This window comes from Chroicocephalus ridibundus, chromosome Z (assembly GCF_963924245.1).
Source record: "Chroicocephalus ridibundus chromosome Z, bChrRid1.1, whole genome shotgun sequence".
Classification (NCBI taxonomy): Eukaryota; Metazoa; Chordata; class Aves; order Charadriiformes; family Laridae; genus Chroicocephalus; species Chroicocephalus ridibundus.
Window position 1 is genome coordinate 71,801,085 of NC_086316.1, and position 215,936 is coordinate 72,017,020.

At 38.5% G+C, this 215,936-nt stretch overlaps 3 protein-coding genes across 16 annotated transcripts; 2 read left to right on the forward strand and 1 right to left on the reverse strand.

Moving 5' to 3' along the window:
* The first annotated feature begins 1,105 nt into the window (after positions 1–1,105).
* Positions 1,106–68,714, forward strand: FYB1 (FYN binding protein 1). 8 transcript variants are annotated; one of them, XM_063320951.1, is made up of 19 exons: positions 1,106–1,206; positions 25,401–26,547; positions 42,559–42,739; positions 44,512–44,561; positions 45,692–45,711; positions 46,513–46,559; positions 48,013–48,130; positions 49,758–49,914; positions 51,406–51,553; positions 54,424–54,452; positions 55,625–55,694; positions 56,250–56,390; positions 57,072–57,103; positions 58,163–58,271; positions 59,657–59,762; positions 60,073–60,235; positions 64,765–64,798; positions 65,918–65,949; positions 66,067–68,714. In XM_063320951.1, the coding sequence occupies exons 1-19, from the start codon at positions 1,204–1,206 to the stop codon at positions 66,087–66,089; spliced, it is 2,610 nt and encodes an 869-aa protein (XP_063177021.1). In that variant the 5' UTR covers positions 1,106–1,203; the 3' UTR covers positions 66,090–68,714. The 8 variants fall into 8 exon arrangements, with proteins under 8 accessions (XP_063177021.1, XP_063177024.1, XP_063177020.1 ...); XM_063320954.1 differs by having other exon boundaries at positions 58,163–58,232; XM_063320950.1 differs by lacking the exon at positions 64,765–64,798.
* Positions 68,715–78,118: 9,404 nt separating this feature from the next.
* Positions 78,119–167,155, forward strand: RICTOR (RPTOR independent companion of MTOR complex 2). 2 transcript variants are annotated; one of them, XM_063321398.1, is made up of 38 exons: positions 78,119–78,319; positions 78,484–78,531; positions 96,319–96,416; positions 105,109–105,173; positions 111,656–111,787; positions 112,798–112,861; positions 117,238–117,364; positions 118,331–118,500; positions 118,750–118,817; positions 119,796–119,863; positions 122,325–122,407; positions 122,905–122,992; positions 123,975–124,065; positions 124,196–124,262; positions 124,371–124,451; positions 126,317–126,417; positions 128,826–128,988; positions 129,392–129,493; positions 132,222–132,268; positions 134,478–134,613; positions 135,196–135,395; positions 136,498–136,624; positions 143,250–143,414; positions 143,868–143,944; positions 144,062–144,140; positions 145,015–145,124; positions 147,755–147,842; positions 148,588–148,680; positions 149,556–149,662; positions 150,340–150,569; positions 151,357–152,386; positions 155,810–155,987; positions 157,242–157,326; positions 158,609–158,842; positions 160,093–160,245; positions 161,073–161,196; positions 162,020–162,158; positions 162,324–167,155. In XM_063321398.1, the coding sequence occupies exons 1-38, from the start codon at positions 78,271–78,273 to the stop codon at positions 162,396–162,398; spliced, it is 5,142 nt and encodes a 1,713-aa protein (XP_063177468.1). In that variant the 5' UTR covers positions 78,119–78,270; the 3' UTR covers positions 162,399–167,155. The 2 variants fall into 2 exon arrangements, with proteins under 2 accessions (XP_063177468.1, XP_063177469.1); XM_063321399.1 differs by lacking the exons at positions 78,119–78,319; positions 78,484–78,531; positions 105,109–105,173.
* A 99-nt stretch (positions 167,156–167,254) lies between these two features.
* On the reverse strand, positions 167,255–200,600 carry OSMR (oncostatin M receptor). Of its 6 annotated transcripts, none has more exons than XM_063321402.1 (19): positions 200,463–200,600; positions 198,721–198,829; positions 194,317–194,413; positions 189,784–189,947; positions 186,991–187,150; positions 185,146–185,427; positions 184,402–184,528; positions 182,985–183,142; positions 180,731–180,867; positions 179,315–179,474; positions 178,777–178,853; positions 178,159–178,375; positions 177,410–177,592; positions 176,187–176,288; positions 175,578–175,751; positions 173,692–173,856; positions 172,079–172,157; positions 171,726–171,798; positions 167,255–170,706 (listed from the first exon to the last, which is right to left on the reverse strand). In XM_063321402.1, the coding sequence occupies exons 3-19, from the start codon at positions 194,387–194,389 to the stop codon at positions 170,257–170,259; spliced, it is 2,781 nt and encodes a 926-aa protein (XP_063177472.1). In that variant the 5' UTR covers positions 194,390–194,413; positions 198,721–198,829; positions 200,463–200,600; the 3' UTR covers positions 167,255–170,256. The 6 variants fall into 6 exon arrangements, with proteins under 6 accessions (XP_063177472.1, XP_063177474.1, XP_063177471.1 ...); XM_063321404.1 differs by having other exon boundaries at positions 198,721–198,851; XM_063321401.1 differs by having other exon boundaries at positions 198,721–198,894.
* Between the last annotated feature and the right edge of the window lie 15,336 nt (positions 200,601–215,936).

A 215,936-nucleotide genomic window follows, 5' to 3' on the forward strand; every position in this document is an offset into this window, starting at 1 on the left:
TTTCAAATCTGTTCTTTGAGTTGCATAACGTTGTCCTCAAGCAAATAAGCCTGTAGCTGCCCTAGTAAATTTCTGGTTTATAGAAAACAGATAATAAGTTTGCTAACTGCTACTAGAGGTTATCTGTAGCAGTACTTGCTATTATCTATATAATAGATAATATAGATATATTGCATTGGAAGTTTAACTGAACACCAGTTTTGGATTTACAGCAATGCAGCAATCCTTTCAGTGCTCTAGTACTGAGGTTATGGAGAAATCCTGATTTCATCACAGAATGCAGTTTAAATCTTGCTTGTGACATAGATACTGTATTTTCTGTTACATTACTATCTCCTTTTTTTTTGTCCCCCACTACTTCATACGGAGAAGCTTACTTATTGAAAACTCAAGCAATTTTTTTTGTTTAGTCGTTGGACGTCACCCAATATATACCAGTGCCCCTCTCCCCTGCATGTAGTATGTACTTCACTCCTCTTCTTCCTTCCTTCATCTCCTTTCATTAAGCCTTTTGTTTTATCTTTTTTTGCTAGATCCAGTTCAGTGAGGCTTATAGCCATATGCCCTTTCTTCCTTCATTTTTTGTGCATAGGAAGTCTGCAGCAGTGCAGAACTTTAATATCTGGTTGGACCAGGACAACCTTATTTTTCTGATAATATCAGCTCTGAAGAGCTGAATAGTCAAAGGTTAATTGACAGAAGTATAGTTCAGCTTATTGGAGTAAGAAAATTTTAAACATCCATGAGAAACCGAACCAGAAGGAGACATGCATGAAGCTAGTAGTGAAGCCTGAATATACAAAAATTGAGGAACCCCAAGTATGAAAGACAAAAAAATATATATATTTGCCTCTTTAATTCAGGCAAAGGTTACTGAAAACATAACTATATAATTTTCTCAGCAGCATAGACTTGTTTTTCATTATAATCTTGGAGGTCATAAAATAAATGAATGCTCATTCACCGTCATTCGTCCTTCACAGTGGTGCAGTGTATCCCAAACAAATGCTGTTAAAAATTCTGTTAGGTCCCTGATAATATGCAAAACAAGGATTTTGCTGATATCTGTTCCTGTGAAGGCTGGACAGACCACATACACTTTCAAAAAAGGAAGTGCACAGTGAAGGACAAAGAACATTTTTGACTCTCTCTGGTACAGTTCATAATCTTTAGCAGACTTGTGGAGACAGAGAGCCTGAAACTATGGTAAGTACAGAGCTCTATTCATTTACTTTTTATTACATGGACACATAAGATTTAGTACTAAAACTGCTGTGGTTGTGACTGTAAAACTTTACATGTATTTCTAATAGTTTCAATTCAGTTCCTTGTAGCTGACTTCCTGCTTTTGAGGGCATGAAGAAACTTTTTAGGTTTTTTAGCTCCTTCATCATGTGAACTGGTTCGTATGTGCCTTACTGATTCGGGCGTTCAAAATTAAGGAAGAGAAAACAGCTTCTTTCAAGGCTAAGACGACAAATTAATTTGTGTATCTAGAGGAATTCCACAGTCAAGTGTCAATGTGACACCAAACAAGAAATGGAAATGGGTCAAGACTTTTAATTAGATTTCCATAATGCAATTGCACGATCTTATTTTGATTCAGAAGTACTTTGTAACTGAAAAAAAAAGGGAAAAAACTCCACTGAAGATTTATGCCTTTATGTGTAAATCTTCAGCGTAGTTGGGTTTTTTTCACTAATCTGTAGAATTTGTTTCCTTAAAAAGACAGTTTCCTTAAAATACCATACTCCATATAGGTGTCTGGTTTTTATAAGTATTTAATTAATAATTCAAATCAATAATTTCAAGAGAAGTGATTTTACAAATAAATGTTGAAAAGTGTGAAATCTGAATAGCTTTTCAGGCCATATGTGTTCTGGGAAGTAATTTTGAACTCCTGGAGTAGCTTGTATACTTTTATCATGGCACATATGCCCATACTACCCTGACAGTAGTATTACTAAAGAGGTATTCTTCATTTGAAGCTGTCAATACTGTTTCAAGGGAAAAAAAGGTATCTCATGAAACTTAGAGAGGAACCAAACTACAGAATTCAATATCTTCATGGGGGAAAAGGTCTAACTTTGCCCATTGCAAGAAGCACTTGGAAAATGGTAACGTGAAATAGGATTGAATGCAGAACACCGTTCACATTTAACGATGCTTCACAAAGTTTGGAGGGTTTTAGTTGAGTTTGCTTCTGTTTTACGCAACAATCAAATTCTTCCTGAATCTGAAGCAATGGCCTCAAAGTGTTTACATAAGTAATATTTTTTATATTTAAAATATAAAACAAATATTTCTTATTCTATTTATTTCTGTTGTAATCCCACTGTGTAGAATAAAGTACTAAAGAGCGAAATACTACTTTTGTTTACACAAATAATTTAATTCAAGTCACTCGACTTACTCTGGATTCACATATGGATGAACGGGATCTGAATAGGGCCAAAGGTTCTACCAAACTAGCATCTCGTTGAGCCCTTGCCTGCTGATTTCTCGTTGCCACAGAGATTCTTTTACTTGAGTTAGTCATTCAGGGGCCCAAATATACATGGAGCCTTTGTATTTGCAAAAATCTACATTAAAACTTACAAGATAAACACACAAATACTCTTCTAGAATGATTCTGCTTTCACGAAAGGGTTTATTTAGAAACTATGTAAATATGCAAATACATTGAACATGAACTTCTGCTGAACACAGAACTTCTGCTGTTGCCCAAAGCAGTTTGAAAATAAACAACAATTATCAGTTTCACTTTTTTGTTTAAGTCTTTCCAAAGCTCCAGGTTGTTTTCTCTGAATCCAAATATGAGTGACAATTCAAAGTAATGCAAACCATGAATTCATACGCTTACTGTATTTCCTTGACAATGTTATATATCACTATGGGGAAAGGAGTGCTTTCATCTTCACATCACAGGCAACCCAGAACCCTCACCAAGGAAGCAAATCACAATCTTTGGTCTTTGCTTTGATGTTGTACAGGTGGAAATTAATATCATAGCAATATGAGAAGAGGGGAAAAAATTTTAGAAGGAGAGAAAAACAAGTAACTGAAGAAGGTGGAGTGACAACTAATATAGGGAAGTTTGTTTTCTGGTATTTTTACAGCAGATAGAGGTTGGAATGGTTGGGAAGACAAACTTAATTGTACCAAAAAAGCCAATGAATGTTTTGAACATGAGATTGGGTATAATCTATACGAGACTGGCTCTGGTTTTAGTGCATACAGGAAGAGATGGAAGGAACAGAGCTAGATCTGCGGAATCCCAAAATCCAAATGAGGACCAAAACATAGAATTCAGTATTTCATTTACGACCATCATAACAGAGCCAAGTTTAAACCAAAACACCTAGATACAATATCAGATGAAAAAATACCAGAACTACAATTATAGCTGCTAGGCATGTGTAGCTTCATGTGAGATTGAAGCTGATGAACACAAAGGAAAAAGGCTGCATTTTGCTTTGGCTTCAAGCCAAGACAAGCTGTGTTGATTTCTGACCTAGAGAAATAGCTCTTAGTATGCCTGTCTTCTTGCAGTGATACTGGTAATTCTCAGATATACTATAACAAGCAAAAGAACTTTTGAGACATGACAATTCAGATAAATCTTCTGATGCAGATACGGCCAACCAAGGAACTTGGTTCATCTATTTGGATCTACCATTTGGTGTTTGTTTTGGTTTGGTTTGTTTGGTTTTTGTTTTGGTTTTTTTTTTTTTAATAAAGGAAAAGAAAAGAACTTAAAGAACTTAAAGAACACCCAGAAAAACAAGGAGAACTGCTGGGATCCATTTAGTCGTAACATCCAGATAGAGCTAGAACAGCAGTTAAAAAGTGAGGTGCAGCATATTTTCCCAGTGTCTCAGTTTGGAAGGCATGCACGTTGCCTCATCAGTGTTACTAACTTCACATTTAAATTGTGTCAGACTCTGTCATTCACCTTATTTGACTAAAGACAAAAAGTCTCCATGCAGGCAATTCCCGGGGAACAGCTACATTACCGTAACTTGCCCTGAAATAACTCAGTCAGGACTCAGTGTTTTTTTCTGTAGCATTCGTCTTGGAAAGGGTTTTTTCTTCTTCCAGGATAGTCAAAATACATTAATCCTTTGGGATCAAATTTTTGTCACACAAAAAACATGGACATTTAGTGACATGATCTCCTTTAATGGATGTTCAGAAAAAGCTTCTTCCTATTCACAACTTTTTACATTGTACATTATATGGCAATTCTGGGAGCTGACACTGAAACCCATACTCCTAACTGCCAGGAAGGTACTCACAACCCTCTCCATCTGTTCTTTAATGAAGGAAGTGCCTCCTTGGCTTATTCTTTTGAAAGAGAGGGCCTAAGTATGCACAGCCAAAAGTGGAATAAGGCACTTATCCTTACACAGGATTATGGTGTACAAAGTGACAGAGAGGAGTGAGAAATATATTAAAGGTTATCTCAGAGCTACGGGTATTTGTTTCTTGATATGCTTGCTAAGATTAGTTACTGCAATGTTTTTGGGTAAAATTTATCTAATAGCATTTTAAATGTTGCCCTTGTCAACTAAGTCTGTTAGTCTAGTCCTGAAATGTGCCTCCTTCAGCACCTATGCCGATCATTTAGACACCTAGATCACAGAATCATAGAATCACAGAATGGTTTGGGTTGGAAGGGACCATAAAGATCATCTAGTTCTAACCCCCCTGCCCTGGGCAGGGACACCTCCCACTAGACCAGGCTGCTCAAAGCGCCATCCAGCCTGGTCTTGAACACCTCCAGGGATGGGGCATCCACAGCTTCTCTGGGCAACCTGTTCCGGTGCCTCACCACCCTCACAGTAAAGAATTTCTTACTGATAGCCAATCTAAATCTACCCTCTTTCAGTTTGAAGCCATTACCCTGTGTCCTATCATTACACTCCCTCCACATAAAGAGTCCCTCCACATCCTTCCTGTAGGCCCCCTTCAGGCACTGGAAGGCTGGTATAAGGTCTTCCCGGAGCCTTCTCTTCTCCAGGCTGAACAACCCCAACTCTCTCAGCCTGTCCTCGCAGCATAGGTGCTCCAGCCCTCTGATCATCTTCGTGGCCCTCCACTGGACCTGTTCCAACAGGTCCATGTCCTTCTTGTGCTGAGGACCCCAGTGCTGGATGCAGTCCTGCAGGTGGGGTCTCACCAGAGCAGAGTAGAGGGGCAGAATCACCTCGCTCGACCTGCTGGCCATAGATCCACCATTTAGGAAGAATTTTCAAAGATGATATTCATCTGCCACTTAACTCTGCATGCCTTAAGGGAATGTCCACACTGCAGAATGCAAACCTATTTAGAGATACACAAGGAGTTATACCAGATCATAATCTCCATTAACTGGAGATGTAACATTGACTAGGACTTGGGACAACATTTTCGTGAAACACAAGGAATGGAGAAATTCTTCTAAAGAGGAGAGGTTTCTACATCTACATCCAGCACAGCATGGAAGAGCATATCAGCCTTCAGTCAGTTGAACTTGCCTTTTCTTACATACTTTTCCAGGGCTAACTCACTTGCCCAAGTTAAGTGGCCCAGCTGAGATGCTGGTTTCTAAGAATCTCTGTCTTTCCCCTTATATTGCAGGAAAGGCCTAGACTGAAAAAAAAATCCATTATAAGATAGACAGCCAAGGATTTGAACACCTCCATAAGGAGCAGCGTAAAATTTTGTGTGTTTAAGAATGCCGTTCTAATGCAGCCTCTGCTCTACATTAGATTTTAAAATTGTAGCATACCATCAGTACGTCATTCCCCATTTAAAAGGGCTTCTGCCTCATTCCATCAGGTTCACAAATGAGGTAATCTTTTCCATCTCATCAGATTTTGCAGGCCCATTTAGAAAGGACTGCTGCATCACCTTCATGTCAATGGTTCAATTGTTCAGTGACCAAAGCAGACATGTTGGAAAGAGGTATCTCTGGTCATGTCATAAAAAAACCTAAGCAGCGTTTGGAGCAGTGCATTGAAATTGGTTCTACCCACTTCTAAGTGAGTGCTGTAATTACTAGGCTAGAGAGATGCTTTACCCTTTTCTGAACTGAAGAATCCTCACAACTTTCACCCAAAGCAAATAACCATCAAAACAGAGATGGAAAATTCTACCATCACCCATTAATCACCTTTGGTTTGGTGTTTGGGGAACTCTCACAAGAGCTGTGGGTTTCACAAACTTTGGGCTGTGTTTTCTGTAAACTATGTACAAGTAAATGAAAGTAAAGAGTGCCTGACCATTTTTAAAACGAAAGGACTCCATTTCTCCAAGCACAGGGATGCCTCTATTTCTCCTCTGGCATGGGCAGAAACAGGGATATGAAGGATATAAGGTCATCACAACACATTTTAAGACCATTAGTTTCACCAGACAAAAAAAAATAAAAGAAAGCCCTTGTCTTTCAGTGTAGTATTTTACAGCCAACTTTTGTGTATCAATGGAGTCCTACTGATTCTGCACAGGAACACATGACAGTTGATTATATGTCAGGCTGAAGGTCTAACCACACTCAGAAGGGTCATTCTCACAAGCAACCCTGTGTGAAGGGACCTCTTCCTTCCTGCAAAGATCACTGAGCTCACTGGGCTTCAGATAGGCACAGAAGACCAGCAGATCCAACTGTGTTGTATAACTAGGAACACAGCAGATTTTGAAATTGATTTGTGCAGGGCTAAAATAATACAATGTTCAGGATACTATTGTCTTTGTGAGTCAGGCACAATTTTCCGTCTGTCAAGCTGAAGTGGAGCATAAGAAGTAGAGAAACACCAAGAGAGAATTTTTCTCCCTGATCTTTAGGCTACTTTCAAAAACCATTATAAATGAACATCTGTCCCAATGAAATCCAAAAATGCTTTTCTGCTCACTGTATAAGACAGCAGGGAAAATATTGTGACGGTAAGGATAAGCAAGCAATGGACCACAGTGCTCAATGACAGTTATGCTCTGTGCATACATAATGCCCAGTGATGCTTCTAGATTGGCACTGCACCCAGAATGCCCCAAACTCTGGCATCTTAGTTATTCTACAGTGTCTTACTGCCAATTGAGAGGCCCATGATATTACTGCAATGTGTGAATGAGAGCCCCATGGTGTCATTAATGAAAACTGACTGGCAAGCCAGGACTTGCTACATGCAGCCGTGTCTGTGCTCAGCCCACTCAGACGGGAATCAGGCAACATCTTGGCCTATTTAAGAGTTATTTAAGAGTGGAATGAACTCCAACATTCTCCACCCCTGTACTTTGCAACCTGGGTAAAACACAGACTTGCACAGACTCCTAAAATACAGAACTATACCTTTGCTGAACCTTCATATGACTTTCATCCCTTAGTGTTTTTCCTGTTCCTGGGCCAGGGGGAAGCTAAGATAGGAAAATGTGTTAAGTATGTAAATTAGACAAAGATAAATAACATTCATAAACAAATGTAAATCTGAAGCTCAAACAGAACATACTATGTTTATTTATTTCACTCTAAGACACAAAATTACCCCAATCTTTCTCTGTGCCACCTGAACTATAACATGAAAAATGTTGGATTTTATGTGTCAGCTTCTCCTACTTTAACAAAGAATAGGTTACACAAGTTATTGCAGGGCTCACAGCAATCTTACTCCAGTGCTGCTAAGATATCTGCTTTTTTAAAAGCACGAAAGTTGTTTGAAGGAATTGGAAAAAAAAACACTGGAACACTTTGCTTTCAAGAGGAAGCTTCCACAACTTGGTTCCTTTTCTTAAAAATATGTTTGGTCACCATTTCTTAAAGCTATTGCCTTTCTCCACAGTCACAGTCAAAGGTGGGAATTAGCAACATTTGCCCTAATATCCTTTTTCTTTTCATAACAGATTCCCATTTGAATATTTTTATTGATATTATTTAGTCATTTATTCCAGACCTGCCTCATGTAAGCATATTGTGAATGTCTCCTGATTAAGACAAATAACACAAGGATATCTAAAGATGCATTTTTTTGTTGTTATTGTAAGTTGTAAGTACAAAGTTTTAATATTTATCAGTAAGTCATCTCTACTTGAATCAACAGTCTGGGATTAAGAACCTGACGGGATTCATGGGTCCATTTCAGTAAAAAGTCATGTTTTTTAGCTATTTTTTCTTACGAAGAGAACATTCATACTGTTTTGTATTCTAATTAAGAGAACCCAACAAACTAAAAAGGAATAAAAGCAATTCTCCATCAGAGTTCAGGACTCTTAACAGGAAAAATCTGAAATGAACCAAAATAGCAGCTGCCTTCAGCAGTATCACTCAATGCAAAAGTTGGGAGTACACAGAAAATTAAGAACAGAAAAATTACACAGGAATGTACAAAAAGAAAGCCTCTCCCATGTTCTTGCACTGAAGTTGTGAACAATGGCCCCCAACTTGTCATGTCATCACTGAAAGGTGTGGAAAATTCATGAGAACAATTTATCACACATCCTTAAAAATTGGATACATAAGAAATTTGCCAAATTCAATCCATAAATATTGGCAAAATACTTTTTTTAACCATTGGGGGGTGCTTACATTTTCACAGAAAAAGTGGGGATCAGAGGATCTTGTTCAACTTGGATTTGCAACTATAACTGGGTGCTCCTTTCACTTCTGCTGTCGCATCTCTAACAGCTTTTCTTCCCATTAGTCACTTGTGTAACAAAGTTTTGGAGAAGTGTCACAACCTCTACAATACCATGACCCTTCCCTAAACCTCTGAGGGCATCTCCATTTTGATTCTAAAGATGAATCATAGGGAGATTGGTTTTCTTATTCTCCTCAGAGAAGAAAAATATTTGGAAATCATGTCCCCAGGCTCTCACTTACTTCTCCTGTATAAAGCCTCTCAAAACAACAATTTAGCCAAAACCATTGACCTGCTCCATCCCTTAGTAATTTTTTTAACTATTTTCCAAATCCTTTTGACAATCCCTTTTTATGTCGTAAAGTGTTTACAGGTCCTGCAGTTTATCCCCCAGTGGTCCTGTCTCTACGACTGGTCCCACTTGATCCTTTTTGGGCCTCAGTCTCTAATTCATTCATTATTCCACCACTAAGTTTCCATTGATCGGAATGTTTGCTTACATGACATGAGTTTTCAATCAAATCTCTTTTCTTCAGCCTCTAAGAGCAGTTGCTAGGACTCAAATTTATGCACTAGCCCATAAGAACAAACAGTCAATACATGGACCTCCCTTAGCCAACTACTGCTGCCCTTCTTCTTCCTGCTACTCTTCTACCCACCACAGTCAGTAGCTGTCCTGTTCCCCACAATAAAAGTATCCTGTGCAATTGATGATCTACTCAATGGCCCATTCTTTAATGGATGCCGACCCAGCAGACTGGCCTTACCTTTCAATTTAGCAACAAATATGGCAGTATGACCCTGCACAACAACAAAATGGAAAATTTTATTTTCCCCATACACTTTAGCCCTTGGAGCAGAAAGGCTGGTATATGATGCCTCCATAATCTGTCATGGCCTGAAGCCTCTGTGAGGAGACAGCAAAATTGAGAGACCCTGTTAAATCTCCCCTTCTCATTCGTACATACCCTATAAACAGCAGATGCAAGTGCCTGCAAATAATAGGCTGGGTAAGTAACTGAATTTGCATTAATAAAGTTAAGAAACCAGCTTTAACTTCTCTGCCTTTTAGGTAAGGCAGCAGGCAGGCACTGAGCACACATAACAGCAACAACCACAATCCAAATAGTCAAAACCCAACTGAAGAATGCTCTGAGCAATCTAGGGATGTTGGCCCTGCTCTGAGCAGACAGTTGGACAAGATGACTTCCAGAGGTCCCTCCCTATCTAAATTATGCTCCAAGGCTATGATTTGTAATGGGAGTGGCTCCTCCATTAGAGGTCACTGTTGTGCAAGCACCCGGGAATGACACCATGGAAAACATACGCACACGGTAGTTGTATAGAGAAAGTGCTGCATGAATTAGGGTTCCCTTCTGCGCAGTAGCTGAAGTGTGAGATCCATCTGGCAGTAGGGCAGGTGTATGATGGCAAAGGGGATGCATGGCCCACTTACCTCTCAGGTTTCCCAGGCGTCTTATTCCAAGTATGGGATAAAAGGAGGAAAAGTGAAGTTAGAGAAAAATGAGCCTTGGCAAAAGACAGGAGAGTAGGGCAGGAAGGAAGAAGTATTCTTCTCTGCGTGTACCAGCAAGGTACAGAACCAGAAACTCTGCGTGTACCAGCAAGGCTTCAGAATACGGGGCTTGTGTACATCTCTGCCTAAGCTGACTTTACAAAAGGACTCTCAGCAGTTGGGAAACTGATCCTGGTTTTCTGCTGTGATTGTCAGAGACACAGATGAATGCATTCTTATTTAACCTAACTTTAATTTCTTTTGTTTATGGGTTTATATCACAGTTTAACCAGTTACTTTAAAGCCAACAGGCTTTGTGACCAACCTGATATCACCTGGTACGGGATCAGGGACCAAAATTTGTTGATAAGTCAAAATAAACTTTTTTAAAAGTCCTAAAGGATCAGGCCATAGAAAGGATGTTAGGCATTATGCAAATCCTAGACAGAAGAGCTTAGGAAAATTTTTGTTGAAACATTCTTTTTAAAGATGTTTGGATTAAACTGGATTTTCATTTTTAAACGTCATTGTCTTTGATTAAGACTCCCATGGGAACATTTCTGAAGTTATTTTGTGTTTTGAAATGTTTATGCTGTGGGAGCATGCTCTTTGTTTTTATTGAGGCCACATCATTGTCTTTGTTACTGATGTCAGGAATTGTACTAAACTAAGAAATCATATAAAGGGCTGCGTTTATTTTTAATTAAACTTTAATATTCTGGATTGAACATTTTTCCAGATGTCTGATTTCATGTCTGACAATCCTTGCAAATGTGTTGCTCACACAAGAAAATTCACACTAAAGAATGTGAGATTGCTTACATGAAAGCGATTTTGATGTTTGACCAGTTCTGCGACTGGTCAGATTGTCCAGGAAGAAAAGTATAAAAAAAGAACAAAAGGTTCATATGGGAGACCTTGCAGTGTGGCAGTGGTTAGAAGGTGGGAACAAGAAAGATTCTGCCCATGTGTAGCACAGAAATTACTCTACGTTTCTATGTTGCCTGTTCCACTCTAACCAGCCAAGCTGTCCCAAAGATATGTTCAAAGGGTGTGTTCCTACCTTCCTTTTCCTCCACTGCAACAGCAGTTTAGGGACTCCTCACCCAACCACTCCTCTAACACAGTTACTCTAATCCTGTGTTTCTTTGTATTGATGGTACAAATGCTGTGCCCTGTAACCTCAACCAGTGAAATAATCTGGATGACCTCTCCCATGCCCCAGTCCCTTTTCTTTTCTCTCATTTTCTTTCCTTCCCTTGAGTATTGTTAATCTGTATTTTTTCAATGGCACATGATAGAGAACAGACTTCAAGTTCCATAGAAGCAAACCTGAGGGGAGGTGGGTGAGGCACCTTTATATACTGCAGCGAAAAATAGTACAGGTCGTTACGCATGCTTCTAGCCTTTTAGGGAAATATTTTTAAATTGTAATTTTTAGGTGTCCCATGCTCCATATCAACACTGAGAATGTATTACTTTCTCAGAATGTACAACCAGTTGGGGTGCCTGAACACCATGACAGCATAGGCTCATTTTTTCTATTGTGAATTTTCCACTGATGTGGTTAAACTGTTGACTTACAGGAGGAGTTGCAGAAACGGTGCATAGGATGTGTGGCAAATGGGTGAACGATGATTTATAAATAAGTAGAATGGGTCTGCAGCAAGAAAGAATGCATGTCAGGCCTACATGGGGGATTCCTAAACTGTTTGCACAGTGGCAGCAGCTGGACGTGAAATGTGCCCTTGCCTTCCTTCCCCCACTCTTCTATCACAGATTTTCTCTTCCACAATCCAGACCCTTATTTTACATCCTCATCCTCCCACCTGACACCACACACAAACTGGGATCCCAATCTGTTCCCTACCTCGTTAAAACACAGCTTTATGTCTACCAAAAAAAACTTTACTGCATCCTGTCACAGACTCCTGTTTCACTGCTTTGACCTCAATCCTGCACTCTCAGCCAGCTCTCAGAATCTCTGCACTGACTGAACTCATGGAGCAGACCAAGAAACAGGGAGCTGGTGGTCCATCCACAGAGTCCAGCAAATAATGGCTGATCAGCTGGTGGGCAGTAACTGCCTGTGTGAAGGTTCTCTTCAGCCAAGTGATAAGCACGCTAATTACGTGCATGGAGGCACTTTATCCTGCAGTTCAGGTGTGGAGGAGGAAGCATTCCAACAGAACCAACTGCAAACAAAACCGAGAGTCACTGCTATCACAGAATCATAGAACAGGCCAGGTTGGAAGGGACCTCAGAAGATCATCTGGTCCAACCCTCAGTGATGGATCTCATTTTGAAGTAGTTCACAAACTGCTAATAGCACACATCACTTTTCATCACCTGCTCTGTGTGTGTTTGCACTGCTTATGAACTGTGAGAGCAGAGAATCTACAGAGAGGTCATCAAATGCTTTTGAAGGACAAAATGCATGAAAATGCTTAGCATCTTTCCCTTTCTGGCCTTTGCAAATTAGCTGGATCTACTAGAATCAGCAGTATTTTTCAATTTCTGAATGCAAAGAGCAAGAAACTGAAAAAACTTTGTAGGAGATAGACACAAATATCTGAATCTGTATTAATTGTACTTGAAATTGTGAAGCCTTGCTAAAATTAGTTCATGTTGTATACATTTCTCATCTGTTGAGAAGTTTGCCATTAAAAGGTTAAGGACATAGTAGAGATTTTTGTAAACACCCCCCAGTGCAAAGCAGTATATTAGTTAAAAAAAGAGACATTACAAAATGATATCAGAGATCTCAGTGTTACATGGTGCCTCACCCAGGTGAATATGGTATTTGGTGCACTTGTATTATTCCTAGCACAAGAGCAAAAGCAAAGGAGCTCCAGCCTGGAAAGAAGAGAGTTTTCCTTCCTTATCCAGCTCTTCCGAGAGTCAACAAGACTTGCATGAGAAAGTAATTATCTATTTTCTGAAACCTGCTAATGATATACAGACAAAAATACATACTCCTTAGCTGTGTGACTGCCTGGGAAAACTGACTTGGAAAAATAAGCCAAGAAGGTGGTATTACAACATAGATAAAATTTCTACTCTATAAATCAGGTTAAACTGTAAAGCACTGATTTTTTTTTTTTTTAATTTGGCCTTTCCCCCTTCGTGTTTTAGAATATAAAAATAATTGTAATACAGCATATATTTTAACTAAAAAGTTAAAATTCAAGACCATGAGAAGAGACTCTAAAATTATTAGCTGCAATTATACTAAATAATACTATTTATCACACACACACTGCGAAAGGATGCAGGGTCAGAATGGTGAAAGATTCATGGCAACTGAGAATTTACCTTGAGCCTTCATTTTCTCTGTTTCAGATGTTTTCAAATTTAGCCCTACCCATGACAGATATTTTCTTGAGAGCATATAAAGTACAGAAAGATGACAATTGCATTTCATTAAAATTCATTTTTGTCTTAACTTCATCAGGGATTGCTTGACTTAGCAAAATGGACCATGAAAATCTGGTTTTGAATTGATTATTTCTTCTAAGCAAACATCTTTTTAAAGCAAAAGCAGCCTGATCACCTCTGGTATGATTCAGGCAGTAGCTACCAAATGTAGGTCTGATCTTCAACTTATTAAAAGGAAAAGACTGAAGAGCTGTTGGAAAGAAATCATAGGACATTAACAGAGCCTAAATGGCTCTCACCTGAAACCTTTTCTTCAGAGGTTTAAGGAGGAGATTTTGAAAGGTAAAGGCCCTTTGCTACCCACTTCCCAGAGAAAGCTCATGATAACAGAGCTATATGATACCTGAAGAGGCACAAACATCAGCTGCCAGAGCTCTGTGCCCCCATAAGCTTGTGCAGAAGGGCAAAGAGTGAGAGCAGGACCTTGCCTGGAGCTGGGACACTTTTTAGGAAATATCGGTTTATTTTTTGCTTCTCTGAACTAAAAACAGATGAGAACCGAAGAGCTGCTGGGGGTTTAACATACGAGAGGGCAGGAAAGGAGGTTGTTAAGTTTGAGTGTGAAAGCATGGGGTGTCCAGAGAGATCCCTCTCTCCCTGCCACAGGGTTTGCACAATTCCTGTCAAGGTATTTGCATGTTCTTGCACAATTTTTTGCCTCCCAGGCAGAGAAGAATGTGTTGTGGAGAAAGGGAAGTCAGGGGTGTTTTGCTAAAGCTGTCTGTTCCTCTTGCTTTTCCACTTCCTCCTAGTATCCGCAGCTGGGGGGATGCCGAGGGGGAAGCCCAGCCAGTGGATAATCCCCTGCCCAACTATTTACACGAGGGTATAAGGAGAGGTAACTGAAGTGACTTCTTCCTTGAGAAAGCTGTTTCCTCACTCTCTTCCCACCCAGTCTCCCCTTCCCCCAGTGCAGGCTCCCTCTCTTCTCCCCTGCTCTCCCTGGTGACAGCAGCTGCTAAGATGGCTGCCCCCTTGCTCTCAGGCTTGCACCGGCTCCAGCCAGCCCTGGGTCCCTCCATGACAGGCTGAGCCCCAGCAGGGAAGCACAGAGTGAGTCAGGGCCCCATGGGCTGATGGTGAGGAAGGCAGGACACAGACACGGCCACTGCCGAGGGACACGGGGGAGCAGGGCTGAGGGAGAACAACATCATGAGGACAGGCAAAAGGCTACCCACACTCCCCCGCTGCCAGAGCTCCTTTCTCCACACAATTGCTTGTGCCCAGCTCCCATTCACCCTCCCATGCTCCTCCATCCTCCCTCTCACCCCAGTCTCTACTGATTTTCACCCATGCACAGCTTCTAGAAACTTCCCAGACAGACAGACTGACAGACTGCCTGCCTTACCAAGATGCCCACCAGGTCCTCTACACAACGCCGTTACCTCAGGCCAGGACACTCCTGCAAACTCAGCTGTGATAGCTACATGCACATCACCTGTGATTTAGCTCATCAAATCATCTCATCAAGCTACCACTGGTGATCGGCTGTGGCCCTTAATGAGGTACAAGCTGTGGGATGTGAGGGGTGATGGTGCTCCGTGAGTCCTCTCAGCCTATGCTTCACAGGGCTCTGTCTGTGTGCATCAGGGCTCTTGACCACCATGGTGAGATCTGAACTTTCAGAAGGGTTTTCTGGTGCCTGTGGAGGGTTTAGTGAAGGCCTGGCGTTCACATTTGGTCCATCTGGAGCATTTTCTGCCACTACACTGCTTTCAATTCCCCATCAGCTCCTGCTGCTGAACCCAGGAGCACCGACATCAGCAAAACCCACACCGTTTGCTGGGCAAAAAAAAAGCCTAATTCAAAAGCCACTTAATCTGAGCCCCCTGCATGAGTGAGCTTTGCAGCAAAATGGGAAGGGCAGAGCCGGTGACACAGCGGGGGCACTGAGGGACACCCCGGGGACAGAGCATGGGGCAGGGAGTGCAGGGCGGTGGAGGTGAGTAATTTGTGGGAATATGACAGTTAATACCTGAACACAAGCTTTGTATTCAAAGAAGAATTGCTTAAGATTTGAGCCAACACAGTGCTTCTAAGGTCAAGTCACAAAAAAGAAAGTCTTTTCGCTTTTTGCATGTAAGATTGTTTTGTATGGCCTTTGCCTCAGCTTTAGATGTACACAGGAAGGACCATGCTCTGGAAGGAGTGATTTATTACAGTCCATACACACAAGCAGAAAACCAGGAGCTTAACATACACCTGACTGTGATGCTCTGGATTATGCTGAGCTTTCCTCCATGACAGAAAAATGTCCTTCACAAAGCACAGTCAGGGTAGGAAGACTCTGCCAGCCTCATTTGACTTCTTTCTTGAATTTGTCATTTTAACTTTTCTCTAATATAGAAAAATATAAATAGTGGAAACAGATTTCTGTACTCCTTATTCAGACAAATATAAATACAGTAATAATAGTTAACGGGTATAAGATTATAGGGATTGAATTATGACAATTTAAAAGAGCCACAGTATGGACTGAGGAGCTTTCAAGGAATCCTGTGTAGTATGTGTCCACAAAGAGTATCCGTAAAGCCCAGTTGCTCCTGTAAGCATGACCGTGCACATAAACACAAGAGAATCCTGCTAATTCGCTCATGACCACATCAAATTCTGTCAGAAATACTAAAACCACCTTCAAATGGCAACCCAATGGAAATGCAACAGCACATTTTTCAGGAAGTCTAGCCCTGTCTGCAGACACTAAGATAACATAGGCTGACACTACAAGAAACGTGCATTCTCATAGCATAGAATCATAGAAGTGCCTAGGTTGGAAGGGACCTTTCAGATCATCTAGTTCAACCATCAACCTAACTCTGACAAAAACTAGATGTCTAAGCACTGTGTCTACCCATCTTTTAAATAACTCCAGGGATGGTGCCTCAACCAACTTCCCTGGGCAGCCTGTTCCAATGCTTGATAACCCTTTCAGTGTAAAAATTTTTCCTAATATCCAGTCTAAACCTCCCCTTGTGCAACTTCAGGCCATTTCCTCTTGTCCTATTGCTTGTTTCAGAAGAAACTGACCCCCACCTCTCTACACCCTCCTTTCAGGTAGTTGTAGACAGCACTGGCAGAAGCTCCTGCCAGTGTTCAGGAATATCAAGTTTCTACTGAAAACCAGATATTTTCCAAAATTATGCTGTAACACGATCGCTGTGGTGGTGGGGTGGCACTTTTCCCCAGAGCTCCTGACTCTGCAGAATTGCTAAGCAGAACTGCTAAGTCTTTTCCTTGCCCTCTGACGGGGTTCACGTACTTGAAATGTTATCCCCCAGGAGCAGCACGAGATCAGATTGCGTAAATACATACAAAGAGATTATCAACGGCAAAATACATCATTTCTGCTGCTGCTCCTAGTCTGCCACTAGGAGGCAAACGTCCTATGAGAGTGAGGAAGAGGCAGGAAGTCTCAGTGAAAAACCGGTCTAACGTTGACTTTCTGTTGCTGAGCACTCCATACATGGAACACAACTCCATGTGTGGTATGTTACACATAAACAGAGCAACACTATTCTGACTTAGGAAGGAGATTGTCAAACTTGCTTTAAAGATATTAATGCACCTGTCTGAAGATGCTCTCCTGTGCACTATTTTTTTCCCCCTACATATACATGGTTTAAGGATTACCTGCCCGAGCCATTCTGTCATGCTGTCTCGCCTGTTTTGGGATCCTGTAATAGACTAAGATCAGTGAAACGAAGTAGGTTAAAAACAACATGGAAAGAAAAAAAGACATTTTTATTTTGTATCATGTCACTTCAACAATAGTAGTGACATAGCAGCGGAGGTATCAAGATCCTGACTATGATATTCTTTGTGACCATTGAATTGGAAAGCCAGAGGTGTTCAGATGGGAGTGCCTGACCTTTCAAACCATTTCAGAGCACAGGACAACATCAGTAGATGAAAGATACCTTAAAAAGATGGACTAGCACCTATAGCAGAGAAACTCAGGGAGGGTCGTTTTCTCCCCTTTTTTCTTTCCTCTATTTTTGACAAATTTAATTCCTAAGCAGACACTTTTCCCAAAGGTTCATGGAAACAGAAAGTTGAATAAAGGCTCTGATTCTGATAAAAAAAAATACCTAAAGGCTGCAGTCATAAAAGTTACACATGGGAACAGTATCACACCTTTGCTATGGTGGGATTTAGATGCTGGTTTTGGCCTATACAGAGTCTGGAATGGCATGCTTTTGTGTAAGAAGTCATTATCATTACTGATGTTCTTGTCTTGTTTGAATATAATCTTGTGATTTTGTTGCTGCTGCTGTTGTTTTTCTGAAAAATAAAAAAGGCAAAATATCTATAAGCTGCTTTCAGGCTTGCGGGCCCTGTTCCTCAAAATATTAATTCCTTCAGATTCTTTATTCACCTAAAAATAGCTAATTCCCCCAATCACTCACAAACACCCTTCTCAGAAATAAGTGGAGAAGCAAAGATGACCCAGGAAGCTGTTGCACCTGCACGTGTAAAATGAAGCATATGATAGGCATTGCAGATGGGCAACTTTCACAGCAATTTCACAGCATAAATGGTTATTTTCATTGTGTTTGTTGCAATTTATATTCTCAGCAGCATTCTATCAGTTAGGGATATATTTATTTCTGTGTATTGGATGAAAGAGAAGATGACAGGAACTGTCTAGCATTCCGAGTTGCAAAGATGAGGTTGTTCTTTGATCATTGCATGATTTGTTAGCTCTGATACTGTGCACAAACACTTGCAGTGTTGTTTTCCCCTGCAAAATGACTATATTGCTACAGTTAGCACCTCAAAACAGTCATAGAGACTGCCAGATAAAATAGCAACAGTCATAAAGTCTAATCTGCCTTAATATTAATAATAAATGCTTCACCATCAGTGATGATTGCTTATTTTCACAAATAAACATGATTTTATAAATAAAACAGTGTTTAGCAGAATAGCATAAAAAAACTGCATTTCTTCCACTAAAAAAAAAAGCAGTGTTATGTAAAACAAAAAAAAAAAGTTACCATTGGTACCATTGGCAAGTGGCAAATATAAAGCATGTGGCAGTGTTTTTAACTCAAAAAAGATCCATCCAGCACTCTACTAAGCTTCTGAACTAGCTAAGATACAAGCTTTTGTAAAATTCAGCTGGAAGTATCACGCACCTCCAATGCTTTATTTTGACACCCAAAAATGTTTCGAAAAATATGAAGAAAGTTGTGCAGAAGGAGAAGTGATAGACAATGAGGAAGAGTCAAACAACCTTGCATGAAGCTCAAAGACACACAATTTTTATTCTGGAATCTCGTCCCCATCCAGAGCTCCAGCAACTTCACTGAGCTGTGTTTAGTAGACGGTTCCGCCTTCATGGTTTACCTTCAGCACAAATACAGGTTTAGAATTTCTTGTGAAGCTTGTTTTCTCAATATCGGTTTTCCTACCCTGTACCATCTTTCAAAGTCTTTGATTTCTGTAATGAACTCACAGGCAGAAGGGCAAAAGAAATGTATGATTATAGTTATTTTAAAAAAATATTTCCACATAGCAAAAGCTTTAAACAACTGACCAGCAAATCTCTTGAGATCCTGCTGGTAAAGGTGGGAGCAAGCCAAGATGTTAGCTGACAGCTGATGAGTGGGAATGTATGCAGTGGTTCTTGATGGTAGCAGGGGACTAGACTTGATGGCGCAAAAGGTTGGTCCACTCTTGTCTACACTTGTAATTACCACACACGTTTGATTAGCTATTATTCTGTAAAGACTCAAGCTTTTATGCACCAATATAGCTTCACAGGACTCCACAATATAGGGTAAAAGCAATACTTTTAGATATCACATGGTAAATACTGCGCATGACAGCAGCCAAACAGTCGGAACGCATTTAGTTCCCTTTTCCCCCACCACTTCTTGCCTAATATCCTGAGGAGAGCCTGATCATGATAATGAAACCCACAAGCAGCATTCTTATGCAAACCCTTGCTGAGAAGCAGAACTCCTCTTAGCAAATAGACCAGGCTGTTAAGGTGATACACCCGTGGATTGTCTCATTGAGGGAGACAGTTTTTCTGCCTGTATCAAAATATTGGAGAGCTTTGGGGAGTCCAGGTAAATTTTTGTATGTGTTTGTCTTAGAAATAAACATGCAAAGTTCCAGCAGAAATAGAATCAGCACAAGGTATTACATATAACTTCATATAACTGGAAATTTTAATTGTATATTTTACTTAAGTTATGGAGCTGAAAAGACACCAACGTGATGAAATGGACTTTTCTCTCTCAGTGTTTTGTGTTTGGTTCCGTGGAATTTTACTAAAAGCAGTCCTAATTTAAGTTAGTCTTGCATTTTAAATCTTAAAAACTTAAAGGCAATTATTTTCTAGTATTATTTTCTAGCATTATTTTGGGGTGGTTGATTTGTGGGTGGGGTATTTTTTAATATATAACAATCTGGATTGAGATGTCAGTGTATGTACTTTGCATGGCCATGGAAAATATTTTTCTTCGCAGCGGGGAGTCAGAATGGTACTGCACAAAATTTCCTTTAAAATCATATGGGGTCTTGAAATTCTAGAAATAAGGGTAGGAACTTTTCAGTGGCAGGAACTCAAGTTTTTCTTCTTTGAGAGTCAGAGATGTTACATTAGCTTTAGTGGCATCACCAGAGTAAAATCAAAGACGTTCATAAGACAGTCCCTGTATACACTATATATAAATAGGGTTCTGAGTGAAGAGGGATCTGTCTGTTTCATTTCTGGGCAAACTCAAAAGAAAATTTACATTATTCTGAAAACTGTTGATTAGCATATGAGAAAAATAATTTTAAAATCCCAAATTATTAAGTATCATGAAACTGTGCTTATATAAAGCCATGTTAAAAAAAAAAAACAAACAAACAATTCTTTTTCAGAAAGGGATATTAGTTAGTCTGTTTTTTATTGGATGGAAGTTCTTGGTGGAAAATTAAAGCTGCCAGGCTTCTGTTGTTGAAGACTGAGTTGCCAATGGTTGATAGTTTTTCTGATTTTTGACATAGACATGTAACAAAGAGAAGCAAGAAAATAAAAGTGAAACTTTGTGTTGAACTTATCAGGACATAGGATGAAGAGAGGACCATACATGGTTAGACACCTTGGCCTCATGCATAGGCTCTGACAGGAATAGTTTGGGACCACGCTGGGATGTCATCTGGCTGTTCTGGTCAAGCCCTGTGCCTTCACTAGTCCTGGTCTCAAACTGACCTGAAGTGGATGAACCATATTGTCCTCTTATGTTCCTGCAATATGAAATAGTCGGTCTTATTATTAGGTAAAAGATGAGAAAAAGCGATAAGAGAGGGACGAAAAAGGTGTAGAGGAATGTGCAACAAAAAAGACACAATACAGTGCGATCAGGCTGAAGCAGTGTCATGTCTAATTTTGACAACTGCACGTCCTCATGAGTATGCTCGTTTTGTCATATTGGTGTTAAAGAGATGCTTGAAAAGATGTTCTGGGATAACACAGAGGTTGTCAGCCTTTCACCGGGGAATTCCTTAGGTTTCTGTCTATCCTCTCCATCCTAGAGATCTGCCTTTCAAAAAAAAAAAAAAAACAAAAAACAAAAAACAAAAACCAGGCAGCAGGATAGCCTGCCTCTTTATTTTTCAGTATCTGATGAGGTCTCATTTCTCTTGTATGCCAACCATTGTATTAGCAAGTCTTTTTCTTTGGGCGGACACTGTCCTTCTGCCTTCTTTTCATACTTCCACTACCTACATTCACAGGTATTGCAACATCTTAACTCCACTTTCAAAATGCTGCACTCACTATTAAAGGGAGTCTTCTTTAACTCGTAATAATAACTAGACTCAAGGGGAAGAAAAGCAACCAGAAACAACAAAGTTGCATAATGATAATTCTGAAGTCTCTCTGTCTGGAAAAGGAAATAGCCAAGCAATAACTTACCATGAATTCAGAATGGCACTAGCATCTTGTGCAAGCAGCTAAACTCTCTCAAATACATTAACTTCAGTAGAAGTTAAATCAGGCCATTATAAAGTTGCCAAAAAAATTTCAGATCTGTATTTTTCTACAACTTTCATATGTCATTTTCCTTGCATTTTCTGTCCAGTTCCCTATTCCTTATATCCTGTCCATAGGTTAGTGCTCAATTCCCGTAGTGGTTACCTGCTTCTTTGGTTATTTCACTGTCACAGAAGTCATGAGTATACACACTTTTCTTCTCAAAGGGAGAGCTTTACAATCTTTATTTCATTACTTTCTAGCAAACTCATCAAGATCTGATTCTGCTAAAAGATAATGAGTTTTTAAAAGGATTGTTTAGACTCTGTCACTTGGGAATAAAAAAGAAAAAGTTACAGGTGAGAAGTGAAAAGATGGGGTTTTTTCCTTTATAAATCAGATCTGCATGTATTTTGAAGAATTGCACAATTCCTTGTACAGTCAACAGTTATATATTTTCTTATCTAAGGATCGTATGCACACATATCTGCTCTTCCTTTCATTGATACAGTGCTGCCATTTGAAGAAAGAGTAACCACAAGGGGAAGCTGAAATGAAATGATCTTTTGGCTTCACCAAGACTGAAAAGTAATTAATAAGAGCATACTTATGCTAAAAAAAAAAAAATTTTTTTATCAGTCTGCTAGTTGAGACTGAAATATTCACAGTACGTTCAGGAAGAATACAGTTAGAACCTTTATATTTCTTCCATTCTCATTACGTTGTACTTCTGTACAGAAATGTGCAGTTATATTGTAAATAACGGAGAATTGCAACACTGAGATATAATTAAGATCTAGTTGTGGAAGAATTCTGTACAAGTGTATCTTGGTATCTGTGTAAGCCTCTGTTGAAGGCAGTGGGAGGGTGGGAAAGTACTGCATCTACCAATGTTGATGAATCTGTGGCATAGGAACTAAAACCTAGGTATTGTTCTAGATTTGAGCAAACATATTTGAATAATGCAACCATGTCATATCAAAGCAAATGTTACTGTGCACCTTATGTGCTGCTTCCAGTTCAAATCAGAAGCTGAAAAGACAAAATATTTTGCCTTGAGTTTCCCAATAGAGCAGAAAGGAAAAGTTCAGAAAATAACCCAAGTACTTCTTGAATGAGACTCCTCTGTCCCACGGCCACTTTGCCCTTTAGAGAGGAAGGGTAGGGTGAACTTAATCTCACTTCAGAATCTTTTCAAGTTCCCATTTCATAATTTACAACCTATTGTATGTGCTAATGGAATAGGTAACTGCTGTCGCTTCTGTGAAGAGAAAAACAGAAACTGTGAGGATTACTCTATGAGCAGGGCCACAAATAAAAGATTCTTTTCCCCAGTTCCCCATCTGTCCACCTGGCCAGACAGGTTGTGCATTAGAATCCACAATATGGCTTCTAGAATAACATAGTTTATGAAAGCAGGAACTGGTGACGTACATTAAAGAGAAGAAGAAAGATTTCTTACTGTCTTCTGATTCTTAGTATTACCTTTACCACTTACAACTCACTGTAAGTAAATGAGAGCAGCTACATTGCTGATTGTAAACCCTTCCACAAGCTCTCTTGAAGAGCTTGTAAATCTAGATGACTAAGGCAAGGTTTGTTCACAGTACTGGGAAGAAATTTATTAAAAGAAATCCATTGGCAGTCCTAACGTGGCAGTGGTGAATGGTTTAGTGCATTTCAAACCATGTGTGAATGTCATTGATCTTGCTATTGCAAAGATGTAGAAAACTTCTCAGAAATGATACATCATAATAAGAAAATTTTATTTCCAGTTTACAAGAGGTCTATATGCTGGATGTCTCTTGTCCAGAACATTCACATTATTGTAGTTTGACAGAGTATGTTTTCTTAAATTTCAAATCGAAAAGTTAGCAGAAGAATCAATTTATTCATAGAATCATAGTAGTGTCTAAATTCGAAGGGACCTTTCAGATTATAACTTTCAAAAGAAATGAGCCACTGAGTTGGCCAAGCAGCTCATCAGATTGTAAATTATACGTTCTGAAGACTTGAGGCACTGAGGTAAAGTTATAGTATCTCTGATGGTTTAGATTTTGTTACAGAAGGTTAAAAAAAACCATGCATTAGTACAAAGTCAAAAGAGATCAGAAACAAAAGGCTTTGTTATTCTGTCTGGCATGGCAATTAGTTAAACTTTCTGTTCAAGTGGGTAAAATCAGTGCTTTGTGAGGTATTGTGGGAGAAATCTTGAATGATTAGTGATACATAATACGTATCTCTGCAGTGTAATTGCGTGTGTGTGTGAGTGCGTATGCATCAACCAGCAGTAGATGGCTTAAACCTGATAATCTCCATAGTAAATGTCTACTTCCTCCCTTCCCTACATGTGCAAAAGAGATAACAATATGGTGCTTTGGGGATAAGCTTCATGTATGTCTATCTTGTTTTGGCTGCATTTATTGTAAGTAACTTTGCAGTATAATACAAACAGTTTTGAAAGACTGAATTTCTTGGTGACACGGAAAGACGAGGGAAGTTAACTTTAAGTTGCAGAAGTCACAGGTAAAACTATTCCAACATAACAGGCATGTAATGTGATATACAATCAAACGGAAGGCAAAAGGAGCAAAACCTCAATTTAGAAGCTCTTGTTAATGAAGTAAAAAAATTTACTGAACACCCACTGAACTGTACTGACTGAAGACACAGTTCATTCTTCAAACTCTTTCTAAATTTTTTTTCCAGACCCCTATTTAATGTGCTTTGTAGTGATACTCCTTTGTTTCCAAACAAATGATTCAGAGCCCTTCTTAGTTATAACACCCCTGCTTTATACCATTAGTCTTACATTTTAACTTCCTCACGTAAATCAGATCCCACTTAAACAAGTTGTGATTCAGATACACAAGTGTATCAGCTGTAGCTGCACCCCTGCTGTCGCTGTTGGCTGGGAAAGGACTCCCTGCTGCAGAGGGCTCTTGGAACTCAAAGGTGACCCCAGCCCAGTGCAGCAGGACAAGCTCACTCTCCTTTGCCCCCAGCCTTCACTGTGCTGTGTTCTAATGATATTGAATTAAATGTATTGAGCTTTGCTCTCAGTTCATATTCAAGGCTGGTCCTGAAAGGTATTGAACAGGGCCGAGGAATTAGAACATTTGCAAATGAAGCTGGGTTTTATCCACTCGGAATTGTTCAACTTTACACCCTTCACCCACCCCAAGAAGTTAAGTGTCTTGGACAGTATCTGCGTATATTAGTTGTCATTTCTTCCTATTTTACTCCACATATTTTAATTTTCCAACCACACATTTCAGATACAAAATGGAGAAGAGAAACAAGGACAAAGCGAGGGCGGGGGAGCAGCAGGGAAGAAAACTGCTGAGAAGGGAAAGAAAAACTGACACACACACCCCAAACCAGAAGAATTTCTGTTTTCACAAAGGAACTTGCAGTTGTCCAAAGAGTTGGCAGGAATATGTTAGTCTGGTACATAATCCAGGTTCTAGTACAGTCTACGCTTCTCACCACAGGACAATTCATATTTTTAAGGATACATTAATTTTAAAGTATTATGTATTTTCCTATATTTAGTAGGTGTTCAGTTCCTAATTCCAGAAATAAACAGAAATTGTAGTGTGTCCAAAAGGGGCTGCATGACCACTCTCTAAAGGCAGCACCTGCACTGAAAATTTTAAGAGATTGTATAACCACTGCAAGGCTATAACAAAACGCTCAGCTTCTCTAACCCTACAGGAAGATGTGCTACAATATCTCCACAGCCAATCAGCAGCACTACAAGCCTCAGACCAGGAAACCCTTTAAAGTACAGTATGTGTGAACATTGCAACAGGGACTTTCTCATTGCTGCTCTTTTTTTTTCTCTTCTTCATGCTTATAGGATGACAAGACAGATGTGAAGTCACTCATGGCGAAGTTTAACACGGGTATCAGCCCCACAGAGGATGTTTCTGGTATCAGTCGACCCTTCAAAGTCCCAGGACAGCGTATCCATACAGGATTACAGACGAGGAAAGCGGCACTTGAGAAATTTGCAAGTCAAGGAGATCTAACTTCTTCAGGACCCAGTACCTTTCACAAACCTGTTCATCCTAAACCTCCTGTGGCAGGCAAGCCTTCAGTTGATGATAAAACAGAGAAGGATCCAAAGCCCCCATATTTGAAACCAGTGGCACAAAGGTTTGGGGTTCATCTTCAGGCAACTAACAGAGAAAATGATGGAAAAGCTGGAGGCACTAAACCTCCCACCAAAACCAGTGACTTGGCAACAGAAGAGCCAAAGCCTCTGTATCCAAAACCTGCAGGGAACAAGTTCCTTAACTCTGCTTCTCATGAGAAAGAAAAAAATCCTCTGGAAACAAAACCAAATTCAAATTTTGCGCCACAGGAGAATGAGACAAAACCAGCATTTTCAAAAGTAACTGGAGCTAAGGAAAAGTTCATGTCTGCAACACAAGAAAACAAGCCCAAGGCTCCTGTCTCTAAACCACCTCTTGCACAGAAACCTTCTCTAAACCATGAGGCCTCCCACAATGAAGACACTTCTAATAAAAATGTTTTTCTGCAAAAAGGACTGTCAGGCCCTAGACCAAATATACGCTCATTTAAAGCAGCAAAGGAAATGGATGAAAATAGTAACTGTGCTGCAGAAGCTGCAAGCAGTCATTGTTCCAACATGGCTCTGAAGCCTACTGGCCACTGGTCCGGCTCACTTCAAAGCACCTCCAAAACTATGGATGAAAAGGCTGAAGAAAAGGGAATAAGTGCTGCCAAGAACATATTTCTCAACAAAATCATCCAGGAAGAATCAGGTTCATCTTCTCCTAAATTCCATAAGACGAACACAGCACTTGCTGCAGGAAGGCCATCAGGTGGATCGCAAGAGAAAGAGGATGGGGACAGGAGCTCAGGAACCCCCAAGCGAAAAGCCTTGCCCCCACTGTTCAAACTGGGACAGCCCCCGCAGAAGCCCAGCAGACCCCCCAGTGTGGACCTGGAAAGGTTCCAGAAGAGCAACCCAAAAGACAGTGAGTCCTCTCTGTTTTTACTTTCTTAGGTACTGGCTTTTTTATGCATTAAGCAGCCAATTCATTTCAGGTGGAATCCCCTCTTCTGTTCAGAAATAACAAGAAACTTGTGCGTCAGACAACCCCTTAAAGCTTTAACCTATGCGTGTGTCTCCTCTGTACAGGACAGAAATTAAAATTATATTCTCCCTTCCTCAGCGATGACGTGTAGGATGAATACTTTCTGTATTGCGTTTATTTGTTTTTCAAAACTACTTAGATGTAGCTATAACTTGTGTCAGGGAGTTTAAGTATTTTTCTCAACAGACGTTTAAGTCCTGACTTCCTATAAATGAGAGGTTGATGTTGTGCGTCCTGTTCTCAACAGTAACTTCCTGGGCACAGCTTGAGGTCCAGCAAAATGATATACCACAACCTGTAGTAAAGACACTTTTTTTTTTTCTTTTTTTCCTTTTTGCCTTTCATAATGACAGCGTGACCATATAAGCTGCTGTATTTTAAATTTTGTTTAGAAAGTTGAATGCTGTCCAAAATGACAGAATAGATTGTTCCCACATGGAGCTGCGTTGATTTTACACCCAGATCTGAATCCAGACTCCAAAAGTATCTCCTGGACTCAGTGTTTTCTGTTAGGTTTGCATGATTTCAGCAGTGTGGCAGTTAGTAGCACCTGAGGCTCTACCTCATTATTTTTGTGAAGAACGAAGCCTCTGAACGTTCTGATTGTTGTAATCCAGACATGAATATTAAGGCTTGTCACTAGGTTTCCGTAAAATTTGAGATGGTCTTGTGTGTGATGAGAGCTTCTGTAAAAACATTTTAAATATCTGGGAGGAGAAAAATCCCTGTGAAAAAAAAGAAATTGCTGTGACTCCACTCCCGCAGAGTTCTGCTTCAACAGATTCCTTTAACTGCGTAAGACAAGTTGCAACAATGATAAAAGCTGTTTCCGAGGCACTCAAAATAATGCCCCTGTAAATCTCATGTAAAAATGTAGTTTCCTAAAGTTAGACCCACATATCCACTGTCACTTCTTTGAAGGAGACATCGGTTTTGTGGAGGCTGTGAATTTCCTTAATTCTCCCTTAAATCACCTGTATTTCAAACTTCTGGGTTAAGGTATTCCTCCAAAGCTTTTCGGCACTCTTTAACAATTCTAAAAAGTTAAAATCAGCCACTCTAGTTGGAATGGGTGATACCAATTGACGTATTTCTATTACAAGTTTTATAGTACCTGAAGGAAGCCTTTTCTGTTTTCTTAGGGCACCAGAAACTAGGAACTGTGATTGCGTAAGAAATCATGATCACATTTTAAAATCAAAGTTTTAGGTCGTATGGGCCCAGAGGAAAGCTGGTCTTTGTCTTGGTGCATAACAGAAACAAGGACAGAAATAAAAATGTATTATTGTGTTAAATTTTTATGTTTGGGTTTTTTTTGTTTGTTTGTTTGTTTTCTTAATGCACTGCTGTCTGCATTGAGCTCAGGAAGCAAGGAATACATTCAATCCTCATGTATATTTTTTTAGCTCGAGCAATTTTAACTCAAGTAATTGCAAATAATTGTGTCAGGTGGTACACACAGATAGTTTCCAATAATGAGGGGCATTTCACCTACGTTAGTCTGCCTTAACCATCTCTCTTAGATTTAATTGAACAGATCAGACTTAGACTCTTAAATTTTCAGTGTAGTCAGTGGGAAAGGCAGATGCCCAATGGTGTGATTCAGAGCGTTAATGTTAGATGCCCAACGTAGCTGATGATAGATGCTCTGAATAATTCCACACTGTGCACGTACAATACATCAGGTACAGTCATGTAATATAATTGATACAAAATTTGTCCTTGTGCCTTCGTATTTACAATACAGTATGGCCTGGGCTTCAGCAGTTTTCAATGCACACAAGCTTGGTCTTCCTGAGACAGAAGACATTCAAAGGGGTTAAGACCGGATGACAAAGCTCAGAACTGACTTTCTCTAAAGAAAAGAAGTCACACTAAAAACACAGTGTGCAGGCAACTATATATTCTGTTATTAATTCCACTCAAAAATTAGAAGTATATCAGTAACATAAAATGCTTTTCTCTTGTTCAGCTAGATTCTGATTTTCCTGTGTACACTACAGTTATGGAAATGCTCTCACAAATCCATGACTGGGGCAGATCCTCAAATGGTGTAAATTTGTGTATCTCTTTAAAAGAGATATGTCAATATAAAACAGTCTGAGCAGCTGCCCGTTCTCAATAGAGCACTGTTCAGCATGACTGGCTTTACTTGAGTGCCCAGAGTAGTTTCAAAGTGGAAAGGCAGCATTTTCAGCAAATGACACCAGCAAATGCTTTGATTAAAGAAAAACAATAAGAGCTTTGCTAGTTAGAACTTTGAGAAGTCCTGACGAAGGCTGGAAACACCCAAAACTACAATTAATTTTTTTAAAGTACATTTTTTAGTTTATTTTTAAGTCATCAATGGAGGAATTATTTTGTTTATTTGTTGTTTATTCAAATATTCTTTTTTTTCTGGTTCCCATGCATTTACAGACACAAGGCATTTGTTCATCCTCTTGTTAAAACTGAGGGTTAGAAATATTTATCCTATGCATTTAAAATTACTACAGTGAACAGGGCTGTAAGGATAATACCAGCACTTTTGCTAGAAGGAGGATCTCCAGTTGTCACTAACCAGCACTAGTGCAGCCACCAGCCAGGATTACTGGCACTGGGAACATGAGCTAAGGATGCAGCTGCCCAATATGGTGGCACTGCTTGTTGTCCAAACATGTTGCAAAATACACTAAGCAGAACTAAAGGGTCAGACAAAGTCTTCTCTACTTCATAGTCTTCCGGTCAGGGCAAGACTGAAAGATTTAGAAACCACATCAGTAGAAAGCTGTTCATAGTGGCCCTGACCTTCAGCCTTCCCCTGTAGAGCTGGCATGTACACCTTGGTGTTTTGTTTGGTCTTAATTAATACAGCTCATTTCTTTGTAGAACAGGTCTGGTGGAGAGACCAGGTGTTCTAGAGTGAATCCTGAACAAACTTGCATTCAGTTCAACAAAGTTATTCATCACTGCTGGGTTTCTTGGAACGTTAAACTCAAATCAAAAAACCTACCTACTTCGGAAAGGCAGTTAAACTGAACTGTTTTCTTTTTTTCTTTTTTTTAAACTGTCATTTCAAGAATCAAAGTCATGTCAGGAAGATGCCACCCCCACAGCAGAAATTCTTCCTGCTCATTACTTTGTCCTGATAAACAGCAGCTTGCCATAGCTACTTAATTTGCTGCTGTGATTCAGATGCTGAGTAAAAAGAACAAGCAAATGGAAATGGTCTTCCCATCCAACAAAGCTTTCTGAGATCTAAACGGTGGGGGTCTTGATCTTTACTAGGGTAAAAGTTAGTCTTTGTGTTGTCCTTTGAGAAGAGAAAAGCTCCACACATGGTGGTTGTTTTACTTGTGTTAGGGGCATGTGCCTGCGGTGCAGAAAGCCTTATATTGCCTGATTTAAACCAGGAGTTTGAACTCAACTTTCTCAGAAGAATCAATTCACCCTTTTTTCTTTGGTTGTTATCCTTTCCGACGAAAGCTGCTTTACTGGTTTTTCGTAATCAATATTCACTGGGCATGAAATAACTTTAAATGTTAAAGGCTGAAGGACTTGCCTTAGATGCAGGCGTCATAGTTATATGTGGGAGAAGGATTTAAACTGTCCACCATGCCTGCATAAATACTAAGTGATGCTGTTTCGGTGTTCGCCTTGCTTTGGACTACAAATTTTCACCTGGTCCTGAAAAATTTTTCTTGATAAAACTTCTGTAGACACAAGTGTCTTGCTGAGGAAAACTTGCCTATTGATGCATTACTATTTTCCAGTGAAAGCAGGTTTTAAGAAATTCCTGTCTATGCCTGTGAATACATGGCACTCTCGTAAATTCCTGTGTTATGCCCCATTACAGCAATTTTCCCTGAGAGATCATATTTACGTCAGCTTAGAATCAATGAGATGCATGTGCATCAGAAAATGATACTAACGATACTGTTTTATAATAAACACCCAAAGTGCAAACAGGCCTTGTTAGAAAAAAGAAGAGAAGCAAAGTCATTTTGCAGACAGTTTTCCATGTGAGGCTACAGCCGTACCGTTGCTTCCAGAGGAGAACTGCACCTGGGCTGACCTCAGTGGGATCATGTGTGTACAGATGGCCACGCACATAAAGTCAGTTGAAGGCTCAGAGTTCCTAGCACTCGAAACACCTCTGAACACGCCGTGAACCATCAACACTAGGGCTTCAGCAAGGGAGAAGCTTTTGAGCTCTACTGGGAGAAACAAAAGGAAACTACTGAATCTAGGCGAAAAGACAACATGTAAGAAAATTCTCATTATTTATAATTTGGGTTAGGGTTGCAGTCCTTGTAGAGGTTCTGATCTGTGATGGATTGTGTACCCACACAGTGACATGCCTATCTGAGTTGGGTAAAACAACCAGAGAGAAAGGAGGAATGAAAATTTGAGGTGCATTGTCAAAGCTCTCACAACACACTGTTGGCAAAGTAATTAACAATCAAGCACAATAAGCATGTCTTAACTGTCTTTGCAAAGCCCCTTAGAACCAGTCAGTATTTGCTCTTACTTGATGGCAAAATAAAACAGCAGCTTCCAAAGTTTTAAAGTACAGGGGATTTTTTTATCACAGGATGTCACAGCTGTTTACTGCAGAATCTGGACTTAAAAGGTCAATGTAGGTTTTCTTTTTTATACCTCAGTGCTAGATCAGATGAAGTTATGCAACAGCTCAGTATTAAGGTGTAAGGAAATAAAAAGAATTGTAACTTGAGACAAATCATCTGGTTTTTAAGACAAACGAAACTAGAAGTAGGTGATAATATCAAACACTGTTCAGGGTGGGGTGGGGGTAGCTGTGTGAAAAGATGTGATGTCTTTGTTTGCACAGGTAAACTGTAGCACACCATAAAACACTGTACAGCTCAAGAAAGTGTCAAAATAATAATTTCAGAATAGCATGATAATTTTGTGCAACATAATCCCTGGACTTTGCTATATATAGCTAAAATGTTGAATTTTAAGTAATATCAAAAATGTACAGAAGTGAGACTATTTCTGGGAATTTGAAGACTTTCAAGGCTTTTTGCCGAGTCTTTTATTAGATTCCATGATGTGGAAGTCTATTATTGTTGGTCCCCCATATTTTTTTGACCTGAAAACTACAGAAGTGAAGTTGAAATTACGATCACACAGATCTGCCAAGAACTTAACTCTACTGGATCTGCTTGAAAGCAACTACAACATCTGGACAAGTAGCTGTATGTAGTTTTAGTGGAAATGAATGTAAAAGCTCTTCAGGTTTCCTCTAAGGACATTCCTCTCTCTCCTTCTCTGAAAGGGAGAGAATGCAAACAATTCTTCTTTCAGCAGGATTATACTGAGATATTTTACACCTCTGAAAAACAGGAGAATCAATTTTTTAACTTCCTAGAATGGAAGAATGATCCTCAGCTGAAATAGAGTCAAAGTTGTGAATTTATCATGAAAATCACACTGCAGTGTATGAAATCCCAGACAATGTACATAGTTTGGTACAAGTGCAATGACATCACCCATGTGGGTCTGACCCCAAAGGAGTTGTCTTGCTCATGGGATTGGTATAAAGTCAGTTTCAAAAAAGACGTTTGAATTCCTTTCTAATTTCAATATTATTCCTTTGTCCATCTTTCAATAGTTAAACCTTAAGTTCGAAAAGACCAGTTGAATTAAATTTCCCTTAGTCTTTTTGCTCACATCTTAATTCTCTAGCTATAAATACATGCACCATAACTATAGAATGTAAGACTAAACTTTTTCAATAAGCAAAGAGTAGACACACACTTTCAGTCTGCTTCCATCAGAGAGAAATTTTTTCAGTTTTTTTAAGAGCCTCCACAGCAAAGAATATTAATGCTATGGAGGAAACCCTGCCACACTGAAGTTTTTGAAGCATTACCTTTAATTGGTCAAGGATTCATCATACACTTCTGCTAAAATATGTGGACAAGACTACAAATTAAACTGCTAGCATAGTTTACAGCACTGAAAAAAGATAGATCAAGTTCTTTATGTGCCTAAGGAAACAGAGAGATCTAATCCAAGTTATAGATAAAATAATTCTTGAGGGAAACCAACATTTAGTATTTCCCTGCAGAAGATTGTTTGGGTACAATTTGCTGTGTTGTGCATTAGGAAACAAAAGTACACAAAAAACATTTCAAATTAGTATTTAAACTCATTGCCCTTTATTATTTCCTTAGCTACAACAGTCTGAAATATATTTCAAATAACTTAATGTATATTTTTAATTAAAAAGGAATAAAACGCATCCATCAGTAAGCCACAAGAGGACAGTTCCCAGTTTTAAATTTTCCTAACTTCCACAATCATCACATTCATAGATCTTCCCCTAAATACCTACATTTTTGTTTACTAGGCCTTATGTGGCACACTTGTTCCCTTCAAGATGATCTGATTCTAGCAAAATTAACAATAAGATATGGGTTGTTTATATCATAGTATAGAGGCACAGAAATATATTTTTCTCATGTATACACTTGTTATAGTCTACGTATGAATTCTAGAGTCATTCCTGTAGTTGACTATGCTAAATCCCATTGAGTCAGCTGTAATAATTCCTGAGCGGAGACTTCAGAATCTAAGATGAAGAATTTAGGACTCTGAAGATAAATCATGCAAATACACCTGTTAATTCTGTTGAGTAAGACTAAACAATCATTTACTACGACATGCAGCTTAAATTGTTCTGAGACCACTTTTGGTTTGAATGAAAGTATATGCCTAATATATTCTCTCAATAGGTCTGGACTTCTGCAAAGGACTGAAGGAAACACATGCCGTATTAGAAACCCATGCCCACCCTCCAGCAGTGCTGGATGGGCCTAACACAATATCTTAGGGATTACACCACATATGAAAAGAGTCTTTGTGAAGGAGTCTTGAGAACGCTAGTTAGAAAGGAGACTTTATAAGGAGGAAAGTAAAAGATAGCTAAGACTTTATCATGGAATGTGACAAGATACTGCAAGAGACAAAAACAGTAAAACTGATGGAACTGAGTAATTCTCTCTGCTTAATTATGTTTCCTTGCTCTAGTTTTTGAAATCTTGTTATTTTCTACACCTATTTTGATTCACATGAAGAAACACTTTTGATGAACCTTCATCGTTTGATTGCATTACATGGGTCACAGTACACAAGTAGCTCTGCTGCACCAGAACTGAAAGAATTCTGATTCCCATCCATATGCCAGCAAATAATGTGAATACAAATTATACTAATAATTGTAATTTAGAGCTCAATAAGAATGATATGAACTGTCTGAAAGTCTCCCATTCTTTAAGTTGATACATATTTTGCTGAAAATCTGCTTTGCAACTAATTGTAGCAATGAAGTTTATCCGGCATATCATATTACCTTACAGACAGCTTTATGGTAAAGCCGGAAAAAACTCTTTTTTCCTAGATATGCAAAAATATTGTGTGGATGAAGTTCTGCACATGTTGCTGGTACCATTATTGGAGAATGCATCTTGAACCCTAAAGCTCTCATGTTTAGCTAGCTCCAAAACAATGGTTTGCAGTCTGTTTACTCATAATTACAAGAACGTTTGGCATGTATTTCCCATATATTTGAAGTCTGATACATAGTGAAATTTCTCTTTGAGCTTGGAAGTCTTCATTTCTCTGTACTGTTTAAATAATATTTCCTTAGTGGCACACAAATGTATACCCTATGCAGCATGCATAATGTTTGCCTTTGAGACAATATATACAATATTAGAGCAAGTATTTCCATCTTTTTATTTCCTAGACCCATTTTGGTTCACAGGAAGAAACACTTTTAATGAATCTTCTTAATTTGGTTGCATTACATGGGTAACAATGCACAAGTTAATAAGTTGACTAATTAAGTTAGTCATCCAAATAGTTCACTAGAGGAAACAGACACTCATTCCTGAAAGCTTTGATCTTAAATATTAAATGCTAAAGTAAACATTACACGCTAATAGAGACAAACAAAATATTAAGCATTTCATAGTAAGCGTGATAGGAAGCTTTTGAAACAGTATACTAACAATTGATTTTATCCTAAAAGGTTCATTTTAGTAATGAACATTTCTGAGATCATTCGTTTCCATTTGAAACTGAACCCTCCTAAAGTGTATGCATTTTGAACAATGATGTTCCTTGTTCGCAGATCCTGAAGAGAAAATGTGCAAAATCCCACTATTTTAATGCAAGGCTTAGTTGCATGGGAATTTTTTAGGCAACCCGGGTTTTATACATCAGTGTTTATACGCCTATGATTAATTTCTAACTAGAATTGCATGCTATGTAATGATGTAATTACTTTTCAGACTGAAAAATAGGTTTATGAAATTATCAGTCCCTTCATCACTTTGTTGGTTAGGGAAATAGTCATATTTTAAGTAAATTTGTTCCAGTACATTTTTTTTGCTTCCCTTTGCATCATTGTACACATTTTCTTTTGCCTTTTCTTTCAAATATGAATGATTTACCAAAGATTTATTTTAAACTAGTGGTATCTTACATGTCCTCCATCTCTGGATACTTCCAATTGCTTTTTTCTTGCATACGAAATGGTACCATGCAATGTAAAATTAACTGGCTCAGGTTTAGAACTATTTCTTATTAAAAAAAGGAGTAATCATTAAGGCTTTTTACCAAGCAATGAAAAGTTTCACCTATACTTCAATTGGGAATTATTTTTCTGTTCCCCTTTAGGGAAGGGTAGGCTTCTGCATACGATTGCACATCTGCAGTTATCCCTTTCCTTACGCCAGTCAGCACTGCCCAGACAAAGCGTTATGAATATCTAACTTCATATTTAGTCAGCATAAGGCTCAGTCCTCCAAGCTTTTACATACAAAAGTATTTTGGATGAAACCTGGGGATTTTCTTTTAGGAGTAAGATTATGTGCATGCGTTATATTTTTCAGCTGTCAACCTCAACTGCAGATTTAGATGCACACTTTCAGGTGTTGTTTGTCCTTCATCTGTTTGTCCCTACATTCTCACACAGAATGCGAAAAACCTTCTAACACGTATGTGGTCGGGGACTTAATATGTCACCTCTGTGTCACTTACTTAGAAAATATAAGGCATATAAGAAGTGTTATGTGAAATATCCTTGAGGTAGTCTTTGCATCTGCTCTGGAAACAAGATTTCCCAATTGAGATCAATGAGAAGATCTGCTTAAAAAGGAACAAATTCCCCATCTGCTCTGATCATGTTTTTCATGACATATGAGAAACAATCAGCAAAGTAGTCTTAAAATGGATGGACACCTGTACTAGGTGTCCATTTTCCCTTTTTCCCTTCCTTCAAATTTCCCCTTTTTTTGGAGGTGATCTCCTTTGTACAAAGCTGAAAAAGCAGTTTTACCATCTAACTGGAGGTAGAATCCGGAGACATGAGAATAAAAGAAAAGAAAATAAAGAAAAGAGTGTACTCAGGCATTTCTTAAAGTGGAGTCTGGACTTGAGGAGGGCAATAATCAAAAACTTTCTGTGCTATTTGTTTTCAACGTGTGAGCAATGTCTCCAATAATCTTTGTGCCTCTGTTGTTACAGTATGTGTGACAACAGCATAATCAAAAGCACTGAGCTTCAGTAACATTCTAAGTTTACCTGCTTACTTTGAGCAGCTCCAAAGAAGCATAATTATGAAATCTGAAACTATGGCTTGTATCTAAATGAATATGCGGGTTAGGGAAGCGGAGCAGAGAACAGCTCTCTGCAAATTATCAATAAAGTAGGAAGTGGGTGATCAGCTGCTGCAGATGTTGTTGCAGGTTCTTAGCAAACCCTCTGTAAAACCCAAAAGCTTCCCAGGTCTTGCATGTAGAAATGGTGAAGTGTTTTGCAGTAAAACTGAAAACCGATGTTGCATTTGCAGAGTAGCTCAAAAGCATTTTGTTTTGTAACAGGATGTTTCTTTCAAAATGCAAAAATTTCGATCATGTAACTGCTTGAAAAATCCTGAAGTCCTTTTTTATAAACACTAAAGAAATTCACTAAGAAATTTAAAATTCCAGGCATCTTTTCCTGCAGAATGTTTGGAGTCTCCTTGCAGTAGCTGATCATTATCAGGTTTTCTTCACATTAATAAAAGCAGAAGGGGTTGGCACCTCATCAGTAGCTGACTGCATCAGCGGTCAAAGGGAATAAGGTCTAGCCAAAGGCCAAAGAACGATGGTCTGCTTTTTAGGATATGAAATGAAAAAACAGGTTTTCCCCCTGTATGTGCAAGAAACTGCCTTGTTACGGAGGGATTTTCTTACATATGTATATTGCTATGTATATATGGTGAAGTAGGTGCAATCAGAGTGAGCTGGAAATGGAAGGCAGTGTGATATGCATTGCTGTTCAGTTCCAGTTTTGTTTCATATGGAATCTTAGACTAGAAATTCCTGGGTCAAGGCAATGCATGACTTAGATGCTACAGCCTGACACTTTAAACCTAATTCACAGTTGTCTTTGCAGTTGAGTCTGGACTGCGTAGAGGCTGGAGGCCAGTGTAATGCATTTGCAAGAGAGTGTGTTGCTGATAAGGTGCAATAGAGCTGTTCTGAGCTAATTGGAATTCTTAAGCACCATTGACTTTGAGAGAAGGCATACATTATTGCTGCAGCCCAGACAAGGTGTGAGAAAAATATGAATAGCTGAAGCCAGACCAGCCCCTGCTAGGATGGTATAATTTCCTACTTCAATGGAGATTATCAAAATTATTATTTGCCTTTGTTGCCAGTTAAAAGCTTTGTACTAAGTAATCATATTATATTGCAGTACAGGTTGAATTAATCATCAAAGAGTGTATCTTCAGTCAATAGATGTTGAACTGCAGGTGTGAGTGCTAAAAATATGCTTTTTTTTTTTTATTTTGACTGCATCTGTTTTGCTCAGGTTGATAATTAGATACTGTTCTATGTGCCAATCTCTCCTCCAAAAAGCGAATACTGGTACTTAGGGAGGGGATAAAGAAAGACATGTTATTTCAGCTTTGTCAGTATTGGAGCCCTTGCACAAGTCAAACTTATTTTACGATTTTGAAAAGGACTGGGGAGAACTGGCTCTGACCAAAGTACTGTTTCCCATCAGATTCCTATCCCACTGAGTACTGCTTGTTGCATGTGCTCCTCCAATAAGGACTCCAGGCACTGCTGGGATTTCCCTTCAGTCTGCCACACATTTCTGGTATTAGCATCTCAGGACAGAGTAATACAGCATCTCAGGACAGCACTGAACATTTCAGCAAAGTGAGAATATGGAATCTTTGTCTCATCCTGCCCTGAAACTTGCTTTTTACTACATAAAGCACATGGATTCAAAATAGCTGGACTTATTTTGAGTTTTTCACTAGTTTCTCTTTGAGTTCACATTGGAGAGGAAATTATAGAGTACTGTTAGAGACAGGTTGATTTCTCCTGAGGTTGTTGAACACAGAATATCTGGACATGAAGGGAAGATAGGTTCTTTCTAAATGTTATGTTAGCTACCAAAGAGCTCTTTCACAAGCCAGGAATGGCAAGGGTCAAAATTACAAGTTCTACATCAAGACAACTTCAGAGCCCTGAACTTCCTGATAAATAAACGTTCTCCAAAAATGTCGCTGCGTGTATGCAAGTTGTTTGAGAAGGTTCAGCAAAAACACAGGAGAAGTGTTTGCAGTGTTCTGTGTGCAGTTCCGCTGTATGTGCTGAAGCTCTGGGCATGATTAAAGAACTTTAATACAACAAGCAGCATAATGGGATATTTTGTACTTTCTATGGACAGTTTCTATGGCAAGTTTCTCTCAGCTGCTATACAGCTGCACAGGTTTTGAGGAACTCTTTCCTTTTCATTTGTTCTTTCATTTCTCTGTGAAGAGCTTCAGTTTCTACATCTGTTTTTTCAGTGTGGCACAGCATGTGAAAGAGCTGAGAGTCCCAAGAAGAGCAAAGAGGCTATCTGGAAACTGAGGTGTTAGTGGTCAAAGCTACCACACAGCAATGGTCCTTAACACCGTTTCCTGTGATGAGATTGTGCTTTGGGTGCATATCAAGTCAGGATGTAGTTTCAATTTGATTTCTTGTTCTGAGTGTCTGGAGCTGGCTTCAGTTCCGCTACCAGCACAGAGCTCTTCCATGTTCTCAGAGAACCAGCTGTCTCAGAGTCACAAGAAGATGGAACTGGAGTCAAAATGAAATGCTCCATTAAAATAGGAAACAAAACACTATTGAAACATTATGATATCTTTGGCTCTGTGGGCCTGATTATAACAGTTTTTTCATACCGAATGTCACCTTCCTACCTAACTCATCCCATTGTTTTCAGTGTTAGAATTAAAGCAGTTTACACCCACATCAGTTTCAGTCAGTGTAAGCGTTGGTAATTACAAGTCTAAAGGCAGGGAAGAGTCAGTTCTAATAGTTAGAATATAAAAAAGCAGTGTTTTCATTACTGTGATGATCATTTAATTATTGTTAGATTCCAGCGTTGTACATAAATTAAAAGGGACAGGTTGTTCAGCCCTTATACTTAAAAATAAGGACTTAATCTAAAATGAATGTGGTGTTCTTTCCTGGCTAAGTTTCCTATTGCCTGGATTTGGCTCTCAAGAGACAGCAGATGAAAGAAGTATTATGCACAGAGACTTGGGCAGAATTTTTACCTTAAGTCCTATAAACTAATCACAATGAAGTAACAATGTATGATGACATAATGCATGTATGCATGTTGTGTATATACACAACGCTGTATTAGGGCAACATAAATATAACCACGGAAAAAACTGATACAGGATTCCCTGTTAAAACACAAACATTTGAGTGTATAATTAATACCAATTAACATGCCTTTTATGAAAAAAAGCCTTTCTGGTTTCTTTATTTGATTAGAATCTGCTTAAAAGAATTCATTTGCAGGTACATGCTTAGATTGTCAGTATTATTCATCTTTATCAGGGATTTTAGAACAATAAAACACTATAGCTGGCAAAGTCTGTGGATGAATAAAGACTGTGAACAGTTAAATGTGAACACACAGTCCTCAGAAACTTGGATACAACAAAAGCACAACCATGTGTAATCTTGGCTCATTTTAAAAAAGTTTGTCTTTACTCAAATGCAAATATACACATAGAAGGAAGAAATGTAAACAATACCAGCTAAATGAGGTAATGTAATGCTTTGGGAAAAAAATTTAGACATCATAAATAACTCTACAGTTGAGTAAGGACAATGATGTGACAGAAAAGTCTAATGCATAATGGTTGTCAGCCTGTAACCCTAAATTCTTGAAGTTTTACCTTTAAGGAATCTTCATATAGTTACAAAGTTTTTGAATAAAAGCTTTTTGCTAATGGACCTTAGTTTGATATTCAGGCATCTGTACATCCAAAACAGGAGGAGGGATGGCAATCGGAGAAAATACTGAAACCCCCTGGATGCAATCAGTAGAGATACGGCCAGATGAAGAATGACTTGTAATTTTCATCACTGCATGTGGCAGACAAGTGCATGCTGTGTAGAATTCCAGTGCCAGATTTTTACAATGCTGTAAAAGTTGCAGAGTTACAGAAATAGCTACAAATTAATTGCTAGATGGAAAAAGCAAATGCCTTGAGATGAGATTTAAAAGGTTCTTTCTTTAAAGTTATCAAAAAGAAACCTGAGATATTACTTAATTTCAGTGGTATCGATACTTTATGGGTAGAAAACACTGGTTATAAAAAGGCATTTAATCTATTAAGCAGAGGTAGAAATAAAAGTAATGGAACCTGAAGCCAGATGAACTTAGAAAATAATAAGATGCAGATTTCAACAGTGAGTGAACTTAACCAAACGAACTTTGTAGTGGTACATTCTTTCTCTTATCCTCAAACAAGTGGGTCATCTTTCTGGAAGAGAAGTTTTAGCCAAAAGGATATTTTAGTAGATCTCTCGCTGTTGTGCTCAACATAGGGGCAAGTATTTTAAATGTGATGTATTGTAAAATGTAGGACAACAGAGGATGTCGTCATTGAATTGGAAGGGATGTAAAGAAGTTTTTTTGTCCATCCCTCTGTGTAGGGTACAAGCAACTGTACTAGAAACTAATTGTGCTGTAAGTTTATCCTACTTCTTCAACATCGATCTCAAGCCATGGAAATTCCACCTTCACTATTAGAAAGCACCTCCTAACAAATTTTGCTGGCCTTCAGACGCATTACTTCTTGCATTCTCCACCATGGAAATGAAGGGGAAAAAAATTACCCCTTTCTTCTTTGCCAGAGACTTAGTTGCTAATTTTGTTCTCCCTCAGTCTTGTAATATTTCCCTAAACAACGACCATTTGTTCAATATCTCCAGGAATTCATGTTTTCTAGATGTCTAATCATTCCCACTCTTCTTGTTTGGGCTCTCTCCATCTGGCACACGTTAACCCTGCTCTAGCCTCCTCAGTGCTAAGCGAAAGGATTATTTCACTTGCCTTTTGCCTATACTTTTGAATAAAATGCTAAAAGATGTGTGAATAAAAAGATACATCATACTGTACAACATTAATGTTGGCATATCTTAAATTGTAAGGGTCTGCTTTTGCAAGATTAGTGTTCCTTAACAAAAGCACCAAAGAATTCACCTGTCTAATTAGCAGTGTTGGAACTTGTAGTACTTTGTTTAAGTAATGGAGGAACGTAACAGGTTTCAAATGCACTGCTACTGACATGTGTGTTGACAAGTTGCTCCAAGCAGCCATGAAGCCCAATTAATCCAGAAATGTTTGAGTTCTTTGTTAGTAAGCGGGAAAACTGCCAAGGCTTGATAATTCCACTTTGATTTCTGTGAGACACATGAGTGGTCCTTCTAATAGTTACCAATTCCTCCTCTCCTGTCTATTCCAAGGATAGAATTTCAGACTCCCAAGCAGCTAAAGAAAGCTCTTTCAGTATTTTTTGTAATTTTCAGTCTGGATATTAAGCATTACTAAATATTTGTCATTGTTCTATGTTTCCAATGTGGTGAAAGTTTTTTTTCTTGACAACATTTTAATCTCAGTAATTCAGGTGGGAACTTGAAGAAAATCTCCAGAAGACAAGGGGGTTCTTTTCGATTGTAATTGTTTTTAACTGAACTGTGAATTTGCTTTTTTCCTTCTGCTCTCCTCTTCCTTAGATTTTGTTGGATTTCCCTGTATATATCTGGCGACAATTCTTCCTGGGTAGCTTTTAATCCACTTGTGTTATTTGAAACAAAATTCTAGGTTTAACATCATGGCATTTAAATAGTTACTATAACTTGGTTGTGGCTTGTACACGGAGCATGAATTCATTGCCGCACACATGTACACCAGCCCACTCCTGTAATTATGGCTTCTGTGCATGATGCACTGCATCATCTTGTTTTTAAGGCTGCACCTGTTTGTTGAGGGTGTAGCTTCCGTGCAGCTTCTCAAACTGCCACTTCTAGTACGGGCTTGTTAGAAAATTAAGTCCAGCCTTTTACAACTTACATTACAAATGTATTTGAAGTTGTATAAAGACCTGCACACCTCTTAATCAATGCCAATCATCCCTTCCCTTGAAATTCAGTCTGTGAGCAAGAAAAACTCCAGCAAGTGCTCATGTGAAACTCTGCAGCTGGTCTTTTCAAGCAAACTGTAGAATTAAATGATAATTTAAAGCACAAGAGCTTATATACTAGATGAACTGATGTTTTTGTGTCTTATTCATGTCTTGGCAAAGGCATTTTCAAGGCCTTCTGTAGGCAGTACGTTATTCTAGGCAGAGCCTCTCTACTCTGGTATGGGAAGGCACCAAATATATCCAAGGAGCACGTTCAATAAAATGTATTTGCTCTGGGGTATGTGCAGTACTGATATTTTATCCTAATACTTCATGTAAGCAGCGAGGTTCCTTCTTCAGCTGCCTGCTTGATAAATTCTCTCTGTTCTGCTTTTTTTCAGGCCCTAAAAATGAAGGTTTGAAACAGATAGCACCTTCCTCAGCAGCACTCTCCCCACCTGTACCTCCACCACACTCTGCTACGCAGTTGCCACCTCCTCCACCAGCCTCTCACCCATCCCTGCAGGCCCCAGCAGCTCCGAGCCTGCCTCCCAGAAACATCAAGCCCAGCTCTGAAACAATGTAAGTGAACGTAAACCCCAAGATCTTTATTTTCTCAGCTTTTTCTGCCTGTTACTTTGCTCATGCAGCAGCAGATTAAGGCTGGAAGTGTCCAAGGTTTCTGGGAGAATGAGGTCCCACACCACTTTCCTTATCCTACCCTGTCCCTGCCTATTTGGAATTAGTTTTTATTAGCTTGAACACTCCAGCTATGCAGTTGTTTCCCTAAATTGTCTTATCTATAACAACACTTCTTTCTGCCCTGTTGGCAAGGGGAGGGGGAAGGCAACAGACATCCTGCTGTTTTTTTTTAATCCAGAAGGGTTCAAAGACCTCATAGACTGATAGAAAATCAGCTGTATCAATAAGTGAAGCTCCCCCCTGCATTTATCTTGGGGAAGAGGGCCAGAAGGATCAGGACTTTCAGTCGATATCCCAGGAAGCAGCTTTGCAAGCCAGGGGTACTGAGCTCAGTGCTGGTTGTGAAATTGTACCAGGAGCCACGTTGTGGCCTGTTGTGATAACACTGAGACGCCTCTGTGGCATATGGGGCTCCTTTCTTTATCGTTCTTTGAAGAGCTGAGTGCAAAAGGGGAACCTCCCAGCAACAGTGTTAAAGGCACTTCAGTCTAGCGTCAAAACTGATTGGAAAAAAGCTGAGCCTGAATAAAGAGCTACTCCCTGGCCAGCGGTTACTGCGAATAGCAGCAAACGGCACACAGGGAGAATATATTCGGCATTAGAGAGGTGTATGTCAGCTCACACACCGTATTTTCGTGCGGATGGTGTGACAACACCAGTCCAGCGCCGCTGCTGCTGCTGCTGCTGCGCTGGGGGCGGTGGGGGCGGCCCTGGGCGCTGCCATCACTGCCCCATCTAGTGGCCGCCGCGACGGGTGGCCCCGCGGCCTCTGCAGAATCCCCCCTGGATAACCTCCTTGCCAAATGCTTGGGAGCCAAGTGTGTCCTCTTCCCCTTCAGGGACACGTGAAATTTACCTCCAGATTGTCCGTCTGCTCTCCTGTTCCTGCGCAGCCCTCTGCTGAAAATGTGTGCCTGGGTGCTGACACGTTTTCTTTCACCCTGTCTCGGTGCTTTCTCCATCAAGCCAATTTTAAAAGATCGCTTTCTGCTTTCAAGTCCTTTCTTTGATTGCACCTCTTTGGTGATGACTGTCAGCCCTGCTTTTCTTTCAGCTATTATAAGTTATTATAAAATTAAAGGTCCCTGATGTTATTATTAGTTACATTCTCGATTTCTTGCTTCTCTGTTCGACAGCACTTTTAAATCTGACATCAGAGACCTTTGACCTGGCCTAACCTTATACCACTGCTTCTCTTGTCCCTTGTTTAGACTTTAAGCTCTACAAGTCAAAGAGCAACTCTTAGAGTGATCTTTAACATTGTGCAAAAGTCTGGTGTTCTGCTTGTACATTGTGTAAGAAGCCTGCACCTGTGAACACGGTTAAAAAGCCCAACATATCCTTTCCATTCAGTCAGCCCATCTGCCTATTATATTTTTCATACCACGCTCATCTCCATGGCATCTGAGTGCCTTTGGCTCATTTTCTCCTTTTATACTCAGGATCAAGGTGTCCCCATGTGAAAAATCAAGTCACAGTCAGGAAGAACAATTTAGGGAATCCCGTGGGTACTTAAGTAACATATAGCGCTCAACAGACTGTCTAGCCATTGTATAAAACAGCTGGAAAAAGTACCAGAACAATGGTGAATGAAAATGCAGTCATAAAACCATCTTCATAGGTTTCACATGTCCACTTTTTCATATTTACAGAAGTCCAGACAATGAAGAAAATTACGATGACGTTGAATTTGTTTCACAGGGTAAGATGCATACTTTTTAATTAATAGAAGCTATATGAGGCTGTAAGCATATTGTATTTATTATTATCATTATTATTATTATTATTACTGTATTAATGAGTGACTTGTATAGCTAAATATGCTGGTTCTACAGTTTTATGGGTAAAGATAATTGTCTCGTAACACTAACTGTTCTATAATTAATATGAAAGACTCTCAGGAACTGCTTTAAATATCTCTCCTCTCCCTCACTTTTTTTGTTAGAAAAATGCTGGGACTGTAAATTACCAGATTTTCAAATCTGAACCAAAATGAATGCTGCTCTGAGCATTGAAGAGAGTTGAAGCTGTGTGCTCTGGTGAAGCGGGCATTGTTTTATACTTGATTAAAAAAAATTTGTTGACTGTGCTTTTAATGCCGTTTTGTGGTCTGCCTTCAATAAGAGGCAGTGAGTCGCTGTATTGTACCAGGGCAGCCAGAGAAGCAGATTGTGACGCAAAGAATTTCAGTCTGCCTTCTGATCTCTCCTCGAGAGGAACTTGGTCTGTGCCAGGCACAGTATGCATCGTTTAGTGTGCTAGCCATCCCTCCATCCCTGCCATACAGCAATGTGGGCTGTGGAGCTGAAACTGAACCCATGCTCTTTCTTACCTAACTACCTGCAGAGTAAGGAGGAAGCAGGAGGTTCACAGAGATTCGTCTCCTGCAGCCCAGGGTAGAGGCTGGCTTAGCAAAAGAGCCTTTGGCCTCCTTATTCAGCTGTTGGGCTGGTGCAGGTAAGTTCATTGAGGTCTGTTTAATTAGGTTTTCCAGAATTACTTTATTTTACAAATAGGCAGTTTGCAAACAAATAGCGTAGGTAAGTTCATCAATGTCACAAAAGAATCTTTAAAACAAATTTTCCACTTCTAAAAATACATGGTGAAATAAGCTATTTTGTAGGTATTTTTCACAGCATACAGTATACTACAAAAGCAACCTGGAAAAACTCTGATTTTTGCATTCATACCCTCATTAAAGGCCAGAAGCCTGCACATATTTCTAGTTAATATCACTGGCATTACTAGCAGTTTGTAAATAGTTAATACTAGAATTTATTGTTTTCTGTACAGCAAAAAATAAATACCCTGTTTTTATTTTTTGTCATATAGGTCGTGGAAATACAGAGGGGGTAAGTATTATCCCCCATGATAAACATATCCTTTTTAGCACAAATGTATAAATTTAGTAAAATCCCTTCAACACATTAGAAAATTAATTGCAGAATGAATCCAGTATATATTGACAGTAAATTGTAGAAGCACTTACTTATTGTGAAGGACAGAAATAAAACTGGGTAAGCGGAACAAACTGGAACTAGTCATCAAAGCTGGCTAGACACCAGAAATTGTTTTTTTAAAAAAAAAAAAAAAAAGAAAAACCACCCCTTCTATGTCCACTGACATTTCATTTTACTGAAATTTTCCAGAAAAAAGGGCTTTGTTCTATTATAGTAATAAACCACTTGTTTCAGTTAAGCACAGGTTTGTATCATGTCTTTAAGTACCTGTCTACATTAGGACTAAAACAGTCTCTGAGACCCTACTCTGAGTCCCATTTAGATCCCTAACATTCCAGTTTAACTATCGTTAACCCTGGCACCTTCATCATGGCAGTGCAATCATCAACACAGTTAAAAGCTTCCCAGGACTAACATTGCAACTAAAACATCCACTTTGGATTAAGTGATGTGCTAGTGTGATTGTAGCAATCCAGGACTTTAGAGTTGTGGTATCAGAAAAACAAAGTCAGAAAAAAAGAATAGTGAGTTTGAATAATGTAGTAACTTGGTTTGGGAAGATTAAATTGATTTGTATTTACACTTTGCTGTAAATGTTTTTATATAGTTTGTATGAAGCTTACATAGCAGGTTTGTTTTTTTCGTATCTTTCCAAATGTATGTAGGCCATTGAAAACTGATTTTTTCTTATAGGGCCAAGAAAGTGATGGAGAGATGTATGAAGACATAAACGACATCAGGTAGTAATTTTAAACTCTATAATCTATTGTATCTTTATTACCAGAAGCTTGCTAGCAAAGTTACTTCATCTGGCACAAAAGTGTGATACCACTGCAGTCCCTGACAGGTATTCTTGTGTTCATTCATTTCACCTAGAGAAAGTCAGGTTGTTCACAGGTTCTGTCCAACTTAGATCTGCTACACCCTGGGCTGGAAAAACTCCTGCAATAAAACCATGTGGTTACTGTGATGTAGATAACAGAAGTCTGATTTCTGATATAAGGAACATGTCTGAATCACTATTTAGAATTACCCTAGGAGGAAAAATAAGCTCAGCCCCTTGGTACTATGGTTCCAGATAGATCTTTTGTTGTGGTTGTTTTTCTTGCTCTCTAGATAAATGTACTTAGAACTCCTATGAGAGGAGGGATTTACTTTTCTCATGGCCTGAGTCCCCTAGCAGAGCTACAGAGATAGAATATGAGCACTGGTCATTCTTCTGCCATTTAGCCCTTTACTTTGAGGACCCTCTTCCTCTGCTAATGTCTAAATGTATGGTATTCACTGTATGACAATAGCCAAAGAAAAGCTCTAAATCCCTTGCAATAAGTAACAGTCTAATGTTCCTACTCCAAAATACCTTGTTTCAGATGCAGAATGACTTTCAGCAAAAAATCATTGTTGAATTCCCTTTGAAAATAGATAATTTTAAAACTATATAACCAAAACAAGTGATACTCATTCAATCTTCTTTTAATATAGTTTGAGCATATCGGTTCAGCAACAGTACCAAAAAAGGAAGAGGAGGGAGCCCACTCAATCAGTTCCATAGGGTTTGTAAAGCATAGCTTTTCCAGCCAAGCCCTTGTCAGCAAATGGCACAGCTGTAGCTGTAGTCCTAATTACATCCCAGGGCCCAGATCTCAGTACTATCCAGTACATGAGGCACAGCAGGCAATGTACCCTGGCTTGATAGACACATTTATGATGCAGTGCAGAAGACTGTTATTTGTGTAGACTGCTGGAACAGGTTGCAGTTAGTTTTAAAACTGCAGTCCAGTGGTAGCTCAGGCTTCAGTTCAGGCTACATCAACCACTGATGGCCTGGGTGAACATTTAACCACTGCAGCCAGTGCCGCAACATCTAGACTGCTACCAGTTTCCAAGGTTGCTTGCCAAAATTAGCTCAGAGACGTTTGGACATGCACATGTAGAGCCAGTCTCTTACCTCCAAATAACCTTTTCTGGTGTACTGTCCCCTTGAGGACAGCCACTTTAAATTATATGTGTAATATAAGAGAAAGGGCTGCTTACTCTATTTGTTGCTGCCACACTAGGGTTTAGACTCTGTAGCTTTCATTTCACTGGGAGAAGTCTTTTTCCATCACATGTAGTTCTTTGTTAACCTTGAGTAAGAATGCTCTAGTAAGATTTGCTTCCCCGCTACATTCAATCCTGGCAATGCCCTTTCAGGTCATCAAGGGAAAAAGAGAAGAAGCGGGACAAGGAAGAAAAGAGAAGAATGGACCAAGAGAAGAAAGAACAAAAGGAAAAAGAAAAGAAAGAGCAGGAAATAAGGAAGAAGTTCAAAGTAAGCTTTTGGTTTTGTAATCTGGCCAAAGACATGTGAGAAGCATTATTTAGCATTGTCAAGTTCAAAATACACTTTTCAGCTGGCTACAAAACTATTTGTTATGTTTGGTAGTTCAAGCACCTGGATGAATTCTGAATAAAGGTTTAAGCTACCCTCTTGTGTTTGGTATGTGCTTGACTTCAGGTTCTTTACTGAGGGCAAAGACACTTTTTCAGTGCTTATATAGTTTTCGTTAAATTCCCTTCTCACATTCTTTCTATGTAAAAAAGCCTTAAAAACATTTCCTTTCACGTTTCTGTTTAAAAAGCATTTACGTCACTAGAATAGCATCAAAAGTCCTTAATAAAAGTGGGAATTGTATCCCATTTACTTAGTGTTTTTTCTTTCACTGGAGTCAGATACAATAGTATCCAGCCCTTAAGAGATTTCAACATTATATTACAACACATTTCACTTGCCATGGTCTGAAGGGACCTAAAGGGACTTCCAGCCTAAATGGGAAGGAAGGGAATTTTGCACATGTAGGGGAGCTACAGTCACTGTCAAAGCCTACGGGCTAAATGATGAGGGAGTTCTTTCTGGTTTAGATCATTTTTATATAGCTGGTGGCCAGCATGCTACCACAGTTTACAAATCTGCCAGCCATTTTCTGTTGACTAATGCCTGTTCACAATGCTCCACTGTGCTTCTTTCAGTGTCATTGTACATAGTGGGCAGTTTTGTTTTTCTTCCTATTGTGCTCTGTACACAGTAGGTCTGCTTTGGAGAGACTGACATGAGTTAACGAGTAAATATTAAAGGAAAATATACTAATAGTTAATAATAGTGGGTTAGCTGGCATTTGTCAGCCCCCAGTCTATTTTTCAGACCACTCCTGTGAAGTATAGTCATTAGTGCGCTGGATGCTTTCAGGCTGCAGACTGCTCTCTTGCAGCCATTGAAGTATGCTATTATGCTTCAATGCAAACAAATATATTTTAGTGCACATTTTCCTTCCCATTTCTTCAACATCTATATAGATTAGATATTCCTGAGCTAGTCTATAATTGTCAACAGTCACACGACTCTGAAAGATCATATATATCTTAAAGCCAAAGATACTAAAATCCAAAGTGGTTTCTCCAACATATATTAAAGATCGCACAAAGAGAATCCCGAATTCCAGTAAACACTGTGATCATCTCCTTTGTGTACTTGTGGGATCGTTTATAGAGTAGAATCGTAAACACAGACCATTATGTGGTAGACTTATTTATGTTAATGAACATTTACCCATATAGGCAGTTCTGCTGGAACTACATGGAGCTGCCTACTGCAATTAAACGTGTACATTTTCTGTGAAAGGCTCCATAGGTTAGCCTGTTTGTATTTCTGTGATTTTGCCGGTCACTTCTTCAGCTGCCTTATTGCTATGCTGTTGCTCTTTCTTTTCATTCCTGATTATTAATTTAAACTGTGTAGCTGGGGACAGGATTGATGCCTTTCTGTTTATTTGCCTAGACTATTTTGAATGTCAGTGAAACAAGTAATCGTCATTACAGTTATTTTCTCTTTTTTCTGAATGTTTGGGAAATAACTTCATTTTTCCACATCTGTGATTTCTTTTGTTGCTTCCTCTCTGCAGTTAACAGGACCCATCCAAGTCCTTCATCAGGCAAGAGCTTGCGTTGACCACAAGGGAGGGAAGAATGAGCTGACTGTCAAACAGGGGGATGAGATTGAAATCATTCGCCTCACAGACAATCCAGAAGGAAAGTGGCTGGGCAGGATAAAAGGATGTTGTGAGTTCTGTTTCTTCACTGTGCTCCTAAATGTTTTCATTGGATGACAGCAAACACGTGAGCATTACACCAAGGAGTAGCCTTACCAAGGCTGAGTCACTGGCCACCAAAGTAAATAATTACCACAACTCACCCTCCTGTGCTTAGCTGGCATGCAAGGCTTAGTTCATAGTAGGAAGTTGTTGTATAACACGTAACATCTGCAGGCACCAGAATAAGTTAGGAACAATATGTTGGGATCTTCATAGACCTGTTGAGAGGTAATTCCATGTCAGCCTTCAAACAGCATCACAATTTGGCTCTGTGCAAGTAACAAAGACCACATTTTTTGATGTCTTTGTATTAAAAGGAAATGGGTGTTCCTAAAATAGAAGCAGAGAATATAAGGTCCTGTTATAAGTGTTTGTCTTGTTTCTATCCCTATGGAAAGTTTCTAACTGATTTCTAGATTTTGTTTTGTCTGTAATCGAAGATGTTCCTCTAATTGTATAAATATCATCAGTGGATCTATGAGTATGTTAAGGGGTTGATAATCTGGGTTACAGTGAAGACATTAAAAGACTCATCCATAAAATGAATGAAAACTATTAAAAGCACTTTCTTGATTTTTAAGGAGACTTAAATTACAGTAAGTTCAGTAAGACAGTTCACACATGTAGAATTGGTCAATAGCAGCTGAGCACTTTGTAGTACTGGATGTAAAAAGACATTAAGGAACCGGACCGTGTCTCATACAAAGAGAGGCTGAGAGAGCTGAGAGTGTTCAGCCTGGGGAAGGGAGGTTCAGATGGGAGGGTGTAAAGTAGATGGATCCAGGCTCTTTCCAGTGGTGCCAGAGGCAATGAGCACAGACTGAAACACATGAAATTCTGTCTGAACATTAGGAAACACTTTTTTTACTGTGAGGGTGATCAAGCAAGGGAACAGGTTACTCAAAGAAGTGATGAAGTCTCCATCCATGGACACTTGGGCTGCCCAGGGAAGTGGCTGAATCACCATCCCCGGAGGTATTTAAAAGACAGGCAGACGTGGTGCTTAGGATCATGGTTTAGAAATGGTTTTAGCAGTGTTAGGTTAATGGTTGTACTCGATGATCTAAAAGGTCCCTTTCAACCTAGACAATTCTGTGATTCTATGACTGCCCTAAAATACACCACGAGGCTGCAGTGGTCCCAAGGTTAGCTAAGAAAGGGAGCTTGCCCCATGATTCCTGGAGTCTACACAGAAAGTTCTGCTGTAGTTGAGAAGCAAAAAACGAAGTTAACTTGACACCAGCCAAGGAGGGTTTGGGTCGAGATCTGAGACAAATCTGAGATTTGTATTGGTATAGACAGATGGAGACTCAAGCTGAGGCTGCTTGTAACGAGACATTTCTTTGAAAGTTTTCAAAGATCATACACAACAATTCAGTCGCTGATTCTGAACCTTCTGTTAAACTCATCCCTTTATTTAAAACTATCTCTGCCTAATTATATGGTTTCATTCATTTAGATGGATACATTAAAACAACAATGGTGGAGATTGATTATGATTCTTTAAGAAGAAAGCAACAACAACCATCTACCAGAGCTGCTGTGAAACATTCAGAGAGTGACCAAGAAGTGTATGATGATGTTGGAGAGCAAGACAGTATTAGCAGGTCTGTATGAGGAATGCGTGAAAAGGAACAAATGATTCACCCAGTCAGCCTAGACAGGGGAAGTTTTACAACAATGAGGCAGACTCTTGTCACAAAAGAACAGCCATTTATATCAGAAACATTTAACTGAGCTATTCAAACTGAAATAGTCAGAGGAACAAGAATGTATTCTGGAATCCAACATCTATAAGCACTCATACTCAGGAGGAATCCATACTATTGGAAAAGGACAGCATTGCAGTCCAAAAGACAACAAAAGGCAGAACAGGGAGGATTACAAATCACGTGCAGGAAGTGCAGTTCTCTTCCATCCACCTCTTTTTGTGTTCTGTCTTTTGAAGTCACATACTGCCTTTTCTAACATGCAAGAATAAAATGCTCTAAAAGCAATGGAAACACTCACTGCTCTGGAGAACTCCTGACCACACTCATTGCTCTCAAACTATGAATCTTAATACCTCTTTCCATTTGAAGAGAAGGGACTTCTGGAAGCATGACTAGGATAGCCCTTCAGAAGAGAGTGTGGCTAATGTGTTTAGTCCTGAAAATAAGGCCTATAACATCCCATGAGCTGGGTATGAGATATATTTTTTTGACTTTTCAGAAGCTTCTCCTCTATGGCACAGTCTCACATGTATTTGCAACGCGGTGCTGCATTGCAGCCTCTCTACTTCCACGTGACATATTTTTCACATTGAATAGACCCGCAGCTAGAAAAGTGCCATCTCCAGCAGCGTATCAAACTTGCTGGCAGGGAAGTATCCTAGTGATCTTGTGACAAGAGTCAAGGCTACCACATGACCCAACACGACAGCGGCACCTCAGTTGCCCCACCTCACATAAAAGTCTGCTTCTGTCATGTGATGCAACAAACCAGTGATCATTCTCCATTACATGTCCTGATGAGGAGAATACATACCCCAGGACTCAGATAAGAGATCTGCATATGGGTGTAGAGGACTTCAATGTGTAGGACAACCATTTTGAAGCACTCAGCCATGACACCTGCTTTTACTGCTTCCCAGCACCTTAACTTCAAGGCCTGGCTGGAATAAAGGGACCGCAGCTGGCTGGCTGCTGGCTGCAGCTGATCCTCAGCTGGTAGAACATCTCCATGAGCTCCAGAAACAGCACTTGGAAAGAATTCTTTATGCAACCAATATAGTTTTGCCCCTGATATTTTTCCAAGTTGCTCAGTGTCAATTTTCCTCCCTACACATTTGTCTCATAGCATCATAACTTAGCCAGAAGAGTTGCTTTAGTTTTTCTAGGTTTTAGGTAATCTGAACATTAGGTACTTCATTGCAGAAGAATCTTTGGCCAATCATTTTCACTATGGCAAGCATTACAATTAACCACCTCTATGCAAGGAATTCAGAAAATGTATTGAATTCAAAAGCAAACAAGAATACTTACACTGTTGCATATTAAAATAACAGCGTAAGGAACTTGGAACGATGAATGAATGGTTCAGATTCATTAAATCCTTTAAGCTGTATTTTGACATTTTTATCTTCTCTAGTGATTAATAGCATTCTGCTCAGTTCACGAGCATGAATTGTTGGAAGGTCTGACATACATCAACATGTTTTGAAACCACTGTAAGAATGCCACACTAAAAAAAAAGCCTCTTGATCAAATAGTATTATCTCATTATCAGCAGCATTGTTAATATTTCAGAATTAATAAGTGATTAGGGCTGTTGTATTTCGGGATTTCTTGGCACAAGAGTTCAACAAACACCTTGTTCTGATGTATAAATTTAAGTAAGGCTCTGACCTGGAAATAATCTCTGTTACTGTGATCCTATCAGGTTTTTTTCAATCACTGTTAGTACACTAGGCTAATATGGAATCCTTGAAATGTTAGAAACATGCAGTTAGAGGTTTACAGCATCACCCAATGAAAGCTAGTTGAGCAATAAATTCATTTGTTTACCTTTTCATCTCAAGAAAATACCCTCATAAGGGATGAATCTAAATGGTATGGATGCACTCTCTAGTGTTCAGTCAGATTATATTTTTATTGGCATCAAGTTTGACTACATGACCTCCTCAGATCACTTCCAGCATGAATTATCCTATGATCCTAAGTCATATTTTGAGTTTAAAGATGTCAACAGGAATATAAAATATATTCTAAATCTAGTAAATCATGGTAGCTGTAGACATCAGTTTGCATTTCCTTGAAAATTACAATTTATTGGAAATTGCTAACAATTGCTAACAATTCCTAACAATTAGCATTGAATGTTCTGCTTGTATCAAAATGTGCACCTTCATCGTCTTGAAATACATGCATTCATTTTTGCAAATAGAGAATTTCCTTCACAGCTTTACTTACAAAATACTGTCCTTTTCTTTTACATTAACTAAAGATGGTATCGATAACTCTCTCTCTTATAACCCTTTGAATGACTGTAAATGATATTTTAAAATACTCTTTTCTGATTTGTAATGAATTATTTCCAAGGAAAAAAAAAATGGAAGTATCTGTTCCTGCTTCACCCAAATCTACTAAAAGTTAATCTCTCCTCATTTAAGTGCAAGTTCACTTATGAATTACATGACACGTTTTCTTTAGCATTAGTGAGAATGCAACTGCTATTTGACTGTAAGAAATCAATGTGAGTGTGGTGAAAACAGACAAAAAGAAAGAACTGGCACATTTAGTGCTTCTCCATATAGAACACACAAGCATGTGCCTGAGATTCCAGTGCAGAATTTGTAGTGGTCAGTTGGAAAAGTAGATGAGTGCCAAAGCCAAAAGGTTTAGAACTAATAACTACAAATGTGATGGGTGATCATGGTGTTTTCTTTTTCTAAAGGATGACTGTTTTTGTCTAAAATGTCTCTCATTTGCTTTTCCAGTCAGAGTGGTGGTCAAAGTGGAGCTGGAAGTAAGTTCTACATGCACTTTTTGGGGACAATTGTTTCTGTGTACTGCTTACCCTTAAATCCAGACCTCTGCAGCTTCCAAATAATGCAGTAATTATCCATAAGCATGCTAAATGTGTAGCTAACAGGCAACAAACAAGGAGGTATAGTGGCCAAATTAACTTTCCATCCACCTATGGAAAGGGCAAGAAAGAAGTTTTGTCTTCAGATACTGTGAATCACAAGCATGCCAGAAGATGACTAAAATTTAATTTTGTGTGTGTTGTGTAAAGGTAGATCATCCCACAAAACAGCACAGATATAACTGGCAAAATGACCGAGAGGTTTTGTACTGGAGATACCCAGTTCTGAAACAGCCAGTAATACTACCTATTAAAGCTGCATTTTGCTGACCGAGTTAAGGGGATCTTCAGTTTAAGCAATACTCTGGAGTCCCAGCCAGTATGACTGCATCAGTTTCACATGGTCAAGAACACACATTCAAACCCAGTTTCCTCTTTGGTAGCACATATATTTATGTAGCATTCTCTGTTGATCACAAGAGCACAGCTCATCTTCTCAGCTTAGAGTTTAGATACTAGTCATGGCAGAAGCATCCCCTGGCACTGCTGAATGAAACTGCTGCCAGCTAAGTACAGATTTCAGTGATTAGTCTGACCTGCGGCTAGAATTGGACACGGAAACTGAGCTAACCCTGCAGTGAAGGAGGTAGGGCTTAAAGGTCAGAACTGAGACCAAAATGGGAAGCTCACGTTGCATTGCCTCTGACTTCTGTGGATGAACACAACATGTCACTTGCTGAGAGTGTTTCTGACACCTTCAATTACCACTTGAGTCACACACAAAAATCTAAAAGTCATCAGCCTTCATAACGACTGGGCCAAAATCAGTCATTTAGAATTTCATTGAATACAGAGTAAATGCATTTGTTTACAGTATTCATGCTCTTGAGATTGGCAGTGCCATGTTTAAATGCTGTGGATAGTATTCCAAACTGGGATAAACCTAAATCACTGTTTTTATAAATAAGCTGCGCTGGTTTACAGAAAGATTCCATTGCAAGGATATTGCACAACCTGCACACACATCTGACATACTTAAGAGGCCAGTAATGAATATCCTATGCAGCAGCATTAATTATAAATGCATTAATTCACTGTTTGATCTGTTAAAGAGATGTTCCCACCTCCTCCTTCTGATCAAGAAATTTATGATGGGATTGATGATGAAGATGATGCAACTAGGTAAGTTTTTTATACCATTTAAATATTTCTTTCTTTAACAAAGTATTTTCATTTCACTTTTTAGTATTTTTGAATTAGGCATAATAATTAGCAAGTACTAGGTTGATCATTGAGTGGGTATACATTGGGATGGATTAATGAATCTAAAAAAAGGGTTCTTTGGCTTTTTGGAGAAGTTTTGTTCTGTAATTAATTTTGGTATGTCAGTAAAAGCAGCTGCAATCATGAAAATCCCCAAATCCCCAATTAGACAAACTAGCTCTGAAATGAAAATAACAAATTAAAATGTTAGCTGGCGGAGTAACAACATGAAAACAGTAAGCCACTAGATTAATAGCTATACCTACAAATTTGTCTCACTATCTACAAATGACCTAACATATGTATTTCTAGTTTAGCATTTTAGTGTTTAGCTTCCAGGTAAGTGTCCTCACTTTGTGGCATATACATTGTTGGCATTAATGAGAATTATGTGCATCAATGGAGAATTTAAACTGGACCTTTTAAAAAGAATGTTACATTTTACATTGTGATAATTGCATGCATACTCCAAAGGTCTGTATCGCAGGATGAAGATAAGAATGGTATCTGGTCCTGGGGAATCTTGAAGAGGTTAAAGGTCAAAGATGGCAAAAAGAAAAGTGTACGAGAAAAAACAACCAAAGTCATTGAGGCAGAAGATAATGGAGATTTGTTGTAAGATTCTGCCAGGAAATCAACAGTGCACATTAACTAATTCTAACACATCATTGATCACGTGCTACTAACATGTTCTCATAACAGTCTAATGAATCGTGCATCAAATTGCAGCTCAGAATGATAATTTTGTGCAAAAACACTGACCTCCTTTCTTTGCATCTGCATAAGATAATTACTCTCTTAAGCTGTATTTGTTGCACAAGTCTGGTAATTAAAATATACAAAAAAAATTTTTTTATGAAGATCCTCAAAATAATCCATCATCTTTGTGCCATTCTGGTGATGTAACTTTGGTGTATTCTCAGTTAAAATGTACTTTGCTCATCAGTACAATGTAGCTGAAATAAACCGGTAAATCTAGTCTCATTAATCCAAATTTTAGGAATAATACGCCAAATGCAAAAATGCCAGGATTGTCTTCCACCCATCTTGACTAGAGGTTAGATCAGCAACATTGGTGTTTTTACCACCATCGTCTCTCATTCAGTTCTGAACCAGTTTACTTTGATTCAGTGGTAAAAATACATCTAGTCCACAAATATTGCTGGTATGAGTGGAACTTCCAAATGTCTGGAGATTCCTTGGAGCCCTTGTGTTGCAAGTTTTTTTAAATTATTTAAACGGTGCAAAAGCCTATTAATGTGATATAAATACTTAATGAGCATCTTCTTTTTTCAGCATGTCTCCTTCAACAAAGCAGTTTGGAAAAGGTAATTAATAGCCTATTGTTCAGCCTCCAGATTGATTCCTGATCCTTTTTCTGTATACATTACTCTGTATCATGCTAGTCACAAAAATACATCCAAGGAAGGAAACAGGATTTCCCATTGCTTACCCAGTTCTAGCAAGCAAATTTCAAATGTTGTCACTGATTTGGCTGCAGACAAGGAGATACAAATACATTGCAAGCTCTCTAGAAAACAATTTAATGTATTTTAAAAGAAGTCATGATTTTTCTATGTGAGATTTCCACTAATTCATTTTATTTGGCATTAAGTATGAACAGATACACTTGCAGAGAGACACTTAATGCAAGACTTCAAAAATTAAAAGAGATGGTTGTTGTTATTTTCACTTGCAATGTCTTTGTAGGATAACATACACTCATAAATATCAGCTCAGCCATGGAATAAAAAGCAAGTTCTTATATTTTTTGAGGCTGTTGCCAGAACTGAGTTCTAAACCTTTTATCTCCCCCTGTGATTTTTCTAGCCATTGATTTGGTTGTTTCCTCTCTGCAAATATGCTGAATGTGATTCAAAGTATATTCTTGGGGTAGGAATTCTTTTCACTGCTTTGGCACTGCAAGATGGCCTAAAAACTAACATGCATGTGATTCATATCCACTTCTAAGCAACGTTGCATTGACCAGAGTGCTATAGAAGTGCTTGAGTGTACATTAACATCAAGCCCCAAAAATATACTTTGATGCAACACAGTGGGAAATGGACTAATTAAAATGAAGATTAAAGGCTATTGCATTAGCCAACATGTGCTAAAACTTGCTTCAGCTTAAGAAGATTAAAATATCAGTGAATACCTATTATTATTAATAAAGAGCCTTATTCTGAAAAGGCTGACTGGTGTTTGTTTTGCACAGTACATTGTGCAAAACAGAGAACTCACAGTTACTACTGACGATAAATGGCTACAGCACTTGCTGCAATTTCTTGCCAACTTAGCTACACTACCATAGATTGTAACACAATGTACTCACTACTCAAGGATCACATAATAATTTTCCATTCTTTTAAATACTATTGTTTCAGATTGTGGAGACAATGATGTTTATGATGACGTAGATTCTTCAGACTTCCCTCTTCCACCGCCTGAACTCAAGCAAGTGAAAATAGGAATTACTCCCCTGATTAGAAATCTGTAATACACTGTGAAACATTTTCTAAGTATTTACTAGAGGCAGATTGCTACTAACATATGCATTATTTGGTGTTGTCAGGTTTTTAAGGTCTCCTAACCCTATTGTTGACAATGGCAGTTGAATGCTCCCTGCCTCCATTGCAAATTGAAATAATGATTAGACTATAGAATAAATAAGCATGCTTTGAATTTCAACAAATTCAGTCCCTGGTAGACAAGAGGTAGAAATTAATGCATGGCTTAAAGGTACTTCATTGTAGATTCTCTGCCGGCAGTCCTCTTCCTATCAAGATTTGGGGACTGTCAGGTTAAGTACTTGATCCTAGCTGCTGTAGTATTTTAAGAGAAAACGAGATAGCATTCTGTGTCATAAGTGTGAAACACATCTGGAGGTGTAAAGTTCAACTCGGAAAACTTTTATCCCTGGACCAGGAAGTTATGGCCATCTCTGGAGCACAGATGTATTACGAGCACAGATACATCTGTGAAGATGACTGCAACATGTCTCACTCTGTTGCCGCTAACTCCACTCAGGTGGAGCCACACAGTGCACTACAATAATCTGTTCTGGAGACATTAAAACAGAGAAAGCACTTTGAACTGTATATCCATAGGAAAAGACATGGCCCCCTGACCTAAATCTAGGTTACTTGACACACCCACGGCATCAGTGAAACTGTCACACACACACACACACATACATGTTCATCATCAATGAAACTGTCATCCACAATTCCTACAGAGATCAGGAAGGATCAAAAGTAGAGTCAGACTTTAAATTCCCAGGTACGGCATCAAGAAGGGCAGTTAGGGCATGAAAGCCTTCTGTGCTTATTGGAATAAGTCAGCAGTATCAGGGTTGTGGAAAAAACAACCGAACGTGACATGAGTCATATAATGCAGGCTATCTGGTGTAGCAAGGTCTTCTATGGGAACATAGGACTAACACAGCTGCTGTATGAAAGGCTAAGATTTCCAGATACCTCCACAGTGGGACATGTGTTATTCAGTACTGACCAAAGATACATAGACTTCACAAAAATTGCTCCTTGCCTAGAGATTATAAAGTTATGGGCATTATTCACCTAAATTATTTTTCGTTCTCATTGCTGTAGCAGCTAGATACTTCAAATAGTTTTCCATATTCACTTACATAGTAGATATATTAACATCAGAATTTATTAAAAGTAGGAAAGAAGACACCAACATTTTATTTCTTTTGAAATCAAATCTGCATTGTATTATCCATATAAGTTTTGTAGAGAAACAAAAACATACTAAAGACAAATGAAGGCAAATGCATTTTCACTAAAATTATCAGAAAGGTTATCAATACCTCAGATGTGTTGCTAATTTTGTTTTTATGTCTAAACCTCTTCTTATAGTTCCTCAAAATCAGCAAGCCTTGGAAAACATAAACCAGATGAAAAAGATGCACAAAAGTTTAAAAAGATGGAAAAAGAAGAGAAAGAGTTCAGAAAAAAGTTCAAAGTAAGTTTTGTTCACATAAAATATAAAGATTAAAATATCTGTATTGTATCCTCTAATTTACACACCCTAATTTGTAAATAATACATTAGTTTGCCTTTGAAATGTAAGGTATTACTACTTGTAAAAATAGTGATCTGAGCATTTGTAAGTCCAAATGGCAAGCATGGCACATACTACATAGCATAAACAATTATTTGCCTGATTTTCAAAAATTCAGTAATAAATGGGAATATATTGGTCTAAAACCTGCATGATCACAAGCTTTATGTTCATGGTTTTTAACCAGCATCTCTTTATTTTATTTTTGCAGTTTGAAGGCGAAATTAAAGTTCTTTACTCTACCACCACAGTCCAGGATTTGCCCCAGAGAAGATGGGGACCTAAAGACTTACAAGTTAAACCAGGGGAGTCACTTGAAATTATACAAAGCACAGATGATACCAAGGTCCTGTGCAGGAATGAAGAAGGAAAATGTAAGTTTTATTAAAAAGCTGTAGTACAAATCAAGTTGTCAGAGAATGATTGCGTCAGGACACGTAAAAAACCCTCTTCCCTGTCATATTAAAGAAGAGTCTAATACTTGTCTTCTTCCTTGCCTGGTGGTTGACAAGAGGTAGACTGTTATTATTGTGTTTTAAGAGCAGCTTGCCTCAAAAAACTGAAAACTCCAATACACAAGAGATACCAAATGTGAGAAAAAGGGCAATGTAGTTATGTAAATCTTGATTTGCATCAACTAATATTAGCAGATGTTTTTGTTGCTTCTGTCTCCCTCCATTTGCCAAAAAGAGTATAGCTACAATACCCCATAGAATCTAGTAGAAGTGCAATCCTTGCTGCACCTCTGGTAAGCACTTGCCCATTCATTGCAGCCAAGGGAAAATGAAGAACATTCAGAAGACTGAAGACTGCCCAATGTGATAAACCTGAAGGGGATTCAGTAACTTTCTTTCTATTTTTTTCCCCTCCGTACTTACCTGTTGCAGTCTGGAGTATAGCCTTCTTCCTGGCAGGCCTGCAGGGTGAGGAAGACTTTCTTGCATAACAACACATTTTTCAAAATATGGATTGCACTAGTGCAGCTGCTTCCCAAAGAGCAGCTTTCAACACTGCATTTTTTGAATCAAGCTAATAACAAAGTAGGAAGTAGTTCATGTTGGCTGTTTTCCTCACATAGTCTTCAAAGCCTTTCAAATAGTGACAGGAGCTACTGCTTTGCTATGCATAAAAGAGCAAAACAAATAAAAATATCCTCCCTAAAACAGTCTGAATAGATCTCTGTCAATTTTCACAGTAATTAGTCTAGTTTGAATCCTACTTTAGTTAAGTGCATGACAGTTTGATTTATTTGCTATAGTTGCTCTAGTTCCTCGTATCTTGAAACTATGGTTTTACTTTTTGAAGATCAGATAGACTGAAAATCAACAATTAAGTATGTTTTCATTCCTTTCTTGTACACGAATTCTTCCATTTGATAACTTATGAAGCACTTCCATAGCTTCACGGCTCTACCAGCAGTTTAACAAAATTACAAATTTTATTATAAAGTTTTGCCACCTTTTTAAGCAAGGGCTGGTGATCTTACGAATGTATTCTGCTATCACGTATTGTAATTGTTACGAAATGATTTGAAATTTCAAAAGTGGAACAAGGAACTGATTCTCATTTACCTTCTCAAATTCCTTCTTTCTGTCGCTTGGTCTGACCTATGTACCGTTTGAAATACACAAAAAACTTCAATTCACTTTCATAGATTTTGCTTAAACATTAGGGCAACAAAGGTGATTGAGGGATTGGAGCATCTCCCTTATGAGGAAAGGCTGAAAGAGCTGGGACTCTTTAGCCCGGAGAAGAGAAGGCTGAGGGGAGACCCTATTAATGTTTACAAGTATCTAAAGGGTGGGTTTAAGGAGGATGGTGCCAGACTCTTTTCAGTGGTTCCCAGTAACAGGACGAGGGGTAACAGGCACAAGCTGGAACATAGGAAGTTCCGATCAAATATGAGAAAAAGCTTCTTTACGGTGAGGGTGACAGAGCACTGGAACAAGCTTCCCAGGGAGGTTGTGGAGTCCCCTTCTCTGGAGACTTTCAAGACCCGCCTGGATGCAGTCCTGAGTAATGTGCTCTAGGGAACCCTGCTTTAGCAGGGGAGTTGGACTAGATGATTTCTAGAGGTCCCTTCCAACTCTGAAAAATTCTGTGAAATTCCATGAAATTAGGATATAAATGGACTTCAGTGCCTGAAAATGTAAGTTGCGTACTGGCCAAGTTTCCTTTATACTGCCAGTGTAGCTGACCTGATGTGTCGTAGCTTTCAGTGGTACTAAGTAATCAAGTTGGAGTGTGCTGACTCTCTGCGTTGTTCTCTATTATGGAAGCCACATAAACATGAATAAATTAGTTAGAAACTGAAACTTTAGATGTTTCATTTTGAATTAGTAAACTTGATAGAGTGTGAGATCAGCAGAGGCTGGATCTCCCAAATATTTAGGGGCTAGCGACCATCAGAAGAACCTAGATTGTGCTTTGCAACAGGAGAAGGACTGACACATGCATGTCTGGCTTGCAAGCACACTGTGTTTATACACCATGACTGCAAGCCAAGAAATTTTGCTTTCATATATTTCACTTCAGAAAATTAAAAGAAGAAATAGAGAAGATTAGGTAAGTCAAATGATTTAAAATGATTCACAGTGAGAGACTTCAGGGACTTATTTGACTCTGCTTAAAGAGAATTTTTAAAAGATGACATATTTTTAAAAAGCAATTTCCATGCCATTATCCCAGGTAATACAACCTGAGGAAAGACAACCAGACTAAGAATATCCTGAATAGACAGAGCTGAGATTTGTAATCAGCCTGAGCAAATAGGCAGGTGACTGAAAATCTGCAGCATTGGGTTCTTTGACTAGTGAAGATTACCTGTAGTTTAACATTTTTAGTAGGCAAAAGTTATAATAGAATTTATGTAAGTATAAAATCTTCATGACCCTGAAGATATAAATACAGGCAAAGGAAGCAAATTTTACCTTATATAGCTGCAATCAAATACTAAATGCATGGAACTATTTTTGCATTTATAGAACTGTTAAGTCTTAAACAGAAGCTAAAGCAGATTAGTGTGAAATAAAATACTACCACATGAAATTAATGCCTTTTTATGTAACCTTCTAGCACAAGATAGAAGTTTTCTTTAAAAATACAGTATTTTTAATGTATTGTGGCCTTCACAGAGCAAATCACTAATCTACTTAAAATACAGCAATTAATACGGCATATTCTGGAAAACATATTATTTACATTTGAGATTTATAGCAATATCTGATGTCTACCTATTTTAAGATGGAAATTTGCCAAGTTAAAATTAATTATGCAAATTTTTCTTTATGAAGAAAAGCTGTATATAAGAATTAGTTACTTATTAGTGTTTGGATAATAGTCTTGTCAAATAACTTCTCCAATATTCCATGTAGGTATCATAGGACATTTTTCTGTATCAAAGCATTGGTCAGTTGAAGACTGTGATAATTCAGCAGCTTTTCAGAACAGTACTAGTTCATTGTGTCTGATGCCAATTTACAAGGGAAGGTTTCACCAACTAGTAAAGTAACAAATCTTGGAAAGGGCAATTTCAGTTAGAATATACTTAGAGCTTGGATGTAAAAAAGGCTTAACACAAACTATGAGATTCTTTAGTTGGACGTTACTGTGCATTTAAAAAAAGACAAGATGCTTTCATGTCTTAGGTAGCAGAAAAAAAAAAAAATTGTGAAGGAGGAAATAATTCCTTAAGGTAAAATGGTGAGATCTACAGATTCATCAAGAATGACCTGAAGGATCGCTACCAGAAATACTAGCAGAAAAGTGATACTTTCTGTACTATATGATGGTTCCTCCAAGAATTGAAGGAACTTTGCAACTCAAACTAATATAATTATTCTAAAACCTATCATTTTAGTGTGACCATTTAAGCCTCCTAATGAATAAAAGAAGGAAACTTAGATAGGAATTTCAAATATAGCAGAAGATCATGTTTCTCCTTTAGAACTGTCCTAATTTTGTACCAATACACTAATGTTTACTTACAAATATGTAGTTATTGTTATGGCTTTCTCTTTGCTTGCATATACACCAATTGACGAGTATTTCAGTAGATATCTTTTACCAACGGTATCCAATTTTTTCAAGACATTAAATATATTGAAGAATATGTATAGTTTTATGTGATTTCATTAGTAATGCAACAGAGTAATAGAATAATTCTCTAGTGAGTAGCTTTTCTAAGGTATTTCTATTATAGACATACAAACAGTTCTTATCAATGAGATACAGTTAAAAATTTTTAAACAATTACAGCTAATGATAATTAATTGGGCTATACATCTTGAAAGATACTTTTGTCCTTGTAGGAAACTATACATATTCCTGTTATTTATTATTATAAGTATTATTATGTGGTTATTACTATACCACACTTTTGTGCTACAGTTTGTGAACACTACTATATTTTGTGTTAATACCTGTTGTTTTACACCCGTCTCACCTGTGGTGAGTTTCCTCCTCACCCAGGAAACTAAAATATAAGATGAAAACCTAATCTTGTGTAACCTGTATTACTGTTTTCTCCTTTCAGCACTAGTTTTGTATACAATGGAAACTATTGCAACAAAACAAGAGAAATGACACTTTATGAGTATGTAAAGTACCTGGCACAGTAGCTATCTAGCTGGTCTAGGAGCTATTGTAGTATTCTGATTCCCTATCTAAGGCACCACATTGTACTAAGCAAGCAGATAAGAATAATTAAAACTAAAATTTTAAAAAATATTAAAAGCAAAATTTTCCTCGAGTACATATCTATTGTACATTGTTATCCATCTATTATGTCTTTCTGTCTTAAATATCTAAAAGAGAAAAAATGCATATCGCTAGTGCTGGCAACAGAAGAAATAACATCAATGTTTAAGCTTAACTTAAATACATACATATTTCAATTTTACAGATGGCTATGTTCTGAGAAGCAATTTAGTTCAGAAGTAAGTACAAAGTGATCTTTTTGAAAAATTTGTTATAACATTCAATTTTGTTCTAAACTGTTTGTTAAATAAAAGTGAAATGTGATTATTTTAGCATGTCATCTAGTCCTGCAAACCGAGTTATTTTTACAGAGTTTAGGTTTCTCAAGAATTAGTCACATACGTCCATGCTGGAAATTTTCCAGGGCCCCTTTCCTTATCGCTTAACCATAAACTCTGCTTTAAACCATGAAAAATTATATAAATTGTGCATTATTGGAACTAGAATCTATTATTGAATTGCGCATTGATGTGATTAAGTGTATTGATGCCATTTTCAAATGTTTAAGTAAAATGGACCAATTTTTCTTTAGTTTTATTTCCGTCTTATTGGGATTGAGTAGGTTGGCTCAGTGTTGCTCTGAATAATTGCATTGAGTTCAGCATTTAGGTTCTAATCCAAAATTCTCGTCATACAAAGCCTTTCCACTTCTTTCAATGAGCTTTATGTTAGACCCTTAAATACCGAATCAGATGTCACTTTTAGAATTGAAGCCTGCAAACACCTATACACATGTTTAACTTAGATGTATAAATAGCCTTATTGGCTTCCATAGGCCTGTTTGTGTATCTAAGTGACATATTTTGAAAATTCCTATTCATCTATAGACATTACCAAAATCCATTATCTAAAAAGCTGCCCCTCCAAAACCATTATAGCATTGCCAAGTACAGAAACCAGTAAGAATTTCAAGGGCATACCAATTTTTTTAATACTCTTTTACAGATTTCATTTAAAAAAATCAGTAAGTATTTAATTTTTTAATGGGAATATCTCTATGAGTTTGTTATAGAATAGCTACTTAAAAACTTAATTAAAAAACCCAACCTCTTAATAAAGCAAGCCTTTCATGTTAGAAAGAAATGTATCCAGCTCTAGCCTTCACTGAAAATCCTTTGACCATCTTTTTCAACACTGTTCTGTTACCACAAAGGTTGCACTTTCCTAATTAGCAACTGAATTACTTGATAGTGTGTCTGCATGATACTGCTACACTATTTTGTATCTGCATGCAAGCAGTAGTATATGTCTGATGTTTCAATTTTTAAATACATTATTTTTCTTTTTTTAACTTGCAGTGATGGAGAGATTTACGATGATATTGGTGATGGTATGTTGAACATTTCAAACAATACAGTAACTATATTGAATTACATCAAATAACTTTATCCTTGAGTAGAGAACTACTGCACAATGCTAATATTTTTCCATTTTATTTCCATTTCAGATTGCATCTATGATAATGACTGATGCAGAATTCTACGTAAGTACGAGCTTCCGTGAAGATCAAAATCTGTTTCCGACTTCCTAATTGTGAAAGCAAGAGAAGTCACTAAAGCTGATCACAAGTTAATCGGTTACACTCTTCTAAATGTACAATTAACGTTTTTTAGAATTTTAGGGCTTTGTCATCCCTTGCTTTATATGACATTTGTATTGCCAATTATCTGAGAAAGTAAAATTCAGGGAATTTGAGCTAAAGTTAATGTTATCATTTTTCACTTCCCTTCCACATTTGTGGAAAGTCCATGTAAAAACAGCTCTTCAATTAGCTATACCCAAAAAGGCCAGTTCAGGTCTATGAAGGATACAGAGGACAACAAACCCCTGAACAATTTTGCTCTGGCTCTGGTCTATTAAACACCAGAGACTGCCAATCAGGGGAGGACAGTATCCTGAAAAGAAATGCTTCCTTTGGTGATAACATCCTGTTGTGAAAACAGGAAATCAAGAGTGGGCATCATTGCTGACCTGCCATTCCAACTGCAAAAGCGTTAGCTACACTGACATGTACAGCCATGTACCATTACGGCTGAAGTTTCTTTTTCTACGTTATACTAATGAGAGAATACCATTTTCTAAAATTTATTTGACCACTTTTTAGGTACTTTTTGACTAATATGAATTGTAAACGTAACAATGTTATATGTGTTACACACAGCGCTCTGAGATACAAATCATAGAAGAGTCTACTTTATAGCATAGTGTTGCTCAAAATACATTCAGAACATTTAGGTTAAGATTTAATTTCTGTTTAGATTGAAGATATGTTGTTGTCACTGTAGTAATTTAGGTATTAAAATGGACCTATAAACTGATGATAAACGGTTTGGAAATAATTTCTAGACTAAATATATATGTATAAATATCACATCACTTTGATAGTATCTTTTTCTTTCAAGTACTATATTTTACACTAGACTTGGCTAAATGAAACTATAGTAATTAAACATTTCCATGCTCATCTACGGTAGAAACAACATTTATTACTAAAGATCATTGGTGATCCTGTTCTCGGAATGAGTGAGTAGTAAAATGAATGGACGAATCATAATAATAAATATCACTTTGCACTTAGCAGAACTCACTGGAAATCAAAAGCTGTTTACAATGAATGCACAGTAAAGAGGGTGAGCTTGTGCGGAATATGGAACATGTAGTTGTAACATGTGATGCTTTTGCTGTAGTGCAAGATAATCAAAAAACCTGCAACAAGCAATGTGGCTGGAGCAATATAGGCAACTCCTCTTGATAATCAAGTCTCCTATAATCCTCAAGGGAAGTAAGGCACACTGTGCAAACCAGTGCAATGTAGCTAGCTAGCAAGTTTAGATTATAAACATAAAAAAATTTTGGCCCTGTTGAAGTCAGTGAGTTGTGGTCTTACCTTCAGGAGAGCTGAGATTTCACCTTACACAAGTGCCTTTTATTGACGGTTCAAAATACAGTAAATCTCTAAGGAGATATAATGCTATGGGGATATCAAACATAAAATTAACTGTAGAGATAATAGCCTATAAGCTATTTTATACTGTATTTAAAATCACTGATAATACACTGAAAAGCTATATGCAAACTTGAGTTTCCTGTTCTATATTTACTTTTCAACCAGCAGCCAGGCATACAAATACCAGTTTTATGTGTAGACATCAGCACCAGCACCCAAATTTAAAACAAGAGCTTGTATATTAAGCACAATGAATGTGTCTGGCTATTTGGCTACATCACTGCTGATGGTTTATTTATTTTTCAGGGGCATTCAAGAGGGTATCTGCATCAAATTAGCGATATGCCAGAGAACTGAGAGGGAACACAGATATTTAGAAATACACAATGACTTGTCAGCTATCAAGGGGATAAATAGTTTTATGCTTTACACAGTTAATGATGTCAAAAAGAGTTTGTGTTAAATTCTAACATATATGCCAAGTCTTGTTTTAGTTTTAAACAATAGTAGAACTTCATGTGTTGCAGTAAGACCAACAAAGGAACTTTCCTTTTGAATATAGTTTAAAGCACTTCAGTAGAACACAAACCTCTTTTGTGCCCCTGAAAAATAAGTGAATTTTATTCTTTGTGAGGTTTTTTTGGTCATATATTTTGAAGAGCTTTTCCATGTTCTTAGCCTTGATGTGCTGTAGATACTGTATTTCCTTACTGATTATACTGACTGAATTGGTCTTATGACACATTAAATCATTAAAAGAAATAATCATAGGGTACTTTAAGCTAAAAATCTGTGCATTGTTTGCACAGATTAAATATAATGTGATTGTTACAGGGTGTTGAAATGTTATTTAGAAGGTACTACACACTGAAAAATTACTGGTATTGTGTATTTTTTCTTTTCATTATCTTGCCAATGCTGTTCACTGGATGCATTTTTTTTTCTTTCTTCTGAATAAAAGTGTGCTTTCTGACAAGAAATGTGGGTACACCATCTTCTTCCAAAGTAGAACAACAGTAGCTGTACAATAATTTCTGAAAATTATCACTGAGCAGCTGACAGTGAAAAACAACTTTATTATTGCTGCAAAGCCAGCACAACTACAATGTGGCATTTGTTTGGCAGTAATTACTATCCAGAAAGTGAAATGTAAGCAGAAAATCTTCCAGACAGCAAAATCTATACTAAGGCAGCTTAATAAAGACTGTGTTTTAACGGTTTCTCACCTGTAATTTATTCTATCTTTTAAAAGTCATAAAGAAAGAAAAGGAAAGCTGTTCTCCCTCTTGATATTTTTCCCTCTCCAAATTCAGTCTATAATCCTGTAGTATTCGGCTGTGCCTGCTAAAACATTCAGCAGTGAAAACATCAAAATATTGACACAAAAATTAGACTTCAGCATAAGGTAAATAGAGCTGTTTTCCATCTGTGTTGTACCTCTACCCTGTCCCAGCAAACAGGCTAAGCAAACCCAAAACTGTGAAGGCACAGAAGACTTCTCTAATTCAGGAGCTTTAGCGCATTTCTCTGCTGTTACCGCAGGCTCTGGGCTGCTGGAATGCAGCTGATCTTCTGTGCATTCCTGCCTAAGAGGTTTATACTCTCGATCCACATAATTGCAGATCCCTTGGCTACTCCTCACATGGTGTTAAACAAAACCCCCCTCTATGTGTGATCTTGTTGCATAATCTCCACCTCGGCTGTGAGGATCAGTGCTTGAGCAAGGGGAAGGAAATTCAGTGAAGGAACCTAGATTCGCTGTGTGGATTAGACGACCCCTTACCACTACATTACCTTCATAAGAGATACAGGTGGAAGAATCAGTGTGTGTGTACGTGTGTCTGCGTCTCTGTGTGTATTTTACGTCACATAAGACAACTTCTGAGGAAACTCATGGACCTGTAAAAGGATACCCTTATGAATTCTGTACAGACCCAGCCCCAGACCATCCTACACGAAAGGCTTTCGCATGTAGCTTTACTATGGAGTGAAGGACTCAAAAGCAAGAAGGTTCCAAGAAGTGAGCTTGTAGTTGCACAGCCTCAGTTCTGCCTCCTCGTGTGGATGCGTCTTTAACTGTGTGTGCAGTCTATAATTACATGATGGCTCAGTATTTTTTTCCACAGGATCCCTGCCTCATTTAGTGCATGGACTGGATGGGAGTTAACAGAAAAGGCAGTTGTTTAGCCCTGTTCATTCAGTTTCTGGCCACTCCTTTATTTAGTGCAAATCTTCCCAAGCCTATGCTGCACTCAGAATTATTCGTTTCTCATGGCGTTCATCACAATGGTATCTTACATTCCCATGAATAGTAATGGATTTATCTTGTGAGACAGGAAAATATTTTATCCCCATTTTTAATGTATGAAAGGAAGGCACAAACAGAGGACAATTTGTGGCACATATCCATTAATCCTGGATATAAACCCAAACTGCTAAAGCTATATTAATTATATTTTTAGTACTTTCCTAGATTAGGACTCTCACTGTTTTTCTTGTCCTCTTCTTTGCCTCTACTTGTGGTTAGACACAAAGAGAAGAGAGGAAACACCTTGTGCTTAAAAAGTATTAGCATGCAAAATGTATATTTTAAATATACCATCTTTACAGTAATAAAAAGGGGGCAGATAAGGAATACTGATTAAAATTTAAATTGAATAATAGTTTAGATTATATCCTGAAACTTAATAAAAACTGGGGACAAATTCTAGAATTGAATGGTCTACATTATTATCTCCACTTACATCGTTTGCTGTCTCCCAACTCCCATATTGACAGCAAGTTCGTTGGCATGGCTTTGAGTCAGGTCTTTGGCTTTTGCCAGAATTACACCCTTGCATGCTGATGGCCTGGGGATATGCCAGGCTGACACCCCCCAACCCACTCTGAAAGAATTACCTTATTGATCAGAACCCATTCACCCAGGATGGCAGCGTGGCCCTCCCAGCCCCCCACCTCAACTACTTAGCCAGGCTAGGAAAAGAGGCAGTGGTGCAGCTGAAGTGTCATCCTAAACAGTTTCCAGTGTCCTAACCCGCTGGAAGGTATCCCAGTGCTACTTGGGTTAGCCATGGTACTGCAGAATGCCACCGCAACATGTCCTAGCCTTCTGCAGAGCAGCGGGGCGGTAGCCTCAGGTCCTCCTCTTTGCCTGGGTGGAGCAAAATTACAATGATCTCACAAAGCCTTTCTTCTCTGTGTTTCACTGTAGCTAGCTGGCTCCTGAACATATGTAGAATTTGTTAAATTATCTCTCTTTGCCTCCTTCTAAAGCACTTTGAGAGAGAGGATTAAGCTGGTATTAAATGCATAGATTTCCTTGCTTGAGGCTTTTTTTATTGTGGGCCTTGTTGAAAAGAATGTAGAGAAACTGTATGCTTATTTTCTTTCTTAACACACAGACATATAAATACTGCTTAAGCTTAAAAGGTTCACTATTAGGCAGAAAGGAAGCATGCAAAATGTCAACACAAATGTGAATGTGAATTAGGTGGATACCAACGTTTTTAAGAAACATTATATGATTTGCATTTCTTCAGTAATATCGCCAAATCCTATAGCTCAAGCATCATGAGGCAGACAAAGAAAAGAAAAATAAGCACTGGCTTTTTTTCCTGCCTTTTAATTCTTTTTTTGGCCTGATTCCTGATTTTCAAGTTCTTAGCTGGCAAAGCTGCCTGCTCCTTCACTTGCGTGTGGGTGCACTTCAGGTGGAAAATGTACACAAAACACAGACACAGAACCCGCGGCTCCCGTCCCCTTTTCTTGCTGACAGAAGGGACACTCTGCCAAACTCCCGTCCCTTCTCAGGCATCTCAGCTTCTTTCATGTTCTCCTGCCCTGGACGATGCCGTCACACACCTTCCAGCTCACACAGGTAAGCCCAGTTTCTTCTTCCATATTGATCTGAAGACATCCTTATTTTTGTGTTGTTGTTGCCTCCTTTCACCGCCTGAGATGTTCCCTGTACTTGTCTACTTTCTTTCTCTTTCTCAATCACTTCCTGTTCCTTAGAATTATTCCTTTTTTCCTTGATCCTCTGACCATGGTGTTCTGTCCTTTGCTTTTTTGCTTCCTGGTTCCTTTCTCTTTTCATCCTTTTAAACCGTTCCCTACTTCTGCATTCCTGCCCATGGCACTTTCATTTTTATCCCATTTTTAAAAGTTTCTCTGTTTAAATGCTCATTTTTCGTGCAAGATTCCGAACTCTGTGGGTGACACCACCAGAGGTTTTATGACTCACCAACCACTGAGAAGACTTCCAATTCTTGTATTTTGCATTGTACGCTGCTTATCCCACAGCATTTAAAATCAGGCCAAACATACCTCCTTCTGCCCTCAGTATTTGGGGGAGCTTTTTTCAGTACTTAAGTTGGGATGCTATATGTAAGTAAATCTTACTACTGCCAGCTTAAATTAATTAAAAAAAAAAAAGCCTTTTCTACCTTTTCTATCCCAGACCTTTTTTTGCTCCTTTCCGTACTGCCAGGAATGTTCATACAACCTGCTTGCTACTGGCCATGTAGAAGGCTGAAGTCTGTTCTAACGATACCCACTGGCTGCTAAGCATCTCAGATATTTAAGTATTTCAGTATGGATACCGTGATCTATAACAGCACTGCTACTAAAATGTTAGCTAGCCTTTTTCAGTCACTGCCCAAAAAAAATGTTAATGAGCTTCTTCAGTTTTTTGAAAAAAAGACCATGAAGAATTACATGAAGAATTACAAAAAAGTAGTTTCTGCTGCCATATGGATTTTGAATCAGATGGTGATAAATTACCCTTACACACAGCTTCAGCCCTATTACTGGAGTTTAGTTGGACTGAAACACTTAACAGATGTGGGTTTTTTAAATTTTTTTTTTCCTCAGGTCTAATTAATATGCCAACCATACCAAAACTCAACACCTGTTGCTTTTCACAGCTTCAATAGGATTATGCAGTGAAGAATGCTGTGCTGTGAAAAATCTTACATGAATGGGTGCCTAAATGTAAGGCTGCATTAATTAACAATCTAGTTAGCAACCTGCCCAGTTAATCAGGAAGACCTGTTATATCACTTGACATGCTGTTATTTTGCAGCTAGTTGTTGCTTTAGTACGCTATTTATTGCTACTCTTGCATAATTTTCTGCTATGCGCTGTATGGGGTTTTTTTTCCATTTCTTCCATTACTGGATACTGAAGAAATACTAACATTTTACCCAGTTGCAATCAATTCAGATTTTTATTAGTAGTTTTTATTTCTAGCTGGATTATAGGGTACTATATTCATGAATTAACTTAGATAATGCTGTTTTCCAAAACCAGAGCAATTCCAGAAAAAAATATTTACTGAGCTGAACATTTTTTAGGAATTGTTCTTTTCTTTAGTCAAATCATGTTCCTTTTGCAAACTTTACTACTGATACTTAAAATATTATCCATAGAATTCCTTTTATGAAACAATATATGTAGGAATACACCTATTGGATTGTATTTGAAAAGAAATATATAAGGAATATACCAGGACCCAGGAGAGCAATCACACCCCAAAAAGCAAATCCAGTGGGAACAGCCTCCCTGGGGGAGCAAACTGCAAATTGCCCCTTGCTTTTTCTCTAAGTTACTTGGTGAACACAAGACCAAAAAGGATGAATCAAAGAACTAACATGTGGCTCAAAAGTTCCACAAAAAATGTGCAGCATCCACCTAAACCTAGTGGCTACACACTCAGGTCCTCTATGCTTGACCATCCCAGTTTGGCAGCTCACCCCTTGCTTATAACCAGATGGAGCCTGGGCACGAAAGCTGCATCCATACTAGTCACGTAAAACAGTCAGAGGGAACAAATATCCCTGGGCACTGGACCTCAATGGTCTTCACTGTCACATTGTCCGAACTGGACAGTTTTGGCTCAGGACTGGTGCAAGCCTGTCCAAAGATGAGCCATCATGTATTCACAGGATCTCCATGTCACCACTGCCCTCCCCAAGCGACCTCAGGAGCCAGCTGGATTCCCAAAGGAGCAGACGTGTGTAAAATGCAATATCCACGCTTTCACATTGCACTTGTGTTTCAAGATGTCTGTCCTTCCCAACGTCCCAAATTCTGCTAGGTTTTCAACCAAGCTCTGGCCACACTCACGTTTTCTCAGATACGGGGTAAAGAGATGCTGTCCCCAGGAAGCAGCTGATATTATCCACAGGAGGAAGGACCTTTCCTATTCTGTTTGTTGTTGTGTTACAGAGACACAGAACACAAATCTCAATAAAGGACTTTGATTTATGTAGATTAAGCTGCAAGCTAGTAGGGTCACCTTTTTCCCCTCGTTTCCTTTCCCACATCCTCTGAAGACTCAGCCTTTTTAATCTTGCAGCAGAACCTTCTCCCTCGCAGATCCTCGCACCTTCCGTTGCACACCAGGCACACAAGCCCAGGGCTGCAGCTGCATCCTCCCGCAGACTGCTGTGTGTCGCTAGATGGTGGAGCGGTGGGCAGGCTCTTACCACTCGACAACCCGCCGTGTAGCACTCGGAGGTCTGAGAATATTTGTGTGTGGCTGCCCACAGGCCAGGCATTGTGCAGGTCTGCTCTAGTACCCGTGTGTTACTTCAGAGTTACGGCTGGAACCACGCAGCTGCCAATAGTTTGGTACTATGCCTTTGCCCAGCTGCTAAAAATGTGCGGATGAGCTGGATTTTATTGTCTCAAACTGCAGAACTTCTAAACCAAATGCCCACCAGCACCTGTTCTTGACCTGACTCTGAGCTGCTGTTGAGCCAGACATTTTTACAGTCTGGGATATTTTTTACATAAGAAAAACCAGGTCAAGTGATTCTTGCAATATCAAATGGGCAAACTGATATCTGGTTGTCCAAATATTGTTTCAGTCACCTTTGGTGCAGACCAGTTCATCTGTCGTATTTGGCCACTGATCAACTTCTGAGATACTCCATTCAATCAGTGATGGTTTCTTTATACCTTCCTTTTCTATACCTCCGTTGCCCGTATTTCTTGGCTGCAGAAAATAGAGCTCATGTCTTATCCTTTCCTGAGCAGTTTGATGGGCTTCAAGTGAAGAAAAAGATTAAACAAATAGAATGATTGCAAAAAGTCTTGCTAACAATAGATAGCAAAAGAAGCAATGTGGTTTTTTTAACCTTTTGATCTCACTAGATTTTCTTCTCTTCTTGTTTGTCCCATCATCATCCAGGATTTATCATCTATTAAAAGCCAACTTCATGATATTGCAAATTAAGGAAGGGTGTTACAAATGCATTTGGGTAAGATAAAAGGCTGAACAACTGCAAATTACTGTAGCTCAGTTGAATTCAACAGGCTAACTTTTTACTACATAGCTTGATTCATAGATGTATAAAAGGGGCAGGCTGCAGCTGGTGTAAATTGCACATTCTTATTCATTTCCACTGAGCTCAAACAACTTAAGCCAGTTAGGGCTCTGCCCTGTGTTTCTTCATTTAACCCCAAAGAAGCAGAGAGCTCTTCTCTTTGATCTTCATACTCGATTTTAAATCTTTTCACATAGTATTATCCTCTATGGCATATTGCAGAACCCTATGTGGCATATAAAAAGGCTGTCACTGGCAAAATCCCAAATGTGAGGGGACAAAAGGGACAATCTTCTGATCGGAAAAGGATGGAACAAAGCAGTTTCTTCATGAGTCCTTTGCATGTACACAGAAAAATGTAGCTCTAGCTTTAGAAGCCCCTATCCACCACCCAACACAAACATTTTAACACAGTTTCAATGTTAACCTGCCTCTGCAAACCTCCACAACACTGGAGGTTTGTTGTTATGTTCTCATATGTCGTGCATTGCAAGTGTGAACGGAAGTACGCCAGCAGCTCACAGGAAACTCTGCTGTCACCGTGTCCCTGGCTTTCAGAGATTTACCTGTCTATATAAAGAAGTCATATTCACATAAAATCGCAAACTATTCTGATTCCCCATTTGGCCATTAAAACATCTTTTCTTTAATTTGATTTATAGTAATATGATTTATAACTTAGACACTGAAAGACAAAAATAATGAATTGAAGAGGCTGCCTTAACGCTGGGTCAACTGTAATTTGTGACAGAGACGAGCCATCACACCAGTGAATAAGTTCATTTTCTCTTTGGTGTTAATTTTCCCCCTCCAAACGGACAAAATAGCTTTTCCTTTTTCTCCATGTTTCTCCCCTCCTGCATACTCAGGAGCAACAGTGGCTGAAGAAAATGTATAGAAAATATCATAGATAAGGAAGCTTTATGATTTTTTAGTTAAACTTTGGGGGTATTTTCCTCATGTTTAATGGGAGAACAGAACATGGGAAAAACTTCAAAAATAGATCCCAAAATGTCCTGTACTCTCACAGGCTCAGGATTCCTCATACCAGAGATGACCATCACATTTTAAGGGCAAGATTCGCTTTGCAGCATGTTTTTTTTTTCTTTTTTTTTTCTTCTTTTTTTTGTGGGGAGCTCCCACATATCTAAGTGGTAGTTAAGGCTAAGGCATACTTGCTATTTTCCACTTCACCATAACAAAAAACTTAAAAATCTATTGCTCTTTGGTTTTGTTCCCATTTGTGGCAAATATTAATTACACCTCAAACTACCTTGAATGTAGCCCTGTGGGTTACCACTTGTAACTGACATTATGGCATTATTTTATGTGGCATTATCAGAGACAACCTCAATTTTGTCTGCACAATCTAAATATAACTAGGGGGAGAAAAAAAAAGAAAGAGAAAACTGGAGCCCAGCAAGTTAAGTGACATATTTCAATTATTAAAGGGTGTCTGCAGGAACAAAGCTGCAAAAGAGCACCCTGGGGTTTTGAACACGACTTTCTTACTCTCCCTTGCTGGAAGAAGATGTTTAAAATATACCGTGTCTCTCTGACTTTGTATCAATAAGGGAAGAAATAAGTGCCGCATGGCACTAGCATTCAACATGAGGATGCAAAGCATTTTACATGCAGATTACAAGTTCAAAGAAGTTTAATAGTGGGCCAACACTTAGTGGTGCTTCAAAGCTTATGTGAAATTAATGAGTCCCAGCAGAATTTGTAGTAAACAGGATACGACATTACTACCACAAGCAGCAGTTAATTTGGCATTTTCAGGAAATCTAGGGTTCCCTGGGCATGCAATTTTAAAGGGCAGCCCTGAGGCATATTGATGAAACTATTTAAGGAAGTTTGGTATGCTTGGTCCTGTGTTATGGGTGGACGAGATTTTATTGTTTAGACCTTTTAATTTTGAGAACCTGGGTTTCTTCAAGAACATTGGCTTCATATTTAATAAGCAAAAAATAGGAAAGTTGTTGAAAATGGTATTTTAAATATACTGAACATAATCTTATTAAAACAAGATTTTTACATGTGTGTCGTGAACTGATATGTCAGAAAGCTCTTCTACTCTGGCTTTACAAATAATTATTTTTAATCTCCTAAATCAGTATTAATTAAAGTGCACTAACAATTGTAAAAACTAATTTACTATTTTTGAGATGAAACTTAATGTTCATCTTAATAAAACTAGATTTTTATGAGTAATGCAGGGTCTGAATTGAAAGACCTCAAGAGAGAGGAGTGAAAACTCCAGAGTGGAAAATGATTGACTACAAAACAGGAAAATGATTACCTGAGCTCTTGAACCTATTTTTATACAGTTGGCTACTTCTACACTTCAGTGATTATTATTTGCTGGTTTTGTTCCTGAGAATGTGGGAAGTCTGGGTGCAAGAACTTGCCTTGTCCACGGCTGTCTGAAGCTGTAAGATGTTGTCTGCTTATGTAAACTTGTGCCTGAAAGGGACAACATATATTTAAGTATACTGGTTTTTGCAGTGGAATTTCAGGTTTGTTTTTTTTTTATATATATATCTACGCTTATTAGGTAAGTTTAACAAATACCAAGGTAAGAAACAGATGAACATTTGAGACTGCAGAGAAACCCACTGTGGAGAAAGCAATGAAAAAGTATTTTTCTCCCGTTTTTAATTACTTCACACGTTAAAAAGCAGACCTCAGAAAATATCCGGTGAGAAAGCCAATGGTCATGCCGCATCCACGTGGATTATCATCTCATCACAAGGCAAGCGCAGCTTAAAAAAAAAAGGAAAACTAAGCGGGCAAACCTCAAAAAAAAAAATAAGGCAGTTTCACTTGACAGACCAAAACCTTCAGATGTGGCAACGGAGCAGTGATGTAGGCAGCCGGATCCCAGCAGGGCTCTTGAGGAAAATGAGGCATTTTGCCCCGTTTTCTGAGGGAGCGGGGAAGGCCCCTCAGACGCCCCTCCGTTCCCGCCGCCCCCACTTTCGGGGCCGAGCCGCCTGAGGAGAAGCTCCGCAGCGAACCCCGGGCAGCGGCCCTCGAGGACGATGATGATGAGGAGAAGGCCGGTGCTTCTCCTTCAGTCACGCTTCCCGCGGCCGGGGTCGAAGACACCCGGGCGCCCACCCCGCCCGCAGGAAGCGTGACAGAGGCCGGCCACCGCCCCGGGGAGGCTGAGTAGACCCCGCCTCGGAGCCATCGGAGAGAGACGGCGGCCAAACAACAGCCACTCAAGCCTCCGCCCCGCCTCTTCTCAGCCGCCCCAACAGCGAGGGGGCGGAGGGAAGGGAAGGGAGGGGGGGTGTCGGCCGTGGCGGCGGCTTCTCCTCGCGAGAGCGGGCGAGGTTTCCGGTGTTGTGACTGCGGGGCCGTAAACATGGCGGTGAGTCTCCGGGCCCGCTCGTTGAGGCACCTCCGCATCCGAGGTAAGGGGCTCCGGGCAGGCCGCGGCGGCAGGCTGTGTCCGTCCCCCGGTTCTCGCTCCACGCCGCTGCCCAGCAGCCCCCTCCGTCCCCTTTCTCCCTTTCTCCTCCTCGGGCTCCTTCCTCCCCCCCAGCCTAACGCGCTTCTCTTTCCCCGTCCCCCGCAGGTCGCAACGACAGCGGCGAGGAGAACGTCCCCCTCGATCTCAGCCGAGGTACGGGCCGGCGGGGTGGGGCGTCGCCGCCTGCCCCTCGCTGCGGGTCGGCGGCGGAGGGGTTGGGGTGGGGAGGGTCAAGCCGGCGGCGAGCGGCCTGGTGCTGCGGAGCGGCCGCGGGGGGCTCGGTGGGTGGTGTGGGGGAAGGCGAAGAGAGAGCGGGCTGCCGGTGCCCGGCGCCGGTGTGCTGTCTGGCGGCCTGTAGTGAGCGGAGCTACCCGTAGGTGGAAGCCTCTCCTCAGCCCCCGCCGGCTGCCGTGCCGGGGCCACAGGGCTGGCCTGCCCCGGCCACAGGCGAGGGGAGCCCCTGCGTGTGGGCAGAGGCTCCTTGGCCGCTTCTGGGGTTGTTTCGGAGGAGGCCGCTGCTGGCAGACGGGGCTGTTGGCAGCGGCCGGCCCGCAGCGGGGCCGCCCGCGCCACGCCCCTCGGCCTCGCCGCCGGCGCTCCCGGCGGGTCGGGCCCTGCGCCTCTGGAGAGCTCCGCGGCGGAGGCGGCTGGTCCTGCCTCCATCCCCTGTCGCATATCCCTGGCTGTCCGAGGGCGGTTTGGCCACCGTGCTGGCCGTAAGCCGCTGGCTGTGAGACCAGAAGGCGCTCGCCTCCCTTGACTTGTTAAACTGCTCCAAACGCCCTCCGCTGCTCTCAGATGTATGGGAAGGATAAGAGGAAGGAAGCAACAATAACACTAACTAATTTGGTCTCAGACAAATAGAAACTCGTTTCCTACCGAAATGTGTAGTTCATCTTGCCTTGCTGAGGGCTAAAATAAGGGTTCGACTTCCCCCAAAAGACGAATAAAATACAGAAAACAAACCGTCCCACTGGAAGCAATGATCTTCCCTGGGGCAGAAGATCTTGGTCTAGGGGAGGGAATAAAGTTGATGCTTGCAGTGTAACTGTGCTGCTTCAGGAGATCCAAGACTGCTGGTATCCTCAGTAGATCCATTTTATGGGGAAGTAGGCAGGGAGATGACAGAATCTATGAGATAAAAGTGGACTGTGAGCTGTAAAGGAAGTACAAATGTTAGCAGCATCAATAAGGCTTTAAGCTTAGTAAGAGGTTGTATCAACAGTTCCACCTCTAATTCTTTTTTCCTCCAGCATGATCTGTGTTTAGAATTTTTTTATTAAGCAGTTTTACGATGGGCTGAACATTATCTTGGCATATACACCTCATATTTGCAAGTGTAATTTAGTTCCTGGGAAAAACACCAAGTTTTTTGCAGCTTAAAGAAACAGGCTCTTTGGTCTCCTCTGATGGTTTCTCCAAATGGACATGACTGTTTTAGTGAGACATCATCTTTAAAACAAGTGAAAATTTTGTTAACAAAATGTGTGACAAAGGCCTTAACAGTTCAAACACATGACACGATTATTACTGTAAGGAGTGTTAATCTGTTTATGAAATTTACAGAATCCGGATTTTAATTAATGGGTTTAGTAACTTTTTTATGTTGTGTAGCATACTGAAGTGTTTTGATGTGAAAAAAACAGTACACAAAATTTAAATGCTGGAGTGATAATTTTTAGATGTGGTCTGTTTGAAATCTTTTATTCAGAGTTTGATAGGGAACCCTCATGATGATATTGGTTTTTGCTGTGAGGTGTTTTCAGCCGCCTACCGATTCCATGAGACCTGTAGTAGTAGCAGTATAACTGCTTCATGTGTATCATATTGTAAAAGAGGCTCTCAGGTAAGATGCAAAATAAATTTTTAATACAATGAAAAAAAGATGTTTTGCACTGTGACTGTATAGAGTCACTATTTAAAAAAAAAAAAAACACAAACCCAACATTGTTGTGGTGGTTGCAGTTGATTAAGAAGCTGCTTTAAATTTAGTTGTAAACCTCTCACCAGAAAAGTGAAGCATTTGTTTTTTTTGTCAGAGAAACTACAGCTGACCGATCAGTAATCATATAGCTATGGTGGGTGTTAACTTCATTTTAAAGAGAAACCAAAAGTAAAAGGTTAAAAAGTTTCAGCAAGACATTAACTAAGCTAGATTATAACTTTATTTCCACACTGAACACAATGAATGCTTGTTTTTCCAGCTGTTACAATAGTTATATAAGCAATAAGTTTAAATATTTTAAAATGTTACCCTAATTCTGTATTAATAATACATTGTTTTGCTTTACTGGGTTGAGCGCATCACACGGTTTTCCACAGGGCTCACGTTTTCAGTAAATTAAAACAATATTCTAAGTTTGTTGTTTCCCCAGACAACTGACCTTTGTGTTCATTGATGTGAAAAACCTGATTTGGGCAAAGTAGAGAATCACCATAAACAGTGCCTCAGCCATATGTTTCTAGTTACAGTGGCCTATTTATTACAAACATGTGAAATTATATTGGTATTGCCTTGTTTTGAGCAGGTTCTCATTAGTGATGGCTTGATGAACATGACTTGGCATACAGGTCAGACCTTCACTAGTCCATACCTGTGGACTGTATACTAAATACACTCTTTCTGTGCAAGAGGCCAGTGCTGTTATTAAGTATTTCAGAACTAATAATAGATGAGGGGAGGGTGCTATCCTTGTTTGTGCTGCTTTGGGTCCTACTTCTTCCTGGCTTTTTTTCAGTAGGGCTTGGGGAGTGCTGTGCTGCTTGTAGAGTTGATATACTTTTCTCTGCAAGCTTTTTGTCAGCCCTCTTCTCTGCTGCTGTAGTTTGGGGGTTGCCCATGTTTTTGTGGAAGACACCGTGTTGTTCTCTTATGCATTTTTAGCGTGGCTGGTATAGTGGGGTTTTACTTTTTGGAACTTCTTGGTGCTCTGCCTTTTTAAAAATGATATATAATAATGTTCGTGAAAGGCATGTTACATGATGGTGCATTATAAGTGTGTGAACTCTTTATGTACAAGATCAGCCTGGTTAAGATGATAATGGAAAGTCTGTAGTTTGCTTTTTTGGGTTGTTGGGGTTTTTTTTAAACTTCTGTGACACTCAGCCTGTCTGTACCCCATCTTTTAAAAAGATTCTGGTAAATCGTTTGGGGCAATAATTTTCTCAAGAAAATCAGTTTGCTGAAATAATGATCAAGTCTGGAAAAATTGTCCCCAGCACAAATATTGTTGGGCATAGTAAGAAAAAACTGTGCAGATACAGGTTAGACTTATTGATTTTCTCTACTTAAGGTCATATGTCATGTCTTCTGTTGATTACAAAACTGCAATTAATAATTTGCATTCAGAGTATTCAGGTTTTGGCCTTGTGTTATATTACCTGCTCAGAATAGAATGGAAAAGGAAAAGGAGGACAGACTTGCCATCAGTGCAACTCCCGTTGCAGTCATCTGGAAGGAATTAGCAATGGGATGAGGCAGATTGGTTTAATTAGACTACTGAAATCAAGCTTGTAACTTCTTAAGGCCAGAAAGGACAACTGGAATTATGAACCAGGTTAGTGCGTTTGGTAGGAATTCTTGCAAGGAGTCCAGTCATGCTTATGTTTGTAGCCATGGCACAAGTATTGTATGCTTTTAGCATAATTCATCTTAATTTCTGACTGTTTTACAGGTATTCCAAGCTGAACTACAGAAGTTTATATACCTCACAAAGCTCTGGGTACTGTAAAGGTCTTGTGTAATCCACCTTTTGGATGACCAGCACTTCTTCCTTTGTTGGAGTTTCATCTGTTGCCTTTGGGTTATGAAAGCCTAAGTAGTTTAGAACTTGCCTAGTTGAGAACCATGTCTCACACTGCCTTATTTGTAGTCAGGCTCCTTTATATGCCCTTCCTTCAAGGGATCCCTGTTTTCCTGGATTCCTGTAGCTCTGAGCCTGCAGTGATTATTAGGAGCTTTTCAGAGCTTGTTCGTTTACTGAAGCTTTGGAGAGATACAAGGGTGCCAACTGCTGATGGTCAGCTGCTGTTCATGTCTGTGTGTCTTCATTTACTCCTTTTTGATGGTAACTGTCTTCACTTTCTGATACCGTACTCTTCAATTAAGTGAAATGTACCTATCTTCTACATCGGTACTTTCATTTATTATTCATAAATGTACATTATGAGATACTACTTTGATTTAGCAGCTTTTCTTGTACAGCCGATGCTCTCTGGTTTGTAAATGTTGCGTCTTCTAGCTACAGCACAAGACAGATAGGAATAAAGTAGCTGAGAAAACCAGCTTTTTTTCTCTCTGAGAGGGAGTTTCACAAAATTGACCAGTGTTATCTGAAAAAATACCCTTTTCCTTTTTTTGCCTCCATTGTCCATCATTTCCTCCTATCATGTACATAAGAATAAAAGATAAAAAAGTTTTATTTAACTTCACAAGATCTGAATGGTATTACTTTTCTTACTGTGCTTGCATCACTTTAAACCATGTTGTATTTGATTCCATGTGCCCAGATGGCAAATCGTAATGCATTGCATGCAGGGCAAGCATCTCAGGATGCTATTTGCAGTTTACAGCCCACAAAAATGTTAGGCATTTTTAAGGGTTATTTGTGGGATAGTCAAAGAAGGCTGGATGAATTTAGTTTCCAAATTCAGCTTGAGATTTGATGACTGCACCATTTCCAGCTTCCTTCATCAGTGTGAAAGAAGCAGGGAGGGACGCTGCACACCTGTCTGATACCAAGGGCTCAAGTAGTGGGGTAGGGGGAAAAAAAAACCTTTTGGAGTGCTTGCAGCAGGGAATCAATGCAGAGGTGGTAGCTGGTGTATACTTTCTTGGTGGCTCAAAGGCAGTTCTTAAACACTAATGGCAAGACTGTTACGGAAAGCCTTTAAGTTCTTTGCGTACTCTTGCAGTACATTGTCTGGCTTGAAACTCTGGAGAAGTGGGGCTCCACCGCACCGTAGAAACAGCATTTTAAAAATACCCAAATAAGCAAAATACATGGGCACCTTTCACCCTTGCTCTGCGGTATGCCATCATTGTGATGGGTAACTATAGCAGGATGCTTATGTTAGAGCAGATCACATAGAGCAATAGCTGGTTTTTTGCTCCCTTGTTTGTGAATCTGTAACAGAAGCCGAAATAGGAGCAAAAAGGTAATTTGTAACTTTTTTTTCAGTTCTGAGATATAAAGGGGCAACTTGAAAAACAGCTGGAGTGAGATCTTACATGTCTTGCTGTCTGAGAAGTGTTCTATGTTATTCTTGTATATTGGTGTGTTTTTATACAGGGAGACCAAAGGTGAAGTGATCAATGATGGTAGCCTGCAACTTTTTGGGCAACATGTAACCTTTTGGTGGGTTTTTAAAAGCAAGAAAGTTAGAGGTGCTGAGTGTAGTCACTCCAAAATTAAGACGTATGCTTACTTTTCCTGTCTGCGCTTGTGCTTTAGTTGACCGTTGTTTTGGAATTGTATAGTGCACTGACCTGGGTAAATTAATAACACTTGTGTACCTTTGGCTTTGCTTCCGACAGTATTACTGTTTTTACAATCTGAAGACTTCTCAGAACTACTGACGTGCTTTGTGCTTACGGTATTTTCACTTTTCATTTCTTGAAAACAGGAACAACATTTTTAGTGAAGGAAGTATCTTCGCAAAAGGCAAATCTAAAACCTTAGGACTTGCTCACCTAGTGTTAAGGTATCTGTAGGAGCTGGGCACTACCGTTTCTTTCAAGATCTGCCTTCGTATCTGTCTTTAAAGTTTTTGTGTACAGCATCTCTAAATTTGTTTCTGTGGGTGAGTTCTTCATGTTTTTGCTGCTGTGGTTCAGATTGGTCAACAAATGTCAGCAATTTTCTGAAGGGCAGAGAATAAAATGACTGTTATAATATCTTGTGGTTTCTATTTATATTTGACAAAAGAGATTGTTCTGCGATTTGGATTGGTATAAATAGCTTCTTAGGTGTTTAAGCAATGTTTCCACAACATAATAGTATTCTGCTTTTTACCACGCCCCCTTATCCCCTCCCTGTCATGTGAATTGTAGAAACTGTTGAGGTACCAAAATCTCTAGTTTCTGCTGCCTTCTCGATATAAATGTTTTAGTGTTTGTCATAAATATTGTTCAATTTTTTTCCTTCCTTCCTTCCTTTCCCTCCCCTCCCCTCCACCCCCACCTCCCTTTGAGATTAATGCAATGCTTAGTGTAAGGAACTTTTTTCGTCAGAGCCTATCTAGTATAGATGCTGTGTAAAGCAACACACCCCTCATCATAATTACAGTAAATAAAGAAGCTATGTCAACTATAGCCTTCCCAGAAAGAAAGACATAACTTATTTGCCCAATCTCATGATCTTCATGCATGCTTTACCCATTACCTAGCAATCTCGGAAGTTTGCCCCTAATAACATAGAAGAGATGCTCAACATCAGGTAGAGTTTTTCTCTTTAAAGTGGGAACAAGTGAAATAGTCAGTGATAGTGGGAAAACTGCTGTATTCCGACTGGTTATATCCATACAAACCCAAACACTGCAGAAAAGAACAATGTTCAAGAAAGTTACAGGATGGCTTGAGAATTGGGGTTGAAATGATGGCTGACTAGTTGGGGGGAATGTACTGGAAAATCAGATAAGCATTTTATCTTTCTTACTAATTGAGACTCCTGCCTGAGACTTTTTTTAAAAAAACAGTAAATGACACGAGTCATCTACTTTGAAACCAGTTAGCTTCTTACAATTAAGACATAAGTGTGTGACTTGAGTCTTTGATAACTACACAAAAGATTAGATAAAATAAGAGGTTGGCTTTTCTTCTGAAGTGTTTTTAACTGCGTGCAGGTAGGCAGATGCTTATACCGTAGAGCAAGTGAATTTGCACACTGAGCAGCATTCCTGTGATGACTTCTGATAGAGAAGGGAAGGTGCCATAGCACTGCTGTGGAAGTGCTGGCTGATATTTGACCAGTTGTTTTACCTGGAGCACTCAAAGCTTTCACTCTCACAATAAAATGTATTTTGCTTTATTCTAGTTTCAAAATCTGTAGTATTAGTATATTCGTGTATACTGCACAAATAATTTTTTTAATTTGCCAACCATCTGTAGTGGTGATGGAAAATTTGGGTAGAAGGCATCAGGAAAAATGTAGGAGTTAGCAAAACTTCAGAGCAAGATTACTGAAGAGTGTATTCACCAAATCCTTGCATCTGGTGAAAGAGGATTAATGCTGGTAAAGATGCATAACTGAGAAAGTGAGAAAATGGATTAAAAAACCCAATAAACACCCGCACCACCCAGCCCTAAAGAACAAAAAACCCTACTTACAGTTGTATTTTCTTAGTTACGTGACTGAGTTTTACTGTTAGCACATACCTGAAGGCTCTGTAAGGACTCATTTTCTTATGCTTCTGTTATACCCATGAGAATGTAGCAAGCTACATCTCAGCAGTGCCCTGAATAGTTTTTGGTAACTAAATATTATGAGTAAGTATCTTCTCCCAACTTTTACCTGAACAGCAACGTCCTTGGAATCAGCATTGTTCATTAATAAATTAGTCTGAGTGATAGAGCCTTTATGAAAGCTTTACTAAAAAGGGAGATCTTGTTTCTAAATTTACTGATTTTGTTCTTCACTATCTAGACCAAGTGCTACTTGTTAACGTTTTTGGCAACATCTGACCATTTATTCAGGTAGCTGCCCCTGGAACATTTCAGAAAGTTACTTTTAATTTTTTTAATTTATTTTGTAGAAATTAAATATGCTTAATTGTCTGAGATGTAAAATGAAAAGCACAAAGATTTTGAACTCACTTTCGGTTGCAGAAGTGGGTAGCTAACAAAATTTCATGCTGTTTCAGTGATACTTTGGAGTAACCTTGTGTGCCTAAGACCAAAGTATAGCTAAATGGTAAAGATGAGCTAGGACAGTTACTTATCCATATTTCAAATGGCTACTGTCAGTAAGCACTTGTTAGTTTAAAATGAAAGAGCTACATCTCTATACCTCATTTGCATAAATTTTATTCATTGTGAAATGAACTGGAGCTGCTGATTTAAGACTGCAGAATGGTTAGTAGAAGGTACGTGTGCATAGAGGTAAGGTATTTAAAGCAAAACAATATGGTCTTGATTTATGGAAAAATATATACTAATTACAAAAGAGTAACAAATAATTTAATTAATCTCTTAATTTAAATATTGTTTGGGTTTTTTCAGCTGCATAAAAGACTGGTGTGTACACAGATTGTAAATAAAAATACATATATATTTTTAGAAATAATTACCTCATAAAAATAGAGGACTATCAAGACCAGTTGTTGCCTGAAAGGTACTGTTTTTTTAAAAAAGTGATTAAATCTGTAAGTAATCTTTTTCCTTTGTTACCTCCTGAGTATCAGTGAAGTCAGAATTCAGCTTTTGCAACCTCGTATCTAGAGAATTTAGAATGCGTTCTTTATGCAAACCATATGCGATTCTCATGAGTAGACTTACCGTGATTTTTTTCATGAAATACAAAAAAAGAAATGGAAACAATTTTGCAGTTTCCATAAATGTGGTGTTTCTAGCTCAGTTTTTTTTAGGTTAGCCTATTACTTCAGTGGGATAGATTTTTCTATGTTTAAATTAACCAAAAATTAGGTGTCTTCTGAGTTTAAAGAATTGTACTTAGATCTCATTGTGAAATTTATAAATATGATGCTTCCTGTCCCTTCTCCGAAAATGGCCTTTGCAGCAGAAAGTAAAAGTCTTGAATAGTCACAGCTATGGACAGATGAGACCTGTCCTGTCCGTAGTATGAGGGTCTAGAGTTCCCAAGCATCATCAGTAGGTGCGCTATTTTGAAATCTGGTTATAGCACTTTAAGGGTGGTTATAACATTTTAAGTTATCACATCGACCATCATTTCCTGCTGCAGTTAGTGCTGTTTGTGAATTACTTGTAGTTTCTAATTGTGTATTTTTATTAATGTTTGAACTTGAGGATGTTATTACTTTGCTCTTTCCCTGTCTGGCCAAATTGCCCTTCATGTCTGCGTTGGCAAACTGGCTGATCCTACATCTGCTAATGTTGCTAGGCTTTTTCTTCTTGCACAACACCCTATGTAACACAGTATTTCTGGGGACAGTGGCTTCCATCTGACAGCTTGGAGGTTATCAGAAAGGACCATTTAACTGGACAACACTAATGTTTTTGGGCTATTGAACAAATTAAAATGATGCAGAGAAGAATCACAATGTTAACTGGGAAAATATTCTTAGATACAACCGTATTTCTCCCTTTTACAAATTTTCTTATAGTGTCAGTGATATTATTAACTTGCTTGTCAGTTTCGTAATGTTCAGAGAAATACATGATCAGAATTCTTTTGAAGGGAGATTTGAAAGCGGATTTGCCTGATACAGTTGCATGATATGAAGCAGTCACAGTATATCTTTTGTTAAAACTACTAAAAATTGTGACTGTCCTTAATTATTTGTTTCTAGAATTGGTGGCAGAAAAGAAGAAAGTGGGTTGGAAGAATTGAAGGTGATTTTCTAAATCATTGCAATAAACTCATGTTTGTCATTCAAATTAATAGATGATATTCTGGAAAGTATTGATTTGATTTCTGTACAAAGGTAACCAATGTTGTGAATCTGGGAAAAGCTTATCCTCCAGCCTTCTATGGCTTTTGAGCGTAAGAACAGCTGTACTGTATCACTCCAGCCTTGTCTGTCCTGTCTTTGACAGTAGCTGATAATTGATGCAGAGGAAAGAGTAGAACAACAGGGCAGATAAACGCAGAGTCATGCCACTATGGAGCGTTGCCCAGCCTCCAGCATTTTGTGCCTCCATTTGTATTCTTTTTGTCGTCTTTTTTCTTTCCCTTTTTCTTTTAAACATCTAAACTTTTGAAAGTTTTAGAACAAGTTTTTCTAGAGTTTAAGTGTATATTCTGAAATAACTTGTATTTCTGTTTTACTATGAAGTGGTAAAGAGAGAAATTTTGTTAGGAAACTATAATCTCAGCTGGGTTTTAGTCATCACTGTGTGCAATAGTTTTAGTTGTGTGTCTAATATTGTAGGATGTGGGAAATAAGTAATGCACAGAGGCTGATATACCAAGAATGATTGCAAAGATTCTTGGCACTAATATCACATCTTCCTGAGAGTTGAGGACCTAACTGTAAATTTAAATGAAGGACTAAATCAAACATTTGTTCTCTGAGTAGACCAGTTATTTAAAAAGTAACAGTGTTTTAAACCTGCCTCGGTAACTTACATTGTCCGAATTTTAATATTATTTTTGTAATTGGTCTTTGAGGAAACTCATGCAGGACTTTTTTGTGTACTGCTGTAAAGCATTCAAAGAATTGTTTGTTTATCAAAATCTGTATGTAATTAATTTTCAAAGCAGCATTGTAGCTGTCATTTGGAACGGTCCTTCTGTTTTCTCTTTCTGTTCTCAAAGTTTAAAGGTATTTTAAGTTTGTCTCTTGCAATCCAAAATAAATTATGCGGCCAGTCCTCAGCTTTGTTCTGTGCTTCTGTTTTAGTAGTAATACGGTAGCATCAGATGCTAGAAAAGCTGTTACCATTTCATTTATAAAACCTGTTTTTCAGAATTTTTAGCAGTAAAGCAACGCTGTTTACAAATTTATCATGCAAGATCACATTCTGGGAATAATTAACATAATTCCAAGGGTGAGGATGCAAGGATGGCTTTTCTACACATGTAATTTCAGTGACTTCGTTAGAAATAACGTTAGAAGACAATAATTTGGAATGTGATCCAATTTTGAACTGCTGTCACTGCTTCAAGGTGACTGTAACACTAGAATGTGTATTTCCTGCCACCTTTATCCATACTTAGGAATATTTGAAAACAAAAAAATCCTTTAATTTACAGTATTTTATGCACGTCTGCTAAAGAAATCAGTCACAGTAGGCATTTAAGCATTACTTTCCTGTTTATTTACAGAAAGGCCTGTGTGCAAGTCTAGATGTTACAGAGCTAAATATGAAGGATTAGACTCCTAAGTGTAATCCTGATACAAGACTTTCTTGTTATGTGAGGTTCTAGTGATTCCTGGATCCTACCTTGGATATGCCGTCTTTTGCACTGCTTTCTAGTTAATAGGCATTCTTGTAAATGTGAAGATTAATTTCTACGTGATTGATGTAGGAAGAAGAATAGTTCTTTTCCTTTCTTTCCTGACTGCCATGAAAGAGAGGAGGTGTGCTTTTTTTCTGTGTTACTGAACCACTTTCATCTATTCATAGCTTGCTTAAGCAGCAAGAGTGAAAATAATGTAAGTTCTTAGCTCTTATTTTCTTTCTGTTTTCATGAACATGAGTTACTGAAACTTCTCTGTTGTACTCAAAATAAAGTGCTATAGGTATGGTTCAGCTATGGAAGCTATGAGAATCAAACTATATAAATCTCTAGGTACATTCCGCAGAGATCACTGGTTTTGGTCACCTGTTCTCTTCAAGGGGATGCTCTCAATTGTTAAGATTTGTTATACACTGTAGTTTTTAATCTAAAATTTATGAGAATTATTTCATAAAACTTTTGCATCACACTATACCACGCAAAGTATTTTGCACATTACTGATTCAGGTGTGATAATAGAATTTTAACAGTGATCATAGAGGATGTCTATCTGGCTTAGTGTTCAGTACATTTGTCAACAATAGTAACTACCTAAATTTGGTTCTACAAACAAACAATTCTTTCTATGTTTTTACCTTATAAATTGAGACATACCTTCAGTCTAAACATATATTACTGTGTTTTTGAAAATCATATGGTGGTTGGACTAGATGACCTTTAAAGGTCCCTTCCAACCCAACACATTCTATGATTCTACGCAGAATGTAAACTGTTCACATGCTAATTATTTTGAATCTGGCAAAGTGGAGTTGATGTGTCAATATAAATAATTCAGGAGTGATCTCTGTGTCAAGCGGTTTGCTTTTTTGTTTTTTAAATGTCTCTTCTTCCATTGTTCTCAGAACTTGGTTGTTTTTCTTCTGTGCAGTTTCAACATTTTGAATTAGATACAAATTAAGGATACTTCATGTTATGTGAGATTACGTAGTTGTCCTGATTTTTTTTTTCTTCAGTAAGCTGATAATGGCAGGATATGCCTTCTCATTGGTATTTCATTTCATTATTAAAGGTGTTGATAAAAGGTGTTTTACCAGGCTGATTACTGGTCATCTAGGCTTACATAGACACCTTTAAGTAACTGATTTCTAATGTGTCATTGCTTTCAATAACTCATGACTGTTTCGGTGGAAATGGGGAACAGTGCATTAATGTTTCTAGTTGGTGTGTGTTTCACTCAACTTCCTTCATTTTGGCAGCATGTAGTTTAAAAAGCTGCCAACAGCAGCTTTGCAATATACAGCAGCATAGCACTTAGGCTTTAAAAGTCTCTCATAAATGTAGAGGTGCATAGTAAGTTCATGATTATTCATCTATATTGTGATTCTTTCCTTCAGTAAGAGGAAGATAACTTCATGTCTTCGTAGTCAATGATGAAATGCTTAACTGTAATGAAGTACAACTTCCTTCTTTAAGAGAAGCCTTTAGGCCTATTTAGAATCTTATTTCACTTTTTGGCACTATGAATCTAGTAGGTGTGATAGCAGCTGCTAGTGCCGTCTCTCATTTGAGAGTTTATTTACTGTACCTACATTGGTTACTGTGTACAGCTACTGTCCTAGTATCTACCAAGCGATGCACATAAAATATACACTCCTCAGTTTAACTCATTATGCCTGACTTCAGAGTTACTGAATTATTTGTGTGCTAAAGCCTGCTATCCTTTTTGTTTGCTTTTTACTCACATGTGTATAACAGAATAGCGAATTGGCATGGTGTTAGCATACTGAATGTGGTCAAACAATGCTGCTAAATCTGCCAGGGGAGAGGAGTCGTCACTTGTGCTAATATAGCTATTGCTGGTCCTGTTTCATCCCTGCATTAGATGGAGCGCTAGCTGTTTTGTGTAGCTGCGGCTCTGTGGTGTTCTTTCTCTCTGGAGAATGGGATCTGTCAGAATGCATCGTGATTTTCACTGGGGAAAAACAATGTCACAGTCCTGAAGGGGTGAAAAAATGAGTCAAACCCTAAAAGGTCATGAGAGTTTAAAACCAAACAACAACACAACTTTGGAGGTTTTTAATACACATGCATCTGTGAATTACTTTAATGCATAGAGAATCACAGAATTCTTGAGGCTAGCATTTTAAAAATACCAATTTCAATCTGTGCTAAAGATTATCATTATATGTATTGGGCGTTATTCTATGCAAACAGTTGTGGGTGAGAAACTGTGTTTGATGTAACAGAAGTACTCAGAAAAAAGATACCTGCTACTTCAATGTCCTTTCTGTTCAAAAAAAGAAGACAGATACACAGAAAACAAGACTGTAATAATCAGCAAGCTAAACTGTTGCAGAATATAAATGTGCTGGCTTGAAATTTTTGTATATATCAACAAATTTTACATTACATTAATTGGGATAATTTGCCAAGTGTAAAAGTACAGGTAAAAAAAACCACAAGATAGTTTGACTTTTTACTAATGAGTCTCTTCCAGAAAGGAAACATCCTGCCTCCATCACTTTACCTGTGAATGGATCAGTGGCACAGCTACTTCGGCGTGGATTTTTGTAGCACTTTGGTATTCAGTTTGACTTGGTAACCCAGCAGAAAACTAACAGAGCCAACAGAATGAAAAATATTCTGTTGAGTTAGCAGAATTTTTTTTAATGTGAAGTCGATGGGTGTCGGAGTAGTGTAAAGGACAGGGTGTATCATATAGTGGTACAGGGTAGAGGGAAGGAAAGTAAGGGAAGGTGTTCTGCATCTTCTGGCAGAAGAAAGCTGTAAGATCAACTCAGTCATTTTGCACAACTCCACCCTCAGAAGCTTCATGGGAAAGAATGTGAAGATATTTGATTGTCGTTATGTGCCAGCTCGAGATGAGTCAGCATGTCAGTAATAAATGAGGTAAGCCAGGAAAGAATAGACTCTTGAGGGTCTTAGCATTATAAGCAGTAGCTTCTCTTCTTTGTCTTTTTTCAGATAGAAAAGCAAGAACTTCTGAAAAACTAAAGAGTAAGGGTTAATTGGAGCTAAGAAGTATCTGCAGCACTGGTCTGAACCATTTTGAAAAAAAAAGGTCTTGTCTGCACCAACATGAGCTGTTCAGCTTGACAATGAATTGTTAAGGCTGTGATATTTCTTTTGGGAGATGGGTCTCTGATTTTCTGCCATGTTTTTTCAATTTCTGCATTAATCCACGTTCTTCAATGCTGTTGCGTGAGATTTTGAGACAGGAAGATATGCAGCACTGGATCTGTTCTTTGATTGCAGGAAAGCCACGTGGCTTAGTTGGTAGAAACCAGAATATATTTAGTCTATTTTCAAGCCCGTTTTAGTGTAAGAGACAGAATACCAAGACACTATATACCCATTTGTGAAATCACGTTATTTTGTTTAAATTCTTTTACTTCTGCCACATGTGAAGTTCTGTTAGGCCTGCCTACCTTCCCAGTTGGCTTTATTTTTAATAAAAATGAGTTACACTTGAGTAACTAAGTAAATTTTTTGCTTTTTTCTAATATATGATACATTTCCAGAAGAGGAAAAACAGGATAGCCAGTCTTTACTTGAAGTTAATACTCCACAATTCTTTTGTTAACTTTTTTTGAATAGATTTTTTGCAACAAGGTTTTCTGAAGTTTACAACAAGACTTGACCTGATAAGGCTTGACCGAAAAGGCTCCTGTGATCTTAGTTCTTTCTGAGGAAGTATGCTATTAGAGGGTACTTATTTCTTTACTGTCTTGGTTTTTCTACAGCACTAGTATTATTGATGTAATTGCAGTGTGAGCCAGCTGACTTGCTGTTTTTGTATTACGAATTCAGTAGTGGAAATGTCTGCCATGTTCTCAATTTTCTCACAGATCTTGTACTGGAGTCCCCACTTTGCTTCAAATTACTTACCTGCTAGTAAAGCTTCTGGGAAATACCTGGCTGCTCTCTTAAGCCCTATAAAGATGGTTTTCCTCTCTCTAGAAATGAGGGTTTTTCTCAGCAGAAAGAAGACAATGTGAGGAAAAGTTGCTATAACTGCAGTTTTTCGTACACAGGTAGAGTATAATGGGGTTTAATGCACATTTTAATTAGGCATCATTGTTATAAAGGTCTGCCATTGGTACAGAATTGTTGGCCTGGGAAGTGGTAGCATCATAACGTCTTGGTTTCCTCACATCCATATTGGCTGCCTTTCTGTACGTCACACCTTGCTTGCATCTGAGTTAGTGACAGCTCTGTCAGGTAGCTGAATGGAAATGTGCATTGCCAGTGATGTAGAAGAGGTTTCCTGGGCTGGTCTCTTGGTCTTTCCTGTCCATGTAGTGAGTTTAGTTTCAGTAGAGGTTTACCTTGAGTATGTAGACAACTGCACTTTCAAAACTTAAACTTAAAAGCATATTTCCAGTCATTTTGGAAAGTTATTGTTGCTGCTTATTCTTGAGGGAATTGACATGGAACATTCTGGAGAGCTGTAAGGCTGCTCACCTGGGTTCTTTCTTGTGGCATAATGAGGTATCTTATCGGTCCAAAAGTGGTGTGAGATGGAAATATCTACCATTATCCAAGGCAGACTGAAGCGTAGACATCAGCCAAACTGTATTTTCAGAGAAACCAAACTATGAGGAATTCTTTTCCTCTACTGTTTCCCTTGAAATTAGGGGCTATGATGTAAATTATTCGTAGTGCCATAACTATGCCAACCTAGTTGTTTTCAGTAGTTCTCTTGTTTCTATGGACTGTGCTATTGCAAACCTCTTAAAATGAGTTAAGCCCTGAAAAAGTAAACTATGCAGAGGAATCCTAAACTGGGATGGATCTAGTAAGATTTTTCCCTGCCTCTAATTTCTGTGGTTGTGTCAAAGATTATTTTTTTCTTTGGCTAGGTTGGCGGGGGGGAAGGTCAAAGAGATGCATGCATATGTTCCAGTTTGAATGCAAAGTTATTGGATGTTTGGTTTCACTATGCTCTGTCTGTACTTGTGGCTGTGTATCTGACAGTTGACTTTGCTTATTGCTGTGACTTAGGTTTGTGGAAGAGGGTGTTTCACATCAAGCTGATCATGATTGAGATTGATGCTCACATTTAGGAGCCTGTCTTGTCTTCCCAAAATCTCACTGATCTTTGTCTGAAAAAAATGACAATTATATGGTGTGGCAGTAGCCTGTCTGTACATGTGCTAAAGTTTCATTATGCAGCATAGTCAATGCAATTGATTCACCTTACCCTTGAGTAGGCACTTTGCAGCTAGTCAGGTTAATTGTTTTCAACTTCATTGGCTGATAGATGACCATTAACTACAGTGGGTTTACAGGTTTACACACCTTAATTCAGGTACCTACCTGTAGATGTCTTAATCTTTACATACTATCTTCTGTTCGTGATGGTAGTGTAAGTGCAGGGTCTTGTCTTTCCAAATATGTTCTGCATATATCCTGATGATGTTGCTAGTTATGTCTGCCTTTTCAAATTTGTTGCTTTTTTATTTTTTAAACTACAGAAGGTGATAAAAGAACCCTCAGCTCAGTTTGTAAGAGGTAGTGAAGAAGGTGCTTTCTTTACATCTCTGACACTTCTGATTTCCTTTTTGTAATGAAAAATATATGAATATCCCTTCAGGATGAAGAGGGAAGTAAAAGACTCTATGTATACACCACAAATTCAGCATTAGCTGTTCATTCTGCGGTATGAAGAGCTAAGTTTCTTCTACTGAAGTATAGTGTGTGGAACCACACACAAAACCCTTCTCTTTGCTGCTTTCCAGATTCCCCTTGTTTGGCCTCTTAAGACTTTTCTGAAGACTTTGTTTTATATAATGCAATGTCTTCTTTTTTGGTAATGTAATACTTTCTAACCATTCACGTATCCAGCATAGCCTTGATATTTCATTTATTTCAAACTACAGTGCTATTGATAGTATTGTTGTAGTGCCTGTCACAGTGTCTAATCCAAGACTGCATGAGAATCCTACAGTCAAGCATATCCCTTTGAAAACCGTCCTGCCACAATACCACCACGTACAGAGCTTACTGCAGTTTCTGTTACAAGATTTCTGTGTGCAGCTCTCTGTGCCCAGCCATACCGTGTCCTGCTCGTCCCACTCTGCCTCAACTCCCAGACTTATTCCCAAAGGCAAGGCAATGTTGTTGCTTCTCACCATTTTTGGTAGTCCTTTTCCATTTTCCAGCAGAATGCTGGTTTGTAGGTTTTGGAGTTTTACTGTTGGCATGGTGGGTCCTTAGGAAGAAAGGAGAAGATGTTCCTAGTTGCCCTGTTTACCTTGCTGTTCATTGCCTGTGTCGCTGGAAAGTCCTAGCCCTCTATTAAGTTTAGGGTGATTGTGGATGGAGAGTAATATGGAGAGCAGAAGAGAGTCACATCTTTCCAAAATCCCACCAGCCCTTTGTCTGGAGGGAAGAAAGAAGCCATGTGGTGTGGCAGCTAATGTGCTAGCTTTTTTATTCTGTCTTTAAGTTTACTTCTTATCTTTGAATTACAAGGGGATTAAGGATAAAGCTATTCAGTTATGGGATGTTAGGATTGGAGTTTCAGATGCTAAATGGATTTCTTTGTCAATTGCAAATCTAAGATATTGATTAAAATCTGCTCTGAAATAGGAGTCTCTGTCCTCCATGGGCTTTCGTATTAATTCTGGAGAACTTGGGTACGCCTCGTTGTGTTCCTAAGCATAAATCAAATTGATGCTTTTTGAGATGAAAGTGATTTTTAATTAGGACTGGGAGAGTACCTGTTAGATCTAGGAAACGGCATGTTGAATGCATGTTAAGATTTTTGATGGTTTGTTTCCAATTGTATCTGCTAATAACCTGTTTTCTCTTGCAGAACCCTGTGATAATATGAGAGAGATTCTCCAAAATGTGGCCAAATTACAAGGTGTTTCAAATATGAGAAAACTAGGTCACTTGAATAATTTTACTAAGGTAAGAGCTCAAATGGTGTCATAAAACAAGTGATCATATAGACAAAATATTTTGTTTTCTCTATCAGAAATTGTCTGGGAGATTCATGAAACAGCTTAATATCATGGAACAGTACTCGAAAACTGTACACTCTGAGGGAGGAAACGAGGAAATAAGGACAAGCAAATATATGAATGCAGGGTTATGCGGAAGTTTGTCTACATGTCCTACTGGCTCGTTTTTTTGTAGTATTTTAGTGCTTAGAAGCGTGAAATATCTCCCAGTAATGGGTTAAGTTGCAGAAATAGAGCTGAAGAGTGGTTCCTGCTCCATAGAATTGAATCAAAATGTGAAATTCCAGACTCTGTGGATGTAAACTGAGAAAGTATGATGAGTGGGAGGGCTGTATCAATGAGCATGGTATGCAGTGGTTTGGGCACTAATAGAATAGCAACTGTCAACTTTCACTGCAGCTTTCATAGTGAAAAAGATTTAAAGGGGTGATTTCTAGAAGTGGTTTGTATTGCTGATTTTTGGGGTGGTTTTTCCAAATACATGCTTCCAAATAATGGGAATGTGATAAGTACTTGCCTGAAAGTCTGATGGATATGTTGGAAGCTGTCATTGTGAGCTGACAGGAGGCAAGAATTAAAAACTTACTGCAGGATGAGAGTGTCGGCTGAAGAAAGAGGCCATGAAAGGCCTTCAAAAGGAGAGCAAGTCCCATTTTTTTGTGTAGATGAGGAACCTGTGGAGATGAGCAGCGGGCTGATGTGAGGTGGGCAGGGAGTTAGGAAAAGGGTGTGTGTTTGTAGTGTAGTGAATGGCTGTGGTTGGACCAGTGTTCCATTGGTTGAGGCAAAGGAAAAGTGCATTGCAGTCAGTGAGCTAGGAGACGTTGGAGCTTCAATGTGAATGTTACCTAGATGGATGGACTGATACTCAGAAGGAGCTGATAAGTTGTACACTTCTCTGATAGAGCACCACAGATAGGGCAGCATGCCTGAAGATTAAACCCTTGTTTCTGTGACAGAGGATGAATCCTGCAGTCAGCAGTAGGCAAGAAACGAGGTTGTAGTGGAGAATGTTGTGGGTAAAGTAAGGTTTAAATTATTGTTGTTGTAGATGAGCTGGTAACAAATCATTAAGTAAGATAACCAGGAGGCTGCTTGAAAGTTTTGAGACAATCTCAAGTCGAATAATGAATGCTTAAGGGCAGGTTTGGGGGACCAATTGATACGGGAAGGACAAATGTGCATGATGATCTTTGAAGTAGGCATGCTTATTCACTGTTAAAAGCACTCCTTGTAAAATTGAACAACACTTCAGTAGTAGTGTATGAGATTCAGTTAGCAGGAAGGTGAGTACTGAGAACAAAATCACAGTAGCAGATAAATTTGTCTTCTAGTGCATTAATAATAAATTTGTAAATGCTCCATTTCTGAGTTGGTTCAGAGCACGTATAGGTTCATAGCATTCACTGAGGAACTGAACTTATACTGAAATCTTTTCTTTGGGTCGTAGCCTTGTTGTGTCTGTCAGACATCCACTATTGACAAAATGATGCTTCCAAACTGCGTTGCAAGAAAGCCCTTTATTCTGCTAGAAAAGGCTGATGCATGTCTGTGTTTGTTTTTGTGCTAATCTGGAAACTTTTAAATGTGAGTGCTTCCAAATTCTCTAGTTGCCTTAAAACTGAAGAGATGGATTAGGTTTGCAGATGGATGATTCCTAGTGAAAAGTCAATATTTCGTCAACTATGGATCTTAAAAACTGTTGATATTACCAGTTTTGATTTAACTGAAAATGAGACGTTAAGCACCTCCAAATATGGTAAATTAGTAAATATGCATACTGTAATTAAAGGATGAACCAAAAAATCTTTTTAAAAGATAGTTTTGAAAAATTGAATAATTCCTTAATTGAATATTTGAAGAATGTGTTCTTTTTACTTAACTTGGTGTTAAAAATGGAAAATACTTACAAAAACACAAGGCAAGTTTTCATAAATAGGCCTTAAGACTGGCAAGAAATCATGAATTTGTGAAAAGCAACTTGCTAAAATTAAATATGACTTTTGAAGACAGACTGTAGTTCATAGCCTGGTTTTGATCCTGAATCAGAGTGACCCTGTGTAACGGAATCATCCTGCTCTTATTTAATTTTTAGCATATGTTCTTATATTCATCTCCCTGGAATATCTGCTTTATAAATGTATAACTTGTACATTTGGTTTCGAAAACTCATCCTATTTTTGTTTGACTGGTAAATGTAGTTATGAAAATAGAATAAAGGTTGCAAATTGTATTGTATTGTCTGCCTTGTGGTTGGAACAATTCTGTGTTTTTCATTCCAGTGGTTAAGAGTGAAAGCCTGGAGCTTGGGGGAGATGGTTTTATTTCCTTTTTGCACTCTGGTCTTCTACCATGAATTGATACAGTCTTAGTTCCCCTTTTGTGAGATAGGAGTGTGGGGAAGAGAGGCGTGCTGAGAGCTGAGGATGTTTGTATCCTGTCCTGGAATTATACCAAAGATAAATTTGATTTGTTTTTAAATTCCTATGTTCTGTGTTCCATTTTTGAAAGGCTACTAGTTATCTAGGATATTAGTTCTACAGACAAGGAAAGGACCTTTGATATTTTTTTATAGCATATTTCTGATAAAATAATAAAGAAAATCTATAAAATTTCACTTTCAACACCAATCTAAGCAGTTGCTTCCCAGCGCCCCAGATCTTTCTTTCAAAGACTGGGCAAATCTCCCATTTGGAAGAAATATTCTTCTACTTTTTTGGTCAGGGGAAGCAAAATGTTTGTATTCGAGACAAGTAATTTAAGTTAATGTGGGGTTTCCTGACAGAAATCATGGTAGACATTAAGTTTTGTATTAATTTCAAGATATCTGAGGTATATTAGGTTCAGGTTACTATCCTTGAAAGAGGACTGGATTTTTAGGGTGGGATTTGTTCCACCCCCCTCCTGCTTTGTTTAAGGAGAAGGAAAGTAATCACCCTTTAAAAATTACTGAACTAGACTCCAGGATTTTATGCTGAAGTTAAATACTTCGAATGAAATTTTTAAAAGATAGCGGTGGTCAGCAGTCAACAGGATTTGTTACTTTATCTGCAAGAATGATACTGTAAGACAGCTATTTTGTATGAAGCTTGTCTACCTAAAAGATGTAATTCCCTTTTAATTTGTCTTTCCCTCAAGAGAAGTGTTAACTAGTAACATTCAAGTCCCCGCAGCACCTGTACGTAACTGCGCCAAGTGTGCTGTATACATTGTATTTTACAAAATGTAGCATTTCATTCACCAGTTTTAGCTAGTGCTTTTTCTTAGTAAAACCCTTAATGTTCATGTTCTTGGATTCTTGGCTGCAGAACAAGGGTTGTTCTTGCCCAACAAGTGCTGTAAGTTTTTTGTTCCAAGAAATTGGCCTTCCCAGTCTGGTGATACTCAGGCTATGGAAAGGTATGTTTAGTTCTGAATTGCAGCGGTGGCAGACTTACAAATTTTTCTCATCTGCTGCTCTTGACCTAATAAGTGAAGATGCAGTATTGCGGGTAAAAAAGCTTATGAAGTACTGCCTAATCTGTATTAGACAAAAATAATCCTGTTCCTTTCAAACCACCTGTATCACTATTTAAGATAACCTGAATTTTGAGCTGAAAACTGGTTGAGAATTTTACCTCTAATAAATGGTCAGTGAACGTCACAGCAGTTTACAAGCTCAGTATGTACCTTTGGCTTCAGTAAAACGAGTGGGATTACCCATCTTCCATTTATAAGGCCAGCTACATAAGACAAGCACCTTGAAGTTTCCCAGCTTCTGCTGATTAATACCAAAACATCATGGTTACTACTTTGGGGTTTTCCCCACCCCCAAGAGAAATAGTAAGTGATAAATTACTGAAAACCAGAAGGAAACATACAATTGCGTTTACCTAGTGGAAAATATCTTTTGGATGTGAAGTATTTATTTAGAATCCTTTATTACAGAAGGCTTATCCCACTGTTAGCTTCTGAGAGATCCTTTATACCTTTTTAAACCTAAAAGCATATTTAAATAAGGAGCAGAAAAAAGGATCAACAGATGTTGTTATAGGGATTTCTGTTGTTCATTCAGAAAGAAAGGTGCTTCTTCAAGGACAAAATGAAAATTAACTAATTTTATTTTAAATGTAGCAATTGAGTAATGTCAGGGATATGGAAAATCATATTTTCAATTTGCTCAAAACTAACTATGTCATTATTTAATGAGGCTCTACTATTCTGCTCTATTTGTGTTAGCTTTTTACTATTCTGCTAAATTTCACTAGGATATGGATTGAATTTGGGGCTGTAGAGGCTTTCACAGAATCCGTCTTTGATTCATAGTCCGTCATCTTAGAGTCTCAGCTGTCCTTTGCAAAACGCAAGTATCTTAGAATCTGAATGCAGTTTTCACTGAGTGTAACATTAATCCAAGTTGCTAAACCACTATGGGCAGAACTTGATGAACTTCATCTCATGATGAAGTACACAGCCTATAGGAACAGAACATCAGCTTAGGGGGCATTCAGCTCTGGAACAAACCTGGAAAGCTAATGGTTATAAATCCAGTGTCTGCAGTTTCATTAGGGTCTTCTCTTAAGACTAAGATCTACTAAGTAGTCTCCTCATAAACATTACCAGTGATGTTTCAAACTGTATTTCCAAAATCACAGTAAAATGATTACATTTTGGCTGCATAGAATATGATCATAATTTTACCTAGTTATTGCTGTGACTGTTCTGTTAAATATAAGTTTGAATGGTCTCAGTGTGTAATCGACTTGTGTATGCTGTTGACCTCCTGTGGTTTTGTTGTTTTGAGCTACTGTTTCCAAGACATGTTGATGTGTTACTCATATTGCTATGACTCATCCAAGTAGCATGAAAAACTCATAGCTGACAGTAAACATGAAAAAAACCCTTCACTGTAAGTTAGTCACTGTCTTGCCTAGCGTAAGTACCACATTGTCCTAGTATTGAGTATTGAGTATTCTATCAAAAATTTTGAATTTTAGAGTTGACTTAATGGCAGTTTTAGCAAGCAAAGTACACTCTGTGTTTTTGTGTGTCTATGTATCTATAAAAAATTTATTGTGGATATTAAAAAAAATACATTTTATATGTGTGAGAGAGATATGTGTGAAAAATATAAAGTGTATTTGCGTAATTCCAGGCATTTACACAATATGATAATACATTATTGTCACTTTAGTGAAATATAGCAATGTATAGCCAAAACTAGATTTTAGTGTTCTGTTACTGCTTGCCTATAAACTTATACCACAGTGATATGCATGTTAATTGTTAAATGTTACAGTCAAACATATGACAGTTACTTGGCTTTGTCAGGAATTCAGCCATTACAAAAATCACTGCATTTGGGCCAGTATCACTGGCCTGCTTAATGTTGGTTGAAAGTGAAATGAGAAGAAAGTGGCAAAGTTTCTCCTTTAATATACTTAAGACCAGACATTTATAACTGAGGAAATACCCAAAGCATAGAGACAGCTGAACAGTATCTTCTTTATAGCAGCCTACATGACTTTTTTTCTTCTTTTAAACATGTATCAATCCAACCTTACTTTTGCCAGGTTGTTTTTTCTTTTTCCTAGACTAAATAAACTCAATGGCTTATCCCTCATGGGTGTATTTTCTAGCTGCCTTGTACATTTTTCTGTGGCAGTTTTTCCAGTTTGTCTGCTCTTAAAATGTGGCACCCAAAATTTTGTTGTTTATGCAGTTTTGAGAGCAGCCTGTGAAGTGGGGAAAAAAAGTCTCTAAATTTCAAACATAATGCACTACTATTAGTATTTTCAAAAGTAAAATTTCTTTTTTTTTTCTGAAATGAGATCACATTAACTCATTTAGTTTATAGTTTGCTGTAACTTACCTTGCTTTCCTTCTGAAATTTATTTTTGTATTTAGCATTCAGAATGTTTTCTGAACATCTGGCACTTCTCTGCTGGACTCCTTTCAGTTTTTATGTGTCTGTTAACGTGTGGTACCCTGAATGATATGATACACTGTTCTTTTTATTTAATTGAATTTTCTTACTGACTTTGGGCACTCCTTTCAAATCACTGAAATGCTTTGAATTCTGATCTTGCGGTCCATCTTTTAAATTCTTTTCTAGCTGGAAATCCAGTACGCACACCACTGTGTGTAAATTGCAAAGAAAGCCAGTACATAAGTAATGGTGGCCCATTGGAATGAGAGTAAACTAATACCTAAAGTAGCTAATCTTGTGCATAGGTTTTTTTATCCAATTCTATCTGTTCACTCCCTGTGAGAGATATTTCACATGTATGCACAGACACCATCAATGTGTCTTAGATAATGATTATCATCATGTTCAGAAATTTGTATCCACACAGCTGTTAAACTTGATGGAAGTTATACCTGTTGTCAGGTAAGATCAAGTTTCTTTCTAGATGAGTGAGGGTATGCACTGTGGGAGCACATATATAGAGGAAAACAGTTGGTATTGAGGAGCTAATAACCACATTGTATGTATTTGGTAAGAGTGGTTACTGATGATTAGATTAGAGTTGGTCCAGTGAACTGAATGCTCTTTAGCAATTGCAGCAAGTTAGGTGGGTTCCTGGAACACGTCATCTGCTTTAGTTTCATCTTGGGACCGCTCAAGATACCAGCCAATGGTAAGTGTGATGAAGCTCGCTTCAGAAATGCGCTAGTGCACACAATGTCAGCTTTCTCAAAAATGTTTTTTCCTACATCACAATTACAATTCTGTTTTGTGGTTGGTTTTTTTAAAGTAGGAAAAAATACTGTTAGAATAATCTGGTATGTTAAATTAGGATTTCTCATTTGTGTCTGGGGTGGAATAATGGGGAGCGGTTTAGGTATATAAATGATTAGCCTAAACAGCTATTGATGTACTTGTCTGAAACTGAACAATGAACTGTTTTTACTCTCTATCTTCTCACACTGTTTTGCTTACACTCTGCCAGCCAATTTTTACAGTTCATAAGATCTCAATAGAAATGCTAAAACAGCAGTGGTGGCCTTAGGCAGTCCAACAACATGGCATAAAAATAGATTGGTGCTAGGAAGTGACATACTGTCATAACAAGTTAATGCACCAATTGTCTAGTTTTATTATCACTTAAATCTGAAAGGTGGGGAAAAGAGGTTGTATAATCATTTTCCGTATGTTTTATAATCACCTTTGGTTATAAACTCTTAATAAAGAAAAAATCAAAGTCCAAAACATTTCAATTAGCTTAGATTATTTGAGCCCAAATGTGGAGAGCTGATCCAAGCCAATTTAATAATCTGTCTCAGTAACAGCTTTGGATTTCAGCATTATCACTATGCATTTTTCTTAAAACATGAAAAATAATTTCTTAAAATGTAACATGATTCTTGTAAGAATTTACTCATTCAGCATAAACCAAAGTATTGTTTGAATTTAAAACATCATGCTAATAGAACGGGTTTATTTAAAAGCAGAGTTTCTGTGCAATATGCTGGTTTTTTCACGTGGAGGTGAACAGTAGAATGGGAGCATGGAACATGTTAAATATTCCAACTTACAGTAGCATTAATTTAACTGTTTGTTTGTTACTAATTTTTTATTGTTAGCAGATAATACATATGAAGAATGTGGCACAGGGTTTGATACATTTTAATACTTTCAGAGCAGGAGTATTCAGAAGTTGACATAAACACTTCCTGAATTCCTTACTGAGAAGAAGCTGTTAAACTGTGCTGTCTCAGAACTGAACAGATGCCTGTTACGAAAAGAGAGGACAAAGTGCAAAGCTATTGCAATCAGTATTAGTCACTTGAGTTTTTGGAAGTGCTTGGGAAATTGCTTTGGGATTTGGACAATTTGGATGTGATAATAACGTATTTTATCATTTTAGCTAGGGATAGTAAATGACGTTACTAGGAATTTCTTTGCCACTCCTGCAAAGGAGAACAGCATCTGCTCTTCTTACAGAAGAGACTGTTTTGCTTTCCTAAAGAGGCTACAACATTGGCACGCACTAGATTGCTCCTTTTGAGATTGACTTTGGATGTAAAAACTGCACTTGTAAACCTTCAGTGTTGTGTTCAAAATGGATAGGTATGGTTGAAATGTTCAGAATTTGTGACAGTTTATAGATTCTTTTTGTGTGCATAAATTCAGTCTTTGCACTGATTTTTTTCAGAGGTACAGGTTCTGTGGAACTGATGGCAGGCTGGGCTGAATGTCAGTTACAGGACACTTAACATGGCAATGCCTTCTAATTTTTTTTTTATATTTTTCTTCATCTTTGCTGTGCGGACCATGACTGTCAATCTGCTTCAGAACTCTCAGCAGAGCCCTGTTTTTGAATGTGGTGTGCTTTGACTTCAGTCTTTTTCATCTCTGCTCAGGTTACCAATTGCCCAACTAGTGTCTCTTCTGAAAAGAGCTTAAAGGCAACAAGAAGAGCAATCTGGAGTTGAAAAACTGACCAGTATAAAAGGCCACAGATTTGTGTGTGTCTGGTGTATGTAGGAACAGAACACTGACAGCAGAAATTCTCAGGGAAGTCTGAAGTTATTACGCATCCCTTTGCTATGAATGAAATTCCTTGGGTTTCCTTGAAAGCACGTCCAGAAATGTACAGTTTCACATAGTCATTTTTAAAGAATTAAAAATAATAGATATTTTCTTTCATTTTCAGCTTCTTTGTAATACTGGCCATGCTGAAGAAAAGCTAGGTTTTACATATGACAGCATAATAATATGGTAAGTAGTAAGGAGCAATAGGGCAACACTAGAGTACTTTAATTGTTGTAGGTGCAATTAAATAAACTTTATTTGTACTTCTGAGCTAATATTTTGTATTTCTAATGTGTTTGAAATTTCATAATGCAAACATATATCTTACAAATAATTTAATGAGTAAAATCAGAATACATTATTTGCTTTTGGGCAAAGAGGGGAAAAAACGTCCAAGTGAAAAGTATGGATTTCTTTATTATATTCCTTATAGATGTAAAAACACCTCTAAATATCTCATTACTTACAAAAGGTACTTTTAGTAAAAATATACAGCTACAGAATTTAGAGCATATTCTTAACATAGAATCAGGATTTAAAAATAAATATTTTATGTTGATTTGGTGTGTATATGTCTTTGTAGCATTGCTTTCCCTGCTGCTAAAATGCCCTGTGTATGTACTTTCAAGTGGAATTTTCCTATATTTTGTTGCTATTTCTGACAGCTGCAAGTAACTATATGCTTATTTCCAGAATCTGTGTTTTTACGTAGACATTGGTAAATTTGTCCTGAGGTTCAGCATTGGTGGCAGAAACAACTAAGATCTAGTATTTAACATGATTTTGTGTTCTTTCAATTTAGTTTATCTGACTTAAGAAAGCAAGCTTAGAAAAGTCACTCTTTAAGTAAAATATTGGGAGAACTTGTGTAATTTCTTATGAAAATATTCTAAGTTGTTTTCTTAAATAGAAATTATTTTCTCTGCTAGGACTAAAAAATTTAAAAAATATTAGTATATTTTTGTGAATGCATATTTTGCTGTAAGCTTTAATAGGTTATCATTTTCTGATCTTATTTATGTAATCTGTTATAGTGTTTATGATGGAAGTGACCATCACTTAAGAGTATAACTTCAAAATTCAGAATTCTTTACCAAATATTTTTAAATACAAGTCTTAAAAGGTTATGCAAATACTAGTGTTTGTTTTTACAGGAAGAAGTTTACAGAAAGATCTGCTAATCCAAACACAATTACAGATATTGATAAGGAAGAGATAAAAATGTTGTTCTCAGCAGACACATGAAGAAAAATAGCCTTCTACTTAGAAAAATGCCAAAAATGGTTTCTCAAAAAAACTGGAAAGAATATAGCAGGAAAATGATCTTGGTTAGTGTTGTTACTTTGGTCAGTCCAATGGTTCCTCTCTGTATGTACATGAGAAGCCAATTTTTACTGCACATGTAGGTAACTCCACTATAATGATAACTTTCAAAATCAGGGATATCACTCAAATGCTCACATTTTAACAGGCATAATCATGCTGGTTGGTGGTTCTTCAGAAATGTTTATAGGATGAATTGTTTTAATTAAATACAGACTTTTCAGGCAAATTTAAAAATTTTTCTCTCCGGAGTTACGGCCATTCTGCGGTAGTATTCTGTTTGCAGATTATTTTGCTGTACAGCATACAGCTGTTCTGAGTAACTTGCAAATACTGAACTTTTTAATAAATTTTGGAAGTGACCTTCAGGTAGACTAATTACATATATTCCTTTGGAAAGAGCATGGAAGTTCTGTAACTCACTCTGCTGATGTTCCCAACATTATCTTAGTGTCGTGGTTTTGGCCGGATTGGCCAATCAGAACAACAGATGCTCCCCCTCCCTCTCTCCTCAGAGAGGAGAGGAAGAGATAAGGAGATTTATGAGTTCAGAAAAAGAACTAAACTACTTTAATTAAAATAATAAATAAGAAAATAGTAAATAATAGAATAATAAAAATTAAAGAAAAAGGTATACAATATATACAAAACCGTATCCAGCTCCCAGGATGACGATCACGTCACCAGCAGACACAGGGAAAGTCCCAGACTGGAGTCAGTGACAGACAGGAGCTGAATTCTGGAACTAGAGTCAGGAGGGCTCAGATTGGGATCAAAGGCAGATGAACAGACAGGGTCCTCCTCAGACGTCGGCCATTGAAGATAAAAGCGAGCCAGAGCAGCCTTGCCCCTCTGATCCCTCAGCTTTTACACTGAGCATGATGCAGATGGGATGGAATACCCTGTTGGTCAGTTTTAGGTCACCTGTCCTGTCCGCTCCTCCCTGCAGGTGGGACCCCTCTACACTTTGCTGTTTGCCCTATTAGAGGAAGCAGAGAAGTTATCTGACCTTGGTTGTTACAGCAATAAGTACAAGCAAGAGCCTCTCTGCATACCATTCATTGGTGTAATCTGATTTTATCACTCTGAGAGTGAACAGTTTCTGAACAATATGCTGTTAATTTCAGAGTTTAGTCAGTTAGAAGAGGCACAGCTAAAAAGTAAAATTACAAATCAGAAAATTGGTTCTGTTTTAGCTCAAACCAGGACACTTAGATTTCCATAGGGGAAGCTTTTTATTCTACAGAACTGACTTGTTTTTCCTTTGAAAACATGAAAATTTACTTGGATGCAAGAAATACTTCCTGACTTTTCTGCATTTGTGAAGTATGAATGGCTAACCTAAAGCATTAAACTATAAGGGAATCAGTGATTTCAAAATAATTACAGATTTCCTATAAAGTTCTAGGTTTGGGGTTAGTAACCTTAGTAGAATATTTAACCAAACCGAAGACATTTGCAGTCTGCAATAACTGCAGTTATTATCAAGTTAGAGATCTGGGTTTTAGAACTCACTCTCTTTTTAAAATTATGTTAGTCGAGGTGCCTGGTTATAGTTTCTTCCTGCCAGCATATGGAGATAACAGTGACACGTTTCATTGTCATTCCCAGTGTAGATGGGTCTTCCCAGTTCGCAGAGCACCATACCATTGACAGCTGAGAGGAGGCCTTGAGCCATGAAGAAAATGGAGTGTTGGTAGCCTCAGAAACATTTGAGGTCTCTTAGTTATGTCCCAAGAGGCTTTGGGCATAAAAGAAAAATTAAGAATATTCACAATTACCTTACTGGATCACATGGAGATCTGTCAAAACCATGGTTATCATTCTGTAGCGTGTGGATGAGATACTTTAGAAAAAGGTGTGAGAATGATCCTATAATAGGAAGTGACTATCCTTTCTTATTCCTTCGTTTGTTAGTTTTTCCAGACTTTTTATCAGTCTTAATGTTTATCAGCCTTAATGTTGTCATAGAAAGCTATTTTCATTTCTGCAGTGACACTTAAAATACTGGGGTGAGTAGTATTGCGCTTATTTTTTCTCTTACACAGTCATGATGTCTTCTTGGCACTTTCAGCCACAGATGCACGTGCAGTGTGCATATCAAAATAATTTTCTTGATCTGATGGCTATTTTAGAATCATGTAGTATGGTTTTATAACACAGCTTTTGTCTTGATGTGTGTTAAGTCACATCTAACAATCTTCACTATCTTGTGAATTATATATACATAATAATTTTTAAGTTCTTTTGAAGTTTCTCATAACCTTATTAAGATAATAATTCTTATTAATTATGTTGCCCTCTCTATTTCTGTCCCCACCTGACCTCCTCCAAATCAAAAATTGTATACTAAATACTACCTGCATAAGATTGTGAGAGATTGTGAGATCTGCATAGGAGCTTGTGAACCTGCATAAAAATCAGGACAAAAAGTTATCAGGATAAAAATCCTCCATTCACCTCTGCTTTTTGAATTCGTCTTTACAGATTGCGATTTCTGAAACTACTTTTTGTCACTCTGTAATCTTTTTATATCCCTTAATACAATCTTCAGCAACACCTTACGCCTTTTTATACACTATTGTAATAACTCGTTTTAAGTCTTTCGAAAGACTAGAAGAATAAAGTTTGCGTAACCTTTGCTGGGTGCTTCACATGGTAACCAGTTTTACTTTAAGGTGATTTTATTATAAAACCCAAAACAGTCTGTGTGCCCTTTGGAATCTGTTTTGTGTAGACCTGTTTATCACCTTTTTTTCACCTTGGCCATACCATTTATGATATGGTGCTAGCAAATACAGTTCATGTTAATGTTGTTTCCAAATACAGATCGGAAGCTTGGTGGGCAACTGACAATACTTACTGGATGATTTCCTCCAGTTCTTCCATCATTTTCACATCTAAGTCTAACTCATATTTTGTATAATAAAAAAGATGTTGAGACAGGAATCTTCATGCAGATCTCTAAAGCAATGACTTAGTATGAAGAAAATGATTGTTGCCATCATATCTCTGTCAGTCTTTTATTTGCATCATTCCTTCTCCTTTTCCTTTTGGGTTATCCAGTGGATCTGGTTTAATTTTTCAAGTTTTCTCCTTGTGGTACAGCTGTGGTTCTGACAGAGAAGTCAGAACACGTAGACGCATACAGACACATGCATATAGGTGTTCCTACATATTTTTTTTTTCTGACTGTTGTAGCGTATCTTTGTTACCATAAAATCAGGTTTCGCTCAGGTTTTTGCAGTTCAGTCATTGACTGGTGACCTTTTTTTGGTTAGTTTTTGTTTCTAATGGAGAGATCTTTGTTCACCCTGTACACTTCTATGTGTCATTGCTTTCATTGGACCTTTATGGGTTTTTTATGACCTCTGTTTTAGGTCTGTGCCTTTCTGGCTAGCTATATATTCCCATTGCGTTCTCACTATTTAAAGATAGTGACCAATCCCTTTTTGGTGCCTTCTGCTTTTGGGTGTTGAATCTCATGGTAGTGTTGTCCTTTGTAGTGGTTTCACTGTTGCAAATTCTTAAATTAACTTCTATCTGCAAATTAAGAATATTCCCTTCTTGTGAGTTGTAAAACAAGCTTTCAACGCTTTGACTGCTTTTGAGAAACTGTTTATCTAAAGCCTGTTTTGGTCTGCCATTCAAGAAACATTTTCGTCTCAAATATAAAAGTAAAGGTACTTTACTTGATGACGCGAAAAAAAACAGATGCAGTATTTGGCTGTACTACTAAGAGATGTTATGGATAGCAACAACACCATTTGCATGAGTAATAGAAAACTTCTGCCCTAAAAGGAAACTCTGCTTAAGTGTCTTAAACTAGAATATCCAAACCAATTGTAAACTGTGAGGTAAAAGTCCAAATAGAAAAATACCACGAAGTAGAACTGAGTCTTTACGTGCTCATCCCTCAGATTTCCATCTCTGCACAGCTGCAAAACTAGAAACAAAGTATGATTCATGATCTAAAGAATGCCTATTATCTACTCAACACAATTGGAAGAGTTACTTGTCTGCTTTTCTTGAATGACTTAAGAAATGAATCTCTCCTCCAGTACAGTTTGGGTTTTTTTTGTTAAGAGGAAGATTTTTTTCTTAACCTCAGTGTTGAGAAGCTGTTTCTTATTTGCTTCTAGCTCAGCTTAAAGTAAATAAATAAAGGCAATTAGTGTCACTGTTTTTATGTGAAGAATCATATTTGATATTACAGCAAAGATGGTCTTCCTGAAGTAATTTGCCACTTTCCCTACTTGGTGCTGAAAGTAGTTATCAGATCATACAGTACTGCAGCCTTTCTACTTTGTCTTGATATCACTTGGAAATAGGTTGCTGTTAATAGTGACTTCTGCACAGTACCATTAATTTCCAGAAAGATTCAGAAGGTTTTTTGCCTTGGAGTAGCTGATTACCGTGCACGACAATCCTGGAGTAAGAGAAGGAAATAATTAGCTATTTGTGTAGGTAGAAATTCAGTCTCACTGGCGGAGATATTTGCATTCTTAGATATCCACTGAAGAAATCCTACTAAAGTATGTCACTGGGAGGCTGATGGTGTTCCCACCCTGTGTAGTCAAGGAGAGGGGGCAAATCTTTTGAGGGCCTTCAGAAGGACAGTGTGTCACTTAATACTTTCAAACTCCATCTTTAGAGGCCTTTACTATCTCATTTCTTTTTAGCTAGATAATGAATGTAGGAACTTGCATTATGATGATAGTTATGTTTAGCAAAGCTCACCTCCGTGTGAGCAAAAATGCTTAAAAATCTGTCTAAAGAGAAATATTTTTAATTATGTGTTAAAATGAAATCTGTAGAAATCTATGCTGTGTGGGGCTGCTTAAGTGAACATATTTAGATGTACATAAAAACATATTTCGTCAGTGATGCATATTGCTATCTAAGCTGTAAATTTGTCTCTATTTGATGTCAAGATATTGCTTTGAGGACTCATGCGTACAGGTTGGCATTTTGTCAGAGGAGGAAATGTTCTCTACTTGTTAATTTTCTTGGACTAATAATGTGCTCAGCTCTCTTGTCAAATAACAAGTTGTACTCAGGTCTTGGTCATGTATCATTTCATGGGTGTACAAGCTCTGCTTTGGGGGAAAAAAATGGTTTGTGGCTTTTTCAGATTATTATATTGTCTACATCTGCTGGCTGGAGGAAGATTTGCCTTCCAGGCTGTACAAGTGAATATTGCAAAACAGGAAAATTAATGTAAAACACTTATTTCTAAAAATAGGACTTTTTATTTTAAATGAGTAGGTAGTAGCTACATGTCAGATTGTAAAGTCTACGTACTGCTAAATAATTTTTTGTTTCCCTTGTTTTCTTCATTGTAGTCTGAGGCTAGCTTTACTAAATGAAGCAAAAGAGGTGCGAGCAGCAGGATTGCGAGCCCTCCGCTATCTCATTCGAGACTCCAGTATTCTCCAGAAGGTGCTAAAGTTGAAAGTGGATTACTTGATAGCCAGGTAATTTTTCTCTTCCTTCTTGTTGTAAATTGTACAATTGTAAATAACTTACTTTTTCATGGTTGAGAAAGGTGAGAAAAGGTGTTTTCATGTCCCTTTACATTTTTGATATGTAGTTTTATAAAAGCAATTTTTCTTCAATATAAACAACGTCCTTTAAAAATAGAAGGATGGTATGTCGCACCAGCTAATCCAAATAAAATGCAGTCCAAATATATACCGTGAGTAATCTAGAAAATGTCAGTGTTTTTAGTCATTAATGCCATTAATCATAAATTAATATATGGTGTTCTCAGAAGGTTGAAACATCAGTAATTTTAGCATCTTAAGTTACTTTATGTAAGTTGTTTTGTTTCTTTTTATTAACATAGTGTTTTGGAGCCTCTAGTAGAAAGTCAGTGCTAAAAAGTAGTTCCTGACCAAGAGTTTGTAATCTGAGTATAACCTATGATAAAACAGAAGAATACCAAAGGGCAAACTAACAACAAGATAGTAAGATCAGCATTATGAGTAGATGTAAATATTAGCATTTTAAGTGCTTCATGTGTTTAAAATCTTGTTGGATTTATCTACTGATATAAATATGTGTGTTTCTGTTCATAAGTATACACACATAGTCAGTCTTAGTGTGCTTTTTAACTTTGTTAAATTTTCTGGTCTGAGAACATCCACAAAACATGTTGATGTGAAACATTACAAATAATTTGTTTAGTCTCATTTGGAATGACAAATGCAGCCAGCTTAGAAAATATTTGTTGAAGGTGCCATTGTATATTTAAGAACATTCTATTGATTTAATTATAATGAAGATAACTGTAAAAAATACAAACTGAAGCTAATTGACCAGTCATAATGAGTATGCTTGCTGAAAGGCAGAATTTTTAAACAATGACTCATAATGTTGTTTTCCTTCTGTTTATTCGATTGCATAAATATTAACGTGAGTTGTTACCGGTTAAGGTGAAAATTAGTGGTGGTGTAAATAAAATGTGCGTTTTAATCTATTTTAGGTGCATTGACATACAGCAGAGTAATGAAGTAGAAAGAACACAAGCACTTCGATTAGTCAGAAAGGTAAAATCTAACTATATATGGTCTTATCAGCTATGCCAGTTGGTTGTGCTGGCTCTTGGTTTTCTCCATCAGCAGTTTTTTTCACACAGTCTCTAATACCTTACCTTACTTTTTCATGTGAGAAGAAATTACAGATGATAATTCGAAAGAGACAAGAAAGGGTAGTGCTGAGACTTGTTTTGATTTTAATCTCTTTCTACTGAGAATCTCGAGTGGGCTAGAAAAATCCTGCTAATTTTCCTTTGATAGAGATCATAATGGACAAGATTTGGGAAGAACTTATCAAATGATGAATGCAAGGGTATAAGAACCATATTATTAAGTTTCATCTAATATTTAACTTTATTGTATCGTGTGTTTTAGTCATCTGTGGATCAAGGATGGCAGATTTGATAAATGAGGCAAATGGCCGATGCGGGAATAATCAGTTGAAGGAATGCTTCTAGCCTTATTGCTTTATCCTTAGAGGTTGATGCTATCCATAGTTCTTTTCTCAGATACACTAAAAGACGTAGTTAGTCTTTGGTGGTTACTCTGTTGTACCCTTGGATATGAGATGTTTGAAGCTGTGCTAGCTGCGTTTTCAAGTTCATCCTAGAGAAAGTGGCTACTGAAGGTAGTTTTTTTGAGGCAACATAGTATTCTGCCTTTGCACTGGACTTTACTATTCTTTATCATGCTTATGTTCTTCTACTGAGCATCTTAGGAAAAACTACCAGACTTGAGTAAACTTTGAAGTAGTTGGAAGAATGGTCTCCCAGGAGCACTTCGTGTGATTCGTCTTTTTTGTGTGTATATATATTTTTTTACATATATATATGTATGTATATGTATTTTTTACATATATATGTGTGTGTATTTTTTACATATATATATATATATAAAAGGTTGAAAATAGGGAAGTTTGATATGCAATTTCTTTTCTCATAATGAGCTCACTTGGTTTCTGTCTTACAGAAAAGACAATATGCTTGATAAACAGTTGTGCCAAAAAGAGAGTTTTTAAAGCTTAAACACTACCAGCACTTCCAAACCCAAAAAAATGAAAAACACAACGATAAAGGAATGGATCCTTGAGGAAGCTACAATTCATAAAAGTTCTTTGCTAATCTACTTTCAAAAGAGAGCTTCAATGTAGAGCCAGAATAACTTAAATCAGAAGGTGAAATGGAAGCACATTTATGATGAATTAGTATTGTTTGGGTCAGAAATTTGTCCTCATTATTCCTGGGCTTTTTTGAGCATTTCCTAGTTGAGCAAAGACTTCTGTCTTGCTTGTAAGAAACAAGAGGAAGCAAGAGAAAGAAATCCGTTAGTTTGATTTGAAAAAAAAGGTCCTGAAAGATAAGCATTAAAAAAATCATACAGCTGATCCACCAGTGCTTTTTTGTCTCCATCATTGTACAAGGATGTTGTGCATTGGATGTACATGCATGGAGTGTGCATGCTGTACAGGGAAGCTGCTCTTTGATGCTGAGAACTATGTTGATGAAAGATGTTTCCTAACATCTTTGACTACCTAGAACATCCTTTTTTCTTAAAAGATAATGTCAGAGAAACAAAAAGCCACCCAATGCGGCTACCAGTAAAGTTAACACCTTTTTCAGATCCTGTCTGGGCTACAGCAGTTAAGCACACATTGGCATAGAGCAGTCAGTACTTGCGAAACTCTCATGAGGAATACTGTGACACAGATCTTGAGTGGCACATCCTGTATTTTCACACTGTCTTGTTACCCTGCAGTTGCCCTTTTCCTGTATCTCTTCATCTCCCTCAATATCTTGGTGATTTGATACCAGGATTCCTAAAAGAATATATGAAGGTCTAAAAGAGGAGAACAAATGGTAAATAAAACAGAGTTAATTCATTGTGCAGGAGATAATTTCCTGGGAGCCGTGGAAGAGCTGAACTGGGTTCCACCAGTGTCACAGAACTAATTTTTTTCAGTTCCAAAGTCTGCATGCAATTCTTCAACCTGATCTTTTATAGCAAAAATGCCTATGTAAGAAAAATGTAGATATAAAACTTTAAAATTAAAACTTTCATCTCTTCTTTTTCATAGAGTGGAAGAACAAAATTTAAAATATTAATCCTGTTTTATGAATTTATAAAAGGCACTTAATGATAAACTTATTTTAAAAATGTGCAGGTTAAAGTAGTATAGGAAGAGAAAAGAAAAACAACTTCAAACTTTTTAAACTTGGCTTCAGATTTTTTTTGAAGGCTTTGAGTGCTCACTGTCTCTTTTGACTGCAATCATCTCTACATTTCCTAGTAAGAGCTTTGCAATTTAGTGGTGTTTTTTAGCCATGAAAAGGATGGCATAGAGTTGCTTCAGAAAGCATTCTTCTATCAAATAGAAATTAGTAAGACTTTTTTTTTTTATAATTTCGTAAGCAGGATATTTTATTTTCAAAGCAGAAGTCAGGGTTAGGTACAATATGAGCCACCTTCATTCTTCCTCTTTTTTTAAAGGAATCTTTAAAGACCAAATTCATAGTCTTTGTTACTTATTTCATCATAGCTGCTTGTAAGTAGCCTTGTATCACCTGTCCTTGGTCTTCAGAACTGCGTTTCAATACCTGGAGCAGAATGAAAGCAAATGCAAAAGCTTGTGTTTATTCTACTAATGTATTTGGAATTGAATATTAAAAGAAAGAAGTCTTTACTTCTCATGTCTTAAAGCCAAAGAAAACAATGAAGCAGAACAGCCTTAAGAGGCTGCTTGTATCTTCACACTAAGTACATGTCAATATCAGTAGAAAAAAGGTTATAATTTTGTAGAGTGGTTGGTACACCCATTCTACTGCTAATTCTTGTTACTTCATACCATTGTAAAAGTGAAAGACTGCGTGGGTGGGGAAGAGTTTTTTTTTCTTTAGAGTCCTGTCGTAAAGCTTCCTGTTTTGTGGGTGACAACATTCTGTATGACAAGAAGTTTATCAAAAACACTTATTAAAAATAAACTTGTTAAAGTGTTCCGATATATTTGTCAAAATGGTTGATCCCTTCTCATTTTAACATCCTTTGCAAAGAAAGTGAAACAATTAATCTCCTTTGTCTGAACAAATATCTGTAAGACATCTAAGGGAGCCATGTAATGAATATAGGACAAAACAATTTTGGAAAAGTAAAGATAAGCCTGCTTTTGGTGAAAACAAAAGGGATATTAAACAAAACCTTGGAAAACTGTCCTTAAGTTTTTAGGTATTAGATGGATATTGAGTATTTTTTTTTTTACATCTCACTCTTATTAGTAGAAAAATATTTGACATGGTTGAGTGGGCTATAACACATTATGTTGTTCCGTTTTTAAGCAGACAAAAACCCTACTTCCTCCTTAGTAGTACATCTGTTTAGTGATGTTTATGTTCCATCATATAGAGGATATGTATATTGAATTTTCACAAACTATGAAAAAATGTGAACAGCTACTCAGCCTTTGTAGTCAAAGCCTCATTTTGGGGAAGGCGAGGAGTGGTCGTACTGGTTAGTTGTTTTGGGGTGGGTGGAGTTTTTTGCCTTTAGTGTATGCACGGGGTCTTGCTCCTTAATCTGGTATAAATTCTGATTGTCTTGAACTAGCAGTTGAGGATTTCCATGGTGCGGTACCTTTTCTGTAGTGTAAGTGAGCATTGGCTATTAAAATCTGTTCATCTGTTCTACCTTTCTTGTTAATTGAAGAATGACTTGTTTAATGGATGCAGGTCTTGTTTTCATCTTTTCTTTCCACTTTAATGTGTTTTAAGGGCTGTGTGTGTGTGTGCTTTCTGCCATAGCTATATGACTTATGATGAAATTGAATTACGCTGTAGTTCTAGGAAGACCAGATACCATGCAAGAGGATATAGGGGTGCTACTGGCAGTTGCCTTCCAAATACTATAGCAGCTTCTTTGTTTAATGTCTGGTTTTGTAGTCTGCAGCAATCTAACGATTTCTCTGCAAAACAGGAGATTTTAGTCTTGGCTAATTAAGCAGTTCAATAAGTATTGAAGAACCTGCTGCAGTATGAATCTATCTCCTGGAAGAGTTCTTAATCTACTCTGTGTCATTGGATAGCATTCTTTGTCAATAAAGAAATTTAAAAAAAATGTCAAAAAGGTAGGCATAGTTCTCTCTGCAACAGTAATGTCTAACCTGTTCCTATTATGATTAAATAATAAAAAAACCTGAAGCAGGAAGAGAATGGTAAATTGGCAAATAAAAAATTTCAAGAACAAAAGAAATAGTTTTGAGGATTCACCAGTTACAATCCAGTATTATATGGAGTGGTCTGTCTGGTTGTATCTGGGAAACAGAATGCTGGTGAATCTGTGAGTATATTTAGAGAAACATTATGAAGAAACCAGAGAGCTTTTTCTTTCATTTTTGGCAGATGATCACTGTGAATGCTTCATTGTTCCCCAGTTCTATTACTAATTCTTTGATAGCAGTTGGAAACGATGGTCTTCAAGAAAGAGACAGAATGGTTCGAGCGTGTATAGCCATTATCTGTGAACTAGGTAAGATAACTGAAAGCTAATTAAGAAAAATTTTGACATGGTTGTCATCAGTTTTCTAAGAGATTCTTTTCTGTGGCTTCATATTAAATAGATTATATTCAAATAATTAAGGGTATTTGTTTAGTAATAAATCATGTTACATGTTCTCAGTGCCAGTTTCATGGATTTTAGTCCTTAGCTTGATATAAAACGAGATCACTTCAACTTAAAATCTCTTAAATGAAGTACCTGACGATTTCAAGTGCTGATCTTTCCTTTAAGACTTGCCAATTTTTCTTATTCCTTAAAAACGTTTCCTTGCTGCAGTTGACACTTCTAAAACTAATGGATGGAAAGTAGGGAGAATTCCATACATGAGGTGCTGACAACTGTACAGGAGTTCAGAGAACTACAAAACATCTTCCTTTAAAAATTTTTTTTTTAGCTGGCTTCTGGAAGTCAGTATTTGTATCCATGTAAAGGCTATCTGGGCAGTGGTTTATACTAACTCCCTATACTTGTATGTGGGTGCTGATTTTTAAAGTTGGGGTTTTTTTTAAATTAATCAGTGAGAAATAACTTCAGCAGTGTTTTCAAGATACAAACTTCTGTTTTAAAGAAATAAACAGTTTGTTACTTTTTGATATTTTAGCATAAATACTTTATCCATGTCAGCCCAGTGAAGCACGCTATCCTTTTGCGGGGAAATCCAGAAACCACTGTATGGAAACTTTGTTGGAAATAAGTTGTGAAACTGCTGCACAATGGTGACTGACTGACCAGTATTTTTGTTCATGGTAAATTAATCCAAAATCTCAATTCATTGCTACTGTTGGTCAGTTACATTAAAAGCTTTATGTGTGCCTCAGCAGTGTTCAGAAAGAAAAAGATACATGTTCTAAAGAGATGACGTGTTTGTCATACTGGAAGCCGTGAAATGTTTTCTTTCCTATCACTGACCGAAGTGACGTGTTTTTCTTTATTTAGCACTTCAGAATCCCGAGGTGGTGGCTCTTCGGGGTGGTTTAAGTACCATCTTGAAAAATGTGATTGATTGTCAGCTAAGCCGAATAAATGAGGCTTTGATAACTACAGTTTTGCACCTCATTAATCATCCAAAGACCCGACAGTATGTGCGAGCAGATGTAGAGTTAGAGGTGGGTTCAGTTTTACTTTTTCAGTGACAGAAATAAAACATTGTATTACTTATGAAAATGTTTAATTTTAATCTCAGATTTCACCCTCTGTGTTAGTGCAAATTGTTTGAAATATAACATTTTAGGCTAAGAGCATAATGATTTATAAAGCAGGAATAAAATGACAGGTTGGAGTGGGACTGAGGAAAGGACAAGGCCTATTTTACTGTATTCTCATGTGAAAGTAATGCATGTCTTTCTTTTGTTTAGCGAATTTTAGCTCCTTACACAGATTTTCACTACAGGCATAATCCAGACACAGCAGAAGGACAACTCAAGTAAGTGTTAGTGCTGCTACTTGTGCTGCCAGTTACGTTTGTGGTATTGGAATTAAGCTATTTTTCTTTCCAAAGTGAAAATAAAAGCAATGACCTAATACTAAACTACTTGAACTTCAGTACAGTAGGTTAGAATGCAGCTTCCTAAAATACTGTTAAGCCCTTCAGATTTTAAATAACTTGTTTAGCCTGGAGAAGAGAAGGTTGGGGGACAGCATCCCCCAAATAGCAGTTTTTCAAATACCTATGAAGATTTTATCAGTAAGATGTAGTCAGGGCCCTTACATGGTGGTGAAAGGTAGGAGGACAAGAAGCAACAGAGTGAAATTGAAACAAGAGAAGTTTCAACTTGATATAAGGGCGGGGGGGGGTGGGGGGTGGTGGTGGTGGATTTTCTGTGAGGCCAGTCAAGTGTGGGACCAAACAGGCTGTCCAGAGAGGTACTGCAGCCTTCATCCTTGAGAGTTTGAGGCCCAACTGGATAAACTCTTGAGTATAACCTGGCCTGGTCTCATAGCCGTCAACGTCTTTGTGCAGGAATTTGGGCTGGAGACCTCCTGAGATTGCTTCCAACTTGAATTATTCATTTTTTTTTTTTTAATTATCAAATGGCATTAGATGTTTAGGTCTGGGTAACTGAATAAGGTCCAAATCTTTAGGTCCCTGCAGTAGACTCACTGTTAGTGGAGATGCAGAGGGATTCATCTGACCACATATAGGTGTTTACATTGTGATGTTACCATGGAAATTCCCCTGAAAAAAGTAACAATACTTAAAAACTTTAATCTTTGTGGTGTGTGTATACACATTGCACAAATACATATACACACATACATGCATGTGTGAAAGATTTTGCTTACTTTGTATTTTCTCCGCCATCTAAAATCTCAGTTATACTGCTCTTTACTTGCTATGTTAGTAACACTGTTTGTTTTATAGTAATTAACTGTATTGTGACATTTGTTGTTCTAATGACAGGGAGGACAGAGAAGCACGCTTCCTAGCTAGTAAAATGGGAATAGTGGCAGCATTTCGATCATGGGCAGGTAAGACTTTTTTTGTTTGTTTGAGGCTGGATGGTTGGAAGGGGACTTTTACTTTCTAGTGTAAGAGAGTGGTTTGTTTAAACACAGAATTTGTCTTATTTGTGTCTTAATTTCTATCAATACCTTCCTACAATGCTACTATGGTGTGTTTTAATATTGTAAAATTGGAGAACACATACATAGTTTTCTTCGACAACTCTACTGATAAGACACAGCTTTTTTTCCCCGCCCCATAGAGAATACCTTGTAAGTCGTACCTTGTGGTATTTCTTGACATTTGATAAGTGAGAGGATGTTGAATTTGCCTTTGAGATGGTTCTACCACTGTGAATAAGAAATCTTTTTGTCTTTGTGAAGAGATACCAACAGAATAGTTTCATTAGCACCTGCTTTTACCAGGTGCCGTAGCTGAAGAGAAATTGCACATGGACATGGTTTGGGATTTCTCATGTAGAAGACATTTCCAAATCGATATAACAGGGTTTTTGCATTTTTTGCAGATCCTTTTGCTGCAATGTTACAGTATCTAACATGAAGATACTGCCTTGGGGACTGCTTATTCTTTTAGTGAAGATGGTGTCTTTCAAATAGACTAAATCAGTTGATACGACTATTTAGCAACGTTTTGAGTAGGATTTTTACAGGCTGTAATCAGGAAAGATTCAGACTGTATAGAAGGCCTTTTTCTTTGTAAGACTATTCGCTTTATTTTTTAAAGTTCTGAAAATGATCACAGGTATCCTTCAGAAGTTTCTCAGGTATTCCCACTTATTTGGGGAGGAAGCGTGGAAAGTTTGTGAGAACTTTGAAACTTCTAGGAAGCAATTTCTAATAAGAGTATTGCTGCATCTTTCTTTACTCAGACACTTAGAACTACTAGTATGTGCCTGAAAGTTGAAGTGACTGGAGAAACAACTGTCTTGGAATATGTTACTTGCCGTGGCACTTTCACAGTTACACGTTCACCCTTTTTTATATTGCTTGTTATGTTGGAGGTATTTTAAATGTTTTTCATACAAAAACGTCCTTACGCTGTCAGTTTTCCCAAAGGATATGTAGCTAAACGAGGCTTGAGGGTGTTCTTGGTATTTTTTTTGGCTTTTTGGTTGGGTTTTTTGCCTGTCTGTACTATCTGTTGTGTTCTACCATTCTGCTCTCCTTATTCTGCAGTCTGGGTTATTCTTCAGAGCTGATGGTTATTATGTCCTTTATCCTCATGTGTAGTTGTGTCCTTAGATATAAAATTGAGGCATGCAGCAATGACTGCATGCACCCAGATCTATTCCCGCATTGCAGTTAGGATGCGGTCACTATATGCTCTTTGAAAAGGTCACTGAGGTGCAGTGTGGAACTTACTTAAATGCCCTTAGTGTGTCTGTGGCCACATGTATGTGTTGTAAGTTTTTGTGACATGGAAGTTTTGTAATTGAGGGCTTTCTTCAAGTTCATATAAAGCACATGTCATTAACTTGTATTAGTGAAAATAAATAGATGAGTAGGTGATATTTTTCATGTTCTATTAATTTTTAAAGAATAATGAATTGGGTTTATTTATGATATGTTAGACAAAAAGGTGTACGAACTTGTATTCTTTTTCTTGTTTGTTTTCTGGATAGCCTATTTCTGTTAGTTTTACTTTATTCTGTGGAGTACGAAGAGAAGTGGTCAAGGAAATGAGCAAGGTTTGCAGCTACATTTTTAATGAAAAGACTGATTATAAGTTGGGGCTGAAAATGAGTGTAAGCTTTAGGTGGTATTTGGTAACGTTTAGAACCAATTTGAAGATTTCCCTATTAATGTTGAAATATTAAACTAAATGAATAAAAATACAGTGTAAAAGGATCAAAGGCTCTTGAGATCTTACGCGAAATCAAATAGACTGTATTGAAACTTCTGGAGATTGAGCACTGGTTATTTGGGAAAAGATGGTTTAAAACAGTGTACAGAGAATGTTATTCCAAGTATGTTTAAACTTGTTGTTTAGAATTCAGCTGATATTAAAAGGAACCAAATAATTTGTTAGGTTAAGTTACAGCTTTTGATGGTGAAATCTATCACAGTTCTGCCAAGATGATGCAAATCTTTTAGGTTTAAGATTCATTCTTTATTGAGAATTTTGTTTTTTCTTTTTGCCAGTTCTTGCATGTAAATGTTGTTTTTGCAGGTAATTTGAAAATACTTTTCACAGTAGAAAGAGCAAAAGTAGCTATACTTTTTAATGAGGAATCAGATTTGCCATTAGAAAGTTTTGTTAAATATTATTGATTGGGAATTAGGTGACACTATAAAATGTCATAAAAGATAAAATATATATAAAAGATGACATATTAAAGGTGAAAATGTTTATGATGGGTATTTTTTGTCATCTGCCCTTGTACTCAAACTGGAAATCAAATCTAACAACGTCTAATGCTTTTTTTGCTTGGTGAGGGAGTATTATTACGTATTTAATGTTTTCTAGGTATTATCAGCCTGTGCAAACCTGGAAATTCTGGGATTCAGTCTCTTATTGGGGTACTCTGTATACCAAATATGGAAATACGGGTAGGTGGTAAATATTTAGTACTGATGTAAGAATAATATTGGATATTTACTTTAACATATTCTTAACATTTTAACAATTTAGTGATTTACAAGTCAAAGCAAGTTCACAATAAGATGCAGTTACGAGTTTAAAGCATAACAATAAGAGTTGAATCAGAGATAAATAAAAATGTTTCTTCCCAATTACCTATTAAACCAAGCAGTTGATGGTGGCAGCAGTACCTATTTTAAAAATCTGTAATCCAAGTAGCCTGAGCTTCTGTGGGTTTCATAGTGACAATGAGGTGCAGTTCTAAAGTTAGCAAGCCCATTCCCTTCTTTTCTTCTCCAAATTATTTCAGTTTATGCAAATACGCATGTTATCAGGAAAAGAAACACTGAAACAAATTCACCGGTTTTTAGCACTCTCTAGAAATCTCAACTTCAGTATTAATAGTGAGCAAAAGACAATTTTTGTGAATCTATAAAATTCTTTTTTTTTTGTTCTTTTTTGCTAGCGAGGTCTGCTTGAAGTGCTCTATGATATATTTCGTCTTCCTCTCCCTGTTATTGCAGAAGAATTTATTGAGGCACTTCTCAGTGTAGGTAAGTATTCAGAACCAGTTCACACAAGAATTCTGTCTACTAAGCTCTTCCACAAATTTGAACCCTTCACTGTCTCCTCTCTATTGTAAGTTACATCAATATTAACTGTCTCATTACTGAATTCATTGTGTGCTCTGAAGTCCTGGATAAAGTTCTTTATCAACTGTTAAGTGGTGTGAGTTTGATAAAAGATCAGCAGTGGAGCATAATGGAGCATTTACAGAAATGCTGTAAAAAAGACTGTGTAAACACTTTACTACAAATCAGACTTCTTTGAAGTATAAGCATTACTAATGTAGAAGTGCTAGTGAACGCTACAGAAGAGGTACTAAAAGGAGTATTTTCTACATATTGTGTATCTGCTAACTATCTGCACTAAACTTTAGCAGGCTTTAACTTTTCCTAGGGCAAGTGTATGCTTTTTCATGTCTCTACATTTAGCGGAGTTTGTCTTTAGTTGTAAACCAAAAAGTAGCCTCCGCTTTGTCTCACAGAGTAAAAGTATGACCCCAAAAAGAGCAAGTTAGAGCAAGTTCAATGTTCCAGCAATTCTCTTCTCCAAACTCTGGTTGTAAACATTTTGTCATGCAGTTAATTATAAAAGCTTAATCCTTGTTCTGCAGATATAAGTAAATAGATCATTCTTTGTTGCAAACTTGCTACTTTGCAACATATGGATGTACATTTTTAAATTTTAGGTATTATGATATTTTCCATGGAACAATGTGTTTACGAATTGGAAATGTCATTATTTTGGTCAATACTTGGATAAAATCTTTGGCCTAGCTTTGGAGTTAGTCTTGCGGTGTTCAGGAGTGTGGATTAGGTGGCTTGTTAAAGATCTCTTCTGACAAAGTATTCTATAATTTAAAAACTGAAATAACAGATTGGCAAGAACTATTATTTGTCTACTAACAACCATTAAAACAACACTATGAAATCCAGTGTTATAATTATCATTGTTCATATTTTCTTGTTCTAGATCCAAGCCGGTTTCAGGACTGCTGGAGACTTTCTGATGGCTTTGTAGCTGCTGAAGCTAAAACTATATTACCCCATCGAGCCAGGTCAAGGTGAGCATGTTATGAACTAAACCTTTGTTTTTGTTTTACGGTGTTGTTGACAAGATATTTGTTGTTTTCCTGCAGACACAATAAGAAATGAACTTTCTAAACTCTTTCTAAATTCTTTTTTGCTCCGTAGGCCTGATCTGATGGATAATTACTTGGCTTTAGTGCTTTCAGCTTTTATTACCAATGGACTTCTGGAGGTAACTAGTGGCTTTAAGTTAGAATAGATGCTTGCTACCTTTTTACTATAAACATTAAAATAAGAATTTTTACATTAAATGTTGTAATAATTTTTTAACTTTTTGAAGGGTCTGGTTGAAGTGATCACAAGTAGTGATGACCATGTATCTGTTAGAGCAACTATCCTTTTAGGAGAACTTTTGCACATGGTAAGTAAAAGTGTTGCTGAGGATAAGTAATATTAGTAACTAATTGTAAATAGATATTTTCTATTATGGCTTTGAATTTATGTTACAAACTTGGAACATCTACTTTTTGTCAGAACAATGGGTTAATGTATATTACATCTTTTTGGTACTTCCTATATTAAGAACAGTGTGAATCAATAGGAAGACCGTTTGGAAAGTATTGAAAGCTCTAGGGGTTCTGCTCCAAGGATAATCCTCAGCTCAGACTCTCACCAGTACATTTCCTTGCCTCAGTAGCCAGTTGTATTTTTAAGCTGGAGTCCTGAAAACTCACCTATCAGTTACTGTGTTTGGGAAGGGACCATTGCTGACTTTTGCTTTTCGTAGAATGATGGTAGCCCTCTGGCAGTGTGTTTAGCTTTCTGCCTCACTGGCTAGGTTAGATGAAACTTTTTTTTTGTGTTCAGCTTGATGTGACTGCAGCACTTGGTATTATTCCCCCAGGCAGCTCCAACTTGGTGGAGTGCTCTTTTCAGCACTGCTGTGGGTAGCCCCTGCTACAGAGAAGCTGAAGGGACCATGCTTCATTTTGCATCCCTCTACCTAACATATCTTTTACAGTAGCCTCTCTCTCTTAACCTGAATTATTTTGGTATGGAGATGATTTTTCATATTTCATATTCATAGAGTTTTCATATTCACTCCAGTGCTACCTTTCAGCCTTCCAAGGAGCTAGTCATATGTGAAGTGATACGATTCACCTTTCGTGCAAAACAGTTATTTAATTTTTCACATCCTCTCTTGGTGACAAGAATAGCACATGCAGCAGAGCACTTTCTGATCAGTTTTCTTTTGGTCGTTATTAATCTTTTTTCCAAATAAACTATTTTATAAGAGATGGTAAGATTGCAAAATACAACTTTGTCTTACAAAAATTTGAATATGAGTTATCAGACATAGGCTGCATCTTCAGACTATCGACTCATTTCAGTGGTGCTGAATGCTCCAGAAAGCAACAGCACAATCTTCAGATATAAGATTGCTCGTTACTACAGTGATTTACACATCTCAGCTCATCAGCATGGGTCACAACCACAACAAATCTGTTCTTTGGTCTCTTCAGGGATTTTTTTTAAATAATTCGTGTAATTTCTCGAGTATTCAGTCATACATGTAGTTTAAAAAGGGAAATATGTGATAACATATGGTGTTTTTCTGTTTTCCGGAATACTTCTGAATGGGAGTGACTGTTACTGACAATTGAGGATGCTGCAAAGCATAGGTATTTTTTGGTTTTCTGAAGAGGTGATTCGTTAGTCAGAGATGACTGTTATCAAAGTACTGAACAGATATTTATACTCTTATTTAGTTTTAAGAGATCGAAGTAATTTCTTTATCTTCATTATTTAGTTTCCAAAAATATTTGCAGAACTACCTGTGTCCCAAAATGAAAGCAATTAAATGTCTAGTAACTTAAGAAGTTATGTTAATTAATCAGATTATTTTGTGCGCAAAGTTTTTAATAGAAATCATCAGCTTGAATGGCATTTCTGATTTTAGATTTATTTTAGTACTTCTATACACATGACATAAGGATAGCTGATGCTTTGCATGTTTTTGCGTGCTCTCTCAAAAAAACACTAAAGCAAACGATTAGAAGGCTCTGAAATCTAAATTTGTCTTAAGTTACTTCAATTGCATTTCAGATTGATTAGACAGATCAAATATTCAAAATGGTATATGTAATTACTGCTCTGACATTATGCAAAAGTAGTTTTGTTCTCATGTTTTGTGAAAAGTGGTAAATTCTTCAAATGTTGGTCCTAAAGAGGTGCTTGGAAATGTTGCGCTAAGTTATTCTAACAGGTCTTTCATTGTTTTTTTAGGCAAACACAATTCTTCCTCATTCTCACAGCCATCACCTGCACTGCTTACCAACGCTAATGAATATGGCAGCATCTTTTGACATCATGAAAGAGAAAAGACTGTAAGAATTCTATGTTACACTTAAAAGCAAAAATATTTGCATCTCCTTTTCCCCCTACAGTTGAGTGAAAACCTACATTGCAAGTTTTGTGATGGCTGGAACCATGTCTGTATTTATAAGCAAACAAGCACATGCATATAGCTTACTAGGGAAATAGTTTCCAAAAGTGTTTACAGTAACAATTTTGAAATTTGGAAAGAAAGATAGTAGATTTCAGAACACTTTTGCATAGATTGCAAGATTTTTACAAAAACTTTTCTTGAATGAACTCTAAGGCACTGTTTGACCAAGCAACTTCCGAGATGTGTTCTATGTGTTTGACCTGGAGAGGTCATCATCATTGTTTCATACTTCTTTTTTGGCATTTTGATATAATTAAACTTTCAAAACTAAAAAAACTGTACCAACATTTTTCTTCTGTTATTGTTTATCTATAGCTAAATAGTAGTAGGCCAAATCAGTGAGTCATTAGTAGTGTGAGCAAAAGTAAAAAATGTAATACTGGCATGGAGCTGGTTTTTTGTGTTGTTTTGTAACAATAATGTTAAAACTTTCTGGTGGTTTTATTTGAAGTTTGCACTGATAATTTTTTCAGTTCCTTTTAGTTCTATTTAAAAATAAGAATGTATGAAGAGAAATTTTAAATTTAGTGCAGCATTCCTGAGTAGTTAAGCAGTATTAGAGAACTGTTTGGCAGTCATGGTGCCAATCAAATGAGGTATATTTAGGCATCTGATTCAAAAAAAAATGTTTGTAGGAGCTTTTATTCCTCTTTGAACTAGAAGTACCCAAATTTTGTGATTTTAAAAACCTATGGTCTTTTTTATTTTAGTTTAGTTAGTTTTTGGAATTCCTCTCTACATCTGTTAATCTTGCAATTTAACCTCTAAAGTGCTTTGTCATAAAATACCATCTCCTGGGTACTTCACACAATTTAAACCTCCCAAAGAAAGAAGTCAAATAATTTGATAGATTCACTTGTCTTTAAAATATGTTTCTGTAACTCAATGTTCTTACTTGCATTTCTTAGTAGAACACTATTTAGACCATTTAAATTCAGTGTGTTGGATTTTTTCTAATAGTAGATGATAGGAAATGCGTTTGTTAATTACTCTTGCCATTCCTGATCTGCCTTGTCAGATCAGTATTCTGATAAATATATCATAACTTTCTATTTTGTCTTTCATGGGATTGTCGGTGATAAATTACAGAACCTTTCCAAGCTGCTACTGTGAAATGATAAATGCAGCTTGTAGAGTGCTTCCAAGAAACGTAGTGCCCTTTTGCTTTTTATAGTTTTGAAGGTTTCTCATATGTCAGTAGAATATTTTGATACGCGAAAACACAGTTATTTTTCAAAAATGGCATATCTGAACATCACAAAATATGTCACTTGCTCAAAGCTGTGGGATGAGAGGAAGGATGAAGAGCAGAACAGATACTTTTGTGGATTACCTGCAGGTTTTTTGCTTTTTGGCATTTGTGGACATACCTGACAGAGTAGTAAAAATTCCCATTTTTGTTGGAAAAAAAATTATTTTGTAGTAGTAGTATTTTTTTAATTTGGGGATCTTGGTTTTGGTCAGCACTCTGCGTTGTTTCATACTCTGAAAAACTGTAAACCCTGTTATGGATTAAATTTATGTAATTTAGATAAATGACCAAATTCAAAGGTATTTGTTTGTTTGAAGATAATATAAAAATAAACCCCACTCTCCTACCCTATGAGAATTTTTGTTTATGGGGAAGAAAGGTAGACTTGCCTCCTTATTTTTAGACTTCCTTATTTTATTTGCTCAGCAGGTGGTTGGTTTTTTTTCCTGCTACCACTATTTTGTAATTAACTGTTTCTGCTGTCATCAGCTGATATTTCTATTACTTCCTGTTTTTTCCTGGAAAACTTCTTACATGGTGTTGTTCAACTGTTTAGATATAAAGAGCAGGAAACGTACTACTGATACTCCTGCTACCCTCTGAGGAAAAAAATAAAAGAGAATTTACAAGAAACTTTGTTAGTCAGAGTTGAAGCTAGATCCCTTAGCTCTCAACTTCACTGCGGAACATTGATCTACTGTGACATCTCACAATACTTTATCAACTTTAAACTTTCAGTCTCTTCTGTGAACTGTGATAGACACCAGTGACTGCAGAGTAGAAGAAAACATGTCAATAAGGCTCATTCTTCAGTACTAGAAATTCTGAAAGATAATTTTCTGTATAATTTCAGTACAAGACTGAGGCATATGGATGTATGAAAACTCATATCAAGAAAATTATTTTCTTTTTATTTGCTTTGGAATTATTGGTCAGTTCTTTCTTGAGCTATGTTTATTTTCTCAAGATACAGCAGTGGCGCTCTTTAGTTGGATAACACTTGCCAAATACTGGTTGTATTTTTTTTCTATTAGACGAGCAAGTGCTGCACTAAACTGCTTAAAACGTTTTCATGAAATGAAGAAAAGAGGACCTAAACCTTACAGCCTCCATTTAGATCATATTATTCAGAAAGCAATCTCAACGCACCAAAAAAGGGATCAGTACCGTGTGCAGAAAGACATCTTTATTTTAAAGGTATTACCATTACGGATATTTCAAAACTGAATTTGACTTTGTATTTTGGAGACTGCCCCCCAAGCTTCACTCTCTCATCTAATTCAGAGACATTTATGTGATTTCTTTGTAGTATTTTTTCATTTAATTTGTCTTGTAGGTACTTGTGGATGCTATATTGCATTTCTAGAAATTGAGAAGTGAAATTACAATAATTTTTAACCCTTTTTAGGACCAGTTGTGATCTCTTACTATTATATTCTTAATGCAATACTATAACCATGCAATTTACTTAGAAATGCAAATTTCTGTGAAGCATAGCCCTTTTAATGATTGTTACACAAACAGTAAGTGTATCTTGTGACAGGACTGGAAAAAAATGATGCAGGGAAACTTACTGTAGTTTTTCATGTCTATATTCCAGGATACAGAAGAAGCACTTGTAATGAATCTTCGAGACAGCCAAGTTCTCAATCATAAGGAGAACCTTGACTGGAATTGGAATCTAATAGGGACCATACTGAAAGTGAGCTTAAAAAGGGCATGATATTATTTCTATGAAATTGTTTGGAAAAAAAGTCTCTATTTCACATGTAAACTTTGACTTTCTAATATTAATTCTGTAGTAAATACCATAATCTGTTTTATTTCAGAAAATTAGGATCTCATGGGTTTAATTAGTGCTGATATAGTGTCTTTGTATACAACCCTTAAACTTTATGCAAAAGTACACTTTATGCAAAAGTTAAATTCACAAATTTCTTAACAAGCATGTATTAAATTTTATGTGACTTTATTTGTATAGAAATAGACTTTGCAGAATTAGGTGTAATGACTTTAAAGCTGCTCATACTTTAGACTTCAGTCCAAACAAACTATACTGCCTTGTTCAGTTTCATAGGAGATTTTTTTATATAACATGAGCTGAAGGTTAAAGCTGGAGGTGGGTTATAGATCAAACTTCAGCTGCTTAGACTGAGCCACATAGGAAAACTTCAGCAGTATGCAGACTCATTGTATGTATTGAACTAATACAAATACTCATGTAGCATCAAGTTCATTACAAAATTAATTTTTTACGAAATGAAGGAAAGATCTCTAACAGGGAGGGCATTATCCTAAATATTTTTAAGAGCTTTTAAGAGACTGCCTCTTTTCTAAGCAGAAAACTTGCTTTCTTTGGGTAAGAGAGCTTTCTTTGGGTAAGAGAGCTTTCTTTGGGTAAGAGAGCTTTCTTTGGGTAAGAGAGCTTTCTTTGGGTAAGAGAGCTTTCTTTGGGTAAGAGAGCTTTCTTTGGGTAAGAGAGCTTTCTTTGGGTAAGAGAGCTTTCTTTGGGTAAGAGAGCTTTCTTTGGGTAAGAGAGCTTTCTTTGGGTAAGAGAGCTTTCTTTGGGTAAGAGAGCTTTCTTTGGGTAAGAGAGCTTTCTTTGGGTAAGAGAGCTTTCTGAGTTGAGTACTCAGTATAGTCTTTGAACCAAAATAGCTCCTGTCATTCTCTGCATCAAAGCCATCCTTCTGTTATTACCCCCAGGTAATGTTTTCTGTCTTCTCTACTGCGTGATTATAAAGATGGTGAAAGTACAAAAAAGGATTAAGGGTGATAAGCATAATCAAGGTTATAGTTTAAAAAAAAACAAACAACCAACAAATAAACTAAATATTTCTGTACATTTTTTTTCAGGGACTGATGAACTTGAGGGAGCAAGAATCTGTCTGGCATAAAGACCTGAATATACCTATGTATATGACATAGTTTTGCTCCACCAAATTTCACTTTTTACGGGTTTTTTACTGCAATTACTAGATTTACTGGATTGCTAGATATCTGTGATTAATAATCATAGATATTTTTACTTTGATTTAGTATCAAAGATACTATCAAGAAACTGTTTTTTAGAATCTTACTCTTAGTCTGTGTCATACTGTGATAGTGGAAGTTTTATGTAGTTGACCACTAACGTGGTGGGGTTTTTACCTGAAATTTAGGTCAAACTGTCGATTTCCCTACTATCTCAGACATCCCCAACGTTATATTTTCTAGTGTCCTGTCAAACAGTTGTTAATGTCTCAAAATCAAGGACTTCTGTCTTTCAGAATTAGAAGTTTTTGTTTCCTCGTTTTAATTCGAACCACTGCCATTCCTGTTAAACTGCACAACACCAGCATAAACTAGAATGAAGTTATCAGAGTGGTCCATCTTCAGTCTGCAGATGAGCAGGATCCAGGTTCCAGTGGCTGGACTTTGCTGTCTCACATGACTACTCACCTCCCTTTTCTCTCACAGCCTTACGGCTGTGGAGCATCACCTTTCTAAACACCTCACTACGTGGATGTCATGCGTCCCTTACTGCCTTTTTTATTTGCTCAGCTTGTTGTCTAAGCTGCTAAAGTGGCAGTGGTCAAGATGGATGAATTGCGACTTTCTCATTGACAGTAGAGCTTCATACTTTGGCTGGCAGTGTTACTGGTGTAGTCAGTTTTACTAATCATTAACTACTGCACTGTATGTCCTAATACTAGTATACCAATAGGAAATGTAAAACTGTATCGCTTGGGTAGGAAAGAAGAATGTTTGATGCACTTTTTTCCATCCCTTCTGAGAAGACACTTACTGGTAGCAACAAAAATAAATCTGAAACCATAGAGACAACAAATGGCTCTAAAAACAGAGGAACATTTAATAGGAAGAAAGGATAGGTCCAGAAGAGAGTATTATGACTTTGTGTGATCCTTCTTAAAACATCTTAGAAGTACCAACAGAGGAGTTTAAGTACCATTTTAATAAGCAGCATTTAAGTGAACTATAACAGAATGATTATTTTTAAAACAAATCTTATAAATAGTGAAAACAACAACAAAAATTATTTCCCTATTATGCATATCAATTTTTTTTTTTGCAGAGGAGAAACTGAACAAAATTGCGTATGTTTCATTAGCTTTTCAGAGTTTGCTGGTTACATTAGAATTGTGGCCTTGTACACAGCGTGTGATCAACTTTCCCAGTCCTTGCTCCAAGAACTGTTCAGGGTTTTCTGGTTTGTTTGTTTGTTCTTGGTTTTTTTTTTTTGTCTCCTAGGGAAGCAGTGTAGGCTTTTCAATAAAATAAGGGGGTTTTATAGGTAACATTAGATGCCAGAAAACTTAGCCTTCTAATTGTTAGGTATATATAACTATAAGAGAAATGATTAAACTTTAGTGACTGATCAAGGACTGATGTACAAGCTTCATATAATGCTATTTTTCCTGTTTTTCTAGTGGCCAAATGTAAATCTGAGGAACTATAAAGATGAACAATTGCACAGGTATGTAAATTATGTAGACTTTCTTTGAAGAAAGGAATTTGGAAAAACTGGTTTTTAATATTGCAATAAAATATTCCTTAGATATGTCACATTTCGAAAACTTAATCTATAGATAAGTAGCAAAAATTAAAATCTAGATAATTAGGTTGCAATATTTGCTTTAAGTAAACAGATCTTTAAGCTTTAGTGGTTTCTTTTCTATGCATAGATACTTCATGTATTTATTCCCTTAATAAGAATCATGCCAACTTTGCAAACACCCTATTTCATTTTAAACCTTAAAATATTACCTCTGTGATATTTCATACATTAGTGTTTGATGTCATCACTTGACAACTTGTCTATAGTTGTACAGTTATATAATTACAGCTTTTGTCAAAAACAAAGAGGAAGTTATTTCTAGTTGCTATTAATGGCAAGGGAAGCGTGTGTGATTTGCGGGGGGGGGGGGCGGAACGAAAAAACCCAAACTGTTCAGCTCTGGTTCCTTTCATGTCTGTTCAGCATTGAGACATTTTCATTGCTTTTGTGCTTGTGTGGTAATAGCTTTGGTAATTAGTTTTTGGATGTCCCTTTTAACATGCATTTCAGAAATCAATTTGATTAAATTATTTTGAAGTGTAGTTCTGTATTTGTAGGCCCAGAAAGCTACTTCTACATGGATTTGAGGAAAAACTTGAAATTAAAACACATGCTGCTCCATTTTAAATTTTCACTAGAAGTAATCAGGCTACTTTTATATAGTATTCCCAGCATAAGTGGTAGTCCCATTGTAATCATAGCCATGATTTAATTTTGCATTTGCTTTGGTTTTTTCTTTGCATTTTTTTTTTTCTTCCCTAAACATTATTTGCCAATCTGTACCTTGTGGTAAACGACTGTGTTCCAGGTCTGGTGGTTTGTAAAGTTGCTTCTCTAAAGCAATGTCTGCAGTCCCAGCTGTGACATCCACACCCACCCCTGATTTTTTGCTGCACTCAAGCACTGTTCAGTGCCTAAATAACTTAATTCCAAGTAATTTGAGATAATCTAGGATCAAATTAGTGTAAAACTTCTACAGCTCATTGATCCTTTCTGGAGGATTGTCAGTTAGATGCTTTAATTGTTTTAAAATGCTATTGCTCTTGTTTAATTATAGCTAATCAAGCCCCAGATCTCTTTAGTTTCACTGCTGATCATAAAAAATTTTCAGCCACTTTGATTTTGAAGTGTAAAGTAAATTTATTTGTCCTTCCATAAGTTGATTTTTATATTTTTTTACTGTTAGTGTTCTTGCAATGGTCTTACAACTGTTAAAGTAAAATTCCAGATACTTTTCATGCAGATTTCCTCACTTCATAGAGATACAGTTAATGCAATGCATGTATACGCATGTATGTGTATATACATCCATATTTACATACTTCAGCATACACATACATACACACATAAAAATGTGTGGTTTAATATATATAGAGTATACTTTTTGTTAATAATGCAAAATAAAATAAATTTAATTCACCAAAACTATAAAGCAGTCCTCAGATTTCCTTTATAATCGGTTGTGTTTGGAGTTGAGGATAGTGGCTTGCTCTCACTTTTTTTTAACTAAAGGCACAGAGCTTTAGTTAACTTGCCTTTATGCCTCACATATCTACCTTCAGACAGAACATTCTGTGTTATTTTAAAGCATGCATGTTTATTTACTTTTTGATGATGAATTGGCAAAGGGAACTTCTTTGCTGAGGATTTATTCCTGCAATGCAAAACTCAAGCTGTATTGCTCACCATGATTTCAGAAATTCTGAGTGAGAGTCTGTGTTTGCAGTCACTGTGTTATGCTTAGGAATGCTTAAGTGAGGTGAATGAAGATACTGTTGCTGAATAAATACGGCCTTCTGGCAGAACACAAAAATGTGTTTTTCATAGTAGCTTTTACTATTATAGCTGAAGAAAAGTGATGGCATAGTTTATTTTTTAGCACTTCGTAAGTCTAGCTAGCATAGTGTTTGAAACTCACCACAGGATAAATTACAGCAGAATAAATTGTAAGCATGAGAATGAGAAGGAAGCCATGACTTCCAAGAGCATAAAGATTTAATAGCTTTTGAAAATTTATTTCCATTAAGCTAATTTAATGGTAACAGATCTCTTCTACCAGCATCATTTTGTACTGTGAGACTGTCCGTGTCATACTGGTAAATAGCAAGGTCTTTTTTACTTTCCATAGGTTTGTAAGGAGATTGCTTTATTTTTACAAGCCTAGCAGTAAACTGTATGCCAACCTGGATCTGGACTATGCCAAGGCTAAGCAGCTCACTGTGGTGGGTTGTCAATTTACTGAATTTCTTCTTGAATCAGAAGAGGTAAGAAATTTTCGGCTACAAGACTGGAGGAAGAATAAGTAGTGCTGCTATGCACACCTTAGAGGGAAAAGCCTTCATTTTAGTGAAGACTTCTGTAGACATTGGGAGTTAAATATAAAATGATCAGTGTAATTAAGAAATATAACTTAAGATCTTGACTTTTCTGAATAAGACACGGAGGAAGACAACTGTGTTTATGTAGAAGTTTTATTAAATACAGATTTACTAAATGCAACTTAGGGTTTGGAGGTTTTTTTAATTTTTACTATGTATATCCTTCCTTTGTCTACCTCCTTTCTTCTTTTGTGCCAAACACCCTTATGCCTCAGGGGGGAGGAAAATGTCATTGAACAATCCTTTTCCTGGAAAGAACAGAATTGGTCCTAAGATGTCTCCAAGATAAACTCCTTTTCGTTGCCTTGAACCTTTCTCTTTACGCTGAATTGTGTTTGCCAGCCAGCATTTCTATTTTGTATCTGTATTCTATTTATACATTTTAAGAAATCTTAAATTATGGGTTTCAGTAAAGAAGAGAGACCCAGTTCTGTTGCTTGTAAATGCTATTACTCTTTGTTTTGTTAGGATGGACAAGGTTACCTGGAGGAATTGGTTAAAGATATTGTACATTGGCTCAACTCTTCATCAGGAATGAAACCTGAACGTAGTCTTCAAAATAATGGGTTGCTGAATACCCTTAGCCAGCACTACTTCCTGTTTTTTGGTACTCTTTCTTGTCACCCTCATGGAGTGAAAATGCTTGAAAAATGTAATGTGTTTCAGTGGTGAGTGTTTTTATTCTGTGTGAATTGTGCTTACGGGTGTAATAGTTATGAAAATGGTAAACTGTGCATGAGGACCACTGTCTGTAAAGCTGAAAACTTCGAAGTTGTTTTGAGTTACTTCCAAGTAAAGATACCCAGTTGTGAGGGCTTTCTGTGTTTTTGTTGTTATCTTTTTTTTAAGAAGGCATCTTTTAGTCTGTCATTACTGAACAGATATAAGTGATTGTGTTACAAAATAGCTTACTTTTTTCTGTCCACACCTATCTGACTGAAATCAGTATCAGGAAGGATGATACTGTACGGAAAAGACAGGAGAAAAAAAAATGAAAAAAAAAAAAACAACACCCAAAACCAAAATAAAACCCAAAGAAAACAAAACAAATACACAAACCACCAAAAACTGGCAGGTATCATACTGTCTGTGAAATGTAATGATGCATGTTGTACATAAACTTCAGTCCAATATATTTGGGTGAAGCTGTGAAGTTCAAAATTCTCTTAAGGTACAAATAAACTTACCCTCCTTTGGGAGTAAATTGGCTAGTGGCTAATACTAGTGTATTTTAAATATAGTAAACTCTAGGTGAAAATTCAGATGTCTTGATGTACTCTGTTTTTTTTTAATTGTTATTTTCACTGATTACTAGAATGCGAGTTTTTTACTGGCTTCAGAAAACTTGGTTTACAATAAAATCTAGACAGTTAATAGGACTAAACTTATGACAAGCTTTACACACAGAATGTTTTACAATAGGGAATTGTCCACAAAGCTTCATGAACATTGATTTTTTTTTTTGTACTTATAATCAGTAATTAAAGTATGCTAGCAAAATTTTTACAGAGCAGTTATAAAAAAACATTGGTTTGGGGTCTTTCCCTTTGCAGTTCAGTCCTTTATTTGGTCCCCATTTGACTGTAACAGCTATAACAGTTTGAAGTTTCTCCATTTCATATGAGGACTTAACTTTGTGTACTGTGTTTATAGAAATTAAAGTCTCATTCAAAGTACTTAAGTTTGAGTTCCTGATTGAATAAATAAATGGGTTTGAGTTGGGTTCAAATAATAATTCATATTTTCTTCTCCCTCCCCTTTATCCCCCAGTCTTCTTAATCTCTGCTCTTTGAAGAACCAGGATCACTTGTTAAAATTGACTGTTTCTAGTTTGGATTACAGCAGGGATGGTTTAGCAAGAGTCATCCTTTCTAAAATCCTGACAGCAGCTACTGATGTAAGTTTGATTCAACTTATGTTCCATTGTTACTTGCCACTAAACATTTATTTTGTTATTCAAGGTGTATTATTTTTAAGCTATTATATATCCAGAAAGGTCTATTTTTGTATTCAGGGAAATTAAACTCCTGTTCACGTACCTTTTTGAATTTGCTGTTAACTTCACGCTATATATTGTATTTGTGCTCAAGAAATTAAGTCATTCAAATAGAAGTTTATCTCATGTATGAAGGGGGTTGAAGTCTTTGAATGCATAAACCAAGTGTAACGTTGTTGTCTAGGTCAATGGATCTCCTAAACCAATCGTGAAGGCACTGTTTCACAAACAGAAATGTGTATTTCTAGCAGTAATAAACAGGTTCACCTTCCAGTGGTAGATACTGTTTTTATAATGATTGAGGTTACTGTGGTGGAAATGAGTAGAAGCTATAGCTCCTGGAAGGAGGAGGTGGTTCAGCAATAGGCACGGGATTTGTACTTCTGAATCAAAGAAGGCGAGTGGAAATAAAATACAGACTTACTTAGATTTGGGAGAGGAAACTCTTGAAATTTTCAGAAAAGAGAAATCAGTCAGGTGTAACATCACAGACAAGGAAGAACTGAAGTCAGGGAAATGACAATGAGTGGAAATCTAACTAGGAAGGAATTTTCATTACTTCCGGGATAGCTATTCCTCTGTCTCCTGGACAAGGCAGAACATATTCTAGAGTGGACACAAGAGGGAATAAGATAGATGCTAGCTTTAAATATCTGATTGTATTTTGGAAGAGGAGAGGGAAGGAATGAAGTTGAGGATAGTCTGTTGGACTGTCAAAGATGTGGTGATTCTTATGGGTAAAGAGTGGAGTCTGAAAGTAATGAAGATAGGAATGACTGATTGAAAGAAGGTGAGGCTCCCTACTGAATAATTAAGTAGTATTTCAATGAAGTAATGACTTTGATATCCTTTTTCCAAAGCTAGCCTTTTATGCCTAGCCTGAGCAAGAAAGCAGAAATCAGTATCTTGTGAGGATACGTGCCTTTGTCTTTATTAACTTCTAAGATCCTGTTAGATGACTGTCACTTAAGAACAGTTCAGACTGTGAAACTTAATTTAGCTGTTTCTATTTAGATTTTGTGTCAATGGGTACTGCCCACTCCACCGCCTCCCAGCTATTTTTACCTCAATAAAAGGGACCATACATGGAATAAGAGCACTCCAGCATTTCATTTTCTTCTAAATGCAGCTAGTTAACAATTAGAAAAAAGTCCAGGCATGCTGTCACAATCTCCACAATAAAGTATACAGTTACACTTATAATTTGAGGCATATTATGAATTAGTGTTTGTGGTTTAGAGTTTGGGAAAGATTACTTGATGCTGATATCTGAGGTATGAAGACTTAAATTCTGGTTTGAGAGAGAGAGTTCCAAATGTTTTTCAAGCATCCAGTACTTACACCAGTAGCTTTATGTAGGTGGGAATGGGTTGATCTCCTTCCAAATGCTCTGTAAACACCTCCTCTTCTACTTTTTTTTTTTTTTTTTTTTTTAATCTGAGTGGGGGCAAAAAAAACCCAAACAAACCCAGAACAGAATGTATTCAACTCTGATACAGGTATCCCTAGCTGTAAGCAGCCTGGCTTAAAGTGGGATGCAGATACTGTCTGAACATACTGTCCCAAGTGTATACAAAGCTAGAAAGCAGTTCAGAGGTACCGCTGCTCTTGGTGCTGATAAGTAAAAATACAATTTCCACCTATTTGTAATTCAGCTTAATGGACAATAGGTAGTCAACAATTTTTTGTACTTCGGATGTGAATAAGGTAGACCTCACTCTTCAGAAATTAAGAAAGCGTGTAGAGCCCTCAGGTTTACCCATTTCACTTCTGGTCTGATTGGGATTGTGAAAAGGATTAGAGATCATGATCTCATTGCTGGCATTACCTTGACTATTTAATGCCAGACCTTGACTGATGTCGAAGTAGAACCTTTGGAAAAAACTAAGAGACATTCTGCGGGCTCAGAAGCTTTAAGAAGGCAAATTTTGGAACTCAAACCTAAATAATTCGTTTTAAAGCTAGAGATCTTTCTTGCCAGATACACTGATACCTTCTCACATCTGTGATGTTTTAAGGTCTCAGCCTATATTAGTAGCCCATGGCTACTGAGTTATAATGCTTCCTTTTCCCAGTCTCTCATTGATGCATGGATCTAGCAACATTGTCTAGAGAAGCAGCAGATACTAAGTAACGGTCTATTTTTGGCAGTCTCCTGAAATGAAGGAGAATATAAATTATCTGGTTATATCTTCTCAACTGCTGAGCGCCGTCTTACTCAGTAAAAGTGGAATCTTTCTCATACGTGCACAACATGGGTCAATAGTATGTCATATCAGAGTTAGGTGTACATGCAGGTATAGCAGGTCTCTAACCGTAGTGAACTCCAGGCAATTTCATAGCTGAGATGTGTTGGGATGTAAATGCTACTATTTAGACTTCAGCATTGCACTGGATGCGACTGTACCCTGATTTTTCTGTGCTGCAACAGTATTTTCTTTCTTTTTTTTTAAAAAAAAAAGAGAATTTAAGATAACACACTTAAGAAATATAAAAAAAATCAGTATTGTTTGTTCACCGGTAATGTAAATGAATCTTTTACTATTAGGATACTAAAAAAGAAGGAAAATTTACTGTTTGAACCACTTAAGTAGAGCCTGACTTCCTTTGTAAAACACATTGAACCCTGAGGGATGGGTAAGACTACCTCAGGCTGGGTTTTTTTGCCTAAGTTCTTGGAATTCATAGGGAAATTTTTTTTATACATCATCTAAAAGAGGAAAATCACAAATACAATGGACTGTCTCAGCCAGCAGAAATGGGTCTATGTTTGCATCAACCACAGATAATTTCATACTCGGATAAAATTTATTTACTTCGTTACGAAATTATTCTCCTGTTTTACCATGTGCCCATACATTTTTATGGTGGAAACTGAACTCATGGGATTTTGAAGGGAAAATTTCACTGAGTACTACTTGACAAAAAGGCAAAACATTGACCTGTCAAAGAACCCTTTGTCAATGCTTGGTGTACACAATTTTGCCGGTATTATCTCTTGGACAAGATGTTTGTCTTCAGTGTTTCTGGTGTTTATGCTCCCAAGAGAAGATCAAAGTGTAAAAAGATAATCCAAAGGATAAAACCTTTTGGTTATTCTGGTCATAACTGTATCCTTACTGATATAAATAGTATTTTTTAACAGCTGCAATTGGAAAAAGTCACTTCCAGAAATTAAAAAATTAATGTGAGGTGGAAATAGTTGCCAATTCCGAGATAATAAGATACCCAAAATAATGCGGAAATAGTGAACTGACAGGTATTTGCATGGGCAGTTCCATTGACTGGGGAGTAATGTGGAAGTACCTGGGTTTTCATGTTAGGGGAAGGTATCTGCCATTTTCTGGGTTTTACAATATGTAATTCTGCAACAGCAGCATTGTCAACAGCAAAAGAAAATTTAATCCTTTGTATTTAGCAAGCATGATAAGAAAAAACTGAAGCTTTGCACAGTTTATACCACTTGCTGCTCTGTCCCGTAAGGAGAATATATTTTTAGTTTACCAGAACTGATATAATCCGTAAAACAAGTTGTGATTTTGATTCTATATGCCACCTCTGGCTTCTAAATTCTGTTTAAAAGCAAGAAAAATGTATGGGACTGGACATAACTTCTGAAAAAGGTGTGTTTTCTAAGGTAGAAAGACCATCTTCAGTAAGGCGTCTTCCCTTTGGAAATTTTAATTCCCCAAAACGTTTGTTAATGAAATGCCTTATCTGTTTATTTCAAAAGCTGAAGATGCTATTTTTCTTGGGTTAAGTGAGGTTATAGCCTCATATACCTTCCACAGCTACCCAGATTAGTGAAGCAGGTTTGTTAAGCATTTGCTAATGAGTGTCTCGGAAGAAGGAAAACTAATTTCTGTAGCCATCTTAGTGTTAGAAAGGGAGAGGAGCATTTTGGGGTGACTATACAACAAAAACGTTTGCAGACCATATCCTTGCAGATCAGCGAAGCAGAAGCACATCTTAACCTACTTCCTGATGTGCTTTGGTCATTTGTACTGAAGCAAACTAATACTACCTCAGCTGCCTTTCTACCAGTTCGTGGTAGAAACAGCAGAGTAGCCAGTGTGTCCTCAAGTGCCGCAGTTCGTGACCTAAAATTTTACTTTTTAGGTGGCTAAGGGGTAGACTTATCTTACATCTACCCTGAGCTCGATGTAATCGGCTCAGCATTGTGACCTCTGAGTTGCTTCTTCACTTCTAAGGGTCTCAAATGCCTTTAATAGTAAAAATAAGACTCTTCTGACAGATTTAGTACAGGGCTTTATCTGTGTTTTTCATCTCATTCGTGCATGGGGGAAAGAGGGGAATGTCTTTTTCCTCAGATATCCCCTGATTTTCTTAACAGTTCACCAAAAGTAAAAAGACTGAAGGATTTTGCTTCTTCTGGAAAAGCTATGCTGGGTTTTGCCCCTCTTATCTGGGAAGCGCATACAGGTGATCTTGCTGCACAAATGTTGTGGCCCTGCTTGAAGACTTTAGGACTGTTGGTAATGCATGCAGTGGCTTGCACCCCAGGTCTAAGGTTTGAACATCTTCGCCTGTTGAGTCATTCCTTGTTGTAAACACCCTTTTTCATACCTTCAGTTACTTAAAACCCTGTTCTACTGTTCTTTACACCTTTTCACTTCTTCCTTTTTTTCTTTCTGATGATGGTGAGAAAACCAGAACTGTACACAGCATCCAAGATGTCAATGCCCAGTGAATTTACCTAGTGACAATGCTGACACATCTTGTTCTGTGTGCTTTCAGTGGTTTTGGTTGCTATTGAACTTCTATCTAACACTTCCACAGAACTAACTAGTTCTAGCCCCAAGATCTCCTCGCTGGGTGGAAGGAGCTGGTTCAGAGCCTGTTTGTGTAAAGCTGGGGTTATTTTTTCACTTTAGCTCGTTTCAAATTTATCCGCAGTAAATTTTATGTGCCATTTTATTGTCCCATCAGAGTCACGAGTTCATTCTTACCTTTTCCTTCTCCAGACAGAAAATATAAATTGTTCTAATTCTGTACTAGCTCCTGGATAGATTAATGCATATTCAGGAAGTGAGCATTATTATCTTTTGTTCTCTGTATCACACAGTGTAGTTATAGCAGTAACAACATTTCTTTATAGACAGATTTTAACACTTGAACTACGTGACACTGAATTCTGGTTTCATATTATTGTGTTATTCTGTAGGCTTAACATCTAGATCAAGCTACCATTTTGGCATAATAGCTCTTGTTCTCATCTTTAATAAATATGCTGCTGATCGTCTTTTTCGCATACAAGGCACACCACTAATGGGATCCAAGCCATTTTAAAATGCTTGTGCAGCCTAGGGCAGAGTTGAGAATCACTGTTCCACAGTCTGTCTTGGTATGTGTGCCATGTCCTGTCTCCCCTCCAAAAAATAAGCCTCTCTATATTGAATAAGTGTAAAAGTGCAAATGATATTTGAAGTTGAAATAATGAGGCAAGGTTTTTGAAATGCACTGTGCATGTTCACATTGCTTACTCTCACTTTCTTTCAAGTCCTACTTGCCAAGTATTTCTGGAGGGGAAAAAAAAAAAAATCCAGAAGATACTGTTAACCTAGGTAGTGCTGTCCAGACTGGACCAATTCACCTATCTCTTGGGGGTACGGATATTCACATACATCCCAACATAAATCGTTTATATTTTAATGTCTAGAAAATATACTTGGTTATAGTTATCATAGCCTTAAAGGTGTAGGGATTGAAGACCTGAAGAAAGATTTGGGCACCTGATTTTGTCTTTGCCAGCTATGCTTGTCTACACATGGACAGCGCTTTTCCTACTTAGCATATGTTGTTAGGTTTGTTCAGTGCTCACACCAGAACACTCCAAATTCTTGTAAACTTAGCTTGTTTGCTTCTATTTTCTGTGTATTTTTTCTAAAAGAAAAGGCTGTTAATTAGTTTATGCTTTTTATTCAGCAAGTTTTGAAACAGTACAGAAAACAACAGGGTATTTACTTCATTCTGCTGTCATTTGGAGAAATTCATAGTAGTAAACTGTAAGTGCTGGGAAATTCTTATTAGAGAAAATAACATTTTTCTATTTAGAAGGTTTTCTGAAAAGTTTTGTAGGTCAGATACTTTTGAGAAACAAGTTAAATTTATTAAAATAAATTCCCCAGAGACCCTATTACTTGCTTGCTAAAGTTTTTTGCAAAACATTGCATACATGAAAGTATATGCAATTGCACTGGCCATTTACAAGCTATTTTTATTGCTAATCCTGATGACTTTGTGTGGTGCTATCACAGTGAATGACTGATAAGGGCTTTCCAAGGAGACTTGCAGTGAGCAGATTACTTGTGATCTAGACTCCAGTTTCCCATTTGATAAGATAGAAATAGGTCTCTAATAGACTGTACTTCTAATACACAAGGTGTGCATCACAGCTACTTCCTGTAAAATATGATAATTGAAATGTATTTTTTAAAGTGGTAAATGATTAACTACATCAGCTATTTTTCTTCCATTCAGAAAAGCATGTTCCTTACTTTTGCAGAGCTGCAGGTTGTATGCAACAAAACATTTACGAGTATTACTGAGAGCGAATGTAGAGTTCTTCAGCAACTGGGGGATTGAGTTACTGGTGACCCAGTTACATGATAAAAATAAAACTATTTCTTCTGAGGCACTTGATATTCTAGATGAGGCGTGTGAAGACAAGGTGAGCATCCTTCCCCTTTTCAACCTCTTTTTGGTGTGCTACTCCGTAAGCTGTTCCCCACCCCCTGCCCCAGTACCCAAGTGAAAATATGCAAGAGGCTACTGATGATTATGTTTCTTGGTTGTCATTGATGGACTTCATAATAGTTTATAGACCCCTTGCTGAAAGTACTGCAGTATTAATGACAAAAAATGTAGACTTCTGGATTATGCCTATTTTTAAATATGAACTCAGACTAACTCGGCTATTTTTATCATTATACTTTTTGTGAAGTAATAGACATTTAATAACAGAAGGTACCTAAAGTGCATAATATTAGGATGAGGTTAGTGCTGTTTGATGCTTCCTTTTGTGGAAAAACTTGCTGCCTCATTGCTGGCAGATTGTAGTAATTGTAGTTTTCAAAATTGTATAGTGCTCAGATATTCCTTACGCGTTTTTTAATTATTTTAGGCCAATCTTCATGCCCTTATCCAAATGAAACCAGCTCTTTCTCATCTTGGAGACAAGGGTTTACTTCTACTCTTAAGGTAAATGTTGAATGTGCTGTTTGACTTTACACTGTGGGAACAAATAAGTGTTTGCTTTTATTGAAGTTACATGATTTGTTTTAAGAGGAGTACTAACAGTCTGATGTTACTTTGCAGATTTCTGTCCATCCCAAAGGGGTTTTCATACCTAAATGAAAGAGGTTATGTAACAAAACAAATGGAAAAGTGGCAAAAGGTAATGCTAAGAATAAAAAGTGTGCTCGATATAAGGAGGAGGAAGGGTGTGAATATGCAAGTTTAGAAGGTCAGAGATTCTTAAAAAATATTGCATATTCATATACGTGTATTTCTAGTGCCAATACGTTTATTGCCTCAGTGACTTAAGATTTGCTGAAAAAAGTTGTCAGGGACTTACAGTTCCATAGTTCCTCGATGCATGCTTGCTTTTGATTTACCCAGGCCTCTTATATAATTTTGATAGTTCAGCAAATACTTGAGGAGGGTAGTGACTTTCCAAAATACATTGTTGTGTAAGGTCTTATCTAGAGAAGTGTATAAAGGAATACTATTTTTTAAGATATCTGTTACCTCTGGTTGTTGCTAAGTTAAATCTGGAGCTCATGAAGATAGAATCAGCTTATGCTGTTAGGAAGTAAATAGGAACATATGGCCATTAAGAAAAATGCATTGTTATCATGACTAGAATAAAATTCTTCGTATGTCAATTTGTTTTCATAATTGATTTGTAAGTGCTTGGTTCCATTCCTGTTGGCAGGTTTTTTTAATAACTTAGGCTGTTACTTCTCAAGGAATACCAAAATGCGTGGTGGTCTGTTGAGATTATTTGGGTTAAAGTCAGATGTGAAGTATTTCCTTCTTTCCTTTCTTTTTTAACACATTCACTGAAACAATTATGGAATCAATTGTCAACTCTACAAACTCATTTTATGCAGAAGGGCAGTAATTTTGATGAGCCCCACCTTCAGATCATAAAGAAATTCAGCATTCCTTAAGGAGTACTTCAATTATTCCTTCCTTATAAAGTACTGTACTATAAAAACGTAAACCACTAAGTGTATTTGTGTCAACCTTTGTCTATCTTCTTTTAGGAATATAACTTAAAGTATGTTGAACTGATTGAAGAACAACTTAATGAAGCACTTACAACATACCGCAAACCTGTTGATGGGGATAACTATGTTCGTCGGAGCAACCAAAGGTAAATTTGGGAAGATGTGTCTTTGGGCATAAGCTGGTGGGACTGATGAGCTAGAACTTTGGAGCTTTGAACTAGAATCAGTGGGCGAAGGGAATACTAGCAGGATTGCAGTGGGTAAGCCACAGCTTGGCATGGCATTTCCTGAGGGTGGCAATGCTAGTGGGAACATTTACACTGCTCCTGGGAGCAGAGAGGGCTCAGAAGCATTTCTGAAATGCTTGTACACCAGTGCATGCAGCATGAGAAACAAACAGGATGAACTGTAAGTGTTGGTCAGTTACCAAAGCTACAATACCATTGGTATTAGCAAGACTTGGTGGAATGAGCCTCATGACTGGAGTGGTGGGATGGGGGGCTACAGGCTATTCGAGAGGGACCGGCAGGGCAGGTGAGGTGGAGGTGTTGCTCTGTGGGTAAGGGAAAGGTCTGATTGTACAGCCCTTAGAGTTAGTGGTGATGTAGGTGAGAGCCTCTAGGTGAGGGTTAGGGGAACAGGAAACAAAGGAGGTGGTGTACTGGCTGTCTACCAGCAATTCCTCAGCCAGGATGTTAACACTGATGAGTTATTTTATAGGCAATCAGGAGAAATTTCTGGATTGGTAGCCCTTGTCCTTATAGGAGATTTCATCTTTCCCAGACATCAATGGGTAATATACTACTGTCATGAACAGGTCTTGTAAATTCTTGAAGTTTGTAGGCAATAACTTCTTGTCACAAGTACTCAGTGAGCCAACTAGGAAGGATGCCCTCCTAGACTTGCTATTTGTGAATAGAGAAGGACACATGGGAGATGTGGTGGTAGGTGGCTGTTTTGATCATGAAATGGTTGAGTTTAAAATTTTCAGTGAAAAGAGAATAAAGGCTAGCAGAGTTGCTACCCTGGAATTCAGGAGAGCAAACTTTAAGCTATTCAGGGAGCTATTTAGCCGAGTACGCTGGGAATTGGCTTTTGAGGGCTTAGGAGTCCGTGAGCGTTTGTCAGTTTTTAAGAACTACCTTTTAAAAGCACAGGAGCAGGCAATCCCATTGTGTCTTAAGTAAGTGGGGCAGAAGACCAGCTGGGTACTGTTGAAAGGCTTTTAAAGAACAATGCAATCAGCAGGCAGAGTCAGCATGAGTTCACAAAGGAAAATCCTGTTTAACCAATCTGATATCCTTGTATGACTTCAAGACCAGGCTGGATGGGACTTTGAGCAACCTGCTCTGGTGGGAAGTGTCCCTGCCCATGGCAGGGGGGTTGAAACTAGGTGATCTTTAAGGTCTCTTCCAACCCAAACCATTCTGTGATTCTGTGATAAGGTCACTTGACTAGTGGATTAAGGGAAGTAGAAGGTGGTGGATGTAGTTTTTCTGGATTTTAGTAAGGCTTTTGATACTGTCCCTCACAGCATCCTTCTGGACAAGTTGTCCAGCTGTGGGATAAGCAGGTTCATGGTGCGCTGGGTGAAAAACTGGCTGAAGGGCAGCGGTCAAAGGGTTGTAGTGAATGGGGCTATATCTGGCTGGCGACCAGTCACCAGCAGTGTTCCTCAGGGTTCAATTCTAGGGCCAGTTCTGTTCAATATATTTATCAATGATCTGGATGAAGGAGTTGAACGCACTATTAGCAAGTTTGCTGGTGATACCAAACTGGGAGGTGCTCTTGACTCTTGAGGGACAGAAGGCCTTGCAGAGGGATCTAAATAGATTGGAGCACTGGACAATCATAAATGGGATTAAATTTAACAAGTCCAAATGTCAGATTCTGCACCTGGGACAGAGTAACGCTGGCACAAGTACAGACTGGGAGAGGAGTGTCTGGAGAGCAGCCCTGCGGAAAGGGATCTGGGGGTGCTGGTGGGCAGAGGCTCCATGTGAGCCAGCAGTGAGCCCTGGCAGCCAAGAGGGCAGACAGCATCCTGGGGTGCATCAAGCCCGGCGCAACCAGCCAGTCAAAAGAGGGGACTGTCCCGCTCTATTTAGCGTTGGTGCCACCTCCCCTGGAGCGCTGTGTGCAGTTCTGGGCCCCACCATCTAAGAAGGATGTGAAGGGACTTGAATGCGTCCAGAGGAGGGCAACAAAGGTGGTGAGAGGGCTGGAAGGAATGCCGTGTGCGGAGCAGCTGAGGACTTTGGGCTTGCCAAGTTTGGAGAAAAGGAGGCTGAGAGTGACCTCATTGCTCTCTACAGCTCCCTGAGGAGGGACGTGGAGAGGGAGTGCTGAGCTCCTCTCCCTCATACCCAGTGACAGGACGTGTGGGAATGGTTCAAAGCTCTGTCAGGGGAGGTTTAGACTGGGCATTAGGAAGCATTTCTTTACCGAGAGGGTGGTCACACACTGGAACGCGCTTCCTGCAGAACTGGTCGATGCCCCAAGGCTGTCAGTGTTTCAGAGGCATTTGGACAATGTCCTTAGTAACACACTGTGACTTTTGGTCAGTCCTGAATTGGTCAGGTAGTTGGACTAGATGATCATTGTAGGTCCCTTCCAACTGAAATACTCTAGTCTAAATTCTCTGAAAGAATCCTCTTTGTCTGAAAAAAAACTCAAGAGTAACTCATTGGATTACACTGCAGTGTAATTTATTTAAAAAAAGAAAAAGTAATAATTCAGAATTGCTGGGAAAGCATATGATTTCTCTTTCTGCCAGATTACAGCGACCACACGTCTACCTGCCAGTTCACCTTTATGGCCAACTGGTGCACCATAAAACGGGCTGCCATTTATTGGAGTCTCAGGTGAGGATAATAACTATTTATAACTTGAAAGATTTTAAAGATTACTGTAACCATTTCTAAATTTGTTTTATAAGAAACGACATTTAAACAGTCATTGCAAAATAAGTTGATTATAAAAGTCTTAAGTTATATGGAGCCAAAAACTTGTAGAGACAGTCTTTGCCATCTAGACTCACGTAAAGTTCCTTCCAGAGAAATACCTTGCAACATTTTTCTCAAAGTGGCTAGCAAAATCTTGAAATAGAAAGCAACTCACCAATAGAAATAATTTTTCAGTCTGTTAGAGTGAATTGTATATTGACAAGTAAAACTTTGCCTATCCTTTTATGCTTACAAAGATGTGGAGATGAGGGGGTAAAATCTTTCTAATATCCTGAAAAGCTAAGAAAACAAATCCTAAGCCAGTTCATAGTTGCTTAAATTAATTCACTTTTAATGTGGGTTTGCAAGATGATGTAATGAATTGAATATGATAGTTGAAGAGTTCAAGAGACAGCTTATATACTGCAGTGTGTTAGTCTGATTAATGTTATCTTTATAAAATCTGAATGGATGTAATCAGTGCATTACCATTGCTGTTAATTCATGCTTATTATTCCAGAACTACTACTGTTCATTTTTAGGGTGCATACTTCAAATTAGTGCTTCACCTTTTATTAAAAATGCAAGAGAAGCTGTTTGACTGAGGTCTCTTCTTCATTTTCTACTGAGGTTGTCTTTTTTTTCTTCTGTTTTTCTCCTTCAGAGTATTGTTACAGATCTAAGTTACACTGTTCGTTCCCCAATGCTGGATAAGTGGGAAGGAATTAAGCAGCTGAAAGCAGCCCTTTGGGCCTTGGTTAGTAATATATTTATAAACTCTTTGCAATTGTTTTGAGTTCTGTTTTGATTCTTGATTCTGAAATAACTATGCAAAATCCCATAAAATCATTAATTAGGGTTTTTGTCATGAAATGTCTGTGGCTTTTCCAAGTTGGCGTTCTGTACCCTAACTGGACTTTCAGTTGAAAATGGTTCACTGCACCTTTTTTGTTCTGAGTTTTTTAATAGTCACTTTGTCTTTTTTTTCTGTTTTAACAAATAAAGATAATGGGTTGCCACATGTAGCAACAATGTTAGTATGGAACCTGTAGTTACAAGCTGTCGTGGTCTGATTTTAATGTATTTGCTGCAGTGGTCCAAAATTCAGTGTTTCTGGAAGAAAGTTGGCTGCCCCTGTTGATGCCTATGAATATATATGGTCATGACACCCCTGGTACTTGGGATAGGCAAAAGCCTAGTGCCTGTGCCTATCCAAGCTGCACTTCTAAATTTGCTTTGACACCTCAACTGCTTGTCTGCTGCTTTCTTGTCTTCCCCAAAGTTTATTTTGGAACATTTGTCTAAGGTGACTATTACTGGAAGATACTGTATGCCCGTGTAAGAGGAATGTAAAACGAGTAAATCAAGATCGTACTGCTGGATGTAGTAGAATTAGTAAAATGAGGAATCATAGTAGCTAACTGTGAACAGTTTTACATATTATACGTAGTGTGCCAAGTCTTTTGAGTTTGCATGTCTAAGAAATGCCAAAAAAGGGTGCTCAAATCTCTAGTTGCTTTGAGAAGATGTGTCTTGAAACTGTACTACTAACAAACAAAAAAAAAGCGTTATATTGATAGTGCTGGAGGTCACATCAAAATCAAAACTTAACTTGAGAAATTTTTATTCCAGGGCAATATTGGATCATCAAACTGGGGCCTTAACTTGCTTCAAGAGGAGAACGTAATTCCTGATATAATGGCACTTGCCCAACATTGTGAGGTTCTCTCTGTTAGAGGGTATGTGTACCTGTTTATACGTAAAATGTACAGACGGTAGTTGCCATAGGTTTTCAAATAGCCTTACCTAATTTACAGGAATATAAATTATTTTTTTTGCTCTTACTTGGAAATCAGTTGTTAAAGATCATAGATGACTGAGTATCAATCTCAATCCTGCACAATTGCAGAATCGCATAGGAAGTCTGAAAGAACATGCAGTGAGCAAATGAAACCTATCAAAAAAGATACATACTGCTTTTCTGCTATTTTAAAAAAACAATTAAAATATTTGCTACTTATATCTCTGTTAGAATCAATTTATTATTCCATCATTTTTATTAATATCTTTATTGAGTCTTTAGAAGTATAAATAGACGGTCTTTCGCCTAATATTGCTACTGTGTTAATATTTGTCCTTTTTTCTTTCCTTTGGTAAAAAATGGTACTTTTCTACTCTGTTATCGGGCTCTTGTAATATTTCTTTTTTTTATTTTTAAATAGTGTATCTCACATATTTTAGTGCATTTCTTAGGTTTCCACTGGTTTACACATAAAAATGAACAAAGAGCTACTTGGCAGTTTTGTGAAGTTTCTGCTCAATTGTTTGAAACTGTTTCCTTTCAGAAAAGAAGTAAGTTTAGTTAAGTTAGACGCTATTATTGTTACTCTTTTTTCTATGTATACATTAAATACAGAACCTGTGTCTACGTGCTTGGTCTAATAGCCAAAACTAAACAAGGATGTGACATTTTGAAGCATCACAACTGGGATGCAGTGAGACACAGTCGTAGACAGCCTTGGCCAGTGGTCCCCGATGACATGGAGCAGCTCTGCAATGAACTTTCTTCTATACCCAGCACTCTTAGCTTGAACTCTGAGTCCACTAGTTCTAGGCATAACAGTGAAAGCGAATCTGCTCCTTCAAGTAAGTAACAACAACAAAAAACCAACCAAACAAAAAAACCCCAAACCACCACAAAACAGCATTTTGGTGTTCTTACCAACCTTTTGGCAGGATGAGGTTCAGAAAATGCTGTAAAGGTGCTATTGCAAGAAGGAAGAGTGCAAGCAAGGGGACAGTTATATGCATTCAGAGAGATGTAGACAAGTGAGAGGGAAGAGAACGGTGTCTGAGGTTAACATTTGGTGTAGTAAGAAATTTTAACAGCAGGGTAAGTTACTAGTTTTTATGTCAAGTCATAGCAGCTTGTTGTAATACCCTGCAGAAATCTGCATGCTTAGCTATAAAGATACATTGATTTGTTTGTCCTCAAAGGCACATTCTGGAATATAAATACATGTACTCTGTGTGTGTATGCACGTACACAGATTATTGCTGTATTTAAAGTCTTGTATATTTTGAATATCTAATATGTTTTAATTTTGTTATGGATATTTAAATTTAAATCCAGGAACACATCATATTTAGATATCATTAAAGGAATGCATCAGTTGTAATCCTAGTAACTGGATATTTGCACCAAAATAAGATAGTGTGGCTTTTCTTTTAAAGCAGTAAGACCTTCATCTCGGGTACTTCTCAAGATACGTAATTTACAGTACTAAGTTATGCAGAAAAAAATGTTGAATTAAAATTGCAGTAAATCACATAGTTTCCCATTTTGGCTTCTATAGAATTACTTTTTTGCAACACAGTTTACACGCTTCAAAGAAATGTCCACTTTCAGTGACAAAGTTTCATATAATTTCAGGTATGTTCATCATGGAGGAAGACCGTTTTGGTAGTACTTCCACTAGTACATTCTTCCTAGATATTACTGAAGATGCAGAACAAATATTTTATGACAGACCTGGACCTTCAAAGGACAAAGACCGTAGTCCCTTTCCTTTTTTTCCTTCTAGTAAACTTGTGAAAAATCGCATTCTAAACTCTCTTACTCTACCTAACAAAAAACACAGAAGTAGCAGTGATCCAAAAGGAGGAAAGCTGACATCGTCTGACAGTAAATCAGGCCTGAGGCGAAATCGTACAGTAACAGAACCTTCCGGTAGCATAGACTTTCCTTCTGGGGAGGAGTTCAACCCTGTTTTCAGAGTTCCTAAAATCCAGACTTTACGATTAGAAACTTCTTTTGTTGGAAGTAAGCACATGGAAGATACTGATAGTACCCCAAGTATTGGAGAAAATGATCTGAAGCTGCCAAAAGGTCTTGGAAATGAAATTCACCGGGAAAACACAAGCAGAGAAAGGCTAATAGGGGATGGTACTACACAAACACATTTCAAGAGTCGTAGCTTAAGTTTTAATACAGATACCACAACAAGTGGCATAAGTTCAATGAGCTCTAGCCCTTCAAGGGAGACTGTAGGTGTGGACACTACAAATGTAGATACTGACTGCGGAAGTTTGAGTACTGTGGTAAGTGCAAAAACAGTTAAACCAAGTCACTGTTCAACGCCACAGTCTAACCACCTGCCTCTCTCAAAATCCAACTCTGTGTCCTTGGTACCGCCAGGGTCTTCTCACACACTTCCCCGGAGAGCCCAATCTCTTAAAGTTCCTTCTCTTGCTACAATAAAAAGTCTTGCTGACTATAACTTTAGCTACACAAGTTCTCGAGATGCCTTTGGCTATGCTACACTAAAACGCTTACAACAGCAGAGGATGCATCCCTCACTGTCTCACTCAGAAGCCCTAGCATCTCCAGCAAAGGACGTGCTGTTTACTGACACTATTACCATGAAGTCTGGCAGTCTGGATTCTCGGCTCACCCCAAGCCGGTAAGAGATCATTATGTGCTCATTTCTTACTTCAAAGCTGCAAGAGCAATTAAATAAGAAAAGTATCTTTCTAATATTTTTTCCAATTTCGCCTAAAAGTGACAGTTGTTGCAGGATGATTCATACCTTCACTGAAAGCAGTATTGATATTAGGAGATTTATGTAATAGAGTGCGAATTCTCAACTGTTTAAGTGCTGTCAGGGGACCTTGGCTTTCATGGGTGTGCTAACCCCCTTAATGCTCTCAGTGACAAAGGAAAATGTTTCTTTTTATCGCATTTGCTTCCTGTTTAACTATTTTAATATTTAAATGCGATTACACTGTTAACATTACTAAAGCTGCAATCACACAGAATTGCCCATGTAGTCAGAACTATATTTCAGAAGAGCATTTTCTCGATGTCACAGGGACTCTTGCCAATATGCTATATTGGTGTTTACTTTGGCATTGAGGCCAGTGATGAGGTACTGGTACCACTGGTAGGAATGTCAGTTTGGCGGCTTAGCTGCAACAGAGCAAAGATTTTACTCCTAGCGTTTATTTTTAGGTGGCAGTGTCACCTCTTTATTTTTGAGTAATATTAGATGTTCTGAAGACTAATTGGATGGTTACATAAGATATCTAGCTCATGACATTGACATTGTTCCCAACAGCTACAGTGAATGCTTAAGCTCTTGTACCAAATTTTTCCTTTCCAGTCATCTTTTAGCTAGTGCATTAGATTTTCGCATTACTATTGAAAGCAAAAAGACACTTTCTGTCTCTGTTACTACCTAAATATCCTCTCTCAGATGAGAGAAAGGGGACAAGCTACCAGTACACTAGTCATCTGCTTACAGCACCAAACAGCAATTGCCCAGTCCCTGAACTGCACTCCCCATACCCAGTGAGAGTGTGTATAGTGCCTGGTTATTAATGTGCATTTTTGTCCTGAATAAGGGCAATGTTCATTTGTTGATATATTCACATGATTCTGCAAAGATGCCATAAAAGGTAACTTTTGTCCCTTTGTTCAGTTAAGTGAGAGTGAGACTGAATGTGCTGATGAAATTAAAGATGGTTCAGTAGTTACGCTGCACTAACCTGGAAATCAGAAGTGGTTCCTTGCTCTGTCATTGGTTTCCTGTGCTAATGCGGGAACAAATCAGTGTCATTTCAGTGTCAGTACAGGTTCTGTTGTGGCTGTAGTAATGTTGTACCGTTCCGTGCAGTCATGTCCTTGATACACAAAGCAGCCTTGCTGCAGTGGACTTTAATCCGGAGACTTTGCACGCAATGTGATATTAACAGTCAGTATTCCTGGTGCTTAGCTGTTCGTCGTCTCTTATGTCAGTGGTTAGGCTCAAGCATTTGAGCTGACCAGTTTAACATTGAACTGAAGTGGCTGGAGTGCTCGTATCTCTGAGGTGGTTAGAAAGTTGCAGATGTACCTATTAGAGACATTGTCAGATTGTGTTGGTTACTAATATAATTGATTGGAAAGACTGTGATATAAGTACTGTATGTGTTTTTCTTACTGGTTACAGCTGAATGTCTGCACTTATGTTACTACTTTGACAGTACTAAATACTGTCCTTAACTGCTGTTTAAGTAATAAATTAGAAACACATGCTCTGTCCTTTTTGTCTTTTAAGGCTATTTTTCTATCAGGCTTCAGAAGAATTCCTTTGACTCATGCTTCATTGATAAATTCATGTGTTCATAGCAAGTAGAAGCTGTAAACTGAATTTTGTTATGTTTCTAGTTGTTCTTTTCATTCAAAAGGTTGAAAAGCTTATTTCTTTGCATAAATTGTTTTGGGAGGCTAATTTCTGACCTCTGTCCTTTAAAGACCAACCAAAAATGTTAACGTGCATGTCTCAAATCCTGATTGTGGCTCTCACTGTACCACCTGCAGACATGCCTACATGAAAGCTTACCAGTGTTTATCACTACTAATGATACATCTTTTAGCTTTTCCAGGAAAAGCAGGGGCAAATGTTCAGGGTTAATAATTCTATCTTTAATTTTATGTTGAGAGAAATTGTAGGATGCTTTATATGAAATAACTAATGCAGTTAGTAACTTTTTGGGGTTTAGAATCATAGAATCATTTAGGTGGGAAAAGGCCTTTAAGTCGTCAAGTCCAACCATTAACCTAACCCAGCCAAGTCCGCCACTAAACCATGTCCCTCAGTGCCACAGGATGGTAATTCCACCACTTCCTTGGGCAGCCTGTTTCAATGCTTGACAACCCTTTCAGTGAAGACATTTTTTCCTAATATCCAATCTAAAACTCCTCTGGTACAACTTGAGGCCATTTCCTCTCATCTTTTTGACTTATGGTGTGATTCTTATTGTAAGTCCATTGCTAGTGTCATTAGCATTGGTTGGAATTAGTTAGTACCAAGAAAACTTTTGATATCCTAAAATTTGTGTTGTGTGCATTCCCATTGCGTAATAATGTCTTGAACCTTACAAGGTCAAATCTTGATAATTTAATTTTAGTATAAATCTATTAATCTGTTAGGGGTAAGAAGACATTTTAATCGCCCATCTAAAACAAAAGAGGAGAAAAAAATATTTCTAAGGCAGAAAGTCAAGGATCAAATGTTTACTGTACTTCACCTCCCAATGTATAATAATTTGCAGTAATATAGTAAACCTGTACTGTTCCTGAGGTGTGTCTCTCTTAATTAGGAAGCTTTAATCCACTGCATATATATATATACCATCTTCATAGGTTGATTAGCAGAAAACATTTACAGGTTTTTATCTTCAATGAAAAGTAAAATGATGGGTGGCCAAATGTGAAATTTCCATCATCGGGACTCTGATCAGCACTGAGGGCTTGTTCTCCAGCCCCTCTCTCCTGTCTCATTTTCCCAACCTGTTCTTTGTTCCTTGGGCTGTTTGTCACAGTCTGCTCTTCTCTCTGTGCACTTCCAAGTTTGTTCTTTGTGCATTCACGTTGACCAGGTTCTTCCTCCATGCATGGGGGACCGAATGGGTGGCTCCTTTAGACTACAGGAAAAAAATGTTGCCTGCTCAGCTCAGAGTTTGTGAATATCCAGGGAAGGTATGTTCAGTGTATAGGTACATTTTAAAATGAGGTAGTTAGCAGTTTTAAAACCTAAATCTTTACTGACCATGTCTGTGCTGTAAACCTGCAAGGCCTGGTGAGTAGGAGAAAATTTGTGGGTTTGCAGGGTTGGCAGCCCCTCAAGCAGAAGTTCCATCCTGCTAAATTTTACCCGAGGAACTGCCAAACCATGCAATACAACATGAGACAGAAAAAAGCAATGAGCCTGTAGCTGTAGTTTGACAGAGTAACAAGCTCTGGGGAAGATAAGGATAGTCTTTGTATCAGCAGTCCTCCTTACTTGTAATGTGCCAGAATGAGAGATTTACCAAGATTGTGACTTATTATTTCAATGTTACAGGTTCATGAAAGCTTTAAGTTATGCTTCGTTAGATAAAGAAGATTTATTAAGTCCTATTAACCAAAACACACTTCAGCGTTCCTCTTCTGTTCGCTCCATGGTTTCTAATGCTACATATGGTAGCTCTGATGATTACATTGGCCTTGCCCTCCCAGTGGATATCAATGAAATATTTCAGGTATGTATGTGATAACTTAATTGGTTTATTTGCACTTTCATACTGAAAGGTAGTCAACTGTTGGGTTTCCATGAGAATATATTAGTTCTAGAGAACTGAGGAAAAATGGATGTGGTACTCTCAAGGAACGCATTTTGGAGAAAAAGAGTTTCTTTTGTAAGCTTGTTTACAGAAAAGCCTGTTTTGTATTATTAGGCAAATAATGACACTGACTAGGTTAGAAGAGTGTTACATAGTGGCAGCATAAATACGGTGTTGTAAGATTTCTAGTTGACAGCTAGATTTTATACTAAGATTAGCATAGTCTATGGATATTTGTTAATACCTCTGTAGCCAACTAGTTGATATGTTCGTTGTTCAACCATAAACCATGTCCATAATCACATAGTTACTATCCTGCTACTGTGATCTTAATTAAATACTACTTTATTTATATATATGTGATAGCATTAAACCACATTGTCTTTATTTAACCTCACAGGTGAATATATTTGTTAAAACAGATTTAAGTGGTTTATCAATTGCCTTCCTCTTTCTACTTCCTTAAAACACATTCCCATCTAACATACTGATGTGTCACAGGATTTAATATTCTGTTACTTAGTTATCAAAAACAGGACGTGGTCTATGTCAAAGGTAAATCAGTGGCCTCCTTATCTTTAATTTACTTGTCTTTGCCTTTCAAGCCTAACTTACTTTCTTACTAATCTCAAAAAATTACTGAAGCTAGAGCAAAGGCAAGATTTTCCATCATATCTGCTTCTGTTCCCCCTTTATGAAATGACTACTTTTTCTTTCTCCTGCAGAGTCTTTTTGACATATTTATGTTGTCTCATTTATTCTCTCTTAGAGTTGAGGTGTGTCTCGACTTAAAACATCTTACAAGGAACGTTTTAGATGTTCTGGGTGTTTTCGCACTGCTCTCCTGAGATCTGCAGTGGTGTAGAGTGATCATGGACGGATAGATCATTAATAGCCGCTTCTGGGTCACTGGTTTCCTTACAGCCTGTCACGATTATATTTTGACATTTACTGACTGTTCATAAGCCTTAGTTAAGAAATATTCATTCACAAATGTATGTTTTTCTCATTGGCTTTTCTTTAGTACTCAGGAGTCCATTTTTAATTTCCTCCTGTGATTAGATCTTTTTCCTGAAGTAAAAAATGAACATTTTATTTCCTCATAAAAATCTGTTTTTCCTTTGTATATGATTATCACCTGTGCTAATTTTAATTTTCACTTGAATATTCTAGGTAAAGGAAACTCCGTATTTCCAGAAGAAAACTACACCTCCATTTGATGACCGTGGAGCTAGGGTCTTTGTACCTGATGCAGGAGGTACTGTTTTGTTCCTCTCCTGTACCTTTTTCTTATTTATTTGTACATGAGGGGCAGGGCAGGGCTGTGTTCGTTGATTTTTTTCTTTGCAGAAAAGGTTATTTTTAGCTGTTCAGTTTTGAGAGCTGTGTTCTGGATTCAGGATAGCGGGCCGCTAATTCCCTGTTTCATTTAGTTTGTGATCATGTGTTCTTGATTTAAAGCAACATAAGCTTGGTCCTGCTCTAAAAAACGAAAGAGGAAAGTCCACTTATGCTAAATGAAGATTGGTAGTGATACTGCGTGAAAGTAAAAAACTTAAGCTAAAATAAAGTATGTTTGCCACATACATATTGAGCTGTTACGTTTTGACTTCTCTTTGATTACATGTGATAATTTACAGGAACCTGTGTATTTCAGAGAGTAAATTTTGTCTCTGTGATGTTCCCATGACAGTTGGTCAGTGGACGTGATGGGACATGGTACAAGAGAATTGCAAGAGCTCTGTAATGCCTGGCTTGTTCTGGAATGCACTTCCTTTTTACTCCAGAGTTGTCAGAAATCCGTAGGGCACCAGTATGTGTCTTTTCAGTAGGTCAACTGAAAAAGCAGCATTGAAACTGGTCCAGAAGGATAGCTGTTGTCTTGCCTCGTAGTTAGCTGGAACTTTACTACAAACACTTTGAACACCCAAACAGACATACCTTACTGATTTTATTTTTTTCTTTCTTTTGTGTTGTTAGTGTAACATATAAAGCCGATTTCCCTGAAAGTGTGTTTCTGTAGTTGCTAAGTTTCAGTGTAAATAACGCTTGTGCAAAATTGTGTTTGTTGGTATTTTCCACCCAGGGAAGAGCATGTCGCTAAGTCGTAGGGTTTTTTTAGTTGTATTTCTGTGTTCGTTGGTCATTTAAACAATCTGGTATATTATTGAACTAATCTGGTTTGATAGTATGAAAATTTGTAACGTTAATGTTACATGGGTATTACTGTTACTAATGTTGATATAATGTCAGGATTTCCCACATGTTTTCCTACAGGATGTGTATACAGTGTGTGTGTTTAGAGGTTGAATTCTGTCCTTTGCAATGTTTTGTTATATACAATAAGCTGGGACTAAAATGCGATGTCTATTTCCCAAATACTAACAATCTTGGGAGCTTCACCACTCAAAAAAAAAAGTTTCTAGATCTTCACACACACACCCTTCCCAGCCTTAAAAGGCTTAAAGGGGGAAATGTAGTTGAAATAATGTTGGTTGCTTGAGTTGGGTTTTTTCTGATGTCTAATTGCTTATCTATAGGTCTTCCATCAGGTACAAGTGATGTTGTCAAAAGCCCTTTCCAGATGCTCCGACAGCAGATCAGTCTCACAGAAATAATGAATACCAGCCGTTCAGATGCCTCTCAGTTTTTAGAAAATACAGAGGATACAGGGCTACAGGAGCACACAGATGAGAACTGCCTGTACTGTGTCTGCATTCAAATACTGGGTTATCAGCCTAACAATAAAGTGAACTCTTCATATAGTCGTACAGGTTAGTGTTCCCTGTGGGGAAGCGTGATAAAACAGAATGAAAATACTGAATTTTGTTCATCTTTAAAATAGATTAATCTGTAAGGTTTCTTCCCTTACTGACTTGAAATTAATTCTCCTTAATAAGTTCATTGTGTGAGCAGTGGTATTTCTATGGTCATTTCCATCTTTTTGATTTCTAGTGGTGTTAGTATGACTAGGTGCCTGCATGTTTTTCTAAATATTTCTAGCAGCTTATCAAAATGCACAATTTGAAATCTTATTCAGTACTTAAAATCCACGTCCTGAAAAACAACACTGTCAAGGAAACAAAGTCTGACTTCAAAGCAAATCTGTACCATAAAACAAAACTAAGGAAATCTGAGGAGTCTGAAGTTAAGCTGCATTTTTTGATATTTAGTCATGTTTTTTCATATTTTGAGCTTCAGATCAGATTCAGAATTATTTTTTCCTAACCTCCTCTGCATGGCGTGCAGTTACATGCCCTTTTGCAATGCCTGTAGTAAAAAGATAATCCAGTAACGGATGCTTGGTAGGTATCCTGACTGTTTAACAACACATAGAGAGTCCTGTTGGCAAGGGGGATAATGTACAAAATGTGAGGAATGGCCAAGAGCGCTGAGTTTGAGCTTGAGTTCGGTACCAGACTCTGTCAGAGGCACACAGCCAAAGGATGGGAGTCAACGAACATGTTGATCAACTTGGTGATCTCCAAACATTCCTTCAGACCTATGTTTTTCTGTGTTTTTTCACTGTGCAACCATTAAAAGCTTGGATTTTATATTCATCTTTTTACATTCAAAATGCCAAACGGTGTGAATAGTGAAACCTCCCAGAAGAATCTTACTTGTCACATCTTTCTGTTGATGAAGGCAGAGCCCTTTCTGCAACACCGATAATTGTACGAGCAAAAAAATTTATGCGTATGCAAGAGCATCTTTATTATATTATGTAAAATACAGCACGGATATATCAGTAAAAGCCCCATGTGTGATTACAGTTTTTGTGCTTCCGTCACAGTCTAAAAGAGTTTATTATCTTCACTCAAGTGTTTTTAAGATTTGAAAAAGGTGATTTTTAGACATGTTGAGTATGATTTGTCCAAAATCCAGCGTCTAGATTCCAGCTGATTTATATGCACACAGTACTTAGTGCATCAGTGTCTTGCATGCTTACCATGGATGGAAAATAAAAGTGTTTGAAGTGAGGAAAAGCATGAATAACAAAGATTCAACATCTTGTTTGTGTCAGATTTTTCAGACATTCCATATACTGACTGGTGTGGGCAAACCATACACAATCACTTAGATGTGCATTCCTCCAAATTTTCTGGGATTTCGGGCTGTAGTGATGCAGTATCCCATGGTTCAGCTAGCAGCACCAAGAGTACAGAGCTTGTACTAGGTAAGTTTGAAAGCATTATGATTATTAGAGACTATAATTCTTGAAGTGTTTTTTAGGCATTGTGGAAAAATACTATTTCATTTATACATACTGCAAGAAAGTAATGCTCATTATTATTAAAAAAAAAAAAGACAACAAAACCCCCAACAAAACAAACGCAGAAATCAACAAAAGAACAAGAATAAAAAACAACAAACAAAAAAAACCCTTTGGATGATTTAGTTGTTATCCAAGAAAGTAGCTGAGTTGTCCATGGTTATGGCAGATTGGAGAACAGACTTTTAAATTTGCGCTCCCCTTGCTATACAGCATTTCTGCAGGTTATCAAACAGTTCTGTATACAGCATTACTAGCAAACTGATTGCCTTTTTTTCCTCACTGGTGTCAGTTTAAAAAAAATAATAAAAATTGCTGAATTTCTCTAAAGAGGAAGACACTTCTTTTTTAGGCTTGTGTTTTACATTTTGAATTATCATAATTTCTCACGAAGTAGCTGGTTGCTGACGCCTCCAGCACCTGATGGAAACAGACCAGCTAATCGCCTGCCCAGTTTGCAACATGATTTTGTGGTAGAGGCAGCACTGTAATTTCAGAGGTTTTTCCATTTATGAAAAAGTTTACCTTTTCAAAATATTTCTATGTCAAAATTCCTGAAAATAGTATCTCTTTTAAAGTTTGGATTTCGGGGGAAATACTTGTTGGTACTTCAGAATACATACATAGGTGTGTGTGTTTATGAAACGCTAAGACAAGCTTACGTGGCATAAGATTAGCACAATCAAAGACTATTCTGTTTAAACGCCGCGCTGTTGAATTTGTTTTTCCAGGAGTAAAATCAATCCCAGATGATACACCAGTGTGCAGAATACTTCTGCGGAAAGAAGTCTTACGTTTAGTAATCAATTTGAGTAGTTCAGTAGGAACGAAGGGCCATGAAACTGGACTCCTGACGTAAGTTCAATACGTTTCAAATGTTTTAGCAACACTTAGATGTACGTATTCTCTAAAATCTCTAGGATAGTGATTCACCTTATCTCTGACTTCTCAAAAAATTGGCAGGCAGATATGCTTGAATGACTAAACATAACATAAAAGAATTTTCCTTTTAATATTTTTGCTCTGTCTTTAATTCCCTACTCTTTCCCAGTCTTTTTAAAATCAGCGATTCAAATGTAGTGATATTTCATTACATACCCAGTATATCATGCATCTTTAAAAAAGAAATTATAATTATTTTTGCATATTTGTGCCAAATATGTATCATACAAGCAAAATAAAAAAACTGGCAGTAACTTCTTGAGAAACACAAATCTGCTTTGAGCAAGAGTACAAATACTGGAATTAATTTATGGTAAAAATCACGTTAAAATATAGGAATATAAATCCAAGGAGCAAATGTTATAATAAAACCTGTAGCTTTCTGGGCTAGTGACATTGGAAACTTAACATACAATTGCTAAAAGAAAATGCAGAAATATTCATTTTAGTTTTAAAAATGGTTGCAGTTTATTAAGTTAGGCTTTCCATAGTTTTTTATTACTGCTCTACATGTGGATGCCAATTTTTTGATATACTGTTCTCTTTCTGCATCTATTATTTTAAGACAAGGTGATCTCAGCGTTTCTGTACAACTTCCAAATTATTTATTCTGTTTCATCTCATTGATACAGATTTCTCCCAGTTTGGTACAGTCAAAACGTTGTTGAACAGTTTTTTAAAAATACGATGCAAATCTCTTCAAGACTCAGGAAATTTTGTTTTTCCTGTTTTTCAGAATTAAGGAGAAGTATCCCCAAGCATTTGATGACATATGCCTTTACTCTGAGGTGTCCTACTTGTTAGCACATTGCACATTTCGGCTTCCATCTCGAAGGTTCATTCAGGAGCTATTTCAAGATGTACAGTTCTTACAAGTAAGTGGAGGCTTCAAATGTGTTGAATGCACCAAAACATGCCAGCTGGTTTCATGTTCTGAATAAAAGATGCTTCCAAATATGTCTTGAAGGAAGCCATTTTATGACATCTCTCTGGTAAAATCTTTAATAACAGGTAATACTTCATCTGTCTTTTTCTTTTAGATGCACGAAGAAGCAGAGGCTATTTTAGCAACACCAACGAAACAGCCAGTAATTGATACATCCGCTGAGTCCTGACCTCTGTCTCAGGCGGTGCATTGCATACAGACTTTCTGAAATCCTCAGACAACCTCTGACTGACTGGATAAAAAGCTTGGAGCATCATCTTCTAGACCGTTACAGAAGCTATTGGTACCTGAAGACTGAACTAAAAACTTTTTCTTCCTCAACCAATTACTGCCCCAGTCTTTTGAGCCCTTTGGGGATTTATTAAACATTACCATAGTTTTAATAATAGTAATTACCAGTATATGCAAGAGCTGAGCACTGAACACCTCCACAAGTTTTCATTTCATTTTCTACCATAAATTAAAAAAAAAAAAAAATAGGACAACATGCAGAGACATCTTTTTTTGATTGACTTCTGATTCTGTTCCGGAAAAGCAGAACGATGCCTTGCTTTTTAAGCCCTGGACACCAGGAATCAGAGAGATGAGGGTGCATTCCATTGCCAGCAATGGGGAGCCGTACTGTAAATGTGGACACCAGGGGATAATGTTAGCCCTTCTCTGTTGGTTTTTGTACTGTTTATAACACTACTTGGGGGTTTGTAACTTCAGACAGAAAGAAAAGCCTCTGAATCTGAGGTTTCCTTTAAGTTATTTCAGTGTTGCTGTAGTTGTAAGTCATTTTATTAGCAGTCTCTCCAATCTCATTACATTTACGTACATGTATCTTATCTGAACCAGTTAAGGATTTTCACTACAGTTTGATTTTTAAAAAGTAACCAATCATTTAAACTTAAAACGTTGAAATCAGATTCTTTTCCCTGAATGATATGCATGTGTTTGCAGTTTCTACACTCATGCTCATATAGGACGAATGTTGGTCTTACTCTTAACTAAAGCCCTTTAAAAAGCATGATTTCTGTCAGATATAAATGAATATTGCATAAACTAAACTTGAAGACATTTAATCATTGCTGCTTTTGTGCGAAGACATAATATGAGTGTTTTCCAAGTTACATGAAAACAGCCTTTTATGAAAGCAAAGGTTTATTTGAATTGTCAACGGATGAGTGATCAAGCATCAGGTAGTACTAATAATTGTAGTGAAAAGCCTTAAGTACCAAAGTTTGGAGCAGCAGTACTTGTCATTTTACATTGGTATTTAAGACTTGTTGCAAAAGCTTAATGATACAGTGACTGTTAATGACTGAAATAGTTGCCTCTATCATGTTACTAGTCAGGTTTCTAAATTAATGAGTGAAAGCCTAAAAAAAAGAAGAATCCCCATCACTTTTATCACGGATCTAAAGATTCAGAAGCTTTTAGATGAAGGTAATATAAATATATGCAAATGTGTACATACAGTAGCATGGCCACCTTTGTTAGAATGCCTGTAATAAAGGGATTACCCTTTGATTTTGATATAGGTGAATAATTCAGCTGGACTGTACTAAGTAGAACGTATTTTTATCCATTCACTTTTACCATTTTTTATAATTGTCAGATTAATACTTAAGATAAGTGAAATTTATCCTGATGCTCATAACTCTGTTCTTAACTAGCTATGCTACTGGAGATTTCAATAAGTAGTCCTGTGAACAGTAAAACACGATTCTAGTGAAACGTAGAATTTATTTGTTCTTATTGGAAATTTCATCTTGCCACATAAGCACTGCTTTGCAGCTGTCACTTCACTGAGTTCTTAGGTGCACTGCCTGCCATCAGGTTCTGGTAAAGCAGATTGTAAGCTGCTGCTCATAGTCAGATTTGGTTCCTAAGATTATCTTTTCGTGAGTTCCCACTGAAAGAAGGAGCAAAAAGAAACTCATTCAACTCGTGTGTGGTCAGTGACACAAACAATAGATGTGTGTCAAGGCATGTTTGAAATGCTCTGAGAACATACCACACCAGTAACTATTGGACTTCTCTGGTCATAAGAAATAAATGCTTCTGTAAAACCAAAATGTCAGTCACAGTAGACCAAATAGTGGTATAAACTCCAAAGGAAATAATGTAGTTTTCCCAAAAATGGGGCTAGCATATCTTATACAGTAGTTTCAAACACTACCTCAGTTAGTCTAGAGTGTAAGAGATTTGTTTTAGTAACTAGATGGGGTTACATCAAACAACTCCATGTTATTTTTCTGCAGTTTAAGCAAAATAAACAAGTTTTATCACCTGTATTTAAAAAAAAAAAAAAAAAAAAAAACACCTTTGTTCTTGTTACCAGTTTAACCCATAGCACTTATTGTAGAAAGCGCCGTAGGAAGGCCTCTGATTTTAAAAAAGTAAGCAAAAGCGATGTCAGTATACTTTTGAAATAATATCCATCCTGAAATGCTTATGTGTTCTGAAGTACTCGCTTGTTTTGGGGATCCATGACAACAGCAGCTTGTCGTATGAATTATGGCTGCAAATTCATTTAGAAAACGTGATTTTTATTATTTTTTTTCTAAAAGTGTTTGAGTGTCAGTAGATTTCAACAAGTATGCATCAAGGATGTAAAGTCTGTACTGTATATAATACAACATTTCTAGAGTTAATTTACATATTTACAGTAAGCTCAATAATGCTTTGTGTTAATTGGCAAATGAAGGGATACTGTTATTGAAGGAATTTGATATTGGCCTAGTTGCAAACTGTGAATTTCTAATTCTGTAGATTTCTTTTTTTTAAAATATCCCTTTCAAAGTTCTTATTTTGGGGTTTGTTTCATGAGGAAACTTCAAAAGAAAACAGTAGTAAATAAAAGTTTTGCTTATATTAACCCTAATAAAGAATCCTTCCACTTCTCCTAGAAAGGTTTGCAAGGGAAGCTGACAGACCACCTGCTTTGTGTTTTTCTGGTCCAAACAATTGGTGATGCTGTCGAATAAGTGGTAAAGCGCATACAGCGTTCACTTACGCTATATACAGGTACAGTCTGGTTGCTGTGGCAAAGAAAACTCCTGAATGATTCAACATGCCGACACAAAACACCTGGCTCTGAGGCTGAAGCCTTTGTGGGCAGGAGAGGCTGGCAGTGAAACCCATCGCAGTTAGTCTACTGCATCAGCTGGCTGATTGCCCCAAGTCCGCTTTCACAGCGGGGGGAAAGGGAGAGCCCTTTCCCAAGGGCGGAGAGCTAAGGGAAGGGATCCCGGTTACCTCCCCACGAGTGGGGAGGAGGAGGCAGCTGGGTGCCGCCAGTCTCCTTTTGGAGACAGTGTCCAAGTTCAGAGATGCCGAATTGCTCCCAGATGTCACGGACATCACTTGGAGCTGGAGATGGTCAGGCTTTGAGGTGCTGAACTTGTGTGTTGGGCGCTTGGCACGCTGTATTTGAAACATTCGCTTCTCTTCATCTGACAGTTCTTACTTGACCTGACATACGTACCCTAAATGTGCTCTCACTGGGGTTTGTTGTTTTTCCCAGGACGCAATGAAGTGCTGACGTATTTGGTAGCGTAGGGCGCGGTGGCTTGGCATGCCGCGGTAAGCTGCTCTTGGAAACATTTAAAAAGGCAGCAGTGAGAGTCCTGCGTGTCGTCCTGTCATCTTATTTTGAAATGTGTGTAGAGGTCTTGAAGGAAGGTTGTAATTTGCAGTGAGAGGCTGAAAAAACCTATAGCACTTTTCCTCGGTGCCTGAAGAGAAAGGCAGCTATTGGAGAAGCAGGCCATAATGAAAGCCTGGTGAGAGGCGACAGAGTCATCATTTCTTCTTAGTCTGTGTCCTGGATTTGGTACTTGTCTTTTTGGGCTGCAGGAAGCTGGTGTTACCGTGTAAGCGGACGTGAGCTCAGGCCGAGCAATCGCAGTAGGATTCTTGCCAGGCTTGGGAGCATCTGCGAGGCTTCTGCTCCCCTCCTGGCAGGGCTGGACGGGAGTCCTGTTACTCAGGGCTTCGCTGCTGCCAGTTGAAAGCAGGTCCTGTAACTTTGTGGCTTTTTAAGTTGCACTTCTATTATCATGTGCTTATTAAAGGGGATACTAGGTGAGAGTAAAATCTGAGAACTGTAAAAGACCTTTGGGGACATGCTAGAAACTGTATTTCACGAGAAGCCCCCCATCTCCCTGGTTTTTGTTTAATTCCTGATTCTGGTTCCCTGGATAGTTTTGTTTTCAATAGATTTGTACGTTCAGTAAAGAATGTGGATTTTTGTTGGACTATTTTTGTAACATAGATAGACAGCAATGCCACGGCACGCAGAAATTGCACATTTTGCTTGAGTTGCTTTGTAAAATACACTATTTGAGAAATTTAATTTATGCCAAAAAGTAGTAACGTGCCATTTTGCCACTGAGTAGGGTGTTTCAGCACAACAGGCAACATCTAAGAGGGTAAAAGGCAGACATTTTGTAGATTTAATTGAAAAATTGTTCCAATACTGGGCTGTCAGCATCCCTAAAACTGCATTACAAGAGATTATCTAAATTAATCATTCTGAGGAGGGAAGGGATCAAGGAAAATCTCATGACTAATTCTCCCTGTCCCATGTGGTCTTTATTTTTATTTAGTAATGCGCTGCTACATATTTGGAGGGTCTAGTGTTTGTAGGTCACTGAAAAGACATTGAAATCTGATTTATATTGTATACCTGTAACATAGAAAGAAAAAGTATTTATATATTTTCTGTAAGAATATTGCATTGAGCTGTGTATAATTTAAACAGAGGCTTGTCCCAAAATGGTATTGCCCACCTTGATTTGTTTTGTTTTGGTTTTTTTTTTTTTCCTGGGTTTTTTTTGTATAGTGTGTACAGTTCATGTCAATGGGCATTAAAAGCCTCCTCAAGCGTAATCTTATCAAAGGGATGCATTGTTAATAAAATGTACTTAAACTTCTTACAGTTGTTCTGGTCTCGTATGTACCTCTCACCGCTAGAAGTGGGTTGGAATTATTTATATGCGTAAGGTACTAATTAACTAGAACAACCTGAAGCTTTCCAAATAAACATTGTTTTGTCAAAAACATATTTTACATTAATGTTTTGTAAGATGTCTTATAAAAATAGAAGGGAACCCTTTAATTGTTTGTACACCACTTTTATTTTAAAAATTTAGCATGCTGATACTGAGAATTAGTGATTTTCTATTATATGCTGGTTTACACATTAGGATTTCAACAACAGCTGTGAAAGTTGAACTATAAACAAAAATAATGACAGAAGTTTACAGCTTTGAACTCAAATATTAATGCGAGACAGATGTCTTAAAGATAAAAATTATACATGCCTCCCCACCCATGCAAAAATACTTGTCTAATCTTTATTTCTAGTTCTAGTGCCTGGACCATGCCTGTTGACTGGCACAGAGGCATTGTCCTCCCTGGAATCCCCTGTTTGTGTGCTTTTAAGCACAGGTGGTTTCATGGACCGCCACCCCTCAGGGCCAGCAAGCAGAAAGGATACACCACACTTCTCATCGCCTCGCTGAGCAACTGGCACCTGGTACCGGGTTTCCTTGCTTCCAGATAATGAAGTTTCATCAGTGCAGGATCTCCCCAGGGGAGACGAAGGGAGCAGAGGTGGGAGTTTTAAACAGGCCAAGGTGTCTTGCCCCACGACCAGGCAGGCACAACTGGCCACGTGGCGCCCACCCGCATCCCCCTCCGCTCACTGATTGCTGCAGCCAAGCTCCACTGACGGCAGCTTTTCCAAAAGTAGGAATTTGCCCTTTGTTAGGGCTGTTCTCTGGCATGAGGAACTGCAACACGTTGGAATTTAACATGTTTCATGGAATTGTCTGACTTTTGACTGACTCCTGTATCACAATTCCTTAGATTGATTTAGGATACCTTGCAAATCTTTATAAATAAACGGGCCTTTTTTGAAATGCACAGGTAGGAAGTTTTATGTCAGTAGTGGCAAAACAGCTCCCTTTTATGTTTTTTTTTTTTTTCAGCAGTAAATCTTTTGAACTACACAAGTACATCTGATGTGATGAAACACTATGGAGAAGGAAATGTTTTAAATTGTAAAGACACTGTGGTAGCAAATCTTTAAATGCACAGTAACTCGAAGGAGAGTAACGGGAAGAGAGCAGGAGTTTCTCTGGGATGTCCCCACTGAACGGCCCCAGCCCTCTCCCTCACTGCCCTCTTCTCTGCCAAACTGCAGTTCAGCGGAGTGACACCAGCCACCTTTCCTTACCCCGCTGCCTGCAGGCTGAAAGGAAGCAAATGCACCGCACTTGTTTTCCCACTTCCCAAGTAAATCTGTGCAGGACCTGCCTGCAGACACGGTGCAGTCTGCGTGGACTCCTGAGCACAGCTGCTCACCCCAGGGTTTGTACCTGCCTCTGCACCTCACCTTCGCCTGCTCCGGCTCTGCAGCCAACACTTGTCTCAGCAAAAGTCTGCGTACGGTCTCCTTTGGTTTTCCTGTTGCAACACAGCTCAGGGACATTACAACAGTATCTTTAAGCAACAGTACAAAACCTACATGTGGTTCAGTATCAAAACTCTGCAGCTCCTTAGTTTTTATGAAGTGTGATCAGGTAGTTACGCATAGGGAAGATGAGTAACTGCATTTTAACAAATTAGCTGAAGATCAAATTGTAAAAAACACTTAATTTTTTACCTTTTGACAACTGCTTATTCTGTGTTCTTAAGTCAAATTCTTTTATTTCTGAAAGATTCCAGACAGCATCACAATAAGGCAAAACCAAAAGGCTCCTTGTGCACTAAGGATGTTGATCTGATGAGACTTGCAGTTACAATTCCAACTATTCTGCTTCATTACAAATGCACAACTTTTTAAAATCGAAATGGAAGACCAAATTCACCACTGCCTACTGTAGGGGTGCTGAGTGTTACAACAGAATATTTTTTTTAATGCATGCAAATGTAGTGTTGGAAGCTCTAGCTCATGTGCAGCCTGAACATGATCTTGCAAATGGGATTCACACCTCTGCATGTGCGTCTGCTCTCCTGGTGGTTTGGGGCTTGCCAGGTAAGTGCAGGGGTTAATGCCAAAAGAAGTGAAGTTTGTGTACACAAGTGGAGAGACAGCGCCATGGTAACACCTCTGCAAACAGCTGTCCTGCTGGAAAAACTGCTTCTTCCCTCTTAACTCCCCCCAATTCTTTGTTTAGTTAAGAGGATTTTGTTTAGGATTTTAAAGGGTCATTCTTCCAGGCAGAGAAGGCAGAAGTGTGAGGGGTCCCAGTTACCAGAAATGGGAGCAGCAGCCCAGTAACAGAGGCCTGAACTATAAAAACCTGTTTTCTCTGCTCTTTCAACTACCAAGTGTAGTTAAAAGATACCTGAAGTAGAAGCAGGACAACCACTGGATTTCAGTGCACAGGGGACTACCTGTGTCGACCACCAAGGTCATCCTCATCTTTTAGTAATGCGCCACACTGAAGGCAGGTAACCCTTCCATATTAATTCCTGACGTCATTTGAGAGGGGGAAAATCCAACCCTCCTCCCCGCTGTTCCTGGGCTGAGGCAGCTGCCAGCGCTGGGAAATGCTCTGTGTGCAGCCGCACCACACACCCTGGCTGGGGGCGGCCAGAGCACGGCCTAAGCACACACACAACACTGCAAGTGAAATGCACTCCTGCAGCACAACAACCCACCTGCTTGTTTGGCTTGCTCCTCTACTTGCTGAATGAATTTTTAATCGCTGCAAAATATAGTAGTTCTTCACACCAGGCCACAAGAAACTGCTGTGATCTAACCTTCTACGTAACACAGGCCACAAAACAGCCCCTAACTCTTATACGATGCCTGTAACTTGTGACGAAACCATAGCACGCATCAGTCCTGTCCACAAATTAGCGTGTTTAAACTAGTCCTGAAGCAAGAGCTTTGCAGCGTTATCAGAAGCAGGGCAGGTGGACTTGTGAAAGCCTTCATCAAAAGGAGAAGTAGTTGTGGTTTTAGAAATCCTTATTTATATTGCGTAAACAAACACAGGACGGACTCGATGGAGGAGAGTAGATCAAAGCCTCCTCCCTAGGCAGTGCACAGCCGTTTGTGAAATGTATCTCAGACTGGTCTTTCTGCCAGCTGTTTCTCTGGGTGTTGAGGCAGCATCTTCATTTAAAATATCAAAGTAGTATCGTGGCTGGTACAGCACCACTGGCAGTTCCGTCTTGCTTCCTTCTCGTGTCTCCGGTAGTTGATAGGGATCGGATTCAACTGCAAGATGAGAAGAATAAGCAAAATTTTCAAACCAAGTATGAGTCTGAGGTGTCGGTGTGGATGTAGAGTCTCTCTCTTCATTGTCATTAGGGTAAACCCAGGAAGAATTGTGACCATCCATCTTATCTTCTGTTGGTGTTGAAGACAACTGGCTCCATGGATGTAATTTCTGGGCTTCGGCCTTACTGTCCACTGCTAGCATGTCAGGAATGCAGTCACTTATTTTCAGTACTTTCTCAGAACCAGTCTACAAGAGAATCATAAAACAAGAAAATCACTTGGTGAAAGGAGCCCTGAGTAAAGGAAAGGAAGTGATTACTTCAAGCACTTCTAGTGTTGTCTTATAATTTTTTTTTTAGTTTGGATCTTTCAAATGAACAGAATTTGAAGGAAAACACATGTACAGAATATTCAACAGAAGCTGTATTTCATGTGGAATTTATGGGAGCAATTTAGAGATTGCTTTTTAAAGTTCAGTATGTCTACATTTGAAGAAGGAACCACGTCCCCGTACGTTTAAAGACTTTGCCAGGTTTTTGACGTGTGCAGTTTTCAGTCTGAACCACGAGCAACTGGAAGGCAGCAGCTGGGGCTGTTAAATTGTACAGAACCCCCCCTCTGGTGCCAGCCTTCAGTGCACACCAGCAGCACAAACGGCAGCGGACACGCCTGTGCCAGGATAAGGACGTGCTCCTAGTTTTGCGACCCTCCTGCACACAGATGGAAGCAGCAGCTCCCGGTTTGAAGGACCTGCAGAAGCAACTGAAGGCCTTTTGCTAATCCTTTCCCTGAGCCAGACCTGGCAGCCCCCGGCAGCAGCCCCTGCATCCTGCCAAGGGCCAGCAGGATGCATCGCTCTGCTGTGCCCCACAGCAGGGGGACGTGTGGGGCAGGCAGAGCGGGCAGATACAGTCCAAAGGCTGCAGCGGAGTGGAGCGTCCTCCGGTCTGCTGTGCTCAGGCCGTGCTAGGTTTTGAAAAGTAACAACAGAAGAATTGCCTACGGTATCAAAAGCTTTAACTTATTCTCCAGTTATGCTTTCACTTTTTGCAGTAACAGACTGCAGAATATAAACTGGTCACTGCAGAGTCACATGAATATCAAAAGGAGAATTTTCCATTAAATGGTGATAACAAATTACGTTAATTTCTGTATAATGAGTGTCATTCATTTTTAAATGTAGTCAACACAAGAAAAATATTTTTCTGAAACTTTACTAATCAAAGAATGGAAAAACCAAAAATACAAGATTTTCAGTGATCTTACCTTAAACTCTTTGAATGACAGCGCTTTGCTCTTGTTAGGACTAGGTATTACAGGACAACAGCACTCCTTCACCCTGGAAATAAGAAAGAAAAACAAAGAATGTTTTTGTTCTCTCATCAAAGCATATTCTACTAGCAGAAGAAACACATAGATGTATACAGAAACAACAGCAGATGATGAGCATCTCAGAAATGCTGCAAGCCACGTACTTACAACATCCATACAGTTGGACAGCCAAAGGAAAAAATGAACGGGGCCTTGCAACAGGCTGGAAGCAAGAAGCTTCAGCTGTGGTTTGCGAATTACGTTAGTTATGGTCTCTGCCTACAACAGAAGAATGCGTTATAACTTACCACTTCATCTTCCAGCGGCATATAGCTGCTACTAGTGATGGAACTATCACTAGCAGGACTAGAAGGTACAGCGTGTTTGCTGTGAAAGAAAAATACTTTAAAAACTTGTTTTCAACTTCTCACTTGTTAAAGTCAATAGAGTTTCTGGGGCAAAAATAACATTAAGCTCACATGGGATACCTGCCACTAACTGAGCAGTAAAACTGCATGGTCCGTGGTTGCAAGATATTTTGGCTGGAAGTTCTGGGATACGGCTGTAAGGTTTTGGACCAAAATTGAATTATTACTAGATTGCTTTTAATTTGCCCTCATGTTAGCATCTTCACTATAAGGGTAAATTTCCAAAAGTTACGACAATAATAATCTCACTTAATTATTTGTTTTAGGTTTTCTCTCAGATCCTCAAGGAAAACAGATTTTTGTCATGACACGTTGACAGAACATCTGTACCTCCAGTATGGAGGGACTATAGCAAGACAAGACACTACACAAGCGTTTTGCTCTCCTAGGACTTATGCTGACACAAGAATCTCCATATTTTCTTCTAGTTGGAAGACACAGCCTTGGGCTACGGTTTTCACAGGCACTCAGTCTATAATAAGCTTGCTGAGGGGAAGCACTAGTTAGTGCTCGCTCTCCCTTTGCCCTGGGCAGTGACCTCCTGCCCTGTGCCAGCCAGTCTGTGTCCTGACCACAGCAGGGAATGGACATGTGTTACATTCTCCTTTTATCTTTTCTGGGTTAATTAAGCCCTCATTTTGATTCCCTGCATGCCTGTACAAATGCCTGTGCCTGCACAAGAGAAGGCTGGCTAATGGGAGCTGGAACACAGATGTAAGAGGCAGAACTGCCTCTGTGAGGGGACCATGAGGGTTTAGACACTGTTCTACTAGTTAGCCTAAAACATTAAGTCTCCTCGCATAGCCAATGCGTCACCCTTTCCTACCCCTCCCCCTTCGCCTCCATCCCCACATTAATTTTCAAGACCAGGCATCTCTGACTGGGATCATATGTTTCACAGCCACAGCTGCTGAGCGGTATTTTCAAGGGAACAGAAGTACAGGCAAACGATTTCCTGTTCCGCTTTGATGATCAAAGCTGCCCAGTTAGTAAACTACAATGCTCAAGCCAACAACCCTTTCTTATTAACCTATGAAGGAGTACCTTGGCAATGGTTTTAGAGACTGATGAGAGTAAGAATCAGTATTAGAAGTTCAAGAGTCCACACAAAAATTACCTGTTTACACACAGGTCTGTACTTTCTCCCATATTAGAAAACTAGTTAAATCCAAATGCAATTCTTCAACGCATTCTAGCAAACAGGACTCACTGGTCATGCAAATGTGCATATATTAAGCGATTTCCCAGAAAGATGTAAGACTTAACTAAGGATGTAAAATTATTTTCATTCTAAGATAAAAACCATAGCTACTTAGAAGTATCAAAATGTCGTATGTCATGTTGGTATGCAAATTTTGTTTCTCAGTTGGATCTTTCTCAAGTGCATGTTACATTGAATTAAATGTTTTCCCTTGAGAAAGGAAGATTATTCCAGCCTTTTAAATCATCCCATCCGTCTGCTAGAAGAGAAATTTTCCACAACCAATACTCACAGTTAAACGGTGTATCTATGTATCTAAAGCTAACGATGGGAGTCTCTCCTGCACCTGTATATGCTTTAACCACTAGTTTGTATTTTGTGTTTGGCAATAGGTGTTTCACGGTGTATCTCTTTTCTTCTGGGTTTTCAATTGTGTATTTACATAGCACTGCACCATCTAAAAAGAAACATAAAATAGAATCACAGAATTACTGAGTCACCACAGAATGACAGAATGGTTTGGGTTGGAAGGGACATTTAAAGATCATCTATAGTTCCAACCCCCCTGCCCTGGGCAGGGACACCTCCCACTAGACCAGGCTGCTCAAAGCCCCATCCAGCCTGGTCTTGAACACCTCCAGGGATGGGGCATCCACAGCTTCTCTGGGCAACCTGTTCCAGTGCCTCACCACACTCACAGTAAAGAATTTCTTCCTGATATCTAATCTAAATCTCCCCTCTTTCAATTTAAAACTGTCACCCCTCGTCCTATCACTACAGGCCCTGGTAGAAAGTCTCAATCCATCTTCCTCATAAACCCTCTTTAAATATTGAAAGGTTGCAATACCGTCTCCCCAGAATGTTACAAATGAGCTTAACTGAGACCGCTAAACCACTGAAATAACATAATGTTTGCAACCCACATTCTTTGTAATTTACACACTTTCTTCTGAGAAGGATGATGCATCCTGACTCATTGCCACTAGGCTGAACTCTCATATCCCTTTGAACGGGACTGGCCACAGCATTGCCCATCCTCTGGCGGACCACCTAATAACCTGCTGTCAAAAGCTGCAATATTTTAATTTCCTTTAGTAGAGCTTTTTAACAGAATGATTACAGTTTTCCCATTTCCTTTTTCACCTTAAGCTGAGGTCAAGTTCTTTGGCGATAATCAAAAGCAAAAGAATGCCTGCCTGAAAAAAACTCTTTTGCCTCTCCATTGTGCAACTCCCAGACCCCAGGGAGAAAAGGGTTAGCTTACTCCTCCTCTTCCCAGTCACACCCTTTGTCAGCTAGCTTAGACAAAGTGGGAAGCAGGAAATCTTCATTTAAACATTTTAAAGTCTAAACGGGATTACTTGCAGAATTATGGTACTTCTATGGTTAGTTTAGTTCTGACAGGAACTCCTACATAAGACTTCAATTCAAACTCAGCTTTTCAGCCTAGTACTAGTTCAATCAGCAGAACGATCTGACCCAACTGGAAGAACAGACAAGGAAAAAAAAATATATCCTTGAACATGTTGGAAACATCTGAAAACCATAACAGAACAAAGTCATCTGGAGCAGTTTTGAGTGTGGAGCAGGAAGATCAGATATAAAACTTTAAATGTGGCTTTGTGCCACCCCACAGCTCAGTTCTGCTGAAGGAACTCCACTGTAGAGCACAGCCACAAATACTTTCACTATAAAAGAATTTAAATGGGGAATTTACACAGTGCTCCAATTCTGAAGGAAATAAATTGTATCCCATCTGTTTCTAAAATACCCCAAATCGTAATAAAACTAACATGCTTCCTATGACTCTCATCCAAGTAGACCACAAACAGATGTTTTCAAAATCCATCCAGAACTCTGATCACAGGAGGCAGAAACTTCACTGCTCCTACAATATTGCAGGAACCTTTTCTAGAGCTCACACTGGAGTTAAAAGGAGCTACAGACAACAGGATGAGGGCTATAAATCTCCATAAAGCCAGGACCCACTTTCACCCATTTGCATCTCAAACATTAGAGCAGAATCAAAAGCAGCAGATGTTGAAAACCATATATTGCCTAATGAGCCAATGTGCCTGCCTAATGCGAACTTTCTAAGAGGCTGCAATATCAACAACAGGCACAAAGTCTTTCACCTGTGTCAATGACACAACTTCCTAAATCCCAGAGCTCAGTTACCTGGCAGAACATGTTTTTTGGATCCTTTCAAACTGCAGTCCTCTTGTACAGGTGACACATAAACATGGTAACCTCTTACAAAACCAGACTCATTTTTGAGGTGATAATCCCAGGACAGTGTTACTGCACTGGAAGTCAGTTCAACTTTTTCCACTGTAGGGTCATGCAGAGGAGCTGGAAGAAAGGAAATTCAAGTTAAACTTGCCAGATATTCTTCAAGAATGCTTGTCTTCTCACTTGAAAAACATATGAATTCCCATGTGGTGTTTCTGTTTATGTCTCGCTTGTATTTAAAAGCTGAACAAAGCCATAGCGCCCCACATAAACTGTGAACTTCACAGAGCCTTCTCTCAGTCCACATTGTACACAAAGCAGTGGCTGCTAATCACAGCTTTGTTTAGCTATTCTAATTAACGTGGACTCTGCCTGGTCACTGCACTAGTCAAATATCCTCAATTCAGAGTCTCGTACATTGTACATATTTTAAATGCTTCACTGATGATTTAGAAACAGCACAGCAAACACATTTTTACGTAGTGGCAGGAGGAAGTCTGTGTAATTCTGTTTGTGACAGATGACTTTAGCAAATATAATATGCTGCCAACTTACGTAGCTCCTTGAGATAACCAGTCTTCTTCTCCAATAAGGAGGCTCTATTAGCAGCAGATCCATAGATGTGGAAGTTGTATCTCACCCCCGGAACAAAAGCAACTAGAAAATAGTGGAAATGATTACAAAAATAGGTTATAGTTTGTCTTTTGTTTTGCTTTTACTCAACTATAGAGGTCTATAATCCATTAGAATTCTCCTTTGTGTGCTATTGTGCTATTAAAGCAACTGAAGGAGACACAGGATAAACCAAATCTTAGTGTGGATAATGTGGATTGAACACATTTATTCTGTCTGAAAGACAGAACTGGGGAGGGGGTGCAATATATTTTTGTTGCCCTGGAGTATTCAAGATGAATGCACAATATACTCCAAACACATCAAAGAGCAAGGTAATTTCATTTCCTTTTCTGGCTCAGGCAAAGGTCATGTTTTGGACTGTTTAATGTAGACACATACCCATGCATCAGGATTCCATGTTATCCTCACAGACATCCACTCCCATTCAGATTAACCAAGTGCAACCCACTGAAGAACCAGACAACGTTTTTTCTGCTCTCTCCTTCAGTAAGGAATTGTATGAATTGAAGTGCATTTCCTTTATTGCATATTGAAATGCATTCAGTCAATTTTTTTTCAAACATGTTTCATTCCAAAGAGAACTCTCAGCTCAAGAAAATCCAGGAAGGCTATATTCTTGCAGCTGGAAGTATATCAGGGCAACTTTCACACAGCCAAGAAGGATTTAGGTCTAATGGCCATCACTGGGATAAAATGATCCTAATTAAGGACTGGTACTAAGACACACTATCTGTGGCACACCGACAGCACTAAACATCTCACTACACAGTGGGTGCTAAACTGCCTAAGTCTAAGGCAGAGCTCTATTTTGCATCTCTTCTGCTAAAAGATTTTTAACTCCTTCATTAACCTCACCATCCTCCTTCAAGAAGTTACTACAAGCTACTCAAAAGGGTTTTTTTCTAAAATACTATGCTGACTTTTCTAAAAAACTATGCTGATTTAGAAGGCTTACTGGTGCTGGCACATTTGTGGTGTCTAATTCATTTGCTAGGCAAAACATGATGCCACGTGCCCTTGAAGAATTACACTTGCACTGCACAGACTTGAATATTCAACAGGATTTGTTTCCTAAATTCAATTAATACCCACAGCATGAAAGACTGCTGCACAATCAGAAAGAAAAATTGTTCAGCTTTCACCTGAGTTGATCAGAGCACTGGAAGTATCGGGCCCAAATCTCTTCCACTGCAAATCACAAGGCTGTAACATCGGATAATTACACCAATCGATAATGTAACTGTCATAAATATGTCTGGGCTCCCAGGAAATAAAAATGCCATCATCTGTACCATTAACCTGTTCTTCTTTAAGCTCCTCAGTGCCTAGGAAAGAACAAAACAGAGAATCATTTTCCTGCACGAAACCTCAGATTCATTAACGAAGATCAATATTGTTTCTATGATATGGTGTTAAAACAATAATAAAATAGTTACGTTCCTTCACTATCAGACATATGAAATCTTTCATATGCTGAAAACTGATCTCTTCATATGCTGAAAGCTGACAAGCTAAAACTTCAACTGCAGAAACCTGGAGTCATAAACAGAAAGTCACAAAAAGCCAATCACACACAAGAGTTCCTGCGAGGCACCTGCTGCAGGTCTGAGGCCGTAGTTTAAGGCTAAATGTGTTTTGATCTGTGGAGACTCCCTCTGTAAAACAGACTGTCTGTTGTAAGGGATGGATCAATGCACTTAAGCTCAATATACATATAGTTACCCCCTTGCAGGCAAAAATACAGTAATAATTTCCAGATAGCAGTGCTGTGAGTTAAGAGGCCAGGTTAATTTATTCCCCCAAGACGGTAAATTATTACTTCAATTAAAATAGGTAGAAATAAAGCTCTCATAATGGAAATCTAACTGAAAATACTCCTGCTGTTTGTTACCTGTAGCTGTAGGGATGATCAATACTGAAGGGAGTGAACAATTAACATTGTTCTTCGCCATTATACTGATTCTGTAGGAATGGTTATCAATGGAAATCCTTGTGCTATTGTAGACTGATGAAAAGGAGATGCTTTCAGGCTTAGAGCCATCTTCTACTTTTTTCCAGGTTACTTCATATGAAATATTTCTTCCATTTGCTCGAAAACTTGGTGCTTGCTGGGCAAAACGTTATGGGAATAAACACCAATCATTTAGTAAATCTTACCAAAAAAATACGAGAGGAGCATTTAGAACTTCAAATACCTAACTGGATGTATTATTTCTGTAAGACTATAAACACTTGTTTCCATACATGCATACATATACTGGTTGAAATGGAAATGCAGAAATCAGTAATGAGATTTGTCTTATTACAATACTTAGAAAAACAAGTATATGTCTGAAATACCAGGACAGCATACTATCATACAGCTATATGTTATATATAATATTTATCTTAGATTCTTAAAAGACATTTTCATACTGAATTGCTATTAAGTGCACACAACTTGTTAAAGTTCACCAGAGAAGTTTCCAAACACGTTATGAAGGGTTTTGTTTCTGTACCGGTATCTCACCTTCCAGAACAAGGTCACATTCCGTCCCCCCTGAACTGGTATAATTTCTCTCCATATGTCCAGTGTCCCTGATGGAGCTGCAATAAATACAGCAAAATAAAGATGTTTTACATGCAGAAAGGATAAACCCTTTAATTGCTTCCTCCTATTTGAATAAATTCCACCCTCAAAACCTCTTTTTCCCCATCACTCCCAGGTCTTGCCAAAACATTATCCTTTAACTTCTTTCTCCATTTTTTTTTTTCTGAATGAATGTCTGGTTCATTTTCATAGAAAATCTTTCTTTGCTTGCAGTTCCCTGATGCTCGTTCCCACCTCTGCACCGCTCCTCCAGCCCTCACAGAACACTGTAACTGTCTGTCCATCCTCCCACTCATCTGGATTTCCCACTGCCTGCACTGAATGAAATGGCAGAGACTGGCAGGTAAGATGAGAATTGTTTAAGAAGCCACCTTCTTAAAGTTCGCTTAGAGTGCTCCTATGCATGCAACAGCAAAGAACATCCTTCTAGCTTCCCTTCTTAATAGGCTGGACATACTTGATTCTGTTGTTCTGATGGTTCGGGCTTCGCTCCATTCACTCCACCTCCAGAAATGATTAGCTACCCCACAGCGTACTCTAACTGTGTACCCAGTGTATGGCTGCAGCCCACCGAGGGTGATGCTGGCATAATCGAGATGCGTGTCTGAACTATTGTGCTGCAAGACAGAAAAACAGAACAGTCAGAGCTCAGTTCAGCTTCATTAGCAAGAGGTTTTTGCCTGAAAAAAATAGTTCATCTTCTAGATCCTACGATAGCCAGTTAAACTTGACTTGGGAAAGATAATCATAGAACAACAGACAAAAAAAAAAAAAGGAAAAAGAAAGGAAAAAAAAGATCAAAAGACTGAGAGATCCAAAAAGGGGTCTGCAAGCACTTTCTGTGTAACTGTTTGAGTAGGAGTCACTCAAAACCTGTCAAATGACAAGTCTTTACCTCAAGGAGAGAATTCACTGAGACCTTATCCTCAGACAGTCTGAGTCTCTTACTCAGTTCATGTAAGTAAGATGCTCTTCCAGATCTATCCACAGCATCTACAGCCACCTTTTCTTTCCATTTTTTCCCCCGAACCTTTTCCCTCACTCCCTTCTAAGAGACAGAGTGAGTTCTGGTGAGTCAAAAAGTGAGTGTACTTTTAAGCCGTCCCTCTAAACTGTCCCCTGCAATGGTCAAATGCAACGGCAGCCATTTGATCTAATAGCTCTTGAGCAATACTTAAGTCAGAATGCAGCTTGATCCTGATCTTCATAATGCCTTTTTAATATGCTAGAGGCAAGCTGCCTTCATAAGAAAACACCTAGAGAAACCACAGTATGCAGAGTCAGTCAGCCTCACCATTTGTGAAAGAGGCGGACCAAGAAAAGGAGTCTACTCAAATAACCTTCAAGGAGATGGAAGAGGATGGGAAGAAAAACTGTTCTAGGGTATCCTTGCTATAAAACAGACCCACTGCCATCAAGTACAGTCAATAGTACACAGAAAGCTCCCAGACTAATATAAAAAAAGCCTTCAACACACTCCACCACCAGTTGTGTGTAAGATCATATGAGTAGTAAAAACATGACAAATCAAGATTAGCAATAGCTACCAGCAATTATAAGGCTCATAAGTATTTTAATTTACTTCAACAAATCCCAGAACCCACCCAGCAGAGGACAGAGCGACACATGCAGACCAGTCACACTGTACACTTTGGACAGCAGTATAGGAAGTGTTGGGAGTATGAATTAGTGCCAGCAATGGCTGCCCACATGGACCACATCATCAGTGTAGGGTTTGGGAGCAAACACACCCAGGAGACATCAACACGCTCACAAGATTTAGAGTGTATTCATATTGCTGAGGAATTATTTTTTAATCTCATGTCAAAAAGATACTCGCTATGTTTTTGTGTATGAAATTCACGTTTCATACCAGTTCTACTTTCCCATCAGGTTGGAGCACTTCAGTCTGACAAAACAGTTCAATTCCTTTGTTTCGATGTTTCCAATATAATGTGATTTTTGTATCTGTGCATTCTTCCCATAGCTGGAAGGGTGCAGCAGGATAAACTGCCAAAGGAAAATCTGAGTTAGCTCTTGTAAAATATAAAATACATGCAAAAGTATTTTAAGGTATTTTAGCTGACTAGTGAAAGCAAGTAAAAAATACAGATTTTTCTGCCAGTCTAGGAGAAGCAGATATAAATTAGTAAAAATTAATTTCAGACTGTAAATGTAAGTAAATGTTATGCAAGATTAAAAAAAAAAAAACCCTGTACGGACTTGGAAATATTTTAGAACATCATGAACAAAAGAAAGAGTCAGAGACTTTTATTGCAAATGCAGTAAATTCTCTAATCGAGGGCCTGGCAGAGGCTGCTGATGCAGCATGGTGAGGACCGTTTGCCACATTTCTACACCCCAGAATCCAACCTCTTCAGCAGAAATTCTATTCACAACTCTTACATTGACTCCTGCCAGTAGTTACCCTCTGGTAAATACTGCCAATGCTACTTCTTCCACAAGATTACTGACATTCTTTACTGCTATGTTGGCAGTATTCAGCGAGAGCAGCAGATCTCAAACTCTCCCATTATCAGTCCAACTGTAAGGGGTAATACAGGACAATGTGAGTGGGTGGTATGTTTACAGCTTTGGTCACTACCCTAGAACTTCATGGACCATGAATTAGAATTTGAGGACTTCCAGACTCAAAGGAGCTTGTGTTTGATACAGAAGGTCCCAGCTACCACAGGCAGAATTGGAAACAATGAACTTCAGTTATTCTTTACTTGCTGACATCCTTTAAGTAAGGAAAATTCCACTGTAAATATATCCAGGGAAAACACAAAGGACTTTACAGTAATCACTATTTAAAAGGCTAACTCATCATAAATATCATTTCTTTAACTTGTAATAATCACTAGAACTGGAAAAAGAAAATTTTAGTAAAATTTTAATTTACTTAGCACATTGAAAGTAACCTATTTTAGCCTTACTTCCTATGAAAATTTAGTTTATAATATTGTGTTGTCTCACTACAGCCTGTCAATGTACTCCTCCACTTTCTTCCTGCTCTATTTCTTCCACCGCCAAACAATCAAATAATCAACTTTTAGAACTCTCATGCATCTCTGAGATAAATTTAATAGACAGGCATTTAACATATGTTTCTGCAAGTCATATGAAAAAGCACGCCTAGCAAAACTGTAATGAGTGCCTATGAGGAAGGAAAGGCTGCCAGAACGCAGCAGTTACACAAGCAGCCTCCCCGTTCACCAGCCTGTCCGCTTGGCCCCTTTTCACACAGCAAGCACTAAGCAAAACACATGTTGCTTCCTGCTTCATCAAACAGATAAGGCAGCCACAGGACCTTGGGAACACTGAGGTGGATGTGGTGCAGCTAGAAGACATGAGGAGAACTGGAAATACTACTGGAGATACAGGAAATACCCAGGTGTTTTGAGGCAGGTGTATGTAGGAACTTACGGGACCTGGGGCACACTGTGAGAAAGGACACAACTAACAGGGAAGAAGGAACCACAGCCATCAGTTACTGCTCACACAATAACCTGGTTTATTTCAATGATGATGAACTACTCTTCCTCCCTTACAGTAGCACACCGGATGTTACTACCCCATATTAGAACCAAGACATGTGAGCACTATCACCTCTTTCCTGGCAATAGCTGCTTACACCTGTATCACTTCTCATTTGGAGAGGTGTTAGTAATTTTACTTGCCCACTTTTCAAAATGTGCATCTCCATTTTATTTTGGAAAGACAGTAACATCAGCAATAACATTCTGGACAAAGTACTGAATTCCCAAGTAACCTACACATACATTTTTCTTGAACTTCCCATTTTATATCCTTGTATCATATGGCTTCCTATACTATGAAGCAGCTTCATCAAGGCAGCAGATTTTGACGCAGTAAGGGGTCATTTCAATAACCAAATCTGACCTTTGGAGTGAAGCTGTTTTCTACCAAAAACACAACTTTGCAAAGCTGAAACTGAAGAGACAGCAGATAACTACAGCACATGGACAGACAACTAATAAAAACCGTAAAGATAAAAATCAAGGACTTCCATAGTTTAAACTGGGGCACTCAAGTATTAAGACCAGAAGGAGGACAAGGCCTGCAACAAAAAACCGTCAACAAAAACACAAAAAAGACCTTACTTCTGTGAGTTACATCAAAAACATCCGTGGCAGTTTTCTTTCCCAGTGGGTTTTCCACAGTCACGGTGATATTACAGATCCTCTGCTGGCCTATGTCCCAAGAACATGAGCACTGCTCAGAACAACTTACTGTGCACGGAACCATTTTTTGGGAAAACCTATCAAAGAAGGCAGGGGGGAAGGGGGGAGGAAGACAGAAAGACATTTTTCCATAATGTATAATTGAAATAGATGTTGAAATTTTTGAATAGAATAAAATTTTGAACTAGAATAAAACATCATAAAAAAATAAGGCTGAAGGGGACTCTAAGAAGCCACCCAGTTCCTTCCCCTAGCCTGAAGTAGGACGAATATAGGTATTCTTACAACTAGGTTTTCTTCAAAGTCTAACTTTACTTTATCCTTTTAAGATACAGCTAAACTGCTATCCTTTTAAGATACAGCTAAGTTTACTTTATCCTTTTAAGACACAGTTAAATTACTTTTAGTGACTTCCTTATGAAAATTCTAAACTAGGGACTTATTTGCCAAGAATTAAACCATTCACATGTCTACCATTATGCTTGTAAATGAAGCAGTAATTTCAAGTGCATCTTCTAACCTTCCATTTTTAAATCATCATATCTTAATGGAAGTGAATAATGCAGAGACCATGAAGGTATACACAATAATGACCTGCCTCCTGCTGAGATCTTTTGATGAAATTTTGTTGTGATGATGAGGCATCTGTCCTGTTTTATAAGTTCCCCCTTCTCTGCAGGCCCTGTTGTAAAGCCCTGCTCCTCTCTGTTTAGATGCCTCTGTACCAAGGAGCTAAGGATTGGGTCTGACAGGCCACAGCCGAGTAGCCTTGACTCAGACTGCTACGAAAGAGTTGTGAGAAATTACGGACAGAAGCAGAAGTAGGATTTTTGAGAAAGGGTAGGTCAAGGCCTCAAGAAGGAAAACGCCAGCATGTAAAGTTACAAAATCCTAAAGTAAAAGAACTAGGGAGGCCACTCAGGCTAACTGAGGGTTAGAGTCAGCATTAGTGTTAATGGATTGTGAACACACTAATACTTAACCCACCAGCCTATTAAATCCTAGTTGTCTGTTGTGTGTTACCCAATAATTACCTTATGCTTTTATGTTATCTATATCCTGATTGCAGAGTGTCTCTATACCTACTGAAAGATCTCCAAACAAGTTAACCCAATGGTTAGGACAAGCTTTATCAAGCAAAACCTAGTCTGATGGGCCCAGAACTTTGTTATAGTAGTCTAATCCAGAGCAGTTCTGCACTGCGCAAACCTTGTTAAATAAGCTGCTTAGTGAGGTGGAAATTGCAATCAGGATAAAAAACATTTCCACATATTTTAAAGGAACAAAAGTACTGTACAGCACAGGCCAGAGGTAAGATAACAACGAGGAGACTTACTCTTCAAACAAGATGTATTTTGGTGAATGGCGTCCATAAAGATGGGTGTCTCCTTGGCTCCAAGTACACGTTATTATTCTCATGTCTTGAGTTTGGCAGGAGAAATCATTAGGTGTATCGGGTGGTTCTTGTCAGAGGGAAAACCAAAAAAAACCACCAACAGCATGGCAGTCAAGTCAAAAGTCATCAACCGTTTTACTGTATTAACAAACTAGAAATAATGGATATGTACAAAGTCTGGTTTAATACAGATGTTGTTATTTCAATTATACTTATTCAATGACCACTCTGCAGAGACAAATCAGGATAACACCATAAATTAATTGCAATACAAACCCTTCTGTATGTTATTATTTTTTGTATATTCATGCATTCATTAATTTAATCTGTACTGTTTTCTATCTGTAAAAATTGCTATTAGCCTTCGAAAGGGGTACTGTGCTGAGTTTTTACCACATGCACACAGACAATGAAGCTGAACTCCTAAATGGGTAGGTATATTTAAAAATCAGTCACATGTCCTAGGATCAATTAATGAAATTAATCGGAACACATTTAATGCTATTCTTTAATGCTTTCTATATGCAAGTGTACAGATCTGAAGACAGACATTAAACAGTTCAGCTGCACATGACAGGACAATGACAACTTAGAGCAAGCTTTTTTTTCCTCCTTCCATTCTCCACAGCCATTCTTGACTGAATAACAACAGGAAAATAGAACTGTAATAAGGCATTCACTTACTACCCACAAAGAAAACTGCATGATCATAGCATTGCTCTTCACTGCAAGACTCCTGACAGTAGACAGAGCTGTGAGGCACTCCATGATGTGACACATTTTTCAGAGTGAGAAATCCGACTTGACTGTTTGTGTGTCTGAAAACACCAACACCTGGGTCTATAAACAATTTCTTAATGATTTGACCTTTCCTTCCAATGCAACAAAAAGTGATGTCAGAGCCTTCCTCTACAATTTTTTCATTTGGAAAGATTTGTGCTCCACTGTTATTTGAAGTGTCCAGTCCTGCAAATTAATACATAATAAACAATTTCAAAATCTGTTCCTGGCAGCAGCCTTCAACCAGAACACATAACTAGGCATTTATACAGGAATCTGCTAATGTTATATTATCCATTCATGGACTTTTATTTAGCATTCTTCCCCGTACAGGGATCGACTTCACATGTAATCATATTTTTATTTTTCTTAAACCCATAAACATATAATGTAGTCCAACAAGTTACCCGAGAGACTAAATCCCATCTCACTGCCTCTCGCTTGGGGAAAACAAAGAACGAGTGTTTCAAGAACCGCCTTTACAGATGAATACTACCTCCTGCACCTATGAACAGGCTGATGCTTACAGCGAAAACCCCTGCTCTTGAAGATTATGAACAGGGGGATAGAAAAACATCATGTTCTGAAGCTCATGCAGAGCTCAGCTAAAAGGAGTCAACATTGAATGAATCAGATCAGCAAGGGGATACCCAACTTGGAATGAGCCAACTATGGCTCTCAATGTTGTACTCGATGGATGCAAGAATTAGTGGGATTTAAGTGACTCACAGGCCTCTGCACCGGTTGGAAATAAAATCTACTCTCCAGAACCAGATCCAAAAGTCTGATAAAGTCTAGAGCCACTATCTCTCAGAGAGGTCTACACCAGGTCTGTAATGCAGCATCAGTTTGTGACAAAGAAATAGTATTTTTTGATCCCTATTTAATTTCAGTTGAAAACATAAAATCTCCAAGATTGAGGTTAGTGAGAAAGGGAGTCCTGCATCCTACTTCACATTATATAAGGTGAGGGAGATGGGCAATTTACGTGCCACAATCCAAGTATACAGACCTGTGATGCTTCTCCTACCCATGATGTCTCCCATAACTAAAAGCTCTTGCTGCTCCAAACAAGAATAGTGTTTCTTTACAAAATCACTGTAGTCATTTTTTCTAAAGCAGTTACATATTTTGTTTAAACCAAATTCTCTGGAAACCAAACTGTTCTAGTCGGACATTGTAATCTGGAAAAAAAGTTTTTTGTGATATTATTAATTACATTATTGGTTCACTCCTTGCTTACTCCCATATAATTCACAGACGTTCATTCCAAGTGACATAAGGAACTGACTTGCTCCTCTCTCTCTGCTTCTTTAATACTAATCAAAGCTACAAAATCCCAGACAAAAGCAACACACACATCATAGCCATAGCTATGAACTTCCTCTCCTCTCCCCTCATCCAGGCTAGGGCTGTGTCTGACCTGGTGATAGGCTACGCTAGAGCCTAACCAAGATTCAATGCCACTCTGCATTGTTTTCATGTGTGAGCAAGAAAAGCTGTAAAATTTTTGGTCTATTAGCTTAGGAAGATAGTCTGCAAATTAAAACAATGGCTGAAGCACTGCTATTATTGTTAGCAAAGAAAAAAGAGTTGGTTAGTGCTTAGAAATAAAGCGTTCAAAATGGATTCTTGATTTGATGCCATGTCTCTTGAATTGGACTTCACCATTACAGTCACCGGTGAATTACAGTCTAGCTTTGTACTGGAAAAATTAAAACCAATATTGCAAAGTCTTGTTTTGCTTACCCAGGACAGTCTCCCACAGACTCCACTGACTCCAGATTTTTGATGCTTCTGCTTTGCTCCTGATTCTCACTGAGTGTGACACACACTCCAACGGTAAGTCTGAATCCCATACCCAATGAAGAGGGTTTCCTGATTTATCAAGTGTGACGTTATGAAACTCCTATAAACAAAGGCCAGTAAGGTAAAGTATTGAAAACACAGTGATGTGCAGACACTCTGGAAGTACAATCAAAAGTGAAAGAGAGAGAAAACTCAGAGGAGGTAAATGCTTTTGAAAAACGAATCTCTGAAATCCCCCTTAATACATGTGATCTCACACTAAGTAACTTGTAAGCTAAGTAACCGCTTACAAATCTGTACTAGCAGCAGTGGAGTGACTGATGTGCTGGCAAGACTACTTGATTCTAACAACGTAGTTGTGAGTCAGACCCTGCTTCTTATGAAATGGATTCACTCTCAGAAACTTTCAGTGTGTTATTTCTGCCTGCTATTACATGAGCATGCACAGATGATGTTGCCTGCAAGCGCACCTTGTCTAATGCTCTGGGTGACATATCCCTGGCTCTAAATTACGGTAGGAATCTGCACTGTCCAGTAAGGATTTATGCAGATGATACCTCATTGTAGTTCTGAGGCACAGCATCTGAGGACAGGCAGAGTAGGAAAATATCTGCTGATTTCCCCAAAATGCTTGACTGCTGTAATATGCACATGCAAGAAACACGAAAAAATACACCCAAAACTCTTAGAGCTCCATGAATGTAACAGAAGGACAGCCTAAAATATAAAATGGAGTTGACAAATCATGAGAGCTAAATGCTCTGTAATTTGGCAAATATTTTTATATTGAATAATATAAATGCAGAGACACAGCAAAAGATATAAAATGTTCTGCTGCTCTCTAAGAGAAGATAACTCACAAATTTCTCTCAGTATGTACCTACTAAGGCCCACCTGGGCACTAAATGAGCTGCACCAATACATGGCACAGCAACTCAAACTAACCAGGGTACCATGTAGCCACACAAATAGACAGATGAAAACGTAGCCCAATCGTGAATCTTTCCTAGCATTAAAGCCCATAAGAAGCAGGAAAAAATAGCTCAAAAAATTCTATTAACCACCTGTAATTATGAATAAATTTCAGAACAGAACATGTGTTTCAGTGTTTCTTAAACAACCGTACCAGATTCTCACTCAGCATATAGATAGATCCGTGCTGCTCATATGAGCTGTATCAGAGCCCTGTCTCACACTGACAACCACAGAACTGCTCTCCATAACTGCTTTCTATCAGCAATGCCTGCACTTTTATAGTACCAGCACTCTGAGGAAAACTCTGCAATCAGTTTACAATTTAACTTCTCAGTTATAGCACTGAGGAATGTAGTCACTGCTTTGCAAGTTATACAGACTGTCCATGCTTTGGTATGACCAGACTCACAGAGTTTCTTTATTGGTACACATTCTTCAGAAAAACACAGAAGCAAATACATTCCCACATGGTAGTAACATCCAAAATACCCTGTTTATTTTCCTTGTCATTTTTATTATAAGAAACAGAACAGACTAGGTCCTTGGATTCGAAAAACTTTTTCTTCCAGCAAGGTAGTAAGAGTTTGTTGGAAGGATACTCCAAAAAAACACTTAATTGTTTGTAGCTATATGGCCCTAGTTTCTGATTTCAGGGTTAGATCTATTCATAGGGTGTTAAAAATCCAACCCCATGTATCAAAGTGGTTAAAATCTTCTGAACTGCGCAGAGCTCATCTGCAGTGAACATGAGGTTCTTCAGAGACAAAATACTACCAACTTGGCTGATCAGAGTGAGTTGTGATTCTGAACACACCCATCTTATTTTATTGATTTCTGGTTTCAGAAAAGTAAGCCCTTCTCTGCTTTATGTACTTTCCCCCAAATAGCAGCTTTAAACGATCTAGAGCAGTTTTCCAGTTTTAACATGTGCATTTCATATTCTTTCAATCAGCAGATGACTCATAATAGGTTATAATATCTCTAAAACATGCATTTAGTTCCCAAAATATTTTGTCAGATCCAAAGGAGAAGAAATTTTCCTTGGAGACAAAAGTTCTCATGCTGAAGTCACGAACCGGGGAAAACATCAGGAGCAGGCCTGAGCCTGTGATTTGGGCATCTCCACCTCTTCATAAAATTTGGCTGGTTTAGGTGTTCAGGAAAACTAGCAGGACAGGGACTTTGCAGAAGAGACATCACTAGTTCTTCCTTAACTGGAAGAGGTGGGTATAAGGTAACTGCTAACAGGGCCAAGCACAGGGCTTAAAGGGCTTTGCTCACACTGAGACTATTGTTCGGTTCATAAGGTGAGAGAAGCTGCAGCAACATTTAGTCCCCGGTGAAGGGTAGCAGTCATGCTACAAAAAAGACTGCCTTCAGGAGCAACGGAAGGGATGTTTCTGGGTGGCTGCTTGGGGGACTGCACCTTGAAAGCAAAACAGATGCCCTCAAAATCAGATTTACATGTGCCCATCACAATCCCTCAATAAGGGTATGCAAGGCACCTTTGCGTGCCTAGGTGGAAATGACTTCTTCATCTGAGCCAATTATTTTTTTTTGCACAAAAATCAGGCATACCATTAGACTGGCACCTAGTGAAATACAGAGGTATTTCTAGCACAGTTTTGTAAAGATTATGTTGTAAATTGTAAACCTATGCAGCAAAGCTATCTACATATGCATCTGAACATTTGATTTTCCTTTAGCTTCCTTTATATTATAAATAACTAATATATCTTTTTTTAAAGTTACACTTACTGTCCACATAGTAGTAGTTTCATCTAATCGACGGACTTGTATTTCAAAAGACATTGCTAGCTCAGCATCATGCGCTGACTTGACAACATCCCATTCCACCAGCAGCTGCTGACGAGCCAAATCCTTTGAAATGTTAAGGTATGTTACTGGAAACACAATGGATTCTAGGACCACAAAAAGGATACAAAAATATTAATGTTTAGCTAAGTTACAAAGCAGATCTGAAACAACAGTGGTTAGAGGTAAGACAGATTCCACACCAGACAGTTCTGAAGGAAAAAAAAAGTGATCAAGACCCATGCTGTTGATATCAAAAGCAAAGATTATCTTTTATCTTAAGGCATTAGCAGGCCAGAATGAGGTTGCTAAACCTACTCAACAGCCCCCCACCATGACATTGGGTATGCTATTTTTTATTTCCTTATGCCCTCAATTTACTAGCCTACTTTATGGGAATATTGATCCATCCCTTTATAGTTTTATGAAGAAGAACAAAATAATGCATTAACAGGGACTAAATCCCAAGAAATCCCAACCCCCAGAAAGCCTTCTCATCATTAGGGCAGAAAATCTAGGTTCAGTTTTTCTCTCTGACCTAATTAAGGCTAAATTAGTTAATACAAATAAAGTATTTGAAGAGGATAGGCTAAGAGTTTCCCTCCTCTAGCTAGCTCAGATGATAGTCTAGTGTTAAGCACATTCCTGGTTGCTCCACACAGACCTTAGGTACTTCAGTCAGGGCTGTGGATTCTTCTACTGGAATTAGACACCTAGTTATAATGGCACCTCAATCCTTTTGTGGGTCTGGAGTTAATTCCCAGAATAAAATAAAGTTTAAAATTCAGACTGAAGTCCCTTTTGGTGTCAGGAAAGAAAAGGCTGAAAACTACTGATCACCTTATGAGTAGTCCCTCTTTTTTAATGCTTGCTCCGTCAACCCTCCCAATAAAACCTTAACTCTTGGAAGAGATTAAATATGGCACTCACTGATCTGTATCCTCTCTCCTTCCTGAAAAATAAACAAACCTCTAAATTTCATCTGGTTGTTAATGAAGCCAGGAAACTGAAATGGCCAAGTAACTAGGCTTTTTCTTTTGCCACAGTGCTTTCCAAGATGCTTCTGCTTGTTACAAACAACAGAACACTTACAACTGACCTGGACGCAGAAAAGAAATCACAGAAATAACTATCTGTTTTATTAAAACAGAACTCATTCTGGGCATTCCTGCCCCGCTACAGCCACAGTCCTCAGGGACATGCTGGATTAAGAGACTTCAGCAGTTCCTTCTCACAAAACTGCCACCTCCAGTTGTTTATCCCAGATGTGCTTCACCCACTGACCCAATGATTATTTGGGACTTTCATTAAATACTACTGGCAGAAATACAAGCATTCAGGAAATTTAGTTTGAGAATCTACATTTTGAGAGAGGTTTCTGGCAGCAATCAGATATCCAAACCATTCTGCAATTTATCCTGTGCTACTCTGCACTAACTTCTGTGCAGCAGTTTCCCTATGTAGGGATCTTTACATTAACTGTAGGAAATTAAAGGCTCAAGAGAAGCAGCAGTTATAACAATCCCTGATCAATCAAAGGAAGCAAATAATACTATATAAGCATATTTATTAATTATAAGTGTCACAGACACTGTGACAGCTTAGTTATTATACAAGTGCAGCCTATAATTAAAGAATAAATGGAAGTATACATTGTACCATTAGTAAAAATTTATGAAAAACTGCTGAAATAAAGGATTATTTCTCTTTTAGCAAATCATCTACAAACTCTGTTGGTATATTTTTAATCCATTCCATTTTGAAACGTAATGGAAGTCAAAGCAAAATGAAAACCATATGCTTTCAATCTAGAGGAAACGACAGCATAGGCTCCTTCAGACATGCTCTGAGGGAGGAATCAAGGTTTCATTGTTCAAGCACTTGGTCTGAGAAACAGGATTGTGGTATCCTAAAAAAGTTTTTGAGGAAGAAGTATACACACACATATATGCACATATACCTTCTATCAATTCTCACTGCAGCCTTGCTATATAATTACTGGAAAAAGATGAATATGTGTAAATTACGTGAAAGCAGAATTTGACAGCATTAGTGTCTTCTGTAAGGTAAATGCAAAAATATTTCAAGTTCAGAAGTAAAATTTCCTTTTTGGCTATGGTCATGACATAATCCTTAGAAAGAGTACCTCCTGCTTGGTAGTTGCTTTTGAAAAATAACAGCCATCAGTTTTATACTACCATAATGAAACCCAGCACCTATGACAACTAGTAGATGTCTGGAACTAAATAAACAAAGTGAAAGGCCTAGGGATAAATTTCAGTTGCTTAAATGATGAGGAAGTGGCAATTTTAGGTTTTACTGGAAAACAGAAATAATGTTAGTTTCACTGCCAAGGATTGACCAGGCAAGGAGCCAGAACAACCAAAGCAACAAAGTGAGCCATAAAATCAACTGTGGAAGCAGAGTATCTTACGTTATTTTTGGAAGGTAAGAAAAGACACACTTCATCTCCCCACATACTACAGACTTTCACCATCAAAACAAGATAAACGCTGTTAAAATCCCACTTATGCTAAGGAATTGACAGGAATGTTGTTCCTCTCCAGTATGTAATCTTAGTTGCTCATCATCTGGTCAACCTTATCTGTACATTCATCATCCTTTTACCTGAAGCACCATGTACCAAGCCTCTGAGGGGATCTCATTTCACATATGCAAATATGTGGCTGATCTAAAGCTCTGGCCCTTGCTGTTCTTGTGTTTTACACCTGCTGTGCTGAAGCAACTGGGGTTGACAGAGGGGCCCAGCACAAATAAACAAACTTAGGGAACCAGCTAGCCTCTCAATGAAACTCACAGGCACAGGGAAAAGAAGCACACGCCTGAAAGAAAAGCCAGCCAGTTGGCAGAAACTTTTTCAGGGTGCACCATTGAAAAAAAAAAAGCACGTCTTCTGAATTTCCCTATCCTCTTTTCTGCTCCTTCTCTAGCCAGTTCTAATTGCAATTGTCACTACTATGCCTATTGCATTGATGATGAGCTTGCCTCTCTTCTCTACATCTGTCTCTTTTTGTCCCAGCTAAAATCTCATCTCTTTTCTCCTGTCACGTTTAATTAACTTGACAAAAAAACAAGGATCTCATTAGTTTCTGTTTTTTCTCCATCTGCACAAGTGTCCCTCCACTATCTCCTTTTAGTTAGATGACATAGCACTTCAGAACTCACACAATTTTGTCTTCCTCAGAGCCTGGCATAAGACAGTCTAGATCACCAGTCCAGGCTTACGCACCGTACGAACAAACAGAAGAAACAATATAGTTAAGGATATATCCAAGATCTTGAAGACCACTGAGTTACAATGTGGGACCTAAAAACTTTTGTAGTATAATTTACACATGTAGAAATACTTACACCATTTACAATTATAATCTCCCCCTCCTAGCAAAGTTAAATAGTCAAGGCATCTTAAGACTTGTTTTAACTGGAAAGCTAACTCAAGACTATATAAATAGCTTTATGATTAACAACAGAGACTAATTCTATTACTGAACAACTGCATGTGAAAACAAGTGACCAAGTTACTGTAATGCAGTAACTGTTTGGACTTGCCTGCATTACAAAGTTTTGCCACCCTAGGGGCATTGGTAGTAAGAGTCTCAAAACTGAGGAACTGTCACCTTGGGTGAATGGATTTCAAGGTCGAAGAGAGGCAAAAAAGTCTGAACAGATACATTACTCCCTTCAGTATGATAACAAGTACATTTATGCAAAAACCCACTCCTCTCCCCCCTTCACCAACTTAAGTAAAACAATACAACTTCTATAATGCAGACTGTGGTCTGGTTAGTTCTGTTTCTTAACAGTGGTCACAGTGGTAAATTAAAAATATTCATTGCTTTTTTTTCTTTTAATAGACTCATACCCAATGCTATTGTCAGTAGCAAGTGTGCAAGCAGTACTTTTACCTTAAAATACACAGCCCTCTGGAAAGTTATCCCTATATTGAACTTTGTTCCCTCCGAATATGCACATTTGCTTTTTTCTTTTCTTTGATACATATGTGTAGTGTAAGAAATAAAATTCTGGTCCTGGAATCCCATGGCACAATCAGAAAAGAGCCAACGGAAGTGCTAAAGTTTTCATAGATAAGACAAACACAAAAAGACAAAGAAGTGAAGGGAAGAGGCTGAAAAGCATAAAAGTTGTTAAAGAGGAAATAACTTATTTGAAGATGCCAGAATACAGATCAAAAACATATGAGACATAGGAGGAGCAGATAAATAAATACACTCTGGCTTCTTCATTTCAAGTTATTGATTCAATAGGCAATTCTGCATTATGGGATTACAAGACCCTAGGTATTATACAAGTTGCTTAATCACCTTACCAACAAGAATCATTTGATTAAGCGTGTAACATGTTGCTTAATCACAGGAGACTTACAAATGAGCAAGTTCCAAGCTTCAGTTGATACAGACTCCTTCCAAATAAAAAAGCAAACGTTCAGAAGTTTACCTTGCTGTGAGTATGTAGTGTAGCAAGTCCTCAGGGGGAGCAGTACTGACAGAACCATGAAGTGATTCATCATTCACCCACCTTTTCCTGCAAAAGACTTATGAGGAAAGAAAACATTTCTATTTATTTGTTTCTTTAATTAGAAATGCATGCCAGACAATAGTCCAGATAATATTACTCTACTTAAGAATGAATAACTAAAAACCCAACCACACAGACTCCAGGCAGTTCAAGAGAAATTCAGGAAGAATGGACAAAGAAAGATAAGGAATGAAAAAAACCTTGTTTTTAGGATCTGGTTACACCATAGGGGAAAACACACTACACTCAAAAAGTTCAATTTAATCTAAACGCATAAAACACACAGTATCTTTAAAGTTTTCCCTGCGCTAATTTCTAAGGAATATTAAAACAAAAGTCTGTCCTCATGTATTTTGGCTTTCCTCGTGCACAAGTAACACAATATCCGTGCTAACAAGGAAAAAAAAAAAGCATCAAAGGGGCAAATGGCCTCTGCTCCACCTAGAGCCTGACTGATGAATTCAGCAGACTTTGGCAATCATGGTCTTGCCCTTTGCCAGCACCCAGGACACTATATGGAGGGCTTTAGTTAGACTGGAGTTGACGTACATGTTATTGAAGTCTTGGCAAGTTGCTTTCCTAGGACTGTCTTCTCAAGCACCATCTAGCTCTATCTAGCATTCCTTTTACAGCTTTTACACTCACATTGTGATAGGATGAAACTCCACTTGACTTGCACAGCCCAGTCCTGAGGGACTGATTGTATGTCAGATCTCCCAAGACGTGAATCACCTGCAATTTCCCCCATGTAGAAGGGAGAGGTAAACATGCAGCAGCAGTATGGTTAAAAGCACTTGGGCACAGAGCATACAGGAGTCCAAACAACAGGAACAGGACTATGGATACAGCTATCTTCAACTTTTAATTTCCACTTCTTACGTTTCTGGACCTCTGCAGAATGCTGATAAAGACAGTCTTCTACCACTGCTTCCACAACAGAAATTGAAACTGCTTAGTAGGACAGATAACCAGGATGACCTGTCCCCAATAAGGCCAAGGACAGAACATTTGCTAATTTCAGAAGGGCCAGGAATTCACTCCAGAATGTCTTCTTAGCAGAAAACCTCCAATTTAGTACTTCAGAGCTACAGACACTGAATTTTAATGACCCTGCATTAGATCCATCGGTTTTGAGCAGCTCTGAATTTCTCCAAAGGATCAAAGAAAACATTGCAACCTTTCCCCCCCGGGGCTCCGCCCCACATTTCTAAAGGTCACATGGAAAACAGAAGAGTTCTGCATGCAGCACTGCAACCCAGGGCTCAATACCCACAACAAGCACCCCTGCTACAGTGTGCCCCAATATTTCCCTTGTGAGCACAAATGCTTCACAGGGAGGCCCTCATATTGCCTAATGTATAGGCTTCTGCATTCTTTCTTGCTATTATACCAATATCCTCAAAAGTATATGGCCAACACTAAAAGCAATGTGAATAAAGATTCTGAATATTTTTGAGAACCTAGGCCTAATCCACACGCAACTGGTAAGACTGTTCCAAGAACTGAATTAAGGAAATCCACATCTTTATATATTTTGTATGTTTAGATATTTTTTATCACCTGATCAAATTTAATACCTAAAAGTGGAAAAAATTTATATGTTTTGCCTGTAGTAAACAGCTCTGCTATAGAGCAGTGAGTGGCAAGTAAGTGACACAAAAGGAAGTTTTTCCAAGGCAGATTATGTTAAAACTTCTAGTAACTCTTCAGTAAATTATTATTCTTTTGAATTATACAAAATGAATATTGAGACACAAAGCCAAATCTTGCATGCCCTTTTTTAGAAAAAAAGTGAAAGTAAAACTCCCTTTAAAGTCAAGGGAGCTGACTCTCTGCTCTAAGACCAGTTTAATAGAAGGGTGGTCAGTTAGGTTCCGTGGTGTAACTCCTGCCTTAATTATATCAGCAGGATGAAAACCTGGTCCCACAGGACTCTTGATTTTGTAAACATCTTTGGGGTTGGACACAAAGCTATTTGCCCTATTTGTCATGTATCACTTAAATCCCACATTAAATACAGTGGAAAAGTGTTGTGGAAGTCATGACATATTAGACTATTTGTTTAAATTACTCCCTATTTGGAAAACAAATCCAAACTCTTTTCTGCTCTTAAGAGGCATTCTCTTAAGAGGCACTGAAATAAATATCTAACTTAACTATCCCTCTCCAGTCATTTACACTGCAGTTCACCGATGACACAGCTCCGATCACTTTTATTTATTTCTTTTTGGCCCTATGCTACTAAAGCACAGTCTAATATAATAAATGACCATCAGAATATTTTGGACAGCTACAATGCTTTTTACTATTCAGTTTGTTAATAATCTAGTTTAATACTGTATAATAAATTGTGATAATATGTGCAAATCTAGGTATCAAAACAGTTTTCATGGGAAAAGTTCTGGAATTCTCTAATAGAAGATAGTATGAAGTAAATTTAAAGAAATGAAAGACTATTCAAGAAAAATAGAAATACAGTCCTTAATATTTTGGCTTAAATCGTCTTTATGCAGAAACTTCTGCCTATGACTGACAAATTAACCACATAGAGTAATTACTACCAACTAATGTCGAACACTTATTCTGTATTAACAATAATTAAGTACCTCTATAAAATCATTTAAATATCTGTGTCTTGGTCACAAAGATTAAAAGAGAACCAAAACAGTTGTACAAAATACTTTATCAATTTAACTTAAAAAAACACGATGATGATAATAGATTGACTACATCCTTGCAAAAAATTAAAATAATTGAAGAACAAAGGGAATGAAGTCAGGAAGCCAGGAAAGGTTTTTAGTTATCTAAATAATTAATCACCCTGAAAGAAGCTAAGTACTGCCTCTGAGAAATAGTGAGCAACTATCAAATGCCCCAAGGAAACTGACAATCACGACCACTGTTCCGGTGAATAGCTTGGTTCAGATTTGCCAATCTGAAAAAATATGAATATCTCATTAGAAAGACACAATTCTTCATCTGAGAATGAATCACTGCTGACTTTTTTTTTTAAGCCTAAGATAAGCCACATTTTGTCACCATGCTCCAACCTGGAATCCTGGTGTACTGTTTCCATGAACTGCAGGTAAGAACAAGAAGCTCTCATGCCAGTGATTTTGAATATGAACTACGGAGACGTAATTTGAATACTTTTTCCTTTCTAGTTGCTTTTGTCATTAAGATAATTTCGCAATAGCATTCCTCTAGTCTATCACAGAATCAAAGAGCAATGTATCCAACTGTTGAAGAACTGCAAGGATGGAGATTCCAGAACTTCTCTGGGCAAATTGTTCCAGTGCTTAAACACCTTCACTGTGAAGGTTTTTTCTCCTTATATTCATATATTCATTTTTCTCCTTATATTCATATAAGGAGAACATCTTCTTATATTCGCCTTATATTCATATATTCATTTTTCTTCTTTTATTTTTCTCCTTGGGTTTTCCTTGCTACAATTGGTGCCTGTTTCCTCTTGCGCTTTTGCTGTACACCTCTGCAAAAAGCTTAGCTCTGTCTTCTCAGTAACTTCCCATTAGTTAGGCAAGGACTGCAGTTAGACCTGCCCTTACTTTTCTCTACTCAAGGCTAAGCAAACTCAAACTCCTTCAGTGACTCCTATATGTGCTCCAGGCTCCAAAATCTCCTGGTGTCTCTCTGCTGCACTGAGTCCAGTCTGTCAGTCTTCTTTGTACTCTGAGCCCTAAACTGGACACAGTAATTTAGAGATGGCCTCATAAATGTCAAACAGAAGGAAATAATCACTCCCCTAAGCTCTCATTCTTTGCCATCATTAACAACAGTAGTTCTGATTTCTGTGGTGAATCTGGTTACTGGGACACATTGTGAAATGATCTATAAAATGAAGGATAATACTAAGCCACAAGTTCAGGATGACTGGGCACAAAATGATCTGTCAGAGATACAGAAGTTAGCTGAGCAAGAAATTTTTCATTTTACCCTATATTCCTCCCCCTTCTAAAAATTCAACACCTATAGAGGAAATAAAGCAGACTTGCTTAGTCTTGTCAGTCTGTAGCCTGAATCACTAATAGATTTTTTAAAATCATGGATATATAGTTTACTTGTAATTCTTCCCAGTGGAGAAACGTAATCTGGGGTGTGACAAAACAGATACAAATGGATTCACCACTCCTCAACTTAACTTGAAATTAATCAGTACTGATAGATACATCAATGGAACAAAACCATTTTGGAGACCTGTTGGCAATTGCAATAATATTCAACAGCAACAGGAATTGTTCAGAGACCTGACAATTAAAGAGCAATCACACAAGAAGTGTAGACAGCAAAGGAGCGAATTACCTTGGGAAGCGATGAAATCTCCTTCAGTAGGTAGCTTGCAAGTAGTGTCCAGGTACAAATGATTTGTGCAAAGACTCTGCACTGAAGTGTGCCTCTGCTCTCCTGATTCCTGCAGTTCCCAATATGATACCCTTGCAAAATCAACAGCGCAGAGCTGACATCCAACTGAGGCAGCTTTATTTGAAACAGGGAGCAGTGTCAAGCCACCAGAAACCTATTGAGTGTTGGTAAAGCAGCATCTGCCAAAGCACCCTACAACTAAATGGATTCCTCTTCAAAATAAACATCACGCTGTTTATAGAAAACTTAATTTGCAACAGTTCTGAATTCTGAAAAAAATGAATAGCTGAGACACCAAATTCTTACACAGATGAACCCTTCCTTTAGTCCTTGTACTCAGGCTTTCTTCTCCCAAGCAATTTTAAAGATGATTTCAACTACACTCAGCACAAATTGTGCATAAGACACTGAAAGCTCCTAATAAGCCTTTGTGATCTAATGGGTGAATAACAAGTTTAAAAAGCTGCACACGGAAGAAAGGAATTTCTATAATTAAGGTCTGATAGGCATGTAATCATTTGATCACTTAGGGATAGCTTTATCGCCTGTTTTCTTGATAAATAGAAAGGCTCTCTGATGCATGCTGTTGGTTTTCTAAAGAGCTTTGCCACAAGAGGAAAATGTTATGTCTTTCATGGTCCCATGAAGGCTGGAATCCAAACAAAAAAGCAATTAAATAGCGAAAAACAGAGTCTACAAATGTGAAGTGTTCAACAAACTGTGTAAGACTACTCGTGCCCCATTAGAAGGCAAATGCTAACAATTTTAGGGAAGGAATCGTATAATGGTGTGGCATGACTCATACCAACAGGAACAATAATTTTACTGTGTTTTCATGATCTACTTATAATGCTGTTAGGATCCGGTTTACTCTGCTGGAGTAGGGACCAGTCCTGGCACGCAATACATAGATAAAAAGAGTGATAAAAAGGTTATGCCAAAAAAAGAGGCAAAATCCAAAGAATGCATGAACCACACTGGAATTCTGGAATTTATGATGTTTTCTCATTTACTCTGATCGCTTTGAGATAAAACAACAGATTTCAGCTGCTTAAAAGAAAGCAGGAGCAACGCTTTTTCTCTGTACGATTGCTTGCATTTCTGAGCAAGCCCACACCTTCTGGAAGGATCAGGAACAGAAGGTGTTCAAACCAAACCAAACCAAACCTCACCACCTGGCAGGAACAGCATCCTCATCCCGCCATGCACCTCTCACCTCAGAAATTTTTGCTCAGGTGAAACCAGCAGCTTTTATGCTGTAGTTAAGCAGTAACATCTTGAAAGTAGAGAAAGGTGTGTGTGTGTGTCAGTCATAAAACGCGTTCACTTAAACGGTAAGCAATGGGGCGGCCTGTTTGCGGAGGACGGAGGGGCCGGCTCCCCTCACTCCCTTCCTTCCCCCAGCCCTTCCGCGCCGAGGGATGCCTGGAGAAGCGGGGGTTAGTGGGGCGAAGAGGGCTCAACGGGCACCAGCAGGACTAAACTCCAAAGAAAAAACTCCGCAGAGTCTTTCAAAACGGGCGCCCGGGGTGGTGGAGGTGGGTTTTCCTCAGCGGAGCAGGTTGAGCTCCTCTCAGCGAGGGCGGCCGGGACCCGCCGGCGGGAGGCGAAGGGAAGGAAAAGTGGGGGGTTGCTGAGGGAACAAGGGGCTACCGCGAGAGGGAGAGACCGGCGTAACTCACCTGCGGCCGACCAGCAGCTCCCTCAGGAACGGGGCAGGGGGGAGGCAGGTCCCCGCCCGGCCGCCAGCGGGACGCGCCGGCCCCCCCGATCAGTGCCGGCAAGAGCTACGGGGCGGCCGGCCTCGGCCTTCCCTCCCTTTCCCGGGCAGGGCGGTGCCTCCTCCCGCCCACCTCGCGGAGGCCGAATGAGCAGCTTCTCAGGAATTTCCCACCCCGCCAGCTCCGGGAAGCACGGACCGTTCCCTTAACTGCCCTCCACAGGTCCGGGCGCTGGCCCGCCACACTCCCCCCGGCAGCGCCTGCCGCCCCCGCCACCATCTGCCCCCTCCATGAGCGGCGGCGGAGGCCGGGCCGCGCCGGAGACCCCGGGGCCAGGAGAGGCTGCGACGTCTGGCGTCGGTCAGGGAGAGGGGCCGACCCTGACGTGGCCCAGGAGGGAGAGGAGGACAGGCAGGCTTAGCCTGAGAGGACCACGAGGAGCAGAGAACCGACACTTTGCTCAAACGGACATTTTCCCAGTCGTCCAGTCCCAAGATGGTCAGAAACCACACGTTGGAGTGATGGCCCGTGGCCCCAGGCTTCCTGTGTCTCCTTGGTCTGGCTCCAGGGGATGGTTGCTCAGGCCACCAAGGCGGATGGGGTGAGGAAGTGGCCTGGTGGCTTGCAGCAGGGCTCGGGGTGGAGGCCATCATCATGGGGCTGGTGCTGCGCCACCATGCAGCTGTCTGACAGAATCCCACTCAGAAGCCACGTTAAGGAAGGTTATGGCTGACAAAGCCAAACTCTCCGCTCCCAAAACCGTAGGGCTGTAAGGCGGGAAGGGAGATGAGGAGTTCACTGTGTTGGCTGTGGGTCACCATCTGACAGGCCTCAGTTCAGAGAGGTACAGTGTGCCGCAGGCTGCCTGGGTCACTGCTTCCACCAGATTTAGCCATGAAAAAGTTTTGTTTAAACCTGTAACTTACCCTTTTCAGGGTGTTCATGGTGAAGGTTTTGACAGTTTGTAGCACTTTTACATAAAAGATGTCTTCTCTTTTTTTTTTTTCCTAAGTTACGTTGTAGGTTAAACGTAACGTACCTATTAAGACACTGTTTTCCTTGCTCTCCTTTAGATTGTCTCAAATTCTTGATGCTTGGTTGCTTTTCCTCGTAGGGATGTGGACTGGTAAGTGTTCTGCCTTACATGTTAATTTACTTTCCATAACTCCTGATATATACTTCTCTTTTTTTTTTTTTTGTAACAGCGTAGTGTTCCCAACTTACACTTTGCTTGTGATCCACTTCAGCACCTTGATTCTTTTCTTCTGAATTGCTATCTAGATAGTTGTTCCCTGCCTCTTTTTATTGCAGTGCTATCTCATGCTTCCGTCATTTGAGTAACACCCAGCTTCTTTACTCATATTTTCCATTTTCTCATGATGCTTTTGCTTTCTAGTGAAGCAAATGATCCTTAGTCAAAGGATAGTTTTATTCTTCAGAGCCTTATTCTGGAGAATTAAATCTATTTCTTCCACAGAGTTCCTGTACTGCTTGTGTGAGTCATGTAAACCGAACTTTTAACAGAGGGTCACCAGTTACTCATTTTTCATTGCCCACATACTGGTCTAGAGGCACTAGAACTAGACATTTACTGTTGTGTCAGAATTCCGAGGATTATGTACATGAAAGGTCATCTAACTGCAAAATGCGAATCACATGTCTAAAATTGGATGCCAACATTTTGCCTTATTTTTTCTTATTTTTCTTGTATGCTTATTAACAACTCTGTAATATGCTAATAAGTCCTTTTCTCTGATGTTTTTAGACAGTATAATTAGAAAAGCTTACTGGAAATCTATCAATTCTATATTTGAAAGGAGGATTTCAATATTATGCATATACATACTGTTTTAAAGGTAATATATTGAGTCATTTTTCTGCTTTGAGCCCCCTCACCTATGTTTGAAAATGTTTCTTCTTTTAGGCCTCTACTGGAGATACCTGTTTAAACCTGCCTGTATATTTAACATTTTCTGAATCATTTAAACTCTGATGTGGATTATAGATGTTCATCCCTCTCTTGCCTCTCCATTTGGGTAGCTGCTATAATCTCTGCTGCTGCTTTTGCACACTGATCAACATAATTCAGAAATTCCAGAAATGTAATATGTAATAGCTTATCCTTTGAATGCTCCAGACTTACAAACTTAAGAGCTCACTACTGTCTAGAAATAGTGTTCAAAGTACTAATTAGTACCCCAAAACCTAACAAGTTGTTGAATAATGTCTATAAGGAATTTTCTTGTCTGGTCGGAAAGCATTTCAAAAAGCAAGTTATCAGTTTTCTCATATTTGAGGTGGGAAAACTGAAAAAGAAAGAAAAGAACTAAGGTAAATCCACAAAAAAACTTGACACTGCAGCGTGTTGAGTGTCACAGTGTTTACAGAATTTAAAAGTCCCAAGTAAAGTGCCAAAGTTCTTTATATACCAAATCATAGCAATCTAGTTTCAAAAGACCTAGAAGACATCCAATGCAACCTGAGACTCCCTTTCTCTGTAATCACAGCTCTCAATTTCCCTCCTTCTGTCCTGGGTGCTTAGTTGCCTGTGTCCATGTATCCGAGGCCCAGCTCTGATACAGCACAGCTGCATAACCTTGATTCAGACTGCTATGAGAGAGCTGTGAGAACATCTGTAGAGAGATAACTAAGTTGAAAATACAGACAGAAATAGGGCTGTTGACATGAGATCGTTGGTAGTTCAAAGATTTGAGAGTGAAAGTACCAGCATGAAAAGGCATAAAATCCTAAAGGGAAAAATCACCTGGGGAAACCTGGTCAACCTAGCCAGTCTAGTTGGGGACTAGCCAGGAATCACTGTGTCATGTTACTGGTGTTGGTGGAGCTGGTGGAGGATGGCAACTTCGCAATGCTGGGAATACTTTCCAGAGAACCATGGGAAGTGTCCCTTCCCTTTTTGACTCTTCCCCTTCCCCCTTCATGCCTGCTTGCCCAGCAAAAAATTCTTGGGTAGCTTAACATGAGTGGCAAGTATACTAATGCTTAGTCTAATAGCTTATTAAACCGTAGATAGCTCTTCTGTGTGTTAGCCAATAACTAACTGCTTTATTTTGAATTATATATATATTATTCTTGCAGAGTCTCCATGCCTGGCTAAAAGTACCTGAACAAACATACCAAGTGTGATGGATGCACTCAACTCCTTAACCAGACTAGTGTTAGTTGGGCACAGGATCCAAATGAGGTAAAGACCTAAGCCATAACCAGGTCAAGAACTTCTCTAGTTCCAATTGTTCTCTGAAAACCCAGAGGGACAGAGTGATACAGTGAGCATTATGAGCTTGGAACACTGATCATATGATTAACACATGAATAGCAGGTGAGTTTTCCAACACTCATTTATCAAGGAACAAAGAAAGTTATGGGTACAAGGAGTCTCATGCATACCTTTCCCATTGCATGTAATTTAACTACAATACAACCACTTTGTTCCATAAATCTGACAGCCTAAGTGAGCTTTCTTTGAGCTCTCCCTGCTTAACAGCTGGCTTGAGTTGGGACACCTCTCAGGGTTGCTCCTCAAGGCAGAGACCTCCCACCAACTGCAGATCTTATGTTAAGTGACTGATACCATGCATAACCTGATATTATAGTGCACTAAGATTTTTGTATTGCCAATTTTGAATCATTGTTATATCACTTGTGCAGTCACTAACAGTGAACATTGCCATCAAATTTTGTTAAGTCGCACTTTTACAGCATCATATTTCAATAAAACCACTTTTGCTGATACTTTTTGCAGTGGTTCTAAATCTCCCATCTGCAACACCAAGAGGGGCCATAATAGACCTCCCATTCAAAGGAAGACTTCACCTGTCTGGTAAGTCCTGAAAGTCCCCAAGAAAGGCAATTTCAGAACCTTCCTAGGTGGCCTGTTGTAGTGCTGCACTTCCTTCCTAGGGGCAACGTTTTCCTAATATCCAACTTGAGCATCCCAAACCACGATTTGTGACTGTTGCCTCATGTTATCTTGTGCCATCTGCCACCACCAAGAACAGTTGCCTGTTGGCTTTTGGGTAGTTGTAGGTTGCCTTTAGGTGGTCCCGTAGCCTCCTCTTTGGGAAACTAACCAGGCTTCTAGTTCATGTTCTCTAGGCCACTGATAATCTTGATACCCCTGGACTGTATCTTCTCCTGTTTCTCAACATCTCTCTTGAACTGGGCTGCCCAAAACTGGACACAGTATTACAGTCTCCTTGCTGCTAATTAAAGGCAGTATCATAGCCCTGCATAAGCACACAGAGCCCTCTAATGCTTCCTGTTTGTTCGTTAGTGTAGCATCACTTCAGGTGGGCACCCAGGTGTGATAATTCCCCCCAAAGTATGAGAACTTCCCCATAATGCTGTTCTTTCAGCTTCAGTATTTGTGTGCATAAGCTTGGGGTGGACATCCTGTGATTGCCAACCCAGTCCACCTTCCTCACTTCATTGTCAGTCACCATCTCTCTCATCATTCCTAATTTAAAGCTCTTCTTATGATGTCCAACCTGTTGGCAAAGATTCTTTTGCCTCACTTAATCAGGTTGCTGTAGTCTCCTCCTAGCAGTCCTCAATGCTCAGCAAGTGTCCCATGGTCATAAAAGCTGATTCCTTACTGTTGTCACCAGCTTTGCAAACATGTATTGACCCACGGAATTCTCCACTCACTGAGGGCACCTTTCCCCTTCACTGGCAGGATTGAGGCGATATCACCTGAACTCCATTGTTCTTGTGGCTAAACTCCAGAGCCAGGTGGTCACACTTGATACACTCAGGTTCTCCCCTCACAGTTTCATTGCTGCCCACATGAAAGATCAGCACAGGACACTAGTCTTAGTGCCTAGAAGATCAGCATGGGATACCCAGTCTCAGTGCCAGCAAGCCTAAGCACTCCCTCCACAACATCCTGGATCCAAGCCCCCAGCAAGCAGAAGACTCCCTAGATAGTAGGTTAGATCAGGGAATAGAGCTTCCATCCCCCATATCAGGGACCCTCCCACTATGACTCACCCTCTGCATACTTAGGCTCATCTGTCTCTCCTGATGCTTTGTTATACACTTCCTAGGGTCTCATCTGCTTCCAGGACATATTCTGTAGCTGCTGAGAAGGAGCCATCCTCTTGGTGCCAGAAGTCACAACCTTCCAGCCTTCACTATCATGGGAGTCTCCATTTCCCAACCCAATGCACACAGGTGCTGCCTATCCCTGCTTCAGTGCAGTTGGGGATTCAAGTTTTTGTATCTGTAGAATCTTGGTGTTCTGGTGAGCTGCACTACACTAGGCCTCTCTCTAGCATTGTCCCTAGTCAAGAGTCAGCTGTAGGCAAGAGCTCAAAGCACCTTTTTATTATGAATAGCTGACAGAACTTATTAGGAATTGCTAGACCTCGTTAGAAGTCAAGGCCTCTGGAAGCTGTCTTTTCCTGGCAGAAGTAGAATCATAGAATGTGTTGGGTTGGAAGGGACCTTTAAAGGTCATCTAGTCCAAACCCCTGCAGTAAGCAGGGACATCTTTAACTAGATCAGGTTGCTCAGAGCCTCATCAAGCCTGGCCTTGAATGTCTCCAGGGATGGAACCTCCACCACCTTTCTGGGCAACCTGTTCCAGTGTCTCACCACCCTCATTGTAAAGAACTTCTCCCTAATGTCTAATCTAAACCTACCCTGCTCTAGTTTAAACCATTGCCTCTTGTCCTATCGCTACATGCCCTTGCAAACAGCCCCTCCCCAGCTTTCTTGTAGTCCCCCTTCAGGTACTGGAAGGCTGCTATAAGGTCTCCCCGGAGCGTTCTCTTCTCCAGGCTGAACAACCCCAACTCTCTCAGCCTGTCCTCATAGCAGAGGTGCTCCAGCCCTTGGCTCATCTTTATGGCCCTCCTCTGGACCCACTCCAACAGGTCCATGTCCTTCTTGTGCTGAGGGCTTCAGAGCAGGACACAGTACTCCAGGTAGGGTCTCACAAGAGCAGAGTAGAGGGGGAGAATCATCCTTCTGGATCTGCTGGCCATGCTTCTTTTGATGCAGCCCAGGATGCGATTGGCCTTCTGGGCTGCAAGCACACACCTTTAGCCCCAACGTAGAATGAATCACACCCATATCCTGATTCTTATATTTTTTTCTTAAAGACTTCCACTGCCAGAAACTCCACTGCCTTCCAAGGCAGTCTCTGGCTGGGACCTAATTATCCTTAGTGGTAGAAAGTTCTCTCATACATAAACCAAAAATAGTTACTAGCTCTTTAGGCCCACTACTGCCTACAAATTAACAGAGACCGAGTTGTTATTTTCTGTTTTGCAGCAGCCTTTGAAATATTGAACATTAATAACAGGACGCCCTCAGCCCTCTCTAGGCTAAACAAGCTCAATTATTTCAGTGGTTTAAAGAACGTGATCATCGCTATTCACATCTCTCTTGAAGTCCAGTTCTGACAGAAGAAATGGAGGACACAGCACTCCCAACGCTGTATTTACGTAGAGGTGATACCTCTGTTCCTACCTGTCTGTGTATTTGCTGTTTCCTCAGAAGCAGAACATAATAACATTTAAGACCCCCCCATGATGTTCTGTAAGTCACAGATCATTTTATCTTCCCAACTCTTCCCTTTCCTGTTTCTTCAATTATTTCTGCTTAAGACTACAGCCTTGCACTTTCCGTATTGAAACACCATTTCTGTAATTTATCAAGATGCTCTTTAATCTTAATTCTGATGTGCTCATGATCCCTCATAGCTTCATGTCATTTGGAAATCCTAGGCATCTTCTGTTTTATCAGACAGATTGTTGATTGCCAGCAGCCGGGACAGATCTTTCCAACTCCACTCAAGACATGGTTCCTTCTTAACACTAAGCCACTGCTAACTGCTTTCTGTCTGCACAGCGGCAACTTCCAAAACCAAAGTAAAGCAAGCCATTGTTTTCCATAAACAACGTTCCTCATGCAAGATTTAATTCCTAGCCAGGAACAATTTCTGTTTAGAGTCAGTAGTTGCAGAAATACTGTTTCAGAGCAAATGGTAGTGGAGTGTTCTTGATCTGAACTGCACTGGACTGAACAATTTCAGGTGTACTTTTTAGTGCAGCCAGAATGCCAAGAGGTTTTCAGGAGTATTCATGGAGTTCCTCTGGGAGTAATTTTGGTCATCCCACGGCTGCAGAGGAAAGTCATTGAAACTGTATAGCCATGTTATTGTTGGACTGAGCTAATATTCTTTGCTACTCAGTAGACCTCTCAGCTTGGTGTAAAGCTAGGATTCCTCACTGCCAACCTGAAATGTCTCATGAAATGTAGGAGGGTGGAATGGCGTAATTATCTGCATTTGTTTTGCAGGTGCATCCCGAGTGTCCTGCACAAACAAGCTTTGAGCTTTCTGTAGACATTTCCATTGTGCCTATGGTAGGTCACTGTAAAGGGCAAGGCCTGAGCTTGTATTGAATTGCAGTGTATTGTACACAAACTCTTGTGGTTCCAGCAACAGTCTCTCCTCCAGGTGTATCTCTTTGATCAAGTAATGAAGGTGATTCCTAACAAGAGATGGTGCAGGTATTATATATGTATAATCTGAAAAGATTTTAGCTAATATGTAACAAGTGTAGGCTTGTTCTAAAAAATGAAAAGCACAGTAGCATAAATAAATTATGGGATTATTGAAGAAAAAATGATTGGTTATTTGCCGTAACTAATAATTGCACAAAAATCCCCGTGTTAAACAATTGTTATTAAGATAACACAGGAGTGAAATGTAAGGAAATATCAACATTAGAATAAATATATTTAATTTCAAGTCACTTTTTAATGTATATACATGGTTATATAGTAGTTAATTATTTCAGTTATGGTTTTACTCACAAGGTCCATTTCCCACTGAACACTGAAATACCTGAAGTTCATTTATTCTGTAGGTCTTCCTTATTTCATTTTCTCCCAATTGTCAAGTGGAAAGGCTGCAGCTTAGTTATACTGAAATATTTAAACCCAGCTCAGAAAATGAAAAATTTTGTTCTCTATATTATTTTTTTTTTATGGTCCTTGTCCATGATGGCATATAATCCAAATTTATATATCAATTTAATCTCATAACAATCTCCCATCTTTTCCCCACCTAATTTAGTTGGAAACTAAAGATGCCAAAGCTACCAAAATTTTCTAGTAGTATTAGAAATGCAGTTGGGTTCAGCTAAGTACAGTAATAATTTCATCACTAACTAATGAGTACTTACACCATTTAGGCACTTATTTACCCCTGAGATTGGTTGGGGTCTAGGCACCAGCATCTTCCAAGTACCTTTCAAAGTCCTAGTTTCTCCTCTGAGTAGATAAGTTCTGACCTGCTCATGTCGCAGAACTATTCTTTCCCATCGGCTTGCACGAGACACAAGTAGGCTGCCTCTCCAACTCCCGTGAGCTGCCGTGTCTTTCTAAACAATTACCCAGCCTTAACTGGAGGGCAGTGGCTGTCTCCATTTACACCGTCCTTAAACCTGTGCCTTTAGTCGTTCTTTGGGGTTGTTCCAAGCATGTATTTGAAATTATTTCAACGGAAGAGAGAACTGAATCCTTTGCTTTGCTTTCAAGTTGAGCACTCTGGTCAGTAGGCTATTATAAAAGGTCCTCACATTTTAAAAAAGGGTGTCCTCAACACCTTCCTGTGAGGGCCAAATATGTGCAACATGTAATAATCATACCCTGAGAAATGAACTTCCTGGGAATTCCCCCACCTAGTTTTTGACCTAGTTTTGAAGCATTTGTACAGGCTGTACGCTCCTCACAGTCAAGCAATTCTGTGCATATGAAGAGATGACAAGTGTATTCAGTTTCGGGTTAACGAATAGCTAGATGGGATTCGAAAGAGGGAATTAGCTTTTGCCTAAGAGCCTGGTTAGGTGACTTTGTGGCTTACTGGCTCATCCCAAAGTGATTAAGCTCAAAGACATCCACTCTCTGGGTCCCAAATTTGAGACACTTAGGGTATTATTTAAGATTAGTTTTTCTTAGGAGAAACTCTCTGCTACCATCTTGTGGCAACCTAGAGGAAGAGACAATTAGCGCAAACTTACTTCCGTGGGAGTCACGGGTTAAAATGCATTCCGTATTTGGAGTGTTGGACTCATAAATTATCGAGAGTATGATCGGACATTTCACGATCGGAGAGCAAACAGCACAGTGTGTTGGAACAAAGTAGTTGTTCCACTGTCATATGTTGCAATTGTGTGCTCGAATATTCTGGATACATGCTTTTTTTTTTCTGTGAGAAAGTTTGCTAGGACGAAAAGGAGCCCAGGATTTCTGTCTGTGTGATCAGAAGATTAGTTATGGTGGTAACAGGGCTATTTGATGACCTTAATGGTTACATTAGACTGCACTTACATACATATATGCATATGTATATATACAGTACTGTCTCTCATGTCCAGATTCAGCAGCCTGTTTTGAGTGATTGTATAATGGAGTTGAACATATCCAGAAGGAGGAGCAGATGGTTCCCCATGGATTCTTGCTGTGCTATGGACTCACTCTGATATAAGAACAGATGTGAAGTCTTCTGCCCAGTATCTGATGGAGAAATCACGGGTATTTTCCACTGAAGCCATTAACAGTAAAGGAGCTCTAGTTGATACCCATTATTATTCAGCACAGATGAAATTGCGGTAACCAGAGGAGAACGAGACAAGGCATTGGGGCAAGTAGGCAGTGATGGTGTAGGATGACGTCCCTTTTTGCCCAGCATTTGCAGAGCAAAAATCAAGGATGTATGAATGACTCTGGGGCCATATCAGTGTATGGACACTAATGCTTTCAAAGTGCAGCATACCAGTTGGAGATAGCAGCTAGCAAGAGATGCCACGTAGGTTACTTGTCTGAAAAAGTACTTCTGGTGGCATGGGACTAGCCTAAGGCCATTCCTGAGTTCTCAGACACAACAAGCCACTGACAGGACATGATGGAGAACAGGCGTGCTTCTCTGCCAGATAGTTACACAAATGAGACTGAGGCAAAGGACTGTTTCCCATGGGGTGAGAGTTGTCTTGCTAAAAAAAAAATTAGTTGTTTCCATAGGTATTCCACATTCCCAAATGAATACTCTGCTATTCTAACCCATAAGAGAATTATTTGGTTTACACACAGTTTCAGGGTATGTATGTCTACTGTAGACTGAATTGAGAAATCCGAACTAGCAGGCTAAATGGGCTTGCTGCAGCCAGATGCTTTCAGGCCTCTCTGCTAGTTATTTAAAATGAGCGTGGGGATTTCCACTGGATCAAGCATTGGGGACAGGAGAACAACTCTAAACAGTCTCCAGATTTCCTTTAAATACCATTCTCAGAAACTGATAAGTCATTTGGACTGAAGTTTGAAAAAACACACAGCAGCCTATGAGACAACTGGCATAGAAAATTACAGCCCAACTGAGTTTTTCAGCTGAATAAACAAGTGACAGCAGCATCTTAAAATGATAACACTACCATTATATACCTGCTTATATGTCAGTCCACAGTAGTCAATAAAATTAATTGGAAATGGGCTTTGTAAGCCCTTTGGTGATGTAGGTGAGAAAAATGAAGTTTGTTTTGTCCTGTGTCTTGGCTTTGGATTGCTGTATTCAGCAGTCTTGTTCCTGGAGAGTCGTGTTCAATAGAAAGTCCACGGAAAGCAGAATCAAGCCCTAGTAGAGGAGGTAAGCTTTCTCAGATGCTGTACAACTCAAAATACTTCAGCAACAATCAGAATCCTTTCTTTATAAGGTGTTGAAACATCCTGGATGACAAACCGAATGCATTTCATGGAGAAATGAAAAATGCTGGGTGTTATGTGGGTGTGCCAGATGTAGAAACCCAAACTTCCACTACTGAGAATTAATGAGTTGTCTCTTTCCTCTTCCCCCCAAATTTAGAGTCTGGCTCTAAAGAAGAAGAAATTCATGGGATTTAAAGAAAGAAAAAATTGGAATGCAGAAGGTCTTGAAATTTTAGGTACATTAGTGTTGTGTACTAATTCTTCAGTAGACTGAGATTCTCACATATTTAAGTTTACACCGTGAATACTGAATGCTATTATTGGTTGAAACTTGAATGTGTATTTAGTGAATGAATCAATTAGAAATTAATCATAAATTCACAATAGAAGATGATATAATGTGAATGCATGATGTAACATACAAAAGGCTGGCTGTATTATTTAAAGAAAATTGCAGCTTGGATTCTTTGGATGTTTCAGCTCAGTGGTTTGATGGCTGATGTTTGGTGCAGTGTTTCCTATCTGCCATATTGAGTCAAAGAATCTCTCTGGCAAAGCCAGTGTTGCGTTGAGCAGTGCATCTAGGTGAGGCTGAGGAAGTCTAGCTTGCGGAAGAGGAGGCACTGGAAGCACAATCTGGAGTAATTGACTGAGAGCACCAAGCAATCAGACACTGCTTGGAGTGCCAGAATTTGGGGTCTCTGTGGCTCATAGTGCCAGTTAATGACAATTAACTAGGGAGGATTCAGACTTTGGAAGGAACAGCTCAAAGAAAATGTCATTACAGCTCTTTGCGAGCATACTCACAAGTATTGTCCATGCTTCAGGGGATTATGGGCATTCCTACACCAGCATTTCCAGCTCTAGCATTGTATCAGCAAGCCTCTGCTGGTGATACAACTTACGCTAGAGAAAAGTTTTGCTCTCTTCACTGTGCACACTGCTTCCCTGAGAAAAATACATGTGCGAACCGGTGGCTTTTCTGCTGATGTAGGGTGTGTTTGCACTGGGCTGTAGGCCACACACAAGGTCAGACATGTATCACTTAGCAGTATGATGATTTTTTTTCTCTGCTGAAATACGTATAGCGACTTGCAGATCAAGTCTTTTTCTACAAGGGTAACTTTTCAGATTTAGCCATAAAGCTTTCCAAGATAAGAAGCACAAGCAGGAATATTATCAGCCTCATACTAGAGTGTTTTACCCAGGGAAGTACCTCAGTGCGTACTCGATACTTGCTTGATACACTATTCCATGACAAGAGATTCCAGGGGTAAATGTCCCCCAGGCAAGGCTAGGTGGCGCACTAGATTAATACATTAAAGTTTTTCAGACGTTTTAACGTCTGCAAATTCCTGTAAATTTCCACAGCCTCATATGTTTATTGACACATCGATGCATTGATTAATGTGGGAGAATCTCATTGCTTTTTTGTGGCTTTTCTGATTCATCATTTTTCATATTAATCCAAGTAAAAGTCCACATAAAAAAGCTTCCAAGGTACTTTTTGGACAAAACGACATAAATACTTTTCTTAGTTTTTGTACATTGCCTTCCAAGCAGAACTGTAGCTGAGGGTAAACAGGGTCTGGCTGCTTCTAATTTGGGAAAATTAGAGTTTATTTCATTCTTACTGCCCTCTTGAATACTGCAGGGGTGTGTTTATACATGTGTTGTGTACCAGTAAACCACTGTCTCCAAATGCTTACCAAACATTAAAGAAATCCTCAATGTCAGCTTTTTCCTCCATGGAAAAGGAAAAATTTCTGAAAATACATTATTAGTGTACCCTCAGTACTTCTTCCATCTAGCATTAAAAAAAAGAAAAAAGAAAACAAAAAGCTGAGTCTAGTAGTGAAAATTGCTGTTTTGCTTGGAAAAACTCAGGAGATCTACCTGGATAGTTTTGTGAAGCTACTTAGTAAGTGTTAAATACAATAATTTTTCCTTGCCAAATTAGGTTGTAGCAGACTGCTAGTTTCTCAGATAGAGAATATTGTTTATATAAAAAGCTCCAGATAAGTGTCTGTCTTAAGTATTGTTATTTGCAGAAGATAAGTAAGTGATGATTAATGAGTTATTTATATTCTTCAGAGAGGTCAGGAGAGGAGTTATCAATATTTGAGCAGCAGTATGTGGAATTTTAAATAACCCCAATTATCAGAAAGGTTGAGGGTAACAGTCAAATGGTTAATGTACTGAGCATTTAGCATCTGCTCCTGTGAGGTGTCAAGTGCCTTTGCAAGGCACTGAGTGCACTCAAATTACATTAAAATAATGAAGGGTACTCACTTCCTTCCAGGAGATTCTCAGCCACTGGCAGGATAAAGCTATTAGCATCCAGGCAGTAATGGATAGTAGGAAAAATCCATTTCCTTCTTTCAATTATTTTTTTTTATTTTTTGTGGATTTCTGCTCCTGAAATGGCTTGCAGAAGTTACCAATGCTCTGTAAACACCAGGCTGAGAGCTGAGTGTCTGCAAGCAAAGTATCTCCTGCCTGCTCTGAGACACAGGGTAAGCACAAAACCAGAAGACAACAGAGAAAAACTGAAGAGTGTAAGAGGCCATGAAAACCTTTATGCGTTAGATTCAAGCCCTTCACTACAGTCTATTTCTGTAGCGTAGGGCAGCTTCAGGCATCTCAGCATGATGTGGCCTACTCCTTTGCGTGCAGACACATTGGTGTCAGCTCTCTGCTGCCAGGCTCTGCCCTGAGCTAGAAATGCAATTGCTTAACAAGCTAATTCTGCGCAAATCCCAAGAATAACAGCACACAGCTCATATCAGCTCATATTTTTAACTTGTTCCAGGCTAATCTGCTTGTCCCATCATGGAGTTAAGGAAGGAGCTGGTTTAGATCCACTTTGGTAGTTTTCTATTAGGGTTCCTACTCTTAAAATTGCCAGAGCTGTGCCAGCTTTTTATGTTATTTTCAACCACTACAAAACAGTTTCCGGCAGGTTTAGACCAGAAGGAAAGTAACAGTAGTATTCTGTAAGAGAGCAACAGCACCTGAAAGAAACTGGGTGGATATAGAAGTGTGAACCAAGGTGATGCTGCTTTAGAACAGCAAATACCTCCTACTTAGGCATTTTTATTGAGCCAGTTTTACTGAGCCAGTGTCCACACACTTTGTACAGTGTAATCGTAAGAGATACATGCAGAAAGCTGTATGAGGAAGTATTCTGGAGTTTGAGTGGTAAGGCACCCTGATGAAAAAGCCAGCAATAGGAAAGTGCTTAAATTATTGAGGAAGCTCTCTCCTGGAACCTCAGTCTCCTCTGTGGCAGGTCCTGCACAAATATTGGACAAAATAATGTAAACTCCAAACAGCTGTGGAAATTTAAAGTAAAAGACAGCTGATGGGTATATGCAGAAAGGGAAGCACGAAGAAACAAGATTTGTTATGTGATAAGTAGCGGTAGCAGAATTATGTGACAGTCTAGCTGTGGTTGAAATTTCAGCAACCTTATGATATTGAGCGTGAGGGTGCCCTAGGGAAGCAAACACACTACATGCATTTCTCGAAGTGTTCAAGCATGGCTTCCATTCTAGGTCTATGTCATGTCACCAGGTCTGGGCTGGAACAGGCTGCTGAGTATTCTCAGTTCCTCTCTGTGGGAGAAAGTAAACCAGCAGGGTTTCTGAAGTTGGCACTGTGAGATAGTGCTAGGCCCCAGCTTAACCCCAAGCCACAGACAGAATTGTGGGTCTCCTGGGAACCACTGTCATCTTTGTAGAACTATGTTCTTTCTCCACTCAGCTCTCTGAGGGATATGGTGAGTGTCTTGTGGTTCCTAGCCCTCTGGTTTAAGGGTCAGCAAGGTTGTCTATGCTTGGGTTAGTCCACGAAAGGCCTTGAAAGAGAAGATATTTGGTATCACAAAAAGGGACGTCAGTGGTATTGTACAGCAAGAAAAGGGACCAGCCAAAATGAAAGACAAAGACAAAATATTGGCAATAGTATACTGGACAAATATGAGCAGGTCAAGCTGGGCAAGGCTGGAGAGGGGAGTTTCTTAGTGGCTGACGTGGGAGACAGCAGTCTTCAGAAGAGTTTTAGCTAGCTATACAGATAGAAGAGACTAAGTTGTAGAAATGTGTTGTGGGAAGGATGCTTAAAATTTAGACCTAACCTGCAGATAAAGACATGAGAGAGGGATAATTCCAAGGTTATTGACCTGAGAGTCTAGGTGGTTTTATCTCAGAAAAGGAGAGTGTGGGAAGTGTACTGGATTTCTGAGAGGGTTAAGATTGACATCAAATTTCTTTCATCAAATTTGCTCTTCTTTCACTTCCTCTCAACATCTTTCTCTTCTTTTCTTTGCTACTCCATGTGATTTTCTGACCAGCTAGAGCAATTCTTTGTGTGTCGTTACTGATCCACTGCTTCGCTATCAAGTTCTGCCTCCTGTCCTAGACACTGAATGATCTTCCAATTACCAGGTCATAACTTTACATGTCTAATAGTTTGTTCTTATTCCTAGCAGACATAGAGAAGAAATCAAGAAGTGTCCTTAAATTAATGTAAATTCCTTTTTACACCATTTCAAGTGATGAAGTGATAACTTTTGTTTAAAAAATACACTTCTTTTGCTTACTCATGCTTGTGAAACATTATCCCAGAAGAAGAAATAAGAACTTCTTCATTTGATCAGTTCACATAAATGGAAAGTACTCCTCAGCAAACCTGTGTTATCTG

Excerpts from the sequence above, each read along its gene's own strand:
- FYB1 (XM_063320950.1), top strand. Across the intron at positions 54,453-55,624 it reads TGGTCAAAGTGGAGCTGGAA|AGATGTTCCCACCTCCTCCT; the intron begins GTAAGTTCTACA and ends GATCTGTTAAAG. Across the intron at positions 60,236-65,917 it reads CAGGAATGAAGAAGGAAAAT|TGATGGAGAGATTTACGATG; the intron begins GTAAGTTTTATT and ends TTTAACTTGCAG.
- RICTOR (XM_063321398.1), top strand. The coding sequence starts at position 78,271 with ATGGCGGTGAGTCTCCGGGCCCGCTCGTTGAGGCACCTCCGCATCCGA. Across the intron at positions 78,532-96,318 it reads CCCCCTCGATCTCAGCCGAG|AACCCTGTGATAATATGAGA; the intron begins GTACGGGCCGGC and ends TTTCTCTTGCAG. Across the intron at positions 144,141-145,014 it reads AAATGGAAAAGTGGCAAAAG|GAATATAACTTAAAGTATGT; the intron begins GTAATGCTAAGA and ends ATCTTCTTTTAG.
- OSMR (XM_063321400.1), bottom strand. The coding sequence starts at position 194,389 with ATGATGAATCACTTCATGGTTCTGTCAGTACTGCTCCCCCTGAGGACT. Across the intron at positions 177,593-178,158 it reads GATCATCCCTACAGCTACAG|GCACTGAGGAGCTTAAAGAA; the intron begins GTAACAAACAGC and ends GTTCTTTCCTAG. Across the intron at positions 170,707-171,725 it reads TGTCATTCAAAGAGTTTAAG|ACTGGTTCTGAGAAAGTACT; the intron begins GTAAGATCACTG and ends ATTCTCTTGTAG.